The sequence below is a fragment of the Scleropages formosus genome, chromosome 3 (assembly GCF_900964775.1).
Source record: "Scleropages formosus chromosome 3, fSclFor1.1, whole genome shotgun sequence".
NCBI classification, from domain to species: Eukaryota; Metazoa; Chordata; class Actinopteri; order Osteoglossiformes; family Osteoglossidae; genus Scleropages; species Scleropages formosus.
In genome coordinates, this window is record NC_041808.1 from 28741351 (window position 1) to 29013094 (window position 271744).

Below are 271744 nucleotides of genomic sequence, written 5' to 3' on the forward strand. Positions count from 1 at the left end.
CTGGCTGTGGAGTCGCTTGGTTGACTTTCCTTTGTCTCTGGCACTCGTTCCTGCTTGTGGGTTTCTACACAACATAAAAGGCTCTGAAAATGAGAAGACTGAACAAGTCTCAATTTCTGGTTTTCATACAGATGCATGCTTGCAATATAAAAGGAGACTAAAATAATACCGGAATTTAGCCTTGAGGAGTAACTGCAGTGCCTAAAGGTACGAATGGAGGACAAAGCCATGGTGGCTGAGCTGAAACAAAATCCATAAATACACTTGGTTGTCTCACACCTCCGTGCTACAGCGCGTTAGTGCAATTTCATCGATTAATCTCTCGGACTGCCAGCGTTCGAATGTAACACTTCAGTCGCAGTATCGCCCTGAAAGCAAAAGTTTCCGACTCAAACAGGAGGTGAAAGAAAGGGATTTGTTGCATCACAGCTTTCCATCGTTCGTAAATACCTCTGGGGGAAGTGCAAAAGCCCACATGTGGAAGAATTAAACAATTGTGAAAACCTTGAGACTGTTAAAATACTCCAGTGTGACCTGTCTGAAATGTTTAGTACACAGTAATCTATTGTGGAAATTATGTCCGGTCGGAGTTCCTTCTCACCCTGAAATTCGAAACGTGGTGCCTCTCTGCTTGGATCTGGCCTGTTTTCTTTATTATTTCCCTCCTCATTAAATTTTTACTCCAAAAAAAAAAAAAAAAAAATTGCAAAATAACATGCCAGAGAAATTGCAGAAAACATGTCCCTCGAATGCAGGTAATAAATAATAGCATCTCAGTGAGTTATGTACATCCAGGAAAAATAAACAGGGAAGTGTTCTTTTCAAATGTTTAAACATAACAAAAAGTGTCAGATCTTGCAGAAGTATGAATAGCCTATATAAAGCAGTAGGTATACGGTAAATAGTACAGAATTTGGTAAATATTATAGAAATGAGTACATGACTAATGTGCACATGTGAAGAAATGAATAAGTTTGCACAACTTGTGCCGGACTGGAGAGGCTCATCAGGTCTGTTGGTAACATGTACAAGTGAGCCTGTCCTGTCCTGTACTATACTGTCCTGTAATGTCCTGTCTTGTATTGTACTATACTGTCCTATATTGTACTGTCTTGTACTATGCTGTCCCACACTATACCATCCTGCATCATACTGTCCTGTATTGTACTGTCCTCTATTGTATTGTACTATGCTGTCCATACTAGACCGTCCTGTCCTGCATTTTACTGTCCTCTCCTCTATTGCACTGTACTGTTCTATCCTATACTGTCCTGTCCTGCATCAGTTCAACAGTCTCAGCAGTAACTGAATGTGGACCCTACTGACCCTCAGAGACTCCTGTTTCTCATTTTCATTCATGCGGTGTGAAAACACACACACACACACTTTCTGAACCGCCTGTCCCATATGGGTTCGCGGGGAGCCGGAGCCAAACCCGGCAACACAGGGCGTAAGGCCGGAGGGGGAGGGGACACACTCAGGATGGGACGCCAGTCCATCGCAAGGCACCCCAAGCAGGACTCAAACCCCAGACCCACCGGAGAGCAGGACCCGGTCCAACCCACTGCACCACCGCACCCCCTGCAGTGAAAATAAAGTGAACAAAAATATTTAACGACTTTTTCCTGCAGCAAGGTACAATTCATTGCCCAAGTGATGGAAAGTAGGACATGTGTGTGAATGCCGATCGCAATCTGAACAATTTTAATCATCTATGTATTGGTTACGTCAGATGAGTTAGTGAAAAACAGGATCCCTTGCAATAAGGAACCTCAGAATTACTTGTAAAATGTGCACCGCGGTGTGTGGTAAATCTGATCGTTCCTCTTAATAATACACATCACCTGTGCCAAGTCTGCAATACACTGAAGCTTTGTTCCTCTCTGTTGTGTCCTTTATATACAGACAGCCTTTGACCTTTTTTTTACCTTAGAAAAACTTTAATCACACACCACATTGTGAGGTCCCAAAAAAGTAATGTTTGGTACATAATCAAGCGTCGATTATTTTAAGCCTTTAAACTCAAATTTTGACAAACAAAATAAAAATAACTCGACAAGTCCGTTAGCTGCATGATTTATATTTGATGAGAGCAGGAATGATTGAAGTAATTTATGTTTAGTGTTCAAATGTTTCTGAAAATGGCCAACTACAACTGTTTGAATTAGTTAAAATATTTTGTTAAAATGTACATGGTTTAAAACACACATTGACAGGGTGTTCAGTCACTGTCATATTTACTGTATTGTTGTGTCTGAATCTTTACATTTTCTTTCATTTCTCACCAGTACAATATTTGCTTTTTGCATATTTCCAGTTAACTAATTTATTGGTGGTTCTCAGCATCTGATCTGAGAAACTGAAATTCCAGCTCCCACTTTTTTTCTTTAACTTAAACTTTCCAGCCATTAAGTATTTGCCAGCTGTGATTTTTTTTTTTTTTTTTTTTTGAAGAAAATATATGTTTTCCTTTATTCAATTCAACAGTTATTAGTGTCGCTCTGAAGTTCCCTGTGACACGTGTACCTCCAGAATCGGGTAGAGTCACAGTAAACCATGAGTGACCCTGGTAAAAACAACTGGTACATTTTCCACTCAAACTTTGACCCTCTTTACAGGGAAAAGAAGATAACAGTGTAATTTCAGTCTGAGATTTAGATGGTAGAACAGCAATGATTAATTTCATCACTATGAAATTATGAAATGAACAGAAACATTAGGAAATATTTCCTTGCGTTTTACAACAGTGGTTCAGTTCGGATTCGTACATTCAGGCTTTGCGGTATTATTATGGTATTTGTGAAATAAGTGGAACTGACAAATAATTATGAGTGTTAATATAATATAGAATTTTAATATAATGAAAGGAAACCTATTATTTCGACAAAATAAAAAAAATCTATTTTTTAATGTGTTTTAATAAAGCGAAGGGTCATTAAAAATGTTACACAGCACCGCTTATAATTTAGAATATAATTGTTGTTCATTTTTAATAACTACACTGTTCTATACATCTTATATTGCATAAAATATGGTTATTATCATTATTATTTTACAAATACGCAAGTATCACTACAGGTGTTCAATTTATATCTTCAGCAAATAAATTCACTGAATGTTATTTTCATACGTTATTTTTCCAGATAATCGGAACACATTGATTTTTATGTGACACATAATTGATATTTGAGTGTAAATGAAACACCTGTTCAGGCTGTTGAACTGAGTACGTTACTAACATTATAAAGCATTATAACTCAGATTAATTATCTCCTTTATTTACTGTTTTAACCGATGAAATACTGCGTTTCATGCACCATTAAAACAATGATAAACATTAAGCACATATTTTTGAGAGCAACCATATTTATGAAAAAATACATATAGTCCTTTTAAGGAATTTCCTAAAATCTTTTTTCATATAGTTAGTAGCAAAATTTCCTCTCATTTTCGCGTGTGTGTGTGTGTGTGTGTGTGTGCTTTATTGCTTTAAATATTTACCGACTGTATTATATTTTACTGGAAAATATGTATTGTATTTACGATTAAACTATACAGTTGTTCTTGAATTTAAAAAAATAAAAAATGGTATTCACCTTTTAAAATGTCAATTTAGCAACATAGATAAATATCAGCAATATTATCATAATATGGCAGATATGTGTCTACGGAGCCTTGAAAATATTTAACATAGGCACACATTTACTTGGCCTAAATTAAGGATAAATGTTTCAGTTAGACTGTTAAAAAGTATGAAGATTAAAATAAATTACTGTACTTGTCAAACATCCCAAATTATTGTTACTTGTGTGACTTAGAGCTGCATTGCTGTGTCCGATGTGCCTTTCAGTGGTTATGGGGGGGGGAAAAAAATCATCCAGTTTGTGCCCTTTTGCTTTTCTGTCCCTTTTCAGCATCGGATTGAACCCCTTCAGTAGAATAATATACCGTCGTTCTGTGAAAGTGACTAAAGGCGCTGCACTGATTTTCCCTTGAGGAACTGACGAATAGCACAGATGCGTTTATTGCTTTCTTCTTGTTTCACAGTCGGGGCAGGGGGACGTGTCGCCTCTGTGTCCCTCTGTGTCCACTCAGTGTCCCCTCTGTGTCCCCTCAGTCTGTGTTCACTCAGTCAGTGTCCCCCTCAGTGTCCACTCAGGTCTCATTTCAAATGCGCGGCGGCTACACCCGTTTTCCGCGTCCCCAGCAGCGGGCGGACAAGGTGTCGCTCGGCTGTGTAGTACAAGTACTGCGCTCTACTATGGTACTGCTCCTTTCCTTTCCCTTCCTTTCCCTTCCTTTCCTTCCTCTCCTTTCCTTTCCTTTCCTTTCCTTGACACTGGCACATCTCCGGTTTGCCTTTCAATCCACCAAAAGATGCGCGTGACGTGTCACGTAGGTAGTTTACAAACTCAGTTGATACACGTTTTGTTTGAAAAACACTGGCGTGCAAACAGTGAGTAACTAGGAATCTTTGCGGGAGATGTTTATTGTGATAGTTTTTCGGCGGCACGTGTGCGACGCTTTCCAGTGACAAGTGTGAGTGGATTGGAAAGTGGGAGGTAAGTTTGTGCCGCGTCTCTGTGAAACAAAAAAAAACGTGTCTTGTTTGAATTCTCAAGATTTATAGTTTTGCACGTGGGCTACAAAACGATTACTGGGACCAAGAGGTATCACTTTTTATTTCTATTCTGTGTAGTAGCTACAGCTGTGTATTGCGCGTACTTTCTAAAAGAACAAAATAGTGATGGGAATCTTATCTAATTTTTTTGTTTTGATACTGCATACATATTAAATTCCTCTTACGGTACAGTATATGCACTTTATTTTGATATGCTCATTGGCCTGGTCGCATACAGCCCCCACCCTGTGCGTCGGACTCCACACTGTTGCATGTGAGCGGTAATCCCGGCCACGCGCGATCCGTCTCGAGCCCCACTTTAATTCCCCATAAGCCCCAGCGCCGCCCAGCGCCCTGCTCACTCCACGAACTAACAGCTAATTCACGGTCCGCGCGACCCGCGCCTCCGCACACATGATCATCATGATCATCATCATCATCATGTTGTGTCCGTGTTTTCACGCGCCACATGTCATATGCGCGCGCGTTTAGGGTGGGTCACGCGGTCGTCCCTCTTCGCCCTCGTGGACCAGGTGTCTCCGCGACGCCGGTGCTAGTAACACTTCACACGTAATCGGTTCCACGGGCTACGTCACGAGGGTGCCACTTTTTTGGACACCCGTGGGCAACCCACTGAAAGTCGTGCATCTCGAACACGCTACTCAACTCTCGTGTGCGAAACTTGTACTTACTCTGCTGTCGGTGTGTGAGGCTATGACGCTGTGATCGCCGCCGGTGCTGAGGACACACACAGACGCACACCTTGCCGCGTCCCCCCCCCCCCCCGGCGTCGGGACAGGGCAGCCTGAGCTGAGGCGGACCGGACTTTTTCCACGGGACTCGGTCCGTGGAGTTAGTTGGGAAGCCGCGGACGGACGCGTTACGCGTGTGGGACGGGCTGAGAACCAGAACGGGTCCCGATCCGAGCTGAGGGAGAACGAGAAGCCAGGCTGGGACAGAAGAGCCCCCAAGCCCACTTGGGAGTAGTGTCCCCCCGGGAGGGACAGACTCGGCCACAGCGCGAGACACTCACTTGAGGAGAAGATGTTCATCGTGATGATGTTCGCGGCTCCGCGGGGAGCTCGATCCTGAGCTGCGTTTGCTTCCGGCAGCGCAGAAGATCCAGTCAGTGTGACTCTTGTCTGTGAAAGCGCAACTTTTCTTTCAAGGAAAATGGGTCTTTGAGACCTGTTGGCCAAGCAAGGTCCCTGCGCCCCGTTGTAATGGTACGTGCTGCGAAACGAATAATTCGCTCCTTAAGTTTCGGCTCGGGAAGCGCGGTGAACAATCGTCGGGGGAGAGACGACGCGACGGGACAACGATCGGTGTGGCGGTGGAGCGGGACCTCGGTTCGCCGGCGCCCTCGCAGCCGTCCCGCTTCTGGCGGCTCACGTTTACGTTTATGTGATTTTTTTTAGCAGACGCTTTTGTCCAAAGCGACGTACAACAACATCACATCTCCGCAAAGGAGCAATTTATGCATCGCGTAAGTCAGAGAAAGAGACGCAGCTGCAGACGACGAGTCGTGTGTGTGACTCAAGTAAACCTAGACCGTTAACCTTCATTGATTGATGCACCGATCATGTTCATTGCGTGACTCAAGGCTTCAAGGTGCGCAAAACGCAGGGCGGACAAATCCTGTGATAGCCTCCTACCAAAATTTTTCCTTACTTGTTGTTCTCGAACAGGGGAGAAGGTTCAGCCGCATCTGCACGTGATGTTCGTTACCTGTACCGTAAGTGATTTTGATCGCGTTGCTGCGGGACAGTCAGTCACCGTGACACTCGGTGCGACACTTGTCGGGACTGTCTGTGCCGCACCTGTAAATACTAGTGTCCCGGGGGTCACGATCGTCGTGATAATGACGCCGAAAGACACCGGCGTCGCCCACCGCGTGACCTACGCTCAGTGTCACTTCCCATCGCAACGCTTCACGCAAGTCGGAGGAGAGCAGAGCGCCTTCCAGTCGCTCCCGTCTCGGCACTTTTCTTTCCGATCGCTTCGCTGTGCCCTAAGAGCGGGACTCCGCTCGCACGTGGGGAAGGGAGCAGGGCTGCGCGCGCGCGCACGCACACACTCACACACACACACACACACACACACACACGCACGCCACGTTAAAGAAAGCGGTCGCTGAAAGGAGAAGAATACATTGAATTGATTGAGAAAGAAAGACAAAAAAAAAAGTCAGCAGTGACTGAAAGACCAAAGGGAAGAAGTCACATCTACAGCCTCACGCGTTTAAATTCACATGTTTCGTTTCATGAACACTGAATCGTTGCACATCCGTGGAAGAATAACTCTTTATTACTGAAATAGGCGCACGTGATTGGTGCGTAAGGATCTCAATTAATTTTCGCATCGATCTGTGTGACACACGTGGGCTGCACGCGCAGCACATACAGTATTTGATATACTGTAGGAGGCAACACTGTAAAAACTGTCAAACTCTTCAATAATCGGTCTTGTCTTCAATACGATTTTACAAAGAACGGTGTACAGTGCGAAAGTCACACGGAAAATACTAGTTACAGGGTATTTATTGATCAGAGACAGACCTTCTAAAGCTGCTTTTAATTTTACGCTGCTTTTCATTTATTTAACTTTATGTCTTTGCTTTTAAGCAATTAGTTTCTTTACACTTTGCAACACGTGAGATCATGGTTTTCAGATGTTAATGCGACCTCATTTCACATTTTTGTGGGGAGAAGAATGGGAGGAGCAAATAACATTTTACTGAAACAGTACTACACATCAATCCTCCTCCTCCTACTACTTTTCATGGATTATAATAGTTATGGTTTATAATAGTTATTATCATTTTTATTCTGTTCTGATAAATAGACCTACTTCCTTCTTTGACAAAAGTGTCATTCCTATTATTACCTTATACAAGTATACCAACTTATAGAAACTTTCCTTATATATGACCCCTTCAATCTTAAAATATATATATATATATATATATATATATATATATAATCAGTACCAACTAACCATTAGAATGAGAATGGGAAGAGTGTTATACCTTAACTACCCTCAAAGCCTTCAGTGAACTGATACAGGGAACTAGTTTATGTCAAAGTTAATCCTGACACGAGGCATCAGAAATTGTGATATTTTGAATGCGTCGCTGGCAGGCCCATGACAGTAAATATCAGTGTGCACTTGTATTAGTGTGTGATCGCTCTGTTTTGATATACATCGTTGAGAGTATTCTCTCTGCATTGTTTGCACTCATAATTCTGAGTATCATGGTGAAAAGTTAACAAAAAATGTGCATTTGCTCATAGATTTTTAAATCAGTGGTACCAATCATTCAGAAATGTTTTCCCCTACAAAGCATGTAAGTTTCAATAAACATTTAAAAGGGGAAAGAGACATCCTCAATCAAGCTTGTTGCAATTTGTCAGTTCCTGGTCGAAAAATGACACAAGACATGTTCACTGGGCACTTGTGTTTTGCAAACTGTACACATTTCTGCTGACCCATTTTGATGACGCCATACAAACATGGGCAAAAGCAATTTCAGCAGAGAAACATGATGTTCTCAGACGAGAAGCTTAGACAAATAGAAAGGGTTATAGAGATGCTGGAAGGTGCCTATATGCTCCTTCTGAAACAGTACAAGGAAAATGAAAATATAATAATAATAATTCAATACGCCTTTGTTTTCATAACACCCTCAGCCCAACTGCATCTGCGTCATTAGTGCAGATTTATTGCCACAGGTTTATTGTGTCATCCACACAACCAGTAAAGCCTGTTGCTTTGGTTCTGCTTAGTTAGTAAAATGTAAAATGTTTCAATTAAGTCATTCAACACAGGATTTTTGTTATTATTATTATTATTGTTGTTGTTGTTGTTGTTGTTGTTATCATCACCCAAAAAGACTGATTTAAAATTCAAATAAAGCGTTACAGTATTCCTCATGCCCTAGGAAACCAGTATCAAAATACGCAACAATTCTGGAAAAATTAGAAGATTTATATCCAGTCCTGCTCCTTTGTATGCCAGTTCGAAATATCACATTTTCTCAGCATTTTCCCTAAGGTGATGTTGGAACTGACTCACAGAGCCTAAATTGCATCTTTCACTGATTGTTTTTTTTCCTTGTTTGTTTTGACTTTTTGAAAACAAGATTTTTCATTCTTTGATGTAATTTCCATCTTACGTAGGCTGGCTAGTCGTTCTGCCACAAATCGCAGCCCCAAATGAATGACAAATAAAAACAAAAGGCGGTAACAATAATGGCAGTGATGAAAAAAAGTAATCACAACGATGATGATAATAATAATGAAAATCACCAGGCACCTTGCCGACTGTTGTGTAGCCAGAATGACTTGTTTGGGAGAGAGGATGGGATGAATAGGTGCCTGTATGTTAGTATGTAATTGTGCGTGTGTGTTTGCGCACGCTTATTTAAGCTTTCGTTCATTTGTTGGCACGAAACACATGCCCGTTTGCCCTGCCGTCCTCCTCACTCACATGCATATACTGTAGAAATATTTGATGATTGTTCTGCTATATGTGAACTTACATCTGTGTTTGTGTGTGAGAGAAGGAGTGCGAGCAAAAGACAAAGAGAGCATGAAGGGGAGAAGCAGAGAAGCGTTTCCATGTATCGGCGAAAAATAACCGAGAGCTCTTGTAACCACTGAAAGATTTTCAATACACTTTTATTCTTGCTGATGTCTAAGTGGATAGTTTTTTCTTTTTATAGATACCACAATCAAGTTCTGCCAGAAAAAGCATGGCAATCACCTTGGCTAGGTCTGCTTTTCAAAATAACTGTTTGTGTTTCAGAAGAAAAACCTTCGTGATCCTGAATAAAATGTAGGTAGAATGTTGTGTTATAGTGTGGCCTATCAGATCAAAGGATGGCTTTTCCGAGAAAAAAGGAAGCCTTTAAAAATCTTGAAGACCAGTAGTAATAATTTGTATATCGTTTCTTTTTTCCCCCATTTAGGTCATTGAAAAATTCCCCGATTTCAGTCGCCCCCTTCCTTAAATGTTAATTAACTGTGGCCTTGAGACTGCTCTTGCTCAGGGCTGCCCATATGGATTGGGCATATGCTCCATATGTATAGAGAATGATGCCATATATAATTAATAGTATGTTCCTTAAAAAAATGTACATAAATGGAAAAGGGGACCCGTGTGAAGGGAGGCTCTGTTAATTTGCACCAGTGCATGCTGTCCTTTTCTAGGCCAGTTTGGTAAATAAACTGTCAGCCCAGTTGTAAATTTCCCAATATGTTTACTTCTCTGCCGTATGACCGCTATATAGATAATAGACATCGAATCACTGTTATTGATACATCATTAAAGGAGGCAAAGTCAGCAGAAATGAAAGAAGAGAAAGAACAGACCAAAATCTGATGGTACAAGCAGCGTCAATCTTGCTAGTTATTAGTGACTGAGAAATTTAACTGTAATTGCCTAAGTTACATTAATATAATGCTTCTGGATAATATTAACACGATAAATTATTTGAATATTATTTTTAGGCCCGGCTCCCCTCTGGAATAAAAGGACAAAGGCCACGGTGCAAAGCGCTCGCTTCGAAGGATATGAATAGCTCCTTTCGCACCCCTACTCTGGGCAATATGGTGTTCCATGATCTGGGATTCATTACGGTCCTGGGCATAAAGGGTGTGTACGTGCGTGCGAGAAGGAGTCAGCGAGACTATGTGCGTTTGATCTGGCGATGGAGCGCATTTCTGCGCGCGTCCGTTTGCGTCCTCTCGCGCGTACGCGTCTGCGAGCGACACGCCGCTCTCGGTTGATTTTATGTGTGCGGCATTGAAATTATATTACATATAAATGGTGTGCGCTTCTGCAGCGAAACTTGGGAAATGCGAGTAGGGTTTGACGGGATTTGGTAGCTTTTGGAATTCAGGTTCCGTTCCAGCCAAGCCATGCGGGTTTGGCTCCACTCAATTGACAGCGAAACTGGAATGGTTGCTTATTCACCGTGCAAGGCCTTGCAAGTGTGTGTCCTCAGCATACAAATGAACCGCCTTCAATGGAGATGACTCTTAATACCATTCCACATTAGTCAGAGAGCTGGGCTTGTGTAGTCGTGTGCAGCTGGAGGCCTGACTGGCTCACGCAAAGTTCACAGGTGGAAATCATGGACGGCGAGTATTTTTTGACAGCATACCTTATGGCGCGGTCCAAGTTCAACAGAAAACGCTCGCTCTGGAATCTACCTCGATCCGGGGGAAGGGACGGCGCCAACAAAACATGACAAGTACGCGGTACTCGGCGATCCGTAGCGCGTTGCTGTTCTACGCAGACCTCTCCGACGGTCCCGTTCTTGTTTATTTGTTCAGCTCTCCGTGGCGATGGTTCGTTCTAATGGCTTTCGCCAGGGGTTCCCTTTATGTTCTGTTATTTCACATGTGCTTTACGCTCCAGACGGGAAGCGCGAGCTTCCACCGTGGCAGCATCTGCGCGGGAGCGTCCGCGAACGGAACGGCTCAGTGTGCGGTATCGACAATAACATGGCGAAGTGGCACCAGAGTGTAGCTACTTTAAAGTGCCCTCTCTTTTAATCATGCCTCTAGTCCGGCGTGCGAGTACTGAAGGGATATCGCTCTGTTTTGCTGCGTTTTAGGCCGCCGAGACGTTTCTGACGAGCGAAGATCGGCCCGGAGGTCCCGGATTGCCGGAATGCTTTGTAGTGCCCAATTCGTACAGGGTATGCGCAACTGTTCTTTTCCTCCTCTTCCTTATTACCATTGTTATGAATGTTGTTTTAATCGTGATTGCGACTGATGGCCATTTTTCATGCTTTCGCCAATTGCACCACAATCATGTCATTCACAGCTCCCTCCTCAGCTGCAAGCCATTACGCTCATTATTTCCACAGGCACTTGAAAAAGCGTGCAGCCTGGCTGCGGCCCTCCGTTCTCATGGGAAAGAAAATAATAACGATAATGTGCGGCGGGGATACTTGCGTAAAAAGCAAAAACAAATGAAAGCAGCACGGCTTTAAAGATTCCATCAGCTAAGCACCTTTGATTTACAGCGATGGAAGAGGAAAAAAATGTGAAGAACAGAATAAAAAAAGGGAAAGTTAAGATGGCTGGGCGAGGGATTGCAAAATGAGGTGTGGGCCAGTTCTTCGGCTCCTGTTGCTGTTCCATGACTTAGGAGAGCCTTTTCTTTCACAGCAACGTGCAGCGTCACTCATTAGCTTGGATGGACTAACTCATTAACGGCCAGGGGCGGAATTAAAAGCTGTGACATCAGACATTAGGTACGGTGTTTTTGAGATCACGTAGAGCGACGTACGTCATAGAAAATCTTACCAAGAACCTTGATTTCGCCGCACTGGCACACGAGTCCGCGGCGAGACGCGCGCTAAGGCTCGGCGGAAGGAGCGCAAGGGCCTGCGATCCTCGGGGGCATGGATTTACCACAGTTGCTTGGGTTACACACACGAATGGAGGAAGATTACCACGACGATATCAGCTGTTAGCGTTTCGAGAACTTCCTCTGATGTAAAATCAATCGAGATATTATCGCGGGAAGTTTGAACACGTTAAGACGGAAACCTTCGCGTTTGAGAAAGCAACACAAGGTGATTATGTGCAATTTGCCTTCAGCTGCCCGATCGGGATGAGGATTTTATCACTTGCCTGAAAAGATATGATAACCTTATGCACATACTGAAATGGCTACGCAGTCAATGTGTTTGCTCGCAGCAGATAACCCAAACAATCTTATACATTTGTTCTGAAGCCCAGCGAGTTGGCCCTGTTGCACCAATTCCGTCACTCGCTTTAGCACCCACGCAGAATGGTGCACGGCAAATATGTATACTTTAGTGTGTGAAAAGAAAGCCGCAACGTCTAACTATAACCGTTACATAGGGTTCTCCCATCTGTTTTTTAATGAGGGATTTACTGAAATAAACCACCGAAATGTGGGACTCATTTTAGGGTGATGGCGGATGAGTGGTTGGGTGTGCAAAAATCCGGATTTTTTAGTATAAAACACCCAGCCCACCAAGCCACCCCTCAAACCGCTTTCTGTAACCATGCACGCTTGTGGGAGTGTGGATTGTACATTTGTTTTAGTAACTTGGGGGGGGATTGTGGGAACAATATGGAGTCCAGCGAAGCTCAAAACTTGGCTTTCCAGGGTGTTCTGCAGGAAAGTGTAGCTGCTTGATATAGTTGGGTCTGTGCTGTAGGGTCTAGTGGGAGTGTGAATATATGTAACCTTGCACATCCGCCTTTTTGTCTTCCTGCCGTGCGTCGAACCCCTGCGATCCTGTTTCCCGTGTGACCCCCCCCCCCCGGCTCAGGTGAGGCGACGGGCCGCGTGCCTGCTGGGTTTTCTCGGCGTTGTCTTCTACGGTGCACTCACTCTAAAGTAAAAAATGTAGGCCTGGGCTCAGCCCTCATAAATCCGAGGAATGGCTCCAAAGCTCGGCTCTGCTGTTCTTCATCATCTCCTCCTCAGCCGTCCCAGGATATTCTCCGTTCTCTCTTTTCATATGGCTTTATTTCTTCTTTTTTATATGTATATATGCACATAGGACAACATTTCAGCGTTCAAGTTTCTGCGCATGAAAATGTGAGGAGTCATGAAGGCTGAAAATACCATATTGTGATATATAGCGAATGTAGTATGTATAGTGAAGAGTACACATTAATACTCTACTGTATTATCTATTTAATTTGTTTAATGTTTTGTCTTTATGCTTAAGTATTTGTGTTTTAAAATGTTGTCTAAAGAACTCAGGGAATGCCACTATAATTTCGTTGTGTTGCACAGCAGTACAATGACAAAGTCTTCAGTTCAATTCAGTACAATACTCAGGACTTATGGCATAGTTGTGGCAAAAGCATCACATAATGATGGCATTTAGGTGCCTTCCTGACACTGTAATGGACACATTTCAAACCACCCCCTCCTTTAAAGTGTCACCCATTGAAATATGTTTTATAGATTCAGTTCCAAATTTTTTTACACTTTTACATGGGATGCAATGAGCTCTCTGTTCATGATATCAACACGGTGTCTTGAATTCTGAAATTCTAAGGGGACTTTACATGATTCCATGTGGCATTTTACCATAGACAGCACAGGATACAGGATCAGTAGTGACTGATTTTTTTATTTATTTTTTCTGCTGTACCTAGCAGTGGGTGCGGGGAAAACTGTCCCTTAGAGCTGCGTAACATCTGTGGCGCTCTACCCTTTTCTTTATAATAAAGGGCTCAGAAATTAAATCATACACAGAATATTAGGACACCTCTGCGTACACTAGAGTCCGTGCTGTGCTACAATTATTATGTGCTGTACTGACAGAGGAACAGTGTAACAGCTCTTTAAAGAAGGAAAAAGCGCACTTTTGTTACTGACATTTTTATTCTTAACAGAATGTAAGCTACACGTGCAGACATTAGAAATACGCGCGTCGTGTAAATTTCCCAACATATACTCGCTGCGCGAACTTGAACACTTGTATTGTAATTGCGGTGATATTTAAAAAATATTTTTCGACTTCATTTCTCGTCGGAGCGGGTGACACTGCGCGTGCAGGAGGTACAGCCAGAGTCCACGGTACACATGATGGTACACATGGTGGTAAAGCGATGCGTGGAGTGTGTCCGCCCAGGAGAGAACATGCCGTACTGTTTCTGTTTACGTCCACGCAGTGTGTGTGTGTGTGTGTGTCACTAATGTGTAAACCACGTCTCACGTTTGCGGCGGCGGTTTCGACTCCTTCGCAACGCGGGAAAAAAAAAAAGAGAGAGAAAAAAACAACAAATATTTCAAACGGTTATCGCTGCACGAGCCTCGCGTCTAAAATCACGTAGAAACGCAGCGAAAGTTTCGTCGGACTTTCCTTCGATGTTGTTATTCTCAAGCACTGTAAAAATGCCCCTTTTGGGAGGGGGGGGGTGAGAGGGGAGCGGAGCGAGCGAGAGAGCGAGCGAGGGGGGAGGGAAGAGAGAGGGCGACGGCGAGGGAAACTTTGCTCCAAAGTTTGTGTAGCTTTCACTTTGTGCCTTCGAGGCGGGGTTACACTCGTTCGCGCGCGAGGGACCGGACGGGACGGGACGGGACGCGCGCGGGACACGGGGAGCCACGGAGAGCCACGGAGAGCCACGGCGATGCGGCACAGCCAGCCACCTTGAGCCGAGTGCAGCGACCGCTCCCGACTTCCCTCCTAAAGCCGCCACCATGTACTCGCCGTACTGCCTGACGCAGGTAACACACCTTCCTTCCGCGCGCCCGTCGCCGCGCGCCCTCTCCTCTTCGCCGCCCCCCTCCCGACGTCGCGAGCCGCTCGCCAGTTTATTTGCGCTGCCCGGCTTTTCTGCGGCTTCTTCCCGCTCCTCCGCCCCGTATCTTCGGTGTCGCGACGCTTCGGCAGCCAGCGCGCTCGCTCGGCTTTGCTTTTTGCCTTTTTTTTTTTTCTGCCTGCACGTTGACACGCTCGAGAGAAAATGGCGCTCCCCCCCCCCCTCCCCCCAAATCTATTTAATATAAAAGGAAGAGTGAAGAAGGAAGGGGCAGGAGGAGGAGGAGAAAGAGAAAGGTGCTGCGGGGAGAGAACATTGTGGAACTTGTTTCTGCGAGCGCGTTCTCGTGTTTTGCGCAACTTCGGTCTTCGCGCGCCACCCGATCCGCGCCTCTCTCTCTCCGGCCTTTCGTAGCGTCGGGATTGTGACTTGTTCGAGTTTCTGTCCGTGAAAAATGGAATGTGCGGCAGACAGCGCCGTGTTGCGCGATCCGATCGCGGGCGCCGCTGCTCACTGTCATGTGCAGTAATTTTCGGGCGAGCTGAGAATTTTAAGAATGGCGGGGCAAGTGACAGGACTGGTCGTGAACATCTCCCGCACCGCGCGTGGACAGAAGTCCAGCCTTGTCTCCAAGTCGGGTCTTGCTTACAGCTGACAGTTGTTGCTCTTTCTGTCGCTTATTGCTTTAAGGTTTAAGCAGTTCAAGTCTGATCTCTGGCGTAACGGCGACTTGACTTGTGTTGCATAGTGCACTGCTTGGTCGTACAGTTTTCATTATGCACAGTATGATATTATGTATGAAGGCACAAAAAAGTTCATTTGCAGGTTGGAAAAAAACTAGGACCCTGAACCTGTCTGACCGTGAATGTGAATTAATCGTCATAATTAAATAGTTACAGCAGTGTCCGTTTTGAGAAGAAACTGCAGGCTTGGAGAGTCAGGATTTTGTGTTTAAACGATACTTTTCACTCATTATATATACATGCAGTGAATAATAAGGTAATGAACAGGGCATCACTTGTGTCGGTTTTGTATCCTTACGCTCATGATCCGTCTCGTGTGTATTTTTCTTTTTTCTGGGTACCGTTTTAGGTGTGCGGAGAATTTAAAACATCAACATATCACTCAGTCTTTACACGACCGCGTCTGTTTTATTCTGTACAAATCAATGTAAAATGCAGCACGAATTCCTTTTAGGAAAATGTATGACAGTCGCAATGACTGGGCAGTCCGTCCCCCTGATATTCAGAACTTCCAGTGTTGCATCTCACTTTTGTGTAAACATTATCGGTCGATTGTGTAAATATCTAACTGATCGTTTTTGCATCCCTTCATCTGAATAAGCGAGGGAAAATTGCCTTTTCAAGGTGGTCGGATAAAAAAGGATTGTCGGTATAGGGACCCCACGCTGCACACATGATGAAGTGATTATTGTATCTTTTTTCTCGCACCTTTTGCGAAACGGGGAGGAACGGCGGCGCGGCGAATAGCGCCTCGTCTCCACGTGTACGTGCGCACATTTGAGGGGAAGGTCTCGCCTCCTCCAACTGTTGCTGGAGCTGTTATTGTCTCCAGGGACGGCCGAAAAACCTGTAAGGTCATTAAAGGTCTGATGTCACCTTCTTCTGCCTCGGCTGCGATCGGAGGGCCAGTGCTCCGTCCTGCGGTATCTGAAACGACGAGCGAATATTCTGGAAACGTTCACATTTGGGCGCAAAGGCCCGCATATGTCTCACGCGGGTTTAAATCCACGGACCTCATCCTTGATGGTGAATTTTTCATTTGTTATAAAGTTAAGTTTTGCCAGTCTTAAGAGAGAATATGCCCTCTTATAAACTGTTATAATCACACGTGAATATTCACACTAACATCTGCATAGACGCTCTTGTTAAATAAACGTGAAAGCTTTACTATATTACTTCACTCTAAAGTATTTCGGATGTCTGTTCTTAAGATGTAGTTTATTTAAACTTAATGTAACCAATTTTAGCCCAGGTCCCCCAAGTTAAAGTATAATGTTAAAGCCATCAAAGTACTGCAGTTTTTCCACACCTCCTGTACTAATGATTTCATCCGCGAAATGTGAAGAATTATTTATATAGTTATTTTGAATGTAGCTCTTGTTGCTAATTTGTCGTGAAAAAAAAATCACGGTATTCATTTGTGGAGGGGGAAATAATGACCTGGACATTAATCGGATCTCAAAACTAATTTGAAGGCCTTTAAGTTATAGAAGCCTCTCGCTATGGTCTCGGGGAATATGAATGAAAATGTGCAAATTACAAGAAAAAGTGCAGAGTTTCCCTATCAGGCTTTTCAGTTTACAGTAATATTATGTGGACTTTTTTGCTCAGTTTCTCTCAGCACACGATTGCGGAACGGTCAGTAACTGAAGCCCCAGAACGGTCCCATCTCTGAACGCGAGATCGAAGGCTGCATTAATAAACTTCTCTTTTTTTCCACGTTAATTAAAATATATTGCGAGTGGAAACGTGCCCGTGGAGTGTCCGTTGTGCGCAGGAACAACCTGTGTGCATAAAGTAAGTATAAGAGCCAGGCAGGCGACGCGAGAATTTCATACACGGTCATCCTTCATAGGAGGAACCAACGAACAGGTACATAAATGATAAACCCGCGCGACACTTCCACACACTGATTGATCTAACGGCCCACGTGCTTTATTGGGTCGCGTAGTGGCGCGAATTATTTTGCCCCGGCGACTCTCCGCGGATTGATTTCACTTCGCTTCGGGTTCATCATATTTGTTCGGATCACCACTACTTGTGTGGAGAATCGACTGCCTGTCATTGTGACTTTAACAGCGCTTAATAATGAAAAAGCACTGCGGGGATATTGCTGAAATTTAAATAATGAGCAATACATTATTAACCGCTATAAAAGATTCATTGTAAGGGGGCCCTAAATTATGGGTACTTGGGCTTGTATGAAGAAGGTGGGCTGCTGAGAGCCAAAAATATCGATAAACATAGACAAACACACACAGAAACAACAATCATTAGGGAGTAAACCGAGTCACTGTGTGTGGGCCGCTGTGTAGGGAATGTCCTCTGTGATCGGGGTTAATTCCCTTTATAATCGCAGTTTCGTCCCAGGGACATAACATAAGGTGCAGTTTTTCCATTTAAATGCCATTCATTGCATTCCCAGCCCAAGTTCCCATCCTGATGCCTTTCTTAGTGTCTGTTAGCGCACCACCGTGGCATAACCCAGACGCTCATTGCAAGGATATATACCAATTATGTCAACTGCCGCCAAGTAAAGGAAATAAAAGACATTGTTTTAACCTCCTTTAATTTCTGTGCGCACAGTATTATATTTTACTGGAGGCGATTGCGGCGGCGCGTTGCTCCCAGGGTGCTCTGTATGGTGCGCGGCGAACTCTTCCGGCTCCGCATGTGCGGCAGTTCGCGTGGCGCCACATCCGCGCGACAGCTGCGCGCGCCGACGTGCGGGGATCGGAACGGAGCGGAGTGTCGGCCGCGTTCACCGCGGGGAACGTGCGCTCCAGCGGGCGTGCGGGGGCCGTTCTCTCTTCCTCACGGCATGATGAGCGCGGCTCCGGATCCGAGGGCCTTGCGCGTCCCTCCAAGCATCAGCATGGGTTGCGGGTTCGGGGCCCGAACGATCCATGACCACTTGGGTTAGTTTTTGTTTGTTTGGGTTCCTTTTTTGTACCTGAACACCCTGATCATTCTCCCGACCGCAGCAACATGCGAAACGGTTCATTCACACTCACTGTACTCGTTTACAGCATCCTAGATGCATATCACCTGGCCCTTTATCAGGATTGGAAATAGTCTAACTGGCCATGGACGAGGACAAATCAGAAGTGTAAAGACGTAGACATGACCAGAGTCGGAAGGGTTGAAGGCCACCGCCCCCCTGCCATCACTTAAGTCATTAAAATGACGTGGAGGGACACCCATAATAAAGGGGCAGAAATGTACTTTCTCACAGTGATCAACTGTGTGCACTTATTGCGATGGCCCAAATGTGTTCTAGCAGAGCGCGGTAAATCGTGTCCGAATGTTTTTTTTTTATTTGTCATTATTATTTCGACAGTGTATCCTATGCCGGTTTATTTATTAAATATTTTAATATGATACAATTAGACGAACGAGTGGTACCGAAGGCTCGCGCCTGGAAGAATAGAAATCCGTAATCCATAATACCTTTATGTTGAATAACATAGCTTCTCAACGAGCTTTGACCCCAAGATCTTAAGCGGATTGTGTCAAAGGCAGGTATTGTTCGCTTGTCATTAACATGTGTGGCAACAGGGAAAATGTTTTCAATCCAGGATATACTTTTCTTTTTGTTCACTGAAGTAGGCGACGTTTGCTTCCCACATTTGTTAACCCCTAATATATCACTTAACACATCTCGAAGTGAATAGCCTTGTTTGCACAGCTATTATGGGTTCTTAAATTCATGGAACAGACTGTCCCTTCGGAGGGACAAACTCGGGTTTAGCCGTAAACCATTCAGTGGCCGAAACCGCGAGAATATTTACTTTTCGTCGTATTTAAACCGTCCAAAGTGTAAGCCTGCCTAATTTCTGAATCGTGCGTGTTTGGAATGGGGGACTTTTTTAAGCACACCAGTAGGAATAGTTTTGTAGGATCTGTTCACCGCTTTCCCTCCGGTGGCTCCTCCTCGTTTTCCTTTGCTCGTGCTCACGTCTTTTGTGAGGCCTGCGGAACGACTTCACGCGGCTCCTTGGCCTGGTGCAAGAAAGTCAAACCACGGTAGGAACGGTAACGCGATTGGTGTGAATATTCTGCTTAGCACTTCCGGCTCTTTATTATGGGTGTGTGTGTAAGGAAATGCCCCGGTAACCAGAAGACTCCTGATTCGAGTCCGCCTGCCGTTGAACCCTTGAGCAAAGTTCTTTCTCTCAGTTGCTCCGCTAAAACACCATACCGTGTAAAGTGGTGTATAACTAAATAATTCTGAATGAAAGCTATACATAAGTAAGCGATAATTGCGCTCGCGAGGTAAGCTGATGCAAGTTGTCCAGCTTTTAGTGATAGAAACGTAGCTGGACAACTTGTACTATCCGGAATAAACAACCGTTAAATGTGGGTTACGATCTCACGAGTGTCGCGTTAAGCGACCGAGCGGGGAAACGTCGGCGATCGAGAGAAATGACGAATGTTGTATTTATGTTAGTCATTTCTCCTTGTGTCTTATTTTCCAGTTCCTCCGTTGCCTTAAGCGTACAGTGTATTGAAGTGTCAGTGAAACCTGAGCTGCCCTGTTACCCTTCGCCGTTCCACAATGGCCTCTCTTTTAATGGCTGATACTGTGACGCCAGACGGCAATCCTGCAGAATGACAGCGTGGCGCTGCCCGCGCGCCGGTGTTCTGTGGTAAGGTGGAACCGTTCCCTCCCCCTCCCCCTCCCCCAAATTTGGATGGCACAAGTGGGTTTTTGCCATCGGCACGAAAGGTTTCCCTCCGTAAATCACCTAACTGTAGAGATACCATACCATCGCTGTGGTGCACTAACCCGTGAACTTGGATTTTTTTTCTAGTCAACGCTCTTACCCTTCAGCTGACACCAACTGCTTTATTCTGTGTGTGTGTGTGTGTGTGTGAAGCACAGCTGCGCACATGTCTGTTGAGAACATTCTTGAGCGTGTTCGAATGGGAGTTTACGTTTGCGACCGAAGAGAATAGCAGGATGTCCTCCGTGAAACTCTCCCGTCGGCGGTAACCTCTTAACCCCCCCACCCCCCCTTTGCTTCTCTCTGTGGCGCTGATCCTGTTCCACTGCGTTTTACTCTTCCGGAGATCGCGGCGCACGGACGCCGCAGGCCGAACGTAACCGAGTTGCCGCGGGAGCCGTTAGGCCGGCCGTACGTCGCTTCGGAGAAAAGCGTCCGCGAGGAGAACGAACGTAAATGTGCCTCGTGCCAAAAAAAAAAGCACGCGCGATGGGATGTGATGGGAAAGCTTGTGGAGGATGGCATTAGTGAAACCACTAAGGAAGCAATTTGTCTACTCGCACCAGCAAGAGAAATTGTGCCATGCGGTGCCAAGAATGGCACTCGCTTTGAACCGGGCCTCACTGACTCATGTAATCCTGGAGATGTGGCTCCATTTCGGTCCTGTTTACACAGAGGGCAGGGCTGCCGGTGGCAACGAAGAACACGATAGAGCAAGTTCTCTTTGTGGTTCTCCAGCTGTCTAAATTGAGGACCGCCTATTGGGTCGTCTTCATAACGTGCTTATGAAACCGCTTTTTTTTTTTTCTTTTTTTTTTTTTTGCTGTGCTGGGTTTGGGTGCGAGGCGTACCTTCGCAAGCACCGGCGGTGGGTGCGCGGGTTCAGGCTGCTGGCTCATTCCTCACATTTCTTCCGGCGAAGCGAAATGATCCTCCCTCCGCGTTAATGCTTTTCTCGCGCCACGTTGTCGCGCGAAACTGCGTCCGCTGCGTCCGTCCGGTGCGACGCGTTTGGAAACCTCACAGTAAAGCACTTTTATAGGCCCTCTAAGGGAACCGGACCTGACATACAATGGAAGAGCGTCTACCTAATGCCTACTTCCCTCAAGCGCTGCGGCGAACGCGGCTGGGGAAGTATGGAGCCTATTGTTTTTTCGGTTACGCTCGCTTTCTCATCGGCGCACAGCTCCAAACGACGCTCCAGTTGGACGGAGGAGACGGCGCTCGTGATACCCGGCGTGTCATACCGAGGGTGTCTCCGTGGCTTGTCTTTTTGAAACTTGCGGTGCACCGACAAACACAAACCGCCGCTTGGTCTTCCAGTGGTAACGTGTCACGGTCGAGAAACGAAACACGGTCCTCAATCAGTGCGGAGTAGCTGCAGTAGCGTGAGTGCGCGCGACTTAAACTGTACGCTGGCCACCGGCGGTATCTTAACCGCGGTGTGTCCGACCTGCCGGCGCAGCACTGTCTCTCCGCAGCTGGCGGGAGCTGGAAGGACTTGCAGCGAGTGAGAGGTTTTCTCCTTATTTTCATTTTTTGTTCGGTTTGGACCCGACTGTGGTTTTTGGGCAGGTACCCACAAGCATTCGGGCACAGTTGTTTATGGTGTTAATGCTGTTCTTGGGAGTTCGGTCTTCCTCTAAGGTATGCGCACGACAGCCGATGGCGCCCGGGGCCACGCCGCAGCAGGGAGCGGGTTCGCGCCCCGGGCCGGAGGCCGTGCCGCTCCTTCGAGGAGCGGACGTTCGACGGCGGACGGCCGAAGCCCGCCGGGCCGCGATGCGGGGAACCCGGGGGTCTGCCGTCACCAGGTTTGCCGCACCGTATCAATTTGTCACTGAAGGTCACTTATTTTTACCCCGCCGTCAGAGTGCGGCCACATTGTTTGTGGTGGAGACGCAGACAGCAACCTCCAGAGAGCTATTTCAGACATACAGATACCAAGGTACCAATATAGACTCTCCATTACACAGGGGTTTGATCCGTCTTAGGTGTTAATGTTAGAGCGCTTCCATAAATCCATCAGCAAGCAGCAGCGCCGACTCCCCGTCCTGCGCTGTGCTCTCTCTCTCTCGCTCTGATACGCGCACGCTCGCACGCCTTCGTAGGCTCGCGCGTTACGCGTTACGCGGTTGCATATGTGCACGGGCGCAGAAGCATTCCGGCCTCGCACCTGGACACACTTAGGCACATGCGGCGCAGGTGTGAATTCTTAACAGATCGGCGTTGATCTGTAGAGTCACGTGGAGGCAGGGGTGGGGCGGGGCAGGTAAGGTGGGGCACGTGCGGGGGGGGTGGCGTTGGCATCACCCCTTCCACTCTTGCCACGTGCGTCAGATCCTCTGATGACTTTTAACCCCTGTGACACTTTGGTGGAGTTATTCCCAGCCAAGCCTCACTCTCAGAGTGTACCACGGTAATGAGTTACTTTGAACCTGAAGAGACGGCTGCCGGCGACAGCAGACTACGACCGTGAGACGACCGTGATCTGGCGAAACGGAACATAAGTACTAGCATAAACTTAAGTTTGGAGATTACAAACCTGCGAAAATATGAATAGCGCAGCTGCAAATATGCGCCTGTTTTGTTTCTCCCTTTAAACCGCTTGAGCGAGAAGATCTGCTTGGTATCGGTGGGTTCAGTATGAGGGGGTTGAGCAGCATGGTGTGTGTGTGTGTGTGGGGGGGGGGGGAATCATACAACTGGCTCTCTGCCAGCAGTGGAAAAGCTATACGCTGTTGCGCAACAAACCATATCATTACCTTAGGTGAACTTCGAGGAGGGCCTGCAGCTGTGACACACACACACACACACACACACACACACACACACACACACGTACGTAGCGACAGCAGGAGCGAGGGAATGCTTGCGTGTGTGTTGGGATTCCTCTCGCGCTCGTCTCTCTCCCCGGCAGCGCGGCGTGTGACGCTGTAACGGACCCCTGTGTGACAGCGACGAGTGCAAAGAGCAGAGCGGTGCGACACCGGCCTGCACCGTGGTACTTTGGTACTCAGTGTCACCCTCTTATTTGAAGGTTAGTTACTTTTTAACTCCGGCTTCGAGAGAAACTTTTCGCTTTTCAACGAGGAACTCGAGGGCCTGAAAATGTTTTTGGTACCGTTAAAGACCGTCTAAAGTTTATTCTGAAAATTCAAGTGTTAAGGTTTGTTATTTACTGCACTTCGCCTTTATTTTCTTATTAACACTTTTCTACCAGCTTAGTGTTCGTGCCACTTTCATAGTAGATGAAACAGTTCACAAATTTGGTTCCCGAGATTTGAACTGGCAGCCTTCTGGTTATTACCTTACTTCTAGACAAAGGCTTTAAAGTTCTAAATTGCCAGCAGTCCACACAGGCAACACTGATCGCTGGTCGCGGTACTCGATAAAGGTTCCTAGCGCCCCCTAGGCTCCTGGTTACACCGCTGTAGCTCCTCCGGTAATAAATCCTCAGCGGTACATTCGAGGTTGTCGAGGGCCTTTGCCCTTCTCGTTCCCATCCCACTCCTAGGCGCGCCGTTCCATGCCTTACATTAGATGTTTTCTGAATCTCTTTATACTTCCATGTGATGAAACCAGGGGGGCGCGGTGGTGGGTCGGACCACGTCCTGCTCTCCGGTGGGTCTGGGGTTCGAGTCCCGCTTGGGGTGCCTTGCGATGGACTGGCGTCCCATCCTGGGTGTGTCCCCTCCCCTTCCTGTGTTGCCGGGTTAGGCTCCGGCTCCCCGCAACCCCGAACGGGACAAACGGTTCAGAAAGCGTGCGTGTGATGAAACCGTGTGGCTATTTACAAGTATGGCAGAGGTGCATCTTGCCCCCCCCCCCTCTCCACTCTGCCCTTTGTTCCTCTGGCTACATTTAACAGTGATGCCTTCGTACTCCAGAACAAGGTAAAGGGACGCACAGTGTGAGCTGCACCTCACGACAAGCTGAAACCGGTGTGTGCCGGGAAAAAAACACACCTCGCGTGGTTACGGTAAAGTTTTTTTTTTTTTTTCCCCCCTTCGGATAATTACGAAACTGGAATTCGGTGCATAAAGTACGTGCGTCTGCCACCCAGCGCCTGCCGTTCAAAAGTGGCCGCCGGCTGCACTCGGACCGGACAGAAGCGCGGGGTGGAGGCGGGAGAGTAAGGAAAACCGAGGTGGTGTACGGTGGTGTTTTTTGGGAGGCGATGTGTTTATTGACTGCCAGACCCTAGTTCTGGCTTGCGGAAGAGAAGAATAGATGGCATAGATCCAGGCCTTGGGAAATGCATGTTTCTAGGCCAGAGGGTGGGGGTGAGGGGGACAAACATGCTCTGGAGGCTGAGCCTTGCTGATGGAACCATTCCCCAGCATCTTTCCTCGGTTTGCAGGAGAAATCAGAAATATATACTGCTGAGCAGTTTCCTTTCTCCATTTCCTCTCCTCTCGTCGTTTATGTATTTTCTTCCGTCAACGCTTGTGGCGGAACAAGACTTCTCCCGTTCCGGTCTCCCGTGTTCTTAAATGGTTTTTCAGTCTCTCGATTCGGGGAATTTAGCATTTTGAGTTAAACGTTATGCGCCACACGGAAAGACATGAAAAAAGTCTGGATGGCATACGTAGCGGCGTCGCTATTTCCTGGCTGATGGAGCGGAAGCCTTGAACGTGTTCGGATGAGCCGGGAATGTTTTGTCTTACCCAAGCAGGCCCTCTGACTGGGGTAGAGCGGAGCTCCCGCCTCGGAGGATGCCCTTAAAATGTGATCATCAGCAACTAGACGTGGCGTAAAAGGCACGCTTACCCTGCTCTGTGCGCCATAGCAACAACAAGCAGGCTTTCACGGAGATAATGGGTAATGGATAATTAATAAGGGTGTCTGTAGCTACTTCCCAAATCCTCATCCGTTGAACGTGTGAGAAAAATCTCATGGTTGCATAAAAAAAATCAAGGACACTCAAGAGGTAAAGAAAATAAAATAGAGTGAGAAATAGCAGTGAGACGACAAAACTCGCAGAGGTCGTGAATTGCTAACCACAACTGTGGAGCGGTCAAATACCAAACTCCATCCGTGGAATTGCATGGTCTGAGATAAAGATCCCCCCTGGACCTCTCTTTCCTCAAAATAGGGAGTTGTTTTGTACTGTGAGCAAAAGTTTAGACTCCGGCATTTTGCGAACGATTTTGCTAACTGATTTATGATAAAAAATGGAAATGTGGGGAAAAGTAATAAAGGAAAGACACACGGACTTAATATGATGGCTTGTGTTAGTCTGTTCCAGAACAGTTGGACTTGTATTGGCACAGGGGTGTTATGTTTGCTATCAGTAAGTAAAGTAGCAGAAATCCATTAGATCCGGGAGCCCTTGTTGATGGAGGTCCTGGACTATAAAGGTCCACTGCAACACCTTATGGAGATCTACACCTTTTTCATGGAAAGGGACATATTCACATTTATTCATTTAGCAGACGCTTTTCTCCAAAGTAACTTCCAATGAACTCTATGTAGTGTTATTAGCCCACACACGTTATTCACCGCGGTGACTTACACTGCTAGATACACTACTTACTATGGGTCACTCATCCATACATCAGTGGAACACACTCTCTCTGTCACACACACACTATGGGGAAGCAGAACAGCATGTCTTTGGACTGTGGGAGGAAACCAGAGCACCCGGAGGAAACCCAGGCAGACACAGGGAGAACATGCAAACTCCATACAGACTGAGCAGGGATCAAACCCACATCTTCACGCACCACCCAGGCGCCATGAGACAGCAGCACTCCTTGCTGTGCCAGCGTGTCCTACTGCTTTGTCAGGCCGACAGTCTCAACTAATCACTGTTGGTTAAAAATAAATCAAATCTAAAATTGTAGATTCAATTCTAGCATTTAGAAATAAACTATAAACATCTAAATATTTCCTTGGTTATTTAAATTTTGTAAACAACTGTTAGAACATGAATACCCTTACACTAGCATGAATTAAGTCTTAATCTTCCTATGAAATGAAAATCAGTTTGTGTCATTTAACTACGTATCACCTGTAATGGCACAGGGTCTGCATGCTTTGCAGAATAAAAGACACGGGCAGTGATCTTGTATTCTTTATTTCTTTGCATCTATCTCTGCATCTATCAAAGTCTCATGCCAGGGTGTTCCCTGCTTTCGGGGACGGGTTCCAGACCTTCGTGACCCTGCATTAGGATAAGCTGTCATTAAAAACAAATGAAAGAAAGAATGAATGCATAGCAGCAAAATACAAGCTGGAAATTATTTGTTTTCACTGTTATGAAATGTGTTGGTGTTGCTATTGTTAAGCATAAAAATACCTATTATTTTGGTATTTTAATGAATTTTGGCTGATATATTTTTAATCCAGCAACCGAAATAAAGGTAATTCACTCCCCTTGCATTGAAAGAGGGTTTTGCCTGATGGAGGCATTTCCTGGAACGAATTAATGCCGTTATGTGAGGAATGTTGGTGTGTGTGTGTGTGTGTGTGTGTTTTTGGCGGAACATTCATTCTGTTGACATCGCATTCCACCTTATTGCAATACTGTATTGGCATAACGGACTGTAGAAGGTACTGGAATTGTCTGTATTGTTTGCGGAACCGTCCTGAGATGACGTGTGTTTTGTGACATTATCCCGCCGGAGGTATCGGATTGAAAAAGCTCGACTGGCCACGAAGAGATCCACCTGATCTCCAACGATGTTTTGCTATTTTACGGCTCTCCGTTCGCGCTAAGATGAGCCCAGCACGATCTTCTGCTGCTGGAACGCGACGTTTCATGGGCCGCGCGTTCCGAGACACCCTTCCGCACACCGCCGTCGTGACGAACGCCTTTTTTTTTTTTTTTTGCGCCCGCGGTGTTCCTCTCAGTTATGCGTCCGCGTCTATAAAGAACCTTCTGATTATATTTTAACACTTGGTCGAGAAGTCCGAAAAGAATTTTCGTGCTTTGCCAGGTGGACGGCTCACGGTCAACACACAAAGAACTGGGTTCTCCCCACTTTAAATGAATGCCTTTTAAAAGCACTTTTGACATTTCTCTTGTGAAAGAAACATGTTTCTTGTGGGATTTCAGTGGGTGCCATTCCTTCACTGGTAAAACAATGACGTGGTTGTCCTTATCGTCACCCTGATTCCTTCACTCTGCTGGGAAGAAAACTACCACACAAAATACCCTAGATGAAAGTGCCCATGTATTTACCGAGGAAAATGGCGCGTCGACGCAACTGAACGCGTGCAGGAAACCAACTTATGCGTCTTTGGCTCGTCCTATCGCGGCATCCGACTGCAAGGCTTCAAGTTTTTCACAGATGCTCTCTTGTCTTTCCTTTGCGAAACTCACTTCCTCTCCAGATGTACCTTATCCAGAGTAATACCGAGAACCTAGATAGCGAAGCCGTCTTCGTTGCGAATGCCGTGGAAAAAACACCGAGGTGTTCTCGTTCCGTTCTTAAATCCGACTCGCTTTCTCTGGCGTTTTCTCGACTGCAAGCCGTCTGTTGGGTGGCAGGGTGTAAGGAAGGGGGTTCGATCATCTGCAGCTGGAAGATATGGAGTCCAGCCTGCTTTACCTCCTTTTCCCTCCTTTTCGCTCCCTTCAGCTCAGCGTGGAGCCTCAGGCATCGAGTCTGTTCCATGCGTCAGGTGTTTTTGAGAAACGGAGGGAGTTTCTCTGTGGGTATAGTGCTGTTTGTGTGCTCAGAGTGTGCTGGGAACCCACCGGGTTTTTTTTTTTTTTTTTATCGACTACTCCGGGTTTTAAAAAAAATGCATTAATTCAATTGACTTTAGGACCCCTGAACAAAACTTTAAGCCCCTGCCTTCCCTCCAGCTCATTATTTTATTTATTTTTCTGGCACCTCTTCTGTTGCTCAGCCCGGTCTGCTAAGTGTTTCTTTACTCATTTAAAGACACAGCGAGTTTTTTTTTTTTTTGCAGGACAGAAGACAGAGGTGTTGGGAGTCTTATTTAGCTGTTGAAAAGCGACGGTGACGCTTTTTACTGTTTCTTTAGGGGCATTTCTCTCTGTTTTATTTCCCTCACACGGCAAAACGTAGCCGAGAAACCGAGAAGATCGCGGAGACGAGCGTCCCTGGGGAAAAAAAAACTGAATTTAAAATGGTTTAAAATCATCTAAAGCCGTTTGTCATCAAGGGCGACAGTGACATCTCTCGTGAAGGATCTGCAAAACATCTTGTATTAACCGCTAAGGACATTTAGTATCACGCTATGACACGGAGCGCAATGGAACGATTTTAGAACGCCGCGGACAACTCGAAAATTTCCTCCCTCCTTCCCCGTTGCTTGGAGTACGTACCTGTAATTTAGGTACCGAGCCTTAAACCAAGGATGGCACTCTCACTTATGCGCGCGAACGAATTAACGGCGCTACCAGGCGCCGTAGTGTCGGTGCTCTTATATTCGTTGTTGAACTTGGCGTGAAATGGCACCAGTTCTGAGCGCTGGAGACGATTAAGAACGAGCCTATATGGTTGTTTGTACAAGACTGAGCTATCCAGTACAAGCTGTTGTCTGTGTGCGTCCCGGCATGCCTTAGGGCAGGCGTCCGGCGTGTGTGGACCTCTCACCCTCATTGTCGGCGCTCTTCCGGCCGGCCCGCGAGAGCCTCGCAGGAAGCCGCAGCAGGCTGCTATTAAAGAGGCTTTTCCTCTGTGGCTCGGGCTGCCCGGTTAACCCTCTGTGGTGCCCGGTATTGTGCGGGAGCAGCGGGAGCAACCGTTTAATATGTTGCCCGATCACGCGTACAGGTATCACCTCGGACGAAGAGCCCTACACGCGACTTTCATAAAGCCTTCATTATCTCCTCATCGCCCTACAATAAGCAACGAGTAGACATTCATAAATGCTTATGCCGGTAGCCGAAGATCGTTGAACCGATGTTCTGTCTGAGTAAGGCATGCATAACACCTTTGCGAGAAACAGTCGTGCCTTCACGAGTGTCACGTAAACACGGGTAACGTGCAAAAGCGCGTGTGCGCTGACGCCTCGGTAACAATCGGTGCGTCGGGGGCGAAAAGGCTGGAGCGTTAACAGGAAGCACTTCCCAGTTCTCTTTGTGGAACTCTCCGTAACTGGTCGACTTCGGCCGAAAACCGGTCCGCTGAGCGAAGGGGGCGGCGGGACGGAGGTTAGAGAGCGGCGGCTCCGTGCTTCCGGTATGGAGACCAGCAAGCGATTTGAACTCGCGGTCGCTCGGTTCCTTTCTTGAACCTCACCTCCTACTGCCTCGTGTAACCAACCCAAGCTTTTCTCAGGTGCCTTGGATGACTCACCCAAACGGTATGTGCGCAGTATATGTGGAGCTCGTGTACATTAGGAGCGTGTTTATTCTAACAGGTCCCCGGAGACCGTGGGTTGCACCGGTACAGCTGTAGCTCCTCTGTTTCACCCTGCCCTCCTAAGCCCAGCTCCATTAGCTATCCTACTGGAAGAGCTTTCAGCTGTCTTTCTCTGCCCACACATGTCCTGAACTTCTCTACCTCCTCTTTTTCTCTGTGTCCGTCCAGCAAGTATTAAAATCATGCATAGCAACCTATGCGCTTATGTTGTGAGTGCATCGATTAGGGATTGGCTGAAGATGTGTGTGTGTGTGTGTGTGTGTGTGTGTGTGAGGATCGCGACCTGACCCTTTACTGCAAACCTTTTAGCGTACCTTGTGTAATCCCAAAGGGGTTACAGAAGAAAGTGTCACATTGTAACAATACCGTGCTTTCAGTTCATTTTGGCAAAAACTGGAAGTTATTGCGTGCATTTTCCCTTTTTGCATTTATTTATATTTACCTAAAAAAGCATAAAAGAGAACCTCACATGGTGTCACACACACACGTGGTTGCCTTGCTCACGTATTATGAAAATGAGCGAGCAGTCGGTGCCAGGACCGAAGCCGCGTTTCCCTTTCTAATTCGCCGTGCGGCGAGTTGCAAGCAGTGTAACTTTGCGTCCGAGGGCTGGGGAGAGCAACAGAAAGTGTGTTTGTGTTCCTACGCCTCAGTAACATTCTGTGTGTGGGGAGCGAGAAAGTCCAGGGGTGGGGGATGGAGGGGCGGGTAGAGAAAAGAACAGACATCGGCAGGGAAAAGGGGTGGTGGGGTAGACGACGGGGGGAGGGGGGGGGCAATGGAGGATGGTGGCAACCAATTTGCATATAGGGCACACAGCGCATCCGGCTGTGGAGAGCGCTGGCATCTTGCCTTGCCGACTGGCAGTGGGCAGACTAGGAGCGAGAGAAAGGGAGAGGGTGAGAGGGAGGAAGGAGGGGGGCTCAGTCTATAGAGCATCCCTTGTTTAGGGGAGAGGAGGGACCGAGTTGCTGGCAGGAGTGCAAGGGGGCTCGCTGCTCTGATTGTGCGCTAGATTATTTCTGTGGTGTGCGTTTGCGTTTCGCTTGCGCATTTGCACATGCACAGAGGACCTGGAAGCTCGCGGCCCGGCGCGAGACCGTCGCACCCACCGCCGAAACCGTGCGCGCAGCCGCTACCGCCCCGCTGTCTAGCTTTGACGTCCAGCTTCGATATGCCTGGCCCGCACCTGACCGATGCAGCCTACTTGACCTTTCCTGTAATCCCCGCCCCCTCGTCCCCTCACATACACTCAGCGGAGAATTCTGGGCATTTGCATTCAGTCCGCCAGACAAAAATATCCCGGCAACAACTGGGACACAAATGGATGGGGGACCAAGTGATTCGTTGGCACTCTCTGCCAACCCTCCAGACTGATATACTCACCCAGCCAACATCACGGCCCACCCCTCCTCCTGTGCCCCCCACTGTTTCTGCATACTCCCGAAGGCTCGCGCCTGCAAGAACGAAAGGGCTGCAAAGTTGGCCCTTGTTGCCCTGTCCCCGAAGTGTAGTAATGTTAGGGCTTCGCGAGCTGACGGGAGAGTCGTTTTCCAGTACCCTGCCATTAATCCAGTGCTCGGACACGCGTGAGCTCATTCCGGGGTCCTCGAACCAGGGCTGCGGCCACCTCCTCTTGGGGAGCTGTAGGTAAGAGTGACACCACGAGCAGCCAACGGAAGCCCCGGTTCTACGTTGCTAGGGAAACGTGCCGAAATTTCCCACTCTCTACCTCCTAAGAATGAAATACTCACGAGCGCCTTTAATTAAAATGTGCGTAACGGCGCATTTCTTTTCGTGCAAAAATACATTCTTTATCCGGAATTTCATAGGGTGCTTCTGTAGGGAGGTGGTGTCTGTGATTTGCAATAAATAACCAAGTGAAATGGAAATGCATGATTATAACATTGCAAGAAGGGCGGTATAAACGGCGGATTAGAATATCTGCAAAATGACGATCCAGACAGGGATTGATGGCCATTTTTAGTGCTTGTACTCTGTGTTCTCAAGCACTAACCAATCAGCGTTTCATCAGTTCAGCGTGGAGCACCGTGGGCTACAAAATCTGATTTCTGCTAATTGTTCCGCAGCGCACTCTGGCACTGTTTACATGAGGCTCCGAGCGGCTACCGCCAATCGCTTATGGTTTTTCGCCCGCTGTAACGTACTCGTGCTTACAATAGAATAATTTAATTTCTTCTTTTTTGCTCCGCTCCATTTTTTCTAACCTCGGTGGTTCGAAGCGTAACTATATTGTTTAAAAAAGACATTTGCGACACTTATGCCGCACCTACTTGCAGTCAGGTGTAATAGTGGAGCCAGCGGGTGCCCGAGTGTATCTCCTCCTCTAGCGCTGCTTTCCCCTCCGTGTGGAAAATCACTCAAAAAATTTACTCTGGTGGAGCCATATGCCAGCCCAATCTGTCTTGTACCCACTCTGACTTGCCCCTGGTATCATTTTAAGGTGAGCTGGCATGTACCTGTATAACATAGGCATGTAGGGCAGCTGGTAGCGCCGTAGTGGTTGGAGCTGCTGCCTTTGGACCCCAAAGTCACAGGTTTGAATCTCACCTCCAGCTGTAGTACCCTTGAGCAATGTAGTCCCCTGGGGGGGAAAAAAAAAAAATGTCCTGGCTCTATAAATGGCTAAATAATTGTAAGTCGCTTTGCAGAAAAGTGCAAGCTAGATGAATAAATGTAAGGGTGTAGACTGTGCCAGGACTGACAATCCCGCAGATGAAAAGATCAATAGCTACATAGGTACGTGAGTGTGGAAATGTGCCGATGACTCGTGCGCGAGCGTCGGGGTTATCAGGCTATCAGGCTATGCCACACTTAAGCCTCCACTCGAGGTCCTTCAAAGCAAAACAAATACAAGTGACAGTCAGCAGCTGGGAGGATACTGTGGTACCTGAGATTCTCACTAAGAGAGTTGCCTTTAACACAAACAGTCTACATTTATTTCTTTTCTGTTTTGTTAACAAGCGTGTTATATGTTTAAATGTCTGGCCGTCCAGCGTGTTTGTTTGTGTGTATGCGTGCGCGTTTGAAGATCTCACATCTGGGTAGAATACAAACTCGGCACTCTCTGAATCACTGGCATCTCACTCTCAGGCCGGGCTCATAGTTTTACATTATAATTATTGTTTAATTACTGTATAATGCAGCAGTATGAATTACATTGACTGCTTTTGCAAGATCATTTTTAAAAATATTTATCTAATATACAGTATAAATAGATATGACACTGTTTTTGCAAAATATTTTTTAAAAGTAAACAAGTAATGCACTGATAATTAATACACTCTAGTAATAACAACAATATTCAAAATGTGAAGCTTCTGTATGTTAAACTATTCTCAGTACTAGTGGCTAATTCGTGAGCCGTAGTCTGTTGCCTGGAGTTTATTTTAGTTAATTTCTCAGAACATTTTATATGTGTAACTTGCTAATAGCACCCTTTAACAGATTTGCTGCCGGTAAAGGTTTCTGTTTCTCAGGAATAATTTCAACTACTGCACAGCTCTCTTTAACCAGTGATTTCAACTGGAAGGCCATGCGCTCAGCCTTTGCTGTTCCCACAATTTACTTTTTGTTTACTGTTTACATTTTTTCTTTTTGCACTTTTGAGTTTCGATACCTTGTCTTTTTGAGCATGGTCTTTAAATTTGTCAAACGTAAGATTCACGTTTTACTGGTTTCATTCCGTTAACAAAAGTGCTCGTTCTTCATTTCAGTTTAAATAACGCATTTCGTCGTGCACTTGGACGCATCATCAGCGGCGTAGCCTGGATTCGCCGGGTAATTCGGCTCTTTCAACATAAGACGCGCTCACCTAGTGAAGGGGCACAGGGTTAGTCTGGCTCCCTTTCTTACATTCCTACTAAATTTCCCACACCTTTGATACGGGAGCCGAATTCAGCGTTCTGATTCAAATAAATATACACACAGTCATACCCTGAGATGTGCGTAATTGAGTTACCAGAATTGGACTTTACAAGTTTTCTTACTATCCCCACTTCGACTTAAGCATTTTGTCTCAATTACAAGGACCACATTTTCGTTTCACAAGCTTTTATCCAAGGTGTCTTGCTATTCTAGACACACTACACCGGACTCCCTACAGATATTCACCCATCTGCACCGCAGAGTAATGTAGCGCGCGCACACACACACACACAGAGACACTACGGTCACTAAATGAAACACAAGTCTTTGGTAGGAAACCCACGCAAACACAGAGAGAAAACACAAACCCCACACACTGTGCAGGACTCAAACCCACGGTGCATCGCATAGCCCGGGTGCTGCAGCACGTCAGCTTGTTCAGTTAGTGTGAATTTGGTTTTTTCCATTAAAGGTTGAATTAATGCCTAAACACCGAACAGCTATCACACGTGTGTATGTTTTGTTTGTAAACGTTTACACGTATAGTATATAGTGGCTCGGGAACAGCTACACAATAGGGTTGGACAGACGAACAGTATTGCAGAGTAAATAATGAAGGGAACCTGCGTCGTTTTGACCTGTTATGAAGACTGATGATAATTATTGAAGTAATTGTGTGGTGCAGTGAGAAGTGCTGTTGTTTAAGTGCCCGAGCCGTGCGAGAGGACACGGGTTCGATCGCTGCTCAGTCCGTGAGGTGTTTGTGCGCTCTCCCCGCGTTCACTTGCATTTTGTCTGAGTGCTCTGGTTTCCTCCCACAGTCCAAAGACCTGTGTATCAAGTGAATTGATGACTCTAGTTTTTGACATAGCGTGCGTGAAGGTGTCTGCTAAATACCACCAAGTATTCATGGTAAGTCCCTTAGTTAAGAGAAAGGTATCAGCTAAAGGAGTAAGTGTAAATGACTGTGATGGGATCCGTTTGGGGCTTAGGAATGCATAAAGACTTTTACCATTTAAAAATGCTGGTAATTCTGACTTCCTTGCTGGGACCGATATGTGAGGAAAGCGTTAGGCCTACATTTGTAAGGTGGGAGAACACTGTTAGTGACGGAGAGTAAACTGTCTCACTGTGAAAGAGCTGATAGTGATTAAATGAGAGCAGGGAAAGGAAGACGAGTGATGCCAGTGAGCGAGCGAGGGTCGCGAAACTGCGGCTGGACACGGCGCTCAGACTCGAGCGGGGCCCTGACTGAGGGCAGCGGCTCCACCGACCGCTGTGTGCCCGTCTCCCGCTCGCCGACACCGGCCAACAGCAACACGGCTGCTGTGCCCGCCTGTGTGTGTATAACCGTGTTTTCCTGGCATTCGCTACAATCCGTTGCAGTTATGACAGCTGTAGCATATAATTATTAATAATTCATAATGTTCTCGAGGCCGCATTATGATCATGTAGACCACCGTGTATGTTTGTCAGGCGGTTAAGTAACTTTCTGGTTCCCTTTCAGCGAAGAAAGAATGTCTTCAGCACTTGCCGGGTTTGTGCACAGTTCGCGGTTTCTAGAAACGAAATGTGCTACGAATCTGAATTTTTGTAAAGCCGCGACGAAAGTGCCGCGCGCGGGCCGTTAAAAGCCTTTCGTTAGCGATGTACAGTTGCGGTCAGTGTCATCGTCATCGTGGAAGCGTGTATTAGCCACCGAATCTCCTCCTCGCGCCACCAGCGGAGGAACGAAGCGCGGGCAGCTGCTCACGCGCCCCAGGCGTTCTCAGCCACCGCGCGAGCGGCGAGGCGAGAGACGTGGCGCTCACGTTTGCGCGCGCGCGCGCGAGGCTGCAATACGTTCTCGGGTTCGCCGCTCCCATCAGACGCAGCGATTGGACAGCGTCGTCACAACTGCTCAGAGACTTTGAAATGAACCTTTTGATTATTTTCGCCCCGGTCCCACGCGCTCCTTTCACCGCCGTTTCGACGAGCAGTTGAGTTTTCTGTCGAAGCGGGAAGTCAGTGTCCCAGGCTCCTCCTCACTTGCGAACAGCTACCGGACTGTTCTTTACTTGACTTTTGAAATAGACCTTTAATTTATAGCCGAACTCTTCGTCAGCTTAGTTTGTCAGCCAATAATATTATTAATCATTAATGTGTCAAAAACTTGTCATAGACCACGTTATAGAATAATTGCTGTAGCTGAGTCAATGCATTGTCTGGAGTCAGTTGTGGAGGTTCGTTTGGACCTTGCTGGGGATATGCCTAAGAGGGTGTTTACTTTGTGCATAACCCTCCTTAGAAAACAACACACACCTTGGCAATAGTACAGCCACATGCAGTCTGACACATTTTTTCACCTCCCATAAAATGAAAGTCATAAGAGGGGCACATAATGTGACCCCAAATATTTTGGTATATCTCCACTGAGGACACTTACTAGTGCATTACTGTTAATATAACTGTTACTGTTACTATGCATTTTGGTCCTTTATTGGATTAATGACTACCTAAACATTACCGAAAATGAATTTGTGCTACGCATTAACTTGTAGATTTTTCTGCTGACAGTTAAATGACATTACCCTTTTTGAGCACCATGTTAAGAAACCTCTTTATAGGATTCATACATTGAGATTCGTGCTTTAAGGTGTGTGTCCAGGAGCTTTTTCCTCAGCGACAGTCCATGGGCTTGTTTTGGTCCGCCCGGGCCTTCTTGAGACCCTGACTGAACGTTTAATCACTTGTTTTAATGTAAACATCTTTTCTCTACCTCAGAAGACTGTTTTAAGCATCTCTGATATTTTGCCTCAGCAACAAAAAAGACACAAAGGTTAAATTCAGATTGCTGCTTTTCTGTTAAAGCAGAGGCAGCAGTAACACTTGGGTGTATATTTTCAGACTGATAATATAAATGACCTCAGTTAGTGTTTTGCTACAGCCCCTCCAACCATAATTTATTAAAAGGCTGGTCTGAACAGCACCAGCAGGAAAGGACCTCTTGCAGTTCCTTTAAAATCACAATTCAACCTGCCCGAAATTTGGGGCGTTCGAACAAATAACTAAGTATTGCACAGCTTCACAAAACTTCATACACAAATAAATTCCAGTCTCTAGTAACACATATGTGAAATCTGTCTTTAATAAGCAGTTATATGTAATACAAAATATTCTGATTAATTTCTTCTTTAGTTACTCTTTTTATCCAGGACTATTTGATTCATTGTATGGCTACTTATTTTAATAAGAGCAATTCAATGAACACCTCGATCAAGGGTTTCACACCACTAACCAAATCCTTGGCCTTAAACCTTCTGTCATTTATTATTTACTCATATTATTGTTGTAAAACGCGCAGTGAATTTTACATCTTGAATATATTCATTTAAATTCAAATTCGAATAAAGCTGAATGTAACGTCTTCTTCAGCTGAAGAGAAATAAGTCTGGACGTGATTCAAAGTCACTTCTTTTCGCTGCATCGCACGTTATCCGAACTGGTCAAATACACACAGTAGTCGCCTTTATAAAATAATATAACAAGGTGTAACATTTTTTGCCAACAATACAAAGATTAATTAATCGTACAGTTAGTATTTAATTAAAAGATAAAAACTATAAGTGCAATAACTAAGCAGAGAGAGAATTAAAAGCTACACTATATATTTTATTTATAATTATATATATCACCTTAAAAATATTAAACCGAAATAAGTGAGCCGTTCTTTATCCTATCCAAATCTAATCTTTAACCTAAATATATATTTAGAAAAGTATAGAACAAAACCACAACGTTCACCTTAATAGAAAGTTCTATAAAATGATATTACTAATTTACAATATTCTTTGTCACGTTCCCTTTACGGGAAAAATAATGTGTGACGGATTTCGAAGAGCTGTTCTACAAACAGCTGGGAAACACAGAAACCTGCAGGAAAGCAGCAGTGTCACCAAGCAGGTGGACCGAGCAGTAGTTGCGAATTTCTGTGCACTCCAATAATCTTTCATCTGCGCAAATTAGTCCAAAAATTCTTTAATTCGTAAAAACGCCAGCGGTGAATCTGTATTCTGTTCTCTGTTCATCAGAAGGAAGAACTGAAATCAACTGTATTTATTCTGCTAACAACAACAGGCATTCAATTAAAGCAAAAAAAAAAAAAAAAACAGGGAGGTGTGTTTAGTCCTTCGGATACGACATTTGTCTTAGGAATTTTCTGGAAATTTCTAGTAAACGAAAATGCTTCTTTTCTGTTTTTTTTTACAGGTAAAGTAACCTTCGAAAATATAAATATAATAAATTATTGTTACAACTTCGTTGGAAATAATCTAACTTTGGTATCTGTGGTATTTACAGAAATTGTACGCAGTTATCATTTACATTGAAATAATTGTTTTATTATGAATGTATTCGATGTAATATAGTGATGTTAATGTTTTGCAGCTGTGAGGGGAGAAAGATGAGTAGAACTAGAAGGAGTGCGAATGGAGGAGAGTGGAAACAGACCTTTTTTTTTCACTCCTCTGCTTTTCATAAGGCTTTTCAAAGCAGTCGTCCATTTTATTTTGCCCAATCACCTGTTAGGACTAACCGAAAAAACGATGAAAAATGGTAAAATTTGAAAAAAAAAAAAAATTATAAATACTCAGCACCAGGTTGTACGTATTGTGGTACATTTCTGTTGTCGTTTTCTTAAAGATTCACGCCCATTAGTGCATTTTTTTTTGGTACGTCCAGGCGAACTTTAGAAAACGGGGCTCGATTTTTCGAGAAACTCCTATAAAATGAGCGGTGTGGACAACTGAACCATGGCCGGTTTAAGCTCATTTGTGGAACCGTTTCGGCAGAAAGAAGCAGAAAATGGCAGGCCTTGTCCCTCTTGAACGTTTTAAGTTCGCCGAGTTGTTGACTGAATTGTCACCTTTGCGCTGTGTTTGTGTCCCGGGTACCGATTACCGGGTACCGATTACCGGGTACCGAAGTAACCCAGTAAAACGCGTCCCCTTCCAATTGTGTTGCTTCGAAAAAAAAACCTTCTTTCTCCACACCAGAAACACGTAATTTATTGAGCTAGGCGTAGATTTTTTTAAACGGTTCAAAGTGAATTTTTAATTTTTTTTTCAACCTTTTAAAAAATATTTGGACATTTTCAAGTTCAGTTATTCTTTTGAAACGTGGGTTTTGTTTTATTGCTGGACTCTTCACTGTCAAGTTGTGTTTTTTTTTTTTTTTTTTCCCTGCCGGCAGAGAACTGGTGGACAGACTTTGAATAATTGAACAAATGCTCTTCAAACCTTTTGTAACAGCAAGCCTTTAATTTGACAATATTATGTGTGTGTGTCTTTTCTCTCTTTTCCGCGTGGAGAGTGTATCATTTGGGGTAACAGTAATCTGACAGCCTTTATTTAAAATGAAAAGGGGTTTTTTTTTTCTAAGTTTTTCAGTTTTTAAAGGGTGATCATGATATTTGTGCATTCCGCGCAGTAATTGTAGTACTAATAAACTAACGTGATCAATGCATTGTCTCGGAAAGATTTTAAAGTGCTTGTTCTTTGAAAGTTTGAAATGGAAGCCAGGTAAAATTGGCTCGTGAAAGAGAGAAAGGCACATAAAATGCATGTCCCTCACAAGGCTCGCTCGCTAACAATGAGTGTGATGGGCCTTGTGTTGGAGAAGAACTATGGGCAGCCTTCAGTGCAGGGTAGGCTGAAGGCCAGACGCTGTGTTCTCTGACCCCACGCACTGGCTCCGTCGAAGACATGGGCAGCGAGAGGACCCGGTTGCCATGGGCTCCCGAATCGCGCCAGACATTCTTTCACATGCCAACTTACACCCGCTAAACTCTGTCCTGTGCCACGCTGAGGCTTCGTATTAGACAACTTATCGACAGTTGTCCATAAAATCTGAGATGGCAAGGTTTAAACATTCAATATGCTATTCTTCTTACGTTATGGTATATGTTATGTTGATATGTTGTTCAAAATGTATTTATGTTGAAACGCACTTGCAGGTTTATGGAGCTGCCCCTGGTTGTATTCGTGTAAATGTTGCTTTTACTGAATTTTGCTTGCACGTCGATACGGCGGAGAGGAAAAAAAAACTTTTACTGCATTATTTAAAGTCCAGACTACCAAGTCCATTCATTACCTTTGTCACTTTGGCAGTCGTATCCTTTTTTGACATTAATATGAGTGAATACCGCAGGAAAAAATGCGCGGTGGCCAGAGTCGTAACTGATATGGCCAAAGTCATGCTTTGTGTAGCCGCAATGGCAGGCTTTGTAACATCGTAGCCTGAATAAACTGCTGTTGCTGTTTATAGATTTAGGGCTGCATTGAAATCTTCACTGATAAAGAAATATTAGAATAAATACAATATTTAATTTAAAATACCAAGAATAAATTTTTGCCAAGAACCGAGATTAAATTAATCCAGTATTTCATTGTGTTTTTTTTTAACTTTTAAAAAAAAAAAAAATCTTAAATTGGGTTGTTTTTGCAAATTTTTCCATGGAAGTCAGGTTCCCCTGCTTAGTGAAAATATGTTCTGTGTACAGAGTTTCTTTGCCTTATCTAAACTCTTTTAAGAATATGACGAACGCTAAGGAACCCGTCCTGGAAAACTGTCCGTAAATTTTGAGAAAATATTGCACTCAGTTTATTGCACAGAAACTTCACTGAGAATCATAGGTAATCATACCATATTAATATTGGAATTTATTTTTGAATTAAGCCCATCCGAGGGATCCCGAGGGTGCTCATTTTTTCTTCATCCTAAACTTGATTAAATGAGTAGCTGGGTGCAATTTAATCTCAGCTGGTTCGGGTTCCTTCGTGCTTCCTTCCTAGCTGCTGCGTGTTATGGTTTCTCGGTGCAGTGAGGAGAAAGTGGCACAAATGTGGCCGCGACACATTCCATTTGATCGCACTGGTCTCGGGCCATATAGTGGAAGAGTCAGCCGTTGGCTTGTCCTCACAGCACCTTGTTGTTTTCCTCTCACAGTTCATCTGCATTCAATTTTGCAACCATGGGAAACCTTGGCGTTGCTCAGCGATGTTTTTGTTGCGCCGCACACACATTTTGCTTCCTTGGCGTGGGTTATCCCTGATTCTTCAGTGAGGCCGTGAATAAAATGTTAATGAACAGGTATCATTGCTCTGCGGGACGCCCTTTCATTAACGGCACACTTTGTCTGTGCACCTGTTGTGGTTGTGTTGCCGTTGTGAAGTCCAGTCTTTGATTCGGAGATATGCTTCTGTTTCGGCCAAATCTACGCTCCCAACTGCGCTAGAGCATAAACTTGCTTGTGAAAATGCGGTGTGATATTTTTCCATTATCGGCCAAATTTTGCAGAGGAAGATTTTAAACACAAATAAATAAGTTAATTAATTAATCAATAAACATTCCGATAGCCGTTTCTCCAGAAAACGACAGGTTTTTTTTTTTTTTAATAGCAAGTTCATGATATAATTTTAATGTGATATAAATCATCTGAAATTACGCGTGAGAATTATCACAATTATTTTTTGAGTTTAAAGGCTTTTTTGAACTCTCGCTTCTTAATTCCAAGGTAAATTGTCTGCTTGCGTTTTTTGGTCAGCCAAATACTTTAAAAAACGCGTGAGGCTTGCGGCTGCGCTACATTCGACTCAAAAGGGACAGTCGGACTTTTTTTCAATTCTGGTCTATCATTTTTCCTTTTTTTTGGCAGTTGTTTTATAAACAGTCACAGGAGGAGGCGGTGGCGGCCAGGCAGATCTGCCCTCAGACGAGGGCTTTCTCTTCCTTTGCTCTCTCCCTTGCCCAGTGTTTTCCTCCTGATCGAAATAAAAGCAGACAAGGGGAGTGCGGCTCGCTGCTGCCTGGACGAGGCTCACCAGCGCTCCCTAAAGAAGACTTGGCACTTTTAAATAAAAGCAAGGAGGTGGTTTTGGACCAAAAGCCCATTGTGAGTAAGGTCACGAGCGGGCTGTTCGAGCCCTCATGCACTTCAGACAATCCAGAGCTCACATATCGATCACCTCGCCATCCAGCAGATGTAAAGTGAATACACCATCATCTGTACCCGAAAATGAACAATTTCTATGCGTAGATGTACGCATATACGGAACTCCTACTACCAGTCCAAGCATTGCTCTGAGAAACAGCCTGAAATCAGCAGAACCATTGCCGCTGTGTGTTTCTTCTTTATTCCGAAGAAGTCTGCGGTATAGCGCATGAATTGCTCGAAACTCTGCAGCTGTTAAAAAGTGGTGTCTTGCAGAGGGTGAAAAGTGTTAGAAAAATTTAGAGCTTTGAAAAAAACTTTATAGGCCTAGTTTTCGCAGAAAGAATGGAAAAATAAATTAAACCTGCCTTGGACTTTGCATGCAATATTTGAGAAAGTGGGGGAAAGAGGAATGTGGAAATATTTAACTCAATTTAAAGTATTCTAAATAAAATGAAATGTGGGTTTACGGTTTATGAGATTACCATAATTATGAGAATATTGAGAACTGGAAAAATTAGGTTTTGGCAGCTGTTCGCTTCAGGTTGACCAATATTAAATGCAAATGTCCTTTCTTGACGTAGCACTTGCGTACAGCAGGACATGCTGGATCTCTGGTACGGATCTGGTTTCCCGTCTGCTGTTGAGAGCCCTCCCGTTGTGTCTAGTAGCTTGAACGGTGGCAGCGCCTTAACCGCAGAATCCACAAAATGTCAGCCAGTGGCGGCCGTGCCCTTTTTTCCCTGCATCCTCTTTGTTTTTCCTTTTACCGCCCGCATTGCACGCTCTCTTATTCTTCGGTGATGTGTTGGCGTACGCGTGTGTCGACCTAGACTACTTTTGTTCGTTGGCACCTCAAAGCTTGATCACGTATTTATTTGGTACGATGCAAAATGTGCACAATCAAACAGCAGCAACATTTGAAAAGGATTCTAGAACTGTTCAGATAGCTGTAGAATTTTGCTCTTGTGTTACGGATAGAGAAATGTGTCGGTGGAACACCGGTGGGCCGCACAAGAGTGGAAGTGAGCAGCGACGTCCATGAACGTGTCGAGCGCCGGACTTTGTAGTATTTTCAGGCACGGGGCAAGTCCGGGTTCCGTTAAATGAAAGTAGACGCTGTTGTAAGTTCCGAGCGGAGGGTACTCGGGTGGCCGCGACACCGGACTGCGTTGTTAGCGTAGGTGCGGAAGCGGTTTGCGAGCGTAAATCTGTATCTGCTTTGCACATCTCCGTTTACGCTTTACTGAACTGAGTGTGGTTGAGTTTCTCCAGCGGGTCATCCATCAATTCTTTGCCTCCTCAGTCTCCTTCACTTTACCACAAATTGGCTGCATTTGACACCGAGATACCCTGCCGGGTAGCCCGCTTAGTTGACCGCAGGCCGTGTTTGAAAGAAATAAATACACGTGAGTTGATTCGGGAAGCGCCATGTAGTAGGGTGTTTATTGCCGATTACAGAAAGTGCAGGAAAGGGATGCGCGGAGGCTGGACAGAGCTGGGCCGAGGAGCGTTCTCTTTATGGCGATTCCTTTTCGGACAGCAGGTGAGTCGCACAGCACGCACGCTGTAGAAGAACGCTGAATGTTTATATGTAAAGATATAATTGGAACGTTCTGCAACGCATTTGATTGGCCGCTGTTTTCAATGGGTTCGGCCGCACGCGTAAAATACGTCTCCCGTTTCTCGCGCTTACTCGAGTTCGAACTAGTGCAGATGTTTGTGCGTTTTTTTAAAACGGCAGGTGATATATTGACGTGTTTATTGGGGGGTATTTGTTTCCTCTTCTTTGTTCGTGTGGTAAATCCGGGAGCAGCTGCTGGTTGGAGGGTCTAGTGGGATTTTGGGGCTGTGTTTTCTCAAGCCACTCCGTGCCAAGGCAGTGTAGCGCCAGCACAGAGAGTAGAGAGGAGGAGGGGGTGGAATGAGAGATACAGAGTGTGTGTGCGTGCGTGCGCGCGTGTGTGTGTGTGTGTGTGTGCATGTGCGTGTGTGCGTGCGTGCGTGCGCGCGTGCGCGCGTGTGTGTGTTCTGCTTAAATGCAGCGATGGCGGCCATGTTTGATATGGCGGCAAAGAGGTGTTGTGTGTGATTAATCCATATCCTCTGGCCTTCACCTGCGTGAAGACAGGAACTCGTCAGGTTTTGACGGGACGTATGTGACGTCTGACCGAAGCACACGCGAACACACACGCTCGCTTGCTCGCTCGCTCTCTCCCCGCACACACTCTCACTCACTCACTCACTTACTCACTCACTCACTCACTCACTTACTCTCTCTGCTGCCAGCCCCTCCCCCTCTCTTTTCCCTCCCTTTCAGCTCCTGAAGCTAACGCATTGGCTGGGCTATAGGCATCTTGTTGCCAAATAGGTGGGCCCTCCTCGTGTTGGCAAAGGCTCGGGCAATGGTTAGGGAAAGATCGTGAAGAGGACGAGGGAGAGAGAGAGAAAGAGAGAGAGTTGGAGAGGAAAGGGGGAAAAAGAAGCAGCACTCTAGTTTGCCAGCGGTCGTACGCGCTTGTCCAACATTGAATCGGTTCTCTCGTTTTTTTTTCCCTTTTTTTTTTTTTTCTCAAATTCTCCTCACCCACCATGCGTCTTTCTGTCCCTCTCTCTCTTTGAGCCTTACGCAGGGCCCACAGTTCCCAGCGAGCACCAGTACCACTTACTGCTTTGCCAAGGGTTTTTTTTTTTTTTTTTCCCGTCTTTATTTAGCTTTTTATTTTTTTTTTAATTTTCTTTTTTTTTTTTTGTTATTTTGGAAAGAGCGAAAGAAGCGTGTTTATTTTTGGTGATTCGATTTATCTCTTTTTTTTTTCCCCTCTATTTTTCCGAGTCACTTTCTCACTGGCGCTTTGACATTTTTTTTTTTTTGCTTTTTCGTTTTTCTTTTCTCTTTTTTAAAATTCCTCCCCCCCTTTACCGCCACCAGCGATCTTTAGCTGGTGTCGTGCCGTAATCTTCCCCCTCCCCGTTAGTGAAGTTTTTTTTTTTTTTTGGTTGCACTTTTGTTTTTAACTTGTTTTTTCTTTCTGCAGTTCTTTTTCCATCCTTTTGCCTTTTCTATATCTGTTAATACACTTTTCTGTTCGGTGCTACTTTCCTTTTCGGGTTTCTCTTAAGCGGGAAAGACGCAGCAAATATCTGGAGCGGGATACTTTTTCACGATCGACGTGCCGAATTTATGATGAAAGAGCAAAATGGTAACTACCAAGCTATCTGTCTGCATCTCTTTTTTGTTTTTTTGTTTTTTTTTGGTTTTAAAAAATAGGAGTACAGGTGGATTAAGCTGCGGAGATGCACAGAGAAAAGCAGATAATGTCGGAGCATGTTTTATTTGTCGTGGTTTTCGCTGTGGCCGATCTGGCCAGCATGGGCCGGATTGTGGCGCTCGCTCTGGCAGCTTGGTGCTGTCAGAAGGTTCGCGCGTTATTGCCGGGCACTCAGTAGCCGTTGTACCGTGGTAAATCTCAGAGAATCTCGACATGGGGAAAACCGTACGCCTGCTTGATGTGATTGAAATCTGCTACATCCGTTAATTTTCCTTTGCTCATATTTTATAGTTATTGTGTTTTGAAGTATTGAGTTTTTTTTTTTTTTTTGTTTTCCCCCAGAAATCAGTGGAAGTGTTGGATTTGAAAATGACTTTAATTTTCAGCGATTAATTTCAGGCTGCCGTTGATTTTCTTCAGCGGAAATGTGCCTTGCTTGTTTTTGCACCATATAAATTAATACAGTTGATTTTTCATTGAAAGTAACCTTTTAAATTCGATATGTGAAAATATGACAATTTAGTCTTTGGTATTTTAGAATTTCTTAAAATTATTCCTCTGATTTTTGTTTAAATGAATGTGATATTCCCATTGTCCTCTCCTCCGCTTTTCCTTTGCTGCCTCGGTGCTAATCTAGCATGAAAGTAGAAATCCGAAGCAGCCTGAGATTGTCTCCTCTCTTTCCCTGTCGCGCAGGATGAATTCCACCCCTTCATTGAGGCCCTGCTTCCACATGTGCGCGCTTTTGCATACACCTGGTTCAACCTGCAGGCCCGCAAGCGCAAGTACTTCAAGAAGCATGAGAAACGCATGACCAAGGATGAAGAGCGCGCAGTCAAGGACGAGCTACTGGGTGAGAAGCCTGAGGTCAAGCAGAAGTGGGCATCCCGACTGCTGGCCAAACTGCGCAAGGACATCCGGCCCGAGTTCCGCGAGGACTTCGTGCTAACCGTCACAGGGAAGAAGCCCCCGTGCTGCGTGCTCTCCAATCCTGACCAGAAGGGCAAGATCCGGCGTATCGACTGCCTGCGGCAGGCCGACAAGGTGTGGCGCCTGGACCTGGTCATGGTCATCCTGTTCAAAGGTAGCCCGCTGGAGAGCACAGACGGCGAGCGGCTGGTCAAGTCACCTCAGTGCTCCAACCATGGCCTCTGCGTGCAGCCGCACCACATCGGCGTCTCCGTCAAGGAGCTGGACCTCTACCTAGCCTACTTTGTCCACACGCCAGGTGAGTGCAAGTTCTGTCCCCGCGTCATGCCTTAGGTTGGCTTCTCCACTTTGAGCCTGGAAAAGTGAGGTGGTCATTAAATTTTGTTTTTGGCCTTCGTGCTTCTGTCTGGTGCACGGAAAATCGGAAGAAAAGAAGCTAGAGCTCCCCCGAACGGTTTTTCGCTGCGTTTGAATATCAAAACAGGCCGTCACCCCTGGTTTTACGTTGCCAGATAGTCGCAGTTTTAAGTCAATATGTAGTTCTCAGTTCCGCGTATAGCTGTGTGGTAAGCACTTCTGGGGTCGTGCCTCTGCCTGCGGTGATGTGCGTCGCCACGGTGACTTGTTGTGCGCTGACAGTTGGCCGGACACCAGCTCCACATTTTCCCGCCTGCGACCCGACTTCAGCTCTACGCCCAGCCAAGCAGAGCCGGGCTGAGCAGAGTCGAGCTGAAAGAAGCCATGCGCTGAGCGCTGCCCGGCTTCGCGTCCTGAGAGTTCACTCAGTCTGCTCACATGGGCTTTATTTCCATTCTTCTAGGACCGGCCTTTGGATCATGTACGAGAGTGTGGCTCGTGTGTTCAAAGTAGACGTATTGCATTGTTGTTTGTCAGAACATATAAATAGTGTAGGATGAATTAGAGTAATTAATTGAGTAAAATAATTATTCGTGAATATCTTCCAGATTAAATCAAAGGTAGAAAAAATGGAACGCGTGACCGTTAAATTCATTCCGGATAAAAGAAAAAAAAACAGTAATATCATGCAATTTCAGTGCCTGTTAATTCTGTTGAGGATTTTCATTCGTGTCATTATTTCCATTCCGTTATTTCCGTTCATAGTGATTACATATTCTTTTAAAATTTGACATATGTCATAGTGCTGGATTATTTGATTTCGGTTTCAAGTTGAGCTATTTGTTCCATTTCCATTTTTAATACATGGTACACTTGTAGAAGTGAAACTACAGGTTTCTCTAGAGGCAGAAACATCAGCACTTCTGTCACTCTAAATATTATTGTTATTATTTTTATTATTGTTATTATTATTACTATTAAAATAATATTAATAATAATTTTTGCTAATGTGTTTAGTAATGCTTTTAATTCATTATTGCATGCTTTAATTTTATTATAAACAAAAACACATTATTGTTGTTATTGCTGTATTTATTTATGCTGCATAATGTAACAGTTAATATGCGCCACTGCTTTGACGAAGCGTGTTTTAGTAAATGTATAAGTTCTCAGAATTTGTGGAATTGCACAAAACAATTGCCAGGTGTTCCGATCAGTTTTCTGCAATTTTTTTTTTTTTTTTTCTCGTGGCTTTCAATTTTAAAAATCTCAGCAAGTCTGGTCCTGGATTGTCGTTACGATTGTGCCGTAAGGAAAACAGCAAGAGAGCGAGAAGCACAATTTGGGCGACGGTGAAGCGCAGTGGAGTGGCGTGTGCCACGGTAATAGTGTTACTATACCATAGTCAGGAGTGTGCGCTGTGCACTGCGGTACGGTGCTGCGTCTCCAAACCGAGGAAGCCTACTTCTTTTATCTGCTTACCGTATTTGTGTCTCCGGCCTCGTGCTGCCCTGTGCCAGCCCTCTTCCCTCGCCTACGTGTCGTGCTACTGCCGTGTGTGGTGTGTGTGTGCTTTCTGTGAGCTCAGTCAAGGCAGACAGATCTTCTTGAAAAAAGACACCGCAGCAACTTTTGTTTCATCTAGTCTCGTCTCTTTGTGTTTGTGTAAGGATTCCATTGTTATTCTAAACATCCTGGTCACGATGGCCAGTTGATTCCTTTTGTCTGAGTTGGAGAGGTTACGCAGGAAGTTGAGGGCTGTGTTGGAGATACTCAGGTTGGCACGGGTTAGAAGACGGTGCCCGGTCTGCTCCTCAGAGAGGCACGAAGCCCCGGCTACGGGCAAAGTCTTGCCGGTGTTTGTTCCTCCTCTTCAGGGCCCTCAGCGTGCGCTATAACCGATTCGCGCATCTCCTTCTCTAGCCGGATGTAGACAAGAGGCGCGAAACCCCTCGCTGTTCTCTTCCTCTTCATTCTTTTGTTTGTTTTTAAAATACACATAGTCGGTGGACTTCAGCGACCTTGATGGAGCCCGAAAAGACGGAAGAGTCGGCGATCATTCCGAGTTATCGCTCATTTGCGTGTGCGGGCGGGTGGTCAAACGTGGAGGAGTGCTGGGGATGGGATTTTGGGGCGGGGGGTCTCAGTGAACGACCCCGCGGTCGTACATGGCACTTTTATTCTTAGCGCTGAAGTGCGGCTGTCTGGCTGTTGGAAGCTATTGATTGCCCGTTCTGTAATTGTATTACAGTTGTCGGAGTGACGCTGTGAGCCAGTGGGGCTTGGTGGGTGGGGGGTGCGAGGACCTAGTGGGGCCCAGGGGGGGGGCTGTATCACTGTTACTGTTTGCTGGCTGCTTTGACACCAGAGAGTCACTGGAAGGTTCCTCTCCTTTTTTGCCATCTGAGTAACAAACACACATTTTGGAGTTCTTGTGCAAAGGCTGCACTGCGGTTGGTTTCATGTACTGCTCTTCAGCTAGACACACACACACACACACACACACACACACACACACACACACACGCACACACATTTACCTCGATAGAAACACACTGAGAAACGTCGATAGAAACAAACACTCGGAAACGCGACTGATGCAATCACACATAAACAGGTTCCCAGTCACAGATTTACGAGTATCAAGTACAAGTATGCGCAAGTACTCCCTTTCCATGGAGTTTACTGGAGCTCTCTCAATGTTTTGATCTTCGGACGCGCGGTGGGCGAATGTGCATTTTTTTTCTTTAGTGTGTTTCGCATTTGTCTGCCTGAAGAACCTCTGCTGCTCCAGCACTGAATCATGTTTGGAAACAGGCTTCTTTAGCAACTCATATTATTGCCGTTATTGTAAAAAGATGTGTCTGAATATGTTCTCAATCAGCTGGCTGTGTGGAGGATCAGCACTGTCAGATGTGGAGCGCGGATCGCGGGCTCCAAGTTTGCGGTGGAGTGACTCGAGGGCGACCCCGCGTTCCGTGCCATGTGGCGGGAGTTGGATAAACGAGGAGATGCTCATCCAGGCTGAGGGCAGGAGCAGCAGAATCGGCAGCGGCGGTGGCGAGAGAAAAGCCAAAAAGCAGCGAACGAGCATCCTCTCCATTTATGACACAAAGCGTTGCTGAAAAGCCGCGCGCACACCAACGCCACGTACGGCACGTCAACTTAATTTATGTCACAATAAAAACACGTTTGTTCCTGCGTGTTGCACGCACACATCTGGACCGAAATGTTGGCATGTGACACACGGAACAAGAATAAATGGTTGAATGGGGTCTAATGTTCTTTGTTCCAATTTATGGCAGCATTTTATTTGGAGTGAATGAGTGACACGACAGTGAGAACAGCGACAGGCACTCTGGGATGCTCATTGTTACTGTCTGCCGTTGAGATTTACTTTATAATTAATAATGTCTTTTTGGCTGTAATGAAGTTGCATGGTCAAAGGGGGAATACTTTTTCTTATGAGTACTAATTGAAGGAAACCGGTATTAAATTAATAATAAGAAATAATATCATTGAAAGAAAAAAAGAAAACCACTACCTTGGTTTGGTTTACCTCATTGGCTGTGTTGTGTGACCAGGCTTATGGCTGAAAGCAAAATGTTTAACCGTTCAGCATGGTGTTGTCACAGATCAGGACCTCCATCTGTTAAGTCTGCACTCCCTTCCGTCAAGGAGAACGACCTGCCGGGCCCCAGGCGTGTGGACAAGGTGAATACCGAGGTTGTGACAGGTGACGGGAATGCAGATGAAGAAAGTGTAGGAGCAGGAAGCAGAGAAAGAGAACAATGAACCGCTTTACTTACCGTAACACACAAAACGGTTTCGGGGGGATAGTGGGAGGACCATATGGAAAATACAGGGGAACGCTCCAAGTTCCTGAAGCGCAGTTCTGTGACGCAAAGTGACTCGGAAAGACCGGCGTGCTGGAAAGCGGCCTTCGCGGAGAAAAAAGGAACGGCACCAGGATGAAAAACAGCATTAATGCCAAAGAAAATTTCTAAGACAGTAATGAGAGGTTGTCGTCGTGTTGGAGTTTACCGGCTGGTTCATTGTCGGGTCTCTATCATTGACACATTTGCCTTGGCAGACGTGGATTGCGCCACAAAAGGCTCTCTTTGTGGGGGCTCAGAAAAAACACTTTTCCTGCTTTTTCCCTTTGCAGTTGAATGCAGAGAATAAGGAAGAGCTGCATCGCAGACCCCTCCGCTGGAGGCTGCGTAGTCGGACAGAAACGCGGGCTGCAAGCGGTCGCGCTGAGCTGCGGTCCCTCCCTCCCTTCCTCCCTCCCGCTCGGCTTTGGCCTCTGCCTCCTCCGCCTGCGCTCCGCACTTGGGTACTGAACACCGGAGTAACACGCGCTGCTCTGCGCGCGGAGATTGCGGCCGATCTTCTGCAATTAATTATAAGTCCCTTGACTCTAAAAAAAAAAGATGCGGGGCGCTGTGTATTTCTTCAGTTATTTTTTCCACTCGGAGATACAGAAAGTGCATTTTTCTAATGAAACGTTTTGATTTTTTTTTTTTTAAAAAAATAATTTTTAAAAAAAAATAATTCTTGCTTTGTCAGGAGAATTACAGAATTAATTACTTGAAGGCAAAACTCAGTTTCGTTAAATTAATTCAAAGCTTGCACTAACCAATACGTTGGTGTTTAAAGTTTTTAACGATCAATCGCAAACACACACACACACACACACACACACACACAATGCAAACACGTCAGTCAACAAATTCTATTATAGCCCAATTCTTTAGCTTTCATTTAATCCTCACTGGCAGCATACAAAACGAAAGGAAAGATGCACATTTGGAAGTTCACAAAGGGAGGAACAGCGTAGCTTGTCGTGGCTGAAGTGAACCCGAGGGGGATCCCGAGAGAGACTGAGGAAAACCAGAGAGGGTCGTGCTGTCTTTTCTATTACACTCTCCTCTCAGCGCCCGCATTCTTTCTGCCTTTTGTGCTGGAACCAGGCGTGAAATCCGCCTGTCCCCAAAAGCATATACCCACACAGGAGGGGTGGAGTGCCTTCCGAGAGGAGGGCAGGCGGCCTTGTGTGTGCGGCGCGAGACGGGGCCTGCTGCTCTTTCATTTGGGGCAGCCCCGTCCTCTCCGGCCACGGGCGAACCGACCCGCCGTAGAACGCGAGGCCGACTCGCGCCCTCGCGCCACCGTCCGCGTCCCTGCGCGCCGTCTGCTCGGGGAAGACCGGCTTTCATTTCGTGAGAAAAAGGCAACAGTATCGCCATTGTTGGGGACCTCAGGTTTTTAACGTGACGGGATATGCGGCAAGCCTCTTAAACAAAACGTTCGATTGTGAAATGTTGAGTTGAACAAAGGGGAGAAGGCAAGAGGAATCTTTCGGTGTTGCTGGTTAGCTGCTTTTGGCACCCGGTGCCATAGCCCTGTTAGCTAGGAAGGTGCCAGCATTTGAAATCACCATGCTGTTTCTGCCAGCGCCAGCCTCCCTCCTTCTGATCCTCTTTTTCTCCTTTTTATCCTTTTTTTATTATTCTCGCTTTCGATGACCCCCCCACACCCCCTGAGTGACACACGCACGCGCGCGCACACACACACACACACACACACACACACGCAGTTTTCTTTAAGACCCCTGCTGTGTCTGTCTTCATAAAACAAGGAGGAAAAAACACAGGCATCATCCACATTTCATTATCAATTTTTCTGTATTAGGAAATAAAACTGAAGTTTTACATTTTCTATGTCACCATTTGATCATTGAAGTTATATAATAATACTTATACTATTCTTAGTGTTGTTGTATGTTATTATATTTAATAATATCATTATTTTATTTTTATCATTATTATTATTATCGTCATTTCAAAATAGGGATCAATGTGCAGACAAGTAGAGAATTATAGACTACAATGAATGCAGATACAAGTACATTATGGGGGTGCCCTTTTTTTTTTTTTGTCCCTGGGCAGAAAATCAATTCAGTTCAGTTAATTTTATTTTTATGCAGCGCTCTTCTCACCAGAGTGACACAGCGCACTGAGCAAGGTTAGAGAAACCAATGAAATAAGGCTGAGAAAAACCTGTTTGACTGCTGCGAATTAAGGAATCGCTAATAGAGCGCTTCCCCATGATGATCAGACAAATTGTCATATAGTTTTAATGACTTATACTAATCATATGTACACAGTGAAATCATTATCCGGAAGAAGGTTTTCCTTCGCTTTTGCAATTAAATGTTCACGTTTGCGTTTTAGTGCGCACTTGTTTTCATGTACGTGTGCGTGCACGCGTTTGTTTTGCGTGTCCGTTCCTATATCTCGGCGCATTCGTGCTGAGCTGTCCGTGTCTGCTCCTCTCTTTTGTTGTGTCCGCAGGCTCTTCCAGTCCCTCACCGGCATGCACTCTATGCCCCAGCCACCCGAGCCACCAGCCAGGGGTCACTGGGCGCCAACTAGGTGCTAATGTGTCCCTTTGCGTGCTGCGTCTGTGCAAACGCTGTTAATTAACTGGAGTCAAATTAATAAATAAATAAATGAGCCCGTCACGAGTCCGAGCTGCCCGAGACCGCACGCTCGGGCAAAGCGGTCCTTCACTCCGCCCGAGCAAAGCATAAAAGTTCGGGACACGCGTCTTTTCTAATACGTTTGAACCCGCACGGACAGTGTTGTTGAACAGCCTGACAACGTGTGCCCGCAGTAAAATAACGGTGTTATTTTTTTTGCTCTTGAGCTTTGAAAGAATTTCTAGCCGTGTTTGTCTTGGGTGTCTCGAGCGTGTCGGTTTTCCGGCCTGGGTGCTGCCGGGCCACCGGGCCACGCGTCTCGGTGCTGTCCGACACCTTCCGGCCCGGTTCTGGAGCGTCGCTCAGCCTTCTGTCAGGATGTGGCCGCTTTCTGTTCCCAAAAGCACGCGGTTGTGTCGGGGTTTGCGCCGGGATCGAACGTCTCGGTTCACGGATGAGCAATGGTTATTGTTATTGCTCTCAGAAGTGTAAAACTTTCAAAACTTTTGGCAATTAACAAGAACAGCGACCGCAATAATCGGACCGAGATGAAGCCGGTGAAACGCTGTAACCTTTTGCCCTTGTTTTGTGGACGTGGACATATTTGCTACGTCTCAGTGTACTGTGTCTGTCTATGCCTTGCTGTGACCTAAATTAACAACAAATATCGGTTAGGGTTATTGTTACTGTTTTCGGATGCTTTGTCGTTGTTACTGCAAAGTGTCCTCTATGTGTGATAATACATTGTTGCGTTCTGAACGGAGTCACCATACTGGGCTGAAACTAGGAAGGTAGCTTTTTTCCGTGCTGTTATCGTTACTCTTGAGCCTCCTTGCTTGCGCATCAGCCGCCATCCACGTACAGCATAGCCTCTGCTGCCGCCGTCGATTAGAGGTGACATGTCCAGCGTCCCGGTGCGTAAGCAAGCTGCGGAATCCCCTGTATTAACCACACGCGCCCACTCAGCCCTCTGCTCGGGTTTTAGCGTGTTCCTCGGAGCCGCTCTGAGACGGAGCTGAGGACGCCGTACTCACACCCCGCACCCCTTCCCTCGCTGTCTCATGGTCCCCCAGCCCACGGCCTTCACTTTTGGGCATAAGCCACTCTGCTTTGTCTCTGTATTTCTCCGCAATCTTTTGTGCAGGCGTTAATTCTGGGATTGCAGGGTTACATCACTACTGGCAGTTACAGAGCGTCAACACAAATAGGCTCAAGGACTATTCTTTTATAGTATTATGCTATTTTGATTTGGCCATCTGTCTGTATTCAGCTGAATTTTTTGAAGTTTTTCTTAATTTCTTTAAGGAAAAAAACACTTATAACTACAGTAACCGTCCAAGAGAGCTGGCTTGAGCGTTAGTGTGTGAGTAAATGTATGAATTCTTAATCCGTGCCAGTATACGTTCCCAGTGTGTATGCGTGCATACGTCGCTCGTGTGTGTGCATTCCTAAAGGATGTGCTGGTGAAGTAGGATACTATGTAAGTAGTGTGAGAAGTGTAGGGTGTGTCTTGTGGGGGCGATCCACCCCCATTGCTGTGAGAGAAAACGAGGAATGTTTAATCGGGCTCATTAAATGTGGTTTTTTTCGAGAGATTTCTAGCCCGGGGACCTACCACCGGTGGCGTTGACATTTTTGAGTAAGGCTTGCTTCTTAAGCTTCAACATTGTTCCAGCTGTAATGGATCACCATCATCTGCTGTAGGTGGTGAATTTGCCTTTCCGGAAAGAGGCTCTCTTAGCTACAGGAGGCCTACGGTCAGGTGATTGTGAAGAAGAGTTAGAATATTTCAGAGGATTCTGGGATTGTTACTGCGGGAGGTGCCGGGATGCTCCACACTTGTCTACGCAGCTGGTTTGACAAACGCGACTTAACGTAACTTTGTAATGGTTAGCCTAAGAGCCATAATCACACAATGATTAAGGGGTCTGTAGCAGCTTTGTTTACTGGTGTGTTACCTTTCACCTGTACTCTGTGCCGCTGACCACCACACCAGCCATAAGGTTGCCATGGCATTGTCACCACTCCCCCAGTCTCTCTCCATTCATTGGCCGTAGACAGGACTGGTTCCATGGCAACAGAGCCTCCCAGCGTATCTCTCCTGGGCAGTATCCAAGGTGCTTCCAGGGCAGCCCTAGTTGGCAGGCCATCGGCGTTCTGTTGTTGCCGTGGCTTTCTGGCTCGGACCGCAGAGGCGCTGCGGAGCGTGGCACCACGGCGCATGTCCCCGCAGCCTCACCGGCCGCGTCGTATCGCTCTTGCCCCTGGTCTTCGTCACGCTCGTGTTTCAGAAGCACGTACTTCTAAAGATAGTGACACGTTGACGGTAAGAAAGTTCACGAACCAACTGAGCTTAGGGTAACTGACCTGTGGATCTGGTAGTCCAGTTGGTTTATTCTAATGAAGGATATACTCCTCCGGTTACGTTTACCTACCAGGAGCACTGGGCAGATGTGGCAGCCTGACTGCGTGTGGAGCCGGAGGCGGACGAGTCGTTTCTGGACATAGCCCATGCTTTGTCACGCAAAGGAAGTGCGACGTTTCTGCGGTGAGCCGGTACCCGACAGGCTTGCGTGGCTGGAGCTTTGGTTCCGGCATGCAGATCGAGCTCTCTGAAGGAGAGAAGATTGAAGCCACGGCCATCAGAGAGCCGAGCTCAGCTCAGCGTTCCCAGTCCGAAATATCCTCTTTTCAAATTACCACCACTGTTTACCCAATCAGGCTCCATTTATTTTAATTTGCCGTGTTTTATTGCAATCTGTTTTCCTCTCCAAAACGGGGGCTCCCTAGTGGCCGGGCCCTCGCGAGGGACCCAGCGTGAGCGCTCTGCCAGGGAGCGGCACCGTCACTCCCACACGCTCGCCACCTGGGCCCCAGCGCACACCTGGTGCCCGTCTGCACGTGTGCACCGCACATGAATGCAGAGCCTTGTACACGCACACATGACGGGATTAGGATGGGAGCGTGGCTGGGCCACTGTGGCCAGGCGGGCTCACACTTCTGCCCTCTGCTTTAGCACAAAGGTGCAAAGGTCTGAGGGAGTAGGCATTCCCAACCAGCCTGCACTTACATACATTTACATTTATTTATTTAGCAGACGCTTCTCTCCAAAGCGACTTCCAATGAACTCTACGTAGTGTTACCAGCCCACACACCTTATTCACCACGGTGACTTACACTGCTAGATACACTACTTACACCGGGCCACTCATCCGTACATCATTATTTCCACGGATGCCTGCAAGGTTCATATACTGGAGTTGCAATCTCCTTCTCTCCAATTTGCTGTAAAGTAACCTGGCCTTTTGTAACATTAAATGTGGCGATGAAAGTATGTAGGAGGAAATTTTTAAAAGCGGTCGTTTTTGGTCCGACTGCTGCACGTGGCTGCCGTTTGTTTTAATTTGTCTAATGCACTATTGTCTAGTTCTGAGAAGCGCACATAGCAAAACGTACCGAGGGGTGTTTCTCCGCTCCTAGACAAACATTAGAAAATGCCGGGCTTCAGCAGAGGATAAACAGGGAGAATGAAGTACTCCGGATGAGAGCCGGAGTCCATTTCCTCGCACACAGGGTGACAAGGGTGTAAACTCTCAGAGTGAAGTTAACTTACATCGTGTTACGGCGTCTGTGAAAATGCACCGTGGCTCAGAACGCAGCGGCAGTAGTCCGAGTGGCAGTGTTTATTGAAAGGGCTGATGAGCTGGAGATGAATATTAAAGGGAGGGGGGCGAACAACAGTGTCCAGAGTATGAATGACTAGGGTCTGGGGCACCTACAGCACTTTTACTCATGGCTCTCCGGCTTGCAAACCAAAACCGAACGAAGGAAATCTGGGTCTAATTTGTGGTAGATCTTTATCTGCGACTCTGAACCACACAGGACACCTCATTAAAGGCAAAAAAACAACACGGAGTGTTTGATTTCTGTTTTTGCTTAGACTTTTTTTTTTTTTTGCGCCTAAGCGCTGATCGGTTTCGTTCGCCTCCGGCTCATTGGCTCCGAATACAGTTTCGATCAAGCGCCGTAACCTTGTGGCCCTCACCCTTCTGACACGGGTCCCGTTCGCGGTAGGGCTGCCGTCACTTCTGCAGAAAAGCGGCATCCGCAAAACTGACGTTTCGCATGCCTGCGTTTATTGGGGAATTTCTGCAAATTGCAAAGGCCGCCTTAGGACCTTTGATTTGCGAAATTCATCTGTTTTCATTTTCCTCCGATGTTTTTCATTGTGCGCGAGCTCGAAATTTGTTTTTACAGTGTGTCACTGCTGTATTTTGTCTGCATGAAGCTGCTATTAACAGTGAATATAACACTGCTGCATCCAGTAATAACAAAGGGTGTCACAACAATGCAGGGCTGTACAGCATTCTAATGGTTCTTTCATTTATAACGAAACGGAACCAAGCAGAAATGTCAGCGTGCCACACTGTCCCTGCCAGTCTTGCCTGTGATGATTCATTTGGCATCAAACGCAAGACTCGTAAAGCCGACTTTTCCCCCTCCCCGTTCTACACATATTTCTACATTATTTTCTTCTAGACTAATGTAAAAAAAAAAACAAAGCTCCAGTTTACATAGTTTTTTCCTGAATTTCAATCTCTCTCACTCCCTCTTTCTTTGGGTCAGCAACCAGATATTTTTGTTATAATTTGTCATAGTTTTTTTTTTTTATGGTTTTTGGGGGGGGAAGTGTTTTTTTTTTCTTTTTTGCAGTCTTTCTGTCTCTTTTTCTTGTGGGGCAAAAATAGGTTCTGCTGTACGACACACTGGACGTACTCTGCGAAACCTCACAAATTTCATCGTTTACTTTAACTGTATTATAATTCTCAGTTTTTTTCAAAGCTTCTTGTCGCTTCATTCCTCGCCCCCCCCCGACTTACACTCCCGGTCCAGCTGTTCTGCCCTTCGCTGGATCTGCTGTGGCGAGTCGTGAACGGACATCTGCCCCGACCTCACTTCCTCTATACCAGGGCGCTTCCGTCGTTCCGAAAATGGGTAATGCAGAGCGTCACGATGCTTCTCCGTGCATCTGTCCAACGGAGAGAGCAGGAGACCTATGCCTCGATTTTCAGGGCAGTGCAGAGTTACACAGAGTTGACCGCAATGGGATTCAGCGCTGGTTAGTGGATGGCCAAGGAGTGGGTCTGGGTGCGGCTTCAGTCTTCATTGATGTCCCTTCGATCTCACGGTGGGGGGGCGTGTTTGTTTTCCCTTCTAACGTCCGGTTTTATCCACGATGGAAGGGCAACCAAACATGACAGCAGCGCTGCTCAACCTCAGCTTTCATTGCACTTTGTGCCGTTGAAGAGAAGCCTTGGGTGATTGGCCAACACGTGAATCAAGTGCGCACGCAGATGAGGTGTCTGAGATAAACATAGGGTGGGAGGGAAAGGCCACTGAAATTTGTGACAGAGAAGGGCTGATTGGGGCATTCAGGCCGCGATTAGGGTGCGTTTGTTATTCCAGTTGAATGACGGAGATCCACTTCCGCTTGGTGATGGCAGGGGGTGTTGGGTGGGGAGCTGATGGAAGTCTTTAGGAGGAAAGAAAACTTTGCATTTTTATCCTCGTGTTATTAAAAGAGCTCAAAGGCCTAGTCTCAGTTGCCCGATGGAGGGAGACAAAAAGCATTTGTAAGCACACAGCACACATGCGGGCGGGCGGGCAGAAAGCTCTGTCATTACTGCGGCCTTGATGTGGTCAGGGGGTGGCATGGAGGCCTCTCATTACTGCCATTAAACTGCAACTTTCACTCACTTTCTCCTCCCTCTCGCTTTTCTTTTTTTCCCCCCTCTTCACCAAAACCACATCTCCTTCGCTGGCTCTGCTGTAATGAGCGCGTGTTTGGCCAAGTGTGAAAACCACACCTCGTGCTGAGTTACGTCATCCCCCAAGGTGGTTAATGTCTGGAGCCCTTCTTCCATCAGCCACTTTTCCCGCCCTTGATTGTAAAAGCAATCCGGAGTATTTTCACCGCTCGCATCAGACAGTGACTGACAGTTATTCTAAATCATATCTTTGCAGATGAAAGGAATTTGAATCGCCCACATGTACCGCTAAGGGTCTATTTATCCAGCCTAAAAGGAAAACTGCTGATTTATTTACCCTGGATGGCTTGTGTCACACAGTAAATCTAAATTATAACAGTAATTATATGCACAGTGACCTGAAGGGACTTGAACCACAGTAGAGCTCTAAAATAGACACGTTCACGTTGGCCATTTGTTGCTCCAAGCGTTCGAACAGACATTTAACGTTAAAATGTATTCTTGCCCACGTTGAATGGGACTGCAGGGACTGGCAGTCCTTAGGAGTTACCTTGACAGAAGCAGGCATCTTTATGCGGTATACAGGAATTTGGGAGTTGAGGGATCTCTGGACGAGGTTTTAGGAGTTACAGGGAACTTTAGCCACTGCTCAAGGGAGCCAAGATACGTAAAATGTAAAGTCTGATTTATTCTTGAGCTCCAGTGATTTTTGACGACAGCCCAGACGAGTGATGCGGCGACATGGAGTTGTTTGACGTTATTCCGCACGTCCCAGAACATACAGCTCCACGAAGGTCGGCGAGCGTCTGTCGCTTGTGACGAGACCGATGGCGCGTAGATGCGAGGTCTCATCTTCAAGATTCTGTGTATTCACAGCAGCGCTAAAAAAATCTCTGGAAGGATTTCTAGCCTCAGCCAACAGTATTTGTGTGCTACTAAATGGACAGGACTGCTGAATGGGGCAGCTCAGCAGGCTTTTTTTTTTTTTCCTTAAAGTAATTCAAGAATAAATCTGGCCATGCAGTATCATGTGATATGTGCTATTTTATGTTAAAGTTAGGGGATTCTAAATAGAAATAGAATAGCCTCATTGCTGACCGGTGTCCTGAGGCCAGAATTGTAGCACAATTCTTTCAGTGTTTCTGTTTATTTCCAGGGGGGTGTGTGGTGGCGCAGCAGGTTTGGCCTGTGCCTGCTCTCTGGCGGGTCTGGGGTTCGAGTCCCACTTGGATTGCTGTCCCGTCCTGGGTGTGTCCCCTCCCCTTCCAGCCTTGCGCCCTGTGTTGCCGGGTTAGGCTCCAGCTCACCGTAAACCTTCTTGGGACAAGCAGTTTCGGTCAATGTGTGTGTGTTTATTTCCGTTCTGAGGAAAGACCCAGGTTCCCAAAATAGTTAAGGAAAAGCAATAAAAAGAGAGTCCTCACCAAAATGATCAAATTACGTATTTTCGATGTATTTTCCGGTACTTTTAAACAGCATGCAACAGATAATTCTTATGTGTATGTAACCGAGGTCTTCGCGTTACAGTTCACCTGAGCACGACACGCTGTCGTTCGGTGCAGGTGTCCAAAAACAGATGCACTAGATAGCATCCACAAAAATGCTTGCACTGCTAAAAATAATAGGTAGATTGTTTATGAAGTCTCTTTGAACCCCTTTTCCAAGCTGTCAAAAGGTATGGTTGTTTTCGTAGAGGCACGGAGGTCGTTGCTTGTTTCCTGTCGTTTTCTTCCGCACATACCAGGGGTGAGCATCTCTCATCTGTCTGCATGAGGCTATAATGAGCATGCTTTACTTTGTTAGCCCCTAATTTAATTTCATCGAGGACCCCGTGACTGGCCCGGGAACCTGCATTTGGCAAGAGGTACCGTAATTGAAGTGACACTGGAGCAAGCCTGCACTAGAAGACCTTGTAGATCCCTGCGATGCAAGCTTGTGCTACAGGCCAAGCTCTGCATGACAGGACTTGGTCTTTGTGAGGGGTCTGCATGGTCATGATAGGAGGCGAGACCCATCCTTGTTTGTCTGTGTGGCGCGTTCGCCTGAGGCTGTGCAACCGATCATCACAACAGCATGTGGAACGCAGAACCAGCGCCAAGGCAAATGAGCTGACCTTACCATCGCTGCCCCAGGAGACTGTCAAGGGCCACTTCACGCACTGCGGGGGCTGAGCCGTCCCCAGCTCTCAGATCTTGCTCACCCAGCTGGAGCCCAAGAGCTGAGCACCACATTCGCCATTACTACCCAGGCCGGGGGGTACTGTAGGGGTTTGAGCTGCCGCTTTGCATTCCAAGAGCCAAGGTTCGAATCCTACCCTGCTGCGGAGCCTGTGAGCAAGGTATTTAATGAAGTGCTTCAGTAAAAATTACCCAGCTGTGCAACTAAATTATTTCAAATTGCTTAGTATGTACTGGGGGGGCATGGTGGCGCAGCGGGTTTGGCCTGTCCCTGGGTGGGTCTGGGGTTCGAGTCCTGCTTGGGATGCCTTGTGATGGACTGGCGTCCCATCCTGGGTGTGTGTATCCCCCAGCCTTGTGCCCTGTGTTGCTGGATTAGGCTCCGGTTCGCCACAACCCCTCTTGGGATAAGCGGTTTCAGACTGTGTGTGTGTGTGTGTGTGTGTGTGTGTGTGTGTGGTATATACTGTAGAGCCACCATTGTGAGTTCCTTTGAGAAAATCATCAGCTTAAATAATGATAGCATCATTAGCTTCAGATCCCAGGCTTACATGTGAGGCAGCAGTGGAGTGGAGCTGAACTTTGACTTCACTCTCCTCACAGAGGCTGTGTCGATGATCTGGTTTTATTCTGTAGAAAGCAGCTGTGTTGATTTCTTAAACAATCTGAGGAGGAAAGCTTCCTATTAAGATGGGGTACCCGGAATAGGCTGGAAGGAGCTGCGCCGTGCCTTTTTCTCCTTCCATTGCTGAGAAGGCTTCCATTTTCACGTAAAACGAAATAGGGAGGCGTTGCAGTCAACGGTATGAGCAAATAATGGAGGTAGATGGTGGGGATGGAGTTAGGGCAAGATGGGCTGAGAGCGTTCAGAGAGAGAGCTGAGGCAAACCGCGTTTCATGGTGCTGGGTTGGACCGTGTGGAAAATCGAAACCAGTCTCGTTCAGAGCGGTATGACTCAGACATGTGCTGCAGAACGGATCTGGTGCGGTTACCGATTTTTCTTTTTTTTTTTTTTTTTTTTTTTCTATTTCACAAAACCACATACATCAAAATATAAAAGGGAACACCTTTAAAAAATAAATAAAAATATAGTTAGAAAAGAAAAAAAAAAAAAAAAAACGTCACTACTGCCAAGAAAATGTTCCCTGCGTTCTTAGTGTTAATGCCAAAAAGAAAAAAAATAAATCCATCCACACATTTGCTATCAATTTAGGATCCTGAAAATAAGCTGTGAAACACCAGGCGTTTGGACAGGTATCTCATATGAGGAATTTTCTTTACGAAGAACAGCCAAGAAGGCGTAAGAAAGGGGGTGGGTGGCGGGCGCCGTGGGTGGGTGTTTGGAAGGTCAGGGAGTCTGTGCGAAGGTTTGGAAGATGTTTTGCGAACGTAGAGACCTTTGTTTGGGATTCATTCAAAAATGTCCCACCTGCTACTCACAAATTACCAACCCGACACCCTCCATCTCCCACCCCGTGTGTGTACGTGTCCGGCTCTACGCGTTCTTGTTTCTTTGCGCTTTGCAGCTTGTCTGTAACTGCAGCGTGCGAGTGAGTGCGTTTCTGTATATTTGAAAGTCCTCGGTTGTTTTGTAGCACAGTTCCGCAGGTTAAATTACATTTACATTCACGTTAATTAATTTCGCAGATGCGTTTCTGCAATGCAGCTCACAGGTCCAAGGACGCAAAACTGCATTCAGTGAAAGACAAAGAGTTTCAAATACAGACGCTTGATCAGCGCAGTTTGTTATGCACCGCTGTCTTAATTGTACACATTTCTAGAGTAATACCTCATAAATTCATTTAATCAAATACTTATACCTTTAGCAGGGGGGTGCGGTGGTGCAGTGGCATGGTGGGTTGGACCGGGTCCTGCTCTCCGGTGGGTCTGGGGTTCGAGTCCTGCTTGGGGTGCCTTGCGATGGACTGGCGTCCCGTCCTGGGGGTGTCCCTCCCCCTCTGGCCTTACGCCCTGTGTTGCTGGGTAGGCTCCGGTTCCCCGCGACCCCGTATAGGACAAGCGGTTCAGAAAGTGTGTGTGCGTATACCTTTAGAGTGGCTTCATAGTGTTGTCAGGAGATCCGCGCTGAAGTGTGCGCGAAAAGGTGGGTTTTGAGAACCGTTGTGTGTTCTTGTGGTAGAGGGGAAAGTTGTTTCGCCGCACACAGCGCTGAAAATTGTCTTTTTTTTTTTTTCCCCCCCTCAATTTTTGATGCTCTGTGGGAGGAATGGTCAGATAATTTGAGGCAGAAGAGCATAGTGATGTTGACCAAGTGTAGGGTTGGAAAAGGTCTTGGAGATAACGTGGTTCTGTTTGCTTGATCACTTTGTTGGCTCTAACCAGGGTTTCAAACTTTATATAAGCTACAGAAAGCACGTGAAAGGAGGTGAAGAGAGGAGATCCAGCAGTGTTCTGAATCAGCTACACGGGTTTAATGATGGAGGCTCAAAAGACAAGGCAGCAGTGAATGCGGCAGGCGGCATGAAACGTCAACACAGCCTAGACAAGGATTACACACACACACACACACACACACACATAGTCTGAAACCCTTGTCCCGGCGAACCGGAGCCTAACCCGGCAACACAGGGCGCAAGGCCGGAGGGGGAGGAGACACACCCGGGACAGGACAAGGCACCCCAAGGGGGACTCGAACCCCCGACCTGCCCTACGGCAGGACCCAGCCAAACCCGTTGTGCCACCACACCCCCTCAAGGATTATAATAGACTGTATACTTGTGAACTGCTTTTAAATACACGGACACATAGGACTCTTCCCTCCTTTAGACGTGAGTTCATCTGCAATGCCACTGACACACATGACACTTTGGGAAAGTAAACGTGAAGGTGAAGAAGACGACATAGAGGAACCCAGATCTCAAATCTCAAGTTTTCACCAACTGGTGATTCATATCAAGTGACAACTCCTTCACGGGACATAACGGTGACACAGCCCGGCCTGAGCTGCTGTGTTTTCGGGCGGTGACCGGGGCTCAGTCCTAGTACAACTGTGTGGCTGGTTTGAACACTTGATCAGTTCCTGAAATCTACTGAGTGAGAGCTGGCACAGTGTTTCTTTGGGAGTGTGACAGGATTGGTTCAGGCCAGGATGGAACCCGAGACCAAGCAGCCGCAGCCTGCGCAACCTGAGGCCAACTGGGTAGTATTAGCTAAAGTTCTGAGTCCCTGTCAAGTCCTACGTCAGCATCGCAGCAGATAGTCAGGGGCTCGATGCGTGACGTCACGGAGGCCGTGAATCGGGACACCGGAAGCACGACAAGAGAAGCGGGAGTTTTGGGAGGCTGGGAACCACTGGGACTGACACTCCGGTCAACGCGGATCAGTTGACAGAGCCCAGATGTGCCTTGTGTTTAGGTTTGAGCTGGGCTAGCGGAAGGGTGTAGGAGGGAGAGAGGAATTCCTCAGTTCGGATGTGTGTGATGGTCCGCTAACCGGTGGCAGCAGTATAGCTCCGTACCTACATCGTGGCCGCCCTCCTGGCTGCCCAGGTGGAAACAATTAACGGCAAACGGCGCTGTTCATTTCCCTCTCGTTCAGCATGGGGCTTGGCAATTTTCCGTGATTTAGGTTCTCTTTTTTTATTATTTGAGCTGTGCACTCCTGTGAGAGCCCTTAGGTAGAAACGTGGCAATAATTCCCCGTACTTGTCAGAGCCCAGGCAGGACTGGAGATTGAATAGCGCCACAGCTGTCGCGTTAATTAACTGATTTGGCCAAGGACCTCGTTTTGTGCGTTTTTGCCATTTATTTTTTGCGCGTTTGAATGTCCTGGTCAAGATCATAATTGGGAAAATTATTTCGTATTCTTAGCGCGTATAATTATAGATGTGGCTTGAAGATGTTGATTCGTTTTGTTGGCGTTGATGGCGTTCGTTGGCCTTTGTCAAAGTCAGCTTGCGTTTGATTAATGACGAAAACTTACGTCTGCTACGATGTTGTTTTGAAGAGACTCGGTTGTGTTACGCGACTAAGACGGACAGGTGTAGATTGTGTGAAAGAGCTTGAGTTGTTCAGGAGATACTACTACGGCCAACATCCGTGGGTCAGCGTGCGCTTCGCAGGTAGTGCGCTTCTTCGGCAAATGGCTAAATCAACAGTTTACGTCTTACTCTTGCTGTTCTCTTTTGCTGTGGAACTATGAGAAACTACTCTTCGTGTGCGTGTGGGGACGTGCTAATACGAACGCGCATCGTGATTGAGAGAGTCTGTCTAATAGTTGTTTGTCAAAGTCAGCTTTATTGTCGTTCTGCCTATAGGTGAGTTACGGATACAGGAGAACGAAATTCCGTTTCTCTTTGGACCTCCGTGTGTGTATCGGTGTGAGGGTGAGACCATCTTCAGGAGACCTAGAGAGCAGTAGCCACTCTGCCGTGGCCTCTCCCTTGATCTCACTTTACCCACGGTTTTTCCTAACCGTTCTCACCTACAGGTATTCTCTGTTCGCTACCCACGGAAAATGGATATCAATAATACTCAATGTTATTGGTTGAGGGGGGTGCGGTGGCGCAGCGGGTTTGGCCGGACCTGCTCTGTGGTGGGTCTGGGGTTCGAGTCCCGCTTGGGGTGCCTTGCGACAGACTGGCATCCCGTCCTGGGTGTGTCCCCTCCCCCCTCCAGCCTTTCGCCCTGTTTTGCCGGGTTAGGCTCCGGTTCACCATGCCCTCACTTGGGACGAGTGGTTTCGGCCTGTGTGTGATATCGGTTCAAAATGGTTTTGAGATCGTTCTTGTGGTCCTACAGAAGAACTGCAGCTGTCATCACTGTACAGCAGTCCACATGTAACATTACATAGTATCCATTGTAAGTCGCTTTGGAGAAAAGCGTCTGCTGACTGAATAAATGTAAATGTAAATAAATATGTCTTAGATGCTAACACATGGAGATTTTCCCAGATGAAGGACGTGTTTCTGTATGTGTTTGTATGTGGCTTTGTGCAGTGTGTTGAGTATCGCAAGCTGGAGCCACACAGAAAGCTCCCCCAGACTGACACACTTGCTGTACACTGGAGCATGCTGCAGGTCGAGGGTTACAACAACTGCTCCTCCTGGTTTTTGGTGTGAAGCTGCAGATCACTTCCAAAATCGGCTGATGCAAGGTGTTTCCACCCATACGCGGATATCGTGGCTTCTCCAGAGTCACAGCTGTGTCACGGCTGGAGAATCTGAGATTTTTGAGAGTTCTGTTTTGTTTGCCCCGGGCAACATGCTGAAAGACAAATCATACGTTGTCTCCTCCGAGGACTTAATTGCTTTCTCCAGTGCAGTTACAGGCCAGCAAATCATCGCTCTTTCCACCTTTGGAGATGTGCGTTGTGTTACAATGTGAGCCCAACCTCCGGTGGATCTGGGGTTCGAGTCCTGCTTGGGGTGCCTTGCAATGGACTGGTGTCCCGTCCGGGGTGTGTCCCCTCCCCCTCCGGCCTTGCGCCCTGTGTTGCCGGGTTAGGCTCCGGCTTGCCGCGACCCCGCTCGGGACAAGCAGCTTCAGCCAGTGTGTGTGGTACCTCGGGTTCTGATTGGCTGTTATCAGATTGACTGTGTTATGATGGATCACTAAACACACTCTTTGGATCAGTACAGATTACTAAACACTCTTTCTTCGCAAAAAATAATGTAACAGTAGAGAAGTTCTCGACCATACACCTGAGCCGGGTACCTAACAGGATTTACTTCTGTAAACATCTACACAGCTATATAACCCTATTTATAAAAAAAGTATTTTTGAAAAGATTTATTTGATAATGATAAGCAGGATGCTACTGAAAGCACACACACACACACACACACACATTTTCAGAACCGCTTGTCCCATACAGGGTCGCGGGGAACCGGAGCCTAACCCGGCAACTCAGGGCGTAAGGCTGGAGGGGAGGGGACACACCCAGGACGGGACGCCAGTCCGTCGCAAGGCACCCCAAGCGGGACTCAAACCCCAGACCCACCGGAAAGCAGGACTGCGGTCCAGCTACTGAAAGCTTTTTTTATTATTTCTGCTGAAGAAAAGATGAACAGCGTCAGACCCGACTTTCCAGAGGACCAAAGAATTCCTCTAAATCATGTGCGCTTGTGAGAATGACTTTCAGTTTATAAACATGTGGTTTGTGACCGAACGCAGCTAAGGTTTAGAAAACACTTTCATTTAGCTTCAGTAGGCTGCATCAGGAGTAGGAAATCCTGCATTTGACCTGTTCAATGCACACCAATCCTGATACATATATACTAAAAATGCAGAGGTCTAGCAACACCTTCTCCATATTTCCTTGCAAGAACGTCTCCTTATATTTTGGCATCTAACAAGTGAGCTCATAGTCTTCGCGCGCTTAGTTGCGTGCGTTTGTGTTCCGTCTGTCGACTCAACCCTGAAACTAACAGTTTTTTCCTCTCTTTTTCTTTCCTACCCCTGCTGCTCTGGACGAACCCCGACAACCCAGGTAAGAAAACCTCACAATACCCACCACTATACAAATGAAACACTTGAAACAATACCCACCACTATACAAATGAAACACTACTAGCAAAGAATTTTGCCGAAGAATGAAATGTACAGCAGCTGGTTTAGCATTCCGAAAAAATTTTACACCCTAGTTTTCCTAGCATGGTACGCAAAGTTCTGAAAAAGCAAGAGGTGAGTGTGATGGGAGGATAGACGGCCCCAGTCGCCAAAATGCTTCCGTCACCTCACTTATACTCCATTTTATAGCCTCTTAGTATGATGGATCCTTACCCAAACTGCTGTACATTTCCAGTTGTTTTTTTTTTTTTTTTTTTTTTTTTTAGGATTTAGTGTTTGGTAATATTTTTGAGTTACGAAGGTCTCCCAAACTTCATGGAAAGAAGGTGGTGAAGTACCGTGTCGGGGGGGGGGCAAACTATTTAAAATAATATGCAAAGATGGAAAAAAAAAAATTCATTGGAAGTAATTACTATGCTACCATAGAACTTCTGGAACTTTGTTCTGCTCCTTCTTTTTAATGTAAGTACAGAGATCTAGTATTGACTTAAATCACATCTGCTGGAGTCATTTCTTCCACCTCCACCCCAGCTTCTTCGGACTGGGATCTCCATTGGCCAAGTATAATTGCTTGTTTGCAGTTGATTGCTTAAACTCTGTGAAATAGAGACTGACATAAAGACTATGCCTGCTGGGGCGCACCGGAATCCCGTCATTATGGTGTGGTAATGTTCCTGCCAGCTGATGGATGTGTATTCTGCACCCTTGTGTGTATGGCTCTGTGTGTGTGTGTGTGTGTGTGTGTGTGCGGGTGCACGCCTAGCGCCCAGAATTCCCTGCAGTGCTGAACTGATTGATTGCTTGATCTTCTAGCGGAGGTCACATGGTGTAGCTCTCTACCCCGGGATGTTGACACTTCTTGGTGTTCTGTGTTTTTCTGTCCCTAGCGAGTTTAGCAAAAATGACATTTCTGAGACATTCCCTCCAAACAATGCTCCTTTCTAACAGTGTCACATCCCACAGGGCATTATTCTCCCTTATTTCTCCCTTTGTCCTTTTCCCTGAGTTGCTCTTTCTTTCGTCCACTTTCCCAGTCTCCCTCTGTCTGTGGCCTGCCTACCGTGTCTTACCCTCGGTTTCCCACTTTTCTCGTACTTTCTCGGGCCCATTCAGTCCAAATTCTCTCTTTGGGCCCGAAAAGTCCAACGTTATGGCCAGAGCGGCAGCTGGAACGGAGATGGGCTCGGCCCGGCGTCTACGGGAATGCCCGTCATTATTAAGCTCTCGCTCAAAATGAAATACCCCATAACTCAAACGCGTTTGGTGCAAATGTTTCATTTGGAACTCTCGAGCACAGGCGCCTCATAAACCTGGGCAGAAATGACAAAAAATGGCAAACAGATGTTGGCGTAATCTTTCCTAATAAGATTTTTCATTCCGCCGTCCCATAATGGAGTTCCGGAGCCACGGAGCTGCCGAACAACGCTCGAGTCGGAGAAGGGAGTTCCCCTTGAGAGCCGTAGCCAATCATGATGTGGGGCGGCGGAGTGGCAGGTGGCTGGAGAAAGTGGCAGCCTGCCCGATGACGTCACCGCCGAACGCCACGCCGAAGATGACGGCCACACAATCGGTCATTTGTATTGAACCCTGCAGCCGCCACGGTATCGGTGGCTCCGCGGCACACTGTCGCTCTGTGTTCATTCTAATTCCAGGCTGGAGTCCCATCCAAACCGGTTGTAATTCAAGACTCCTCCCGCTTCTGTAAGTCTCATTAGCGGAGTGCTGCAGCACTGCTGTTGAAATGAGCAAAGTCGATCTTTATGTCAGGCACAAATCGCGTTTTACCGCCGCGTCCACCGCGTTTACCTCGTCCGCTTTCTCTGCCATGCGTTTAAAGGCTGTTTTGGTCATGATTATACAATGCCACATGTCAGTGTCAGCTTGTGATGTCACACAGGGGACAATTTCCAGCATGTGTGGGGGAGGGCCTGAAGCTGCTCGTCTTCCGCGGCGGTCGTTCCAGAACGTCCGAGTCCGGCGGCCTGCGTGAATTTGACACCGTAGGACGTCACGTGCGGAATGTGAGTGCTGTGACAGGCTGCTTTCTGCAACCTACCCCCCCGCTTATCCCGCAAAACCCATCCGTAAGTTCCTGAGGCTGCCTCGGCCTCCCTCGGTATCCCATACGCTCGGGCTCCCCTTTCTCTCATTCACGGTTACGTACGGACGTGTTTTACATCAGCGTTATTTTATTAACGGGAAACATTTGTGTTCTATTAATTCTATTAAAAATGAGTTTGGTTCGCTTGGCCTTTCCTTGGGGCACGAGGCGCCAGCTTTCCCAGCCAAAGGCGCTCTCTCTGCAGGCCTTGGTGGCCCCGTCCGGCGATCCAGCTGGCCCCCGCGGCCCTTCCTTCCAGAAAAACATCTCCCCGTCCCATGGCAGTAACCTCCAGCGCTGCCGCTGTTCTCCCGCGGTGTATCGGGAGAGGTGAGAGTTAGGGAATGCGAGGGAGCGCGTCTCGTTTTGCTCCTAATGGCCTCCGAAATATACAGAGCTGTCATGCGGGAGGGTGTTTAGGGAAACAATTATGCTTGCTTTCAAAAGACTCCAAGGAACACAGATCAGCGTGAATTGAAGTACAAGAGGAATATCCCCTCAAAGTGTGTGCGTGTAACGTAGTCCATGACAGGGTCCTAATGACAGAAAAACGTTGCTTTTCTCCTTTGCGTATCTGAAACGCACTTTCATACTTTTGCTCTCGAGATTAGATAGCGGGATGCAAGGAGAAACGCTTGCTTCAACACATCAGCACAAACCTTTCTCCTTGCCTTCCCCTGCTCACGTGTGTTTGTTTCTTTATACTTCCTCCTCACACTAACTTTTGGATCCGGCACTCCATTGTTATTTCAATCCATGGAAATTGAGATGCAGCTTTCCCATAAGATACCCGAGGCGTGGGCGGAGACAAAGGTAAGTCGTGAGGATGTCAGTCGGAATAATGGGGGAGGACATAGAATGCCAGAATGCCTCTTTAGAAAAATGCATTTGAAATGCCTCAGTTTATGTCAAACAAAGGCACACAGTGAATATAAACAGTGCGTAATTTACCGTTTAAATGGCTGAATGCATTCCGAACAAGCATGGACAGTAGATATAAGCACAGCATCCTTTGCTTTTCAAAGCCCCACCGCGATCAGTCGTTCACTTCATTCTGGAGAAACGCGTGAGGAGCATTCTTTCCGTTTCACGTTGGGTTTGGATGATTTCGGATGATTCGCTTGCCTGTATGTTGCAAGAGCTGCTTCAGGGCTGTTGCGGGGAAGGCGTCTTGCGCACTTGTTGGGAGTGTGCCTGAACGCGCGTGCGCGTGAGAGTATTTTCCCGTGCGTCTGCGCTTATTTGTTGATGCATCCAGGTCATAAGCAGTGACTCGAGAAGCTCAAAGTGGATGGAGTTCCGTCATTGTACCTGAGAATAAGAGCCAGTGCGGTACGAGGCAGGTTTCGGAAGAAGTAAGGGTCACGCTAACATCACCGCTGACCTGGGGAGGTGAGCTGGCAACCGCGGAAAACAAAGTCAGTGACAACAGGCTGGTTACACCCTCCACATGCCATGGAAGCAGTGCTGGTTATTTTTACACACAAGGGCAAGTGACCAAGGCTCGTCGGCCTTTTCCTCCATATCCATTTAAATAAATACTGCTTGGAAAGCGCGGAGACCGAGCTGTCCGTCCTGCTCGTGGTGACATCACCGATACATCGCTTACTGTGTGCACACAGGTACACATGGTCGACTGACATTTGACAGGAGCACCTCTCCACCCAGCCACATTTTTGCGGAGGAGGAAATACTTTTTTGGAGGAGGGATGGGGGTGGCATTGGCACCAACATGTGGTTCCACTCCTGCTTTGGTCCAGACTTGAGGGAGGCTGTCAGTTCATCTTTGATGATTTCCTGTCTGGGACCCCACCCTCTGTTTTGGCCCAGTCAGTGATCTGACATCTCTAGGTGTGTGTTCACTGTCAAGCGCGCCGGGATCTGAAGCCGTCTGTGTTGCAGGAGCAATCAATTTACCTTTCAGTGGGGCTACTGGGGGAGCAGGTGGTATGATGCCTAAAAAACTGGGCTCGCTGCCAAAACTTCAGGTATGAGTCGTAGAGTCTCGCGCGAAAGTATGCAATTTTACGTAGAGTATTAGCTCTGCTAAATAACAGAATATACATGTAGATACTCAAAAAGTCATACTGTGTGAAAGCCAGCATTATAGTCAAGCTTTGCTGCCCTCCACGCACATACACACTCGTGCAAACACACCGCACCCTTCATGGCGGCATCTTGTCCCAGCATGGACCAGCCCGAGTGGAGGGGGGAGTTGTGATTCGAGCGGGAACAGGAAATGTGCAAGCTATGAAGGCATGTGTTTATGCTGGCTACAGCCGGCCGTCTCTCTCCTCCCTCCCCACCGCCCGCTCACCCAGCGGAGAGAAAGCAGACGGAGCACGCCGTTGCTCCACATGCGGATGGAGCCCTGCACTCGGCTTCTGTTTGCACACCACTAGTTCCCCTACTCTCTTCAATTCCTTTTTCCGTGCCCTGTTTGTGGCTGCTAAATGTTATTTAAAATGCTTGTTCCTGTAGTAAAATAAAAAATGTATTGAAATATAGAAAATATATATATTTTTCAGTATATAAAAAATATGCAGCGTTACAGAGCAAGAGGAGTTTGCTGGTTATACACTTGAACCTTCGCCCACTGTCAGACCCTACAGATCTGACGCTTATTGTCTTCTGCTGATCGGAAATTTTGCATATTTTCATGGCAACAGCCACAATTATTGCTGATGGAAATAATTTTTAAATGGTTACTGAGATGAGTAAGTTCTTCCTTGTGACGTGACCCGAGCAGCTACTAAACTGCGCTGCAGGAAATGAAAAGTTGATTTGTTGGCCTCCAGACTCTGTGTCTTCACAGCTGACACCCCTTGTATCCCGTGATCCGGAAGAAAGTTTGTGTGAACTTTGACTCCTCCTGGGATAAGCGATGGCAAGGAAAGTCCTGGCAATGTCCTTCTCTCTCATTGGTCCTACTGCACCGGAGGGAAGCACCAGCCAGTGCTGCAGGGGGTGGGTGGATCGTTGTCAGGCAGTGTGGCGTTCCAGCTCCCCCCTCCAGTGACTCTCTAGAGCCCGAGGCTCTGTTTGCTGTTGTAGTCAGGCATCCAACAGCCCTGTACGCTGGTCCTCCAAATACGCTGCGCACGTGGACCTTTCTCTCGGTCCCGTTTCCATCAAGGCGCATCTTTAAATATAGTCCCAGTGATGCTGCTCTGCATACTTGTTTAGGTGTTTCAAATTCATTCTTTTCTGCATTTGAGCTGACACTTTTCTCCAAAGTGACTTGCAACCATTTACCTGTTTCATTTATGCAACTGGGTTGTTTCACTTTAACAATTTAGAGTTAGTACCTTGCTCAAGGGGGGAGCAGTGGGTTGGACTGGGGCCTGCTCTCTGGTGGGTCTGGGGTTCAAGTCCTGCTGAGGGTGCCCTGTGATGGAGTGGCATCCCATCTTGGGCATGTCCCCTCCCCCTCCAGCCTTGCGCCCTGTGTTGCCAGGTTAGGCTCCAGCTCCCTGCGACCCTGTATGAGACAAGCAGTTCAGAGAATATGCGTGTGTGTACCTTGCTCAAGGGTACTACAGCCAGAAGTGAGATTCAAACCTGAGACCTCTTGGTCCAAAGGCAGCAGCTCCAACCACTACGCTGCCAGCTGTACCAGGGGTTTTTTTTTTTTTTAAATGTCATGCAGTACATTTAAAGCTTAGTGTAAAATCTTTTTGTGTTGTAAAAGTCATTGATGAGAAATTTGCAAGATTATTATGTGAAATAGCTATAAGAAAATACACTACTGGAGACATAAGTTTGCCTGTTGATAGACAGAGGCAATGGCTTGATCTGCACGAATGTGTCAGTGTGAAAGTGAATCTCTGAGATATATAACCCCATCAGCGAGAAACTTTACCCCAGCTCTTTCCATCTGCTTACTGTACGCAGTACACAGCAGGGTGTGATTTGTTTGCAGTTCTCTAATTCATTGTGCTTTCGCTACTGCAGCGACTTGACTGTTATAGTCATTATTCACATTAGATACCATGATCATTAGTACTGATGGTATTATTTCAGACATAAATCTTATAAAAAACAGGCAGGTTACTTTGGTATGTTATATAATGTGAAGGAAGTTATTGTGGTGGTACCACTTAGTCTCCATAGCTGTGTCTTATGTGGCCTAAGTCAGTCTCATACCTGAAAGGTTCTACAAGATGAAAGTTTTTCATTTATTTAGTTCAATAGAAACTTCAGTTAAAAATTGCGCAACTTGAAACACCCCCCCCCCAAACACACACTGTCACACTCAGAGTTATGTACTTTCAGTTAATTCTTGACTTACCCAGTAAGTGATGAGTAATCTTGGTTGAAGCCCCTGAACCTCGTCCTGCGGGTGCCAGCTGTCTGCCCATCCTGGTGCCTCTACGTATGAGACCAGAAACCTTCCTATTAACAGGGCTTCACCCAGAGCTCACACACACCTGGTCGCTGTAGGCCCACCCTCATATGGGTCTGGCCTCTGCCCTTGTTCTCCGTGCACCCTACCGCATATGGCCCAGCAGGTTCTGGGGAAGACGCAGCCTCTGAGCTACAAAGGTATGCATTACGGCTTCACTTTTCATCGTTTTCCTCCGATTCATTCGCTCGGCGCGTCTGCCGGAGAGAGGAGCAAACACACTAAAGAGCCAAAGGCTACGTCAAGGAAGCCCGCCGTGTCCTATCAGTTAGAAGCGAGGGGTTGTCTGGGTTGCCAAAAAACTTTCCAGGCTCTTTTTCAACGTTGTGTCTTATGGGCCCAGTGGGGTGGCTATCAGGGAGGTATTTCCTGTAATAAGTTATCCTATAGCACTTGCTCGACCTACCCGGGGAACCATAAACCGACGTGAGTGTTCGGACCTAGAGTAAAGCACACCGGCAACAGAAACATTAGCCCTGACTCAGGTCAGAGCTGCATAAATTTAGACCTTAGGGGAAGTTGGCTTGTTCATTTTGCCTCGAAAGATAATTTTATTTTTCAAGTCTGACACCACTTGTGACTGGTTGGTATACCTGGTAAGTCTTGCGAGGGGGCTTTTTGCGTTATGGGTTTCTGCCGCAACATAGAGTATATGAAAGCATGTGGCCTGTTGTAGAGATCATCACACGCCACAACGTCTGAGATTATTTGTTCATAGATAAACCGTGTAGAAGCGAAGCCTGAGTGGCTTGCGTCATTATGAAGAACACGCGCGAGTCTTTTCTCCGTTTAGCGCCTCGTTAAGGACAGCGCCTGTAGCCCGTGTTGGGACGATGAGAATGTTCCGGAACGTAGTGGCAGCAGAAGAGCCATTCAAACAAGCTGTAGGGCCGTGGACTACGATGAAATACTGCGTGGCTTTTAGCATTTCGGACTCTGCAACCCCCGGAGGCCCATGGCTCTCCTTTTCTTCAGACTTATTTAAGTGCAGTGGTTAGAGCTGCTGCCTCTGACCCTAATGGTCGCAGGTTCAAATCTCACGTCTAGCTGTAGTACCCTTGAGTAAAGTGCTACTGAGGTACTAAATTGCTCCAGTTAAAATGACCCAGCTGTACAAATGGTTTAACATTGTAAGTTGCATCAGCTAAATGAATAAATGCAAGGAGCAAACCTGGTTAGTTATCGCATAGGTGTGCACCTCCCTGTGGTCAACCAAGGGTTAGCAAACAGGTTATGGATATCTTCACAGAAGTGCAGACCACAGTTGCATTTTTACCAGCGCATTCTGTGTGTGTGTGTGTGTGTGTGTGTGTGTGTGTGTGTGTGTGTGTGTGTGTGTGTGCGCTATCCCAGGGAAAATAGGCCGGGAAAAAGAGAGGAGGAGATGATTTCAGGAAAGGAGTTCCATTATTGTGTCACTAAGTCTGATTCTGATGTAAGCCCCTGGATCATGGATAAGTGAGTTCATCTGGCGAGGAGGAGGAGGGGGTGGAGATCAGGGAGAAGAAAGAGCGAGTGAACAAAACGAATACGGAGCGCCGGGGCAGGTGTGGGGGACTACCTGTGAGGGAGTGTCAGGAAAGCCCGCGCAAAGCGTCGATTGCCGTTTCTAGGTCCAGGGTGGGCAATATTTAGTCAGTGTTTAGCAAAGCTCTGGAGTGCGAATTAGCAGCATTTCCAGCATTTCCGACGCCGTTTATGAAAGCACGTTTCCTTCTGAAGGATCGTTAACCGTGCCTTACGAGAAGGAGGTCCCTGACAGAGAAGCGCACAGCCTCGCGCTGCACGCCCTTATTCCTGCCATTGTCTCTGCAGCTTCCACAGTATTTTCCCGTAAGTTATACATCCTTGGGGACTCGCAAGTCATGTTGCAGCTGAAACGTGAGCTAAGACACTCCCCGCTGGCTCTCGACCACAACCTCCACACTGTTTTGTTTCTCGCCGTGTTCTTAATCAGTTTGCGTCGGTCGCTGCGAGCACGAGCTCGAGCGTGCACCGAGGCCGTGCTCGGACGTGCACGCACGTGTCTGCCAGTCTGGGAAGGCACTTCACACGGCTACGCGTGCGTGTCCCTGCACGGCAGACCGCAAGCCGCGCCGTGCGTCCGCCACGGGGTTCGCAGCCGTCCCTCGCCGAAGGCACGGTCGGCTATCGAGTCCCGTGTCACGTCGGACTGCCTTTCTCTCGGGTTCACTCGCCCACTCCGGGGCCCGTTCGGCTACCCCAGTACCCGGTGCCATTTAAGTGTCTCACGGTTATTGCTCCGGGCTTCTCCCTTACATTGGAACAGCAGCTCCTCGCAACAAACACGGCAGTTCGTCGGAAAGAGAGCTGGAGCGCAATCCGCGTTGTCGCCAGGGACCCTCTCTCACTGAAGCGTCTCACTTTGTCTCCGTGCGTAAAACTCTCCAACATTTCCTACTTGCACACGTTACCCCTTCCTTTCACCGTTGTTTTCGCTGCATCGCTCCCCCTCTTCTCTGCTTTTCTCGTCCTCTGCCTCTTCTTTTTTTTCTCCTTTCAGTTGCAGTAATATATCACATGAGGCCGTGAGATTTAGGGCTTCACCTTGTGTAACCTAGACACTCACTGCAAGGCTTCTTCTCATTCTGCTCTTTCTGAGCTCTGCGCAAACTGGCCTCCTAGAGACGTAAGGACATTTTTTAATATTTGTAATGCCAAGGTGTATGGCGAAAGGGCAGCTTTTTAACTACTTTACCCACGTCGCATCATGGGCAGTTACTGTATACTGCAATCGTAACCAAAAATGCGCTTTTTCCTTACTGACGTTGACCGGCCTTATGATTCTTCACCGGTGTTTTTTAGGCTTAGTTGGAAATCTGAAGATTGTTTGTCCTCTTTTGTGCTATGTCCACTTTTTTGTGATACTGCTATAGCCACTAAGTATTCTGTCAGTCTTAGCTCAGTAACAAAAACATAAGTAATCTAAAAGTCCCTTATAGCACCTCGTACTAATAATTCACATCTGATTCTACATAAATTCATATATTGATTGAAAAGGTCAGGGTCACAGGGAACTTTTATAAATTAAATTTACACAAATGAATGAAATCAGTCAGAAAATTACCAAAGATTTCCTTGAAGCTCAGTACGTGTTCTTCTTTTGTATTTTTCTAATGAAGAAACACTCATTATCCGTTCTATTTACACGGGAACGTGATTTAAAAACACCTATGAATGCGTTTCTGCATTTGGGTGTATAGAGATGTGTAAATCCTTGCTTCAAAGCTGGCTTCGCTGGGAAAGAGAGAAACAACTGATGCTAACGAATCATCATTGTCAGGCTGAATGGTGGCATCAAGGCCAGTACGCCTTGATTTTTAGGTGGAATTCTTTAGCCAAGGTGAGCATGTTTTGCTTGGCAGAGATGTAATATTAATGTAATATGAAAAGTAAAAAAAAAAAAGCATTTTGTTATATAAATATAATATTAAAATGAGTTAAACTGAGTATTTTAGACAATAGTTTCAGCATAAAGTTAATGACACTGTAGCTGAAGTATAAGAACATTTTGAAGATATTATGCTTGTATAATGTTTGTGATTCTGTGCGCCTCCTGGTGGCTGGAGGAAGTAATGCACAGCAGGCCCCCTTTCCTGCAGGTTGCCTCTCTAGACACAGGGTGCTTCGCAATGAGTCCACACTGCAGCAGTAGGAGGAAGAGCTAGGGCTCCAAAAATCTCTGCACGTGTCTGTTGTGTGTGTGTAGCGTACCTCTTGGCCGCTGCGCACATTGTTTATTCATTAAATGTGAAGTCTGTTGTGGTTTTTCTGGAGAAGAGGGAATTGTGCATCTCCGGTGGCTGGCAATGGGAGGCCCGCATCTTTAAATGTGTCCAGACTGGACAGACTGTAAATATGTAGTAATGTACTGCTCTAAAAGGAACAGAGCATTTTGAAAGTAGTGGGGAATGAAGAGTGACGAGACGATGGGCTGGAGAGAAAGTGTGTGCGTGTGTGTGTGTGTGTGTGTGTGTGTGTGTGTACGTGCATATGGTACACACACTGGATTTCAGGATGGGATGTGCTGGAATGAAGGAAATGTGAGATCACAGCGAATCTCTTCAATGAAGAGTCTATCCTTTGAGTTAAGACACTGTTGTTTGTTCTGGTCTCGTGAGTCAAAGCCAGTTTCAGTGTTGCACCTTGTGCTTTTGAGCAGTGAGAAGGATTAACAGGGGAAGTGGACGCAGGTTGCCCTCGATCCACCAGGCCACCATCAACGAATGGGCAGTGCGTGGTTTATAAAGGGGGAGTGCGGTGGTGCAGCAGGTTTTGCCTGTGCCTGCTTTCTGGTGAGTCTGGGGTTCGAGTCCCGCTGGGGGTGCCTTGTGATGGACTGGCGTCCCGTCCTGGGTGTGTCCCTTCCCCCTCCAGCCCCGTGCCCTGTGCTGCCGGGTTAGGCTCCGGCTCGCCGTAACCCCACTCAGGGCAAGCAGTTTCATCAATGTGTGTGTGTGTGTGTGTGTGTGTGTGTGTGTGTGTGTGTGTGTGTGTGTGTGATTTCTAATGGTAGGTATTCCAGTCCCAAGTGCTGAGAGCAGTCCAGCAACCTTCGGGCACTGATCTCACGAGGGTTCTGTATCTTAATTTAATATATGTAAGATCATTCCTGGCTGTGTACTCCATCTGCTCAGAGTACTGCACATAGCATGGGGAATGAAGGAGAAGGATCCACGGTCATCATGGAGGTGGCGGTACATTGTGGTGAAGTTACTGCAGTTTGCCTTCTGTGTCTCTTTCGGTCTTCCATACACAATTTTTAGTGCTTTCCCAAAGTATTAATAGAGTTTTGCAACTCGGCAGCAGCAAACAGAGCATGAGAGGGAGCGGGAGAGTGAGAGGGAGGGCAGGAGAGGGGAGGAGGAAGGAGGGAGGGAAGGAGGGAGGGAGTACTGAATCATGAAATGAGAACCACATTTCCTCACCAAGCTGAAATGTGGACTTTCCATTTTTTGCTACTGGCAGGCACAGCACACACAGCGAAAGCGTGGGACATCGTGCAGCAGTCGGCTGTTTGTTTGTCCCTCGCTCTGCTGGCCCCCCCATCCTGACCCCCGCCGCCTCACTCCTGTCTCCCATTAAGCTCCTGTGAGTCTTGCCTTTCGTCACGGTATTTCCAGAAAAGAGAATCGCTGCTCTTCATTATCGTCGGAGCGTGCTAATAAAATATGAACTGCAGTTTTCCTCCCCCCCCCCCAAAACCCCCCACCACACTGAACTGTGCACTTAGGGGCATTTTGTATAGTACAGAAAATCCGGAGGAAAATTTCCAGAGGACGTGTTATTTTCGGCGAAGCGTGCGGACTAGACCGCGTTGCAAGCACTCCGCATACTTACGCTTCGGTCACAGTTGCAGACAAGGCCTCAGCAAACTCAGGAGGTGTTTTACTAAAATAAAAGTGCGGAAGCGCACATTTCTGGGGAAGTCGCTCCGGTTACCCCAGCCGTAAAATCATTCCTTGCGACTTAGGTGAGAAGAGTGCTTCGCAAACATGAGTTGAATTGAACCGAATTGAATTCGGTAGTTGAGGGCGCGTGCAGACCTGAGCCAAGTTCATATGCGTTCGCTCTTTTCCGCGCACAGAGACTCTACCGAGAAGGACCTCGCGGCCCTTGGGCGGGGCCTCGCAGCTTGGCAGTTGGCTGAGTCAGCATTGTAGCGCCAACCCTGATGCCCGCCTTATGCCATGCCGCTAAACAGGCCAGCTAATCGTTGAAAGAGGTCAAAGGTCGGGCGCACGCAGCACAGGCGGTGAGCCAGTGCATGACTCAAATCCCCCGAGGAGTCTCGGTTCCTCCTCCAGCCCCTGCTGCTCCCGTTCCCTTTGCCTCCTTCCCTTTTTCCACACAAAGCTGTTCCTCACAAAGCCCCGCCTGGAGTCGCGGTCCCAGAGGCGCTCCGCGAAACGCCAGTCGTTTCCGAGGGGCTGCCAAAGAGATGGTACCACCTCCTCAAGTCCCTCCGCGAGACCCTCCATGCCCCTCCTTGGGTTTTTTTTTTTTCTTGGGGTACTCAATCACTCCGCGCTCTCATACATCCATCTTTTGAGCAACGCTGAGATTTTCCCCACCACCTCTCCTTAATGGAAGGGCAGCTTCCTGCCCTCCGTTCCTGTCCTTCCCGCTCCTCCCCGGTCGCTTTTGAAGCGAGCGCCTTGCTTTTATACCTTGAGGAAAGGCGCTCGAGCTGAATAGATTCCGAAAACACGCAACTGCGTATATTTGGAGAAGTGTCAGCGTTAATATTGTGGGGTTGTGCTGTCAGGGCCTCTGCAGGATCATGTTATAGTGCAGTGCTGCAGTAAAACTGAGTAAACCGCAGAGTAACAGCAGAGTGCAGTGGCTTCCCTCTTTTTTTATTGTAATAACCTCGAAGTGTGTTTTTGGTTTGACGAGGCCATTTGTGATATGTCACATTTACGTAAAATCGTGCATCGCGCCGGCCGCTGCTGTGTGACGGAATCCTGGGATTTTCTGGCTACCTACCCCCCCCCCCGAGCGTTTGTCTCGCTCCTGGGGATTTGTCCGGAAGCAGAGGGGAGCGCGGGCAAGGGCAAGAGGTACCCTAGGAAAGAGCGGCATGTAGGGAAGGACGGCAGTGTTCGTCAAACCGCCGTGGCTTACCCACATTACCACCCCGGTGAAAGGCTGGAGGTCTAGACAGTTATTCATTTCACCTTATCTGAGGCTAAAGCCAGGGCTGACACAGACAGCATGGTGTCCCCACATTGTGCCACGGGGATAAACAAAAATGCTGCTGCCACGACTGCGGCGATACGCACGGCCTATGAAATACGGACACACTTCTGTCACATGTGAGTAGCTGATGCTCAGGAATGCCACTTATCCATGCTCGCACTTGTCCGTTTGCGTTTTTTCTGTGTTTTTAGTTCCGCAAAGCCATTTGTATTAACGTGTGCCGAAGGATTTCGCTACAAGGGCTCAAGTTATTGCTCGTCCTACGTCTGTCGAAGACAGCAAATCAAAAACTCCTTTCTACCTTGTCAAATGCCTCTTCTGCATCGAGAGGGATGATCAGAGCAGGTCCTTCCTTTGCAGCAATGAAGTTGATCATACTTAAGACGCGGTGTGCATTATTGAGGGCCAGACCTGCCTTTACCAGGTTCACTTTTCAAGGACAGCCCTTAATACCAGGGTTCTGTCTTGCTCGATGAGCCCTTGGCTACTTGTTATCTGGAGAGAGTGAGAGCCCTGCTGTTGGGGAAGCGTGAACTGTGGACTGGGAAATGCGGCAGTGCTTAGCGCTCAGGTGACCGCCCCCACAGCGGCTCAGGCTCAGGGCAGGTTTTCGGTTTCAGCCCTTTACGTCAGCGGTGGGACCTCCACGGGGCCGGAGCCAACGGTCCTGTCTCCGGAGCAATGCAGGCCCGCGTCATGCAGCCCCAGTTCCAAAAACATTTTCATAAAAACGCGTCTGGTAATGAGTCGGGTCCTCATCCTCAAGTCGCGAGTAGCGTGACGGCATTAATAGCGCTTCCCTCGTTGTGAGCGCCCCGGCAGCCGCAGGCCGTAACGTTACTTGCTCCTCGATATTTCATCAGTTCGCTCGCTGACTGGCGAGTTCCAAGCTTTTCGACAGCGCTCTCATCACCCGAGGACAAAGACTCGCAGTCCTCGTTGTCCTCAACGCCGTTCCCTTGCAAGTGTAAGACTCTGAAAAATGCACGGGCGCTTTCGCCACTTGTTTTTTTTCCTGTCTCCCCCTCCTGATGTAAACGTTGTGAAATACGCCAGTTTTGCTGGTTAGCCTCGCGTGCTGATGCAACAGTTCTCAAGAAATGCGGATCTGTTGCATTAGCTGCCATGCTGTGGCCTGTAAACATTTCATTATTCAGAAAGATTAACGTCCTCGCTTGGCTGCCGCTAACCTCTTTCGTCACTTTCCCGCATTCTCGGCAGCTGCGCTCCTCCGCTTCACGCGACCCGTCTCGTCGACACGCGTCCGCTCTTTCGGCCTTATTGTACCGTTAGCGGCGCTAGGCCTTGCTAACGCGATGTTAGCCAGCCGTGTTTCCCAGCCTGCGGGAGTCCCTTAGACGCGGACACCTTTGGGCTATCGGTCTGCTGTGTTCCCACGTCTGTGTCTGTCTGCGTTTGCTTCTCCCCAGACTGCATCTGTTGGGAAATGGTCCCGCCGGCCGCTTCTGGCTCCGCCGAAGGACCAGAGCTAAAGCAGCTAGTGGGGGTTAAACGGGACCGAGACCCTGCGTAGAGACAGCAGCCCTGTTGCGCTGGAAAGCCACAGAAATAAGGCCACAGTGGGAGGTCGACAGCAGTGTGTACTCCTCTCTCTCTCTCCTTCCCTCGCACACGCACGCACCGCCAGTACCAAGAAGATTATTGCTCTACTCAAGCCTATATAGTCTGGGCCAAATTTCGGTCAATGCGCAAACACACACGTTCCCCCTCACCCTTCTCACGTGGTCGCCTGCGGTGGGTTTATAATTTGGTTTTTAATTTGATTTTACGGGTTATCTGTGTTTCCAGCAAGACTTGTGTTGCTTGTTAAGTACAGGCCAGCCAGCTGCCGGAAGGCACAACAGCAGCCATTTTGAGCGCCTTTTCCCGTCTGTCGTGGCTTGCTTGGGCGCTGATGTTTTTACCATCTCATCCTGCTCTTTATCGCTCTCTGCTCTTTTCCTCTGCTGACCTGACCTCCTGCCTGCTCTCTGCCCCCAGCTCGACTCCATGCCGCGTGGCCGCAGTAAAGGGCTGACGCTGGCAAAAGGGTCCAAGAAAGGGCCGTCTTGTTGTACCCGTAGCGAAGCTTCCGTATCGTCACTGCTGGAGTAAACATGCAACAAACGTGTGGTGCCCTCCTGTGGCCTCTAGACTGCTTACCTCTTAAAAGAGCACTTTTGATTTAACTAAACAGTAAAATACTCTGCGGGGGTGCGGTGGCGCAGCGGGTTGGACCGGGTCCTGCTCTCCGGTGGGTCTAGGGTTCGAATCCCGCTTGGGGTGCCTTGCGACAGACTGGCGTCCCATCCTGGGTGTGTCCCCTCCTCTCTGGCCTTACGCCCTGTGTTGCCGGGTAGGCTCCGGCTCCCCGCGACCCCGTATGGGACAAGCGGTTCGGAAAGTGTGTGTGTGTGAAATACTCTAGGGGGGCATAGTGGCACTGGGGTTTGAGTCCCGCTTGGGGTGCCTTGCGACGGACTGGCGTCCCATCCTGGGTGTGTCCCCTCCCCTTCCAGCCTTACACCCTGTGACTCTGTATGGGACAAGTGGTTCAGACAATGTGTGTGTGTGTAAAATACTCTGCTTTAGAAATGGATTGAAAGCGTAAACAATAAATCCCAAGTTTTTTCTTTGCTGAATGTGTTCATTAGGCTTTACCAGCTAAGCTACATGGGCATGTAAAATAATGGCCATATTCTTATGAAAAATGCTTTTTTTGGCCTGTACTTGCTCTCCGGTGGGTCAGGGGTTCAAGTCCCGCTTGGGGTGCCTTGTGGCAGACTGGTGTCCCATCCTGGGTGTGTCCCCCCCCCCCTCCAGCGTTGTGCCCTGTGTTGCCGGGTTAGACCCTGGCTCGCCGCGACCCCACTCAGTCAGTGTGTGTGTGTGTGTGTGTGTGTGTGTGTGTGTGCTTAACGGTATTGTTAAGTACAACCGATCGTTTCATATAGGTAAAAATTTTTTTGGATGAAATGACACGCCGTGACAGCGCTAGGCCGTGTCAGTGCTGGGTGCGCTGAAGAAACGAACCAGCCATCGCTGCTCTCGTAATCTTTCCCCGGTACATCTTCATGGCTCGCCATCACAGCTTTATCGTAAGCGCAGGGTCAGTGCAAAAAGACCCCGCTGCCTCGTCGGGTTTCGCAGCCTCTCAGCGCATCTTTGTTCTCGTCCCTCGTTCGACATCCTGCGACAGCGCGATCGTTTTGATCCCGACAGTGTTGGTTGACACATACAATACACCCTACGCTCTCCCGCCCCTGGCCCTTGCCAACAAGTCTGCCTTTCTTTCCTGCGTCTTTATTCTGGCTGCTCTCCTCTTTCTTGGCAGAGCCTGTCGTTCCCACAGCTTCCCCAACCCCCATCCAGCCACCCCCCCCACCACCCCCGTCCCCACCGCCTCTTCTCTCTGCTGCCTCTCCCTCTGGCACAGAACAGCAGGGGCGCATCACGTGACCTGCACGCCCACTGGCCCGCTGCGCCCACACACCAGCACGCAGTCAGTGACAGGTCATACACCGAGGTTACACTTACCCTGCGAGCAATGGACTGCACTCCTGTTCCTTTCAGCTTATACAGCATTTAATAAATGTGTTGTGGAGTGGGGCAGGCACAGAGTAGGGCTTGTGCTATTTCTCGTTAACGTGTCATTTTTGTTCCCAGTGACCTGTCGGAGGCCCAGTAACCAAAACCCTCGCTCAGATGTCTAGTTTAAGTCATAACTGGCACTGTTCCCCTCTGGGACTGAGGAAGAGGTGAAACAGAATGAGACACCGGGCTAACCTGGTTCTGTCAGCAGGTAGTGAGCAGTCCCTCTGAAGCGCGGCCAGGTGACCTGTTCCCGCTGGGCTAAGGTGAGGTGGCAGCACCTCACAGGGACCGCTTAGAGAGGATGCAAATACCCTGCGGTACAATCAGGCGGGAAGTCCGGGGGGTTCGGATTGCCGATCGTGCTCCCTTCTGTCGCTTTGGAGTTGTCTTCTTGCCTGTGCTTTTGTTACGCTGGGAGGGGCGATGAAGGGAAGTTGGCAGGTGTGGTGGAATGACCTCCCCCTCCCACTCAGAACTGCTGAAACTCTGTCTACATTCAAGAAGGGTCTGAAAAGTCACCTTTTACAGACTCACTTCGCCCAACATCTCTCTAGCTCATGTATGGTGTAAATGTTCACGCGCCGTAACTTCATGATCATCCCCACATAACCCTTTACACAGCCGCCGCTCCTGCATTGTACGTAAATGTTTGTGTACTTTTTTAAAAATAAAAAATAAAAAAAAATTGTAGGAAGGCGATCGGGGTTCGTCTCCTCTGAGTTTTATGCAGCTACTTGAGCGATGAACATCGGTGCAAAAAGTGCAAAGAAACTCAGTTTACTTAAGAATCACATGTCTGCAACTGTCTCTTTCTCCTAATGTAATTCACAAATTGTATTTTCTCTGAGATGTATGTCGCTTTGGAGAAATGAATGAATGTATAATGTAAATGTAGGTTCACCTCGTCCCCACAGGCCGTCCCCGCTCCTTGTTCCTCATCCCCATCCTTTCACGCCGTCCCCGGACTGCGTCCTTTGGACCTCAGGTCATGTCACCCTGCTGTCGAGTACGTTGCAGGATCCGTCATAAAGTCTGAACGTGCGATGAGAGGTTAAACAGTACACGCACACATCCTCTCGTGTTATGCTGCATCCGCATTCTTGGCATTGAAACACAGCTTCGGAGCACAATTTCATGCAGGGCATCAGTGTAAACAGGCATAATCTCTGTGGAACAACTTTGTGTTTATTGCTCTCTTTCTTCTTGTTTTAGAGTTGTGATTTCTGGTCTGGATTTAAACTTTGCGCCCAGTCAGAGGCAGATTTCATTTCTTCGCTCTGCGTCCAGTGTCCATCCAGCCTTGCTGCCCTCAGGTGACACCTGCTGGCCGAAGGTTGTGAACACAGTTCTCCGGGGCAACCGCTTGGTATCTTCAAGTGTTTTGCTCCAGCTTTTTCTGACGGAGAACGTTCGCTCAAGGAAAGCCTCTCCTTACAGAGACGCCAGTTATTTCTCCCGTCTACCGGCAAATACTGTACTGATGTCAGCGTCAGTTACATAAATGTTAAATATAGCGTGCGGAGTGTGTCATCCGGTAGAGATTATTTTATCAGTGGTTTCATCCCCACAGCTGTGACATACTTATTATTTTATTGTAGTTTCTGCTACTCTAGAGCACCCCTAGGAGCAGGAGTGGGCACTGAACCGTAAATAATTATTTGCATATTAGAGTCGGGTTCATTTGCATGTTAGAGTTGTGCCCGCTGTTGACAGGAATGTGTGTCGGTACTGGGGTGGGCACCAGTCCAGGTCTAGCAAGGCTGGCTTGGGGCGGTTAGCCCTACTGGAGGAATGCGGTTCCTCGGTCTGAAAGGGCAACACTTCCATTTGTCCTTCTTGGCTGTACCCACCTGCTGCCATGCGTTTTACTAAAGCGCGTTAGGGAAACGATGCTTGTCTTCATCCCATCCCTACAGCTTGCGCAGGTATGTAGATTGAGCCATTGTTCTCAGTCAAATAGTCTTTTCCGTGCCCTGATTTCTATCGTTCCAACCTTTTCGGCGCCACGTAGACTCTCAGTGGTCTCCACAAAATGATGTCATTTGCGGGCAGCCCATACAAATGCATCTGTGCGAACATGGTTTATTATGACGTGTAAGTACATGCCGCTTGTCCCCGCAGACTGAATATGCATCATTGGTTAAGGAACTGGACTAAAAGTCACTAATTGAATTGTGGCTTGTTTGAAACCAAGGGAGAAATCGGCTTTTGCTCGCTTAAGCGGGGTAATTAACCTGCTCTGCTTCAGTAAAAATGTCCACGGGAGGGTTGTTGTATAAATGAAATGATAAGTTATGAATACCACTGCAGTTAGAAAATGGATAATTACAATGTGGAGGCTCCATGTTGGGAATGAGGGAAAAGGAGGGGATGCTATGTAGTAGTGCGGGTTCTGATGGGGTCTCCTGTTCCCCTGGTTCTCTGTGCTGTGTGTGAGGCTGGCCCAGTGTATGTGCCAGGCACAGATGGGCACACAGATGGGCAGCTCCCCACACCTGCTCCCTCACCCAGCCAGCCTGCCTGCTAGTCTGCCCCTCCCCCATGCCGGCTGCCTGGTCTGCGCGGGCACACACACAGGTCTACACAGGTCTACTCAGAGCCGCACGGTGATATAGAGGGATGGACAGAGCTGCGGAGGGACACACCGGGCTACGCAGAGCTATACAAAGGTCCGCGGCCAATTTAGCGATACACGGTGACACGAGGGCTACGCAAGCTCGGAGGGATGCAGGAGCAGGCATGGTGACAGCGCACTGCACAGGCTACACAGGGCTACACAGTGAAACACAGTGATACACTATGTTGAGCCCAACACAAAATAACAATATGTTGTACTCTGCTCTGAACACATAGTGGGTACACAAAGAAGGATATGACCGTACGTGCTCTACGCATACATACACACAAAGGTGCCAGAGTTGATGTTTAAAGATCCAGCGTACTGGTCTAGAGCACAGTCATCATCTCACAGCAGCATGGACTAGTTCAAGTTTATGAAAAGTAGCATCGGGTGTCCTGAGAAGCTTCGACATAAATGTGAATTCCCCTTGAATCCAGGGAGTCTGATATCACTAAGCGAGGACTCGGTTCAGAGGTGTCCGAAGGGAGCGCCGGCTGATGGCCAAAAAAGTCAGATACTCACCGGCCTCAGAAGATGGGAAATTAATAAATAAGTGAGAACTGGAGGAATAAATATTAAAATAAATTCCAATAACACAGCTCCATGAACATCTGTGTGGGCTAGCCTGAAGGATTATGAGGGTTTGGAACATTTTAAGCGCATTAAGGATTTAAAAAAGGTCAGAATGTTTAGCAACACACTGATAAACCTCTTAAGTGAAACTCAATTGGGAAGCTGGGATGCGTTACCTGGGGGCGGGGAGGATTTGTAGATCGTCATTTGTTCCAGTCGGGTGACAAGATTGGACTCGCACACACGCACACACACACATATACAGTGACAGATGCAAGGATATGCTTATAAATTGTCTGCAGCATGTAGACAATAACACAAGTACAGTAACAAGCAGATAAACCATTTCTGTGTATTACACCTGAGGTCTCTGCGGTTTTTTTAATTGCAGATGTCAACTGGATTTATGAAACTCAATGCAGTTTTCTTTATTACATACCTGTCCTCAATGCATAAAGAAAGCAGAGGTCTGTATTGTGTAAGACACTGTAGCTACTCAGTGGCATCATCTAGTGGTGTCCTTTAAGGTGCCAGTCCCGAACTAGTTGAGATTTTAGATTTTCTTACCTGTAAAACTGACCTGGTCGCTGTACGCCATCCGTTGAGTACCAATGTGTCTTGTTATTCGTGCTTTATAATGTATATCTTTATGAATGGGAAGGTTATATGCAAGTTTTTCCTTTTTTGGGCTGAAAATTTTGAACTGTGAAGGTTTGTCACATTAAAGTATATTTTAATTCACACCACTGGGGTAAGATGTTAAGAATAAGAGTGCATAATTAGTTCTGATTCGGGTAACTCGACAGGAAGTATGAAATACTGCAGTACAGTTGGGGTATCTTCTGTTTGCTGGGGGTGCAGCCTGGGGGGGGAGGGGTGTAACATGAGGACAGTAGCATGAGAATTCAGTCACTAGGGACATGCAGCAACCTGACAGATGGGCAGGCCTTTCTCCAGTTAACACCGAAGCCCCTCCACTGACACCCAGTGCATTGGTACCTCTGGTGCACAACTGGATTTTTTTACTGTGTTACTTTTATATTTCCAGCTATCTGTTTTGCTGGAGGGGGGGCACAGGGGTGCGGTGGCACAGTAGCGCAACGGGTTTGGCCTGTGCCTGCTCTCTGGTGGGTCTGAGGTTCGAGTTCCACTTGGGGTGCCTTGCGTCCCGTCCTTGGTGTGTCCCCTTCCCCTCCAGCTTTGCGCCCTGTGTTGCCGGGTTAGGCTCTGGTTTGCCGTGACCCTGCTTGGGACAAGTGGCTTTAGTGTGTGTGTGTGTGTGTGTGTGTGTGTGTGTGTGTGCTTTGCTGGAGCTACTTGGGCTGTTCAGACGCTTCAATGTCGCAGAGTGCTTTCTCCAGTTGTAGCAATGAGAAATTTTGATATGATTGTAGTCTGGAGTATGTTTCAGGGTGCTGCTTAGGAGGCCTTTTAGATAGCAGTTGTTCAAGACCAAACGAAGCTCTGCTTTATACACATAAGAACACATACACACGCAAATAAACACCAGCTGTCTCCGTGCTGAGCTATAAATAGCACCGTGTCCATATGAGGCTTCATCTGGGAAGTTGTTTCTCTTGAATTTATGGACCTTTTCTCTGCCTCTTCATTCTTACAGCATGAGTGACAGCATGGTAGACTGACGCAAAGGCCAGTAAGGCGGCCTCCCCGAGCGCTGGGTCTGATCCAGGTCTTCTTCTCAGACGGAGAGCAGGGCCGCCAAGCTGAGTTCATTGCAGAGCGCCATTGTGGCCTTTGGCGAGCTGCTGTCATCACTGTTACCCTGAGGGCAAGCGCATTTTGAACCAGTGTCGGTTTCTGCGGGAGAAAACATCACAGATGGAGTTGCAGCCTGTGACCAGCACTGGCCCTAGGTAGCCTGTAACCAGCTAGCGAATTTTGCCCCAAGATACTCTGCAGACATGTTTTACATGCTAATGTGGTCACATAAAGTATACTGTAAAAAAACTTTAGCGTTTGCGCCTGTGTGTTTTTTTTCCCGCCGAGTGTCTATGTGAGCTTGTGCGATGCGCTCCCCCGAGGCCACGCCCGTGCGTGGGGCCACGGGGGTCCTGCTGTGGGGAGATAACGCCAGGCTGGGTGGGCGGTGCCGCTGGCTGGCACTGGGGCCTGCTTGATAAAGCACGGTGGCACTGATTCCACACTGCGCCCAGCGCCTTATCGCAGCGGTGAGGCCCCAGATAACGATGACAGCTGAATCCGCCATTGTTTGGGCCTGCTTCAGGGACCGTGTCGGAGAGCATGGTTGCAGTGTAAATGTGTGTGTGTGTGTGTGTGAACATGGTCGTTTCATCTCTGTTTGATCATCTTTGCCTCCTGGTAATGTCCTTTGTTGTTTTTTGACAGAAAAGCATTTCCATACTGCGAGGTTGAGCTCCAGGAGGGACTCCCTACTAATGTGCCGTGTAATATTTATTGTAGCCTAACAGGCAGAGAATGGCCACTCCCACGGTACTCAGACACCACTGTGTGCTCTGTGTGTCCTGCGGCAAGAAGGCTTTATCACTGATGGTTTAGCACAGTTGAGAGTTAAGAGATACAGTCTGCTTAAGAGGGTGTTCACATGGTACTGTATTCAGCTTTTTCGTGTTTCTTCTCAGTATAGTTTTAATTTCTTTTGTACACTTCCTGGAACATCTTGCGTGCTTGCATGGAAGCATTGAACCACTATGTCTTGAAGACAGTGGCTCTTTTTTCTGCCCTGCTAGTCGTGGTCCATCTTACAGATGAACATTGTCCAGTCAAAGTAGTGGCATGACCTCCGCTTCGGCTGCATCGGTAGGAGGTGAAAACAGGCAGGCCTTCAGGCCTTCTCACCCTGTCCAAGCAAAGCCGTGAAGTTAGCAAACTTAATGATGGGGCCCCTTTGGTTTGGCTCACCAAACCACTTGGAAAAGCAATAACTTGCTAAACATCATTGGGAATTGATTAATTATCTGTGAACAGACAAGGACAGGGGTCCACATTCCTCTTTGGACACATTCATACCTCCTCACTGGCACTATGTAAGAGGGTTTAAAATCCGCCATATGAAGCATTTATTTTGTCTTTTCTCAGTGTGACTCTTGATACATCTAATAACGATCATTCTGTTTTCATAACTTCGATATCTCAGAACACTTAATTTGATCGTGAATGTCTCCAAGGCAAATAGTCTTTTACTATAAACGGCAGCGCCTGGCTGATTTGCAATATTCTTGTATTGGTAAGATTTTAGCATTTTTCACGTAGCTCTCGTTTCACATGGCATTTGTTGCCCTCACTTCAGGATTTAAACATATAATCAGTTCATTATACGAAAATAATACATAAGTATGCCTACTGCGTACCTCTTATTAACAGATAATGATAATGTTGATCAAGCCAACTGACATGTTTGTTAATGTTAATTTTTGTTTTGTTACATGCAGCCTCCGCGTGTGTGTGTGTGTGTGTGTGTGTGTGTGTGTGTGTGTGTGTGTGTGTGTGCCAGTGCTGTCAGAAAACAGGAATGCGTTGGTACCGCCAATACTAAGATGGCTGCCAAGCTCTAAGATGGCTGCCAGGATTGTGTGGAGTGAATGTGCAACTGAAGCAGAGGGAGCGAGACTGGAGACACGGAAAGCAAGGCTACAAACGCTTCTATCGTTCTTTCCGCTTCCCTTAGAAATTCAACCAGTGGGGCTTCTCGGTGTTTTTTTGTGATATTTTTCTTGCATTCCGTAATCTTGTTGGAAGTGTGGAAAATCTCGTTGGGTCATAATGACATTTTAATATGATGTCCAGCGTAGAAAAGGAACAAGGCAGCAGACTTCATGCATCTGCATGCTGTCATGTGCACATTTCATATGCCATTTTGCCGGAGATGAAGTGTTTATTGTTGGGTGATGGCGCTTGCAAACGAGGGCAAAGTATCGAATGAGGAGTGGAGTGAGAAGAATGAAGTGTGAGACATAAACCCATGTGAGAGGAATTCGTTGTCCAAAAATGTTCCTCCCAAGGCCCTGCTTTCTGAATATCCTGTCCCTCTACTCTCTGTTCACCAGAATCCGGACAATCAGACAACTCAAACCAGCAAGGAGATGCAGACATCAAGCCGCCACCCAATGGTGAGTAAGGTACACGTACACATCGTTCATTGGCCCCTTCCTCTTTTCCACAACAGTTTTTTTCATAGAAACAAATTAAGATTTTTGTACACTGCGCTTTAGTTCCTGTCTTCTCGCTGTTCTCAGGGCACTTGAGTTTCCAGGACTGCTTCGTGACTTCAGGCGTGTGGAACGTGACCGAGCTTGTCCGCGTGTCACAGAGTGAGTAACCGCTGTTCTCACACCTTTACGCCGTCTGGTTCGTCCTCTTTTATCGCTAGCACTCTCATATCCAATCTCACCCTTTTATACATGTACTTGAAACATACAATTTGATCGTTTAAAAAATAAGGTTCCAGGATGATTATGAATTTCCCTCAGTTGCATTTGTTTTTCCATTAAATTTATACAATTAGTAGACGCTGTCCTCCAAAGCAACTAACAATTTGGAGGATATAAATATGGATTCAACAGCAAAGAGCTTCAGATATAGACTGGCAAACATCAAAGCTTCTTTGTTCTGTGCTGCTATTTTACTGGTGCTTAAACAAAACAGCATGACTTATTAATTAGTTGAATATTAATAAAAAGATCAAAACAGCAATGCAATGATAACACACAAGAGCACAGCAGCAGCAAAAAAAAAAATAAAACACAAAGTAAAATAATACTTAACCATTCTCTGTATCTCTGCATTCATTACGATCAATTTTTTTTTTCTCTTTGCTTCGCGCACACGCAACACCGCCCCATTTGATTAATTCTCTCTTTTGCCTTCAGCTCCAGTTGCCACGGCGTCCGGCCCCAATTTCTCACTGGCAGACCTGGAGAGTCCTGGTTACTACAACATCAACCAGGTGACCTTGGGGCGGCGCTCCATCACCTCCACCCCATCCACCAGGTAGGCTTCACAACGCAACCACCACGATTCCAGCCACGCACATCTTAGCAAACACTTCAGCGGCACTGGCCAGGTGCCACCATTCAAACAGCAGGTCAGACAGTTCAGTCACCTCTTCACAAATGTTGTGCTAAGTGACTTTGCCCTCCTTGCATGGCCAAGGCACAAAGCATGCGTGTTCATAGTGCCTGCGACTCGGCAGTAGGGAACGAGTGTCTTACTCTTCTGTCACCGCTGTGGTCTGAACCCTTTGCATGCTTCAGTACACTTACGCACTGTCCTGTGAATGTGTTATGGGACTTCTTTTTCTCTCCCTTCCCCTTGCTTCCTCTGTCTGTGGCTCTCTCTGTCTTCCTTTTTCTTTTCTTCTTGCGCTGCAGGACTGAGATGGAGCTCTATGCAAGTCTTCCACGGAGGTAGCTTCATTCACTCTGGCCTCTTCTGCTTAATGCTGCGGCAGGGCACAGCTAGCACACATATACACACGAATACAAACACACATGGCACACATTCATAGCGGACTGGAATGTTACTGTAGGATAATGAATAAATTCAGCTGAGCACTAGACAACACTAGACTTTATCTTCATTTCTATATGAAGGAGTTTAATGTAACTGCAGACAAGTGACGTTTCTGAGTCAACTGTCGGAAATTCACAAACTGTGGTTTGTTCTCTGCACCGATACGCAACTATCTGTAAATTAGATGATAAATCTGGTTTGCAAGCAGGACTTATAATATCCGGCGAAAGCTGTCAAGCATAGTGCCAATTTACTGAAGGAGCAAGAAGCTTATAGATGAAGAACAAGTGTAGCCGCTGTGTAGCCTTTCTTCTGGCTTCCTCTCGCATCCGATGTTAGAAGCTGCCATGGTCAGGGGTGTGAATCTTTACATGTGATGTGAAGAAACTTAAGGTCAGAATAGCACCACTAGTAAAAAGTGATTCAAACTGATTTTGTATATTTGCAGTATGCTTTTCAATGCGTAACCTGCACAGCTAGTTTGAGTACTTGGATTCTTGCTGGATTTCTGTCATTGCTCCAGATGTACGTATCTTCGTATATTGCCGAAGGTGCTTTGACTGAGTAGGATCTTTTTTGAATTAATTGCGATTCTTAAATATATGCTTGTAGAAACTTGCATTGTAAACCTGAATAAGTGTTGTGTCACATGTGAATGTAAGCAGATCACTCGACCAGTGATCAGCCCATGTAGAGAGAAATTTCAGGAACAGGCTTAGCTCTTTGTTCTTCTGTCTTCCAGTTCCAACAAGCGCAAGTCCATTGATGACAGTGAGATGGAGAGCCCGGTGGATGATGTTTTTTACTCCGGCCGCTCGCCTGCGGCCAGCAGTTCCCAGTCCAGTGGCTGGCCAAACGATGTGGACACAGGTCTGACGCTCTCCTTTCTGTTCTAATTCATGTACAGCACGCTCTGTCTGAGTCCTGTGGTCCCAGCTCTCAGCCAGCCCCTCTCAACTCTGTTGCACTTTTCTTTAAAAAATAAAAATTTCAGGGAAGCAGTTAAGAGTTGAGGCTTGAATATGAAGTGGCACACCCAGAAACCTTTGACACTGGCGATGCTCTTGTCTGTCTTATTTAGCATTCTGATGATGTAGGAGTCTCACAGACATGATATGAATATTTACTCAGGGGTTATTTATAGAACGTAACTGTGGATTTTTTTGCCTCTCCTTTCATATTTGTTTCTTGTTCACTTCCAATAAGGTAAAAATATCACACACACAATATTAGAGTTTTATCGTGATGTTTTCCATGAATGTTCTTCTATCAAATAGTTCTCAAACTTAGAAAATTGTAGCATTGACCAAAACTGCCTTTATAACAAGGTTTATAATGTCAGTCATTCTTCTGAGGTTAAAATCACTTCTGGGTGACCTAGGGAACCAAGACTGAAGAAGAGCTTTGTGTTGAGGAGCCATCCCAGTATTCTGTGGGGTTCTGTGTGCTTCACTTTGGTTCTGTGTGATACTTCCTGCTCCTGTGTGGTGCGGTAGTGGAACAGGCTGGGACTGAGGGCCAAGATCTTCGGTACACAATACACAGTTTCACTGATGGTGTATGGGATTTACTGCCGACTAAAGGTGTAGCTGTTTCTTTGGTTTCTGTTGCTTTCCTAATCTCACCTTGAGACACTGCTTCTGTCCTGTAAATGCGTGAGTGAGTGAGTGTGTGTGCATGGAGCATGGAGTGCTGGGTGGCAAGGTGTGAGTCTATAACCTTATATTGTTCATATCCCTTGTATTCCATTACGTCACTTTATTAGCAGTTTGTAACATTTGAGCTAATATTTATTAGTGTAATTTATAAAAAATTGAGCAGGGCTTTGTGTGTTTTATTATTTAGTCTTAGACAGTATGTATAAGACTAGGTAAGAAGTTGAATATGCCATAGTAGTAGGTTTCCGCTGATCCTCGAGGGACAGCTGTCAGGCATTAACATGGTACTGAAGTACTTAAATTAGTGAATTCACAACACTAATTTTCTTCTGTGGTTTAACCTAGAAATTAATAATCCAACTAATAATTTCCAGCATAAAAACCTGCCTTTATACATTTAAAATACCCCTTTTTAGAAGTATCCTTTTAGCTATTGATCTTGGAAGCAAAATACGCCGAGGGGCGACATGCTTTTTGGTCTTTTTTCTGTGCTAAGAGAACTAAAGTGGACAAGTGGAGACGATTGGAATGGGAAGATAAATGTTATGTATTGTGTGAATTCTAATACAAGCATTTCAGTTTTTTAGTGATGTATTGTAATATATTACCATCAAGCTTATACTGGCAAAACAATTATTTTATACAAAATACTGGTAACGAGTCTGTTAAAAAGCAAGAGCAATACTCAATATAAATAGGTGATTTGAGTTTAAAGATCAGCTCTCAGCCTTTGCGAAATGAAAATGTCATCATATGGTTTCAAATAATAATGCCCAACAGCCATTATTAGTTGCTTGTATTAGTGTTGCATTTTTAATAAAGATTTACTTTGATCCATTCTCAGCGAATTGGTCCAGTAATCCCCAATTAAAAGGTCACCTTTCAGTGATTCTAATGTCACAGGAAGGCTTTAAATAATAATGACCAAGAATTGCTTGTAACCATAGTTACCGTTTTTAATGTTGTATGAAAATGTTTGGAGGAACTTAACATTATTCTCAGTGCCTCCTAAATTATCCAGGGCTCCCCAAGATTGTCACACTCCACCAGTGTCATTTCATTTATAGTTTGATAACATACCTGGTTGAGATGAAGCTCTTCAAGGAGCTAAACAACACAATTTTATTAGCTCAGTGATGTTCAGATTGTTGTCATTGTCATTACCCTCATTCTCACTGGTCTCTTTTTCAGCCCCTCCCTCATTCTTGAGCCCCTCTCTTGACATCTCTCTTTTCCTGTCTGTCTGTGTAGGTCTGTCTCTTCCCAGTTATTAACAATGCCCTTCTCCCCTTTTGAACTTTCAGTGCAGCACCATTTGGCCAGTGTGCAGGAGAGGAAGATTAAACATGAGAACGATGGCGTGCAGTTTCCATACCATGGTTAGCACACATTACACTAATGTACTGTATATATACATCTATTTTTCTTCATTCATTATTTTCTGTCTGTATCAATATATCCCTTCATACTTTGTTGGCTTCATGAGTTCCACCAATTGTTTGCTGTTGCAGTTGGACTGTATTGATTTCTCTCTGTGATTAGTTGGTTCATTGATCCGTTTCAGTGTTTCTGTCAGCCCAGGTTTTGCTGTTCAATTTGCAACACCAGCACTTAATTTGCTTCTGTGATATGAATGAGCAACCTTCTGGTCACAGGCCCAAGTCTTTAACCTGGGAAGCCCTTGACCCTCGACCCACTCGGCAGGCTTTTGTCAGCAATTCAAACCCGTTTTCATTTCCTTACTCATTGATAAGGAGAGGAGATCATTCGTGGCCCAGTATGTTGACACCCTGGTGTCTTTGCGTTCTTGATATGTATAAATACATACATTCACACGCACCGAATATGTTTAAAATGCACACCCATACACGCATGCCAAGACTGCATACATACACTGACATGCAAACTCGTAACTGGCACAGAAAAACATATACCATCACACTGCTGTTGGAAAACAACATTGGTGAGGCATGTAAGTCGCACACATACATACAGTCTCAGCTAAAGAGATGCACAGAAAACAATGCACCAGTGCACGCAAAGGCAGAGACATACATTGCGGAGCAGAGCTCCAGACCCAGATGGTGTGTCCACATGCCCACAGCACTGAGAGCTGCTGGGTTACAGAAGACATCTGCTCCACCGGGGGATCCCTGCAATCAAAGAGCCACATTTCCCTCCAGACGGAGGAGGTGGGGGGGGGTTGGGGGGAGCAGGTGTGTGACTGAGGTGATTCGGTACCTGTCTCACACACTCCTCTCGATTCACGCATTTAATAGTGCCACGCAGCCTGATGTTCATTTTATTTCTATCTGTAAACACATAATACAATACATTGTATGGTTTCCTGTGAACCATCACTATTATGAGAGGTGCTGTTTTGGAGCACACCTTTGTGTCATGTGGCTTCATTGTCACCCAAACTAACATGTTCACCCCAGTATCCATTAATAGCAATCGCTACTAAAAGCACATAAAAATACACCAGTGAAAAGTAGAGTGGGAATAAACTGAAGTGTTATTCAGCTGCTAGAAGTAGACATTTGGAGCTGTGACTGCCAGGAGTGTGTAGCTGCAGGCGTGTGTGTGTATCTCTGCGTATGTGTGCGAGCGTGCGTTTGTGATGGTGATAGTGGGGGGCAGGCCTTTAACAGTTGGCAACTCGTGGGCGAGTCGGATTGTCAGTTGTTACTGTGGGTTGTTAGAGACTGGGAGTGTGTTTGCGAGGGGGTGCGCTAATGGGAGCAACTGCTGCAAATTGACCCCCCTAGTTGGGTTACAGAAAATGCATACAAGTGCACATTTACATGTGCGCGCGCACGCACACACACACACACACACACACAAACACATATACACTGCACCAGAATAATCACATATCCCATATCCCACACTCCCACTTATAGAGGATTTCACACTTTTTTAAGTGTACAGAGTGTTTGGTGCGGCCCACGCATTTCCGTAAAGCAGCCATGCAGTATGTGGTCCTGCAGATTGGATTTTATGCTATATTTTGGCAAGAGGGATCATTAGGATGACAGTTTCCACAGTAAAAAAAAAAAAAAAAAAAGAAAGAAATGGAAAAATTAGTAATTGAAGGCGGTTCCTTGTGTATCTGCACTTATCGGTTTTTAGCTGATGTGAATTTCAAGCGTCCATGCGAGTGCGTGCTGGTTTTTCTTCTGTTGTGTGTTTATCGCTGCGTGTTTTGTTTTGTGTTTAATGTTTTTGGGTGATTTCTAAAAAAACATCGCAAACATTTTACCTTGTTTTAGCCTTGTGCCATTATTTGAGACATACTGTAGAAGAGACTTTGTTTATGGAGGTATATAAAGCAGGACACTGATTGTACAGCGGTACATTGACTGTAAAGCTCAAACACTCTGAACAGCATTTGTGCCCACTCGTGCTTGGCAAGAAGTAAAAATTCAGAGTATAACTCTAACAGCTGTTACTTTAGGGCAAGTATATAGCACAGCATTGACGCTGCGGTGCTTCAACCCGAAGATTCCTCTGGTATTGTACCCTTGAGCAAGGTACTTAATTAACTGCGATTGGGAAATTTTCTGACTTATTAATACATAAATATGGCTTTTGATGAAAGCACAGCCACTGCAGCTAAATAAGAACAATAAATAACTGTGTCATCAATATATGTCTTATAAAGCATAGTATGTATGTTATATGTTTTTTGTTTGTCTTTATACCAAGGAAGGCTTTTCAGTCCTGTGTAATAAATAGGCCTGCCATACCAACACTCTCCTGCCCCCTGGCCCCCCGTTTCCTCTCACTTCCTGCACAATATCCGCGCTCCTTCCCTCCCGTTCACCCCCCAGCTGGCGTTGGACCATCTGTTCTGCGCCCTGATGGAACAGCTTGTCGAGCCATATTGTGTCTGCTATTTCTGAATGGAGTCTCATTACAACCATGAACGTAGGCAGCGCTCTCAACATAATGGCAGCAGCCACAACGTAAAGCCAATCATCTCCAGTACGGAAGGATGGAGAGACGGATGGATGAAAAAGGGAGAGGAAGCTGGAAGGAGGTGTCGTCGCGCAGATAGAATAGCTGATAAGAAGTGAGCGTTGTTTGATAAGGAAGCCATCTGATGAAGAATTAATACTAAAGGACTTGTTAATTTGCTTTAATTTCGGAATAATTGGTTGTGCAGTGGATGGGATTTGTGGCTTACAGTTTGGAAGAAAAAGCGTGTGTGTTCTGTTTGTTTTGTGCTTCTTTCATGTCTTTAAAAGCTTTCACACCATTCTCCAGACCACCCATTCTGCTCTCTCTAAACGTTTTGTGAGTGGGAGAATTTAACAAGTCAGGGAGAATTCCTGGCCCCTTCCTGGTGATGTGTAGTGGGTGGAGGCAGAGGGAGGCTTTCTAGGGTTGCTATCTGCTGCTGAGGTCATACTCCAGGCTCTAGGGTGATATGGGACTGGCTACCCCTGTAGCAGGATATCAGCCTTTGAAAACAAGGCTTTGCCTTTGGTTTTGAGGGATGTGGTTGGGGCAGTCAGCGAGGAGTTGGAGGAATGCATAAAAAGACAGAGATTATCCTAAGACTGAGAACCCAGATCATCAAACATAAACCAAGCTGTTTCATAACAGTGTAACAGATTGCGAGGAAACAGGAAAGGGGGAGGGAGAGACAAATATACACAGTAAGAGCAACTTTTCTTCCCGCAGTACGTCATGTTGTCCATCTTGTTGTCTGTGATGCAAGTCATTGCATCCAGTGTTTCTGAACTCATCAACAGGTTCAGTCCTGCAGATATTCACCACACGAGACTCTTTCTGGCTGTTAGAACTGCTAGGGATAGGCACATATAACCAGTGACAAGAGAGGATCACAGAGAAAGAGAGAGGGAGAGAAAGAACTTGAGAGGAAATATGTACACACTTACAAACGCATATCTATGTATGTATAGTTCATAAAAAAAAAATCAACAGTCAAAGCAAAGCCTGTGAATTAAACCCACGTCTTTGTTCTGCCATTTGTTGATCCCATTTCTGCCAGGACTCTCCTCGCCTGGTTCTCTTAAGAAGCCGGGAAAGTTCGATTTCAGCGCCCTGTCGCCCCCGACGAGGTCGCCCCGCATGGCGTTCGCCCAGCACCCGCTGCCAATGCTGGCGGGCGTGAGACCAGGTGAGACTCAAGGGACCCTTAACCACCCACCACCTAGGAGGTCCTGGGTGGTGGTGCAAAGGGGGCTTTCCCATTCCTAGGGACAAAAACCTAGATTTTGATTTATGTGTCTGCAGTATCTACACGCTACTCCGTCCCCAAAACACAGGACACCCAAACAAAAAAATTCAATGTATTACCTCTCCCGTGATTTGCTCCTTCCTCTTTCCTCTAAATGAATCAGTTCAACTGAGTATTTCAGTGGTTACCTCAATGGATCACAACCTTCTCCACCTCCTCCCTGCTGTCATTCTCCCTCTGGCCTTTGGATGCTCGTGCTGGTATTGAGCAAGGTGGACCTGAGCTGATACAGCAGGACCAGGCAGCAGTATATTGCAGAGTACACAGCAACAGTAAAGGCCATAAAAAGTACAGAAATGTCTGCTCGGTAACTGCTCCTTCTCGTCTTGTTTACATCCTTAGGATTCAGCAAGATGGGCAGGGCTGGTTCCTTTACCACGTGGATCTGTTGCTGACAATTCAGCAACACCTGGGCGAGGTCTAAATAGTGGGACTGTTGCGCCGTGTGTCGGGCACAGGAGATTTAATGTGTTTGTGAATAGATCTGGAAAAGCTCTTCCACTCAGTTGTCTTTTTATTAGCTACATAGTCTTGACACTGCTGTGTTGAGCGCTGGCAGTCCAGCTGGTGTCAGCACAGACACCTCGATTTTCATCACATCCTCCTTTTGTCCGCGTCATCCAGCTTCCTCACGAACTGCCCTTCAGCCTCTAATGGTCCCTCTCTGTCTATTACTGAAATGGCTTTGGTGTTGGGTCTGTTCACTGTGACGTGTCTACAGCTTGGTGTTACTCCTCTGTATATGTCTCCGAAGTCATTGTGAGAGCTTCAGAAATCTTGGCTGTTGAAAAAACACCCAAAACAAGATGCCCGTTTTGTCTTGCCGGTGAAACGAAAGTACTGAGTTTTTCTTCATTCATCATCTGTCTTAAAGGGTTTCTTGGTATGTGGAGTAATGTTCCGTCTGCAGCGTACACTACTTGGCCTTGTGCCCTCTGCTTCCAGGATAGGCTTCACACCACCGTGATCCTGACTTGGACGAGTGGTTAAGGGGACAGCAGGTTAGTTAGTGAGTCAGCAAGTTCCTCAGTATTTTTTAAAAAGGATAATTGTTACTAGTAAGATGAGTGTTGCCACCACCGCAAGGTAGGCTGCTAATGTCCTTCTGAGTATTCATCTAGCTGAATTTATGGTGTGAAATAGGCCTGTTGACCTTGAGAAAATCAACCTGCTCTAAGGCAGCAAAAATTGTCCTTTGTGAATCTTAGGGGAAAGTCTTTGGCAATTAATCAAATCCTGAGTCTTTGGCAATGTGCCAATCATGGAACTGTTTTCACATTTTTTTCATAGTTTAAATATGACCCTAAGGTAGAGATGTAACTAAAAACCTTACCTGGAAACTGGTAAAGACTGTACTCTGTACAAGTCCTAGTGTTTCAAAGAACAGTGGAGTACTATAGTATCTCAAAGAAGAAGGCCGACAGGTATTAACATACCTAGATATCGATAGTGGCACGTGCTTCGGTTTCAACGTCTCTTTGTGGATCTGTTTATTGACTTTACTCTGTTAATATGTGTAGAAAATTCAGTTGTGTGGTCTCTCTTTCTGTTTGTGTGTGTATGGGTGTGTGTCTGCGTGTTTATTGGGAGAAAGTGTTTATTGGATTTTTTTTAGGATGAGAGTGGGGGTATGAGTCTGGGATCCTGGAAAGCTTGGCTGAGACCCAATCTATAATGAGATTAAGGATGAATAAAGAAAGAACGGGGCGAGAAGCGAGAGAGAGAGGGAGGGAGGGAGGGAGAGGGCACATTGTGGTACGCCCATAGGCAAGGAGACATCTGTGCCATGTCACCTGGTTTGAGCTGTAAAGCTTGTATGGGCAGCGGATTGAACAGGGGTTCTCGGGGTGGGGCCTGTAGGAGTCTGTTAGGTCCAGAAAACTTTTTCATGGTGAACAGATTGATTTTGCAAGACTGACTTTTAAATGAATTCAGTAGGTGGGTCAATGTGAATGTAAGCACCTTGCCCTTTCAGAACATCTATGTTTAAGTATAACTAGAGGAGGCTTTCCGAAAGCAGGGTTGTACTCTTCTGTAGGATTTCATGCTTTGCTTTTGGAAATGTTTCCAGTACGAGCGCTTTTGTCACTTTTCATACTCTGTCATTTGGCGAAGTGCTGATGGATTCATCACGTGCGTCATGTCCACGTGCGACTGTGTATGGCGATGCGTGCTGTGAACTCCAGTGACCCATGCTGCCTCTCTCTGCCCTGCGGCCATTACAGGGAGCCCTCGGGCCTCAGCCTCTGCCCTGCATTTCCCCTCCTCCTCCATCATCCAGCAGTCGAGCCCCTACTTCACCCACCCTACCATCCGCTACCACCACCACCCGGGACAGGACCCCCTCAAGGAGTTTGTGCAGTTCGTCTGTGCTGATGGCTCCGGACAAGCCGGCGCACAGGTAAGGAGGAGAGGACCGGGGGGAGGTATAGTTAGAGGCGTCAGCACACATACTGCAGGTGAAGGGACGTGCACGCACAGCCATAGCACGCACTTCATCAATGCTTCCGAAGAAGGTTTAAAACAGCAGTCCCAAAGAAGCTTAAATAGTTGCGAGAGCGGTGATGTTTTACACTGCACCATAGGAATATTTGGGACATATTTTTACAGTGTGGTGATGATAATTAAAAATATCTTCAGTTGCCTCACTGATCTTACAAAGGCTTCCAGAAACATAATGGCATGTGAATGAGCATGAAAATTAATTTGTTCGTGAAACTTTGGCCGTATTTTGAATGTCAAGTTACGGACATTGCCCATCGCTTTCATTTGGTATTTTCTAACAACCCTAAAATACTGGATTTTACTCTCCTTTCAAATACATGCTTCCGGCGAGTTCTGCTGAGCATATTAACTGTGACGATGCCGTCCGGTTTTGTAGCTCCACAGCTGAGCCCTTAAGCGTTATTTGTGTACAACAGTGAGACTCATCCTTAAACGTCTGGCTTGCGACCCAGATCCAGCTCCTTTACCATTAATTTACCTGGTGTCCCACCTACCCTCTTTATACCCCAAACTCTGATATCACACATAGATCCCTATTATGCAGCAGCACCACATTGGGATAATCTCTGGACGATGGATGTGAGACACAGAGAGGTCACACACACCGGTCCTCCTAACACCTTGTATACCTGTCTTTATGTCTCGTTTACATGATGACTTTAGGAGAAAAAAAAAAAACAAGCTATAAGTCTCAAAAGAGGTTTTGATCTCGTTATCCGTGTCTCCTTGGTGTTCACTGCGTTTCAGTCCATCAAAGGAACAGATTTTTTTTGCTCCGCCCATCCCCTCAACGTATATTGCTGAGAATGACGGCATGTGTCAGACGTGCAGTCTTCTTTTTCTTTTTCTTTTTTGCATTTTTTGGGTTTGCTTTTATATCTCACGTTTGGTTCCTTGTCATTTTACAAACAAGAAGCAAAGCCTGTCCCAATGCAATACCGCTTTTCTGCGAAACCCAAACATTGGCTTTGTCTCCCCACTCTGCACCGAGGCCCTTATTAATATTTGTGGTGACATTTTTGTTTTTTTTTTCTAATGCATATCAGCACATGAAATATGCCTCATCCCTCTGTTATGGTTCTGAGTTTGCGTTTGACCTCCCTAAACGGCATCCTCTCCCGCATTTGAGCGTAAGTGTGCCTCCAGAGCCACCTGCCTGCTTGCTCTTGCCATGAGAGAGCTGTCCCTGTCGCCCTGACCCTGTCTGTGTCGTCCGCAGCCCAACGGGAGCGGCCAGAGCAAAATGCCGGGCTCCTTCCTGCTGCCGCCACCCCCCCCCGTGGCCCGCCCAGTGCCCCTCCCCATGCCCGATCCTAAACCCAGCAGCACGCCCCCTGACGGCGGACTCACCTCGCCCGCATCTCCGTGTAAGTGACGCCACAGACGCGACCCCCTCGTCCCCCCCAGAGAAAATTAATAAACAAAGACAGAGCCAATCCTGGTCCAGCCATGCAACATCCACCCCACCCTCTCTGAGCTCGACCACCCATCATACTCAACATTCTCGATCCCCCCACCCTCCAGCCCGACTTCTGCTCTTCATACCGCCAGTTTTTTCACACCAAGGCAAAATTTTAATTAGAACCCCCAGCATTTCTGCACCCATCCCGAGTCAGCCTGAGCAGGGTCCATTCCTGTGCACAAGTACAGGACCCAGACCGGTGGTGCAAAAGGAGAGGAGGAGTTGTTTCTGCCTCGGGGCTGACTGCTCTCTGGTCTGTCACTCCTTTAAGAGAAATAGTCACAGTGACACAGTGACTGTCGCCACTGTCGCAGGAAAGTGATGAGAGCAGTTTTTTTTTTTTTTTTTTTTTACACGGGACCCGTTGTGTCTCTGAGACAGGTTTGTTGAACTTCACCACTTTTTTTATCCATTTTTTTTTTTTCCTCTTCTTTTTGAAGGGACGGCATTATCAGTAACGGCATCTTCAAGTTTGTCCAAACTTTCCGTGTGAACTACTGAGGTTGTTTCAATTTTGGTTACGGCTGACGGGTGCACTGCGTTGTGCTCGTGTACATATGTCGCGTAGGAGATGCTTGCAGACTCGGGGGGGCTTTTCACCAGTAGGGGAGTCGGATCATTTTTCTCACCCATCATGAGGGGCACTGGACGGAGCATTTTTAGCATTTTTTTTTTTTTCCATTTTCTTTTTGTCGCTTTCTTGCTTCTTTTTGGTATTTTGTTCTATATTGTTTGTTTGCTGTTGTTTGTTTTTGTGTTACCCCGGTCGTCCAAGATAATTCCTTTTCGGTATCCTTTATTTATGAATGTTTTTTTATTCTTTATCTGAAGGTCTGTGTGTATCTGCCTTTGTTGTCAGCCACCCCCCACCCCCACCCACCCACCCAAACACATAAAGAAATCCATACCACAAACAGCCCATCCTTCATTCATCCTTGTTTAAGGAGGATCTATCCACTTGGCCTGTGTATACTTTTGGAATACACAGCGCTTGGGCCATGATCACAGAAACGCCTGATCTGTCCGCATGCTAATGAACATCCATGTAGATAAGCAAATTCAGATGTACCTTATCAAGTCTGTCCTGTCTTTTCAAACTTTCCCTTAAACTTTCCCTCTTCCACTTCCTTAGCCACTGTGCTCCCTGCTGCCCACTATTGTTAGAGGAGCACTGGGGGTTCTTGTCTGATCCTGCTAATCCAGCAGGGTTGAGGCTGAGCTAGTAATATCTGTACAGTAAGCAATAAAAATGTGACTCATTCATTTAAACAGCAGTTTGTCATTTTCAAACAGTCTTTTGAAACCGTTGCAGTGATTGATATTGGTGCCATTAGGTATTAAAGTAACGCTATAAACAAATTGTTTCTGAACAGAGCGTAGTTGCGTCGTGGTAGCATGCTGTGGTCCGATTGAAATCTTTTCAGTTGTATAAAACGAAGTTTGATTCAGCAGGACTCAGTTTGGTTCATGGTTCAATTCAGTCCAGTCTACTTCAGTTCAGTAGGATCTCTCTCTCTCTCTCTCTCTCTCTCTCTCTCTCTCGCTCTCTGTCTCTCTCTCTCTCTTTCTTTCTCTCTCCATCTGTCAATCTTTCTTTCTGTCTGTCTGTCTCTCTGCAGCATACTCCACGCCAGGCCCCACAGCTGCCAACAGGTTTGTCGGCATCGGATCACGGGACAACTTTCTGAACATCTCCCAGCAGACCCAGGTGAGGCCATAGTACCGAGATGAGTTGTTCTGCGTTTGCGCTGAGGCAAGAGATTCCTTTCCTCGGTTACCTGCTGCGTTTCCCTCATTTGGGTGCAGCGACTCCCAATTCAAGCGGGATCAACAAAAAGGCTCAGCATGTGGAAGCAACGTGAACTCATGCCCTACTGTACATCTCTATCCCCAAAAATCGAGCTGCCCTTCATGGTCTGTGGTCACCTGTATGCCAACCCCCCCGCCCAATCCCCTACATCGCTGTACTAACTTGCCATTCCCTCCATTTTTACTCCACCTAATTTAGTGGAACTCTTTGATCTTTCTGAGCACATGCCATTAGTGAATACTGAGCCGCTGACCTTTGTGCCACATTGTCCTGTGCACCAGACTATATTATGTATCTGTCCCTTCGGAGTGCAATATCCATTTTCTCAGAACAGCTACAGCTTTCTCATATTACCACTAAGAGACAGAAGGAAAGGCTAAAACTGGGGCTCTTAGTGAAGGCCAAGCAGTGCTGTGTGGTTCGTGGCGGCTGGTAAAAGGAGGGAAACGTTGTATCCGAGAGCCCTCTTGCGGTTTCCTCAGGAACTGCTGGTTATGGTTGAGAGAGAAATAAGGTAAGAGGGGGAGGTTGAGAGGGAAGTTCTGGCTGAAGCTGGAGCAACTCTAAGCTGCGTGTTCCTCTGAGAAGTCACGTACTGGCCGTCTGGTTGCCTGCAGCAACCAGACATGATGTCATAGCTAGCCGAACTCGATGCGAGGGAGCAGATCTCTGCTCTAGGGGCGGGGGAGCTGTTTAAAAAATGGTGTTCTCTCCTGCCAAGGATCACACAGTAAGTGAGAGAGAGTATGAGAGAAGAAGAGAGAAACACAGGAAGTCTGGAAAGGGACAGACTAGTTACAAGCACTACGGGAAGAGCGGGGCGGGACAACTTCTTTCGTGACCTGCAAGAGTCGAACAAAGCAAATAGCGTTTCCCGGAGCACCGGCTTCCCAAACGTCTTGGCCGGAATGTCCGTTTCTGCCACTTCAGAGGTGCCAGCTCAATTTGGGGATGGAGAAGGCTGGAGGCCTTCGTAGTATTTTTCTACAAGATGTGCGTCGCTTTGGGGAAAAGCGTCTGCTAAATGAATAAATGTAAATGCAAGAATCCTAAATTGCATCCTAAATCGGTTATGGGAAGCATTTCGACTTGCTGCCGTCAAACGGCCTCACTGCTGCTCACAGGAAAATACATGAAAAAAGTCAGTTTAAGGAACTTTACACAGAGAATTTGGTGGCCATTTTAAAACATGTGCTGGTAATTTTATAGTCAAGTACTTTGCGCCGCTGTAAAACAAGTGCGCAATAGCAGGTCATCCCTGGCATTCAACTTGCAGGTTGGTTACAGGTTCTTAATTACTTTGCTGCTTGGTGGTAGTGGTTGGCTTTGCTGTTAATTCTCCAAAAAGTGTCAACCTTGGGTTAGTGCGGAGGTTCTCGACCTTGGGTCAGTGGACCATCTGGGGATCTCTGGATGAACTTCAGGGGCCAGTGAAGCCCAGGCTCGCTATGGAATTAACACTGTCAAGTGCAGAATAGTTTAAAATGAAAAAAAGCTATATTACCGTGCTACCTCTGTCTGTGACATACATAGGTTTCTTAACTTCCTAACAACTGGGTGCAGAAGTCGTCTGCTTGTAACTTGATTTGTTCATAACTCTAAAGCCACTTTTCGCGCTAAATCACAATCAGTAAAAGCTACTGAACACAGATGTCCATCCGCTTATTTGCAGGTTAGGTTCCGCAAAACCCTCAGATAAAGCTATAATAAATAAAAAAATACTGTGTAGCACTTCTATCTAGTCATAAATTATCAATATCTTTTTGTCCGGCGCAGGGTTGAGGTTGTCCAGAGCCTATCGCAAAAACATAGGGCAGGAGGCAGAGGACATCCCGTATGTGATGCCAGTCCATCACAATGTAACACATTCATTTTATTATTTTTATTAACATCAGCCTACATTTAAATTAAAACTAATTTAATTACCAAATATAAAACACATATCACAAACTCATATTCCATTGCTGACTGATTCATTACCTAATTGTGACCAATGTTTATCAGCTTTGGGCAACTTTCAGTTTTCTTTATTATCTGCACATTCAATAAAAGCTTAACAGTACAGATGTTCCTCAGTTTTTTTCACAGATTTTTCCTTCACAAATCCTGATAAATCTCTAATAAATGAAATACTTTATAAGACTTTGCATTTTTACATTTTTTTTACCTTTTTTGTAAATTTAATATTAACATAGAGCTACATTAGAATGAGAACTAAATTAAAATAAAAATTACATTTAAAAAAAACCTTCTCTCCACTGGCAGTATTCAGTTGTTTGACAGATTCATTTGGTGATCACTTGCAATATTTGTCATCTTGTTATTGATGACCAACACTGAGGAACAGTGCACATGAGCTGTGAATACTGTGGCAGAAAGTTGAATTAGACAGTCTTTCACTTGTATTCTGTTTGGGTGCGTTTTACTTCCACCTCCCAGCAACACAGATACATTTTGGAAAATTGAATGGTATATAAATACATTGAAAAACAAATAAGCGTGAACACGTGTCTTTGAAATTGTATAATTTAAATGTCCATAACAGTAGGAGACAGTGTAATTTTATTTGAAGGTAGTCAATTTTCAGTGCAATGAACTGAGAGCAATATTTTCTTAAAATTTCTATGGGCATTTTTCTAAGAGGAGTCCTTAGCTTTCATCAACCACATTCTTATATGTGTGCGTGTCCTCTGGGTTACCGGTATGATTGGAAAGCACTTCCTGACAGTTTTAACCTTAACTTGATAACACATTTATGCTTTCCCAAAGCTAAAAGAGAATTTGCTGAATTTGTTTAAAATGGTAAAATAAATCACAGAGACAAAATATTTACCTTAAAAAGACATTTTAAAGGAGGGAGTGCGGTGGCACAGTGGGTTGGGCCGCAGTCCTGCTCTCCGGTGGGTCTGGGGTTTGAGTCCCGCTTGGGGTGCCTTGCGACGGACTGGCGTCCCGTCCTGGGTATGTCCCCTCCCCCTCCGGCCTTACGCCCTGAGTTGCCGGGTTAGGCTCCGGTTCCCCGTGACCCCGTATGGGACAAGCGGTTCTGACAGTGAAAGACATTTTAAAATCTTTATAGTCGTACGTGCTTGTGTGTTGCAACCCTTGTACCATTTTTAAACTGCTTTTACCAGTTTAGCTGTGGCTAAAAAGACTTAGTGCTAAAACTAAAATTGTCGCTTAATATCTGTTTTTCTTTGTTTTACAGTCTTGGTTCCTCTGACAAGAGCTGGTTTGAAATAATTGACTAGAATTCTGTCACTGAAATCAAGAATTTAAAAACCAACAGGAAAATTTCCCACAATCTCTAACTTATCTCAAAATAAGAAAAAATGAATTTTTCATATATTATAAAGGAATAATCACATCACCGCAAGTCAGATATTTACAAATAAGTGCTTTGAGAAATCGTGATTGGGATGAGGAAGAGGAAGATGAAGAGTCATCGCTGAACCACTGAAAGCAGCTCCAGAAAAATAAAAATCAACCCCAACACAATAGGTTCGCCTTGATTGATAAAGAGACATCATTCAAATGATTAATATCTTTTTCCCAGTGGATGAAAAGCGATGAATTTATGGAAGGACAAATGAGAAATGAAATAATTATTCCAGGCCATTTTGTGACCCAGAACCTTTTGAACTTTCACGCCCTGACCTGTCCGCATGGCTGTAGAGAATGAATAGGACATCCATCTCACTCTACTGCTGCTCTCACGGTGTCTTCATTCTCTCGTATTCCACGTGCAAGCGTTTTTGACTGCTGTCTGCGTGCCCTTCAGAAAAGGACCGGCCGACTTTGGATTGCTCCGTCGTAAAGAGACGACGACGGCTAAAACAACCAGGACTGCGCCACGCCTTGCGTTCAGCATATCGTTGTGCAACAGACTGCAGAAATGTTAACACTGTGCAATCTCATGGACATGCACCGTTGGAATAAAGGAGGGGCCTCACGCATCCACGAGGAGTGAAAACTGTGATCAAATGAATACGTGATCAAAAAAGAGTGAGCACAGAGAGACATCTTGGCTTCTCCCAGAAGCTCCCTGAACCGCCCCTGACGCAACAAGCAGTGTGGCCATGGCTGCATCCCGCCAATGCTCTCCTCTGATCTTCCATATGACAACAGTCAACCGGCAGACTTCGTCGTGGCCCTGCCGAGAAGAACACGCTCGCGACCCCTCACATTCCCCGCCTCATCTGCCTTGTGAGGACAAGATCTCTGCGCCAGACAGCAAACGGCAAACATGGAATACGCAGCGCCTCTCGAAGCTGTGCGTCTCCTTCCACGCGCGCTCCTTTTAGCCAGATGTCCGAAACTGTGGCCCCACCGCCGCATGTGGAGGGGAACCAAGAGCCTGTGTGTACATATCCAGCCGAAGTTACGTTTAGCGTACCTGTACATATAACGCTGATGAGTTCTAGATCATGCTATCCATGAGAACCCAAACTGGAACGCCACGCACAGATTATATTGGAATGAAAAACAACCCATGAATGAAACATCTGTTTATCGACATTTAGCGGAATCTTTTTTCGTTAGTACTTTTTTTTTTCTTTTTTACTTTTTGTATTTATTTTCACGCTACGTTAAGATTTTTTTCTTTTTTTTGGTTTCCTTTGATTTCTGTTTTTTCTTATTCTTTTGCACTAGACCTTTTTTTTTTTCTTTTAAAGAAAGCATTACTAAGAGCTGATTTCGGAAACCAATCTTAACTCTTCTAGGTGACACTATACAGACACTCATCTCAGACTTCTCCAGTGCAAGCAGCTGTATTTCACAGCGTAGCCTGCGGCTGGAGGGCGAACGGCCAGGGCCGAGTTACAAAGGGCGAAGGTCAAGGAAGTCATCTAGTTGTACTGACTGGCGTGAGTGGTAGGGTGTAGACAGAGCTGCTGGAGGAACATTTGATGAGTTTAACTGTACATTTGATGTGTAGCTTACAGAGCAGCGAGGGAACTGGAGACCCCCGCACTAACTCTCGCACTACTCCATAAGGTATGCAGCCATGTTTACATTCCCAGAGAGCCCTGCGAACCAAAAGAACATCTGCGCTGATTTAAACTGGTGTCTCGGGGCTGCTGTCCTCAGATGGATTCCAGGCTTTCAGTAAGACTCTCCATATAAGGAGCCACTAGTGACAGTTTGACTCTTTGGCCATTAGAAAGAGGAAAGAGGCAGCAGACCACCCTAAGCGCTATCTCGGTATCGTGCCCGAGATAGCGAGCTTTTCCCAGAGACGCGCGTCTCCCACACTGGTTCCTTGCTCTCTCACCCTCGGACGTAGCGTAGCGTAGACCGAGCCCAGGCTGCTCTACGCACCACGCGTAGAGTCACCGCAGGTGCCAACACTCAGAAACGCCCGAGTCGCTGCCTTGGCTTTCGATCCCCTCAACAGCCTTGTCCTCTTTTTCTCTCGTATCTTCCCAACTTGGTTCCTAATCTGAGATAAATATTTGTACATACTTCAGAGAAAACATCAAACCACTGACCTCACAAAATAACTGGACTGCCTAGCTGTGGTTTTCGTCGCAGGGACAGACACTTAGCTGGGCGACAGCCTCCACCTCGGCTCCACAGAAAGCTAGCAGCACCAAGGCCGCATCAGGATGGTGCTCGTGTTTCTTTAGTCATCCGTGGAAGTGCCTCCATGTTCCCGTTATGCAATTTGTTCCAGTGAATTCAGGTTCTTTCTTTCACATATAAGCTACAGAGAATGGTGATCGTTACGAGGATCGTCGGTGACAAGTAGCAGATCACTCAAAGAGATTGCAAGCATGTTCTGTAATATATATATTATACGCATATATAATATAATATATATATTATACACACATATTATGCACATGTATTTATGAATATATAATTTTTCTTATTTGCAAATAAGCTTTTAGGCAGTCTAGTTATTTTTGAAGCCTGGCCCTGTCATTGGTACACTTTAAACAGTAGCCTATACTAAGTTCATGAATATTCTCAGTCCGCAAAATGCACCGCTGCAATATCGAGACAAATTACAGAAGTCCTTCACAGAAATTCCTTTTTAAGAAAAAAAGTGGCAATAGTTTTGAGTTCAAAGGAACAGCCTGCTTTTCTTGTTGCTTTTGGGTGGAGTGTGTTACAGAGAATTAATGATGACTGAGCCTTGTGCAATGCAGTGCTTAGGTAATTGTGTCTGTCTGTTAGAGACTGCTAAGAGCATTAAGAAAAAGGAGGGAAATGAAAGTTTTTTTTCTTTTTTTTTTTTTTCAGTCCACCAGTTCTGGGACTCTAAATATAAGGGCAAAAATCCTGGTCTTTGTAAGTTTGGGGAAGTTGTTTTTATTGAGTTTTTCTTTGACCTTTTCTTATGTTTTATTTGTAATGATTTGTTTTTAAACAGTGGAGGGCTGAAGGAACAATTATGCAGAATGTCAAGATAAGTGATTTACTAATGAAACTGGTGCTTACCATTTAAAGTACATTTAAACTGTATTACACATAAAAAATTATTAAGAAAATTAAGTGTCATAAAGCACCTGTTAGGAAAAACAGCATTTTCTCCTATTTCTCTTTGTGTATTTACCAAGATGGGGGGGTATTTTATTGAAGGTTGTGACAAAAGGCATTTTTCCTCAACCTTTACCCCATTTAGGAGGGATGACAGGCAAAAAAAAAAACGAGGAAACCACCGAAAACCGATGAACACAAAACTCCGCGCAGCGTTCTGTTATTGGGGCTGCATGTTGGGCCCAACTATCACAAGAAGACGGAGCCCCCTTTCCTGACCGCGATGACCGCAAATGAACTTTTCCTCGGAGGGGGCATAATTTAGTCCGAGGCAGTCCAAAAGCCATGCATGTGACATCCTGAGCAGAGTACAGACACAACCGTCCTTGTAGACTGTCACACGCCTGTGGACCGAGAGGCACAGCCTTCCGTGTACCAGAGGAGCAGTTAGAAAGGAGCGGCGTAGACCGGTGAGGGAGACCAGGACCGTGGGGCTCGAATGGCAGCTCTTCAGTGGTTTCTTCTCTCTTCTCTCAAAGAGCCCAGCACAGGTGGAACACACACCAATACCGATGACTTTCAAAAGCACCGAGAGATTCGTCAGCGAAAACCATTACGCTCATTAATTAGCTCACGCATTTGTAGACTTGGAGCATTTAAAGGTTGTCCCTAAAAAGTGCCTTTTGTCTACAGACTCCCACTTGTAATCCAGAGTGCCCTTCACAGTTAAGTCTCCTCCATCTTCCTCCTCCTGTGTGCTCCTCTTCTGGCTTCTCACAGCCACAGTATATATAGTACAGAAGACAACTGGTGTGATTTAGCGCTTCTTTTTATTGTTAAATGATTAAAGAAATAGAAAAGGCAAAAAAAAAAATATTTCCTTCTCTGTTGCTTTCTCTCTCTGTCTGTCCTTTGTCCTTGGACACTGGAGTAGTCTAGCCGCCCGTCTGTTCCCGAACCCCAGCCCCCATCCCCTTGCCTTCTCTGAGGGAAAGGTTTATTAAAAAAAAATTGCAAAAACTTTTGTCTGAGCAGAATGCAGTTAGCTCACATGTTATTCTTGTCTGTACTCTTCACAATGTATACCATACCGATCTCTTCAGCTTCTCCATTGAACAGCTAATGTAAGTGAACAAGTTACGCCAGCGGGCTCTTCGGGGGTGTGGTTTAGGGAAGCTCTGTGATGGTCTTTTTTTGGGGGTGTGGGGGGGCATAGAGGTTACGAGGATATGATTTGTATTTGACATGACAAGACATAGGAACTTCTTTTCAGCCGAGAAGAAAGGGTTACTGGGTATTAGAATGAGAATTTTTGTTTTAAACTATTTATTTTACTTTTTTACTAAATTTGGTTTTGCCTTGATATTTTTATTGTTGAATATTTTAAAAAAATAAGAAGCAAGATGTTATATTGAAAACTGAGATATACTGAGAATTTTAAGTGGCTAATAAAATGCACCTTTTCAGTGGTTGTACGTGACCAGCTGTTTTAATAATCAAAATGATATATATAAAAAAAAAAAAAACTTTTTGAGAAAACTCAAAGCACCTTATTACAGACTGAGTCCATGCAATCCTGGGCGGCACAGCTTCCATTCACAGAAATGATCAAACATCCAGTGAAATTAGCACGTGTACAATGCATGTCAAAAACTGAATTCTCGTTAAAAACAGTACTTATCGCATGACTTCTTAGCTAAACGATGTCATGAGTGATCAGTTCGTCAGTTCATTTTACCTTCTTTGAAGCATCTCATGTCCAAGGTGCGTCCGGCGCCCAGCAGGCCATTTGACCATGTTTGGCGAGTCGATCTGATGCTTAGCGATGACAAATGACCGCCTTTTTAAAAAAGGTTCCTGACTCCTGGACCGTAAGAATGGGGCAGTCCTCGCGTTGCATGGACCAGCCGTGATTTCTCTTGTTTTTCTTTTTGTTTTTTGTTTGGTTTTGTTTTGTTTTATTTTTAAAGTGTTGTTGCACCGCTAGGGCACAGCCCCAGGTAGGCCCACCCACCCACTGTGACCACAGCGTTCGCGTCCCAGACTTCCTGCCCCCAGAGCCCGTGGTGAAATGCATGTGTTAATTACTGTTTCTTTTCCATAATAATAAAAGCAGTTTCAAAAAAGAGCAGCGCCTTGAAATGGTTGAATAAAAGGATGTTCTTGACTGTAATCTTTGCCCGTGTTGTGTGCTCGTTTCAGGATGCGTACCCTGGAAGATGCGTACTTTAAGGAGGGGTCAACAATTATAGCTGTAGGCCTTAAGACACTATACACGTCAAACATCATCCAGTTTTGACAAATAACTTCAACTGTAGCCTACGTTCTTAGGGGACATTCAAGCTGAGCACCATTTCGCAAACTTGCTGGGAACAATATTCTCCAGCCACTCTATTCTCTAAGTGAGGACTTTGTTATGCCACCCTTGTCTTAAATATTGTTCTGAAGCATGGACTGGAAGAAAAGTTTAAAAATGAGATTCGCTTTTTAGGCTTTATGGGTTTGGGATTGTATTTCGGTGTATTTTGTTAATGCGGTATAATGAGTACCAAAAGAATATTTTCCAGGCTAACCTGAGTAGGTATGTGTTTGCGTGTCTTTTTAAATGCCATGTATAATGTACACATGTATAATAGATGTGTAAAGAGTGGTATTGTAGGAAACCTAGAGAGTTCAAGTCTCTCAGGTAAGGTGTGTGCAGTGCAAAGCCTTTAAGTTTAAGAAGGAAGGAGCTCCTGCCTGTGTGACGGAAGATATACATATATATGAAGAAAGTGGAATATGCAAATACTGTCAAGGTTACAAAGAGCCGTTTTTAAGTTAATGTTAAATTTTTTTTTTTTCTTTTTCACGCTCGCGTCAAAACATCCCGTCTGCGTCGAAAAACTAACACTTAATCATACAGTCTGAACCGGCAAACATCACAGCTCCGCGACGCGGCCCAGAACTGCGTACCGCAGTACCGGTCGAGGCAGGAAAGTTAAATGGGAGTTAATTTGCTTGGGATGTGACGCATAAAAGTGCAAAAACCGTGTACTTGATGTTACCGTACTTAAATGTGCTGTACGTGTCTTGCGTCTTTCTGGCAAAACGGACTAAATAGTACTATTTAGAAGTGGTTTGAGAAACACGCGCAGCGGTGCAGTGAAGGGAGTCTTGGGTCTCGCAGCTTCATCCCTTAGTTGAGCGACATCTTCCGCAGAAACAGCGGGCCCCACCAGGCGCCGGAGCCGCAGTCGTGACCGGGGTGACAAACGTGCGAGATGCAGGACTTTAAGTCTCCGAGTGCCACCAGTTCGGGCCCAAACATGAGCCGCACATCTCATCTGTACAGACGTGCAAATGCAGCATTTGTTACAAGAAGCTGCGAGACCTCCTGTGCCATCGCCTCAGAGCGCAGTCTGCGGTAAATGTACCGTTCGTCAAATTTGCAGTCGCACGTCAGTTTGCCCGGAATTTGGCGTTTTTAAAAGGGTTCTATAAAAATGCCGCCATCTTGTGGACAAAAGTTACTTACGTTACTAGTCTTAAAATACGTCACTCGCCCAGCAAGCTGTAATACTCCCTTTGGCTACAAGAGGGCACCCTGTCGAAAGAAAAGCTGTCGTTCCTCCATTTAGTGACGCTTTACTGCACGTAACTCATTTCACGTTCTGCCCACTGAACTGTCCCACTGTACGTGCAGGAGATCGGTGCTCGTTTATTGAGCAAGTATTTTATACGTATGAATTAAAGCCGGAGGTGGAACCAGGTGAGGCTACGAGGGACTCTTTCACAGATCCGCTGGAGCGACACGCTGATGCGTTGCGCCTCTGCTGGTCGCTGCAGGTACTGCACCCAGGAGTGGCGACACTGACCTTGTCACGTGGTCACTGCGTGTGTCTCTAAACGCCAAATACCCGTTGCAGAACTAAGAACTTGCATACTTTTGCTGTACGATAATTATTACACAAGAACAACCAGTACATCAAAGAAGTCAGAGGCAGCCATCCCCACATGTTCTGTCCTAAGACACGTAAACACTCTCTGGCTGGCGCTACAGCGCACTGTCCCAGAACGACCAGCTACAACAAGAGCAGTGTTTTTTCCCTCCGGCATCACCATCATCAACAGTTAACACTCCCCTATAGGCTTCCTGTCAGTGCAACAATATCCAATCACTTTTGGTAATTTAATTTTTATTTATTTACTTTTCTTTAGGGGGGATGCAGTGGCGCAGCAGGCTTGGCCAAGTCCTGCTCTTCGGTGGGTCTGGGGTTCGAGTCCTGCTTGGGGTGTCTTGCGATGGACTGACGTTCCATCCAGAGTGTGTCCCCTCCTCCTCCAGCCTTGCGCCCTGTGCTGCCGGGTTAGGCTCTAGCTCGCCATGATCCTGCTCAGGACAAGTGGTTTTGGACTGTCTGTGTGTGTGTACGTACTTTTCTTTAGTATCTATAGTTCTCATCTTTGTACACTGTAAATATGTTATATTTTTTTATTCTGTGTCAATTTTTTGTTTGTCTGTAAATACTGGCGGCACCTAGAGCCGCAGCAAATTTCTTGTGTGCGTTGGCACATTTGGCCAATAAAACTCATTCCGATAAATTCTCTGCTGACATACATTTGACTGACACACACACACACACACACACACTTTCTGAACCGCTTGTCCTGTACGGGGTCACAGGGAACCGGAGCCTACCCGGCAACACAGGGCGTAGGGGGAGGGGACACACCCAGGATGGGACACCAGTCCGTCGCAAGGCACCCCAAGTGGGACTCGAACCCCAGACCCACCGGAGAGCAGGACCCGGTCCAACCCACTGCACCACTGCACCCCCCCACCCCCATTTGACTGACGCTTTTCTTCAAAGCGACTTACAATGTTAAGGTATTTACAAGTGTTTTATTTACCCTATCTCCAGGTGGGGCTGGCACAACTTTTTAGCATAGTGGTTAGTGGTGCTGCCTTTGGACCCAAAGGTCACAGGTTCGATTCCCACATGCAGCTGGAGTACCTTTGAGTAAGGTACTTTAAATTGCTCCAGTAAAACTACCCAGCTGTATAAATGGGTAAAGAATTGTAAGTACCTTAACACTGTAAGTTGCTTTGGAGAAAAGCATCAGCTAAATGAGTAAATGTAATATACTGTATTTTCAGTAAAACAAACTCTGGACCAAGTCAGGACGTGTTAGTCAACTGAACTGTGGACACATTATGTCCTTAAACAATAGCAAGGATGTCCTCTGTCACTCAGGGCCCCTTTCCATCTGTCCAGCTGCATCTTTCTTACCTTCTCAGCCTTTGAATTGAACACACACACACACACAAGTTTCAGTACAATAGGAAAAGCAAACACATTTCACAGTAGAAATGAATCACTTTATCATGGTATGAATATGAGCTCACCCTCAGTGCCAACTTATCCACTGTGGACCACTGTGTTGCTCTTCTCAAGTGAAGTTTTGGGCTCCACCTGCACAAGACCACAAACACTAAATAAAACGGGCGGATGTCTGTTTTTTCAACATTCTGCCCTGTTGGGGCGAGTTAATGTCTCGTTAATATAATTGTATTAAGATAAATGTGGGAGATCAAGTTACAAAACCCAACACTGTCTTGTGTAAAGGAGCAGCAGGAGCTGCTGGAGACACTTTCCAGTTTCTGCTCACGGGGTGCATGATGGAGTAAGAAAGGTACAAGAATCTGGACACTTGCAGTGTACAGTGCCGTGAAAAAGTATTTGCCCCCACCCCGATTTTTTATTTTTTGCATATTTGTCACCGTTAAATAATTGAGATCAAACTAATTTTAATATTACACAAAGATAACCCAAGTAAATACAAAATGCAGTTTTTAAATGACGATTTCATTTATTAAGGGAAAAAAGCTGTCCAAACCTACCTGGGTCTATGTGAAAAAGTAATTTCCCCCTAAACCTAATAACTGGTTGTGCCACCCTTGGCGGCAACAACTGCAATCAAGCGTTCGCGATAACTGGCAATGAGTCTTTCACATCGCTGTGGAGGAATTTTGGCCCCCTCTTCTTTGCAGAATTGTTTTAATTCAGCCACATTGGAGGGTTTTGGAGCATGAACGGCCCGTTTAAGGTCATGCCACAGCATCTTAATCGGATTTAAGTCCGGACTTTGATTAGGCCACTCCAAAACCTTAATTTTGTTTTTTTTTTTTTTTTTTTGAGCCAATTCAGAGGTGGACTTGCTGGTGTGTTTCGGATCATTGTCCTGCTGCATAACCCAAGTGCACTTGAGCTTGAGATCACGCACTGATGGCCAGACAGTCTCCTTCAGGATTTTCTGGTAGAGCGCAGAATTCATGGTTCCCTCAATTATGGCAAGTTGTCCAGGTCCTGAAGCTGCAAAGCAGCCCCAGACCATCACACTACCACCACCATGTTTGACTGTTGGTATAGTGTTCTTTTTATGAAATGGTGTATTAGTTTTACGCCAGATGTAATGGGACGCACACCTTCCAAAAAAACCGTTTTGTCTCATCAGTCTACAGAATATTTACCCAAAAGTCTTGGGGATAATCAAGATGTTTTTTGGCAAATGTGAGATGAGCCTTTGTGTTTTTTTTGGTCAGCAGTGGCTTTCGCCTTGGAACTCTCCCATGGATGCCATTTTTGCCCAGTCTCTTTCTTATTGTTGAATCATGAACACTGACCTTAACTGAGGCAAGTGAGGCCTGCAGTTCTTTAGATATTGTTCTGGGTTCTTTTATGAGCTCCTGGATGAGTCGGCATTGCGCTCTTGGAGTAATTTTGGTAGGCTGGCCACTCCCGGGAAGGTTCGCCACTGTTCCAAGTTTTCTCCATTTGTGGATAATGGCTCTCACCGTGGTTCGCTGGAGTCCCAAAGCCTTAGAAATGGCTTTGTAACCCTTTCCAGACTGATACATGTCAATTACTTTGTTTCTCTTCTGTTCTTGAATTTCTTTAGATCACAGAATGATGTGTTGCTTTTTGAGATCTTTTAGCATGCTTCACTTTGTCAGACAGGTTCTGTTTAAGTGATTTCTTGATTCAACAGGTCTGACATTAATCAGGCCTGGGTGTGGCAAGTGAAATTTAACTCAGCTTTCCAAAAAATGTTAATCACAGTTCATTCATGATTTAACGGGGGGGGAAATTACTTTTTCACATAGGGCCAGGTAGGTTTCGACAGCTTTTTTCCCTTAGATGAAATCATCATTTAAAAACTGCATTTTGTATTTACTTGGGTTATCTTTGTGAAATATTAAAATTTGTTTGATCTCAATCATTTAACTGTGACAAATATGCAAAAAAAATAAAAAAATCAGGGAGGGGGCAAATACTTTTTCACTGCACTCTATATTGGTTGCCTGTCCTTTTCATACAGCCTGATGTAAGGCCATCATATCTGCGGCTGTACTGTTGTGCTGCATTTCCCATTTAGGATTTTACCCACATAATAATGCAAGATAAGGACCTGGTAAAATCTACAATAAGTTACTTGACCCATTATATTTCTCTCGAGAAGCACCTCAGCATTTTGTTCTGGCTGTGTGGCTCTGCAATGTGTTCATGTGTTGCCATGGCAGCCTTGGTAATAGGTATTACAAGGATTATTAGGTTTCAAATCTATGAACAACACAAGCACATGTCCTAGTCTGAACATTTTGAAGTACACAGTTCCCAGAAAACTGGTGCCCATTGCTGGAAAGCCAAGAGATGATGTGTTTGAGGCTCCAAGTCAGGTCAGTGTCCTCATCTCAGAGGGAAGAGGCTGGTCCCAGTTTGCCTGTCAGAAGACAAATTTCCTTTGCTAATAATGTTTACAAGACATCTTACTACTTGCAGCCATGTACTGAAAGGTTTAACTCATCCTCAATGCAAAAAAAAATGCACAAAATGCATTTTAAAGTAGTGCTTATGGATAACTCCTGTCTCAGAAAGGTATACATAGAAATATTCTTAAATACTGTTTAATATTCCTGGTAAGCTTCTTGGGGGTAGAATGGATGGTATCCCACCCCCCACATTCCATGGAGGAGGAAGGGAGTCTAAATGTGTCTGTTAAATGGTATACAAAATTAAATGTATTTTATTAAAAAAACCATATAGGCTCCCCTTGTATAACAAAGACTCCTTTATGAGAAAACATTAACTCATCAATACACAAAGAAATTACTGTACACGTAAAAAACTGCAGTTTGCGCTCTCCAAACTGGTAACACGCAAAGGCCAACAGAGTTTAACCCATGCTTGAACCCATAACCCAGGAGCTGTGACACACGCACTGTGCTACCGAAGAAGAAAACAAAGACAGTAAGACGGATGAGGGAAAGGGTATATGGAGGGGAAGGAGCACACAAATGTGAATTTAAATGATTTTGAATATGTGTGGGTCATAAACTTAAAGGCGTTCACATGTTCTAATCTGGTTTTGAATTACAGATTAACTACCAATAGATTAAATAGTAGTAAAGCGAAGTCTCATACATAGAAAGCTTTATCAGCAGATCTTCAAAAACCCACCAGGCTCACTATTCAGTGGAAATGTAGGAACCCAAGGAAATTCCCTAAATTTGAGAGAGGCCCCCCCGGTCCATTTTACAAGGACACATGAAACAGTGGCTATGCTCATCCTGGGGAATGGGTGGGAAACATCAGCGCTCTTAACTCGTAATCAGTATGTTCAAGATATGGAAAGAAAATTACATTCATAAAAATCTGTCATTGCCCTTATAACTGTAAACCAGACACACACGGACATATGGGGAAAAATGTTTACTTTACAAGGACTTAGGTTACACTTAGTTTTCATTTCCAAATAGAATAAAAAAAAAAAAAAAAAACCCAGCAAGACACAGAAGAACTACAATTATTACAGTACATGTTTAAATCCTGTGAAGCTTACAAAAGTTGTTCACCCACATGTACCTATAACTGGCATAACATAACCTAAAAAATACAATGGGGGAAAAAAAACAGCAATTATCTTCAAACTCCGCAAAATACATGTAGTTTGCCTGTCAGCTGTTTAACACTCATAATAAGAGCACTGAAAGATGGGCAGGTCGGAAAGGACAAAGTCAGCTCCCCTCTCCCTCGAATGTTCCCAAAGCAACGGGGGTACCGGTGTAGCTGGCCGCGGCAGTGTCCAGTACAGGGCCAGAGATCGGGGGGCTATTTGACCAGAGGTCTGGTTTTGTCATCGTCACCACACTGGTGGGCTTTGTATTTTTTGACCTCAGCCATGTATTTAGTCCAAGCATCTCCCTTACCAGCCTCAACCTGGGAACAACACAGAGGAGACATGATTAGTTCACAGGAACATGCTGGTACAAAGAAGGGTCCCGTAATACTCCCAAACCACGCAAAACTTGTCGGGAGAGTGAAACAGGAAAACCTTTGACAGGATTAAAGCAGTTAAAACATGTTCCAGCGTTACAGCTCTGCTCGACTCGCAAGTCCCTGGCAGCGATGTCACCTATGACGGCTTGACATGACAAGTATTACAGATCATTAGATGAAGCTTCTCATCTTATTACTCCTCGAAACTGCCATCTTTTGAATGCAACTAGTAATTCGCACTGCTTTCTTTACTGTTTATATCCATCACAGCACATTTTGAGTGCAAGTAGCCACCATCACATATACTATGAATTCAACATTTAGAAAAGTGTCTGCTAAATAAATAAATGTAACCAAAAAAGTACTCTGAATAGTTATTCTTAATCGAGCTGACACCTTTACCCACGGCAGCTTATTAACGTACAATATACAAGAGCTTTTACTCATAGCACCGACACCCTTTAGGAAAATGACACATTTAAGGCACTTGTATGCAAATACAATTGTCAACGAGACGAAACGGGTTGCTAAGATACCGCACCTCTGGCTCCAGTTTCTGCTTCTTGGCCACCATTCCGGTCTTTAGGGCCAACTTGGCGCCACCTCTCCGCTTGCCCACCTGGGTTGGGGATAGAACACTGCAAGCGTTACACGCCTGCGCAGGTGCGCGGGTCATGACGGGGACTGCAGGAGAGCGTCCACACGCCACGCTGAGCCCAGCCACCCCCCCCAATACGCCCGGCGAGGGCACGTGCCGAGCCATTGAGCTTTCCAAGCCACGCGTTGGCTTTGGGCTCAAGTACACGAATAGTAAGAGTGAGCACGGCACCGACACGCCTGCAAATACAGGTGTCGGAAATAAGAGCGCTACGACGGGCTGTGTCCTCTTGAAAGGGAGCCATTTACACTACGGGTATTACTGGACAGCAAGAAAACGCAGCTGATTGTTCGTCTAAAAGCGCCTCTCTTTATTAGTACACACACCAGCCCTCATCCGACAGCTTCCGCACTTACAGCGCTTGTCGGAAATGTACCAGGATTTTACCCGTTAGTTACCCCATTACTGCATCGGTGAGGGTGAGCAGCCTCCTCTAGGCACTACAGCGGGACTGGGCTTTGAACCCGCAACCTGCAGGGCACTGAGCGTCTCTAACCACTACGAGCACCCCCCAACAAAGAGCCTACACTGTCTCAAGGCAGATGAAGCTGCCTGGGGCATGAGGACTAAGTGACTTATTATCACAGCGCTGCCCGGGCCGGTACGAGGCCACTAGGGGATCTGTCTCCTTACAAAGTTGGTCACGCTAAAGGTCTTCTTCTCCTGCGCGGGGCCTCCGTCCGCCGCAGCGCCCTGCTGCTGCTGCTGCTCGCTCTTTCTCCGCTCCTCTTCCTTCCTCCGTCTCTCCTCCTCCTCCATCTTCTTCTTGAACATCTCCATGAAGCTGCCGTCGTTGGCGAACGCGTTGCCCACGGGGGGCGCGCTGCACGCCGCCGATCTCGAGGGCGACCCCGCGGGGCTGTCGCCGCTCGACTCGCTTCCGCTGCGGCTGCTCTGAGCGCCGCTGCGCTTCGCCTCCATGGCGCTCGAGCTGAAGCGCGCGCGCCTCGTTGTGGGGGAGCGAACGGAACGTTCCGAACGGACGGTTGTGTGTATGTCTGTGGCGGATCCGCGCGTCGGTCGGGCTGCCTTCAGCCTTCTCTCTCGCTCGCTCTCTGGATCTACCGGCACTGCAACTGCCGACTGCCGCGCTCCACGGAACCGCTGCTCAGTTAGCGACCTTCTTCAGGCGCAGGCACACAAAGTCATTCCTCCTGTAGGCACGACTGGCTGAGCTCTATCTATCGGCGTGTCGGCGCCCCAGTGAGCGACCGCGCGCTCCCGCAGGCACACACACAGCAGCAGCGTCCGCGAGCGAACGCAAAACCGCCGCGCCCTCACGAGCTCGAAACAGCAAAATGCTTTTAGAGCTGGGTTATGGCACTCTGAAACACATACGAGGCGGCGTCGCGTTCCCTAGTTCAATGCTGGCTACCTATTAATGGTTTATTCCGAGGTTTGTTACATTTCCCCCGCACACGTCCACCATGTTGCTTTTCTCGAAGGTGCTGCTGGCCGCCGCGAACCTTTGTTGGTTTGCTGACGGCTTGGACGTTCGCGTCTACAGCGCTCTATCGCCGCCAAGTGCAGCGGAGTGGGTATGGCTGCGGGAGCGCTTTTTAAAGACTGTAAGCTGGTGCGGTGAACGGCAACATGTTTCATATAAACACTTGCAGTGTTTTCTAGAATGCGTGCCGCTAATATCAAACATATACGTATACGAAGGAAAGCACGTTATCTTTCGTGACCTCGCTTCTGAGCACAAGGGGAGATGTAATTCTGAGAAACTGTATTTTTCCGTAGAACCAAAATGGCGCGACTTCCGTTTCCGTTTCCCAGACGCCGACTCCCCCCCCCCCAAATGGCTTTGGAATATGCCAGTTGTCTTACCGGGCGGCGTAGAAGATGGCAGCGGCGTTAGAGGAAGAGTTTGAAGACGCGCCTGATGTAGAGCCGCTTGAGCCGACGCTGAAAAACATAATTGAGCAGAAATCGCTCAAATGGATTTTCGTGGGAGGAAAAGGCGGCGTGGGCAAAACGACGTGCAGGTAGTGAGATGGGCGAGCAGGGCGCGTTCGGCGGTGACATTGTTCCCCCTCGGCCGACGAGCGCGTGGAGCTGTCAATCGAGCGCGGTGCTGAAATCAGCGCAGAACATCGGAACCACTCGGCTCCGTTTATCTTTATTAACCTGGATCTCTGTGTTTAGCACACCGCTTGAGACACAGTAAACGAGGGGTTTGGTATTAATTCACATAGCTTAACTAAACATGAAAAATATCAGAACGCAACTTACGCAGTTCGAACAAATCGAACACAGGAACTTCAGGATGAAGGTTTTCGCTGAATGTTGACACTACCAGTCGTGACAGCCTTTTCAGACGCAGCGTCCACAGAGCAGCCTTTGGTGTTATGGAACAGCACTGCTGTTGCACGGAGGGTTTACATTGTCGCGAGCCGTCAAGGGGACACGTGTTCCCCGCGCCACCTCTCACAGGACCCGTGTTGGCAGCTGGGGTCGGAGGGGTTACAAGAGGCCACAAGCTTTTCTTAGTCCTGACGTGGCCGATGTGGCATGACAGCTCATTATTTTTGACGGAAATGATTCTGGACAGACGAAACCCTTGTCTTTACACGCACCAAGGGAGCAATGTCCTTGACATAATGGTCTCATAGCTGTTAGGACCAAGGGTGAGGGGTAATTTAGTGCCTTATACAGTCTGTGTGTGTGTATGTATATATATTTTACATATATATATATATATAATATATATACGTACACACACACGGACACCAGCATGCTTGGGTGTGTTGTGTTTCACACAATACTCTGAGACTTTTTTCTGTGCTGCTGAGATTTTTTTGCTAAGCATTCCCTAAGGAGATGTTTCTCTCTGCTCCTTGCTGTACTCTAGAATGACTCGTCACTGTTTTTATTTGTATTCCAAGATAAATTAAAAACCTTCCTGTTTCATCTCAGACTAAATCTTAATTGTGCGATTACCTACACATTGGTACATAGTGTTATCCACAAGCTCTTCCCTAGCATGCCGAGCTAAGGACAATTGGTATCATAGTGGTTAGAGCTGTAGCCTTTGGAACCCAAAGGCTGCAGGGTCAAGTCTCACTTCCAACTGTAGTACTCTTGAGCAAGATACTTACTCTGAATTGCTCCGGTAAAATTACCCAGCTGGACAGATGAGTAAATAATTGTAAGCAGCTTAATATTATTAGTCACTTTAGACAAAAGCATCAGATAAATGTAAGGGAACTTACATCTGAACTCTCTCCTCGTTTCAGCTGCAGTTTAGCTGTGCAGTTGGCCTCGGTGCGAGAGAGCGTGCTCATCATTTCAACGGATCCGGCCCACAATATCTCTGATGCCTTCGACCAGAAGTTTTCCAAGGTTCCCACAAAAGTGAAGGGCTACGACAACCTCTTCGCCATGGTTAGCTAATACATTATGTGGATTCTCTGCAGTTTCTAAAATTTTCCCTTGTTATTTTACTTAATTTTAGAGTATAAAATTGACTTATTGACTTAAAATAATGGTAAAGGAATTAAATAATTTGTGAAAGGGTGATGAATATATGGATATTGTATAAAAAATGTCACTCATATCTCTCAAATGAAAAGTGGATGGTAAGGGGCAACATGTGGTGTAGTGGTTAGAGCTGCTGCTTTGCACTCAAAGGATCCAGGTTTGAATCCCACCTCTTGCTGTAGTACCCTTGGTCAAGGTACTTACACAATAAAAACTGCACAAGTGTATAGATAGGTAAGTAATTCTAAGTGGTTTAAAACAATATGTCACTGGGGAGAAAAGCATCAGCTGGATAATTACAAGTAATATGAGATTCATTTGATTGCTGGGAGATTTTTATCAGTGAATCACACAGCTGTGCAAGTCACTTTGCATTAAAATCATCTGTTAGGCTGAAAAATTGTGCGGCACAAACAGTGCCTGTCAACAACAGTTCTTGTATGTGCACGCAGGAAATCGACCCTAGCCTTGGGGTGGCTGAGCTGCCAGATGAGTTCTTTGAGGAGGACAACATGCTGAGCGTGGGCAAGAAGATGATGCAGGAGGCAATGAGCGCCTTCCCAGGCATAGACGAAGCGATGAGCTACGCCGAGGTCATGAGGTGAGCAGCCTGGCCATCAGTCACCATAGGACCGTTATCTTAATGGTGAAAAGCTTAAATATGTCTGTTTTCTTTCTTAAATGTCTACAAATGACTTTGGTCCATAACCAAAAATATTGGTAACAAAGATCAGAATTTGACCTACCCCTGGAGCCAGGACAAACTGGTTCTTGGCACATAGAATGTAACATCACTGGGGGGCTGGGACTGGTGCACGAGGTTGAGAGATACCAACTAGATATAGTTGGGCTCACCTCCACTCACAGTGTTGGCTCTGGAACCAAACTTCTCAACAGGGGGTGGTCTCTCTCCTGTTAAGGAGTTGCACAGGGTGAGAGGCACTGGCTGGCTGCCATACAGTTAGAGTTTGTCCCGGTGGACGAGAGGGTTGCCTCAGTGCGACTTAAGGTCGCAGAGAGGAAAACTTTGACTGTTGTGTGTGCTTATGCACCAAACAGCAGTTCAACCTATTCAACCTTCTTGGAGAGAGTGGGCAGGGTTCTGGACAGGCCCCCACCTACAGACTCCATAGTCCTGCTGGGGGACTTCAATGCTCATGTTGGCAACAACTGGGAAATCTGGCGGGAGGTGATTGGGAAGAACGGCTTGCCCGATCTAAACCTGAATGGTGAAATGTTATTGAACTTCTGTTCTAGTCGTGGTTTGTCCATAACAAACACCATGTTCGAACACAAGGATGCTCATAAGTGTACTTGATACCAGAGCTCCTTGGGCCAAAGGTCAACAACTGACTTTGTAGTCATTTCATCTGACTTGAGGCCACATGTTCTGGACACTTGGGTGAAGAGAGGTGTTGAGCTGTCAACTGATCACCATCTGGTGGTAAGCTGGATCAGATGGTAGACTGACGGACAGACCCAGTAGACCCAAGTGCATAGTGAGGGTGTGCTGGGAATGACTGTCAGAGGACCCTGTCCGGAATGATTTTAACTCCTAGCTACGTGAGAACTTCTCCCATGTCCTGGAGGAGGTAGGGGACATGGAGTCTGAATGAACCCTGTTCAAAATCTCCATTGTGGAAGCAGCCAGGCGCAGCTGTAGCCAAAAGCTTGTTGGCACCAGTCATGGCGGCAACCCAAGAACCCCCTGGTGGACACCAATGGTGAGTGAAGCCATCGAGCTGAAGGAGGCGGCCTTTAGGGCCTGATTGGCTTTGGGGACTCCTGACTCAGCAGGTAGGTACTGGAAGGCAAAAAAGGCGGCAGCAGGTGTGGTTGCAGAAGCAAAATCCAGACCATGGGAGGAGTTTGGAGAGGCTATAGAAAATGAGTTTGGTCAGAACTGCTTAAGGCCCTGAATGTTGTGGGGCTGTCATTTCTGACACGCCTCTGCAATGTTGCATGGACCTCAGGTACAGTGCCTTTGGACTGACAAACTGGGATATGGTCCCTATTTTTAAGAAAGGGGACCGGAGAGTGTGTGCCAACTAACGGGGTCTCACTTCTCAGCCTCCCTGAGAAAGTCTATGCCAGTGTTCTGGAAATGAGGCTCCAACCAAAAGAACAATGCAAATGCAATGTAAAAACAACAAATTCCTGGCTGTGGAACAATGGACCAGTTTTCACCCTCTCACAGATAATTGAAGGAGCATGGGAGTTTGCTAATCCAGTCTACATGTGTTTTGTGGACTTGGAGAAGGCCTACAAGCGTGTTCCCCGACAAATTCTGTGGGAGATGCTTCGGGAGTATGGGGTGCCAGGGCCACTACTGCGGGCCATTCGGTCTCTGTACATACGGAGCGAAAGTTGTGTTCGCATACTTGGCATTAAGTCAAGCCTGTTCAATGTGGGTGTTGGACTCCACCAAGGTTGTGCCTTGTCCCCACTCCTGTTTGTGGTCTTCATGGACAGGATATCAAGGTGTAGCTGAGGTCAGGAGGGCATTCTATGTGGGGGCCAGAAGGTGATGTCTCCACTTTTTGTGGATGATGTTGTCATTTTGGCACTGTCACATGGATGTCTCCAGCATGCACTGGAATGGTTTGCAGCCAAGTGTGAAGCGGTTGATATGAGGATCAGTACCTTCAAGTCTGAGTCCATGGTTCTCTCACAGAAACGGATGGCATGACCCCTCCAGGTAAGGGGAGAGAATTTATCCTCAGGCAGAGGAGTTTAAGTATCTTGGGGTTCACGAGTGAGGAAGAAGGGAGCGTGAGATCGGCCGCAGACTGGGAGCGGTGGCAGCAGTAATGCGGTCGCTGTACTGGACTGTAGTGGTGAAGGGGGAGCTGAGCCATAAGGCGAAGCTCGCTATTTACCGGTCAGTCTACGCCCCTACCGTCACCTATGGTCATGAACTCTGGGTAATGACCGAAAGAATAAGATTGCGCATACAAGTAGCTGAAATGAGTTTTCTCCACAGGGTGGTGGGACTCACTCTCCATGACGGTGAGGAGTTCAGCCATCCGGCAGGAACGCAGAGTAGAGCCGCTACTCCTCCGCATTGAGAGGAACTAGTTGAGATGGTTCAGGCATCTGGTAAGGATGTCCCCTGGGTGCCTCCCTTTGGAGGTATACCAGGCACGACCAACTGGGACAAACCCAGAGGTCGGGCCAGGACCCGCTGGAGAGATTACATCTCCCAGTTGCCCTGGGAGCAGCTGGGGATCCCCCAGGTTGAGCTGGAGGAAGTTTCGAGGGACAGGGACGTTTGGGCTTCTCTGCTGTTCCTATTGGCATCGTGACTCTAGAAGAACAAGCGGGCAAGAAAATGGATGGATGGAATATCACAATTTCAGTAAAAAATCTGAAATTACATTAAGAAACTGCTGATTAAAAAAAAACAAAGAAAAACAAACTCCTTAGCTGGCTTCTGAATGCATCTGTAGTGCTCATGCACTGTTGACAGTTGCAGTACAGTGGCGAGTGAGTGGTAGACGAGGGTTCTGATGTGTCCTATGTCCTTGCCTCCCTGCCAGGCTGGTGAAAGGGATGAACTTCTCCGTGGTGGTGTTTGACACAGCCCCGACAGGACACACCCTACGCCTGCTCAACTTTCCCACCATCGTTGAGCGGGGCCTGGGCCGGCTGATGCAGATCAAGAACCAGATCAGCCCTTTTATCTCGCAGGTGAGCGATTTTATAGTATCATAGAGTACAGACACCCCTCTACTTACGTACATTTGACTTACATAAATCTGAATTTACGTGAAAAATTCACATTACATACACATTATTTACGGATAGCGCTTTTATTTTACGCAAAACATCTAAAATTTGTTAAGTACAAGTCGGAACAGCCAGACAAGGCAGGAAGCTGTATCTTCCCAGTTCCTGCGTGTTTTGAACTGTGAACCCATCTCATCTCGTTAGGTAGTTCTCCCATATTTTTTACCCATTTCGTTATTCACAATACCTGGTGCTAAATGTGCACTTGAAGGGAAACAAGAACAGTCTCGCAAGCGTACAGCAAGTGATTTTAAGATAAAATTGAAAATAAAAAGGAAGTATGAAGGTGGACAAAGATGATCATCTATAGCACAGGAACTAGGTTTAGCTGTATCGACTATAAATACGATGGTGACGGATGCTGCACGTATAAAGGAGCACGTGAAATGAACAGCTAGCATGAAAACAACAATAACGAAGAAACGTCAAGGTGCAATAACTGAGATGGAAAATTATGAATATTATGTTGAATGGTGGGGGAGGAAGGGGAATCCAACATACATAACTTTTGACTTACGTAAGGGGTTGAAAAACGGTCTATTTGTGTAAGTCCAGGGGTTTCTGTAAGGAATTCACTTATGTACAGTCTACAGTTTTGGCAACGAACAGCACCGTGCTGTTCAGAATCCTCACCTCTTTCATTGATACACTGTATGGCCCTCACACTTCTCACCTTCCCTCCTCTTTGTACAGATGTGCAACATGTTGGGTCTGGGGGAAATGAATGCTGACCAACTAGCCTCCAAGCTGGAGGAGACTCTTCCCATCATCCGCTCTGTTAGCGAGCAGTTCAAGGACCCGGTGAGTGAGATGGAAGGTGGCTGATCTACCTACCCAAGACATTGCCAAGGGATCACTCAGGATCACACCAGGGCGGTCATGTGTCTTTGACTGTACGGAGAAAATTTAAGGTGCCCTCTAGAAAGCATCACTTGACTTCCTCATCAGTTGGAAAGCAAGAAAAACTATGTGTTTCCTTCAAGTCTATATTCTTAAATCCTGGTCCTGGTTCATATTTTTAATTTGTCCAGTCTAATAAGAATTTCAGGAATCATTCATTCATTATCAGTGACCTCTTTTCCAATGCAGGGTCACAGTGGTCTGGAGTCTAACCTGGAAGCATGGTTTTAGTCCAAGTTATCCCACAACTACAGATTTAAAACACTGGAACGAGGACTTTGGTTCATGTACTTGGACCAGTCCTGGTGGATGCTGAATTGCTCCTATACAGTATTTGGATGAAATAAAAAAAAAAAAAAAAAAAAAAATGCACCAACTGAAAGTGTAGAAATCATATTTAGAAGCATTGCCTTGCAGTCTGAAGGTTCTTGATTCAAATGCCACTCCTCCTTTAGTACCCCTGATGAAGGTACTTACCTTCAGTTGATACAGTAAAAATATGCTGCAAAAACTGGTAAATCATAGCAACTTACATCAGACGTCAGCTGAATAATAATAATAATAATAATAATAATAATAATACTTTGCTCTACCCATCCTGGGTGTGTCCCCTCCCCCTCCAGCCTTGCGCCCTGTATTGCCAGGTTAGGCTCCGGCTTGCCACGGCTTCAGTCGCTGTGTGTGTATGTTTCTCTAATGATAGCTTGGTGATACATGGGCTCTCTTACCTATCTGTGCGTTTGCTCTGTCCACATCTCAGGAGCAGACTACATTCATCTGCGTATGCATCGCCGAGTTCCTATCCCTGTACGAGACAGAAAGGCTCATCCAGGAGCTGGCCAAGTGTCACATTGACACGCATAACATAATCGTTAACCAGCTGGTCTTCCCCGAGCCAGATCGGCCATGCAGGATGTGCGAAGCTCGCCACAAGATCCAGTCCAAGTACCTGGACCAGGTAAATGGTGCAAGCCCTGATCTCTTACCTTTTCTTGTCTATTTACAACAGCAAGGAGCACAAATGACAGAGTAAACTCTTTGTCGATTGTAATTCTTCCATTTGTCTCTTTTTGCTTCTTTCTGGTTGGTTTTGATACTGAAGATGGAAGATTTGTATGAAGATTTCCACATTGTCAAGTTGCCTCTGTTGCCCCATGAGGTGAGGGGGGCAGATAAGGTCAACACTTTCTCCCAGCAGCTTCTGGAGCCCTACAACCCTCCCAAAAAATGACTCCTTGCAGATTCCAAAAGCCCCACCTACTTTCCTTATCACCTCCAATCATCTTGTCTTCAAGTGACCCATTTTGGAGAGGAACATTACAACTTCATCCACCATGACACAGATGACAGAACTTTCAGACCTTCTCTCTAGATTCAATCTGTTAATTTTCCTTCAGAGAAAAATGGAAAAGACTGTGTTTCTCCTACAACGTAGGTTATATATCACATCACAGTTTTGGTTCTTCCCGTTGACATTAAGCTTGCATTTCAAACCTTTACAACCAATGAAAGAACCCTAGGCTGGAGCATCACTCATTTTATCCTCACATTAAAGAACTATAAGTGGAATAGTGCCTGGGTGCACTCTTCTGACAACTGGAACACGTAACTATCCAGAGAGAAGACTGATAAGAGGGAGATAAAATGTTCATATAGTTTCCTGTTCCTGTTTTCACACTTTCAGTCATTCATATGTATGGTCTCCAGTCCTGGCAGTAACTGCCTTTTAATGACCTATAGCTTGCAGTAACCGCCCAAGGTTTGCTACATGAGCGTCAGTCCTGTCACAGTTGTGGTGAACAAAGCATAATATTTGCCACAGATGATTTAAAAGCTCCATAATTCCTTGATTAAATGGAAAGTTAAATCAGGAGTTTGCTCAAATTTCTTTATTCATCCACTGATCTATGAAACACAAAGGAACCAAGCATTTTCAGTTACCTGAAAAAACAGTATAAAATCTGCAAATCTTTCTGTTTAACAAACAAAAAAACTGGCAGAGTATCTGAATTCAGCCCACATTTCAGCTTTACATCTAAGGTCGTGAAGAATTCAACAATCAAAATTACAGAATGTTTTCAGAGCCATACTGAACCAAACACTGAAAATGATTGGGACACAGCCCATTACTCTCCATCAGTTGACTCATATGGGAGTATGTATACCTTTCTGCATTTTTATTACAGCCTGGAAATGCCAGTACTGTGTATATTTTTCCAGTGAGTTTGTGTTAACCCTCATGGATTTATAGTTATTTTCTGTTCTTACAACACTGAATACAGTGCTGCAGCACAAAACTGTTGCAAGAATTAAAAATCCAACTGACCACACTTTTGCTGCAAATTCCCCATGTTGACAGTCCTTTATTTTCACAGCATAAACCCTTCCTGCCTGATGATTAAGTAGGTACATGCTTATTGTATGGCTAGTGTTACTGCCAATAAGGTGTCAAAAGGCAAACTTCATGGTGATGCTCAGATGAACAAAAATGCAAAGAGGTGAACAGAGTTTGTAACAACTGGAACAATCATTTAATCAGTAACCACAACAAAAAATTCTCAGATGCATTGTTAGGCTTCATTCCAGTGGCGTTCATCGGTTGATCTGCTCCAGCTGTCAATGTTAGATACACAGATGTATGTTTGCACATACGGTCTGTGTTTTCATTCACTGTCCTCTATATGACCACCACAGGGGCTTTACAGGGGTGTGATTCCAGTTACATACATAAAGTGAGGTCAGCTGGAACAACAGGATTCTTTTTAAATTTGTATTGCTTAAATTGTTGCTTTCAGTGTTTTTTTTAGCAGTGAATGTACAAAAGAAGATGTTGCAAAATAAAAACACTAACTTGTATAATTGCAAAAGCAGCATTAATGTTTACTCTTTGCTACCAGTCTGTTTGGTTTTTCCATTTTGCATTCATAACAAAACCTGATGAGTCTAAAAAACAGATCCATCCCAGCCTATGGTGAGAGTGAAGAAACAAATAAGGATTCTGGCAAGCTCAACAGAGAAAGTGTAACACAGAACCATGTAACAAATGAATTCTGGTTCTTGAAACCCTGATTTAGTTATAGTGCAAAAATGATAAAAGATAACCCTTCGACTTATATTCTATAATAGACTCTCATATTACAAATCACATTAGTCCACCAACACTTTGTACCACCGAACAAGTAACTCAGACTCAGTTCCTCTGTACATAACACTAAACAGACAGCACAGGTTTCTCATGTTTATACAAAGCCTAATAACACTAAAATATTTTCAAATAAACCCAAAAGCTACACCGGTGTATAAATAACTTCCAAAATAACGAGTCACCCTCAGGCAAAAATACTGTACAGAAGTACATCCAGTTCTCCACTATTTAGATGAGGTACGCTTCAACATACCTGGACATGCAGCATCACACAGATGTTAAAATACAGCACCATCAGTCTCACATGAACACTTTTTCATTTAACAAAGCTCTGTGCCAGTTTCGACAAGGTCTTTACATATTTGGCAAACAAACTTCCATGACATGTGGAACGCAGAACAAAACAAGTTTTACCTGCTGCGCCATCTACCAACATTTTCTCTTTCATGTTGCTACATTCGTTTCTGTCCCCTCAATGCACGTTTTTGCAATCGCATTAAAGACTGTTATCCTGGTCCTCTTACCTTCTCCGAGCAAGACGACCATGTCTCCATTAAACTCTAGAGAAGTAATTCAAGCAACATGTCAGTTTGGTATTGAGGTCGCACTCTTACCCACCTCCATCAATCACAGATCCATTTTCCTGTATCTACTGGGAAGTACTTTAGAGAACCTGCTTCTGTCTCACTGGGCAAATGTACAGAATTTAGTATCATGGATGGGTAAGTATAAAAAAAACACAAAAACGGTAGGTTTTCTTTAGGTCGTAACTTATGCCTCCTGAGGCTCAGATTTATTTTCTGTACTGCCAGCAAAGCCAGCGAACTTCTGAATGGGCATTTAAAAAGTTCTTGTGTTTCCAAGAAAGAAGTGTTAAATAAAGGCTAAATATACATATATAATTTAAAACAAAAAGGTACAACATAAAGCACCCTTCTTAAGGGCTATGGCAACATAAATTCTTTAAAAAAAAAAAAAATGTACCTTTACTTAGGCAACACCTTTGTCCAAGGTGACTTACAATTTTAGGTAATCAAATTAAATTACTTACCCATTTACACAGCAGGGTATTAAAACTCATATCATCTCAGGGTAACAAACTGCTAAAAAATACAAATGCAAAACAGAAACATTTCTCCTTAGGCAACACAAAGACCTACAAAACAAACTGGAAAATACGTGTATTTCAATATCTGTAACAGCTAATATTGATGTAACCTTTCTCCCCAACTTTCCAAATTGTTAAGGCTTCTCAAGCCTTTCTCTTCAGAGTTCTCCACTTCCCAATGTTCTCAGGAAAAATGTCCTACATGGCTTATAAAAATAGAAAATCTTAAAAAGACAAAGGACCTCCATCACAAGACTCACAGCATCTCATAGATGAAAGATGTCTTCGTTCTTCATACTTCTGCTCGGCAGCGGTTAAAACCTTATTCAAGGTTAACAATGTTTGGCAGCATCGAAAGTGTGTTTCTGAGTTGGTCATTTGCACCGAAGTGCCAGCTGGTGCAAATCGCAACGCGTCTCCACAAGGGGGTGTAATCACTACATGTGTCCACAAGGCGGTAAAAAATTCTTCACAAAGAGGAACCATTAGGCAGGGCACCTCTTACCTGGGTAAGTGATGCGAAACAGTGTATGCTTTTGAATAATGAGCTTATGAAAGAAATGTACTCACTCAAACACCAACAGTGCAGTTGCATCTCTGTCTGTTGCAGGGGTCTACAACCCTGGTCCTCACATGCCACAGGGATGCTGGTTTTCAGTCCAGCTGAGCTAAATGACTATGAGTCTGCAGAAAAAGTGAAACAAAGAGAAAATAATACAGTGCTGTTTTATTTAGTTTTGCTTCATCAACACTTCAGCACTCAGTTGCTTGAAGGCTAAGTATGAAACACAGCAGACCTGTTGGCATGTGAGGAGCAGAGTTGCTGACCCCTGTCCTATGGACTCTCCCTCATCCTCCTCTCTCGTCCCTCATATCTTCCCCAGCTTCTCCCCCTCCTGCCTGGCCTGCAGTCTGGATGAGAGGCCTCTCCTGGCATAGGTGGACTGCCTCTGCTGGGCTAGGAAGGACTGGGCTTGACCTGGTGATCCTGAGCGATCAACGGCCACCTTCTGGTGCAGTGCCATGCCCTGCAGGAGAGGAGTGCGAGGGATGAGGAAAACAGCAACAGTAGCCATGAAGCACACTACAAGCTCAGCTCAAACTCGAGAGCTGCAGGCACACTCAATCACAGCCTCTCTCAACACATGTGCGTGCTCACACGCTCACTCACCATGTTGTACCAGGCATTGATGATGATCTTCTCCTCCTGGTCGCGTCTGGACCTGGCCTTCTCGAGATCATGCTGCATGCCACGTGAAGCACAGTCAGGATGTTTGTGCACCAGCTCAGAGTGACTAAAACTCTCATCCAGCTCACGGTCAAGATGGGACCTTGGAGGTTGTGGGTATCGAGTAGGGCCTTACCTCAAGGCTGTGGATTTTCCGGTTCTTATTAGTGAGTTGGTTCTTCAGTGACTGTGTCTCAGAAGGAGCAGGCTGGGATGACTGCCCAGGGTCCAGGGTGTCAATCGCCTGCCAGACAAACCAAGGCACTCAACCAGCACATCAACAAGCTCACCTGTAAGTATAAAGTAACCTGGAACAGGCCATTACACGCTAGATGGACAGAAGGTCTGCGTTCTGTGTCATGACCCCAAATTTATGAATGAAGGACACCCCAAAACATTCTGAAATGGTATTCACAATAAAAAAAATACTACCTGACTTTCAAAGGGAACAAAGAAATACCACTTCATGTGGGGAAAGTGACTATTAGCAAATTATCCACACCTGCCAAGATCAGATTTCACATGTATCAAAACTGAGTTTTTGATTAATAAATTCTCTGCTGGGTGGCAACAGAGCCCCCCCCCCCCACAGACCGTGAGGTCCTCCTAGGGCAGGGGTCCATGTTACAAATGAAGGCCGGTCCACTGACCCTCCGTGCTTTCTCCACGTAGTGCTTGTAACGCCGCTCCATCTGCTTCATGTCCTCGTCCTTCATCCTGAGGCTCTCCTGCAGCTCATCAATCCTTTTTGACACTGACCCCCACAAACACAAAAGCACAATTATCAACAAAGAGATTGCCCACAGAGGGCGCTGTATACAGTCTCTGAGAACGGAAGAAGGGACTGACTGTGGCTGTCCACTCTGGGCTCCAGGTCATCTATGAACTCCTTCTTCTTCTGGAGATCGGAGTGTGCCTCATGGAGTTTCTCCCTGGAAAAAGAACCGTACAGAAATAAAAAGAAAATATTACAGGATATATGTGGAACCTTTTTTACCAAAAAGCTGCTAAAGTCCTTTTCAAAGCAAAAAGGTATAGTACTTCAACCTAATATTTGTAGCAGCATATGACCCCATGGATATGCAAGACAAACAATGTATGCATATGTAGAAGGTCAAGGTAACAATAGTAACACAGATTAATGAAAATCACTCACAGGTGTTGTTCCAGCTTCTTCTTCAACAAGGATGCCTGCAAACAAAACATAACATGAACATCTGACCAATACATCAACATCAAACAAGGTTCCATGCTTGAAAAAGATTATCTGGATCAAGCGAAGCATGCAGAGTCTGAGTGGTACTTACGATGGCCTGACCAGAGGACAGCGATCGATCAGAGGAGACAGGAGAAAGGGAGTGGGTGTTATTCACCACGCCACACACATTTGGTCCCCCATACGACGACTATCACCAAGAGCACAGCACTGCTGGGAGATAGGCTCCCTCCACAGGCCTTAGCCGACACACAGTGCCACACGCTGCAGATACGTTGCGCATTCCTTGAGTGAACTCTGACTATTTATCTGGACCTGTAACTGCCTTTCGAGCACAAGCACTACTCTGTAAAATTATGATTGTTTCAAATCACCGTCATTTTCGGAAGCACTGGCATTCACCTGCCAGTGTTGTATCAGAGAGGTGCTGGTAATGTGACAGTTACACTGTAGAAGAATGGGGGAAGTAAGTTATAGGCACTGGAGGAGAAGGGGGGCAGTGTGTAGGACTTGACGGCCACACACTCACATCTTCAGCTTTACTGTTCTTTTCTTCCAAGGCCCTCTGCAAGTCCTCCAGCTGTGTGCGAAGCTCCGAGATCTGCTGCTGGTTCAGCCTGTACGAGCAGAGGCACAGTGTCCACGCAAGCAAGCAAATGCACACACACACGCGCGCGCGCGCGCGCGCATGAACGTACGCACGCACGGCTCGTTTTCCTTCTGTTGCCCGGAATACATCCTACACAGAAGGCCAGACGGCAATGCTTGTCACTCGCGCACACTGCGCACACACACACTGCGCACACACCTCGCCCACACACATACGCAAACATACACTGAGCATGCACTCTCAGAACCAATCTGCCACTGGACGGCCTGAACCATCCCACACACAGAGATAGACACTGGGGGATTTCAGGTCTTGGGTGGTTTAGAAATTCCTCTCAGTAATAAATAAAACAGACAGAGAGGGACACACGTGGCGCAAGAACCACGAGTCCAAATCGATACACAAGCTCACCTGTTCTGGGTCTCTGCTGCAGTGCGGCTTCGCTGTGATGCCTCCAGCTGGGCCTGGAGCTCCAGCAGCTGCCGACGGTAACTCTCTTCCTGGGCGCACAGCATGCTGTTCTCATTCTGCAGCCGCACCAGCGTCTCTCTGGGGATGGAAGACAAATGTACATACTTGTACTCACAAGTTCACTGTTTAAGTGTTTTACAATGAAGCAGAACTCAGTTCTGTCCACAGGCTACAAGGGCTAAAGTCATCCTCTCAATTAACATCTACGCAAATCGTTACGGCTTCTGCCTGCAGCACGTTTCCTTTCACGTGAGCCCCAACTGGGACTTGCCGAGGTTGCACTGGATAGCGATGGAACTGCAGCTGCAGAGCTTCCTCAGTGACTCACTTGAACTCAGTGGGCATGATTTCCGATGCCAGATTCCCCACTGTGCCTGGGTCGCTACACAGGCCACCTGTGTGTGTGTGTGGTGGGGATCAAGTTGGCAGAGAAGACAAAAATATGCAGATTAGAGTTTAAATTTGAACAAGCACAAGTGATTTAAAGGAAACAACAAAATTTGTCCAAAAGTGAGATCAGACTTGAGAATTTTAAACTATATGGTCAAGGCTTTTACCTGCTTGGCTGAGACACGTCTGCTGCACCTGCGCACACCTGAGCTCCTCGTTCGTTTCCCGCAGCGTGTCCCTCTCTGCAAGGAGACGCTGCAGACACACAAATAATGCTTCACTCACACCCGCTCAGTCGGCAGGATATTCTCGTATACACACCACCTTAGTGGGGCACACCGAACAAACAACGCCCACATGCCAGTCCAAGCCGTTCCTGGGCTTCTGCGAGCTGGCCGCAAACCCACCTCCTTCTCTTTCAGCATTGCCTCGTACTTGTCATGGAGGTTCTTGTACTCAAACTTCCACTTCTCCGCCTTCAGGGATTCAGCTGAGTGCTTGGTGTGGAGCTCTTGCACCTGCAGCACACATCCACATCAACACACACACACAGATGCAATGAGTCCTAGATGAGACTGATACCAGACAGCCATCCCAAATGTGGAGTACATGCTCCACGCTGGAACTTGAGCCTGTGACACATTTCAGGTTCCATCACCAAGATGTGTCCTGCTGCTGTACTTCAGAATTCAAGTACTTAGCATGAATTGCTTCAGTAAATAATCAGCAGCAAAAAGTGAGCGGGTCATAAAAGAGTAATGCAATGTAACTGTGTGCCTCCCTACCAATCCCAGACTTCCCATACCCATCCCTTCCCTCTCACCTGGACCTGGCAGACATCCAGCTGGCTGCGCACAGTGTTGGCACGACGCAGTTCCTCCTCCAGTTCACAGGTGCGCTGCATGTACACGGTGTTGCGTTCCTCCAGCTGCCGCACCTGCCGCCGCAGATGGCCCAGGTCCTCTAGCTTCCTCTTGTATGTCTCCACCAGGGCCTCTAGCCGGCCCACGCGGTCCGAGGAGTGCCTGGTGGTTACCAACATGCTCAAGCTCCATTAAGGACCAGATCCCACATGGAGACGGAGACAGAGCTCATCATGGGCATATTTGGAGGTAAAATGTGCTCAATTACTTGTTCTCTCTGTAAACATTTTACTGAGGTTGTAAAGACAATGACACGGTGGGAGAGATGCAGGCTTTGATGGACACACGTCTGGAACTCTAAGCTTCTGAATAACATTACTGAGACAATGCAAGGCCAAGGATTCTAAGCGTTTCCCTTCATTCTTCAGCTACGCCTTGCATCCGTCTCTCCATCAACTTATGACCCACGCACAGCCCATGTCCACCACACCTGAGCACATCCATTTCATCCTTGAGGCTTTGGGCCTCCTGGGCCAGGCTGGAAAGCTCCTCATTGCGCCGCTGAAGCTCTGAGAGCTCTCGTTCGAGCAGGTCCCCACGGAGGCGCAGGTCATCCCGACTGCTCTCCAGCCTGTCGGGTGGAAGGCAGATTCACACTGTTCACACACTGCACTTTAATGAGCTGCTAGACAAAGTAATGCTGACAGTGAGCAACATTTAAAGACAAGAGCCATGGAACTATCAATGGCAGGCACACAAACACAAACACTGGTACTGAATCACTCAAAGACAGATCACTTGTGAAGACTTGAGAGGGCAATGGTGAAGAACAGCAGGTCCTATCCACACCTGAAGTTCTCCTCTTGTAGCTGCTCTAACTGGCTCTGCAGCAGCAGCAGCTTCTTGCCCGCGACGGCATCGGGGGTGTCGCTCCGACTCAGCCTCTCCCTCAGAGACCGTGCTTCAGTCTCCAGAGCTGCCTTCTCCTCTTGCGCTGCCGATAGCTGCCGGGGAGAAGACAAAAAAAAACACAACTGTGTCCCATTAAGGAGACTGGAGGAAGAGAAAAACACGGAAGGAGAGGGTGCTAATGATAGAAAACAAGAAGAGGATTTGGATACAGACAGCAAAATGTGGGATATACCTGAAACACTGACATTATTCCCTTAAGGAACTTCATCCCAACATGCTGCAGTGTATAAGCATAACATACGAGCTGTTTACACAACTCTGCTAAGAATTACTGCTCTGCATGTTGATGATGACAGAGAAATACAAAATAGGATATACCAGCAAAGTATTGCTATGGCTAGGGGAATTGACAACTTGGGTATAAAACTTAAAATGGGCAAAGAGACATAGATATAGACATATTAAGGACAAAAAAATAAACCCCGAATATGTCTGATACAACGTATATCTGCTAGTTTAGTTGAAACTCAGAAACCTACGACAGATTTTATGTCTTATTTATATTTCACATGCAAAGGTTATGTTAGCTATGGCTGGCACTCCAAAATGTTCTGCAGTACGGTTAACAAATGGTGCTCTGAGCTGAACTCATCAGTAAAAAGTGTGGTAAAAATGTAATTTTCTGTTATGAAATACAAAAAAAAACAGCAAAAAAGACTGCACTCTTCAAAAGTTATAGGTTTACAAGTTAATCAGACAGTGCTTGGGGTGAGACAGTCACAACTGACAATCATCACTAACTCCCCAGTGTGCGTGAAGACGTGTCAGAAAGACAATGGCGTTCAGAGCTTTCAGCAGCTACAATATGGTAAGTACCACGCTGATGGGGAGTGACAGCAGATGACAAGCACACACAAAGAAGTACCACATCATGTGCAAGTTTGCGCTCAACAAGGTTCGGTACACGGGAAGCAGTTCTCTAATGGACCCTGCTAATGGCTCGGCAAGCAGGCATTTGTGTCTCCAGAGGGGACATACTCACCAGTGAGACATCAGCGCAAGACCTCAAAGCTGAGCAACTTTACAGGACAAACGGCTCACTTTAGCAACAGACAATTAAAGCAGTTAGCGAGCTTAAATCTCATCTCGACACGTCAATTAAGTAATTGATTACTTTTGAAGGATAATCTTTTTAGTTAATAAAAGATAAAAACAGGGCTCAAGTTGAGTAGCACACAATCTATTTTCACTGACCACCAGTGAAACTGGACAAGGTAGCATTTATGTAAGGATGTTCAACAACGTACGTTTATTCATTTAGCGCTTTAGCATTTAACACTTTACTCCAAAGCGACTCACAATGTTAAGCTACATACAATTATTTTCCCATTTATGCAGCTCAGTAATTTGGGGTGCAGAGATTTAGGGTAAGTACTCTGGTCATAGTTACTGATGTGCTTATGCAAAAATGTACAAATATTTCATATTTGTATTATATTTTAATTTGTATAAAATACAGCTGGATTCATATTTTTGCGTAATAATAAAAAAAAAAAAACATGGATGGTCATTTTGTACTATTGCAGGTACTTGCTCAATGTTCATATATTGTGTATAAACAGCAGTTACACTCAGGTGGTAGGGAACTGAGACATCAACAAAACTTTTACTTAAAAGTGCAGTTTCATGTAAACACTGAAATGTTAAGTGCCAATCCGCTAAAACTCCAGCTAAACGGTCCTCTCCAGCGAACAGTGAGAAAAGCTTGGTAAAGTCAGTTCTCTCGGTTCCACCTGACAGGCTGACCTACAGGGTTAAGGGACAGACCTGCCGAATTACACAGAGCAAATGATCACATGCTCTTCTAGCGCATCTGCCTCGTTTCTCACCTGACGCTCGAGATCGCGGCAGCGCTGGCTCAAGTCCTCATTCTCCACTGCCTCCTCACTGAGGAAATAGTACTTCCTGGACTGGAGGTGTGAGATAAAGAGGTACAGTGCTTGAAGTGCGAAATACGGATAGATGAACAGGAAGGCGGATATGTTAAAATTATGCGAAATTTCTGTGAAACACAAAACTAAAAGAAACGAAAGAGATTAAAAACACAAAACGAACATTCAACCTCATAGTCAAAGTCAGGATACATCTCTGGGCTTCCTGGCTCCACTGTATCTTTGGTTAGCAGCTTAAGAGGACGATAAAAAATTCATAAGTCACTGGAAGGTCACAGTACAGACTCAGTATGACACGCGTTTGTTCATGAATTGTTAAAAAAAAAAAAGCTGTATATTTTGGAATGTTATGTAAGCTTTTGTTGATTCAGAATAAATATAGGTATTTAGAAGTCAAAACCAAAAAAACGCATCGTGGTAAGAGTGTACGGAGAATGACAAACGATGCAGAGGAGGCTGCAGGTTCAAATGCAATCAGAAAAGTGTTCTTACTTCCTGGATAGCACTCATAACGAGGTGCTGTACAGACTCCTCTAGAGTCATGATCTGCTGGATGTGTTCTGAAGGGAAAAAGCACAATATTTCAATCTAAAAACACACTAATCAAGACCGTCACTCAAAACGAGCTGCCGTTGACAAGCTATGAGTGTGTGTTCTTTCCTACAGCCATTAACAGCAAAGCTGATTGATAGGGCGAAGTAAAGTAACCTGACAACGAATGGAAGACTATAGAGGTGGCTCTGTAAATAAAAACCGGGGAACATGAGAACGCTTTAATAGGATAAGGCAGATGTTATGCCCAGCAACTCGTTCCTGGCTCAGTCATAATTCAAAACCTATAAAGTCGATCTCCTGCTGAATAATAATGTGACATTACAAACAAGTATACTGTGCGTGTTAAACTTACATTTACCTGCACAGATGTAAAACCAGTACTTTATCAGGTGTACAATCGTGGATGTATCTTCTAAATTAATAAAAGCATGGGAATTATGATGTGCCGATTGCCATCTATAGGTCACCTTGCTTTCTCTCACAGCTGACAGCGCAGCCGAGCACCAGCTGCACCAGCTTGCCCAGTTCGCTCACATCTCCCATTTCACCGATCAGGCTGACGTCTGGCAAGTGCTCATCTGAAATCGGATGCCCCAACACCTGGGGAGGAGAAGAGGAGGAGAGCTGACAGAGGGAAAGGCAGGCAAAACGGACACAAGAGATGTCCACCTAATTGAAAGCACACAAAAATCAAGTTGGCACTTTGTTCAAGAGGCACAAGGACCACTACCTGGTAATTAAGAGAGCACAAGAGTCCCATAATGTGACATAAAATTTAAAACTGGGACAAAAAAAAAAAAAAAAAAATCCACTCACATCATGGTAATACTCCAGCACACTTTGAAGAATTTTCTTCAGGTTGCTGACCTGTGAGAACATCATCCACCAAACAATTAAGCTGCGGTGCCCTTTATTCAGCTCATGTTTTAAAAACTTATGACTATTAAATAAATAGATGCCGCTTAAATGTAGTCACTTAATTTTCACTGCTTTGTGTGCCGTTTGCATCTGACCAGTTAAACCGCACCTTCAGGCGCCAGTTGGTGCTGCTTTCCTCCTTGATTCGACCCAGCCAAGTCTCATTGAACCAGGATGGGTCTCTGTGGATGAGAGTGCAGGAAAGCTACTATATGCAACACACACCGACTGGAGGGACAAGATTGTACACAGGAAATGGTACAGTTCACAGCGAGGGGTTTCCAAACCAGCGGGTTCACACTGATCTCATAGATGATGCTCTTCCCCACAACTGAAGCGCAACATCCCAGCAATGGCAGGCAAAGGTAAAGCTTCACGATTACACATTCTCTAAACACTCAGTTACTCTTCGATAGTGGGGATGGAGGGAAGATAAGCATGCTTTAGATTCAAACGTTGCCGTTTTTGTGTTTTTGTCAACGCGAGATTTGCAAGAGAGCTGTATCTGAAGTGCTGCTCCGGCTGTTCTGCTACACCCCATCCCCACGGGCCCTGACTGTGCTTACATCCTGTGCAGCACGTGGGCAATGGCCACCCCGCTGGTCAGGTCCTGCTTGCTGGTACAGGATGGCACCTGGAACGTCTGCAGCTGAGAGCGGAGAAGGGCAAAACGGGAAGCAGGGGCGATGTTTCATGAAGGACAGCGGCACGGGGTGGGGGACAAGAATTAGGAAAGGAGATTTAAGAAAAGAAAGAGGATTAACTGCCCGAAGCATACAACAATGTACAGTGCATAACAATGCATTCAGGCGAAGGGAGGACAAGAACAGCACAACACACACACACACAATCTGAAACTGCTTGTCCCAAGCGGGGTCGTGGGGAGCCGGAGCCTAACCCGGCAACACAGGGCGTAAGGCCGGAGGGGGAGGGGACGCACCCAGGATGGGACGCCAGTCCGTCGCACGGCACCCCAAGAGGGACTCGAACCCCAGACCCGCCGGAAAGCGGGACCCGGCCAAACCCGTCGTGCCCCCCCACAGCACGACACGTGCACTTCAAATACAGCCAAGATTATAAAGAATAACACGGGGAACTACATGAATAAGATATTACAATTCCCTGAGTGCTACGATCCATTAGTGCCACACCTGGCTTTACTGTCGTCATATCCTTTAAAGCGCACAGAAAACAGCAACGATTTGAGTCTTGGTAGGTAGGCAGACAAGGGCCTGCCTGCGAACTCTCTTATGTTTCAAACAACGTCTTTCTAAATTTTGTGTGTGCGTGAGGTATTGTCGAATATGGTACGCCTCACCATAACACTGTTCTCCTTAACATTCATTAATTTTATCTATATTATGATTATTAATACATTCAACTAGTAGAGAGAAGTACAATCAATTAGATGATGTCACTGGAAAAGGGAGTCTGTCCATCTGACGTGTTTTTCACAAACGCGTTTTTACTTTTTTTATCCACCAACACCAGCTTCCGCCAGTTTGCTGTTGCAATAGTACTACAGTACTACTGTACAGTAAGTACAGTTGAGTTGCCTTGTTAACCAGTGTAGGTAGTGGTGAAAGCCATGCGCGTGCCATGGAGCGCGAGAAAGAGAGAGAGAGAGAGAGAGAGAGAGAGATTGAAAGCAACGATGAATAACATGATCGCGAGAGGAGCCGCGCACAGGCAGCCTGACGACTAGTCTCTCTCCGCTGAAGGACACACACGACGTACCCAGTGTAGTAACGAGTCACACAGCTCTGCCTTGTCCACACTCATCCTCCCCTCTCTGCTCTTTGCACAAGCAGCTCTTCCGCTGGCACAAAAATAACCCCTAAACTACCCGCCCTTTCGAGTTGTACGAGTTACTGTAGTTACAGCCGTCGTTATTATCGCTTGTTTCTCGCGCTCCACCACGCCAGCTTCGGCCTCTCCTATTTTCTCTCTCGCGGTTCCTCCGATCGGTAAACAAAGCCACTCCAGCGGGTCCTTGACGGCCACCGTACAAGAGAAAAATCCTGGGAAACCGAGCGCCTAGCTGTCCATCTACACGCCTGTGTGGACAGGAAGCAGTTGCCGAGTACATTATTATTATTATTATTATTATTATTATTATAAAAAAATAAGAAAAATAAACATAATAATAATAATAATAATAATAATAATTGTTGTGTGGTTCATGGTTAAACACTGACTGATACGAATACATTATTTGTTCTTTTAAGAATTACATGAACGCATATCATTTTACATGTGATAATTTTCTACAGAAAACAAGCTAAATACAAAACATATAGGCCTAATGGACTAGTATTTTGTGTGTGTGTGTGTGTGTGTGTGTGTGTGTGTGTGTGTAAGTGAGAGAGAGCGAGAGAGAGAGAGAGAGAGAGAGAGAGAAAGAAAAAGACAGCTAGAGATACAGAGACAGAGGTAGGAAGAAGAGAAACTAGAAAGAGGATGTTTGCAAAAGATGCCATCTCATTCCATGCCATGTGAGCGCAGAATGTCTTGTAGAAGTGGAAAACAGCAGCGCAGCTGTACCAGTTTGGGGGAGGGGGTGCGAGCATTAATTCCTGTCAGTGGCGCATTTGCCCTGGCCTAGTTACCCAAACTCAACACAGCAATTAGTTTCTCGAGTTTGCATTTCTATTGGTTCCAAGAATAGGCATCTAGTATGTAATTTTGCTGTAAATGACGCCTTCAGACGTTCTGCATTTTGACATGTTTGTAAGACTTATAGATCGCCTTCTGCCTATTAGCGGTAAACCTTCTGCACGTAGCCACATGCCACGGTCACCAATCTAGTTTACAGAACATTTTCTCTATTTTTGGGTAAGTGAACAATGAAATAATAACTATGCCAAAAATCAAAGCTCTTGCAAATATATATATATATTTTAAGTGATCTAATCAAGTTCATGTTTAGAAGTGAGACTTGATGGAAAATAATTTGGTTATTTTCTGTGAATGAAAAGTTCTCATTTGATTAAGTACCATAATTTTCAGCAGTCTAAAATCCACAAAAAACTCAGTTATAAAATATAATCATCTGGCTTTACTTTGAACTACATATTACATTACATTATATTAAATTACATATTACATTACATGACATTAAACAAATGAAAAAATCATTAATTTATAATAAGTGACAGCTAATAGGGGGGTGCGGTGGTGCAGTGGGTTGGACCACAGTCCTGCTCTCCGGTGGGTCTGGGGTTCGAGTCCCGCTTGGGGTGCCTTGCGACGGACTGGTGTCCTGTCCTGGGTGTGTCCCCTCCTCTTCTAGCCTTATGCCCTTTGTTGCCGGGTTAGGCTCTGGCTCCCCACGACCCCGTATGAGACAAGCGGTTCTGAAAATGTGTGTGTGTGTATGACAGCTAATAACCCCGTGGTTAAGGACATGGACTTATAACATTTTACTGCCCTTAATCAAACCACTTACCCTGACTCAGTCCAGTTAAACATCCAGCTGTGAAAAGGGGTGAAATACAGTAAATAGCTTTGGGGAACACTGTTAACTAAGCAACAAATTAATGTATACTAGCTTTACAAATTCATAATGTAAAAAAATGTTTTTCATTACAAATTTTGAGTATGACTGAATTTTTTCAAAACGTGAAATGGTTAAAATTCTACGAGGTTACAGTTAAAGATGCATATGCCAACAGCACAGTTTCCTTGACCTTGCTCTGAGAGCTGAAATCATGGACACTAGATGGATCCACTGAACCAAATAATACTGTAACACACTTACACATGCTTAATGTGGACCTTTTCAGGTCATTGCTACTGTTATTTTCTAAATGTCACTTTGAAATCAAATAGGGAAGAAAAAAAAAACATTTCCTACTGGTAATTAAAAACCCAGCAACACGCATTTATTACTGTGCTTACGTGGAAGATTCTGTTAAATATTTATCCCTTTAAACATCCGAAAACATTTTAAAGTTTAAACAGAAATAAGTAAAGAAGTGGAAGGACTGTTTTGATGAACACATTAAGAATGACCACAGAATGGTTTGTTTTGGGGACAACAATACATTAAATACCAGGGACAGATGGTAAGGTAGTGGTTAGTGCTCCTGCCTTTAGAGCCAAAGGTTACAGGTTTGATCCTTACCTCTGGCTTCAGTACCCTTGAGCAAGGGCCTTAACCTAAATTACTCCAGTAAAATTACCCAGTTGTATAAATAGTTAAATAGCTTAACATTGGAAGGTGCTTAAGAGAAAAGTGTCAGTTAAATGAATAAATATAAACCAAAAACTCAATATACAACATTATTTCAGATCAATGCTGGTATTCCTGTTTGCACCATGTCTATAGCAGCTCTGCTAGCAATAACCTTTTTCAGGCACAAGTGCTACTGGCATATGACATCTAAACGAATGGTCATAAAAAAATGACAAAGATGCACTCACATGCCGGTGCATGCACACACTTCCTTTTCCACTCAGACTTTGTGGCTTCATCTCTCTCTCCTCCCTCTCCACAGTGCAGCACTTGTATTTATGGCATCTGTGGCAGCTTCTCGTCGTCTCTGCAGTTCCAGGCCCATCCGTCTGTCCAGCCATCCATCCACCTGCTCGCTCCCCTGCCCACCTATGCTGTGTGCATCTGAGTCATTTCCCATCTCTACTAGTCAGTATGATCTGTGGCCACCATTTAAATCGTGTTTGCCTCCTCAAAGTCGATTTGTTAAGGATTATTAGCCTTTGTATTTATCAGTCCTTTTGATCAAGCGGTCTGATAGCCATCACAGGCCTCGGTAGAAATATTACCTATACCGGTCTACCAAAATACACAGGTCAGCAAAAATATTTTGCATCATGAGTTAAATACAAAGACAACTTCGGAAATTAGTCTCAGTACTCAGGCTGCAACGCAACCTACAGTATGTAACAGTACTGAACATACCACATACGACACATGCGGTTGACAACACCTTGCTAGTCCAAAAAAAAAAAAAATGTTGTGTTTCAAAATAAACATTAACAAAAATCCCAGTAACAGACAGGCATCACGTCCAGGGAACACCATGCCTCATGCCTTTTTCTTCCAGTAGAGGCTCCAGACCACTATAACCCTGCACTGGATACACGATTAGTGAAAACGGGGACAAAAAAATAAGAAAAACACAGATGGATACCGCACATTCTTGCGCGCTGTTAAATGTCATGATGATTTCCCCTTGTGTCTGTGAGGCGACTCATGACCGTTCTCTCAACGTGGAGGTCATGGTGACCGCCACCTGGTTTCACCGAGAGACATTATATAAAGCAGGATACAGGAACGTCGAAATAGAAGCTGTCTGCAGTACAATGAAAAGACCATAGTGAAGGTGAGTGAGACTTGAGACACCGCGTTCATCTGCTAGCGAATGCAGCACGGGACAGGGACTCTTTCTCTGATTCACCCCCCTGCCCCCAAGATCTCTTCTTTCTGTCTTCTCTCGCTATTCCTTCCTAAAAATAAAAGTTGCACTTCTGCCTTTTTCATCCCGTCTTACTAACATAAAAGCTCTTTATGGAGCCCCAGAGTGAGCAAGAAATTGTGTAAGGGCTTGATTTGAGGAACCTGGCTTTCTCGGTTGGAACACAGTTACAGAAAGGGCTCCCACATTACAGTATATGCTTGGCAGGGGGCAAGATGATTTCGACAGCACACCACACAAATGCGGGAATCGCTTGTATGGAGGCCATGAATGCACCATGTGTTTTTCTCATTTCTTGTGTTTTTTTACTAAGCAGATGTTCTTAAGGGTGATATGTTGAAAAACTTCAAGTGGGTAATGCTAAGATGATTCCATTTAAGGTTCTTCTTAAGGCTACAGTTACAGTGTCGGTCCTGGTATTTGTCCAAACTGTACCAGCTGCCCATCTATTGTTTGCTATTATAAAATGTTGAATATTGTTAAATAAAAGTAGGATATTTCAGAAATACTAGGCAGCACATGACTAAAGAAAGATACTGCAATATTCATAATTGACTTTAACAAGGCTCCAGGGACATCTATATGATGTTTGTATCTTCCTGGAAAAATTAACTCAGTGTGCTGACTGAGCTGTATCAATGGGCACTGGAATGTGCAAGAATATTGGCTGTTTTCCATCCCCCAGGTGTTGCAACTCCACAAAAACAAACAAGACAGAAAGAAGGGGAGGAGGTTGGGGGTGTGAAACAAAGCACAGACACTAGACAATGTTGCATGAAGACCTTTACTGAAAAGACAAATGGTAAAACAAGAAAACGCAATAGCAGTACATGACCGTTAAATCACATCACAAATTCATACTGAGACCAGACAATTAATCCAATTTTATGCAATTAATTAATACACTGGAATTACCAAACTGGAAATTGTATTTTTTACACACAAAGGTTTTACTCAAAATATAACTATATAGTATTTTAATTTTTTTTCTGCTAGGTTAGCAAGTGTTCACTAACAGTGGATTAAGATGTAGACAAAATGTAGACATCAGCAGCAAAGCAGCTGTGAGTATGACCGACCATTTAAAAGAACGGTCCATGACGTCGCCCGGTACCCAAGAAGCACCAGCCCTTCACTTAGAAGAGACAGTATTTTGAACATATCACATTTGTGAGGTTACATTTTTCAGACATCTAGAAGACACTTGCATTCAAACTGTTTACTCCTCTTTTACCCTTTTATATACCTGCTACTGAAGCACTTTGAGTCTGCTGCCTTTCTCAAGGGCATAACTCACAGCCTCCACTGGGACCAGGTGCCAGTCCAGCTCACCAGTACCCAGTCCAGCTCACTAGTACCCGAACTCTGGGTACTTTCCGGTTGTGTTTGTTTGCATCAAGATTTCACTTATTCGACACTACACAGGAGATTCAACAGTCCAGTGCGCTCTGCCAGCCTCCCCTCCCTTCCCCTCCCCTTGCGGGTAACACATGGCCGGCACGGGGGTGACTCAGTGGATGCTGGCTTTAAGCCCCGCCTCGGGGGAAAGTCCCGCCATGTGTTTGTGGCTGACCCCCTGGTGAGGTCAGATGTGACTCGTCTGAAGACAACGTGAAACTGGGACCATTATTGCATCCAAGAAAGACATGGGACTGAAACTTTGCGGGGTTTCAGTGGGAAATGATACAGAAACAAGAACCCCTCATATTAGTTTAAACTGAAAAACGCAAGGTGTTTTTCCTCCTCATTCACATTCAAATGACACAAGAAAGGGAGGAAATGTGGCAGTTATTCAAAATACTCCTGTTCAAAAAATGTAATACATATCTATCTATGAATGAGTTTCACACATTTCAAAATTACAATTCAAGCGTAACAAAGTTAAGTCAAGATTACGGGGGTTTTGTCAACAAGACCACCAATACAAAAGGGAGATTACCCACAATGCTGGCGATCAACTGGTCATCAGAATGAGGGGGTGATAGACGGGAGACCTCCGACAGGTGAGAGGAAGGGCAGTCGGGACAGGAACTGGCCACCGAAGCTTCATTCGGAGGCATAGAGACAGAGTAACCAGAGACCTTTTCCTGCAAGGCCTTGTTAATAAACAGTACTGCAATAAATCATATCAAAACATTTCATTACATAATGTACTGTAACATCAGTCATTTATTGAGGTTGTTCAGTTGCAAAAAGTTAATTAAGTTAAGAAGGAACAGCAGGAACTCGGAGGTCCGAACCTGCAAAGTGTTAGGCTCCAGTTTCTTAACCACTATGGTAACTGAAACACACCTAACATGATGAAAATACAGTATAATATAACGATCAATGTATTGCCTCAGTTTGCATGGTCTTAAAGCATACACTTTTTAAACACATTATCACGACGGCACTAAATAAATAGCTAAGGAATCAAGCTAGAGTAAAAAACCAGCACGCATTCACGGCTGTGCCTGCCAAGCCAAGCCAAGCCAAGCCATGCCATGCCGGAACAGATGTACTCTATTTAACATAATACAAAGTTCAAGACATACCCCCTATTTAGGCTAATAGACCATTTTAACCAGTGTGGTAATGACCAGTGAAAAATACACTTGTTAGATTTTATGACCATTTTAAAATACATTATATAAGGAATACACCTGTCAGGTGTGCAATATACTTGATGAGGCTAGAAGCCAGGTTAGTTGCCAGATGCCAGATCACACCCATAAATGAGATCAATGAGTCTCACCCGCAGCCATGGCTCAAGTGTCACACCCCCAAACTCACCCCAGCCAAACACACCTGCCAGAAATCGGGGGGGGGGGGTGAGTGTAAAGGAAGCCACACCACACCTCCCAAGTTGTGAAATCTCCATTAAAACAGCCATCCTCTCTGCAGTTGCAGCCTGCAACAGCTCCCCAACCCTGATTCCTTGTCTATGAGCTTCCCTTCATACCTTGCCTTCAGATCATCCCTCCAAATGGCCTTCACTCCTCAATTCTTCAACCCACACCTGTCCTTTACTACAATTCTACATTTGTCTGACGTTTTTCTCCAAAGCAACTTACAATGTCAAATTATTACATGCTTACAATTATTCACCCCTTCATACAGCTGGGTAATTTTACTGGAACAATTTAGGGTAAGTACATTGCTCAAGGGTACTACAGCCAGATGGGGGATCAAACCTGCAACCTTAGGGTCCAAAGGCAGTAGCTCTAACTACTATGCTACCAGCTGCCCCCATCACCTTACCCTTTGGGCAACTAATGAAATATCCTGCACTTGGGTCCTGTCTCCTGCCTTGTGTGCTTGATTTCAGCCCAATAAACCTTACCAACCACCCATCAAATCAGGCCTAAACAACGCACTTGCTGCACCGCGGCACTTACACATATTTCCTTGAACAGAAGAAGACTCTTTCAGCTTTCACATCCCGTGCGCCTGAGCACAGTCATGGCCATGACAGTCACTGTCATTGCAAAAGAGTGGGTGGGGAATTAAGGGTGAAAAAGCATCTCCCCTCCAGAGACAAAAACATCACCGAACCACAGTCGGTGCTAATTGTTTCACCTTTCCATTGCAGAGAGAAGGGAACAAATCCCATAATAAGCAGCATTTTATTTTCTTTTTGTCCTGTTTTCATGCATGTATGGGTGACGGCTGCATAAAACCAGCCTGTAAGCCTTGGTACAAGCTTTCAGCTCGTGTTTACACTGCCCCGCAGCACACACCCCGAACTCGCACGGACACGTGCGGATCCGTTAATTGTTGCCCGTGGCTAACGTGGCCGTAATCAGAGAGCGGGCCCACAGGCTCGGGAGCCGTGCTGTCAACAAAGGGGACGCCGGGAGATGCAGAGGAGCCTCCGCCAAAGAGACAGTTCACCTGACTCAGCAGCGCTGTGCTGTTTACCAGGCCTGTCCACCGCAATCACTGCCACCACAGCCCCACTAAATGGGATTTTACTGAGCCACGGCAAACAATTTGCCCTTGTTCTCCATGCTGCACATCAGCACCTGTGGCCTCCCTCGTCTGCTTTCCGCACCTGACTCTACAGATCCCTGCGGCTGTAAAAGACTTATGGCGCAAGGGCGCAAACATACAATTAGAACCTCTGTCTGATGATCGAAAATAACAAACAGCCCCAATGTAAGTTTACATTTTGTGTCCGTCTGACTGGAATGCCGCCTTGATTTTTCTCTAACCTCTTCTCTCTCCATCTTTCCTTGTAAATTTGAGCAGTTCGGAGCTGTCCGGCTGTTCTGACCTCAGGCCGGATGCAGGGGCAAGGAACGGAGCTGCCGCGCACCTGTTGCCGGCACGGCGAGCTGACGGATCGGCCCGGACAGGACCTGAATTTGTGACTGACGGCCGAAGGCAGCGGGTGTCCCACCGGTTTAGGCACAGGTTGGCTGATGGGCCCCCTGACGGACTAACGCGCTTGCTGACTGACAGACGGGCACATGGGCTGATTAACTGGCAGACTAGCTGTCTCGCTGCTTCACCACGGGATGGTTAATCTCTGTTCCTCAGACAGGCAGAGGGTTAAATCACCCTTCCGCTCTGATGATCCACCATTGCTGACTTGTATATGAACCACAGTCAATCCGAACCCAGGAAAAAATCCCATTTAAATGGAACACGTCTCAATTATTTCCGCAGTCCTTCACAGGCTTTTTCTTCACGGTGGTTTAAAAATAATCGCGCGACGTGTTCTCAGACACACCTACAGTATTGAAACGGATAACATTATTTAGCCGACACTTTTTCTCTGGAGCAGCTTACAAACTTTAAGCTACTTAAAATCATTTACCCATTTACGCAGGAGGGAAATGTTTAGTTGACCAATTCAAGGTGAGCAATTCATTCAAGGGCACTGTGGCAGGAGTAGGGTATCAAACCTTGGGCTTTTCGGCAGAAGGCAGCGCTCTAACCAGTAGGCAACCTATGTTGTGAAAGCAAGGGAAACAGCCGGTTGGGTAAATCTGGTTTTCCATCACGTCAGGTGTGTTTTAGGGTAGGAATTCTGAGCCAGATTGTGCAAACTGCTTCTGTGAAAATTCAAAGCAAGCAAATGAAGGTATTTACATGACACTTCTCTCCAAAGCAACTTGCAGCATGAACCTAGTTACACTTATTTGCCCATTTATACAGCTGGGTAACCTTACTAGATTAATTTTGAGTAAGTACCTTGCTCAAGAGTACTACAGCTGAGATTCAAACCTACAACCTTTGGGTCCAAAGGCAGCAGCTCTAACCACTACGCTACCACCTACCTCTATATATGCCCATCTACAGACAAGCACATTCAGCACACACTCATGAACACTTCCTTACATGGAAAATCTAGTGTCAGTATAACTTAATAAAAGAACGCAAATGAATTGCTGTTACAGCAGCAGCCAGAGGAATTTGCTAAAATAATAACCTAGCACTCAATGTTAAATATTCCATTTGTTTTCGTTCTTTTTATAGCAGAAGAATCCTTGGGGGTAAACTGTTGTGGATTCAGATCTGCGGTGTCAGGGCCCCGTGAGTTAAGTCCTTGTTTTTTTTCCCAGGAGCTGCGTCTCAGCATGTCCGGTGCTCATCTCTGCACCGTGTTTACCTGACCAGAAGAACCTGTCTAACACGGAGATCCCGTACCTCGCAGAACGCTGAAGAGGAGCCATTACCCGCTGTCTGAGGACCTGTCTGAGCACCACCAGCGGATGAAAAAACTGAGGCTATAAATGACTTCTCTAAGGTGAGAGAAGTGGCATATGAACACAGAATGAGTAAACCCCCCCCCCCAATATAGGACAGCTTGGACAGAAACTTCCACACAGCACGTTCACAGCAACACAGCGAGCATCATACCATCACACGGTGTATGTAGGAAGCAGTCGTTCACGTTACACGCTGACTCCTTGTTGGTTTGGTCATGCTGCTATAAAAAAATTGTAGTTCCCCCCCCGCTGTGAGATATGGGAGGGGGTACGGTGGCACAGCGGACTTGGTTGGGTCCTGCTCTCCGGGGGGTCTGGGGTTCGAGTCCTGCTTGGGGTGCCCTGTGATGGACTGGTGTCTTGTCCTGGGTGCGTCCCCTTCCCCTGCGCCCCGCGTTAGGCTCCGGTTCGACAAGCGGTTTCAGACAGTGTGTGTGCCTGCTGTGATGCGTACAACCAACAGGCCAACTCAGAGCAATAACATGGACTCAGTCAGCAGAAAACTTCACTAATAATGGGCTTCAGCATTAGACTTATCACACAAATCTCCGGCGTGCTCCAAGCGATCCGTACAGCAGTCAAATGTCCCCCGTGCCCAGTTTCCTAACATTAAGTTAAATATCGGCAATAACTGGGCATACGGACACAGAGAAAAATGCCGTGGCCACAGAAACACTAATCGCACCCTGTGCCTGTCAACAACATGTTGAGGGGGTGCAGGAGGGGGGAGGAGAATGCATTCCTGTTCCCGTAAAACTTTAAGGAGCAGGATTTTGGGAAGCTCAGTGAGTCACTGCTCGCTTCTTTTGAACGGTACTCCCATTTCCTCCATGGGCTTCAGTCAGACCGGTATTCCTCAAGGGTATCGAGTTATGACTGGGGACTCGAATGAGGCTGCCAACCGCAGCACTCAGCTCACAGCTGCCAGCTACACGCTCACAGATGCCAGCCCCGCGCCCACGGATGCCAGCTGCGTGCTCAGCCATGCCAGCTCCCGCACAGCTGGCAGTTACACAGCCGCAGCCGCCAACGCCACACGCGGAATCTGTCTCATGTAATCGTAGTTATCACCTTCATACTCACAGCCTTCGCAGCCACACAGCATCTCTCTCCATATTCACACAGTCATCCCAATACCAACGATTTTCACTCCCATAACCACAGCATCGATTCCCATACTCATTCTCCCATTTTCTTCGTGGAGACTTAACCCAGTTACAAACAGCACTTTGTAAAATTTCAAATATTAATAATAATTCCCCGAAATCAATGGCTCATGTAAGCCACATCCACTTTTAACGTTTAAATTTTCAACCGCAGAACTCAGCTTCCGTTGACATAAGTCTGGCTTCCTGTAACGTCCACTGTTCATTAAGATGAGCGCTGATCAAGCTCTTATCGAATGCGTAACTTCCGATGAGGCATGTCTGAGCGTATAAAGTAACCCAGGTTTGCTGCGATGAACGATATCCAGACTTGTGAAGACGATACAAGGAAGCGAGATCATTATCATTTACACAGTGGCAGAGCTTAACACAGTTCACTGAACCACACCTCCCCACCGCAAACAACATCCATCACAGATGACTGACAGATGCATATCAATCTCAGTTTATAGTGACAGCATGGCACCCTAACCCTAACCCTAAGTCCATGGCAGCACGGAGAGGGCATGCCAAACTGAAACACCTTGCTACAATCTCAAGCAAAAAAGTACATTACTATGCTCAAATTGGTTTCTTACATCGATTTAAACCAAAACCTTTCTCATCACATTTCCAGGCTCTTAAAGGCAGTGCTGGCATGCTGCCGAATCTACATGCACTGTTTTGTAGAGGCCCGCGTTCTCTTGCATGCTCGTATGTTCCGTTTCCTGTATCGTGTGTGTATATGTACAGCAGGCGGTGTGGAGGTAATAGCTCCTGCACTTGGACCGCAAAGGATGTATGTTCAAATTCCACCCAAGTACTGCCCAAGGTGCTTACTTTAAAATGCTCCAGTGAAAATCACCCAGCTGTATAAATGCATAAATGGGGCAGCTGGTCGTGCAGTGGTTTGCACCGCTGCCTTTGGACCCAAAGGCTGCAAGTTCAGTTCCCACCTCCAGCTGTAGTACCTTTGTGCGAAGTACTTACCCTAAATTTCTCCAATGGAAAATATCCCCCTGCTCTATAATTGGTGGGGTGGTGCGGTGGCGCAGTGGGTTGGACCGGGTCCTGCTCTCCGGTGGGTCTGGGGTTTGAGTCCTGCTTGGGGTGCCTTGCAACAGACTGGCATCCTGTCCTGGGTGTGTCCCCTCCCCCTCCAGCCTTATGCCCTGTGTTGCCAGGCCAGGCAATGGCTCCCCCTGACCCCAAATGTATGTGTGTGTGTGTGTGTGTGTATATAATTGGTCACTTTGGAGCAAAAGCTAAGTCCATCCATCCATTTTCATTAGCCGCTTGTCCTGGTAAGGGTTGCCGGGATCTGGAGCCTGTCTTGGATTTACTAAGGGGGGGTACATCCTGGACAGGTTGCCAGTGCATTGCAGGGTCGCCACACACACTACAGGCAATTCAGGGTTACCAATCCGCCTGAACTGCATGTCTTTGGACTGTGGGAGGAAACCAGAGCACCTGGAAGAAACCCACGCAGATACCAGGAGAACATTCAAACTCCATGCAGACTGAGCCAAATCTGAAGCTGCGCCTGAACAGCTCAGGCTCTGCAAGATGGCAGTGCTACTCGCCGTGCCCCGACGCCACCCCTGAGAAAGCTAAATGAATAATGTAAATGTTTATGGTTCTCCGGTATGAAGCAGATCACGATAAGGAGGTTCTGATGTGTCAGCTGTGGTTCCATCTATGTGTCATACATCAACCCGGATCCTGGGGGGTTTGCCAGTTGCTGTCAGCACCTGTTGGGACCCCTGTCAGTCACAGACACCCTATTAAATATGAAAAAGGTACTGCACCCCCAACACACACACACACACACACACACACCAAAATCAGCTTCCACTGTCCCACTCACTGAACTGGACAAGCCTGTAACAGAAAGTGAAGATACACCATGAACGTATCAAAGGCGACCGAAGAGCACCTAAAAAACTGCCAGCACACAAAAGCACGTACACACAGCGCACATTCATACACGTGGAAAAGGAAAGGACGCATTTTAACGCAGATATATACAAGGGCTAATTCTACTATTCTGCAACTGTGAAAAACAATCCAAAATAAACCACACCGCAGTAATTAAATTAACCTTCACTGCTTGTCTTAGTTTCCAGGAAACACATTCAAAATAAGACCGCAAAAGCTCAGCTCCCAGCCCCCACCCTGGTCTTTGGCAAACACAAAACTTCTTTGCAGTAAAACAACCAAACTGGTGGTCTGTAAAACCCCCTCCTCATCTGTCATGGAAGGGAAGCTCACAGAACCCCACGGCGCGAGCCCATGCGGATCCTGACTCATCGCCCAGAGTGGGCCAGAGATCCTCTTCCACTGCGGACCGTTGAAGAAAAACGAAAAACAGAAAGAAGAAGAAGAAGAAAAAAAAAAAAAAAAAAAAAAAAGAGGGAGAACGGGAAAAAGGGGAGGTTGTTGCAGCAATCTGGAATCCGTTAGCATGTGGCAGCTGGTGCGTGGAGAGGCTGATTCAGAAAGGGATCGGCACATGACTGTAATTATGATTTTAATATCTGCGTGTGTGCGCCATCAGCGCTGAAGTGTGTGGTTTAGCGTGGAGGGGGATGGGAGGAAGAATGCGAGCGCTGCCTTCTCCAGGTCCTGCAATTGGTTGTCTGCTCTCACCTTTACCAAGTCTCGCTTCCGCGGTATCTCTGTCCAGTCATCTCTTCCTTTGAAATGTCCCCAGTACCGTTAGTGTGCGCGCCCCGTCCGCCCCGTCCGCCCCGTCCGCCCACACCATGCCCTTTAGGACAGGCCAAGTTCCCAAATGACATGGAAAATTAGCCAGATGCTACGGCAGATCAGCCTGGCACGGCGTGTGTTGTTAGCAGGATCTCGGCGCGTTGGTGGACCGGCAACATGATGGTCTGCTGCTGTTTTTTTGGGGGTGGTGGTGGTGGGGGGGGGGGGGGCTCCAGAGTTTGTCCCGTAGCGGTGAGCTGAGGCTCCGACAGGCCGGCAAACGGAGCCCCCCAAGCGGCAGGCCGAGAGGCGAGGCCTTCCCATGAGTCACAGCGAGGCACAGACAGCGAGTCGCCCCAATTCAGAGCCTTATTTGCAACTCTGCAACACCAGCAAACTCCGCACTACAAAGATTTACACAGCCGTGTTTAAGATACGGAAAACTGAGATTTTGCTTCGTATTCTTCAAATGACGGGGGGGGGGGCATGGAGAAGTGGACAAAAGCCTGGGCAGAACTGCAGGAAGGATCATATGAGAGCTTCTCAGGGCTGTGCGTGGCCTGTTTGTGCTTTAGTCACGTGACACCGATGAGGATAATTTTAGGCTGACAGTGATCCTTAGTCTGTTTCACGTTTTTGCACTGCCCTTACTGATCCTAAACACGGCAGCTGCCTTTAAGAATTTTAAATGAAAATGACCCTCTGCTGAAAAGAAATTTTAGTTACTTTCAAGTTTTTTTTTGTTACATATGACTGTGGTTGGTGCAGTGGGTTGAACCGGGTCCTGCTCTCTGGTGGGTCTGGGGTTCGAGCTCCACTTGGGGTGCCTTGCAATGGAGTGGCGTCCCGTCCTGGGTGTGGCCCCTCCCCCTCCAGTCTTGCGCCCTGTGTTGCCAGGTTAGACTCTGGCTCCCCATGACCCCCGTATGGGACAAGCGGTTTAGACTGTTTGTGTGTGGACATATGACCATGTTGCTGATGTCCTTTCGCAAATTCTGAGAAAATCCGTCACTGAGACACAACATGAACAAAATTACTGATTTCTTAAAGCCTAAAGGACTCCGTTTCCATTACGTCTATGCTGAACTTGTATGTTTCGGTGACTGCAGGTTGTGTAGTGGATAGAGATGCTGTCCTGCAGGTTTGAAAACCATCTCTTCCTGTAGTACCCTTGAGCAAGGATTTTACCCTGAATAGCTCCAGTAAACACGACACGAGCCTGTACATTTACATTTATTCATTTAGCAGACGCTTTTCTCCAAAGCAACGTACATCTCATGGAACATACAATTTGTGCCTTCCATTAGGAGAAAGAGAGACTTGGATGCAGACGTGTGATTCTGAAGTACAACTGGTTTGTTTACATCACTCGAGCAGCTGCGTAAAACTTTATCCGAATATCGATAATTCCTAATAATTTTATTATTATTATTATTATTATTATTTACATTACATTACACAAGTAGCTGCATGAAGGTTTATCAACTGTTCAACAGGTATGATCTCAAAGTTACAGAGCATGAACTGGGCAGAACTACTGAAGTATGTGGTTTAGTGGGGGGGAGGGGGGGGGGAGAGAGAATGCAAGTGCTGCCTTGCCTGTACAAATATAAATCATTGCAAGTAGCTTACCATTCTAAGTTGTTTGGGAGCAAAGTGTCAGCTGAGTAAATAAAAGCACATTTTTTTTATCATTCACTTTCTTTGCAATGTAATTAAAAACTTCTCCTGAACTGTTCACCGTCAGTCCCAGACTTGCAAATTTAATTGGGGTACAGAGTCGGTTCTTTATTCCAAAAGCCCATAAGCCGAAGGTGACAGGGAGCAGGAGGAGGGATCCTTGTCAATTCAATATGCAGCTACTCGCTCGCGTAATGCGGCGGCAGAAGCGGTGCCGCCGGACTAAGCGACTGCACTTCGAGAATTACGCATCTGAATGTGTATCTATCTCTCTGTCTGTTGTTGAAATGCATTTGTGTTTACTCTTGAGTTCCGTGCTGCTTTGGAGAAGATCGTCAGCAAAATGAATAAATGTAGTGTTAGTGTCAGTAACCTGGACAGCTCTGCAGGGTGGGAGGCAGCAGTGGAGATTTTCTGGACAGGCACACAGTGAGTGACATAGCAGACCAGTTTTCTCTCTCTCTCTCTCTCTCTCTCTCTCTCTCTCTCTCTCTCTCTCTCTCTCTCTCTCTCTCTCTCTCTCTCTCTCTCTCTCTCTCTCTCGCAGTCCCTCCCTCTCGTGAGCCGGGGCAGCTCGTGCACATGCCTGGGCGTTTTCAGTCCCTTGGTAGGAGCGTTCAAGGCACGCTGTAAATAACAAAGCGCGATGAAGGACTGTACCCCGCAATTTACGCAAAATTCAGTAATACCAATACAAGTGCAATAATCAGAAACCAAGCGTAATTGTGAGAATTTGAAATAACAACATGAGTTCCAGCTTATCCTGGAGGTGCAGGATGATGGACATGCAGCACCAACTGGGAAATGCAGAAGGTACGGGATCAGTTACGGTTCATTCGCCTTCTGTTCGCTTCCCCACTTTTTTGAAAAACTGAAGGCAGGGCTTACTGTTTGAGATCGGACGATACGTTGACGCACGATTCGAAACGATACGGTGCTCTCTTTAGGAAAAAGAAAAAAGTACTGGATATGTCTCAAAAAAAGTTTGTGACGCCAAAAAGCTTGTTACCTGAAAGTTCACGTCAGGGATCCACTGTATTATATTTTCAAAATTTATATATGACATACTCAAGTATAAAAGTAGCAGGCAGTGTAGCAGTTAAGATAATTTACCTGTTACATTTATTCATTTACCTGCACTTTACAGCTGGCAGTGGCTCTATTACGCTATGAGCTGCTCCCCTTTTCAGTTATAACTCGCTTCCCCTACTGTACGCTAGGCAATTACCCCGAATCGCTCCGGAAAAATATCCAGCTCTATAAACTTTGGATATAAGAGCATCAAAACTAAGCAACAAATTATGATCAATGATCAGTACATGGCATACAGCTAAACAAAATATATATATATATATAGACACATACTGTATATATACAGACGTATACTGCTGCAGATAAAAGATCTTATTAAGCAAATTTTAAAGAAAAAAAAAATATCTGTGAAAACCCCCCGTGAAGTATTAACAACACATTCCACTAATGTTTGTACACAGCGTAGCGTTACGAAGTTCCTTGCTGCGTGTTCCACGAACACACCCAGGTGTCACATGTCATATCTTTGGGTGTGAGGGGCTCCGTGGAGTTTTGTTTTTCCGTTCGTTTTTCCAGGCACGTGGTCAAGAGGATCTTTTGCAGCCGGATTCAGTTAGCGTGGCGGCCAGTGGGGCAGAGGTCCAAACTGATCAACTTTGAAGACGTGGTGAATAACGGGAACTCTAGCAGGGAGCGCTCACTGCCAGCACGTCATGCTGATCTGGACACCACCCTTATCATTCATACATCCCTGTACAGCCACATTTTCACACAATACTAGGCAGATAATGCTAAGAGGTATTTTTACTGTTCAAATACAGCTGAAAAGCACTACAGAGGCACTGTAGGCCACTCCTATGACTAGAGACCTTCACGTTTCAGCTCTGTGCCCTTTTCCGCTGTAATATCCACTGTTTCCGTGGCAGATGAACATCCAACAGAGTCGAACACAAGCATTCGGAGATGCAGGTAAAGACGCAAAGTTTTTTTTTTTTTTTTTTGTAAATTCACGAGGAAGAATTATGACAGGAGGCCAGCTGAGTAACCAAGTGGTGCTGTTCTTCAGAAAGCGAAAAACTGCGGACTGACGGCGCAAATGTGCTGGGTCTGGGGCCAACAGCGACATCTGAGCCTCTTGGGGAGAGGGAGAATGGGGCTGGAGGAAGGAAGCCGAGGGAGTGAAGGGACAGATTGCGATAAGGGAGGAAAGGAATGAGAAAGGGTGAGGGCGAGGGAGCACACGCGCTGCCAGGGATGAGCGGCTCGTCTGTTAGCCTGCGTCAGCCCGGCTATTCCTAGGCACACGCAGGCACCAATATCCCTGTTTTCCTGCCTAAATCAAATGGGTAAAAAGAGAGAAAAAAAAAAAAAATCCCACCCCAAGTGGCCTTTATTCCAGCCCTTTTTTTTTTCTTACCTCGCAATCTCTCCCACGCTTCTCCGCAGATCGCTCGGCCCGTTTCCCTGGCGACAGCTGCTTCCTGTTTTTCTGTCTGGCTTTTCAAGAAGTTTGGAAAGAGGAGGATGCAAATTATTCTCAATAAAATGCCAACATTACAGAAAAAGGTTTCAAAAATGGGATAAGCAACCTCACTGCTGTCGAACAACAGGTGTCGATATTATCAGCTTCCAACATCAGAATGACGTTAACGGTCGACCGTCTCTTCTAATTTCCTTCGTTATCAGTTATCTGTGCTTATGACAAAGTATTATTTCCATATTTCTCATGTATACATCCTTCAAAAAAGGCAAGATTAAACAGTAATCTATAATATTTCACATTGCAATGCCATGTAATGTACTGTGTTCTTTGGGTATGGGAAATTGGAGCAATTTTAAATCAGCCGCAATATTTCCGGTCATTCGGAAATGTTAAAAGATTTGCAAAATTCACTGGGTCTGCGGACAAACACGACGAGACAGCGAACGGTATCCACGGACGTAGAAGGTGCGGCATTACGAGCGTTGCGTAACTCTTGGCAGCTGCAAGCGCAGGAAGTGGCCGAAGGAACGTAAGTGATGGGGTGTCAAGATGTAAACCCTGGAGTGTGTCTGAGAGGCATGTGGGCGCTACATATACGTGACTGGCATGTGAACTGTTCAAATCCACCTATTCACACACACACACACGCACGCACGCACGCACGCACGCACGCACGCACGCACGCAGGCACACCAACACACAGCAGTCCCCACATTGTTTATAACTGAGTAGGCTGCACCTTGATTCTGGTATTAATAGGCAGCGGGGATGCAGGAGGAGATATAACTGCCGCTGTTCGCATTTCGTAGATGCTTCGGTGGCAAGGAGCGCGGCAACGGCCGCGTTTCAGCCTTCGGAAAAGAAGAGAGACAACGTTGCCTAAGAGAAACGGCAGAAGTCGAGCATCTGTCCACGCTGCCACGAATCCGGTTGGCAAGGCCGAACGAAAGAAAGGCCGATGGCAAACAACCTTTGCGAACAGTGCAGTGTGGGCCACGACCATCTTGTATCAATAAAAAAACTAGGCTAGATCTCATTAAAAGGCATTTATATAGAAAATGTCACTAACAGCTATGGGTGTGTGTTTGGATTCAGTGGTGCCAAGAGTAGCTGAAATGGAACACCGAGCACTACTGGGGTAATGCTGTCTTGAGTCGTCTTTTAGCAGTAGTCAAGGGTACAGCAGCAGCACTCACTACGTGGACTTGAACTTCTGATCGCAAGTCCAGCACCTTAACCATTATGCAACCTGCCACCCACATTTCAACAAAAAAGCACAAGAAACTTAGAAGAGGTCTTCAAGACGGCGTCGACCTCCATAAACACAAACAAGGTCAATCACACCTGCGAGGCTTGGTGGAACGTGGGAGAGCAACGTAAAACAGTTTCTTTTTTACTAAGTTTCCTTTTTCCAAAAAGCCAGGCTGAGCACAGTGTGGGTGGGAAAGGGGATTCACTTGAGTTTGTGCTTCTGGTTCTTTTTACATTTGATCCTAAATATCAAATGATAAAACAGATCAAGATGAAGAAAGGAAGAGTGAGCGAGAGAGAGGGAGGGAGATGAACTTCAAAGCCAGTCAAGCAATTCTCAAAGCAGGGTTCTCAACAGACCATATCAAACCGGAGAAGAAGGTTGGTAGGGGGAGAGGAGGGGGGTGCGAGATGGTTGCATCACCACGGTGCGCTGCCTTGTTCTACTGGATCCAGGCTGTTAGGGTGCCGCCGGTGCCCGGGAGGGAGAGCCCTTGTCAGCTCCAATAAGAGTTTCTGTTCTCTTTTCTTTGTCCACAACCGCCCTAGAACACCCAGGGCGTCCCTCGCAGCACTGCACGGCGCTGCCAAGAAGAAGGAAAGCGCTGTTGGCCCATACATAAACACACACACACACACACACACACACACGCAGCAACATTAACTAGACACGGTCATTCCTCATCCTCTTCCTCCGTCGACTGTGTCTGCTACGCCAGGGCCTCGTGTGTGTGATTGTTGACCTCCACTTCTCATGTGTGCCTAGCCCCTCCCCCTGCCATCCTGTTGCCCTTCCTGCCCATTCTTTGCATCCACCCAAGACAGAAGTCCCTGCTGTCACCTCTCTTCCTTTCCTGCCACCACTTTGTGCCCCCCCCGATCACTGCAGGCCACCACTGCATATCATCAACCAGGAATGCCTTTACATGTGTTTGAGGGGAACGGATTCAGTGGTGTGGCCCAGAGTATGAACCAGGATGTGTCTGCAGCCACCACTGCCTACAACTATAGGGGAAAATCACACACACGCGCACACACACACACACACACACTATCTGAAACCGCTTGTTCCGAGCAGGGTTGTAGCAAACCGGAGCCTAACCCAGCGACACAGGGCGCAAGGCTGGGGACACCCAGGACGGGACGCCGGTCCATCGCAAGGAACTCCAAGCAGGACTCGAACCTCAGACCCACCGGAGAGCAGGACCCAGCCAAACCCGCTGAGCCGCCGTGCCTCCTCGGAAAAATTACGTGAATAAAATATTTGCGTGGACCATTACTGTACCTATTGATATCACCGCTACTGCGAAGCGAGACACATGCACGCACAGATTCATTGACAATGACGTAGATTGACACACTTATTTACCACAGGAAGACCGTAACCCTCCCTCCCCCCTTTCGGTGCTATAAATGCTGCGGCATGTCTGACGCAGCAGACCTTCGGTGCAAAACGTAGTTCTTTACGTCTGTATGCCCGTACTCATAGAGGAGCTTATGCGAAGAGAGTGATTTTTTCGCACTTGCAAGGCATAAAGTAGCACAGGAGTAAAGGAAGACATGCTGCGACCGATCTCCAAGGCTCAGCGAGCGGCGCGCAGCCGTACTTTTCGACAAACATTCTTGCCTCGCTCGGCTCAGCGCGGCAACAGCACTGGACGGACGTGACTGCGAGTAACGAACGGAATGAAAATAACAAGAACGACACCAACGAAGCGAGCGCAATCATGAGAAAACCAAGATTTCGAATTTCGCCAGAAAAGTAATATAGCCACTCAGATTCTAGAGAGATCTGAGTGTACTTGTGGTCTGCTTGAGAGACGCCTAACCACTTCTTCCCCCCTGGGTGCAACTTTCTGGAACGTGAAAGGTGCCCGTTGTTCTCAGAGCGCTGTGGCAACAGTTGCGGCCGAGCTGGGCGGTGACTAACAATCGCGGTCGTGCTGCTACTCAGTCATCCTGTAGATGGTAGGGAGTCACACGTAGACACAAACGGGGCGAACAGGTAAAAGAGTCATTGATGAACGAGCGGGGGAAAAAATATTACGTAAAAATGTCACCGTAAAAATTAGCAAACATTTAAAACAATAATTATCAACATGCACCTCAAAAGCAGGGAGGGCGTTCGCCGTGTCGCTGCAACGCACTCGCTGCACTTTTCTCCGAGATGCACGTCGCTTTGGAGACGAGCGTCCGCCGAATGAGTATAATTTAAATGTAGACGTAATGACGGGCTTTGAAAATATTAGTCAGGACTTCAGCAAATGTCACAAAGCACGGTCCATTCCCTTACAAACCGGACCTTAAGGTTCCTCCGACCGTGACGAATCGAGCAGCGATTCAGCATCCCTTACGCGGAACAAAATGGCATGCGTGCGTCTGCGTGTGTGTATGTGCGAGTGAATCTGTCACAGCTCAGTTGGCTGGGGATTTTTTTCTAACATACATATCACAATCGCAAATGGCCTTGCAGTTTCTGTTTCCCTGGCGCCCGGCCGCAAGCCTGATGCCAGAACTTTACACGTGTACGCGTTGGGTTTGGGTGTGGTTTAGCGGCGATGCGAGCCGCTGCGGAGCCAGCCTGTGTCATCGGAGGGGTGGCTGGGGAAGATATACGACTGGGGAACTGCAGGCGTAGAAGAAAAGGTGGGAAACGGTGCGGAGGGGCCATAGCGCGTGCCGCCGCTGAAATGCCACGAGAACAGACCACCCACACAAGCGCATATTCCGCACGACCGGGGCCTGCTTTCTCAAAAGATGACTTACGGACCGTTCAGAGCGGTCATTTTCCCGGAAGCCATCGCGTGTCTCTTTCATTTTCCTGACTTGGTCAAAAATTGCGCGCGTCTTTGCGAAAAGAAACACAATTAACCAAATAACAGCAAGACGTTGTATTTATATGCATTTAAACTTCGACGTTGACCGGGATCACTGTCACCTGTATCAGTGGTGTCAGCGAATAAAGGGACAATAAATCTTGCATCAACAGCCCTGTCAGTACGATAAATCCTCTACACTGGCGAACACACGGTGGCCACTACATTCTGTTAGGAATATTTCAAGTTCTACGTGTTCCATTTTCAGCTAAAAGTGGTCTTCTCAACAGCAGCTGCTGGTGGTTAAAATTTAGGCAAATACAACACTGGCATTTATCCATTCATCAATTCATTTTCAGAAATTGCTCATCCAGCATAAGGTTGCTGTGGTCCACAGCTTATCCCAGAAGACAAGGGCCCAAGGTGAGGCTCACCCTGGATGGGACACTAGTGCGTTGCAGGGCAATTACAGACTTGCAAACACACACACTATGGGAAATTCAGAGTGATCAATTCACCTGAAACCACTGTCTTTGGAACTCCACCATGGGCGGTCTCAACCCTGGCTGAGAAAGGAGGCGGGTTGGGCGTGGGGCTAGCTATCCCACACCATGAAAACCTTGCCAGCTACAGAAACGCCAACAAGGAAACTTCATGACATCTCAGCTCTTAAGGACGTCTGGAGAACCCTTGTTGGTGGCCTATGCCCCAGGAGGGGAGGAAGGTATAAGAAGAAGAAGACATGTCATTAGACAGTGAAAAGACCAACAAAACAAGTAGGATCACGAGAAAACCCAGGTTTCGAAATTTCACCAGAAAAGTAAAACAGCCGTTCAGATTCTAAGGAGATGTGCGTGATCTCCATACAGTGAGCCGGATTCGAATCCACACGTAAATCCGCATCCCAGGAGGTGTGAGGCATCGGCACTACTCACAGTCACTGTGCCACCCAGCTGTCGTTTAAATATTTAAGCAAACATTACTTTCTTTGTGAAATTCATGGTTGGTAATGCATACACCACAGTGAGCTCTATCGTGCTCTTTATCTCAAAGAAGAGCTGTGGATGTAACCTGTCAACCAAGTGTTTCCTTCCACAGAATCAAACAGGGGACATGCTCACTGGGAACAGCCTCTGAGACCCCGTCACTGGGTGTTTCTGCTTTTAGACTATCGTCATTTCTGAAAAAAAGTGCAGTTCCAACAGATTGCAATACATGTCAAATGCAGATGTCAGCATTTTTGTCATTTTCGTCAAGTTCGGTCCAAAAGATCAACACCTCAACCTTCCCAGGAGAGCATCGGTGCCCCGCTGTAAGAGTGTGACCACCTGCGACCCGTGACCTTCTGCTGCTCCTGCTTTCCGCACCTACCTACGTTCAGGAGTAAATTAAGAGGAGGCAATAAAAATACGAATGTAGCCTGCTGACAAAAGACGAATTTTCAGAACTTGCTGACTGTTTTTACGGCACTGAGACATGACGAAATGTTAGGTTTTTAGGGACTTTGTTTAATTTATGCAATGTGGTTTATAGTGAAATCGGTAAATGACAAAGCTTGTGCTTTGAAAATGTGTGACTGTCAGCAAGTATTTAAAGGGGAAAATTATTTGCTGCCCGTATGATTCATTTTATTACATTACCCGTTTTATGAATGCCATAAGGATTAAAATGAAAACAGTCTTGTATGATCAAATGACTTTTTTTGACTTATAAGCAAAGAAACACACTGATAACAAACTGTCCACATGAACATTTGCAGGATACACTCAGTGTAGCAACACATCAGAACTGCCCAGTTCACCAAAAAACGTCTTAGATCAGACTCTCGGGCAGCAAAACATCAAAACCTTAAGATCAAAATCCCAAATGATACTGGACATTGATTAGCCATTTCAAGCCATTCCATCTCAGGGGACACACACACACACACACGCACACGCACACACACGCACACACGCATAAATGTAACACACACATACCAATGAGGGAGGGGGAATCTACAGACAGTGTTTTTTCAATGCCGAGTTCTTGCGCTCCAGCAGTTTCCTGTCCGCGTTAAAGGTTTCCTTGTGCCAGGGGGCTCCTAAGTGGATGCCAGTTGATTAGGAGCACATTCATTAAAGCAATTACACACACAAAGTGTCCCAGAGGGCGAAGGATAATGAATGGACGGAACAGGGAGAAGAAGCAGGGCAGAGGCAGGCAGACTGAAACAAAAGAAGATGGCACTCGTCGTGCCAGAGCCCTCAACAAAGTGGCCCCGTGCCCACGGTCGATTAGCAAAGTGCTCCGAAATCTCCGATCGCCCGATGATGAGATGTGCCCCCCAGGAGGCCACCACTGTGAATGTCCAGATACCTGACTCACAGCTCCTGAGGACCCCATATTCGAGGTCCGACAGACCTTCGGCGTGCAGGAAGAAAAGGCGAGCGGGACATTTGCCTTGCTCCATTAGCTGCGATGTCCAGTGCTAAGCATGTGGTCAGGCAAGGCCAGAAGGCTCCATGTCAAGAGAAACGAACAAGGGGCTGTGACGGCTGCTGAATGGGCCAAAGAGATGACTGAGCTCTGGGGTCCAACTTGTCTTGTCCTCTTCCGAGGGAGGCCTTCAGAATGGCAGAAGGCATCCCAGAGGAAGACGAGAAAAATATGGCATTTGATTCACGATGCACGACCTCACCGCTAACATTTGGATATAATAGTTACGATGACTGAGAGAAAATCTGCGCAAATCAATCTGATTCTTTTTCAGTTAATCTGGAATGCCCCAAACATAAAGCGTTAACAGATTTATTGTGATAAACTAAACAATGCCCTAATCTTCTTTCGAGAAATTTCACGTAAACAACACTATATTTGCTGAAGAAATGCCAAAGATCTGTTTTGTGCTGCAAGGTTCTGACCAAGGGTGAGAGAATATGTGGACACAAGCTGAAAAGTTTACCCAGCTCAGACCTTACCGCAGCACATTTCAAGCGAAGCAGTGCCAATTTAAAAAATTGTTCATCCACCTCCAAAAGCAACCCTGCTGAGCATTTTTTTCTGATTGTCAAGCAAGTTTTTCAGACGGACAATATGTTTCGCATTGTACTCCTCGGTAATGCACTTCCCAATCCAGATGTCTCACATACCCTTTACCCCTAACCCCGTTGCCCTCCCCAACCACTTACCCTTAGGCCAAAGGCTCCAAGTTCAGCTGTCATGTGGGCCAACGTGTGCTAATGGTCATCAAGCGGGTTTAAGAGGGCAGCCACAAGCACGGCCACTGGCGCTCTCCGTTGGAACCCGTGGCTGATTTCACCCCAGGTGCTCTGCTTCCTTCCCTTTTTATTCCTTCCCTTCTTCCACCACTTGTCTGTCCGCTTTCATGGCCGCTTCTCTGCAAACACAGACACATCAACATGTCATCCCACATCAGCTTCTTGCGCTGAAAAATGTCAAGTATCGCCTCTACGACCTGCGTGCCTTAAATGGAACAGGGCCTGCGTGCGGGGGTGGGGACACTGCCGAATTTATGTTTGAAAATTAAATAAAAATACCGTTTTGCATGATGAAATCAAAGGGAAGCAGTCTCGCATCCACTGAAAATGTATAATACTTAAGGTGCTTGCGGGATTTAAAGGAAAAATGACAAAAGAGAAAACTCCGACAGAGGAAGGTAATACTGTTGAGAAAAATAAAAAAAAATGCAACCAGAGATCCAAGGAACCCTTTAGAATAGAAAGCCTTTGTTGAAACAGGCATGTCTAATACAGAAACAAAGAGAAGTTTTCTTATCATGTTACAGGGAAAGGATATTTTGACTCGACCAGGCAGACGCTGATTTCACCAGCTCTCAGACCAGTTAGGAAGTTGTAGTGCATTTCTGTATACATACAAACATCTCCCTTGTCTGGCCATGCTGATCCAATGACCAGGGAAGTGTACGTGGGCAGACAGAATTTCCACAGCCTCATACATGGGAAAGATGGAGTTCTGATTCCTGGGAACACCGGCACTATCTGTCGCAGAGCTCACTCGGAATCGGCACGGCTGCAACGGTGTGACTTTTCATGGAGATGGACAAAGGAAAATCAACCCAGCGTCCACCATCGTCCATCCATGAAAACACATCGCAGCTCCTCAAAAACCTCTCATTACATCCACAATGAAGATGCAGTGAGCAATCCCTAGGCAGCAAAAATGGCCCCATTTAACAATAAACTCACATGAGGATGACTCCTTTAATTGCGGATCAGCTTATTTATAGCTGTGCAAACCCCCGCATTAAACAAAAAAACATAAAAGCCCTCATTGTGTCGAAGAAGTTCAACGGTTCGGTCGGGTGATGGTTCAGAAGGCTGTAAGTGGCCTCTTGAACTGAGCCCCACTGACAAAGACACTTGAGCCCAACTTCATTTGTCATCAGAGCACCCTCCCCACACACCCCACCCCCAGCATTCACTCTTTAAGTTCTGCTGACCAGAAAGAAACGAGGAGTTTGAAGGTCAGCTGAAAGTCTCTAGTACTTGTCTGGAGGCTTCGACCTCCCAGAAGCGTGGACTTGCCCGTTCCTGGGGTGAGTCACCACCCTTGCAAAACTGGCCTGATGTTCAACCCACTTAAGGAAGGACAGCACAAAGCCAAGACTATTAGGCATTTATATTAATGTAAATTCAAAAATAAGACTGATGACGGTAGGAAGGCATGAAGATATAGAACATAGAAAATGTTTGACTGTGGCAAAAGAATTCTGAATGTAAGATACTTAAAGCTTTTTACAGATCTGTCTTTAAAATAAACCTAAATTCAGACCTAAAATACCTGTCAGACAAAAAGGATGTGGTTTCAGCAAAAAAATAAGTAATAAAGTTTTAAAAAAAAATAAAAAAACATTATATTACACACATTACAAAAATCCAGTCTAGTTTCCAGCGTGGCTTCAGAAAACTATGCAATACAGAAACTGCATTAGAAAAACTTACTAATGATCTATTGACAGCTCAAGATTCTCATTCTATTTCAATTTAAATTTTTCTAGACCACAGCCCTGCCTTTCATATTCTTAGCTGAGACGTTTTCCTTTGCAATCTTTAAAAAGTCTTTGGAGTTTTGAATATTGTGCTTGGTTCAACTCGTATGTCACTCCCCTCTGCTTCAACGTTCCTCTGAATAATTTCACTTCTGAAGTTACAGATGTGAAGGCTGGCGTTCCCCGTCTGAACTTCGAGGAGACCGAGGACATGCTTCGTCGCAACACCCATCACTAATGCGGAGAAAGTTCTGAACTCGTATGCATAAATGGCACAGTACTTCCATCTTGATCTGAATTAAAACCCCTAGGAATACTATTTGACCCTGGCCTCGCTTTTGATCCACATGTTTCTGTTACTGAAAAGCTGGTTAACACATCCATCTTCTCTTTAATTCATTACTGCAACGCTCTCCTCACCTTAAATAAGCACCAATACGTTCCGAATTCAGCAGCTGGAATCCAGACCAAGTCCAGTGCAAGGGGGTCTTCATTAAAGCCCCTATACTGTCTTCCTGTAAGGTTTCGAGCTGACAAAATCCAAAATCCTCACGCTTATTCAGTATCATAAAGCTCAGCACCTCTGTACCTCTCCGACCTTCTTGCCGTCTACTCCGGCCCTCACAATTTTCGTTTATCTCATTCTCGGTTCTTCCATGTTCCGCAAACTTTCCTGCATTCTGTAAGCACCCATAAACTGAGGCTCAAGACTTACTTATTTAGAACTCCCTTCAAACAATACATTTGTCTCCTCCTCTCATAATTTGTTTTAACTATTTTGTTCTCTTCATATTTTGGTGCCTTTTGTTTGTCTTGTAATTTTTTATTATACCGATCTTCATTTTCTTGTCTTTCGTGCATTATTGTTTTATTACTGTACCCTGTATGAAGAATATTTCTTTTTTCTGTAATGCATTTTGAGAAGCTGCTTTAAGGTTATTAGGTTTAAGGCTGAAAGTTATTATTATTATTATTATTATTATTATTATTATTAATCATCATCATCATCATCGTAAATGTTCCTCTCCCTTTGTCAAACCTGTTTTACATTAGCAGACTGTGCATTAAACTATTTAAGTATGGAGGTATTAATCTGACTTCAAGGGATTTGTGTTAGAACACATAATTGTTTATGAGTTCATTGGCAGTTGAACTGAAGGCAAAGGCCACAGCTGCTGTGGAGACTATCACTGAAGAAACACTGTCTGAAGTAATGGAAAATTTTGATCAGAATAAGCTGATGGTGTTGAATGCACATGAATAACACACTGAAGCAATTTATGTTAATCAAATCCCCTGTGGTTTTGACATATAATACAAGTCGCCTGTTCCACATTTGATATCAGACCCGAGGATGCAGCCAAAAGATGAAAAAGCTGACTTTTCTGATGGCACCATTATACGGTATTATTGAGCATCACACAGAAATTAGTATTTTGATTTACAGCCTTTACTTACTGACTGTATAAAGGTGAGGACAGTAAATGTGACAAACCTGAAACTGACACAGCTGTTGCTACATCAGCAAAACAGACAGACACACACATGCACACGCACACACACCCACACGCAAATGATACACTTTCTCTTACTGTAAATGACTTCAACCCTCAGGCTTGACCTTCCTAAACCACGGAGAAAGGTTTGGTTACACTCGGTTTTTTGGCCGCTGCCCCTGGAACACAACTGCCAAGGAAACCAGATCATCGCCTAACTCTAAATAACACCTTCAATTTCTGTACAAAGGAGCTACATTGGAGGTGAATTCAGGTAATCTTCTGAATAGTGAGTGCCAGATGGTAATATATTCAGATTGCCGTGGGTTATGCAAAAACTCCAGGGAAGCCACTGTAGAAACAACCTATTCATTTGGCACTGTAAAAGCAGGAATGGTAACTAGCAAAAGAGACCCACTGGTACACCATCATGTATCGACAGTGGAATGGACCTCTTTCTGGTCCCCCCCCCACACAAAAACGCAGTGCGCCCTTATCTGAAGATAATTTATTGCTGTTGCGGAAGCCCATGGCAGCGCTGGCGGCCGGCCCACTCGCCACCATGAGTGTAACAGTAAACACCCACCACACCGGACCCCGCTGAGAAGTATTACAGGCGTCAAGCTCTTTCTGTGACGTCGAAGTCGAAAGCCAAAAAACCACACAGATAGGACGAGAGAGGACTTTGTGAAAAGCACGCCTTTTAAAGTTGACATAAAGCCATCAAATGCATTTTCAGCACAGAGAGTTGCTTCGGAAATGTTGGGTCCTTACACAAACACTTCTGAAAAAATAGCACCTATCTGATGGCCGCAAGAGTCACCAGATCATAAAACAGAGGCCATCCAGCTTTATAAGTATTAATGTGGGAATCTGATTAATTGTTGCATCTTTCACACAAACCAGTTATGCTTACATTTAGTTGACATGTTAATTTCGATGTAATGGAACAGATGCTTTCATCTACAGCAGCTTTTGAGTTAACTGCCGTACGGGTGAATATCTGCGTTGCTGTTGTTAAGTGCCTTTGAGTCAGTGTCGACTCTTCCCGATCACAATACGGATTACGATATTTAGGATAGAGATTAGGATAGTGGACCAACGGCTCAGTGAAAACGGTCATTCAACATCAAAGATCTCACTGGGACAAGAAACCTACTGGTGAAACAGTTAGTTCATTACCTTAACCACGATAGTCTATCTGACCCTGGGAAGACGTTAAAAACAGATGTCAACAGATGGTAATGAATTACATTCATATACAAGTATGTATCTTTAAACCTGAAATAAGCAGTGACTCTACAACTAACTTCCCCTTCCTGAGTTGAAGACATTCAACCACTATGAAAAATGCCTACATAGTTAACAATTCAATTCAGTTTCAACAATTGCTTGTCCTGAGCTGTGTCGTGGTGATCCAAAGCCTATCCTGGAGGCACTGATCATAAGGCTAAGGGGGTAAACCCTGAACAGAACACCAGTCCATCTAAGGATAGCAAAAACGCTCAATCATGCAAAATTTAATATAGTAAATAAATATACACACACACACACACACATTTTCAGAACCACTTGTCCCATACGGGGTCACGGGGAACCGGAGCCTAACCCGGTAACACAGGGCGTAAGGCCGGAGGGGGAGGGGACACACCCAGGACGGGACACCAGTCCGTCGCAAGGCACCCCAAGCGGGACTTGAACCCCAGACCCACCGGAGAGCAGGACCATGGTCCAACCCACTGCGCCACCGCACCCCCTCTAAATAAATATACATCAGATTAATATTCATGTGAAAAGTGCTAAGAAGTGACACACTGGACGAGCTCAGCTGGTTTTGCAGTTAGGCTAAGAATATATACTAGGAAACATGAGGAAAGCAGGCAAATATAACTGTAACTAATGTGTGGTGATGTTACACTACTGTGTAACGTATGAACATTATTACAAATGTCAGAGGGATGCTAATCTATGGGGAGGTCAAATGAAAAATGCTGCTCCGGACATATAAAATGAATGTGCCATTAGTTAATGAATATGTAAGAATGAGAAGACGGCTGAACCCTGCATGATGTTGTTATAAGCTATCGTTTTAGACGGCTTTGCAGTGGCTCTCACTACATTTTGCAAAACGGGCCCTGCAGCGTATCCTAGCAACAAGTGTGATCTGCGAAAAATCTGCAGCTTTTTTGGCAAAAAAAAAAAAAAAAAAAAAAAAAAAAGAACGTAACAATATTTTTTTCCCTACTACGCCCTCTAAAGTTTAAAGCCCGGGCTTTATTTCAGCACAGGTCAGTTTACTGGAAGTGTGGGTTCTCAGATTTTTCGATGATCATACAGTGTTTTCCCTCTCCCCAGGTCTCACTTTGGCAACTGTGTGTTACGTGCTCACACTGAAACCTCTGCAAGGACTCATGCAAAGGGTACTCTGTAATTCCCAGAGTGCGTAGAGGACTAACGATGAAAACATTGACACCTTTCTGCTCTGACTTCAGCGGGAAGAGGCTGTCATGAAACTGTACAAAACCAGGACCAATCAGTCAGGTCCAGTGCCCTCCGTCACCTTTCAGACTTCTCTGTTGTGCTAACCCTAATCTTCAACGTTTGTAGCTACAAACAGGATACTACACCCTTGCACTGAGTTTCACTCGAGTTTCCTCAACTTTCTTTCACACCTTTATTTAGCCGAATCCTGTTTATCTACGCCAATCAAGTCTTTCGAGGAACTGACTCACTGGGCTCCCCACACTAAGAACTGTAAGGTCCTGCCGGTCAACATCTGCAAAAAACAGAGATGATTAATGTGAACTTTGGGTTCACCTTCAAACTAAATTTACATACATGCATGACATTAAGAGTCCCAAGCTCTTCAGCAACACGGGCAAGGGAATCTGCTGGTTAATAAATGTGGGAAGCGGAGTGATACACACTCGAGAATACAGTCCAGCTCTGTGAAAGGTTACTTTGGCGCACCAAAAAACAAGGAGAAGCGTCAAAACCAGGAAGCTCTGTGGTATCGAGAATTGAACTGACCTTTATTTTTTTTTTTATTTTTTTTGGGTCAGGGTCAGAGGTTCTAAGGACAAAAAAAAGGATGTCTTTAAGAATCTGACGAAAGCCAAGGATGCCCTCCTACAAAGTGCTCATAATAAGGTCAGAGGACATACTTGCCTCAGTTATTCAACTCAGAGTTGACTACATCATACAGAGGTATGACTTACATTGCAACAGCAAATTAATATTTTTATTTTAACTTTCGAGTTAGTGCCTCAAAGCTAGCCTGCACTACACTTGTCTAGGGACCGCAGCGCAGGTCAAGAAGCACGCTTGCCTTGGTCGGGAATACATTTCTGTGGGGGACCACAACGAATGCGCGGTGGCAATTTTTTAAATCACGGCTGTGAGATATGAATAAGGAAATTGCCTTCTCATCGCAGTAGCTGCGCGAACTTCTGGACAGAGTGAAATTATCATGCTCTCTGGTAAAATAAATACTGTGTGTGTATCGCTACTCATCAGCACAAAATCGATGAACATCGCAAAGGCCGAGGGATAGTGTAACAAAGGTAGGGCTGCTGGGTCTTTACCCTGATAATTCCAGGTAATATTTTAATAATTATATCGTCATGATTATTTAGGTCTTTCAAGGGAGGAAACAGTCCACACCGCTCTTCTCTCTCTTGCCCCGCATTGCTGGTGCGCTCCAAAAATACATCACATGTACTGTGTGATTTTTATTTCTGGTCGGTGAAACTGCCCAATAAATGCAAAGCAATGCACGAATGTTAAGTAAAAACTGAGTGACATTGATTCGATTCGATTTAATAACGCGGGTGCCATTTGATTTGACGCCCCCGCGCTCGCGGCTGATGACAGATTTGCATCTTAAAATTTCTAGTTGAGCGGCACCTCGATTTGTAGACTCGTGAAAAATCATGCGGGCGAAAAGGCGTACGCGAACGTTGCCACTGCATACTTGAAAAATAAATTAAACCATTATTACCCGAGACAGTATCGCTCTCTGTCTCCGTGCCTTTAGACTTGTTTACAGCCACCGGAGTTCCTGGCAGTGACGCCACCGCCGACCTGACGTTTGGCGCTGCGGTGGGAGGAAGGTTAGAAGGCGGGGAGTTTGTGATGTCATTTTTTTTTGACCAATCAGAGACAGCTGTTTTGGCAACGCGTGTCTGTTAGCATATATATATAACGGCATGTGAGACAAACACCGGCTCGTGGACGCTAGATGCACTTGAGCGCAGCCGGGTGAAACTCGCTTGTTGCCGGGCGCATCCCAAGAGTACCTACGTTCCTTCAAGGCAATCTCCAGTACAGAAGAAATCAGGAGATTTTCTGTATTTTTTTTTTTACTTTACAGCTGGCAGGAAAAAAGGCATCGATTCATCTGAATTCAACGAGATAACTTCGATTATTTTTTTTCCCTTTTCATGGATGTTTTCCTCGGTTCGTATATTAAAATGAGATCCATGGACATCTTCATTTCCTAAAAACTGCAGCTGCACTTTGATCTAATGAGACTGTAAAGAGGCACTGCGGCTCCGGGACCTCAGGCAAACCGCTGCTGTTAATCTTCTGCATTTGCTTTGTTTCCAGTGTGTTTCAAACGATACTGAAGTATCGCTCTTTTGCGCCCAGAACAGTCCGACTGTGCCTGAAGGTTATATGTTTACTAAAATGGAGCAGCCGTTTTACCATGACGAGTCGTTTATCTCGGCTTACAGCCACTCTGACACTTCCTTGCACGACTTCAAGGTCCATAAGCAGCATATGGGTCTGAATTCGGCCGAACCGTATCGGAACCTCAAGTCCCAGCTGAGAGTCGAGACCGACTTCTACCAGGCGGCCAGTCAAGACGTGGGCTCGCTGAAGCTCGCTTCTCCCGAGCTGGAGCGGCTGATCATCCAGAACAGCAACGGCGTTATTACCACCACGCCCACCCCTGGCCAGTACTTCTACAACCGGGGCATCACGGAGGAGCAGGAGGGCTTCGCGGACGGTTTCGTCAAAGCTCTGGACGAGCTGCACAAGATGAACCACATGCCCCCGCCCAACGTGTCCATTGGAGCCGGCGGCGTGACGACGTGCACGGCCGCGGCCCCCGTCTTCGGCTCCTCCCTGCAGCCCGAGCCGCCGGTTTACACGACGCTCAACGCGTACTCGTCCAGCACTAACCTCACGTCCGCATCCGGCTACCCGACAGCCACCATCAGCTACCTGCCGCCGCAGCAGCAGCAACAGCACCAGCAGCAGCAGCAGCAGCAACCGAGCGCCACGACGCACGCGTCGCACCACTTCCAGCACGCGCTGGCCGGCGCCGGACTGCACGCGCAGCGGCTCGTCGCCCTCAAAGAAGAGCCGCAGACGGTGCCCGACATGCACAACAGCGACAGCTCTCCGCCCCTGTCGCCCATCGACATGGAGGATCAGGAGCGCATCAAGGCGGAGCGCAAGAGGCAGAGGAACCGCCTGGCGGCCACCAAGTGTCGGCGGCGCAAGCTGGAGCGCATCGCGCGCCTCGAGGACAAAGTGAAGGTGCTCAAGTCGGACAATGCGGGTCTTTCGAGCACCGCGTCGGTGCTGCGCGAGCAGGTGGCTCAGCTCAAACAGAAAGTCATGACACACGTGAGCAGCGGCTGTCAGCTCATGTTAACCAGCAAGATGGAGTCCTTTTAAACGGCGGGAACGTGCGAATGAACTTTAAAGTGTAAACACTGGAAGATTGCTTTAAATGTATATTGTTTTGTGTGTGTGTGTGTGTGTGTGTGTGTGTGTGTGTGTGTGTGTGTGTGTGTGTGTGTGTGTGTGTGTGTGTGTGTGTGTGTGTGTGTGTGTGTGTGCGCGCGCGTGTGTGCGCGCGCGCGTTTTTTTTTTTTTTCTTCGTAATATGACTTCGGCAGCGCTGGACTACTGGTTCTGACTATAGAAACTTTTTTATGTTTATAGTTAAACTAGTCGAGACGTGGAGAAACATCTGAGTGACTGAACATTTGTTGTGCTCAATGTATAGAACACGTTTTCCATTTCTCATTACTGTGTTTTGTTTTGGGAATGGGTGTGGGGAAGTAGATTTTAAGTACTCCTGGTGTTTTCCTCCACTCCAGTGCATCATTCCAAAAAAACCCATGTAAATTATGCTGTCAGTGTCAGGTTGATCCCGACAAAATCTTCATGGTGTCAATTGTTTACAGTTTTTGTGTACGTAATATTTAAGTAAAAGCTCCTTTTAAAACGACTGTTTGTGGGTTTTTAAATTTCAGTGACGAGACGTATGAATGGTGGGGATTTAGTCATATACTTCGATGGTAACTTAATTTTGTTTAACGTAAAAGGTCATTAACTCGTACAACAGCTCAAATAATGATTAGCGTAGGTGGAAAGTTGTTACAGACGTGCACCCCCCCCTTATCCATATGTACATTTGTACAGGTAGTTTTTGACGCCTTTAGGTCGGATCCTCGTGAGCGTCGGGGTCTTTTCCTATGACGTATAGGAACATGACCATATATGGTCAATTTTGGTACCGCAGACGTCAGAAGGAGGTTAACTTTCCGGAAACCCCCTCCCAAATTGCCGGTCAACAAGCTGTTGAATGTGTTTTCTTTCATTTCTTGCTAGTAAATAAGCAATACGAAGGCTGGAAACATACTGAAAAGGAATGGGGATTTTCCCAAGTTGTACACAGCTGTTTGTGTGTTCGATTTTCCCCAAAACAACCGAAAAGCAGCTAAGCAGAAAGTTATAAAAACCACAGATGCACCCAATACCCAATGAACTTAAATATTCTTAGAAAATGTAATGTGTTAGATACAAATATTACGCCGCCTGGCATTAAAACACCATTATTATTCACAACGGCTGAAAGAAGATGTATGTACTTGAATGCTAATACTAAGTGAGTGAGCGGTGCCAGTGTTTTTCACACCACATATAACTGTTTTGTTTGTTTGTAAAACAACCATTAGCGGTTTCCTGCCGAACCTGAAACAGGACCCGAGCAGTGCGTAGGTTAATAAATTATGGTACATTTAGAGCAGCTCCGTGCGGTGAACAGGCCGAAGAGGCGGGAGTTCCGGCTCTAACACATCTGTTCCCCACATTGGGACCGTGACACAAATGGCGGCAGAGCAGCCGTTTTAGTTTATGTGTAGCTATAACGAGGGCCTTGGTATTCATCACATACCGGGGAGCACAGAGGAAAGTGACATTCGCCTGAGGAATGCCGGGGGTGTTCGCGGCCGACAGGGCAGGGCAGGGCAGGGCAGGGCAAGAGCGGGGTTCTGGCACGCGCACGCGCGCGCGCGCATCCGCCGGCACGGCAATTCTGGACACACATCCTGGGCCGAGTCACGCTGCAAGAACGCGCATCACTTCGAACTGGACGCCGCAAGAAAGAGCGACCGTCTTCCTCGCGTAAACATAAATCACTCGGTTTATGTTACCTCCAAATTACTCCCTTCCTCTGTAATGTACTGTGCTCTCAGGAATGTTCAAGAAAGATGCGTTCATTGGACTGATTGGGGCCTGTGATGCTGTGCCAGATTAATTCGCTTTGCATATGCATTTTCCTCCTGGAACTGTCTGGAAGCATGTCCAGCCGCTTGCTGCACACATGTAGCCCGCACACATGTAGTCCACACACAGACACATTGTCTGAAATTCCTTGTCCCAAGAAGTGCAATGCAGGGCGTAAGGCTGGAGGGAGAGGGGACACACCCGGGACGGGATGCCACTCCATCACAAGGCACCCCCAGCAGGATTTGAACCCCACACCCACCACAGAGCAGGGCCCAGCCAAACCTGCTGCACCACCACACACCCCCCATGTGTAGTCCAGTCAGGGAGGAAGTGTGTGTCCCTGTGCAGCGGCTCAGGGCCTGACTCTCACCTGTGAGCTGTAGCACTTCTACACGTGGCATGGAAATGAAAGAAGAAACCACTTCAAAAGAGCATCTGAAAAGTGGTTTGTACACGTGTTCTCACTTCTGGTCTGTTTTGGAGAGAAATCAGGAGGAAGGTGTATTTTTTTGTTCCATCGACACTTTTTCTGATATTTTTTCTCTTGCCAGCACTTTTCCGTTTCCTTTTCATCGCACAAACAAATACTCAGTGTTGAAGTCTTTACAAAATATTGAAATGTGATCTTTATTCCAATATACCGTAGCTATTCGGATGTCTCCAGTACAAAAAAGTGTAAACTGATTATCTGGAAAAATTAGTTCAAGTGCTACAATTTACGGCAATGTTTTAAACTGGAGACAAGGGCCGTGGCACATCCCTGTTATTATTCATCTCCAACAATAAAGCCACCACTTCTTTCTTGTCAAATATGCTCTTCAATGTTTCTGTGCCCACTTTAACTGAACACACCCACATGATAGCTGGTCAACATAAAATGTTCCACAAGCTGATGGAACAAATGTAGCACCTCAAAATCCTGACGGAACCTCAGAAAAGTGACATACGCACGCAGTCAGCCCACATGGAAAAGACCATGTGACATTAATGATGACATTTGAACGTGAGGTGTTTGTATTTTCCTTATTCCTCTCCTGCTGGTCCTTGTTTCACCCCCACCCACACCCCCACACACCATCTATAGTCCAGCAAAATGGGTAGCCCACCCACAGTTACATAAAGCAATCATGCTGAAGCCCTTTCACAACATCTTAACCATTGCATAACAACTTCAACAGAGACATCATTTTGTTTTCAAAGAGCAATTTATATTTAATCATTTAGTCGAATCTTTTACCCAAAGGAAGTTCCTGCAATGTTATGTGCAACGTTAAAGCCTACACAGTACAGGAGTGATATGCAGAAAGAAAAGATTACCCTGATTCAAATAATATTATGCAAACTTCTTCTGAACTGCCTACGCATAGATCAATGTCAGGGTGATTCATCTTTTAAAATTGTAAATTAAATAGATAACTGGACAGACTCTAGATTAGATTATTATTTAATAATTGAGTAGTGAAGTCATTAATAGACCCAGAAATAGAAAAAATGCATAAAAAAAAGCTAAAAAATTAGATATCATCAATAGGACTGAGAAAATAATTTAACAATTATGCTAAAAGCAGATTCTTTTGGAGTCACTTTCTACTAATGTATAGAGCATTTTGTATTCCATTTTCGTTAAAAAAATGTACTGCTTACTAAAATATGAAGTAATCACCATATTTAGTATGATATGGCTTCTAACCATAAATGCAAACCAACCTAATTTTGTTAGTCTTGCAATACATTTTCTGACAACCTACAAAACTATAAAATGCATTAATTCAGCATGGTTTTAACTTCATAGTTACAGGTAGTTACCAGATCTTTTAGGATCGACCTTATTACGTAGCCATGGGGCATATCGCCATCTAGTGGCAAGTTTTAGAAACAGCCACAGTTAAGTTTAACTAAGACAATATTCTGTACTGTTATAATAATTCTGTGTGGAACGGATAAACACTGCAATCCTATGTGCAAAGGGTAGTCAACACTAGAAATTCAAACTGTAAACTCAGTCAGCAGAACACACACCCCGAAAAGCAACCTTAGAATTTATTTCTCGTCTCAAAAACCGAAATCATAGTCGCTGTCACTTTCAATGGAATCACACCGTAGGAAAGGTACATCACTCGCTGGTCAGTACAAAAACTAGATATTCACATTTTAAGCAGAGATGAGCATTCTGAGACGGTTAACTTATTTGAGGAACAGGGTTCCTCAAACACCAAGACAATCATTAGCAGTAGTGCTTAAAGAAGTAAACACTCAAAAACTCAGCAGGAAGTGGCTCACAGTTTTTACTGCCAGCATACAAAATAACATTGTAACAGCAAGTGTTAAAGTAGTTTTTCCAGACACAGTGCTCAGGCTCAGAGCTGTGGTTCTTCAGTCCTGTTTGGCAAAGAATTCCTTGCTCTTCTGCACATCAGGAATGATTGTGTCACTCCCTGGCTTCCAGCCTGCAGGACATACTATACAGAGAGAGGAGCCGTTTAGTTATTCACCCTGCAAGACCAGCAGGACCTCAACATGCAGAACAGCACATTCTACAATTTAAATTTCTTCATTCCAGACTACGCAACTGGATTATTTAGTGCTGTGGCAGTAGCTCCCTCAGCAAAACTTGAGATGCTTTAAAAGTTTTTTTTTTTTTTTACAAAAAAAGTTTTGGAGTCTGCTATGTCTGAGAAAGGTTCTCCTGCAGACCCGCGACAAAACAACCCCACTGTTCTGTTTCTGCCCTCTTACCTTCACCAAATTTGTCAGTGTGCTGGAAGGCCTGCACCAATCGCAGCGTCTCATCCACGGAACGCCCAACTGGGAGGTCGTTGATGGTGATCTGCCTCAGTATGCCCTTGTCATCAATTACAAACAGGCCCCTGAACCAAAATAAATAAGGATGCCATGGGGGGAAAAAAAAGCAGGACAGAAGACAGAAAGGTAGAGTGGTGCCAGGAGATGGTAAACATGGAAGTACAAAAAACACAGCAAAAACCTATAGAAGCTCCATTTATTGACAATATCCCAAAATCACAGCACTAGCTTGGGTCTAAATCTCTGTGGTTGCACATACCGGTAGGCAATTCCCTCATCCTCCTTCAGCACCCCATAGTCCTGGCTGATGGACTTGGTCAGGTCAGCGATCAGTGGAATGTTCATGGTGCCCAGACCTCCCTGTTTCCTCTCTGTGTTGATCCTGCCAGAGCATGGTAGCAATGTCAGCATCAGAAAAAGGTAACCACAACATTGCCCTAATACAAAGTGGGCTTTAAGGCAAACATTAGCATGATCAGGTAGTACACCATGTAAACAGTCACTAAAATCTGGAATGGCTTTTTCTTTTAAAGATTAGGAAATTTATACAATAAAGACATGTATCTCAAAATTAAAGGTAAAGATACAATGTTACTAATCAGAAAGTCTTCTTATACTAATTGAACACAGAGGAAAAGCTGTTTTTGGGCCTTATTCTCATATGCTATTTTGTCAATATGATTTATTAATTATGATGCTTATAAAACATCACACCTGGTTATCAATTAGCAGCTGCAGAACTAGACAGCATTCAGATGAATCCCCACATCCCAGAAAAGCTGTGCTCTGCTTGTGCCACCCACAGGGTCAAAAAAAAAAGGAAGAACAAAAAAAAAAAAAAAAACAAATTCCTTCCAGCATTCAGATCCATTTCTCTTCCAGTCTCCTGAGAGCTTTTAGATATTTCACCACTATCTTCATATTTGATACCTGAATGCCACTTATACAGACTGCAACTGTAATAATGTGGACCAACAAAACAGTGGAAAACAGTCTGTTTTGGTATCTGAGATCTGTTTTAATGGGAAGCTTTTTTGTTGAATGCACTTACATTTACTCATTTAACTGATGTGTTCCTCCAAAGCGACTTATACCTTAAGTTACTTTATTACAAGGGGGGTGCGGTGCCGCAGTGGGTTGGACTGGGTCCTGCTCTCCGGTGGGTCTGGGGTTCGAGTCCTGCTTGGGGTGCCTTGTGATGGACCGGCGTTCCGTCCTGGGTGTGTCCCCTCCCCCTCCAGCCTTACGCCCTATGTTGCCAGGTTAGGTTCTGGCTCTCCGCAACCCCAAATGGGACAAGCGGTTCAGAAAACATGTGTGTGTGTACTTCATTACATTATTCACCCATTTATACAGCTAGGCAGTTTTACTGCAGCAATTCAGGGTGACCACCTCGCTCAAGGGTACTACAGCTGGAGGAGGGATTCAAACCTGTGACTTTGGGTCCAAAGCTACTTGTTAACCTTGACTTTTACGTGGTGTTGGAGAAAAGCGCTACCCAGTTCAAACAAGCTTCGAGCGGCATTCGACACAAGACTTCGGGTTCCGTCACTTTTCTCAGAGTCCTGCCTCACCAGGCCAGGTGGCTGAAGTGCGAGTCGGTGGAGGCGGCGAGGACCTCGCAGCCGACGCTGCGGAACTCCTCCGCCCGGTCGCTGAAAGCCACGATCTCGGTGGGGCACACGAAGGTGAAGTCCAGGGGGTAGAAGAACAGCACGACGTACTTCCCTGCGGGGCACAGCGGCGAGGTCAGCGAAAGCCACCGGACCGGAGAAAGAAAGGGGCCCCCTGAAAGCGGACCACGGGGCGGAAGCGGGAAAGGGACGCAACCCGCGCGTTGCTCGGAAGTCGAACGGGAGGACCGAACGCCGCGTCCCCCCAAGCTCACCTTGAGCCGCAGGAGTTCGGAGACCCGACGACCTACCGTGTCCAGGTCACGAGGCCGAGGACACGGCGTGTCACACAGCCTGAGCGAGAGACAGTCACCTCTGTAGTCAGCCAGCTGGAGCTCTCGGAAGCGCCCTTCCACCACGGCCGTGGCCTTGAACTGCGGGGCCGGCTGTCCGATCTTGGCGTTGCCCGCAGACATCCTCCTACTGCTGCTGCAACTAACAACATGATTTCACAAAGAAGCTTTTTTTTTTTTTTTTCCCCCTCCCCTCCTCTCCTCCTTGTTCCATTTATTTTACAGGAGCCAGTCTCCATTTTCAGGGGCTTGGATGACACAGCACAAGTGGGGGAAACACAAAGAGCTCTTTGTTCAGCTTGCAAGCGACACACTAAAAAAAAGCCACAGCTCAAGCGCACTGGGAGATCCTTCAGGGATTTTTTTTTAAGGCACCAGCAGCTGTGCTTTTTAAAAAAAAAAAAAAATTTAGGAATCTGATAATATCATGGAATTCATTGCTTTCGATAAGACCAAACGGAGTACGGATAGCATCATACTGCTAAAGAACCGAGTAATTATCCTTTCTAATGCAACGATCAGGATTAAATAAATGCGACTGCCCCCTGCGCATGAAATTCTGCGTGGCCGCACCTTAGTATAAATTATAAGCGACACAATCCAACGTTACTGGCAAGTTACACAGACATTTTTGTCTGCCGCGTGCAGGTGCGAGCAGCCAGGGAATGGGATGCAGCAGCAGTCTACGTCTTTTTTTTTTTTTTTTTTTTAAAAAAACGACCAATGACGAATCCTGCCAAATAACACCTCATGAAATTTAGACAGAGTATTTTTTTAAATAAAAGAATTTAATAAAAAAAAAAAGGCCACCGAATAAAACTCACTTACAAACTCTCGAAGTCAGGTTGCGGACTTGGACAAACGGTACGCAGCTCCGCCAACACAGAGAACTTCTGCGATTTTCTGCCCGCGCCACGTGATCTCATGCTGTGACCCACAAGATTACCGACTGCAAATCTCGCGAGAATACGCGGCAGACGCTGCCGCGGGTACCGAGACAGGATGGACAGCCGTTGGAAGTGTGGCGGGAATATGAACAAGTATTAGCGATGGCATCATGTGGTTGTTTCTCACAGACCGCTGTTAAAATATTATCATTGTGGTGAGTGTTGCTGTGAAATTAAGAACAAAGTCTTAAAGCTTACTTTAAGTGCACACCTTTAATACCCTTTGCAGAGACTACAACCATCTTTATACAAGGTAATTTTCTGTTTTTATTTCCACCACAGGAAGAAGGAAAAGCCCGTAAAAGAAATGCAGTTTTCAACCGAGCACTTGGGAAAATGCAAGCACTTTGTTATAATAATTTTCTCTTTTTTCATTTGAAAAATGTTTGCCTTTCATCTGTTATATTTCCAGTCTCTTGACCTGTTCAAAGCAAAATGGACAACACTTTATTACTCTACTTATTTGAGCTGTGCCATAGACAGATACACACACACACTCACACACACACATACATTGTCTGATACGGCTTGTCCCAAGCAGGGTTGCGGCAAACCGGAGCCTAACCCGGCAACACGGGGCGCAAGGCTGGAGGGGGAGGGGACGCACCCAGGACCGGACGCCAGTCCATCACAAGGCACCCCAAGCGGGACTCGAACCCCAGACCCACCAGAGAGCAGGCGCAGGCCAAGCCCGCTGCACCACCACACCCCCCCCACCGTAGACAGACACCTAGGTATTTATTTTAATTACTGTATGTCCGACTAATTTTCAAACACTAATAAGTGTTCAGTACTCTGAGAGCATCCATATGAAATGGATATGAAAAGGAGTTGTTTAGAGAAGAGAGACTCTTTTCACAGTGTCACACAATACGGGACAAAGGACACCTGGTGTCTTAGAACCCGCTGCCGCTGCCGTCAGTGCCATCCGCACAGGCTGCGGGTTGTGTGTCCATGGCCATGTTGTCCGGGGCCATGCGGTTGTGTGCTACCAGCAGAGCTGCTTCGATTTGCCTTTGTGCATCATGTGGGTCTCGGTACTGTGGTAAGCCTGCCTTGGTGGTGTCCAGCTCCAGGTCCTGCTCCTGGGCCTGGTGGGCTGCCACCACCTCCCTGTCAGAAGGGCTTAAGGTCAGGCAGCCACAGGTTCGCCCCTTCCACTGGTCACCCTCCTCATCCACCATAGTCACAAAGTGATCTCCCCACAGGCTTTCACAGAGATCCCTCTCGTGCTGGTACATCTAGTGGAACAGAGGGGGACATAACATTTTTATCACCAATGAACCATGGTAATGTTAATGAAGCACGTTAAGCATTTCAATCCCAAATTTAACAAGGAGCCTTAGCACCTTACACAAGCATTTGTACATTTATACAGCAGAGCCATGTATTACATGCACTCACCCTCTGGTTGTCTCACACACACACACACACACACACACACACACACACAGGAACTCAAAGAAAATCCGTACAAACACAGAGAGAGCATGCAAACTCCATAAAGACTGAGCCAGATTCAAACCCATTTCCAATCACACAGCCAAGGAACTACCACTACCCACTTTATATAGTATACACACATTTTCAGAACCGCTTGTCCCATACGGGGCCACGGGGAACCGGAGCCCACCCGGTAACACAGGGCGTAAGGCCGGAGGGGGAGGGGACACACCCAGGACGGGACGCCAGTCCGTCGGAAGGTACCCCAAGCGGGACTCGAACCCCAGACCCACCGGACAGCAGGACCGTGGTCCAACCCACTGCGCCACCGCACCCCCTTTATATAGTATAATGTCCCTTAAATAGTATAGTTACTGTGTTTGTTACAAGAATTCGTAAGTATATTACTGCTTTTCTGTTACAGTGAATGCACAGCATCCTACTGAGAACAACATGAGCAGGTCGACAGTGAGTGTGAAAGATTTGAGCTGATAGAAGGTGGGGAGGTGGGTTGTGCTCAGCAAGGATGTTGGGGTGGAGAGAGATGTGGGGGGGGGGGGGGACTATGTGTGAGCATTGTTTTTCTTCCCAAAGTCATGTTGTTTATATTTGATGTCAAACAGGCTGAGCCTGAGGCGCGGTGAGGAAATGTCACTTTGATTATGAGCCAACTTGTTTGGAAAGGCATGAGGTCATCAGGTCAGGCTCTGCACAATGCAGACACATGTCATTCAGCACTTTGTGTTCTATTAATGGGAAGCAATTTTTCAAAATTCATAGTTTTGAATTGAATGTCATCCCATTTTGAACTGAATGTCATCATCAGTGACACAACATATTTTTTCTACACTTGTCCACAACTGTATGTAAAATCTGTGTTCTGCAGAGCTTCATTCTGACCTTTATAATTATTTCTTTTTGCGTCAATATCTTGTTGATTTACTCAATCCTCATTCAGCAGATTATTTAGTTGCTTACATGACCATCAGTACAAGACACCGAGTGTGCAGTGAAATTGTGAGTAACAGTAACACTGCATTGTTACAGTGATACAGTTCAAACATGTTTACCCATCATTTGCGAAAATGAATTGACCCTGCAGTTGGAACATTATATTTGGTAATCAAGTCACATACAGGCTTCTGTCACACCTACACACTCACACACACACACACCAAATGTACGCCTGATACACTGATGCAAGCTGACAGGTGCTGTGTGTGCCCTGTCTAGGCAGGCGGGTGAGTTATGGGCAGACAAGACCAGCTGAGCACTGTTCCCTGGGCCACTCTGCAGGCATTCAGCCCCTTTTATAAACATGGCATGGTGCCCTCTCGCCACATCAGCCAGATTCTTAAAGCCTCATTATCTCCAGCCTGTAACCACCTCATCTTGTATTTTGTTCCCATTCCATTTAACCAGTTACATATCGTCAGATTTTTTTTAAGCCAAGCAAGAAGATACCTTGCTACTGCAAGCACAGATAAACTAAATGTAATATAGTTGTCCCCTTTATTACTAATTCATTTAGCTGATACTTTTCTCCAGAATAATTTACAATTACTTACTCATATGTAAGTAGGTAACTTTTACTGGAGTAAGTACCTTGTTCAAGGGGACTGCAGTAGGAGGCAGAATTAAAACTTGCATTCTTTTCATGCATTTGGAGCGGTTCTAACCACTACACCACCTGCTGGCCCTTTAAGAAAATCTATACTACTACATCTTTCTTTACCTTTAGGTAAATGGCCTTTAACAAAAGCCAACAATTTTATTGTATGAAACAAGTGGCAAGTGTTTCCTGTGTTTCATTTCTATTTTTTTTAGCTTTTGTTGCTCTGATTCTTGACAGCATTCACTGTTTCCAATGCTTCATGTGCTATTTTGTAAAGTCCTGATGTTACCTGTCGGTATGGCACACAGTTCCCTGTACAGTTTCTCCCCTTCCAGTCAATCATCCAGTTGCGTGCACATGTCAGGTCTGTTTTGCAAGCCTCATACCTGGAGACAGAATGTGTGCTATTGTACCATCCCATTTTGAATTGAATGTCATCATCAGTGACACAACATATTTTTTCCACACTTGTCAGCAACTGTATGTAAAATCTAAGCATTCTGGTGACCTCACCATTCCCTGCAGAAGCTGTGGCACAGAGGCACAGCCTGGGCAGTGGTCGAATGCCGTGGGGATGTCCAGTGCACCGCGTCCGGGGAGCAACGCTGGAAGCAGGCCACGCGCTTTAGGAAGCCCTCACACCTGATTGGGGGGAGCAGGGAGAGATGGAGCCTGGTGAGCTGTTACAACCTGAATCGCGTGATCTTCACAGGGACATTTGTAACACAAGGCATAACATAGAGATAGTGTAGTGATGTACAATGAAAGAAGCACAGCTGGAAAAGAACAGCTGGAAGAGTTTAACTGTAGCATAAGAGGGGCAAATTAAGTAAAAAATTAGAGAGTATAGTATTTAAGTACAAGGACATGTTTCAAGGTAAAATGTCCAGCAACAAAAACCTGTAAAACTTTAAATGCTTTGAATAAAACTGGAGCTAATCAACAAAATATTAACAATGACAGATTCTGCCACTTGGACATTTTCCATCCACACACATCGCTTTTCCAGTTTACCACTTTTCTCTGCTATTTAGTACTAGAACTCAAAATGTACTCATTGTTTCAGTCATTTTCACAACATTGTGTATGTTGGTATATGTCAACAGAGGTTCAGTCAAACTCACGGGGGACTGAGAGCTCCGCATCTGTCCCAAAATCCACTCTCCACACCAGGGACAGAGGGTGCTACCAAATCCTGGAGATCATCAACAGTGCAGCAGGCATCTCGTGAGCAAAGTCAGGGGTGATTAAGTTTACAGGGAGAAAAGAAAAAAGGTAGCAGTGGAAAAACACAAGTTGATTTTTGTGAGTTCACAGTCCTTTCAGGAATATTTCACAAAGTCAGACAAGGAACCTGTATCACCAGCCAAGTATATATGTAGAAATATACAGCAAGGTTTGAACTTTATCTTGAGCTTTCATCAGTTTTGAAGCGGTTCAGTAAACAGTACCTTGGTATTAATAGTCAGGGTATATACAGTATATGTGAGCGTCCAGGAAGCAGGAGGTACTCTTACTGTCAGCATACAGTCTGCACTCGGTCAGTTGGGGCTCCGGACTGGGCGTGGCCTTATGCTTTCCGTCGCGTGGACACGCCCCCCTCTGACCCCACGCGCAGCCAATTATCAGCGCCGAGAAATATGCAAATATCAGGGGCGATGGCTTGTAGGTGGCGGGCATGTCGGCTTCAGCACCTTGGAGAGCGGGCGGCTCCGACGGCAAATCCTCCACAGCGCAGCATGCGAATACAGTGCGAAAACAGAGCGGTAGAAAGCAGAGCTGAACACACCCACAGCCAACAGTGGAGGCGAACAGCGGAACCTGCAGAATAAATGATCAGAGGTCGGAGAAGCTGACAGAATTGTCTGTTTTGCTGAGTAACCCTTTTGCTCACCTCAATGTTGTGTTTCCAGCCCCACTGGAGTCGCGACTACGCAGCAGTTCGGCCTTTTTTTTTCTCTGATGCGTTATGACCTGTTACTATTGTAACAACCCGCGTTGCCGAGGAGTGTCATGTTCCATCCGGGACACATGTTTATTATGAAAAGTTGGGAATTGTGGGGAAAATCCTGGTAACCTTCCTACATTTTTTAAAATAATAATAAAAAAGAATTTGTAGGAGGTCACCAGGATTTATCTGTCCTGAGTTTTATGCACCTACTCGAGCGATGAACATCGGTGCTTCAGGTGGAAAGTAACAAACTAGGTTTACTGAATCACACGTCTGCAGCTATTTCTCTTTCTCCTAATGTCATGCACAAATTGTATTTTGCTGAGATGTACGTCGCTTTGGAGAAAAGCATCTGCTAAATTAATAAATGTGAAATTATTGTTCAACGGCTGTGGGGACTGACAGGGATTATAAGGGGTGGGTGCCTGTTGTGAGAGCCAGGAAAGCCTGACTCGAGATGCAGGTGCTTGAGGAAAAGGGCTCCTCGAACCGAGAGCGTTATTTCCATGATACTCGCCGACAGATCTCGCTGAGTGCCGCTGTTCCACCGAACTAAGGTTCATAATGAACGGTGTCCGCGCGTCTTTCTTCAAAGCATCCGAACCCAGAGCGCTATGATGTTACATCAATTCATTCAGCTAACGATCTTCTCTAAAGCAACTTACAATGTTAAGGTACTTAGTTTACAGCCGGGTAATTTTTACTGGAGCCATTCAGGGTAAGTATCTTCCCTAAGGGGACTATAGCCGGAGATAAAGCTCGAACCTGCGATCTTTAGGTCCAAATGTAATAGTGCACTACACTACAGCTGTCTCACTTAGAAACAAGCATTGCGAGCCAACAACCGTGAGGTTCCTTTGCTTTTCGAATTTGAGAGGGCATCTCCCTACATTTACATTTATTCATTTAGCAGACACTTTTCTCCAAAGCGACGTACATCTCATAGAAAATACAATTTGTGCCTTAGAGTAGCAGAAAGAGAGACATAGTTGCAGACAGTGACTTACACTGCTAGATACACTACTTACAATGGGTCACTCATCCATACATCAGTGGAACACACTCTCTCTGTCACTCACACACTATGGGGGAACCTGAACAGCATGCTTGTGGACTGTGGGAGGAAACCAGGGCACGAGAAGGAAAGCCGTGCAGACACGGGGAGAACATGTAAATTCCACACAGACTGAGCGGGGATCGAACTCACGTCCTCTCGCACCACCCAGGCGCTATGCCGCTATACATGAATACATATATGAACCGTACATGAACTTAGATCATGGGCGAAGTGAGTCTGGAAGAGGTGAGTTTTCGGACCCTTTTTTAATGTGGGCACGAGATTCAGCAGTCCTGAGTGAGAGGGGGAGGTCGTTCCACCACAACGGATCGAGAACGGAGAACCTCCGTGCCTTACCTTTCGCGCGCGGAACCATCAAGCGGGATCCTCCACCCGTGTTCTCAGTGAGCGTGGTCTGCGTTTTTATTTTCACTAACAAATGCAGTAATTCCACTTAATAAATTTTAAGCGGTGCTCTGAAGCTGGTTAATAACACAGGCCACTATGCACACACATACTTTTCATAATTTGCGATTATTTAATTATTGCCCTGACGTGCCGACACCTGTTCACTAGTAATCAATAACCACAGATATCAAGTAAGAAATTAAGTAACTTTTTATTAAACGTTGCACTGTATGTTCCGTAAAGCTACGAGCAGAGTAAAACTGGGGTTTTATTTATTCGATCTCTGGTCACTTTACCTGGAAGCTGTGGAGAGCAGCGTGAGGACTTGTTCCTATAGATGTTTCAGGTTCATTGTACATTATGGCTTTTTGTATTTTAGTTAAAATACTCAGTTACTTCGGCCGAAACAGCAACGTGGCCAAACTGCGTGAAAATATGATCCATTTAAGGATGCGAAGAAAAGAGTTACCTGCGGAGAGACGTGCGGCGCAGTGGCGGCTCTGTTGTTGCTCTGTGGAGACTCTGCCACACACACACACACACACACTTCTGGTCGTTGAGGGGAGGGGAGATCATCTGCACTGCTTCGCACACACACACACAGATACAGAGGCTCTCTCTCTCACACACACACACACATACACAAACAAACAGGAGAGACAGAAGATGCGCAGCTCGACAGACACTGAAAAGACAGAGTCACACACACGCTACAGGCAAACAGGGCCAAGTGACAAACAGATTCACACACAAATACATACAAATAGCCAGGCACACAGATACACACTCAAAAACATACACATAGACACACAGACATACACAGTTAGATACAGAAATACACACATACACCCAGACAGACAGACACAGACACTAAGGTAAAAAGACAGATACACACACAGACATACACACACGCATATAGACAGAGACAGGTACACATACATGAATGTGCATGCACACACACACACACACACACACACACACACACACACAGGCTGTTTTTTTATACCACTGTGTAAGACACTTGTTGGAATCAGCTGGTTGTTTATTACATTTATAAGGCATATTTAAAAAATATTTTGTGCTGCATATAATTAGTGGGGGTGCGGTGGTGCAGTGGGTTGGACCGGGTCCTGCTCTCCAGTGGGTCTGGGGTTCGAGTCCTGCTTGGGGTGCCTTGCGACGGACTGGCGTCCCGTCCTGGGTGTGTCCCCTCCCCCTCCGGCCTTACGCCCTGAGTTGCCGGGTGAGGCTCCAGCTCCCCGCGACCCCGTATGGGACAAGTGGTTCAGAAGATGTACTGTACTGCATATAATTAGCCCTTTGTTGTTCACCTGATCTATACAATACACTATACTGAAGACATTTATTGAAGTGTGTATTCTTTTCCAAGTTAAATCCTTTCATCCTACCACCCCTATGAGGAGTCGCAGATCCTGGTGGATCTTCGTACACTGAAAACAAGGAAAGCAGCTCTACTAAAAATACTAAAACAATACATTCACAGTCAACTTATTACATTTATGTTTCAGAGGAGAACATAATTATATTGCATAAAGTCCAAGTGAAATTCAACACAGTCATCAAAAAGTGATATGATCACTTTGCAATGAATTGCTCCAATCTATTTAGACTTCTAACAGACAGTGTTCAGTCAACATGATTTTTACTGCTTGTTCAATTTACTTAATTAAAATGAAATAATCCAACACAGTTCTTTTACATTTTGTCTCCACTTAATTTCATTGTGTACAATAATAATATGTTTACTTAATCCGGTTGTGCTGGGACTATGTGAATAATATTTGTTTGCTGAAACTGAACCCAAAAAGGGGGCTCTATTAAAAAAATAGTATATTTATGTAGTACATTGTATTATATATAGTTAATGTAAAGTGCTATGAATAGGGGTATGTTAATGAAATATATATGAATGGCACATAATTAATAATAAATATAATTAATAATGTTATGCAGATGACATAGGATTCATTAAAGGAGATTTCATGTGACTAAAGTTAGTCGGAGACAGTCTACAAATCTGCTTCTGATGCCCTTTCCACAAAGGACCTTCCAAATGTAATCAAACACTTTTGCAGCAGCTCTGTTAAAGCTTGAACATTTGTCCCATGTACCAAGTACAGCTGTTGATGAGTTTCTACAAGAGCTTTACAATCTAAATAGCACTTTGTCTAGCCCTCTTAATACTGACGTTTTATTGGATGTTTTTCGGAAGCACGGTCTTCAGGTTGACAGACCTGTCTTGAAAGAAATAGCAACTACACAGTGAACCCTATACACGAAGCTATACAGAAAGGTGGCTCTCTTAGTTCTGCTTCTCAACATAGGCAGTATTATAAGGCTAACTTTAATGTAGTAGAGCCAGTTGAATACATTCTGGATGCTAAAGAGAACAAAACTTTTCAATACATTCCTATTCTTCAGTCCCTGCAAGTGCTTTTGAATAGGAAAGATATTTTAGACAAGATAGCTCAGAATCTGAAAACACAAAGGGAACCTGAGGCAGAATGTCTGTATCAGTCTTTTTAGAGACTGCCTTCATTTTAAGCAAAATAGCTTCTTGTCAAGGCAGGAGTTACGAGTATTCTTGGGCTTATATATCAATGATTCTGAGCTCTGCAACCCCCTGGGGACATCCCACAAAAAAACACAAGCTTTGTGCAGTCTATTGGGCGCTGAGTAACCTACCTCCTGGGTTGAATTCATCTTTGTCCTCCACATACTTAGCCTTGCTATGTAAAACAGATGATGTCAAAACGTATGGCTATAACAGTTTTAGAGCCACTCCTAAAAGACCTTAAATCCTTGGAAGAAAATGGAATTTTCATATCACAGTTAGGGAAATCATTGAAGGGTACAGTTGTCACTGTTGCTGCAGACAACTTGGGAGCTCATGGTTTAGCAGGCTTTACTGAAGGTTTTTCAGGGCATTATATTTGTCAGTTTTGTACTGCAGACAAATTAGACATTCAGTTGAAAGAGGTAAGAACAGGTGCTTTCAGTCTCAGAACAAAGGAGCTCCACAGCACTCACGTGAGGTTAGCTGAAGAGAGTGGCACAAATTGGTTTGGAGTGAAAAAAGCTTGTCCTCTAATTCAGGCTCTTTCTTATTTTAATGTCATCACTGGTTACCCTCCAGACATTACCCATGACATTTTTGAGGGTATTGTACCTGTTGAGCTTGCACAGTGTCTCGCATTGATAATATCAAAGAAGTATGTTACCTTGGAAGAAATCAACAAATTAATTTTGGATTTCCCATACAAATGGAGTGATAAGACAAATAAGCCTCATATTTTCCCCCAACATCTTTCAAGCAGGAAAACCATAGGAGGTAATACTCACAAGAACTGCTTGTTGCGTTTGCTTCCATTTCTAATTGGCCTTCAGATTCCTGAACATGACCCTGCATGGCAGATTCTCCTGGACTTAAAAGATATTATAGAACTCACTGTTGCCCCAGTTCATGACGATGAGTCCATTGCATACCTAGAAAGTAAAATATCAGAGCACAGACAAAGATATCAAGAGTTATTTCCTGAAGAGAGATTGCTACCTAAACACCACTACTTGGAGCATTCCCCACAAATAATCAGGTTGTTTGGTCCTTGTGAGGGTATGGACAACAGATGGAAGCAGCAGTGGAGAATTGAAGTAGTTGGACCAAAAAGGTTTATTTTCTTTTACTAAAAGGTATTCCTCAAAACACATTAACCCCCAACCAAGTACAAAACAAACATTAAGTTACAAAGAACATGAGGCCTATGAGCCATGGGCTTAACCCCTTGTATCAACATCAATGCATAGCTCTCCTGTTTACTGCATGAGAGTGTCTACATAAGTTTGCATCAATTCACCCTCCACTAGTGCCCTAATACAAACTTATATAGCAGTAACTCCGCCCTTCTGGTTATACCATAACACCCTCAACTATTCCAAAGTACATTTCCCCAAAAATTACATCCAACATAAATACTAAAACATACAAACAATACAAAACATTTTCTACTATAAATATCCCTACGTTACAACTTATGAAAACATTTCACACTACACAATAAAACACCCCTGCCTAGTTGGTTGTGCCCAAGGACTCCCACCTAGATATACCCCAAATAGTTCACTCCATCTGGTTTACAACACAAGGTACCAAACACAACAGAATACCAGACAGCTGCATGGTAAGGAAAAAGTCTACAGAAATGATCTTCTAAAAACAATAAATACATTCACTCTCCACAACCAGTTACATATACCTGCCATACCTTTATAAAAGAAATATTATTAGTTAATGACAAACAGACAGATACCGGTAGGCCTTTCCCGGCACCCAATCTAGTTCAAACAAAAAGTGTTAAATGGAATACTAAACCAGAACAAGCAATATAACAATACAAGGTAAAATGCATGTGACAGGCAACAGCAACAAAGTTCAGCATTTCATTGATGGTACTTTGCCGGCATCTTACTGATTCCTTGCAACCAACTTGCCTGTCACAGCTCAGTCTGTGACAGTCCTCTTGTGGGATTTTGGACAATCAGGTTTGAAGCAAAGCACCGCTTCTTTAAGAAAGTCATTAGGCACACCAGTTGCTTTAAAAATGTGCCACTTTCCCTGGCTACAAAACGTCGGCTAATGATTAGGTACCAGTTGACATCGCCAAGTCTTGATAAATTAGAGCTAGATGTGTCAAATGCGTCTGCAGTCCCAGTGGATATTTTGAAGGATGAGATAGCTCAAGCTGTGAGGCAGAGATATCCTCGTCTATTTGAAATCCATATCACAAAAAATATTTGGAGCAAGGGTATCAACTACAGGACAGGAATGATCGTAGTTCATGGATCTCAAGGTGGACTACCTGAATTTGGTCAAATTGAGCAAATTTGTGTTTTGCTCCAGAGGTTGTTCTTTGTTTTGAAAGAGCTCTGTGGATGGTAGAGAGAACACTACAAAGCTTATGAGCTGAGTCAGTCCCCTACACAAGCACTTAGTCTTGTAGAAGTCAGTGAATTAATTGATGAATACCCCTTGGCTGACTATTTGGTTATACGTGTGCAGATGGTAACGTTGAAGAGATTTGTCTGCTGTAAAGGTAAGAAATAGGAACATAAAAAAATAGTAGAAAAAAAAATTCTTTTAAAACTAACACATTAGTTATTAAATATCAGTTACTAAAATGGAGTCTAGAATGGTGAACACAGTAGATTTTTCTTAATAATATTATTCTTTTGTTTCCATAAATGGAAAAGCTATTGTTAGGAACATTAATACTACATATTCAGAAATGTATAATTATGTAGCCGTATCTATGCCGGTTTAAATTAACTTTTAGGTCTTAGAAAGTGTAGCATGCCTGGGCAGTCTGAAGAGGGGGCGGAGCCATGGATGGGCCAACAGCAGTTGGAGCTAATCACTACCACTATTTCTTTCCCCGGATCCACCAGTGAGAGAGAGAGAGAGAGAGAGACTGAGCGTGCTCCAAGATGTCCACAACCCCGAGCACGACCCTGACACCGACCCCAATCGCCACCCCATGGACGAAGTTCTCCCACGGTCTACCCATTCCCTGTTCCCCCGTTCCACCCTCTGTCACCTTCCCCACACGACCCTGAATAAAAACCCCCTCTCACGAAACTTCCCTACCTGTGCCAGCGCTTCCTTTTTACAGTGGTGCCAAAACCCGGGATTCGGACCAGACGCGATGGATGGCGATCAGCTGGAGCGGATCCTCCAGCGACTGCACCTCCACCAGAAGGAAGCCTTGGACGTAGCCCTGGCAGTCCAACACGCCGAGCGCCGGGCTCTGGTGGAGGCCATGGCCGCCCTCACGGATTGTTCACCCCCACCAGCGGCCAGCCCCGTCCATCTGCTGAAGATGGTTCTGGAGGACGATCCCGAAACGTTCCTCAAAATCTTTGAGAGGACCGCCCGAGCCTGTCGCTGGGCCCCGGAGGAGTGGGCGCTGCGGCTTATTCCCCTTCTCACCGGGAAAGCCCTCCTAGTGGCGCGGCAGGTCCCAGCTGCGGCTGCCGTCGGTTACAGTGCCCTCCATGAGGCCGTCCTGGAGCGGGTGGGGCTGACCGCGGAAGACCACTGCGGTCTCACAGCTACTACTCCTGGTCCGTCCCTGCGGCACCGAGTTCCGGTAAGGTTCCGAGGGGGTATCTGTTGGGCTTTGCTGGACTTGGGATGTCAGCAGACTATGGTCCACCAAAGCCTGGTACCACCGTGTGCACGGGGTAGGCGGGGCATGGTGAAGGTGCGGTGTGTTTGGGAATGTGCACCCTTATCCTGTCGCAAGGATTGCGTTCTGCCTGGGGGGACAGTGTCACAGGGTACATGCCGTGGGGCCGCTATTTTACTTAATATTGGGTATCGATTGGGACGGTTTTACCGGGGCTCTCACGCAGGCAGAGGAGCCTCACCGCCGCAGGGAGGAGAAAGCCCACTACCTCCCAGCCACTCCGGGCAATGACACGGTGGTTGCCGGAACACCAAGCTCCTTGGCGAGGATCATGCGGCTGGCTCTGGTAAGTGAGCTCCCCCTCGAACAGATGATACCCTCCATCACGCATGCGAACAGGTCGCAAAAATAGACAGTGTGTCGGTCCGTCCCAGACAGCTGCCCTCTTACCCATATTTCTGTGTCATTAGCAACCGCTACTATCGCGTGCACCAGGACCTGAGCACCCAGGAGGAGAGCCTCCAATCACTAGTACCATTCGGTTGCCGGGAACCGCTGTTCCACGCAGCGCATTCTAACCCCATGGCGGGGCACCTCGGGCAGGATAAGGCCCTGGAGCGGCTTTTGGCATGGTTTTATTGGCCGGGTATTCGCGGAGATGTCTGTCGGTGGTGTGCCGTGTGTGTTGAATGTCAGAGGGTAAACCCACCAGCCGTACCATGTGCCCCGCTATGTCCTCTCCCGCTCTGTCTGCTATGGACCTCATTGGGCCGCTGGAGCGGAGCGCACAGGGCTTTCGATACATGCTGGTAGTGATAGATTATGCTATGCAGTACCCGGAGGCTGTCCCATTGCAGAATATGTCAGCACACACGGTGGCGGAGGCGTTATTCAGAATTCACACGGGTGGGTGTTCCGAAGGTGATCCTCACTGATCAAGGCACAACGTTTATGTCCCGCACCCTTATGGATTTATAGAAATTATTAGGGGTCCAACCCATTCGTACCAGCGTGGACTGGTGGAACACTTTAATCGCACATTAAAGAACATGATTGCGAAGTTTGCGGCGGAGGACCCCCTCTTGTTCCCCAGACCTCCACTGGATTCTCCCCCTTCGAGTTACTGTACGGGCAGCGTCCCCGAGGGATCCTGGACATTGTGAGGGAGGCGTGGGAGGAGGGCCCCAGCCTCAGTAGGAATGAATTGCAACATGTCCTGGATCTACGAGAGCGTTTGAACGCACTCAGACATTTGTCGTGAGTGCACCTCCAACAAGCCCAAGCAAAGCAAGCGTGCGCATACAACAGGGGGATGCAGCTACAGCACTTCACCCCAGGTAAAAAGGTTCTTGTCCAGCTTCCCTCCTCGCAGTCTAAATTACTCGCCAAGTGGCAAGGGCCCTTTATCACACGGCATATCGGGGCAGTTGACTACGAGGTCCTCCGATCCGACTGAGGGGGGGGGCGTGCCAGATATACCACTTTAACCTCCTGAAGTGCTGGCAGGAGGTCCCGGTCACCTCCATTGCCACCACGCTCCCGTCGCGGGACGAGGTGGGCCTGGAGCTGCCCACCCTGGATGAGGAACCCCGTTCTGTCGCCATGGGCCCAGGCCTGACCGAAGCCCAACAGAGGGAGGTGGCGCGGGTGCAATGAGAGTATGCTGATGTGTTCTCCCCTCTGCTGGGTCGGACGTTGCTCATCCAACACCGTATTCAACCCCCAGGAGGGGGGCCAGTGCGGAGCAGCTCCTACCACATGCCCATCCACAAAGAAAAAGTGATACGGGATGAACTTGGCAAAATGCAGCAGTTGGGGATCATCGAGGAGTCCCACACCGATTGGAGTAGTCCGGTGGTCTGGTGGTTCTAACCCTAACCCTAACCAGACGGGTCCACTTGCTTTTGTGTCGATTACTGTTGGGTCAAATGCAATCACTAAGTTTGATGCCTCCCTCATGCTTCGAGTGGATGAGTTGCTGGACCGGCTGGGAACGGCTCGCTTTTATTCGACACTGGATCTCACCAAGGGCTACTGGCAGATTCCCTTGTCTCCAGAGTCCAAGGAGGTCTCGGCTTTTTCCACTCCTTTTGGTTTACACCAATTCATTTCACGCCCATTTGGTTTACATGGGGCCCCAGCCACTTTTCAGAGGCTCATGAACAAAGTCCTCGCGCCGCATGCCGGTTACACGGCGACGTATTTAGACGATGTCATCTATAGCTTGGACTGGCCCCGGCATATGGCCCACCTGCAGGCGGTCCTGAAAGCTCTGAAGGATGCGGGCCTCACGGCAAATTAATTTCCCCCTCTGTCACCTTCCCCTTTCTGTTACACGATGGCGCCGCGGATGGCCGCCTCGGTGTGGAGCTCCACAGTTGTTTTACTGTTTTTGTTAGTTTGCCCTGTCTTTAGTTATACTCCGACAATCAGTTTTACCAGGGAAGAACTGCTGAACATTCGGCAGTACACACCACCCGACATTTTACCGGTTTTCGGCTTTTCTGACGTTTTGCTGGACATTGTAGTCGGAGGTGCAGCGGCGCTGCTCAAGCGCTCCAAGCGCTCCAAGACGCGCAAGCGCGGAAAGCGAGCCGGCGCGCTTGTCAAGCTCCGAAAGCGCGGCTTTAGAACAGCGCTGCCTAGTATCCATCTGGCGAACCTCCGCTCCTTACCCAACAAAATGGACGAACTTTTCCTCCTGTCCCAAAGAAACAAGGACTTTTTAAACTCTGCTGCTCTGTGCTTCACGGAAACCTGGCTGAATGAAGCCATCCCGGACAGCGCGCTACATCTGCCGGGCTTTCAGCTGTTCAGAGCGGATCGCGACGCGGAATCAGCGGGGAAATCACGTGGCGGTGGGACATGCTTCTACATCAACGAAAGGTGGTGTACAGATGTGACAGCGTTGAAGAAGATGTGCTGTCCCGACCTGGAAGCGCTCTTCATCAACTGCAAGCCCTTCTACTCGCCGCGGGAGTTTTCCTCGTTCATCCTCGTAAGTGTTTACATTCCACCGCAAGCGTGCGTGAACGCAGCGCTGCAACAGCTGGGCGACCAGATCACTGACACAGAGCAACAACACCCGGACTCTGTTATAATCATTCTCGGGGACTTTAATAAAGCAAATCTCTCCCGTGAACTGCCAAAATACAGACAGCATATTACATGTCCCACCAGAGACAGTAATATTTTGGACCACTGCTACACCACAGTAAAGGATGCATACCACTCTGTTCCACGGGCAGCTTTGGGGCTCTCTGATCACTGTCTGGTTCATCTTATACCGACCTACAGGCAGAAACTGAAATCAGCTAAACCTGTAATAAGAACTGTTAAAAGATGGACTGGGGAAGCAGAGCAGGACTTACAAGCCTGCTTCGAGTGCACTGACTGGAGTGTTTTTGAGGCTGCTGCTAGCGATCTGGATGAGCTCACAGACTCTGTAACATCATATGTCAGTTTCTGCGAGGATATGTGCATCCCTACCAGGACTCGTTTAACATACAACAATGACAAACCGTGGTTCACTGCAAAACTCAGACAGCTTCGTCAGGCCAAAGAAGACGCCTACAAGAACGGGGACAGAGTCTTGTATAAACAGGCCAAAAACACACTGGCAAAGGAGATCAGAGTGGCTAAGAGAAACTACTCTGAAAAGCTGAAGAAACAGTTTTCAGCCAACGATCCTGCGTCAGTGTGGAAAGGCATGAAAGACATCACAAATTACAAGACACCACCCCCCGGCACCGTGTCAACTCAACAACTAGCCGACGATTTGAATGAGTTTTATTGCAGGTTTGATAAACCCTGCCTCACACCCTACACCCATTCAGACCCTCTCTCCACCAATCACTTAACAACTCAAGTAACCCCCACCTCCCCCCCCTCCTGTACCTTTGATCTGCGAAGAGGAGGTGCGTCGGGTCTTCATCAAACAGAAGACAAGGAAAGCACCAGGCCCAGACGGTGTCTCACCGGCCTGCCTAAAAACCTGTGCTGACCAGCTGGCCCCTATCTTCACAAAGATCTTCAACAGATCACTGGAGATGTGCGAAGTTCCTTCCTGCTTCAAACGCTCCACCATCATCCCCATCCCAAAGAAACCCAAGATCACAGGACTTAATGACTACAGACCTGTCGCCTTAACATCTGTGGTCATGAAGTCACTTGAAAAACTGGTGTTGGACTACCTGAAAGACATCACTGGACCCTTGCTGGACCCCCTGCAGTTTGCTTACCGAGCAAACAGGTCTGTGGATGATGCAGTCAACATGGGACTGCACTACATTCTGCAACATCTGGACAAACCAGGGACTTATGCGAGAATCCTGTTCGTGGACTTCAGCTCAGCCTTCAACACCATCATCCCACACCTCCTCCTGTCCAAATTAACCCAACTCTCCGTGCCCACCTCCATCTGTCAGTGGATCACCAACTTTCTGACAGACAGGCAGCAGATAGTGAGGCTGGGAAAATTCTCATCCGAAACTCGCACAATCAGTACTGGAGCCCCCCAGGGATGTGTGCTCTCCCCACTGCTCTTCTCCCTGTACACCAACGACTGCACCGCAAAAGACCTGTCTGTCAAACTCCTGAAGTTTGCAGACGACACCACACTCATCGGCCTCATCCGGAATGGCGACGAGTCTGCCTATAGACAGGAGGTCCAAGAGCTGGCTGTCTGGTGCAGTCATAACAACCTGGAGCTGAACACGCTCAAAACAGTGGAGATGATCGTAGACTTCAGGAGAAACACCTCAGCATTATCCCCACTCACCATCATGAACAGCACTGTGGCAACAGTGGAGTCATTCAGGTTCCTGGGCACCACCATCTCACAGGACCTGAAGTGGGAGCCCCACATAGACTCCATTGTGAAGAAGGCCCAGCAGAGGTTGTACTTCCTTCGTCAGCTGAGGAAGTTCAACCTGCCACAGGAGCTACTGCTGCAATTCTACTCCGCAGTCATTGAGTCCGTCCTCTGCACCTCTATAACTGTCTGGTTCGGCTCAGCTACGAAGTCAGACATCAGAAGACTGCAGCGGATAGTTCGGACTGCTGGAAGAATCATCGGCACACACCCCCCCCCCCCCCCAGCTCTCCAAGAACTGCACTCGTCCAGAGTCAGTAAAAGGGCGAGCAAAATCATTCTAGACCCCTCACATCCAGGCCACTTCCTCTTCGAACCCTTGCCATCTGGCCGGCGCTACAGAGCACTGTGCACCAGGACAGCCAGGCATAAGAAAAGTTTCTTTCCTCAGGCCATCTACCTCATGAACACCTAAATCTCTCCCCTAGAGAGTAAACTGTGCAATACATAATGCTATTTATATTTATAACTATTTATCACATTTCTCTTACACTCCCTTGCATTTGTATCTAGCGACTATTTTTGTACTATTTTTGTATATTGGGTACTTTATATTTTTTAAATATTTTTTATCCCTTGCTCACATACTCTATCTTCTCATCTGTGTCTTGTCACTGTCATTCTGTCTGTGCTGTGGTAGTTCCTGTCACCAAGACAAATTCCTTGTATGTGCGAACATACTTGGCAATAAAGCTCGTTCTGATTCTGATTCTGATTCTGATTCCCCGCACGACCCTGAATAAAAACCCCCTTTCACCAAACTTCCCTACCTGTACCAGCGCTTCCTTTTTGCAAAAGTTTTTCAGGTTGGAAAGTGCTGAAGCCAAACTAGTTTCACCATCAACATGTCTTTTTAGTGTTGCCCATTCGTATTTTGTGTATTCATTATTTCTTTTTTTGCTTTTCCTCCTTGTCCACCTCATACAGACAAAGACATTGGACCATGATGACGTCAGCTGTACTTCGAGTCATTTTACGTGAGAACAGCTGCCAGAGAGTGGTTTTCCCATCTGGATTGCCTGAAACCGTGACAGAACTGGAGGATGCGATAAGGAGTTAATAGAAACTACCAGACCTCTTTCTACTTCAGTTCATGGATGCCCTTTTTGATAACCAGTTTATGAACTTGACTTCCATGGATGAAATACAGGACAAAGCCACAGTCAAAGTGATAAACACGACTGAGTCCCTCAGACCTTTGAATACTGCTGCTCCTGCTTTATGTACAGTTCTACTTTTGCTTAAAGACATTCTGAACAGTCCTCGTCTTGTTCATCTAATGATACCATCATGCTCTCCTCTCCAAATTCCACCACCTCAAAATTCTCTTGGCCTGATAGCTTTTGCATTCCCCGTTTCTCATATGATGCAGAATTCAAACTTGAACAGGCCAATAGTGTCTTTTGAGAAAAAGGGACACTGCTTATCCCTGATATAAAACTGAAGTCTGACATACTTGAGGGATTGATCCAAGAAATCGTTCAATGCAAAGTCTATGTCACAGACAGGGAGTCCAAACAAGTGGCAGAGGCACTCATCAAGAGACATGCATGTTTCGCAGAGAGGGGTTCAGACACTGGGTATGGGGGTTGGAAAACCAGTCTTAAATACAAATTAGCAAACTATTGCACATATCTCCAAAAACTTGGATGTCCTGAAGTGACTGTAAATGCCCCACCTATCCCCTTGGAGAGAATGACTAGACCCTGGAGACTGCAAGAATTGAGCTCCTTTCAGACGTTAAGAAAAAGAACAACAGAGAGACTATTAAAACTAAAATGCAGAGATCACTTGCACACTTGCACTTAGAAGACATGAAGTTCTTCGTTGTGCTCCTATGATCAGCGACTTCATAATGAGATGGCCAGCTCTCTTTGATGTGACTGAGGTTAGTGACAGGTGTTTAATACTTTGGTGTGAATTTGTGTCTTGTAGTGAGGCATAGTTTATTGGTGAAAATTATTTCTTTGTGTTAACTATCTGCTTTCAGGTAAATGCAGAGTTCAGATGGATCACAACCATTCCTCTACAATCTAAATTTCTATCACAGCTTGACCTGCACTATGAAAATCTTCTTAAGATTTTTCAAAGGCGACCAGGGCAGCAAGGTAGAAAGCTGAAAGAGATGATGTCTGCTGTAGTCCAGGTAAGGACAACAGATAAGTAAACTTGTGTTTGTCTATGTTTATTGTATCAACAACACCTTCACATTAGGGGCCAACCTTTCACTGACAACAAAAGTGTTTTTTTTTTTAGTGTGCCCCATTCTTTTTCTTTGTCTGATAATGAAAATGCATTTGTCAGTAAGATGTGTGTGCGTGTGTGTGGATTGGTGGTGTAATTATTGAAGACGAATAGATTATGATGTGTGTGTGTGTGTGTTCAGACAATTGGCTAGTTGCATATGACGGAATTTTCGATATCCGCTTTATAGTAAAATAATTTTATTTCAGATGAACAGGATAACCAAGTGGCTGGAGTAGCTCTGCAACACGTCACTAATCAAACAGGTTATCCATCCACTGTCAGCACGCAGCAACACAGTGCGCCACAACAGACGCTTCCAGTGTAGACAGCATCAATTATAATGGGAAAGATAAGATTATAACATGTGTTGGTTGCATCCGGTGTAGACGTTGTCAGTCTCTAACATTGTGCTGTGTATATTTTTGTTTTGAGGAGTTGCTATAGCTGACCTTTTCCATTTCTGCTTTTACTTATTCTTTAAGGATGACATTGATGTGGCAAGAGAACTTGTCATCAGAGGACTCAGCATCTATCTCAGTGAGGACCCTAAAGATCTTATGCAGGAGTTCTTCCCCCTCCAGTCTTTATTCACACTCCAATAAAATCATTCATCAACTCTGTATTCATTGGCAAAATCAAATATGGTGACAATTGCACAGGTTTTACTTCATAATGTTTGGTCACAAGACACATAAACATCAATTGCATTTGATGTTATTGACATCCGGGGGGTGCGGTGGGTTGGACCGGGTCCTGCTCTCCAGTGGGTCTGGCGTTCGAGTCCCGCTTGGGGTGCCTTGCGACGGACTGGCATCCCGTCCTGGGTGTGTCCCCTCCCCCTCCGGCCTTACGCCCTGTGTTGCCGGGTAGGCTCCGGTTCCCTGCGACCCTGTATGGTACAAGCGGTTCAGAAAGTGCGTGTGTGTGTGTGTGTGTGTGTGTGTGTGTGTGTGTGTGTTTTTGACGTCCAGCCTGTGCCAAATTTTTGAAAGGTACATACTCCGTTTTATTGGTGGTTTGTTTTGAGAGTGAATAACTACTGTAATATCAATCTTTAATTACAGAATAATTAGATGACTTCAGAATAGCTTGATAGTCCACTATTCAATTTCATTATATAGCAAAAACTCATGTGATGATTCTACAATTTATGTTTTTGTGTTCCACTGAAAAAAATGTTGGACTGGTTTGGAATGAATAAATAATGACAGAATTTTCACTGTAGTGCAAATTATTACTTTAGGGGTTAGGAAATGCCTTTTTCATTTTCTTTTAGGTTCTCTCATAATGTTTGTGAAGTTTTTTGTTTAAGAAACAGTATAAATTTAGTAATGTACAGTTAAATACCGATGTATGCAGTATAAATTAAGCCACATAATTAGCACGTTCATATACAGTTCAAATTGTTTTTAATTATAGTATATACTGTATGTTGTGTGTACAATGGATGGGGTAATCCATCTCAAGTGGTCCAGCATAGGCTGCGTCACTGTTTTTAATTTTTCTTTTTTTTTGAGTGATTACCTCTATGTACTGTCTTTAAGATAACTGTAGCACTTAATTAGTGTTTATGTACTACAAATTCCATTTATTCAGCTTACTTTGAAATGCCCATTCCCAGTAAAAACAATACAAAAAAAACTACCCCTCGTGTTTCTTGTTAATGGGTATTATATACCTGTCTAATCCTTCAATGTTATCATTAGGACATGGATGAGGATCTTGTACAAAGTGCCATTGAGAAGACCACCATGGGAGTCTTCATCATAAAGGACACTGCCAAGAATTAACCCCATGATGTGGGAATTGTCCTTGAGGGTGTGATTGTACTTCATGACCTTGAGAATGTGGCTGTTGCAACTGCAATGTTGTTTGGACTTATTTATGCTTTGAACTTGAAGTACCCCAAAAAGCTGCATTACACTTTTGAGGTTTTGCAAAAAATTATCATAGAATTAGATGGGGGTGGGCTTTCTAACAAGGTCCAAAACTTGAAATCTTAACTTAACTTCACAAGTGAGATAAGTAAGACTTTTGACATTTCACATTCTACACAAGTTCTACACATTGAAGTTGTATGGAATTGCATGAGAGGACAAAGTTATTATATTAAGTAAAAGTAGCAGTGTTGCTATGTTGTGTTTATAGAGACATGCAGTTTTTTGTTTGTTGTTTGTAGCCAATTGGCCTGTTAAAGAGATGTATTTTTAAAAAAGCACTGATAAGCTTTTGAATCAAAGCTGTTTGTTTCATTGAAAATAAAATGGAATATATTGAGTAATAACATAAACCATTGAAATTGAACAAAGATAATGATGTAAAGACAACATGATTACATTGCATAAAAATAACATGATTCAGACGTGTATCTGAAATAAAATAATATTCACTTAACATGAGTGAATTATGTCAGGATAACTTAATTAGCGCATGTACACTTCACTTATTTAAAAAACATCTGATTAACATAAAAATATTATGTTGAAGCCATATGAATGTGTAGGATACTGTGAACCCAACTAATTATGTGGAGCCAATGTCCATAATTTAATTGAGTAAATCCAACAACTTTTTTTTCAGAGTACTGTAGTGTAAAGCTGTGCACACAATGAACGAAACAGATATTCTGGATTCAGGATTCTCTGCTGATGGTGAAATATTATCTTTGTAACTGAAGGAGACACAAATACTGTATTTACACCATGTCGCTAGGACAGAAGACATTTGGCTTGCAGCGCCCTCCTGTGGTGGGAGCAACATCCCTTTCTTACCCCTTCTTTCAACATATTGTACATGCATTGCACGGAATTACTCTACAATTAGACACACACGTGTGTGTGTTGTTATATCCCCACCCCAAGTGATGAGACATTATACACAGAGTCAGATTCCCTGGTTACAACTTAACACTATAAGAGAAAATTAGATGTATTGAACTCAGTTTAGAACATAATCACATCTGTGTACATTACAGTATCTATGCATTTAACATATTAATCAGCTGAGAAAGGATTAAAGGAAAGTTTCCCACTGTCCTCTGAAGAGAGAGCACTAGTGTTCCTTAAAGACAATGACACACGCAATCAGACCAGCAGACTCCTTTCAGATGCTGTGGTGCCCCAGTCTCAGTTTCTTCTTTGTCCTACTCATAAACCTTGTAGAGCTCATCAAAGTGTATTAAGAGTCCGCTCTCCGTGTGTCAAAAAGGTCATTGAGAAGCAGGTTCCAGTGATCTGACCGTCCAGTCATCTGGGAACCGATGTTTGGGTTCAGCTTCTGCTCCTGGATCTTCTTGCCACAGTTCATAGCCAGCGTTGCCACTGCATAGGATGACAAGATGATGATGGTGCTCCCAACAAAATGAGAAGAGGCCCCCCTGGGGGGAGCTTTAAAAGTCTTTCTAGAAAAAGAAGGTTCTGCATTGGCAGTGGTCTCAGTAGCAGGATCCATAGCTGTTCTCCCCTAGGTCTTGAAGTTGTGGAGAGCAGAGAAACAAAGAAAGGTCTGGTCCAGTTGCTGAATGACCGTACCAAAACCCACGCAAGCTGAAAAGATATTGCTTTCAGTTCATCACCAGCTTGGTATCATCCAGACAGAACATACTGAAATCTAGTCTATCTTCTGCAGTCCTTATAACCCTCCTTCAATTAATCTCTGGGCCTCTCTGGAAACGTTCTTCTATTTTAATAACCGTGGTGCCACTAAGCACATCAAATCCTCAAATTAGTTTAATCTGCTACTGCGTCAGTGGGATTGTAAAAGCAATACCCAAACCAGTACAACGAGCTACTGAAATTCAGCTCAGGTGGAGACCTCGCTGAACTATATTTGTTGGAATTTACTGCCAGCCAATGTTGCTGTTTGTTTAAAGTGCTTCTGCAGACACGTGTGTTTCGTTTCATTTTGTTTCGTAAAATACCCTGCCAAAGCAGTTCGGCATCAAGAACAGACGTGCAGCAGCCAGAAAAGAACAGGTGACTTAAGGATGTGGCAAGACAGCAGATTATAATCCTTCCCACATTTATATCCAGTGGGGTCAGGGCCCTGTTCATTCACTACTGGCTGTATTACTGTAATGAGATTGAATGCTAAACTGGACATCTGAAAAAATAAAACAAATCAGCCTGTAGATTCAGTGTCAATAGGACACTATAGAGTAATTCAACTATGCTCTTTGCTGAGAGACAGTGACTTTTAGATTTACAGTAGTACAGAACCGAAACAGGGACAGGAGTCCAGAGCAACTTGGACTGATTTATGTAATTAAAGCATTTGTATCTGATTTTGCTTATAGCTCCTTTATGAAAATCAATCTTTGGATCATACTGTCGCCATTGTGTTGTGCACTGCTATATGACAATAAGATCATCCATACTGTGATGGTAAGACCTCTTCCATCTTTATTACCCTTAGAATCTTAAGCCCTGTTAAGTCCTGTTTGGACATGCTGCATTTAAATATTGTAGGTTTAGTATGTCAACATACATTCTGGAACTGTTGTGACTATGTCCTGTTGAGCAGTGAAATGAAGAACCACACACACACACATTTTCCGAACTGCTTGTCCCATACGGGGTCGTGGGGAACCGGAGCCTACCCGGCAACACAGGGCGTAAGGCCGGAGGGGGAGGGGACACACCCAGGACGGGACGCCAGTCCGTCGTAAGGCACCCCAAGCGGGACTTGAACCCCAGACCCACTGGAGAGCATGACCTGGTCCAACCCACTGCGCCACCGCACCCCCTATGAAGAACCATATTTGTTAAAAAAAAAAAAAAGAATTCTATTGAAGTGTTTTTTTTTTGTTTTTTTTTTTTTACCAAACAGCAGCTGTTTGCAAAAACCAACTGTACTGTTACAAAAAGTCTCAGACCCCAAATACTGATGGCAACTAAGATGCGATGCAACCTGATGTTGTTAGCAAACAGTGAAAAATCAGTAAAATCTGTAACACATTTGTGTTAAAACGACTTGTAATATATTCTGACAACAGTGTAACCAAAGACCAATCTATTTAAGAAAGCTTTCAAAGTTTCTGAGTGCATCATCTTTTAACAGTGTGAGGAACCATGTTTATTTAAAAGCATATCATACCCCATTTAGGGCAGTGTGAGGGGCCGTAGGTTCAAATCCAATGGTAGGGTGTGTTGTTGTAGCTTTCCTAACCAACTTTCTTAGTCTGGATTGTCTCAGTGAGGATCCAGCTGCAGTGTGCCTGGACAAGGACCTCTCCATTAAATGACAAATCCAGTGTGCGACTAGAAGGAGCTCAATCCCATTATGGCTCTTATGCAACACTCACTCCAGCCCTCTGTCCCTAAGAGCAGCTTCTCTGTCTGCATTATACACACACTCTGCTTTGAAAACTGACCTGCCCAGGAGCTTGTATATTTGGGTTGGTTCCACTTAATGCTTTTTTTCGGACCAAGCTTTGCACAATAGCAAGGATTTGCTAAGTGATCAGAAGTCGAATGACACATCAGTTATCCACTGTTGCTTTGCTCACAACTGACAAGTGTGAAAGCTGAACTGTTGCATCAAAAAGAGGTGTTGTAAATCTGAGCTAATGGAAGCACTTCACTTACTTTAAACATTGTGCCTTTAAATCCAGAGCCACAGATGATAAATTATCACAGAGGATAGCAGAGTGATCAGGGAACCGCAACTGTAACCAAAAATGTTCCATGTACAGGTGTCATTGATTCAGACAGGGGACTGAGGAGGAGGTTATGGACCCAATTGCGGGGATGTTTATTACGGGGATTCACAAGGCAACAGTCAGGCAAGAATCGCTGTCAGGGACAGGCGTGGGTCTTGCAAGGCACGGATGTTATTCTAGGGGTAAGACAAGAATCTGAATCGGTCAGGAGAAGTGAGAGCTCTGAAGCCAGGGAGTCTGAGAATGAGGGGGGAAGCCGGGTTTGCTTTGTATCGCAGATCAGGTGGGTACACTCTACAAGATTCCACAACCTGGCAAGTTGGCGCGGCTCTTTTTATATCTTGCTACTCTGATTCACAACAGCTGTGGTCGTTTGGCTTGATGGCATGGGCATGACACTAGAGCAGAGGTCTGTCATTAAACTCCAGTCACGCGGAACTGAGGACACGGGGGCAGCTGGACCCAAGTGCAGGATCGGTTGTCAAGAACCAAGGGATCAGGCAAGTTCTCGCTGCGAGGGACGGGCGAAGAGTTGGTCAATTGGCAATCAGAGTGAGAGCAAGGATCCAAGGACGTGGTCAGGGAATGAAGGGAAACGGAGACAGGAAGCAAGGAACAAGGAAGAACTAGACATAACACAGGAGGGACGGTTGTCTCAGTGAGATTCCGCAATTGTACGGGAGCTGAGGAGGGTCTTTTAAGGGTGCGTGTATTGATTGGTGTCAGGTGCTGTTGAGTGTGATGCGGGGGTGGACATGACAGTAAACCCCTCCCTATGGGAGCCAGCCCCCCTGCGACATCTGGAAGTGGGGTGGCCTCGGGGATGCAGAGCTAGGTTTATTCGGATGGTCCCGATGGAAATCAGCAATGAGTGACGGATCGAGGATATCATGAGCCGGCACCCAGCTGCGCTCCTCAGGGCCATACCCTTCCCAGTCCATGAGGTATTATAAGCTTCCACACTTGCGTTTGGAATCAAGGAGGGTGCGGATGGTGTAGGTCGCTTCCCCAACCACTTCCACTGGAGGGGGTGTTGGGACACCTGGAGTGGCTTGGAGGAGGGAGATACTGTAGGACTTGAGATGGGAGGCATGGAATGTGGGAGAGATGAGTTAAATGAGGAAGCAACTGCAACCGATACATGACTGGGGTGATCCGGCGAAGGATCTTGTATGGGCCTATAAAACAGGAGCTGAGCTTCTTGGAGGGCAGTTTCAGGCGAATGTCCCTTGTGCATGACCAAACCCGTTGCCCAGGCTGGAAAAGCAAGGGGCGGCGGTGTCGGTCAGCCCGTTGCTTGTACCAGTGTATGCTTTGTTGTAGATGGTCCCGTACCACTTGCAACAACGCCTCACTGTTCAGGAACCAGTTATCCACAGCAGGGACCTCAGATGAACCATGGTGCCAGGGTAACAAGGGAGGCTGGTAACCAAGAACATACCGGAAAGGGGACAGGCCTGTGGAGGAATGGGACAAGGAGTTATGGGCCTATTCGGCCCAGGGCAGAAAATGCGACCACTGGTCCTGGTCTTGTCCGCAGTAGCTCCTCAGAAAGCCACCCAGGTCTCGATTCGGTTGCTCCACTTGAGGATGGTATCCGGACGTGAGGCTAACAGACAAGCTTCTGCCACAATGCTCTCCACATCCTGGACACGAACTGAGAATTCCGACCGAAGACAATGTCTTCGGGCAACCGAAAGATCCGGAAGATGTTCTGAAAGAGATGCTCAGCCATGGCCAGGGCAGTGGGGAGTCGAGACAAAGGAAGCAGACGACAAGACTTAGAAAACCTGTCCAACACCACTAGCATCACTGTATTGCCCTCAGAGGGTGGTAAGTCTGGTAGAAAGTCCACCGCTACATGGGACCAAGGCCTGGCTGGAACTGGAAGGGGCTCCAATAGCCCTGCAGGTTTCTGGTTTGGGGTCCTAGCCTGGGCACATACCTCGCACGCCTCCACAAACTCCCATACGTCCTCCCAAAGAGAGGGCCACCAGTACTTTTCGAGCAGGGCTAGGGTCCATCGACACCATGGGTGGCCAGCGGCTGGGGCGTCATGCACCCAATGGAGGAGCTGTGGGTGCATCCTAGCGGGGACATACTCCTTGCCTTCAGGTGCGTTGACTGGACTGGGTTCCTCCACTCGGGCCCTCTGGAGGTCCTGTGTGAATTGGCAACGTACAGGAGCCACGAAGCAGGTGCTGGGCAGGATGGTCTTGGGCACTTCTGGGGTTGGGTCTTTGTCGTACAGCCAGGACAGGGAGTTAGCCTTGGTGTTCTTGGCACCAGGATGGAAGGAGACTAAACTGGAACCTGTTAAAGAAGAAGGCCCAGTGGGCTTGTCGAGGGTTGAGCCGAAGGGCTGTCTTCAGGTACTCCAGGTTTCGGTGGTCTGTAAGGACCAAGAACGGATGAGTAGCCCCCTCAAACCAGTGTCTCCACTCCTCCAGAGCCAGCTTGATCGATAACAATTCCCTATTACCAATGTCATAATTGCACTCTGCGGGCGATAGCTTACGTGAGAAATAACTGATAGCGTGTGACTGGAGTTCCCTGTCTCAGTGATAAAACCTCCACGACACCCACAGTTGAGACGTCTGCCTCAACAACAAAAGGTAGCGAAGGATCAGGGTGCTTAAGGATCAGTGCAGTGGTAAAACGCTGCTTGAGGTCCTGGAATGCCTCAAAGGCCTCTGGCTGCCAGGAGAGCTGGGACATTTTATCCTTGAGGAGAGCGGTAAGGGGAGCAGTGAGGATCCTGAATCCGCAAATAAACCGGCAGTAAAAATTTGCAAACCCCAAAAACCGTTGTAAAGCCTTCATGGAGGTCGGACGGGGCCAGTCCAACACTGCCTGGACCTTAGCCGGGTCCATTGTCACCCCGTCTGGACCAAGGATAAAACCCAAAAAAGACACACGTTCCTGGTGAAACAAACATTTTTCACCCTTAACAAAGAGGCCATTCTCTAATACGAGACCAAGTACCTGTCTGACATGGGTCACATGCTCGGCCATAGAAGGCGAGAACACCAGTATGTCAATAAGGTATACTTAGGGACACACTTATTGACCAAATTGCCCAGCACATGCTTAGCAAAAGCCTGGAATAAGGAGGGGGCGTGAGCTAACCCGAACAGCATAACCAGATATTCATAGTGGCCTAGGGCGGTGCTAAATGCAGTTTTCCACTCGTCCCCTTTTTTATCCGGATGAGATTATATGCACTGCGAAGGTCCAATTTGGTAAAGATCCGTGCACCGTGGACCTGTTCAAGTGCAGTCGTGCTTAACGGCAGGGGATGAGGTTATTTTACAGTGATCGCATTAAGACCTCTGTAGTCAATATGGGGACGCAGACCACCGTCTTTTTTCCCCACAAAGAAAAATTCTGCAGAGGCCGGTGAGGTGGAAGGCCTAATAATACCCAGGGATAGGGCATCCATCATGTATTCCTCCATGGCCTTCTGTTCAGGTAGAGACAATGGGTAAACTCAGCCCCTCGGAGGGGAGGTTCCTGGCAGGGAGTCAATGGCACGGTCCCATGGACGGTGCAGAGGTAGGGCAGACATGTGCGATTTACTAAAGACCTCAGCAAGGTCCATATACTCCTCTGGCACAGTGAAAGGTTGTGTGGAGTCAGGACTTTTGACCGACATTGCTCTACAAGGCAAGGAAAGGCAAGAGGAGGCACATCACTCTCCCCATGATACCAGTTTCCCGGAACTCCACGAGAACACCAGATCATGCAAAGCCAGCCAGGTGTACCCTAGAATTACTGGGGTGTCTGGGGATTTGATTAAAAAAAGGAGATGGTCTCCATATGACATGCCCCTTTCTGATGGCAGATCTCCACTGTTTGGGATGCCACCGCCCCTGTACCAGTGGTTGCCTATCGAGTGCCTTCACCCGTAACGTGACGTCACAGCAGCGCATGGGAATACCATGTGACCAGGCGAAAGTAGCATCCATGAAGCTGCTAGCAGCTCCAGAGTCTACGAACGCATGTGTAACCACCCTACGGGCACCCTTCTCCCAATATAAGGACTATGGGAACGGTGAGCTGAGGGACTGGATGGGGGGGGTCACTCACCTTGGATTGTCAGGCTTGTGGTCCTCCTGGGCCAGGCCTTTCTGGGCAGGTTGTGATGTAGTGACCAGCACCTCCACAGTAGAGGCAAAGGCCCTCTTGGAGGCATGTCTGTCTTTCTGTTGAAGCCAGGTGGCCTCGGCCAACGCGCAAGGGTATTGGGGCCTCTCTCGTGGCCGGCTGTGGCTGTAGCGAATGCGCACAGAGCTGATTGACTAGGGCGATTGCCTGCCGTATGAATTGATCCAACAGCCAGTCTTCGTCTTATGAGGCGGCCAGAGGATTCGTCGGTGGAGCATGGGAGCAATCCGGAATATAGCAGAGAAACTTGTGTCTTGTCAGGGGTCAGATTTACATCCAGAAACAAAGTGAGTTGGAGAGTTGTCAGTGCGCTTCTCAGGCGTTTCATCGCTGTTAGGTCCATGTGTAAAGCAGAATCTTCTGTCACGCGGAACCGAGGCTGGGGGATGGCTAGACCCAAGTGGAGGATCAGTTGTCAGGAACCAAGGTATCAGGCAAGTTCTCATTATCAGAGACGGGCGAAGAGTCAGTCGATTGGCAGTCAGAGTGAGAGCGAGGATCCAAGGACGTGGTCAGGGGATGAAGCGAAGGGTCAAAAGCTGGGAAACGGAAACAGGAAGCAAGGGATGAGGGAAAATTAGACATAGCGCAGGAGGGACGATTGTCTCAGTGAGGTTCCGCGATTGTACGGGAGCTGAGGAGGGTCTTTTAAAGGTGCGTGTACTAATTGGTGTCAGGTGCTGTTGAGTGTGATGCGGGCATGGACGTGACAACTCCTTATGATAAGCTGATTCACTTGAATAAATGAGTAAAACTTCTGCACACATTCTAACCTGTAATTGCCTACATTACATGGTTCCATTTATTCATTTAGCTAATGCTTTTCTCCAAAGCGATATACAGTGTTAAGCTGCTCAACAGTTATTTACCCTTTTATATAGCTGTGTGATGGTTTGAGTATCTTAAAGATTCACTTGATACTTTTACTGTACATTTTATTGAAGCAATTCAGATGAGGCCACAAGAAAGGCACTTAGGAACTGGCAGTTTTTATGTCACAAGTGCACTTATTCTGTATGAATTTTCTGCTTTTAAGGCCCAGGCCATAGCAGTTGAACTGCATATGAATCCCTTCATTCAAAAGCATCTGTTAAGTGCAAAGAACTAATGGAGGTCATCCAGCATTAGTGAAGTGGTTAGATCAATGACTTACAGTGTAAGGTAATATGTGCACCAGGTCAGCATTCTTCTCTGATTCATGAGAAATGGTTCACTAACAGGCTGTGTTCTGCTATGGTGAAGCAGTCCTGTCAGAGCCACAGAATTGTGCAACTGAGTAAAAGAATGATGCTGATCGGCCCCCATTCCTGTTTTCACCTAATGGACACCCTAGCAGCCCAGTCAGGATGGGCCACTTCGCCAGGCAGGGGAGCAGGTGCATCACTAACCCACTTTTGCAAAGTCAAGAGACAATGTGTTTGTGACCTATGTCTGCAACACAGAAAATCTATGTTTATCAGTGTTTGGGAAATGGGTCTTATTTGGAGTTCTGGGTTTAATGTTGGCTGCTCATAGAGCAGCATTGCTTTGCTTTCTCTCCTTTGTTCCCCATGAGCAAACATTACTGGTGCTGCCAGTACACTGTGAGAGGCATCCCAGTGAGAGAATGGCACAGGTTCCTCTATCTCTGTGTTACTTGTGTTTTTTTTACAGCCCATTCTTACATTTACATTTATTTGTTTAACAGATGCTTTTCTCCAAAAGAACTTCCAATGAACTCTAGGTAGTGTTATCAGACCACACACTTTATTCACCAAAGTGACTTACACTGCCTCACTCATCCATACATCAGTGGAACACACTCTCTCTCTCTCACACCCACTATAGGGAACCTGAACAGTATGTCTTTGGGGCATGGGAGGAAACCAGAGCACACAGAAGAAACTCACAGACATGGGGAGAACATGCAAGCTCCACACAAACTGAGCAAGGATTGAACTCATGTCCTCTTGCACCACCCAGGTGCTGTGAGACAGCAACACTACTCAGTGAGTCACCGTGCTCCACATTCTTGCTGATTTTACCTCATGCATCTGACAGTCACTCTTCATCACGTGGTCTGCCCAGCAGGCAATTACTTTAATCTGCACCCTCATCTAAGTTTGACTCTTACATTAAAAAAGTGACAGTTCTGCCTCCAGTCTGAATAAAGTAAAACTTTTCCAAAATGGAAAGAGGAGCTAGTTTTTTTTCTCCACCCTGTTTTGGAGGTCCTTGAGCAGAGTTATTGTGCAGGTTCTAAGGAGAGAGTTTCTCATAACGTCACAGATGGAAGAACCAGTGTATGTTGCAAGGAGACAACATGCAAACACCAGTGGCTCCGCGGAAATGCAGGTACCAGAGCGGCTGAAGCTCCCAGAGACAATACACTCTCCCCAACTGTCATAATGACCACAGTACTAAATGCAGGATCACTAGACATAAGCACAGTAAAGATATATGATGAACAGTAAAGCAGATCTCATAACTGTGCACTTTTACTTTTTTAAATAAAGTCGCTGTTGTTCAGGTTCAATACCTTGCAATGGAATACGAGTTCTGCTTTCATGGTTCAAACCTGCAGCAAGACTGTGGCCATTTTACCACACATTGGGATTCAGTATTTGCTCATTGTCTCTCACTCATTTTGACTGACTGCTTGTCCAAGTCAGTGTTGCGGTGATCCAGAGCCTATCCTGGAAGCACGGGGCACAAGCCTGGTCAGGATATACCCGAAAGGAACACCAGTTCATTGCACGTTCAATATTTAGTTGATATTTACTAAGAGAGGAATGGGAATTTGTAGGTAATTCACCGAAAATGGTTTTGAGAACGTTCAAGTTTCCGGAGAGTCGCTGTGAAGGTGCCTGTGATGACAGTTTCAATTTACTGGGCCAAAAGCTGACTTCTGAGCATCTTCAAGCAGTAAAGGTAAAGAAGTGGAAACAGAAGGTGTAAAAGCCTGGGTGAAACAGGCTGCGAGGGAACAATTAGTGAGTGGAGCGAGGGAAAAAAATAGTGGAGTGTCTTGAGTGGGGGGGGTCACTCAGGGTCACACTGGTTCCTGCTATGTGCTGAGATCTTGACTTCGTTCTTCTCAGGGGAGGTGTTGTCGCGCTGCGTTGCTCCTTGTTATGTATTTATTCAGCCTGCATCGAGTTTCTAGATCTCTATACAAGAGTGAAACGGAGAGGTTTGGGTGAACAAAACGGTCGCACGATCCCCACGCTCACGCAGCGCTGTGAATGTGCCACTAGAGGGCAATGGAATGTTCGTGCTTTTTTTTGTTGTTGTTTTCTTTAATAAAATGTTTCTTATTTTCCCTGATGTTGTTATTATTGTCGTGCCCTGATCGCAGTGTTTTTTTTTTTTTTTTTTTTTTTTTTTTTAAATTTCACGTTCCTTCACTGTCCGCCTTACTAAGAGTGCGCATCGTGTTGTCACGCATGTGAACCGGACACGACAGAACATATTGATATTTTTGTTCGTTTTTTCGTGTTGTTGTGAAGGTCTTCTTTGTGGAACAGTCACTGCGCTCAAGTCTATATAATATATCTGATATCCCACTACTGCGCTGTAGATCGCAGTTGTTTGACGCCACTTCGCTCTGTCTTCGTGGATTTACACGATAGTTTCGCGACATTCATTTTAGCTCACCGCACTGAACTGTTCCTCCCTGTCTCTCTACCCGCTTCTCTGTAGCAGTTAACGGTTTTTTGGACCTTGATCATGTGAATGTCAATGTAACGGGCGGAACACCGAGAAACCCGTTCGAGCAGCCCCAGAGAGAGGGCTTTAAAATGTACAATAATTGCCCAAGAAGAGCGCCTTAGGCTTAGATTTTATACAGATGACTGTGTTATCGATGCGTTTTTCAGCAGCAAAATCGGGCGGTATTAATTTTTCACACACGGTGTGTAAGTGACAGATCGACGTTCATTCACACGCCTACTGTGCGCCGCCGGAGCGGTGCGGAGCTCCGGGAGCGAAAGGGTTAAACTCGCATCTCTCAGGTCCGAAGCGGTTGGGGGACAAAGGGGATGAATGGAAAACGGTCTCCGGGGGGAAAAAAAGAAGCATTCGGTGGCTCGGAGGATGAGCGGAGAAGGAGACGCGTCCATGATTCCGGCACGCGCACACCCGCCGCCGCGCTGATCATCTGGAGGAGGAAGAATTACAGCTAATTATTGATTATGTGTTTCGCGTAATTCGATTCAATATTCTCCCGCAAGCAGCGGCGTGGGGGGTCGCAAGGGTGCTCGTGACAGCAGATGCGGACTTGTGCTCCTCTCGGACAGATCCAGGCAGCTTTAACGCGTTCTCCCAGTTCGTGCTGTGCTGCACATGTGTCCTGCAGGAGCAGCTGGGGACGGGCGGAGGGATGCAGCTCGGCGCCTCCTTTCGCCCCCGTGAACGGGAAAGGACGTCAACGGAGAGACGCGAAAGGGGACTTTGGGAAATGAGCGGACGTGTCAAGTGTGAAAGGGGCCAATCGATGGGAGAGGCTCGCAAGAAGACATGAACGCGCGAGGTCGAGGACGGGCGGAGGTGGCGAGAGAGGAGAGCGCGCGAGAGGCGCGCGCTTCAGCGCAGACCTGTGTGTGTGTGCCGTGTGTGTGCCGTGTGAGGGCTCTGAAAAGGACATCGCAGTGGAGGAGCAACGCGGTCACTCAAGATCGCAGATGAAGACAAGAAGCAACGGTGACAGCAGTGATTTTACCGTGCGGGGAATATGAACATAAAGCATCATTTTTGAAAAGATTCTTGAATGAAAACACAGTGGAGCGCAGCTTTTCATTCTGTCATCATACGAGCAGGCATTCACTCGGTGTTACCATCATAGGTCATTGCTTATAGATGGACGGTGTGCTTTGGCATGCAGCAGCAGTAGTGTTCAGGACTTTTTCCTCCTTCATGTGTCTCCCTCTGGGCGGATGTCAGCCCCTGTTCGTTCTCCACACTTTCCTTCCGCTCACTTTTAGCTTGAACTAAGACATGCTCTCCGAATAGAACAAGGCCACCAGTGCAAACCGCGGAGTCACAAGAGGACATCTTTACTTCGAGACCCAGTGGAGAAGCAGAACAAATATAACACAGCAAGTTTTGACCGCCCATTTAGATAATCACCTTGCGCCATGGAGGACTCCGGCATCATTCGGCGACGGAGGCTGCAGGTGAGATCCTTGGGCTTCGTACGGCGTGAAACTCCGCTTAACTTCTGAATTAATCTCATTGTCTGATGATGCTTTAACAGCTGGCGGAATACATACTTGTTAAGTCTTCATTTTACAAGATAGAGAGTTTTTAATAAAGGATGACACTACTGCAAATCTTAATGGTCCACAAAATACCTTTTCAAATGTCATTTTTTGTAGGACACCCCAAATACTTGAAAGATAGCTATGAGTTTAATGTAGCATCAAGGAGCCTAATATAATCATTGGGTCGTCTGAATCCAATTCACGGTAATGTGAGCGGAGACGTCCTGCTGAGTTTATGTGGGGGGCAGGTGGAGGGTATTGGAGTGGAAGTGAAATCAGGACTACAGGGACTGAACAGTCCTTTAGCTGCCAGCATTCATGTGTCTCTCGTTGGGACAGCTCCGTCGCACTGTCTGGATTCTCGGAATTAACCATTTCTTTCTTGGAACTACCCTCGGCAACTTTCCAAGCCACACACACACACACATAGTGTATGTGTAGAATGGAATTTATGTGCTCGTGAGCCATGCATATTCTTCAAGTCCTGATGGGACGACTGATTTCACTTATCTAGTGTTTCATTAACAGTTTGGCTAGATCCTTCCAAAATGAGAGAAAGGTTTTTAACACACAGCAAAGGTGGGGGAGGGAACACCGCACGACAACTGGCAGGATAATGGCTCAGCAATAGCATCCTTCCTTAGAGGGCTGACTGGCAGACTCGGAGGTGTCGGCACACGATTCCAGGGCGAATGGCCATTAAAACCCTTCCTGCTGTCCCTTTTAGTGCCAGATGGTGAGACACTTAGCACCCGGGGAGTGGAGGTCAAAGGACAATCCCATGAGGCAATGCATTCAGTGGTGAAGAAAGAGCGTGTGTGTGCCCATTCTGCTCCTCTGCGTATACGCTGAAGGGACTTTTTAAGGGCAGGAATAATAGATTTTTCAGCTGTTCGCGCCAGGCAAAGGAAGCTTTGTTCTGACTTTTACAATTGGACTGCGCCAATAAAGGACGTCTAAACACCAGATGTTTTAGGAGTGTCGTCTTATTTGTGTTAGATTAAATTTACATCATGGTCCCACCTCAGCCTGTGGTGCACGTTCACACGTTTGTTTTATCGTTCTACAGCCAAGCTGACACCTTCACCTGGAGAGATCTACATTTTCCTTATTTATAAACCTAAACGCTATTGTTGGAGCAATTCACGTTTGGGACCCTGTCGGCAGCCTTGACAATGCCACGTACATACCGAGGCGCCGCGATACAGGCCACCAGCTTTAACACTTACACAGAGCGACAGGGCCAATATTGTGACCTACATGGCCGGTGCCGTGATTATTTTTACTGAGTCATTTGTAAAACGCTAAAAGAAAGAGGTCACAAATTTGCTAATAGCTGTGGCCTTATTCGTTTTCTCGGAAAAGCATCTGCTAAATGAATACATGTAAACGTAATGTAAATGTTTCAGGGATGGCACGTATTTGTCATCAGCATGGCCTTTTTCCATCCCGTCTAATGGCTGTGACCTCTCCAGAGATCTAATCGCCAGGAAGTAGCGTGGAGGAATTAAATTAGAGTTACACGGTGCTTTCCCATGAGTCTCCGCACAGACGACCAGTCTGGCTGGAGAATGTGTCTCCCTCATCTTCTCCCACGTTCAGCTCTCGGAGACCTTTTCGGCGGTAGTCGAGCACAAGTGTCGCTAATTTGAACAGAAAACGCTGGAGGACATCCACCAAGAATAAATTTAACATGCTTTCGCGGCGATCGTGAGTAGTAACGGGGGAGTCAAGCGCACGAGATGAAACTGTTTGAAAGCCTTATTATCGGGAAGGAGAAAAGGACAGTCAGAGAACTAGTAAGAGCAGAAAATTAAACCCTTCTGCACAAGATATATTCGCTACTCAAAATACCCTATTGCTTTGTTGGATGTCTGAATGTCTTAAGCCCGAAGAAGCCTGAAAGTGTTTTCTTCATACTCTTTTGCTGAAAGTGCACGATTCAAAGTGGCAAGAAGAAACACCTAATGAATAAGGGGTATGGAAGGAGGATAGAAGACATCTATTTTAAGTGGAGTGCTGAGGAAAATGTCTGTCACGTAACACATTTTATTAAACTACATGAGCAGAAGGGACAACATCAGACACTGACTCACAGCGTGAGATGTGTTCATTGATGAGCAGACTGATGAGTAGCTCTTCGTATACTCTTGAGTCACCCAGAGCATCAGGGACTCCTCTAGTGTCTCCAACTCTAGCTCTCTTTTATAAATCAGATCCTGCCGCTTTATCAAAGACGAAAGCAAAGTTGCTGTGTTTAACACTCTGTGTTTGGTCCACAATGTTCAGAACATTTGTTAGAGGGCTCTGAACAATGAGCTGACAACTTTACTGTGCTCTTTAGCCCAAATGGGTAGAAAGCATTTCCTGGATGATTTAAAAAGAAACTGATTAGATAACAAAATCCACTGAACTCTCAAATAGCAGACAGTCTTACATTTATGCATCAGGTAGTTCACACTAAACATTTAGCTGATAAATTTCTCTAAACTGACTTATAATTATTTACACAGCTGGGTAATTTTACTGAAACAAAAAAGGTTAAGTACCTTATGTCAGGGTACTACAGCCAAAAGCAGGGATCAAACCCACAACCTTCAGGTCTAAAGGCAACAGCACTAACCACTACACTACCAGCCATCTCGTAAGGCAGCTTTGAACAACGTCATAGATACACTAAACTACCTGCAGTCGTTCATCCATCCGTACAGTAGTCCCGTGTAACACACTCAGACATACACACAGTGAGTGCAATAACACTCACCACTTCCTCTCAAACGCATCTCTTTGGAGTGTGCATGGAAACGAGCACCAACAGGAATATGAGGAGGACATGCAAACTTCACGGACTGAGGTAGAGTCAGACACATCCAAAGCGAGACGCCGCATGCTGTGAGGCACTAGTGCTACCCGCTATGCCACTGTCACTCCCATGTAAAGATGCCCCTGGCAGAAACATAATTGTTATGTGTTCTGTACCCTGATGTAGATACTATATGTTCAGGACAGGAGCAGACAGGGCGCTCTGATGTTTCTCACCGATCTCACCTGAACACGTTACTTACTTCTGCATCCTGTGTCTTGCTAAAGAGGTTGCCTGATCTCTTTTGTATCCTCTTCTCTTTTCCTCTGTTTCTAGAAGGATCTTCCCCTTCCCCGCAAAAGTAGCAGGTGAGTGCACTATTTTCATTTAATTTTCCAAGGGCACCTAGTGCTACACGGAAAGCTTTAAATCCCACTGGAGGTGGACGGTTCATTTAACAATCCCTTCGCTTCCGGAATCTTACGGAGCTCTGAGCTTAGTTAATTAAGTCCGGCGGTACTCTTGCCAGAGGGGGTCCGGTGGCGTAGCGGGGTCGGCTTGGCTGGGTCCCGCTCTCTGGCGGGTCTGGGGGTCGAGTCTTGCTTGGGGTGCCTTGCAATGGACTGGTATCCCGTCCCGTGTGCGTCCCCAGCCTTGTGACCTGTGTTGCGTAGGTTCCGGCTCCCCGTGACCCCGCTCGGGACAAGCGGTTTCAGCCAGTGTGAGTACTCTTCCCGAGGTCCAATTTTAAGTAAATATATTCATATTTTATTTGTATCATATGGCAATAAGAACTACTCTGTAACGCATTGCTGTTTATTGCATCATTTGAATCAATCAATTTTGCGCAGATATTGTGACAGAAGGAATGAAGGGATAACTGGCCGGTCAGTTATATGCTGAGAGTGGAAATTGGTCCTGGGGTTTTGTGACAGTCCCGTTACCTGTGGAAATCCACGTCTGCTGTGCTCCTGTAGCACGAGTGGCTTTTTCTTCATCCTCGTAGCGGAACGGTTGTGAGCTGCTGTCCATGGTTCTGTACGCGACTTTCACACTCACACTTGCACACACACAGGCCACTTGTAGTCATAGAATTTTTGCCATACGGTCCTGGATCACGGGACACGGTGGTGCGGTGGGTTTGGCTGGGTCCTGCTCTCTGATGGGTCTGGGGTTCAATTCCTCCGTTGAGTACCTTGTGATGGAGTGGCATCCTGTCCTGGGTGTGCCCCTTCCCCCCCTCCAACCTTGCACCCTGTGTTGCCAGGTTAGGCTCCAGCTCATCGCGACCCCCCCGCTTGGGACAAGTGGCTTCAGTCAGTGTGTGTGAGTGTGAGTGTGAGTTGCACCACTTAGGGTGTGTACTAGGTATGAACAGGAGGATGTGCAAGACATGTGAATTTCAAGTGTTTTAGTATCGCATTCTTATGTCACCCCACCTACATTTTGATATTTTACTCAAACAAGTTAATTTTTAAGATGCTTGACCATTCACAAAAGCACGGATACACACAAAAGCATCGAGAAACCACAGCCTGGCTCTAAGTGACAGATGTCAAGTGTCTGTGTGGAGTGCAAAGCCATTGTAGAGACATCTGTGTGTTTCCCTGGTTTCGTGAGGGTTTCGGTGAGATGTAGAAGCAACCTGATTCCCCTGCTTCCGGGCCATGACCTCCCCCCTCCTTTAGTCATCCATCTCCAGTGTGTGTCTGTCTGTGTGTCTGTATGTGTCGGTGTGTCACTTTTTCCCTCTCTCCGCACACTTTCGGCCCCGCTTTCTTTTCATCTAGTCTATCCGCCTTCTCAAGCTTTCTTTCGCCCGATCTGGCTGTGTGTTTTTTCTCCCATTCTGTCTTCAGTTTCTCATTCTTTTTTATATCACACACTCCAGAGCTCTGTGCCTTGATTATGACTTGCCTCTAGCAGGGTTTGGTATGTCTGCACAAACAAACACACACACACACACAAACGTACATGCATACGGAGAGATCAGCGTGCACACACCGAGGCACCTGCGCAAACAGGGAGAACTCCTTCCAAACACTCCTCTCCCCCCCCCACCTCGGGCACATTTCCCACAAGATCGGACCCGCACTTCCCCGTCACTGCTTTATGCAATCGGAGGCAACGGCAACCAGTCCGTCCCTCCCTCTCTCCCCCCCTCTCTCTCCGCTGACGTTGGCGCCTCCAGCGCACTCATACACACACACACACACACGCAGTGACAGACACGCAGACACCAGTGAGTGCACACCAGCCTGAACTGCAGACAGGCAGCGTGGCGCTGACATTGCAGAGGCCCCCCCCCCCGCTCGGTGGTGACCGGCCGCACACGGCCCTCCTTGGCCCCCCTTCGCCGACAGCATGTTTCGTCGCAGCAAAAGGTAAACAAAAACAGACAAATCGAATTAGCCAAAGCGACATCGCTGCGATCGTCTTTGTCTGTCCGTCTGACGTCCGAGGCTGTGATGCGCTCTGCTGTCCGTGGTCCGAGCGGCGTGAGACGAGCCGCGTACCCACGAGTACGTGCCCGATGACCGGTCGGGTCGCTTGGATTTCTGTCTCTTTTATTTCGAGAGCCGCAGCATCTTATCAGGTGCAACAAGGTAAAAGGCGGGAAGGAGCGACAGGAGTGTGGAAACTGTGCTCTTTTCTTTTTTGGGTCAGGCCGCTCTGCGCGGAAGTGAAAACAGGTGGGCCGTGAAGTCGCCGAGCTCCCGAGGACAGCGTGTGCGATCCTCCCTCGTCTCTCTTGCTCGCTCGCTCTCATTCAAGCAAATGAAGTGGAGAGAGGGCATTCCGGGATAAGTGCCATTCTTAGCCTCGGACGAGCACATGTGCGGGCATGTGTTTTTGTCTGTCTTTGTGCGCGGTGTGTTTGCTGAGGTGGAGAGCCGGCAGCGACGGGGGCGGCGGGAGCGGCAGGAAGACGGTGCACGCGGGAGGGCACACGGTGAGCCGAGCCCCCCGGTTCCGAGGGATGGAGCCTAGGGACACTTGCCGGACTTGGGTTTGGAATTAAAGGCAACGGGAACACGTGAACACGCTGCATTCTTGCCCTGCTAGCGCTGACATTTCCAGTTTGGGGGAGAGAGGAAAGCGACGCCGGTCTCCTATTACCCGCTAGCGGACAAACACAAGGAGGCAGTTGCCGTAAGAGTCTCCCGGGGGCTTCCGGGCACCATGGCAGCGGTGTTCCGTGCCCTCCGGGTGTCAATGTTTGCTGCCTGTTTTTGCTGCAGCTTTAGCGGTGCGTTGCGTGCGCGAAGACTCGAACTAATCTCTTTTCGAAATCCCACGGTTTTCGAAAAGAGAGGAGACGGTTTTAGGCGAATCCTTCACGGAGAAAAAAACTCGAGAGGTCTGAGCTCACGAAGGAAGGTGTTCTCACAACATGCACGTTAGCGCTGTGTCAGCCTTCTGAAGAAAGTCAATAATAGGGTATGAAGTCGGGCTCGACTCCCGTTTTTGTGCATCCCGCACACAGCGCCTGGCTTTCTTTAGTATGCAGGTGGGCGCCTGGCAATCCATTGTTCGAAATGCTGGACTCCTGACTATTTGGTTACCAGTTCAAATCCCACCGCTCTTTCTATAGCCCGTCGAGGCACCAAGAGTGAATCCCTTCGGTCGACCAACTGCGTGAGTCGGGTAGAAAACTCTACGTGAAGACGTTCGCATCTGCTAAGTAAGAATTCTGGCAGATTTGAGTTTTGTTGGCGCACTTGATTGTTTCAAAGCAGCTGTGTGATGATGGAGACGAGGGCTGGAGGAGGAGGAGGCTGTAACTGGGTGGGGTTGGGGGGGGGTGGCGCCGAGCGAGGAGCTCAACGGAGCCACCACAGCCAGGCTCACCGGGCCGTCTGTCGCCATTAGCGACGTGCCACCCTCGTTGATGTCACCCCCCCCCCCCCCACAAAGATATCTTTGTTCTTTGACTTATTTTCAATTTGGCTGTTTTTTTGACCCACGTTACTTGAAAACGGCGCTCGGCACCGGCGGTTCCACTGTAGCTGAATTTAACAATTTAACCGCGGTCCCTCTCTAACACCTTCACCCCTTCCCAATCCCTTTCAGCAAAGCAGGTCGCGATCGTACAGCACTTTGCAATTTATATTTTATTCACTTAGCTCACGCTCTTAGCCGTAATGACATACATGCATAATGTGGCAAGAACGTACAGGGCACAGTGCGAGGGGACTTGACACGGTTGCAAAAAACATTGAAATTAGTCAGATATAATAATATAATTAGAGCCCTTTAACGGTGTTCCACGGTGTACTCATCAAGGGAGCCGTAACACTGATTAAGTGACGCCTGGTTAATGGCTGGATGCTCAATAATAAACTCTGGGCTCTTTTTGAAATGAATGAGGTATTGTGATGTTTATTGCGTCCCTTTTCATCCAGCGTTCGATGCCGTGCTGTTTTACTCTCCTTCGCACGCTAACCCCTCTCCCCCCAGCAGTCTCCGCATCTCTCATCTCTGTCTTTTCCACTCCACGCTGCATAGCAACAAGGGGCCATGTGACGGAAGCCTGCTGTGTGCCCCACTACCCCACCCCTCCTGTGCTTTCTGTCCCCAGCTCAAAGAGCAGCCTTTCCTCTGTGGGATACACCACCCTCTCCATGACGTATTTGCCGGATGCGGGAATGAATTTCACCATGTCTCCCTTGTGTTTGTGTGGTGTGAGCCGTAGGAAGTACGCTGAGGTCCACGTAAGGCGTTGCGCTGGTGCACTTTATGGACACCGTGAAGGAGACGATCCCAGACAGACGTACTCTTGCACGCGCACAGCTGCGATATCATCCCGTGTCTCCCCGGTGTAGAAGGTCCAGAATGATCTAGAAAGGTCCAGAAAGGTCAGATGGCTGCATTTCTCAGCCCTGGCAGCTGACAAGGGCCCCGGCGATCTGAAGGTCTTGTCCCAGTGTTTCCGTGGTGACTCAGCACGCAGAGTGTGCTGCGACTCAGCAGGTGCAGCGGTTTCCAGTTGCACGCTCCGCTCCCTGCCTGACCGCTCACAGAGCAGGTCCCCCTTTATCGGAAGACCCCTCAGCTGCACACATGGATAAACAGACCTGAGAAACATGTTAACCTCATAATATCAGCCACACTGCTGACAGAAGAATTGTAAAAGCCTACAGGAAGATTCTTGATCCACAGCGAGTAGTGCGTGTACCCTCAGAGTTCTTAGTCTGTTCATTTCCAAGTGGAGCAAAATTCAGCTGTGCACGTTCTATGTATCTGGAACATTTCTGATACTGACACTGTTTTGGGATCTTCATTACAGACTAGTTAAGGAAGCATTAATATGAAATCTCCGCTGTTGCTGGCAATATTTACTTTGGTTGCAGCTGATAGTGTGCCCTTGGGAAAGGTATGATGTACAGGACATAAAGACATTATAAGCGCTCATTAAATGCGATGTAATGCCTGAGAGTTGCCCTCGTGGGCTCAAACGAAGCTGGACAAAAGACTCATCATGTAATCCATTACTTTATAATGAAAGGAAGGAGGAATGAAACCACGAATTTAAGCAGCGCTTGTTCGGATGCAGAACTCGCACACCTTATTCAGCCTGAGATCATTTCCCTTCCTTCCTCTCTGTCCCCTCACTTCTGCTCCTCTCTTTCTCTCATCTGTGAGCCACACAAAGGTATCTGTAAGGGGATAATCTGAGAATGCTTTTCGGCGGAGCAAAAGTGCACGGTTCTCCAAAGAGGTGACTACAGCCAGTGGGGATCAGCTCTTTTACTTCTGCAGTCAGATTTGTTGGCAAATAATACAGCGTCAGGCTTTTAATATAACATGAGCAAAGCCACGCGCAAAGGGGGTTTCATACTCGCTGTGCAGGTTCTGAGCATTTGCCGCACACCACTTTTTCATATCATTTCACATCATTTCATTTCGTTAGAGTTTGCACGTTCTCCCCGTGTCTGCGTGGGTTTCCTCCCACAGTCCAAAGACATGCTGTTCAGGTTCCCTATAGTGTGTGAGTGACACAGAGAGAGTGTGTTTCACTGAAGTATGGATGAGTGACCCATTGTAGTAGTGTATCTAGCAGTGTAAGTCACCACGGTGAATAAGGTGTGTGGGCTAGTAACACTACATAATATCCATCGTAAGTCGCTTTGGAGAAAAGCGTCTGCTAAGTGAATAAATGTAAATGTAAATGTAAATATGGTTGCTTTGAAGTCTAGTTCTGTGGCCCATCCGCTGTAGAAATGTTCTGTAACTGTACATTTATATTTACCTATTTAGCGGACGCCCTTCTCCAAAGCGACGCGCTTCTCCGAGAACAATGCAAAAAGTGCATTACATCCACAGAAGGAGAGTGCCAGCGTGCCGGTGCCAGCGCGTGTTCATGTGTGTGCGTAGCTGTGTGTCTCAGCAGGAGCGGGGGTGTCCGTGAGAGTTGGTTTGTTCACCCATTCAGGTCCGAGCACAGTTCAGTTACATTTTTGCGACTGTTGTCTCCGCCAAGCGTGAATGGGCCGAGATGTTTGGGATGGCAAGGGTCATGACTTCCTTTGACTTTCTCCTTGCCCTATTTACTCCTCGTGGGTCAGAGATGGCAGAGTGTATGGAAACATCCCTAGATGTCAGCCTTCAGTCTTTGGAGAGCATTCATCAGACTCTCTGTCCCCTTTTCACTCTGAAGCTTTTATGAAGGTCTTGGCTTGAGTGTGCTCATATGCGGTAGTACCAAAGCGGTCTCACTCTCTCACATCCTCCCTGAGAGCCGATGAGACGGGAAACACCTGCTCCCACTACCGAACAACATGACTGGAGCCTGTTTGTCTGCACAAGACCTTGGTGGAGTCAGGGCAAGCAAGCTGTTACTTGACAAAGTTCCTTCTTCTTCCCAATCCAAGCTCAGAGCAAGCTGTCCAACACCCCAGCGCATGCTGAGCACCTCGAAGCGACAGTGCCCTTAATGTGCTGAAATTGTGTTACTTTATTAAAACACAGCTCACAGGGACAAATGCATGAGTGACGTGGGCATGCTGTAACGGAGGTCTCCTCGGAGGAAGGGAAGTGCGAAGGAGAACCGTCCTTAAGCGATCTCGAGTCCGCTCGACGTCAACGCTCATGCGTGTTCTTCTCATCATGCGTCCTCAACGGAACCCTGATCTCCCTCAGTCCGTCCGGAAAACATTCATCAACTCAAAGTCCGTTTCGTTAGGGTTGTGTTTCAGCGTCCTTGTATCCTCTTCTCTTTTTTGTCAAATGTTCATGTGTTTTTTATGACTTTTTTTTTTTGCTGTGTAAGTAAGCGATGGGTAGGGCTTGCGTTGGGGAGGTATCAATCACTTAAACAGGTCTGTTCCAGGTCATTACAGGTCATTACAGAGCCCTTATATTTATCCTTTTTTGTTTTCCAGCATTGAACTAGAAACCTTTTGTCCAAATTGGTTACATGACTTTAAAAACTATAAGCATCCAGTTATTTGGTGGCTGTGGGTTTGTGTGTGAGACCCTGTGTGTGTATGTCTGTATCAGGATTACTTCTGGATTCGCCAAGATACGGAGCACAAGTGACAAGAGCTGTTAGCGTGAAGCGTTCACCTTGTCAGCGTCCACATGGTGCACGTACTTGTATGTGACCACCTGGGTGAAACACAGCGATAGGGGTCAAGTTCGGGGTGAAAGTCGAATCCAAGCAAATTGCTTTCCCAGAATTTCTTTTTTCTTCCTCCTCGTGATGAGATTATACTGCATGAATGGAATCTGACTGGAAGTGATGGCTGAGTAAATCTGGTATAACCAGAGCTGTTCTGATGGTTGATTTCAGTTAAGTCAGCAGACACATGTGTACACAGACCAATCACGGTGCGCGCGCGCACACACACACACACACACACACACACACACACACACACACGTTTTATGTGCCCAAATTAAATCCTGTTTGCCATTTTTGTGCAAATTGATCCCCCGCTTGTTTATTTACCCTTCGGGTTGGAAAGCTGCCTTCAGACTAAGAGGACCGCAGTCCCTGTTCAGCCCAGACAGGAAACCCTCCATCTGAAAGACCATTAAGTGAGTTCTACGTACAAACCTTGATGGTAAAACGCCTGTTTTTGGATGTGTTTGCAGCTGTCGCACCAGTAACAGGAAAAGTCTCATTCTGACAAGCACCTCGCCTACTCTGCCCCGTCCGCATTCGCCCCTCCCCGGACACATTGGTAGGTGTGACAGCAGCTCGGTTAAGGCGAACACAAGAGCTCTAAGTCTTGTTGAAATGAAAAGCTTTTCTGATGCGTCGTCACTTTCGCTGATCTCTTTGCTGGCTCTTTCCTCCATTCTCTTCTCACTCTCTGCCTCATTCACGCATCTGATGCACCTGCAGGAAGCAGCCCTTTGGACAGCCCCCGGACCTTTGCCCCGAGCACCCCTGCGCATTTCTCCTTCACCTCCTCCAGGAGGTACGTGTCCACACTGAGCCATGGCAGACTTTGCGTTTTCCTACGGACACGGTTAGCAGAGAGGGCTGCTCCTCAGAATGACACCCCATTCCTGTCTGCAGGGCGGATGGAAGACGCTGGTCTCTGGCCTCACTGCCTTCTTCTGGATATGGCACCAACACCCCCAGCTCCACGGTATGGTCTGCCCTCTGTGCCCCACCAAAGTCATGCCACAATCTAACAGTGACCCAGTCACAACCCGTTGAGCTCTGTTTTCCTGCTATTAATATTATCAGCTCAGCAGTGGTTTCCATCATGTACACAACTTATATAGAGCTGGACAAAATTCTCATATAAAACCTGCGTTTGGAACTTTTCACTTACAAGCCCAGAAGCACTGAGTCACCTACTGACCTATGTTGCACTTCTTAGTAGTTTCTTTGCTGCTCCCCTCCACCTGCCATATACCTGTTCTACCCACCTGTTCTCTCATCTCTTCTCTCTCAATTCCTGACCTCCCCAGTCCTCCAGCTCCTCCCAGGAGCGGCTGCACCAGCTGCCCTTTCAGCCCACGATGGACGAGCTGCACTTCCTGTCCAAACACTTCGGCAGCACAGAGAGCATCGCGGACGAACCCGGGGGGCGCCGCTCCCCCCACGTGCGCCCCCGCTCCCGCAGCCTCAGGTCTCATAGTGCTCCAGTGATGATGATGCATTAACCGTCAGTAATGCATCATCCAAAAAGAATCATTAGCTACAGACAGCCAAAATAAGGTCACAGTTCAACTCGTCTCTCCCTCCTTCTCCAACCCACAGCCCTGGTCGATCGCCGTCCTGCTATGACAACGAGATTGTCATGATGAACCACGTCTACAAGGAGCGCTTCCCCAAGGTGCAGTAACACATGCACAGATACAGTCACAGTCACGCAGGCACACGCAAACACACACTCATGCTCGCATATGGGTTCCTCTGGCCATTAGTCACATCATAATAACCAGTCAAATAAATGCATTTTGGCTCTACTAATCAGGGCAGCTCCTCGTGATAATTTTGCATCATTAAATTCATCCAGTTAATTTCATTAGATAGCAATCCGATTTACAGAACTGTAGATTAGCTTTTATTAGCTGTTGATTACATAGACTGGATGATACAAGATTGCAGTTTTGGTACCAGGATTTAAACCTTACACCTTAATGAGAATCCAAGACTCAATATGTGTATTACGCAACAAAGTACTACATCTACATTTTCTCATTTACCTGATGCTTTTCTCTAAAGGGATGTTCAGTGATTACTATGTAGTATTTAGCTGACAGCTTTATGAGAGGTACACTGCAATACACTACCCACAGTCTTTCACCCATTTATACACCAGTATAACACACACGCTCACTATGGGCAATTTAGTCACCTGTCCAGCCAAATCGCTCAGACTGAACCCATGTCCAGTCGCACAATCCAGGTGCTGTGAGGCACCAGCATTACCCACTGTTCAGGGGCGATTCCAGGATTTTTTAAATGAGATGGCACAGGGGTCCAAGAACCAGTTCGGGGGGCACGGGAAATCTGCCGAAGTTACGTTAGCTAAGCTAACTAACTAGTCACGTAATATTATAATGGGACTCTTGGGAGCTTTTGAAGCCATTATTCCTGATTCCTTGAGTGTGTTCATACCATGAACAGAGACGTGGTCTATGGTCGAGTCGAGCCAGCGATTGACAGCGCTCTAATCTAATGGCATTGAGCGTTGTCACATTGCCAGTACTCTAGCCCAATGGCGTTGGGGGGGCACCAGGGGGGCCAATAATATTTCGGGGGGGCTGGTGCCACCCGGTGTCACCCAGTGCCACCCCTTTAGACATACCCCTCCCACTGTTCCACCGTGCTGCCATCCTATTTCTATGGATTCTGCTGGAATAATACTTAAGGAAAAATGCATTCCCTTTCATGCTGCATATCAGGCCACGACGCAGATGGAAGGGCGTCTGACCGAGTTTATCCAGGCTTACTCACCGGAGAATGTGCTGCCCCTGGCTGACGGGGTCCTCAGCTTCATCCACCACCAGATCGTGGAACTGTCGCGTGACTGCCTGACCAAGGCACGCGAGGGCCTCATCACCAGCATCTACTTCTTTGAGCTGCAAGAGAGCCTGGAGAAGCTGCTGCATGACGTGAGTCTCTTCGGCGCTCTCGGTGGAGTGTTTGAGTCTGCACAAATAATAAAAAGTAATCAATCTCTCCCTGCCCCTGGAATCTTTCATACCTCTGCTCAGGCGTATGAGCGCTCAGAGAGCACTGAGGTGGCCTTTGTCACAGAGCTGGTGAAGAAACTCCTCATCATCATCTCTCGACCCGCCAGACTCCTTGAGTGTCTAGTGAGTGAATGCCATGCCTTTAAGATCCTTCCCCTCATTAAAAGTATCAGATAAATGTAGAGCAGAGTTCAGGGTTTAAAAAGTCGGTATTTGTGGAACAGCAATGTTTCTGTCATTAAATCGTGTCAAGTTAAGTATGAGACCATTAGGCCACATATTATTATTGCCTGCAGAAGGTCAATATTGAGTCCAGTATTGATCTGCTGCCGGTGTGACTGACAGGAACACTGGTGTTTGAGACAAAGAGGCAAGCAGCATGACTCACTACTTTTGTGCCGTCTCCTGTCACTAACTCTTCATCTCCCATTGACCTTCCACTTTAATGGCACTACATTCATTAGTCAGTAAAATTTGATTTCGCGTAATATGGTTTATATGCGGGATCCCACTGTAGGACAACTCACTGTTCATAGGTTCTCCAGCGAGTACACGGGTTCTCTCCCTCATGCAAAGGTTTGGGCCTCCTCACAGGAGTTCAACCCAGAGGAGTTCTACCATCGCCTCGAGGCAGCTGAGGACCACACCAAAGAGGGACACCTGATGAAGACGGACATTCCCCGTTACATCATCAGCCAGCTGGGGCTCACCAGGGATCCCCTGGAGGGTAAGAGAAAGGCTGGCAGAAAAGCAGAGGCAGTGGGAGAACTGGGAGGACCCCTTTATTGCACCTTAAATCCTTACAAAGTCCAGGCAATATCCAGAGCCAAGTAACTGGGGTATCCATTCTCTGTCCTGCTGGAGGGAGATTCACAGTAAATAATCAGTATTAGAGATTGAAACCTCACTGTTTCCGCTATGGATGTTTTCTTCTTTCAGAGATGGTGCACCTGGACAGCTATGACAGTGAAGGCCCCCACACTCCAGAGACAGAGGACTCAACGGAGGTGAGGCACCACTTTCCATCGTAGGGTGAAACAAACAACGAGTCTCTGTAAAAATGACTACTATTGATAATGTATTTTGGCTGGCTCATCTGTACCTGTAGAAATGAATCTGTAATCAGGCAAAAGTCATAAATCTTATAAATTTAAAGGAGTGGAACAGACCTCTCTTTGAAATTGAGGGACCTCCGATTTTAAAAGTAGAACCATTTTATCCTGCACTGCTCGGGATTTCTGCATTAGTGATGTACGTGTCTTCTGTCTTTCTCCAGGGCAAGCTGAAGGCTGTAAAGCCGCCCTGTGAAAGCGATTTCCAGACCATCAAGCTGATCAGCCACGGTGCATACGGGTGAGTGGAGTCCCAGGGCTGCAGGTCTGCCGCCTGACTGACAGGAGCGCAAGGTTAACCTGCCTCACTTGTCTCGGTGGTTATCGCTGAATGCTGTATGTTGCACTATTTGTTTGCTTAGCAGACACTTTGAACAAAGCGATTCAGCCTTTTGCACAAAGCAGTGCAGCCTGCACCAAGCCTGCAGTTCTCACTCTTTCACTGTTCATTTATACTCTTGGGATGCTGATCAGATTTGCAGCAGCAGTTCCCATCCTGGAACGACAATTTCAGGTTTTTCCCTCATAATCAAGTACTGCCCCCTCGGCAGGGCGGTCTACCTGGTGCGGCACCTGGAAACTCGGCAGCGCTTCGCTATGAAGAAGATTAATAAGCAGAACCTGATCCTGAGGAACCAGGTCCAGCAGGCCTTTGTGGAACGGGACATCCTCACCTTCGCGGAGAACCCCTTTGTGGTCAGCATGTTCTGTTCGTTCGAGACTCGCCGGCACCTCTGCATGGTCATGGAGTATGTGGAGGGTGAGTGGCAGCGGTGGGATGGAGGCGGGGATGGTGCCATGAGGGGCAAAACTTCAGAACCCGGTACTCCTGAGGGGATCTTCTCAGCGTCAACGTCAAAAGTAAAGCTGAACGGGCTGGCTGTGTCTGTCACCAGGGGGTGACTGTGCCACTCTGCTGAAGAACATCGGCGCACTGCCCGTGGAGATGGCCCGCATGTACTTCGCCGAGACCGTTCTAGCGCTCGAGTACATCCACAACTATGGCATCGTGCACCGTGACCTCAAGCCTGACAAGTAAGGGTCACCTTCGCTCGGATCCCTGCTGGCTGGACAGTGCACTGCATGACGCCTACGTAAACTACTGTGCCTTTCTGCCAAAAGTAATCAGTAAATTGCGGGAAGAAAACTGAATGGGGCACAGATTTGCTGTAAGCATAATAAGAGCTGGAAGGGTGACAAACATGGGTACCTTGTTAGACAGGTGCTGAATAAAAATGTATAAACATACAAAGGGTGCCTCTCTCCTCTCAGCTTGTTGATCACATCCATGGGTCACATCAAGCTCACAGATTTCGGCTTGTCCAAGATAGGCCTGATGAGCCTGACCACGAACCTGTACGAGGAGCACATAGAGAAGGACACCCGCGAATTCCTGGACAAACAGGTACAGATGGCTTTTGTGACAGTCAAGCTCCATTAAATCTGATTGTTCCCTGAATGATGCCTCCTCGGGATTCCTCTATAGCTGTTTCCGGGACTCAGATTTTCAGCAATTTTCCACTTGCTGCACAGCTCTGTGGTTCCAAACCAAGCCGCAACAGGCTGTAGTTAGATAAACTCTAAATGAGCAGAACATCTGTCATGTGACATTATTGCCATATTTTGGGCAGTTCTGTTTGTTCCCCAAGGTGTTTGTGAAATGTACCATTGATTTTTGGCTGAGATCTCTTTCTGCTTGTGTTTCATGAAAACACAGCTGCATTTGGAAGGTCTTTGAAGGCCTTTGTGTCTTTTTGTGAGAAGGTTCCATAATGTGCTTTCCAAGGAACAATGGCCACTGTGGAGTTTTTCTGACAGTCTAGGACTGCTACGGGCTCCAGCGAGATTGTCCTTGAGGAACAGGCCTGGAAATTAAAACGCTGAAATTTCAATCCCATCCAAACCTTTCCATACCTTCAACCAGTGTAGTTTAACCCTCCGTTTCCCCTATCTAAGATGGTCATTACAAACTTTTTCCAATGCTCTCTTGCACCAGGCAGATCTTTAACCTCCAATCTTTGGCACTCAGGTGTGTGGCACCCCAGAATATATAGCTCCAGAGGTGATCTTGCGCCAGGGCTATGGCAAACCGGTCGACTGGTGGGCCATGGGTATCATCCTGTATGAGTTCCTGGTGGGCTGTGTGCCCTTTTTCGGAGACACACCAGAGGAACTCTTTGGCCAGGTGATCTCAGGTGAGACACGAGGGGATGTGTGAACAGTGTTATAGTGCGAGAATTTGGAATCATGTCTGCAAGGGAGACTGTGAGGCTATCTTTGGCTGTGTAATTCATTATCTCAGAAGTTCTCCAAGCAGCTCTCCGCATTCTGCAAATTCTGTCATTTTTTTTATCGTTGCGCGACTCCTCCTAACTGACTCCTCATATTTCTCCCTTTCCCATCATCCTTCATACCGATCCACCTTCTGATCTTCCAATTCTGTCCATGGAACACTACACCTGTTCAGACGCTATCGTGTGGCCAGAAGGTGAGGAGGCGCTTCCTGCTGATGCCCAGAACCTGATCTCTGCCCTGCTGCAAACAAACCCGCTGATACGGCTAGGCACAGGTGAGACCCAACCTGGAGTGCCAGGAAGTTGAAGGGATGTGTCCAAGATGATGGGAGGCTACTCCAAAGCAAGGAATGATTTCTGCACTGAAAACTGTATGCTTTTTGTCCTCCGTGTCACTAGCTGGCGCAGCTGAGGTAAAGGAACACTCATTCTTCTCCAATCTGGACTGGAACAGCCTGCTGAGACAGAAAGCAGAGTTTATACCTCACTTAGAGTCAGAAGAGGACACCAGTTACTTTGACAGTGAGTCCTTATTCGTAGCACCTCCAGCACGAGAGAGTTAGTGTTTCATATCGACTGCTTTTATAACTGTGGGACAAGATTTGGTCTGCTTCTGTTTCGTTCTTAATTCACTGTCAGTTTTTGTTGTTTTTCCTCACATTCCCTTTGCCCTGCAATCTTCCTTGTCTTGACCTCCTTCGTTTGGTACTTGCTGTCCAACTCAGCACGCGCCGAGCGGTACCACCACGCCAACTCCTACGACGAGGACGACACCAATGATGATGATGAGCCGGTGGAGATTCGTCGATTCTCTTCCTGTTCACCGCGCTTCAGCAAGGTGGGCTTCCATTGCTGACCCTGTTCAGTCTGAATATAGATCCATGTCTGGTTGTATGTACTAGAGTCACAAGTGACACTAACATTGTTTATTCATCTATCACTCATTTACACACGCATCCCCTTACATTTGTGTCAGACATTTCATTTTTAGAGCTCATTTGCCCTAAAACACTGCCTTACTAAAATTGGAATTACACTCTTGAATTCAGACAGTCTGAATGGCTCAGGGGTTTGACCGGGTCCTGCTCTCCGGTGGGTCTGGGGTTCGAGTCCTGCTTGGGGTGCTTTGCAATGGACTGGTGTCCTGTTCTGGGTGTGCCCCTTCTCCTCCAGCCCTATGCCCTGTGTTGCTGGGTTAGGCTCTGGCTCCCCATGACCCTGAATAGGTCAAGTGGTTTCAGACAATGTGTGTGTGTGAATGGCTCAATTTGTCTGTATGATCACTAGTGGCGGTGGCTCTTCATTCATACTTTAAAAGTAAAATTTCTGTGCACTGAAGCCCATAATAAAAACTTTTCAGAGACCACACATGGATAAACTTGAGCTCTCTAATTATTGTGTTTTTCCCATGCTGCACAATCTGTTCATTCTCTCAGTTATTAACAGCAAGCTGATGTTAAGCTGTTTCCAGTTGGCGTCCAGTCAGCTGGAACTTGCCATGTTCCTCTTACTTAAATGGAGACATTAAGAAATACACTGGAAATTAGTACAGTGCTGCAGTGTCATGTGTTCTACTCTTGTCTTCACCTCCTACATCTTTTCATTACGCTTAGCCATTCCTGCAAAGCCTGTCTGACCTTAAATCATTCACAGGCCAGCGGAGCCCCCCACCACACACACCTGCATCTTGCTCTCAGGACATCCACGTGCACCCAGCTCATAAGGATGGCAAATGATTAAACTGGTCAAAACCCTGATACATGCACACGACGTCTACAACCACTTGTCCCCGGGGGTGTCACAGCAAACCGACACCTAACCCCAAAACACAGGGCTCGAGGCGACACACCCCGGACAAGACACCAGTCCAGCACAAGGCACCCCAAGCAGGACTCGAACCCCACACCCACCACACAGCAGGCCCCGGCCAAACCCGCTGCGCCACTGCGCCTCCGCGCCTCCCTATTTTTCTCCAAAGAACTGATAGGACAGAAAAAAGTAACACGGAAAGAAAGACAAAAGAGAAACAAGACAGGACGTAGTAGGGGGTACATACTAGTCAGACATTTAATGAAAAATAGAGATGTGCAGTGGTGGTCCATTGTAGTGTCCTCAGAGAGCCACAGTGACAGCGATAGTGCTTGCGTTAAGTGTAAAGGGAAGGATGAGTTCTGAAAAAAAGAGTGTTCATATACGCTCCCTTTGTGATGGGGGCATGCAGGTCTACAGCAGCATGGAGCACCTGTCACAGCTGGAGCAGAAGCTCCCTACGGTCACCCTGAGGGAGCACAGGGGCCTAAAGGAGGACAAGGGAGCTAAGAGGGACAGCATGAGTGGTCTGGGCCCCCGGGACCGTACTTGGAGGACGGGATCACCGGAGATGTGAGTAGACCCACTGGACACAGGGATGGAGAAGAACCAGTCCTTTCACGTAGCCTTCACACAAAGGACTGTACTATGGCAAAGGACTTACTTACATATATGTTTAGTGTTAGTCAGCCTGGCACAAGGTCAGGCTAAATTAATCTGCACTATAAGCCGCACAAGATTTTTCGCCTAAAAAGTTGAATAAAGACAGTTATCGGCTGTGGTACCAGTGCTTCCGCCGCTACTAATACCACTCTGTATGTTGGTGAACTTGCTGTCATGTTTATCGTTCTTCACGTTTTCCAGGAAGCGCCTGTCCTGCTCTGAGTCCTCCTACACGGAGAGTGACTCCAGCCCCCCGATGGGTGCCCGGCGCCGGTTCTCTGCCCTCATGGACACACATCGCTTTGCATCTCCACTGGAAGGTGAACCTGAGCCACCACCCCACCAGCGCCCAGGAAAGACCAGGGGAACATCTCTGGAGAGCATAACTGTCACCCCTGTGGTTGAGGCAGAGCAGAAAACCCTCATGAAAGAGGGCAACGGAGCTGCTGCGGCAGGTGAGATATGATCCTCCTAAAGCTGAGCTGATGAGGAATGGGTTTGTTATTCTCTGAAAACATACAAAACGTTGCAAGTACTTGTATTTATTTATGAAGCACAAAACCGTGGTGTTTCTTAATCACTGTTTGGTAAAGCTGTCATGTAGTAGTTCAGCAAGAAATAATGAACGTCTTCGATGTGGCTGTTTCTGTGGGAAGGTGGTAGAACGTGTCATTTTCAACACCAATTTGTACGAAACTGCACTGGGCTTCCAGATGCCGTGCGGCGGGTAGGTGAGGCCCCTAGGGACCCTCGCATCAGTGACCCGCTGGGACTGCGGGTTGGTACCGATCTGGTCCTGCGTCGTCCGCGGCAGCCATTGCAGCAGGTCACCGCAGACGGGGAAAGGCATGGGCCGCGACCCGGGACCAAAGTCATCAAGTCCGCCTCCGCTACCGCCCTGTCTGTCATCATCCCCTCAGGTACAGCAGATCAGAACATTCAGCAGGCCTTTGACAGAGCTGCTCCATTATAATGCTAATAAATCAGCACTTGTTTTAAAATCATTATATCCTGCAATCTATAGGTTGCATGTGCTAATCTCAGTGTCACGCACAAGCTGTCTTCGTACCCACAGCTCCTTGCTTACCGTGTCTCCCCCCCCGTTTTTGTCAATAGATTCACATGGCACATCCCCGTTGGCCAGCCCTATGTCCCCTCGCTCCCTCTCCTCCAACCCCTCATCCCGGGACTCCTCCCCCAGCCGGGACTGCTGCCCCACAGTCAGCGTACCCAGATCGCCCATCACCATCCACCGATCCGGCAAGAAATACGGCTTCACGCTGCGCGCCATCCGTGTCTACATGGGCGACAGTGACGTCTACAGTGTGCACCACATCATCTGGGTAAGGGGGCCTCTGGTTTGTGCTTAGGCAGTGCTCACGTTTTTGTGTGTGGGGCTGTCTGTTGGGTCTTAAGCCGCTATCTGCTCACTTTGGCCAGATAAAAGTAGTGGTGTTTGTGTATTTTTTTCTGCTTAAGCTATTGTCACATGTATTATGTAGGAACAAATACAGTTCAAGAGCTTGAAAAGTACTCTGGGTGTTAACCAGAAGTAAATCTCCCTGATATTGAAAGGCAATGCTGAGACCTGCAAGACTTACCACCCAGTAAGGAGTTGAAAGGACTCCTGGGATACATCTGTATGGTCCTTTCTTCTGGTTGGAAAACATGATGGTGTTGAAACAATGTCTTGCCTCATTGGTAGCACGTGGAAGACGGCGGTCCTGCACAAGAAGCAGGGCTCTGTGCTGGTGACCTCATCACACACGTGAATGGCGAGCCTGTGCACGGACTGGTCCACACGGAAGTCGTCGAGCTTATCCTGAAGGTGGGTGAGAAACAGGAAAAAAATTGTAAACCACACATTTTTGTCTGGGATTACTTTTAAATGGATGGAAAGGCAATTCAGATGATGCACCTCACTTTGGTGGTATGAATAGTAAACCGCATGTCCTCCTCAGAGCGGAAGCAAGGTGATGGTCACCACCACGCCCTTCGAGAACACCTCCATCAAGATTGGCCCTGCACGCCGATCCAGCTATAAGTCTAAAATGGCTCGGCGCAACAAGAGGACAGCAACGAAGGAAGGGCAAGAAAGGTATGCCGTATATCGATATAGTTTAGGCTGCATTACCAAGTCAACCCCCAAGACATGCCATTTGGGATACCACAGCTTGTCTTCACAAGGAGTGTCATCGCATACCCCCCCTTCAGCTTACAGGGCATGACTTTGCTTTTATGAGGACTGAATTGGGATTTTGTGTGCTTCCCAACAGCTAAGCAGACCAGAGCCAACATGCAGTCTTCTTCACAGTTATCGTTTAGCTCCTGCTTTGTTAAGGTCAAACTCTGTTACCACGTTTGCTAGTCTCACTGATTTACGATAGCTGCATTATGATAACTCATGCAAACTGCTGAAGTAACTATGTCCAGTTTAACGGGATTTGGTAATATTTTAACATAAATGGGTATCGGTTTAACACCAGCTTGATTTATGAAAATTCACGTTACGAAGGGTTTTCTTAGGAGCAAATTATCTGAACACTGGGGAACACTGTACATTTGTCTGCCTTCTTTCCAGTACTAAGAAGCGCCATTCCCTTTTCCGGAAGATCACCAAACAGTCAAACCTATTGCACACTAGCCGCAGCCTCTCGTCCCTAAACCGCTCACTGTCCTCCAGCGACAGCCTGCCTGGTTCCCCCACCCATGGCCTTTCTGCTCGCTCGCCCACCCAAAGCTATCGCTCCACACCTGATCCCGCCTATCTGGGTGAGTAGTCATCATGACTTCATCCTAATAGACACTTTCAGTGGGAGCTTCTTCTCTTCAATGCCCTAACTAAATGTTCATGGTGTTCTCTCAGGTGCCTCCTCTCAGAGCAGCTCCCCAGCCTCCAGCACACCCAACTCACCGGCAGCATCTCAACACACGCGACCCAGCTCTCTGCATGGCCTGTCCCCCAAGCTGCACCGACAATACCGTTCTGCCCGCTGCAAGTCAGCTGGCAACATCCCGCTTTCACCGCTGGCACACACGCCTTCACCCACTGCCTCCTCACCACCGCCACTGCCCGGGCACTCAGTGGGCAGCTCCAACACCACACAGACTTTCCCTGCCAAGCTGCACGCATCGCCACCTGTGACTCGACCCCGGCCCAAGAGTGCAGAGCCACCCCGCTCACCGCTGCTCCAGCGTGTACAGTCTTCCGAGAAAGTGGGCTCGCCTCTGCCGTCGGTCCAGGACAAGAAAATATGTGGAGGAGGATCCTTGAGCATGGCTGGGCGTAAGCATGGCCTGGAGGCCTCGCACCCAGACTACCGCAAGGAGCCCTTCCACAGTGAGCTGGGGTTGCAGAGCCTACTGGAGACGGATGCTGAAGGCCCATCCCCTCCCACTTCTGCTGGGCTCACCTCCTGTGAGCCACCCATCCCAAAACCAATGCGGAAGCTTGGACGGCAAGAGCTACCTTTCAGCAGAGAGGCTTTACTAGCGGGAATGGAGAGACTTACTGAAGCTCCAGAAAGAGCAACAACCAACAGCACCGAAGCATCCCAGAAAGCCGTGGCCAGCAAGCTGTCACAGGCAGATGTGGAGCCAGCAATTGCAGAGCCCCTTGCATGCCAAAACCTTCTTGTTGCTGGGGAGTTTGGCTCAAAATCCTCAGAAAATGCCAAGATCCACAGTCCTACAATCGTGCACAAGGATGACTACGAGGAGAAGCGCTCGGTGTGTAAGGACACTATAAAGTTGGAGCAGAAAGAGGTAAAGATGGAGGCTGGCAGCAGAATGGATCCCCCAAGGGCATGCTTGAGGGAGGAGGTGCTGGTGAAAGAGGGCCTTGGTTATAACAGAGAGGCGGTCACAAAAAGGCAAAGTTTAGCTGCAGCCAAAACAGAGGACAATAAAATGAGAGGTGTGGCTTCAGAAAGCAGGGGGAAGAGATTAGCTGCCAGCCAACCTTCAGCGCCCAGTCCAGCCACAGCTCCAGGTCTACCCACAGGCCTAATCCCCAGTTTAGCTTCAGTGCAAGTAGCAGCCAGACCAGGGTTGGACCAGTGTTCAACTCATGTGAACCACTACAAAGACTCTCAGGATAACAAGAATCTGCTTGAGGCGGGAAAGGACAATGGCAGTATCCTCTCGCCTGCAGCAATCTCCCTCCTTGGAGCTCAGTCAAGTTCTGCCGCCCCTAGTGCCAAAGACGGTACGGCGGTCGAAATGGCCAGTGCGACAACACCCGAGACTCTCTCTCGAGAGGGCATCAGGGAAAAAGATGGTCTTAAAGAAGCAGAGAAGAAGAGGGTCGACTCAACAGAAAAGGCTGAGGCTTCCTCGGGGGGTCCGCAGGCCGCTCCTGCAGTATCCGTTGAGCTAGCTGGCTCCACTCAGCAGGACAGGCAGAACATGAGCACTTCCTTCACACGTCACTCATGAGTCAGAGCAGCACGCTCGCTGGTTAGAAACAGAGGGGGAGTCAAATGCCTTTAGAGGTCTCGAACACTGCACGAGTTCAGGCATTGAAACATTCCACGCCAAGGAAACAAAAAAAGACGCGTATTTCAAAATGGAAAGTAGAACGAAAAATTCACGCCGATCAGAATAACTTAGATGAACGCAAACAAAACACTGGAAATACTTTTGGCAGGCACACGTCTTCATGTCCATGTTGTCAGTGTGATGGGTAACGGGGATGCAGTAAGGGAGAAAGGAAAAGACGGTAAACGCTGTGAACGTACAGTTGCACGTCACTCCGGTTCCGAATGTCAAGAGGTTATCAGCAGCTGGGGTTCACCAAAACCTTTATGATCTTCAGGTAGCCCGATGTCCATGGCAACGGGACACCACCACACTGGCGCTAATTGGCCATTATTGTGTCTTTTATGTGGACCAGCTGGAGATAAGCAACAGGTCTTCCAAGGCAGAGCTGTATACTTTGGCTTTAAATGTTGCCTGGCACTGCTGCAGCATTATAACAGTATAAAATATACCATGTCCCAGCGCAAAGGTCAAAGGCTCAGTTATCATCTTGGACTGCCGCAGTGGTTCCATGCTGGCTGCAGGTGGCGGTAAGGGAGGCAGAGTGGTGTTGCTGGGTTGTGTATCTCTCGTTAGGGCACCAAAAGGTCACGCACAAGGTCACGTGGCCGCAGCCTTGGACATCCTGGGTAAGTACACCTAGAAGGCCAGTGCACGTACATCTCATCCATGGCATTCATTTTCAGATCACTTGGTTTAGCTTAGTGTAAAGTACTGTATTTTAGTCTGAAAAATAACATATCTATAACTTGTTCCAAAGCTTTTCATTCAAAACCTGCCAGGGATGATAGACTGAAATATATAGAGAATTTTAAAAAGTAAAACCATTGTAGGATTCTTTCGTTTTTGCAAAACCCTCGTTTTTCATGCTCGTACACGTAAGCAGGATACGCTGATATTCCGGCGGCGGACACGATTATTGCTTCTAAGGGCTATGTTTTTATTTTTTGAGGGAAAATTAAGATTCGGAACATATAAATGGGAATTTCACCCATTTTTGATGTCTCACCTACAAGGATTAAAGGGATCATTTTGGTCAGAAGCTTTGGCAAAAGCTAAAGGTTCGCCGTGAATTAAATGCATGTGAATGTAGTTATGAAAATGAAGACGCCTCATGGACTGTGCAGGTACCTACACGTTGGCTGTGAAATGAATGCAGTTTCTTGGTTTCTGCAGAAGGCATCAGCATGTGCTTATCGGTAACAGGGCTGATACCAAAATACGTGAGCGAAACGAAACGCGTGCCCGGTCTGCTCTAAGCACTGTGCGAAAACATTTTCTTGAAAGATTGGCTAAAACTGTTTTTTCTCTTCTCTCAGATGTATGCAATCATCTTTGTTATATGTTACACCTGAAGTTTAGAAGCATCAGTGTTTTAGTCATCAAGTGTTGTTTACACTCTACTTAATATATGCAAAGTCTATTGATTAGTTTGCTCCTGGCTTGAGTTTTGTACAACTTTGTTGGGCCTCTGTTTGTCTGTGAGTTTGTGATATGGCGCCCCCTACTGGTAGATATTGATATATAAAAATATAAAATATATTAAAAGTTATTTCAATTCCATCAGACCTCAGTGTTGCATATTAGATTAGTATCACATACATTATGTGCAGACAGTGGTTTCTTTTTCAGGTTTTTGTATTGCCCAGAGACTCTGTGAGAAGCCATTTTTCACCACAGTTTATAGTTAGGGTTTTGTTTTTTTTCGGATGCAAACATCTCATGGAAAAGAATAGTCACTCACCCACTTGATACCATAGGCAGGACTGTTTTAAATACTTCTGTGATTTTAGTGAATTGAAGGTGTGGTTGTTAGTACAGTTAGTAAACTGTGTAGTGTGGAGGAAAAAAATGTGAGAACTGTGAAAAGATATCTATGTAGCCCACTTGTGTATCTGCCTTTTTAAAGCAGCTATTTTCTGTTTTGTTTTATGCTTAAATTGCCACATTATCATATGTTGTATATTTTTCATTCATTTAAATCAACGAAGCTTACAGTTCATTTAAAAACTTTATTTAATCAGATTGTGGATGCACTTTATATTATTTATGTATTTATATTCATGACATCTGTGAATTTTTTTTATCGATGCATTACCCATAGCTGCAGTGTTTACTACCAAACCTGATATTTCTGTGTTTCGAGTAATATAAGCATTACAAGGTGGAACTTTTCGTAAACTGCATACACTACAATTCCTTGATCTGTCATTTGCATTCAAACCATTTTTGTTAGTGCTGTTGTTTTTATAATGGCACCATTATTTTGCTTAAAACAGTAAAGAAGGTGCCTGACATGAAGTATATGAAATAAAAATTCTGAGAAAGAATCAAACTGATGCATTTATTTGATTAAAAAGTACATGTGTAATTTGCTTAGAGATCAACTTGGTCAAAATCCTGATTAATTATTAATTTCAATGGTAAAAATCCTGAATAATTATCAATAATTTCGGTTATGAATTTGTTTCTACATCCCAAAACGCACAAAATGTGTTCTTGACAGTGGCATCCTAACTGAACTTTATAAAAACCCAGGGTGGTCTATACTATCAACTTTTTTTCTCCAAAACGAAGCTACTGCTGGCTCAGTTTTACATCTGGACATCTCTAGACCCTACTATTTGTTTTGTGCAATTAGAGAATTTTCACATTACTTGTAGGTTAGATGAATAAAGTAATGATACAAAAAGTATGTTCTTTGCTGCGATGTACCCAGCTCAATTAGTGGAGACACTTAAAAATTAATGAATAATACTTGTTATAATTACATGTTCATAAAGCACTTTTGGGATTGAGTCTAAATCGATTATACCCTGTGATGGACTGGCATCACGTCTGATGCGTCCCCAGGTCTCTGGAATAGGCTCTGCACCACTGCAATTCTGCACTAGACAAACGCTTGAAAATTGAAAAAAGATGGAAAACATGAGACTGAGATTAATGTCAATTATTGAAATTAGATTAATGTTTTCATCAATGTATTTTAATAAAACGGGTGACTTATGGACAAGCTGAAGAATTCAGTTTTGTTTTTGTACACAAGTGACATTGAAATTTTGAGTAATATCTAAGGTCAGAGCAGTGGCTGCCACTCCCTCAAACCCCTGGTTTATTTCTACAGAAGCTGAAGCTGTAGGAACCCGATGGATGAGCCCAATACAGAGATTGCTCATGTGACAGGAAGTGCTTTAATAGATTCCTGATATATGGGACATCTAAGATCATGTAACATGCCCAGGGCTGCATGTGAAATCAACAGCTATCCAGTTACTGTCCAGAAATGAGTTGTTCCTCTGTAGAATCTGACCTAAATACAAAGCAGCTGTTTCACACCCTCAGTAGGGCTTTTTGTGCCTCTTATTGATGTAGTAAAATACATATTTTATATTAAAAATCTTATCCATATATTAAGATTATGCATATTAACATTACATACACACATTTACATTCTGCTTCCTTATATATTTCATATTTTACATTTATATTTATCTTTGATATATTTTGGTTCTATCAAAATAATCTTTAGTCTTACAAAAAGAAAAATGTTATCTTATCAGATGAAAATTTCACTGGGCAAAAATTCTCTAACAGCATATTTTGCTCTGGAAAAACATCTTGCCTGGGCTACTCTTCAGGAACAGACCTCATGTCACGACCATACTGCTGGAAGTACAGGTATGAGTGGTACTGTAACTCAGGCAGCACAAGCCTCAAGCAGGTTTCCTGCTCTGGGTCTGTCAGGTTCCCCCGTAATTCATACCCCAGGATGGTAGCGGAGTCAGACTGCCAAGGCCTGATCAAGTCCCCTAGCTCCACTGGCAGAACCCCTTCCCTGGACAGACACCTGCGCCTGAAGCCTTCCACCACTGCCCTCAGTCCTGCCACCTCTCTCCGCAACCTGTTCATGCCGTATCGCTCAGCCTTTTCCCAGAATGCCCGAAGGAAGAAGTCATAAAGCAGCACATCCAGGCTGTTCCAGGAGCGAATTCGGGCCCTCATCTCTTCACTCAGGTTGACAACGTCCTTTGCGCTGCGGGTGTTTAGGCGCACATAGGCCAGCTCCTCCAGATCCAGCTGCAAGAGGTCCTTTAGGAGGACCAGTGACTCATCAAAATGCTCAGCCACCATGATCAGCTGAAATTTCTGATCTAGGCGTGCCAGATCCTCTGCCCATGAAGAATTCCAGCCCCAGTTGTTGAGGCCCAGGTCAAAGCTCATAGGGTTTCGTGCCAAGCCATTCCAGGGCTCTGCAGGATCCCAGAAGGATTCTGGGGCCTCCAAGAAGACATGAAGTGCTGACTTGCTGTGGGATGCAGCAGCTCTTTGGGCTAGCGTGAAGGCTGGCACAGTGGACATGTAGTAGCTAAACACGGACTCAAAGGTGTGAACAGGGTCCCGCAACAAAGACAGGTAGACTGTGTTCAGGGGCATCACCTGCCTCAGCTGTCCCATATCCAGACGCATGTGGCTGCACAGAATGTCATACTGTGTGGAACCCGCTGGCAAGTCATCTACAAACTCAGCACGGAACCTAGAGCATTTGGAGGGGAAATAACAACATGGCTGCTCATTTCATTCTAGTACCACGACATATAACAGAACATGACAGGACACACTTCATTCTCAAAAATGTTCGGTCCTCTCTGAAATCACCAGTGATGTTCAGTATCTTGTTCTCTTATGAGATGGAGATGCTGGCTCATTTATACTTTAGCCTTATCACCTTAAATCACCTTACAGTGGATGATGAATTCTCGTACTAATTGACGCTCATATTTCTTTTGTGTTATTATTTAGAATTTATCCTGTTCATCTTATCCAAAATTATTAAAATATTTTGCAGTTGTTCCCATATGTACATTTATACAGTAGATGTATTAACTGTGGGGGGTGCGGTGGCGCTGTGGGTTGGACCGGGTCCTGCTCTCCAGCGGGTCTGGGGTTCGAGTCCCGCTTGGGGTGCCTTGCAACGGACTGGCGTCCCGTCCTGGGTGTGTCCCCTCCCCCTCCGGCCTTACGCCCTGTGTTGCCGGGTAGGCTCCGGTTCCCCGCGACCCCGTATAGGACAAGTGGTTCAGAAAATGTGTGTGTGTGTGTGTGTGTGTGTGTGTGTGTGTATGTGTGTGTGTATTAACTGTAACCAGCTTGAACCAAGATTCAAGTTAAGTATCTCAGCCAAGAATACTTGCAAGTGACATCCTTTCAGATTTAAGTGCAGCAGCTGTTAACACTGTTTTAGCTGTTGCTGGACAGTATTCACACAAAGTAATACCTCCGTGGGTAGCTGAACTGGTAGGTGTAGTATGGGAAGGCGAAGGTGACACTCTCCCTCTCCCCCAGCCGGAACAGGATGTTCTGCACGGTGCTACCACCAGTTTTTGACATCTTGAGGAAAGCCACTGGGGGAAGATGCCTCCTCTTTCTCCTTGCAGGATGCTCACTGGGGTTGCGGGGAGGCCGTAATTTTGGCATTTGACCCCCTCCTCCCCTGTGGGCTGTGGGGGGGGCTATGATGGTAGGAACATGTTTGCTGTAAGGTATCCTCTCTACAGCCGGTGCAATGTGTCTGCCCCTGAACATAAAAAAAGTGACTTTTAGAACAAAACACAAATAGTTTTAGTTTAAACCCAAGCTCCTAAATTCACAGCTACGTTCAGGAAGGCCCAGGGTAGGGAAAACATACAAAGCTCATGTACCAAAAACAGAAATCAAAGGTAGAACTTCAGCTATGGTCCAAAACTTGTTGCCATGTCATTGTAATTGTTAAAGTATTCCTAACTGCTTTTACTACCAAAAGTTGCAGTCTGGAAATAACTATTTATACATAAAATGCTTTAAGCTATAATAAAGTAACATTACTTTCATTAGGTAGAAAAATTGTTTTTCATTCATTTTACCAGCACTTTTCTCCAAAGGGATTGACAAAGTTACGCTACTTGAAGTTATTTACGTATGTATACAGACGTGGAATTTATACTGGAGTTTATTTATTTACATTTGCACTGGCAATTTAGCACCTTGCTCATGGGTATTGCTGCAGGAAGTGGGAGTTAAACCTGGATCTTCTGAGTGCCAGATTTTGGCTATAACCACTACACTACCTGCTGTCCTACCACTATTGTGCTAAAAAATAACCAAACGAATGAGTGGGACTGAAAGGCCACGAAGGCAGACTTGTCGGCTTAAAGGGAGGGCGACAGCTCACCTGGGATGCTGCAGGAGTTGAGAGGCCCAGAGTATGAGAAGCAGGGTAGTCACCAAGGTAACAAGAAGAAACGTCCCACGGTGTCTCCACAGGTGGCCAGACCACCGACGTACAGTCATCTCCCGTGGTCACAGGTCCAGAGAGATTCCTCCGCCGTTATGTGTGCAAGTGCTTGAGCACTAACATGACAACAGTGATTGGATATTTTTCTTTGAAGGTGAGAGCAGGTCCTCAAGCTGATCCTCAAGCAGACCTTGGTTCACCCGCCTAATCTGGCTCAGAAAGGATCTTGGGTTCCCGAATTGATCATTTGAAAGGTTTCTTTTAATATGAACAATTTGTTCGATGCCCCCTTTCATTGGACAAGTAGGTTTCACAGGTGATGATTCACAATGATGAGAAAGTGCCACGATAATGATTGTCAATGGCAGTACCTAAACAAGGTCACTTATTTCAGAACTACCGTAAGAGGTCGGTAATCTTTACCGACAGAAAATAATACTAATAATGTGGAGAAATAACTCTCCACTCATTTATGTTATTGCTTAGTTACACAGTAGACCTGCTAAACTGTAATGGTATTCACACTTATTTCCAGTTTACTTTTACTTAATTACTTCATAATACTGATATAGAGCTGTATGAGATTTTACAATTACACAGAAGTTGCTCCATCCTACACTAATGCGTATATACTATATATAAATACATATGTTTGCGTGGGAAGGGGAGTCACAGTTGCGTAGAAACTGCGCTACAAAACTGTGCACTAAGGATTCATCCGTTCCAGATGTCCTAAAGATCAATGAATTCACGGGGCCTCCATTGGTTTGCAGTGCTCACACCGTGACGTAAACGGATGGAGAAGCGTCCATTCTGATTGGTCAAAATGCCACACCATCAACTTCAGTGCGAACGTGCTGATTGCTCAACGGTAAACAACGTACCCGCCACAGAAAGAGGAAGTAAAGAAGCGAAGTATGACAGCCTGGACGTGCTAGATAGTAGCTTCAAGCATAAAGTCTTTCTGTATACATACTATCATACTTAACGTTCTTATTTTGTAACTGCGCATCATATTATTTTATCTGGAGTTTGTTCATGACCCAGTTAGCATGATTAAAAAAAAACATTTGTAGATGAAATGAGAGAAACGGCTAGTGCGAGCGGCTGAGATGCAGTCGTACAAGAATACACAGCTCCCGTTGGTACATGGCTAAATCCTAATGTTGCTGTAGCCGCAAAATAAACAACAGAACACATTAGATGTGCACACACACAATATCGCGTTTCGTTTTTCACAATAGCTCCACGCAAATAGAGCGGTCGCCCTTCCCCCACGGCCGCGCTTCGCCCGCATTCCTTCCCTGCGGCGAGGCTTCGACTGCGCATGCGCCTTGACTCGCCGTTTGGAAACACGAGGAAAACACAGGCCTTCCAGGGGGCGCTAGAGCCGTTTCGCCGTCGCTGCTGCTGGTGCGTCTGTGATACGATCAGCCGAAAGGAGGGGGGTGAACGAGGGGGGGAGGAAAAAGCGAGCTGCTTCAGTCGCTCTTTGTTTCTGGCTAGCTGTATAAAGCGAGGGGGAGAAACCGGCTAAGGCGCGAACTATCGTCGGTAAGTTAGCCTAAATGTCTTTTAACTCCATTATTCCGCGTTCCGGCGAACTCTTGGTGTAAACAGTAGAGAATGGCGGGGTTTTCCGACGCCTCATCGTGTGTTCGTCGCCCGGCGCTGTCCGGACCGGCGACATGACGAGCCGCTCCGCTCTGCGCGGCCACAATGAATGAATGAGGGGCTCGGGAGCGGAGTCCGTGGTACGGGAAGCGCGCTGGATCAATCGGCACTCGGAGAAAACAAACTTTCTGTTTATTTACATCCCTGGCCTGTGCTCGCAGTGAGTGAAGAACCCACCGAGGGGCTGCGTGGAATCGCGAGGCGACGATCAGTAATGGAGGAAACCAGCATGGCCGGCTCGCTTGCCCTTTGTGCCTTTTTCTACTTTGTCTTACTTTTTGCTTAATTTCCATTAATTTTCCGCTCTCCGGCGTACTAGCGGAGAAACAAGAGCTCGTGTTTTGTGTAGTTCTGTATGATCTTCTGTGAAGGACGAGGAACGTGACGGGTGAGCAGTGAGTGAGTGTGAGTGAGTGTGTGGAGCTCGCGCCGGCGCTCGCGGTGTGTTTGGCTCTCGTGTTAAATCAGGAGTCGAAATCTAGAACGCAAAACCGGTAAACCTGACTAAAAACAACTCCCAAGCATCTCATTTAGAACACAAAGTGACAGAAGTTTGGTTTGTATGCAGCAGAGCAGAGTTTTATGGCTGTTTTACCGGCGTCTCCATGGTAGCATAATTAAGATAATGGAGCGGCTTCCTCGTAACTCGTCGCTGTGCACGGTTCGACTTTTTCACCACTTTTTTTTTTTTATAATCAAATAAGGGGAAAAAAAATTCAGTGGATTTTACTGGTCATCCCGAAACATAACATTTCCCCCCTTTTTTCGCCTACAATAGAATAGTTGAGCTAGAGTCATCATCAAAAAAATCAGAGTATCAGCTAATCTGTTGTCCACCTGTCAATATTATGGTTTTTATATATTTTTTGGCGGATAGCAGTGAGCGTAACAAGTATAAATTTAAAGTCTTGCAGTTTCAAGTCTGGCCATTACGTGGGGTGGGGGGGGGGGGGGGATAATGACCGGTACTGTGGTCCTCGCCGTTTCCGCGTGCTTCCGTAACTAGGGGCAACGAGCGTGTCGGTAAACAGTCGGCAGTGTTCGGTCACGTGGTGGCAGGTGGAAGGAGCATCGGTTGTGGTGTTCTCAGGGTACCACACAGAGGCCCCCTGCCAAACAGCCTTTATACAACCTCTGCGTTGGGGGCCGTTAAATAAAAGTTGAACGCAGGTCAGAGTTTTGAAATCGATAGTAGTTTGTATGAAGCACTGTGTTGTTGTTAGTATTAACCTGTATTTGGCTGCAACATATGCAACTGTACAGTGGTTCGCCCATTAGCAGGGTAATCTTTCCGTTTCAGTTGAGGCCAAGTACCTTGATCGGTGGGTCTACAGCAGGAGCGGGGTTCAAACCTGGAAACTTCAGAGTGCAAAGCGGCAGCCCTGAACACTACCGTTTCTGCCGTCCGCGGGTCTAGACTTATTCTGTTACTCAGGAACTGTGGATCAGTTAATTACATTGTGCATTTGATCATATCTTACAGTGCAACTGGTTTAGTACCCCGGTTTGCGATATGCGTAAGGAAAGAAGCTGAGCCTTGCTCTGAACCGTACCTTTGTTTTTTATACTTGTGAAAGGTGTCAAACCTGACACCATTGTATAGATTTCCATCCAACCCCTTCATTTACAGTTTTGCATCAGATCTGGATTCGGTGTAACTGATCAGTCGTGGTCCACCTGTTCTTTTTGTTTGGCTGCTTTGTCTGTTGAAAACAGCCCATGTCTTATTGTCGTCACAATAAGGACACGAACATGAGGTTTCAAATATGCAAGCCTGCATTGTCACGAAAATGGTCTTCACCAGTCTGCACGCTCCCTTCCAGTAGTAGCGTACTTACTTAGGCAGCAGACAGTCAATAAAGCCGGTGCAGCTGTTCTTTGGATCTGGTTTTCTGCTTGTCTGTGAATTAGGAATGAGATGATTATGCTTCACTTATGCTCATTGCTCATTTCAGTGTGGCATAATCGTGACAAAATTGGCTTGTATAAGAGCTGCTGTGAACAGTAAGAATGTTGTAGATTAGGTCTTTGAATGTTTTTGTCTTACTGCGGTCTTTCTGTATTGTCGCAGGTCAGCGGTTTGCCGATTTGTCGCCAAGCAGGATCGGCAGAGATGTCCACCCCAGATCCCCCCATGGGAGGGACACCCCGTCCTGGCCCCTCTCCAGGTCCGGGACCGTCTCCGGGGGCCATGCTTGGTCCCAGTCCAGGGCCTTCTCCTGGTTCTGCACATAGCATGATGGGACCCAGCCCAGGACCCCCATCCTCAGGCCATCCTCTCCCACCCCAGGGCCCTTCAGGATACCCCCAGGATGGCATGCACCCAATGCATAAAGTAAGAGTTGCTGTCTTGCATGGTGATGGGAGCAAGAAATCTGAACTGATTTGCCTTGGAAATTTTGACAGCTGTCACAGTTATGTGTTCTGTCTCTTCTCTAACTCTAGTTTATTGGGTGACGTCAGGGTCCTGTCACTGTGTTGGTATATTTTGGTGATCTGCGTAAAGTTAAAAACACGATTGGGTCTCTCTCCTCAGCCAATGGAAGGCATGCTTGAAAAAGGCATAACCGATGACCCTCGCTACGGGCAGATGAAGGGCATGGGCATGCGACCAGGGGGCCATAGTGGTATGGGACCCCCACCTAGCCCCATGGACCAACACTCCCAGGGTACGCAAACTGAAGCTTTGAGGATACCGCAGTGCAAAATGGGGTTACACTTAATGTGACCTAGTATTAGTCATTGATGTATGTACATAATCTCACATCTTGGAGCACAGTGGAAATCTAGAATGATTGTCAGTTCCTAAACACAGGACTGAGTTTCATTTATAAACAGGCTGAATTTTGAAATAGTTTCTGGTGTTTTGCAAGATAACATGAGCTACAACCTGCAGCTCAGCTTTTTTTTAAATGAGTAAAAAAACGGGTGCTAGTAAATTTATCCTTCAGAGGAAATATAGAGGGCCGAAAATCTTTGAATTGTTTTTAATCTAAGTGGCTATGCAGGCTTGCAGTGGGAGGGATGCTCCATAGTTTATATTGTGGCTACAAAAAGAGCAGCTCCTGTCGTGCTATTTAATATGTGACTCACTGTTGTCTGCTTCTCTGGGTTTGCATTTACACAATATTGCTATTGCAAGGTTTTTTTTTTTTTTTTTTCTCTCTGCTGGCAAACTCCAACACATTGTAGCAATGTGAAAAGCATCTTTTTCTTTATTTTTTTATCGCAAATTACATTTGTTATGTAGGCAAAAGGGTATTGCACTGATGTCATGCACCTGTACAGAATATCCATTGATTCTTGACCCTGTGGTTTTGCCTTACTAGGTTACTCATCTCCTTTAGGGGGTTCTGAGCACGCACCAAGCCCTGTCCCAGCCAACGGCCCTCCTTCTGGCCCAATGATGTCGTCTGGCCCAGGTGGAGTCCCTCATGATGGCGGGGACCCCCAGGCAATAGCCCAGCAGAACCGTGGTGGGGTTCAGGCAGGTGCCGGTGGTGGTGCTGGAGCCCCAGGTGCAGCCGGAGGTGCCGGTGGAGCTGGTGGGCCCACACCTTTCAATCAGAACCAACTGCACCAGCTTCGGGCCCAGATTATGGCCTACAAGATGCTGGCACGTGGCCAGCCACTGTCAGACCACTTACAGATGGCAGTGCAGGGCAAGCGGCCTATGCCTGGAATGCAGCAGCCACCCATGGCCAATATGCCCCCAGCTACGGGCCCTGGAACTGGTCCTGGGTCAGGCCCTGGACCGGCACCTTCCAACTACAACAGGCCGCATGGTGAGTGAATCTGAAGCCTAACCAGGCCAGCGCAGCCATATATGAACTGATGGGCCACTTCTGTTATGATATCCATTTTTAAATGTTGTTTTGATTACACTTCTAACATTTTAAAATTTGACAAAAACAAAAATGAACAGTATCTAGTGACATCTAGTGGCAAAGATTGGTTCCTATCCCATTTCATACCCTTGCTCTGACACCCTTACGTGCAATTTAAGTATTTTCGTAAATTTAATTTAAATTGGAAAATTATAATGCTCTCTGGAGCCTCAAGAATGACCCACGTTGAACAAAACCTGAATAGCTGTCTAAACTTTCTCAGTTATTACCAAATAAATCTAATAATCAAATAATTGTAACCTTAACATTGTATGTCGCTTTGGAGAAAAGCGTCAGCTAAATGAGTAAATGTAAGTACGTGATTTAGTATTTCACGGACAAACACAAACGTCTTATCTTAAATCTGATTGGAGGGTAGGTGTCACATGAAAGTTGCTGGCACTTTGTATTTTCCTTTGCATTGTGACAGCGTATGGTTTTGTTCTTTTTTTCCTTATGTGTTTTCCTCCTTGAATTTCCTTTAACTGTTGGGAAGTAGACTTTATATTTACAATACAACCTTTACTTGCCATAAATTTTAGTAAGAACGCTTTATCATGCATTATTTTAATCACTGTGGTACCTAAGGATCAGAATAAACCAGCACACTTAAGTCATGTATGCAGGTGAATATGCTATATAGAAAAAATTGTGACCTGTGAATAGAAATATCAGCGAAGTTGCTTCATTGCATGTCGATGTTCTTCCAGCAGGAATGGTGGGGCCTAACATGCCACCTCCAGGACCGTCCGGCGTTCCTCCAGGAATGCAGGGACAGCCCCCCAATGGACCTCCCAAAACATGGCCAGAAGGCAAGAACGTGCTTTGGATTGTCACAGCTCATCTAGGAAAAGCAGTCTTGTCAATATTGACATGTAAATTCGGGTTCAGCCTCCCTCATATCACGCTGCTAATCTACCATGCATCCTATGATCAGGACCAGGGTTTTAATGCTCGTATAGCACAGTTGTAGTACTGTGGAGAGGAACCCTATTTGACCTGTTTCTCCCCTTGGTGAGAAAGTCAGCTGCGTTCCTCCCAGTTACCGTGACACCTAATGTGGTTGCAGTCGAAGTCAAGTAAATAGCATTCAAGCATGACTTCTCAAGCATCTTGCATCACCCGATGAAGCCTGCTGATTGTTCACATTTTCCCAAAGGAGGTGTCTGCCTGTGTTTAATCCCTGCTGGGTTGATGTAGCTCTGATGGAGGAGACAAAAGAACTGGGTTATCAACTATGGTGAATTTGGGAGAACATGCAAAAAAGAACATGGAATTCAGGGATCATTCTATTCAGCCACTGTTCACTGCTTTGGTGCTTAATTTAGTCATAACATTTGTGCCTGAACTTCTTGGCTTTTTCAATACAACTGAAACTAATTTCTTTCCTTGGAGGTAAAACATGCTACTTTTTATCATCTTCTCTTAAAGGACCGATTGTGAACGCAGCCACCCCCTCCAGCACCCCCCAGAAGCTTATTCCTCCACAGCCTACAGGTCGTCCTTCCCCTGCTCCTCCTTCCATGCCTCCAGCTGCTTCTCCAGTGATGCCGCCCCAGACTCAGTCGCCTGGGCAGCCCTCTCAGCCCACCCCCATGGTGCTGCACCAGAAACAGAACCGCATAACACCCATCCAAAAGCCCCGTGGGCTGGACCCAGTGGAGATCCTACAGGAACGGGAGTACAGGTGGGGCTTCCACAGAGTGGAGGGTGGTAAAGAGTTGATGAGTGCTGAGTGGCTCGCAGCATCCGGTGTACATGAAAGGGAGTAGTCATATATTAAGTATTTTAATTTGTATGGTGTTACTTTACATTTTGTTTGGAAATCGTCTGGTTTAACGGTTGTATTTTTCTGTCCTCCTGATGTGAAATACGTTATGCACTTTCTTAGAATGTAACTGGTTTTAAAATGGTCTAGTAAATAATGATCTATGGTCTATCCTCCCCTCCCTTGGTGGAATCAGGCTGCAGGCACGCATTGCACACCGTATCCAGGAGCTGGAGAATCTGCCTGGTTCTCTGGCCGGTGACCTCCGGACCAAGGCTAACATTGAGCTTAAGGCACTCAGGTTACTCAACTTCCAAAGACAGGTACGTATTCTTTTTTTAATCAAAGACCGTGGACCAGTCATCTCTCTCGTCCCCATTTTGGAGCTCACTGTCTGATAACCGGCCCCACAGCTGCGTCAGGAAGTTGTGGTGTGTATGCGGCGAGACACAGCTCTGGAAACGGCCCTCAATGCCAAGGCCTACAAACGTAGCAAGCGGCAGTCCCTACGAGAGGCTCGCATCACCGAGAAGCTTGAGAAGCAGCAGAAGATCGAGCAGGAGCGCAAGAGGCGTCAGAAACATCAGGTGAACACATAGTGGCTGATTCTCATCTGTCTGGCTATGAAGTGTTTCTCTTCCATCCGGTACAGACTCATGGGTTGGAAAATCTTTTACAGGAATACCTTAACAGCATCCTCCAGCATGCCAAGGACTTCAAGGAGTACCACCGCTCCATCACAGGAAAGATCCAGAAGCTGACCAAGGCTGTGGCCACCTACCATGCCAACACTGAGCGCGAGCAGAAGAAGGAGAATGAGCGCATCGAGAAGGAGCGAATGCGGAGGCTGATGGTAAGAGAAGAGCGGTATAGCTGTGGACGTGAAAGAGATGGGATCTATAGGATTGTAGGTGATGGGGTTGATACTGAGAAGAGGAGCCAATGAATAATGGTGGAGATGTGGGATTAGGCAAAGCATAGTGTGAAGACTGTAGAAGAAGCAGGACTGTAATGTGAGGAGACATTTGTACCTCTTTCAGGCTGAGGATGAAGAGGGCTACAGGAAGCTGATTGACCAGAAGAAGGACAAGCGTTTGGCCTACCTGCTGCAGCAGACAGACGAGTATGTGGCCAACCTGACGGAGCTGGTGCGTGCCCACAAGGCTGCCCAGGCACTCAAGGAAAAGAAGAAAAAGAAGAAAAAGAAGAAGGTAAGGGGCTGTGGACATATTTCATTATTTTTATTTTCCCCTGTAGGTTGATTAGATTTTCATGGGTTGTGAGGCTGATGAGCTTTTTTCCACAGAATCAGGAGAATGTAGAGGGACAGACTGCTGCTGCTCTTGGGCCAGATGGAGAGGTGAGTGCGATGAAGGGTTGGACTAGTTACACTAATAGAGTAGCTCACCTATCCTCCCTCAGGTGACTGTCCCAGTTTTGTATCTCTCTTTTAATAAATTAAGTTCCTATTCGGACGGTTACTTATTATTCAGGCTAGCTTTTAAGAAGCTTGCTGGTGTTCACCATCTGGAATGAGACACGGTAGGAATGAACAGGAAAAGTCTGATTGAATTTAGGAGCCTTGAGCTGGATTGTCTCATTGCCTCTGCAGCCCCTGGATGAGACTAGCCAGATGAGTGACCTTCCTGTCAAGGTCATCCATGTGGACAGCGGCAAAATCCTGACTGGGGTGGATGCCCCCAAGGCTGGCCAGCTAGAAGCCTGGCTGGAGATGAATCCGGGGTAAGTGTACATTCCTGGGATTTTCACGTTATCCCAGCACCACCCCTAAACCTCATAGAATGCTCTTCATAAGTCGTTAGATCTCAGCATTGTAGCATGTACAGTTTGGGTGGTGCTCTTTAAAATATGTTCTCTATTATGCAAGAAAATGAGTAGCTGGCAGCAACGAGACTGTGCTGTACGGGTCTTCCTGCTTCCTCCGGTTTACCGTTTTTAATAACATTATTATAAAGGACACCTCACAAATGGCCTTCCAGGCCATCACATGGGTTGTTTAATTCTGTGGCTTCAGCATCCTGTGGAACAAGAGATAAAGTGAAAAGTAGTAACATTTTACTGGCTTTTTAAGCTCTGTGTTTGGAAATTCAAAATGAATGTCGTTCTACCAGATATGAAGTGGCCCCCAGGTCTGACAGTGAAGATAGCGGCTCAGAGGAGGAAGAGGTATGACCCTTTGTCCCTCGTCTCTGTAAGAACAACAGGACGGTTATGTTCTGTGCATGCGTGTGTTTGTGTTGCACGTGGAAACTGCTGGGGGTGCCTTGAGATAGCCTTGAGCTATCAGCATCTAGGATACTGCCAAGGCTCTCTTGTTGTTAACTGCAGGACAGCACCGGTGTCAACAAGCAGAAACATCCCACCGTTTGTTGATCTCAGCTCTGTTTCTGAACTTTGACGTAGACAGTTTGTGGATTTTAGGTGGTTTAGATCACAGTCCAGTTGTATTGTATACAGATTCGCTGTCAAATGGGTTTGGATTTAAGGATTTTATAAATGAGTATTTGCAGCAGTGAACATGTAGTAGACCTTAGTGCCAGTGCAACACATTGGTATAGCTTGGTGCCAAACTCACCCTCCACCCCGTCTCCCCACAGGAAGAGGAAGACGAGCAGCCTCAGCATTCCCAGACTGTGGACGAGAAGAAGAAGATCCCTGATCCGGACAGCGAGGATGTTTCAGAGGTGGACGCCCGGCACATCATCGAGTAAGGACAAGCCCACCTTATTAACTGCTATGCCACCTGATGACCTAAGAAATCATTTAATCGATGAGGGTTTTCTGGCAGCTGTAATCAATTGCTTTGTTCTAAACGTCTTAATGCACCTTTTCTTTGCAGGCACGCCAAGCAGGACGTGGACGATGAGTACAGTGGTGCTGCCTTCGCACGTGGTCTCCAGTCTTACTACGCTGTGGCCCATGCAGTCACGGAGAAGGTTGAGCGCCAGTCCTCCCTTCTGGTGAACGGGCAGCTCAAACAGTACCAGGTAGACTTAAGCTGATTTGTTCATACATTATTTATTAATTGAATTAATTTTACCAACAGGCCCCTGTCATTTGTTCCTCAGTTGGGTGATGCAGATCCGTTCAGAGTGGAAATAACTACCACAACTAATTTATCTGGATTTGTATTAAGATTGTGCTCTAGCACATCCCTCAAGGCTATAGCAGGGGGACTCTGTAGGGACTCAAATCTCAAGCATTCTGGACTCCATTTTAATCACAGTGCCACCTGCATTATTGCTTCTTTACCATTTATAGCACATTTGTGTTTCGGAAAGCTTCCATTCCCACTTGTTCGTTCCCCTCACCTTTCATCCCTTCCGACCCCTGCTTTTGTCACCCTTTCACAGATCAAGGGTCTGGAGTGGCTGGTATCGCTGTACAACAACAACCTGAATGGGATCCTGGCGGATGAGATGGGGCTAGGCAAGACCATCCAGACCATTGCACTCATCACCTACCTCATGGAGTACAAGCGCATCAACGGGCCTTTTCTCATCATTGTGCCCCTCTCGTGCGTGAGCCGCCTGACCTAAAGAAGGCAGATCCCTCTTTGTCTGATGCCTTCCAGTGTAGCAGCCCAAGCAGAATTCATCAACAGACAGTCATGTCGGGCAGTCGTTAGCTGGAGCTTTTACATTGAGCTTTTGATTTACTGAACCGCTGTGTAGGTGTACATACTTCTACTGGTGTTGATGTCTTTTCTGTTTTTTAAATGTTTAATTATTTCTGCAGGACCCTCTCTAACTGGGTGTACGAGTTCGACAAGTGGGCTCCGTCGGTGGTTAAAGTGTCTTATAAGGTAAGCGCATTTGTCTGTGCTGCCTTTGGGACACGGCACACAGCGCCACCTGTGAAACTGTATGGATGTGATTCTGATGTGCGCTCGGCTTCTTTCTGTGTCTCCAGGGCTCTCCGGCTGCCAGACGGTCTTTCGTGCCTCAGCTACGTAGTGGCAAGTTTAATGTGCTGCTCACCACCTATGAGTACATAATCAAGGACAAGCATGTGTTGGCCAAGGTAAGGCTCTTTCGCTGTCAGGGATGCCCACTGAATAACTTGCTGTATAAGTTCTCATATAAACTGACTTTTTGGGCAAAACGACATTCTTGTAAGACTGAGTGCTACCAGTAGGAGCAGGGGGGCACATTTCCATCTCTGAAATACCACCTCTACCTCCTTCCAGATCCGCTGGAAGTACATGATTGTGGATGAGGGCCACCGCATGAAGAACCATCACTGCAAGCTGACGCAGGTGTTAAACACGCACTACCTTGCGCCCCGGCGCCTCCTGCTCACTGGCACACCGCTACAGAACAAGCTGCCTGAGCTGTGGGCCCTGCTCAACTTCCTGCTGCCCACCATTTTCAAAAGCTGCAGTACCTTTGAGCAGTGGTTCAACGCCCCCTTCGCCATGACTGGAGAAAAGGTACTGTTTGTGTCTGGTCAGACTTCATAGTGCTGTTGACGTGTGACCTGAAAGACCACTTCAACCCCTTGTCTTCCCAGGTGGATTTGAACGAGGAGGAAACCATTCTGATCATTCGCCGTCTGCACAAAGTGCTCAGGCCCTTCCTGCTCCGCCGACTAAAGAAGGAAGTGGAGGCACAGCTGCCGGAGAAGGTACCATCCAGTACTCTTTATCGTGTCTTCCCTCAAACACGTTTAAACTTGTGGTGGGCTTTTGTGTGATATAATAAACATACATTGGTTCCACAGCTTATAAATACAGAATTAGGAATGATAGTCTGGTTGTAATTCAGTTTGTTGAAAAGTCCATAGTCACTTTTACCCTTAAGACGCTCTAAACATATGATGAATACTGCTTCACCTCAATTTACACTTATTGACTTTGAACTACATTAAAATTGAAGTAAAAAAGTCACCACAAGCTCTTATTCGGTGCTGATTGTTGCCTAAACACGCAACATTTGCCATCTTGTTATTGATTACAACGCTCATGAATGCAGCGCTCATATTAACGCTGAAAGTGAGTTGAATTAATCTTGTCCCCACACGCCTTTTCTGTTTACAAGCAGATTTATTCTCGAAATGCTGTTAAAATATTTCAAACATGCCTTTGACAACATGTCGGACGAATCTGAAAATTCATGTGATCTTAACACGAGAAACTGAGTGTGTAGGTCTGTTAAGAATTGGAAAGTTCCTCTGGATTTTCATTTGACCGTGTTGAGGAGATGTCGTCATGTGCGAATGCCCGTTCTTCTACCTGTGTGCTCCAGGTGGAGTACGTGATCAAGTGCGACATGTCCGCCCTACAAAGAGTGCTCTACAGGCACATGCAGGCTAAGGGCGTGCTGCTTACTGACGGCTCTGAGAAGGACAAGAAGGTAGGTTGGCGTGAGCCTCTCGGGTGATTTTCGGTGCTAATGATGTGGCAGTTTGTTTCAGTGTTTGCATTCCTGTCTTGTAGGGCAAAGGTGGAACCAAGACACTTATGAACACTATCATGCAGCTAAGGAAGATCTGTAACCACCCATACATGTTCCAGCACATTGAGGTACTGCCGTGCATGATGCCATTAATGCTGTGTCGGTTTTCATAGTTAGCTAGCTCAGCCAGGCTCAGATCCTTCAAGTGGACCTTCTACCTTATGGGACTGCTAGAAGTGCAGTGGTAAGAGCTGCTGCCTTTGCACCCAGAGGTTGCTGGTTCAAATTCCACCTCCAGCTGTAATTCCCTTGAGTAAGGTGCTTAACCTAAATGACTCCAGTAAAATTACCAAGCGGTATAAATGGGTACAGTAATTGTAAGTAGCTTAGCGTTGTAAGTTGCTTTGAAGAAAGGCGTCAGCTAAATGAATGAATTTAGATGTGATGAACTTCTAGAGTCCGTGAAGCTGCTAAAGAGAATGATGACAAAATTGTGTTACACATGAATGTAAGAGCCTTGATTTAATGCCCTTTAGTTAAATCGGTGGCACAGCGAGTAGCGCTGCTGTCTCACAGGACCTGGGCAGTGTGAGAGAACGTGGGTTCGATCCCCACTCAGTCTGTGTGGGGTTTGCATGTTCTCCAGGTGCTCTGGTTTCCTCCCACAGTCCAAAGACATGCTGTTCAGGTTCTTCCATAGTGTGTGAGTGACAGAGAGAGAGTGTGTGTGTTCCACTGATGTATGGATGAGTGACCCAGTGTAACTAGTGTATCTAGCAGTGTAAGTCATCTTGGTGAATAAGGTTTGTGGGCTGATAACACTACATAGAGTTCATTGGAAGTCGCTTTGGAGAGAAGCGTCTGCTAAATAAATAAATGTAAATCCAGTCTGAGCTTTTTATCTAACAATTTAGACTTCTGCTTTGATTAATCAGTGTGGTTCCTCTTTTAGGAGTCCTTTTCTGAGCACTTAGGATTTAGCGGAGGGATTGTCCAAGGGTGAGTATTGCAGTTCGAAATGTCTTTATAGATTTCTTCTGTCCGTGGTCTGACTGTCCTGGTGTCTAAATCTCCAGGCCGGACCTGTACCGTGCCTCAGGCAAGTTTGAGCTCCTCGACCGTATCCTGCCCAAGCTGCGTGCCACTGGCCACAAAGTGCTGCTCTTCTGCCAGATGACCTCCCTCATGACTATCATGGAAGACTACTTTGCCTACCGCAACTTCAAGTACCTGCGACTGGACGGTAAGCTGAAGGGAGATGTCAAGCAGTTATTAGAAAAAGGTCCGTGTTTGGGTTCAAGGGAGTGAATGCACAGGTTTCCTTAGCAACCTCTCATTGTGGATTCTGTCTGATCCTGGACCTGCAGGCACCACTAAGGCTGAGGACCGTGGCATGCTGTTGAAGACCTTCAACGACCCCGCCTCACAATACTTTATCTTTCTCCTGAGCACCAGGGCTGGGGGTTTGGGCTTGAACTTGCAGTCGGCAGACACTGTGATCATATTTGACAGTGACTGGAACCCCCATCAGGTAACGCATTAGTAACCTCCTTACTCCCCAGTGCAATAATCAGTGCTCAGCATTTTCGGAACTTCTGATGGCGAACATAAGACTGGAAATGGGAACCAGAGAAGGTAGAAGCCCACAATGGTGTCCTCCTCGTCATAAGACTTCCAGGTGGAAGTCCATCTTCTCCCAAGGCCGAGATGTCTGAGATGTCTTGAGTACTTGCTGGCGTTTCTGTAGCAGTGTGGGTATTTTACGGGATGGGGTCGCTATCCCCATGCCCAACCCTCCTCCTTTATCCGGGCTTGGGACCGGCAAGGGACCCTGAAGGAATCCCTAGGCGGAATTGTGTCCTAGTAAATCTTAATTGTGTTTCTGCTTGTGCAGCTGACATAAGGCATGTTGAATTTTTTCTATCATCTCTTGGATGTACTTGTTTCATTTTTCAAAAGTACTCAATTTTAATATTTATATGCTCTACAGTGTTTCTGTCTTTCCCTCTGACCCTCCTCCTCCTCCTCCTCCCTCTCAGGACCTGCAGGCTCAGGACCGCGCCCACCGTATTGGGCAGCAGAACGAGGTGCGAGTGCTGCGCCTCTGTACTGTCAACAGTGTCGAGGAGAAGATCCTGGCTGCTGCCAAATACAAGCTCAACGTGGACCAGAAGGTCATCCAGGCTGGCATGTTCGACCAGAAGTCCTCCAGTCACGAGCGCCGAGCCTTCCTGCAGGCCATCCTGGAGCACGAGGAGCAGGATGAGGTGAGGGCTTGAGGGTGTGCAGCTGCTGTGTGTGTTGTGACACTCAGTCCGAAGCCCTAAGCTGACCTCCATTCCCTGTATCCATCTGCAGGAGGAAGATGAGGTGCCCGATGACGAAACGGTTAACCAAATGATTGCCAGGAGTGAGGAGGAGTTTGACCACTTCATGGTCAGTGTCCCTACCTTGTCTCTGTCTCCTTGTCTGTTCATGACTTTTAAAAAGCAGCTTGTAGCATAGTGGTTAGAGCCGCTGCCTTAGAACTCACAGGTTCAAATCCCTCCTCCAGCTGTAGCACTGTTGATCAAGGTATTTACCCTAAATTACCTGGATGTGTAAAGGGGCAAAGTAATTGTAAGTCACTTTAGAGAAAACCATTTAAATGAATAAATGTAAAGCCACAGTCCTTCTCAATACTCCCTTTGCCCGCAGCGCATGGACCTGGACCGGCGCAGGGAGGAGGCACGGAACCCCAAACGGAAGCCACGTCTCATGGAGGAGGATGAGCTACCCACCTGGATCATGAAGGATGATGCAGAGGTGGAGCGCCTCACCTGTGAGGAGGAGGAGGAGAAGATGTTTGGCCGTGGCTCCCGTCAGCGCAAGGAGGTTGACTATAGTGACTCGCTAACTGAGAAGCAGTGGCTCAAGGTCAGCAGTCGTTTTCGGATTTTTATCTCCTATTTAAGATGTAAGTGTTTTTACTTCATTTCCAGTGTACTCTAGTGATGAACTCCACATCCCCCTATTCTAGGCGATAGAGGAGGGAACGCTGGAGGAGATTGAGGAGGAGGTCCGGCACAAGAAAACCACCCGGAAGCGAAAGCGAGACCGTGACATGGACCTGCCGGGCCCGGCCACACCCGGCGCTAGTGGCTCACGCAGCCGGGACAAGGACGAGGATAGTAAGAAGGCCAAGAAGCGTGGGCGGCCACCTGCCGAGAAGCTGTCACCCAACCCCCCTACACTGACAAAAAAGATGAAGAAGATAGTGGACGCAGTCATCAAGTATAAGGACAGGTGAGTAACTGAAGAGCCAACAGACAAGCTTTGGACAGTTTTAGTTTATGTTTAGCCAAGTTACATAATTCTTACGATAGACAGTGTTAAATTCCAAACATTGGATCATCTGTATGGTCACTTTAAGATAAACATCTTAATGACAAGGCCTCCGTGGTTCACGCCATCATCTGGCACCCTGGGCTCAGACCATCTTGTTTTGTTCCCTTCTGCACAGCAGCAATGGGAGGCAGCTGAGCGAGGTCTTCATCCAGCTACCCTCCAGAAAGGAGCTGCCTGAGTACTACGAACTCATCCGCAAGCCTGTCGATTTCCGCAAGATCAAGGTGGACTGAGACTATTTCCCTTGCTGTGTACTGTCCCATGCTGGTTCCCGAACTTTTGCTGATGTTGCTGAAACTCCCTATTACCGCAGGAGAGGATTCGCATTCACAAGTACCGCAGCCTGAACGATCTGGAGAAAGATGTGATGCTGCTCTGTCAGAATGCACAGACCTTTAACCTGGAGGGCTCCCTGGTGAGTATACCTGTGAAGTAGGAGCGGTTCACCCTCTAGTGGCTGTGAGCACATGTAAACTGTCATCATCAAAAGTTCTCTCCGTTCCACCGCCGATCATCTCCCTCACCTCTTTGTCCGTGTGTTGTCGGATGAGCAGATCTATGAAGACTCGATTGTTCTGCAGTCCGTCTTCACCAGTGTGCGGCAGAAGATCGAAAAGGAGGATGACACAGAGGGCGATGACAGTGAGGAAGAGGAGGAGGAAGTTGATGAAGGGTCTGAGTCTGAGTGTGAGTTTTCCCCTCTTATCTTTGCTATCCCAAAAATTGTGTGTGCGTGCATGCGAGTGTTGGCCCTGGCCCTAGCTGTGGACCACATTCCTAGTTAGGCTTGTTTGTATGACTGTTGCTGGCCCCACAGCACGCTCAGTGAAGGTGAAGATCAAGCTGAGTCGAAAGGAGAAGGGTCTGGAGAGGGGCAAGGGCCGGCGGAGGATGGGCCGTGGTTCGAGGGCCAAGCCTGTGGTGAGCGATGATGACAGTGAGGAAGAGCAGGAGGAGGTGAGAATCCAAAAACAGTTTGTCACCATTTCACTGCAAGTCCTCCATTATTGGATCCTGCTTTTTATTTGCAGGTTTAGTGTGGCATTGGCGGTTTATCACTATGGTCCGACTGGCACCGTTCTTTACGTGTGACGTGATCGTTTCCTGACGGTGTTTCAGGAGCGTTCAGGAGGCAGCGGCAGTGAGGAAGACTGAGCCGTACCCAAAAGGACCAGTTCCCCAACGGCATCCCTCTTCCACAACATATATTTTATGTAGAAGAATCAACGACGGGGTCCTTATGAGGGCATGGGGAGAGTAGTCATACATAGACGTGATTTTAGGATGAAATGTTATCAAATGAACTTAATGAAAAAATTTAAAACCTCAAATCCAACTTCCATATTTAAACAACTCCATTATACTGTGTAGGACTGTTTGTCTATCCTGGTTTTTTTTTTTTTTTTTTTCCCCTCCCTTGTGATGTGACGAAGATTGAAAGACTTTTTGCCAGATGACTCGTGGACCACATGGAGTTTTTACTTGACTTTTTTCCTTGAATTTGTTTTGCTGGAGGTTTTTTTTTTTTTTTTTTTTTTTTTTTTCTTTCTCTTTCTTTTTCAATGACGGCGATGTGAGTCCCGAAGACGTGAATGCATGTGTGTGTCTGTAGAAGTGCACTCAGATGTACTATTCTGTCCTCTGTCTGTTTAATTTAAGGAAACAAACTGGGTCACAGTACAGTCTCTTTCTCACCCAACAACCCCAGTCAAGAGGTGGGGGATGTGTGTGGCTGTGAGATTGGACTCTGTTTCGTGTCGGTGTCACTGGATTTCAAAACTACAATAAAGACATCTTACAAATTACCTGTCACTTTTTTCACCTCCACCTTACTCTTAGCAGGAGTATTTTAACAAATTAGAAGAACAATTTTTATTTTCATTTCTCCTTTTTAACCATTTGAAAAACATTCCACTAATTTAGCTTCTTTCTTTTGTGATTCAGTAGCTTTTCACATTACTTCGTCCAAATTGCAAAGGAACAAAGAGCTATTAAGTACGTAAATCTGATCGATCAATGCAACATGAAGTGATCTGGGATGTTATTTACATTAATTCATTTAGCTGATGCTTTTTTCCAAAGCAACTTACAATGTTAAGATATAATTATTTGCCCATTTATACAGCTGGGTAATTCTACTGGACCTTGCTCAAGGGTACTACAGCCAGAGGTGGGAATTGAACCTGTGACATTTGGGTCAAAAGGCAGTAGCTCTAACCACTATTAAGTGGTCCATCTTAAGGACTGCAGAGCTGTGCCATACCTGCAGGAAAGCTGGGTGCTGGCGTGTTATAAAATGTCTCAGTATGGACACATGTCGTCAACAAAGGAACGTAAAGGTCACGTGTGCCCCAGAACTTTACATGTCAAAGGCAACTGAGTTTAAAAAAAAAACTTTTTTACCAGATATGTAAAGTGCTTTTAAATCAACTTTTTAAAAGTGCTGTTTTTGTTTGCTTATATTGTCTCATGTTTCAGTTGTCTTTGAAGCTCTAGGGATTTTGACATAGGATCAAGACTTGAGCTACATGATGACTATTCATTTTAATGATTCAGAGATTGTGGGTGGAATACCAGTTGACATCACTGCCCTGCACTTAGAAGACCCAGTGTCAAATCCCACTTTCTGAAATAGTATCCTTGATCAAAACTACTTACCCTTGTGTTTATGTACTAAAATTTACACAGCTCTATAAATGGATAAATACTGTAACTTATAAGCTGCTTTAGAGAAAAAGCAAGTTAAACAAAAGTGCCAGGAACCTGCTGCGCTGTCAATTGTCCGCATGAGTTCTCACTAGATTTTCCTCTTTCTAGAAGAGGCAGCACTACAGTGTGGTGATGATTGCTTTGGTTCCTCTACTCACAGAATTTCCATGAACCACAGAACCAGCACTGCTTTCAGTGCATGACTGCTCTCATCTTTTAATGGGAAAGCAGAATAAACTGACAAAGAACAGCGTTTATCAGTGATGACCATTTTATTGGTACCGAGATGCCTCTCTGCCTTACACTTTCAGTTTTGCAGTTCCTAGCAAATTGCATCCTGTGTGTAGGATAATAATGCGTGTTCCACTCAAAAAGAAGCTGAATGTAAGTCCAGGCTGCTATTTTGCTGCCATCCACAGAAACCCTACTGGACAAGCTGGATTTCCACATTAACATCAGTTTTTCCACTTCTCCTTTAAGGGGGTCTAGTTCTAGTGGGTTTTTATAACCATGACTGCATAACCGCGGTCATATTTAACTGACTGCTTCCTAATGACATTTCCTGTTGCTCCTCTCCACTAATGGTTCTAGCAGCATGGAAGTGCAACCATTACATTTGTCGATATTGGTCCTCTCTATGCTGCAGGCCAGATCTGCTCATTGTCCCACTCTGCCCAGCACGTACTTGGGGTACATTGCCTTTCCTGTGACAGAAAAGCACATGAACTTTGAGCATCATTTGTGTGCCACGAGGACCCTGACTGTGAAGATGGCAGCAAAGAGGCATCCAGCCGGGCACCCACCGGCAGCCCAGAATCTTCCCAGCGTCCGTGGGCCTGCGATGGGGATGCCGACTGTGCGGATGGCTCGGATGAGCGGCACAAGCGCGTTGAACAACAGGGCAAATACAGCGTATTTTTTCAGTCCTTCTAAAGCCTGTACATGTAAATATTGCACGTTTCATTAAATCATTGTTCCAAATCTAGGAACAATGAGAGAACAGTACTAGTACTTCATCCCACCCGTTAAAGTAACATTTAGGTGAAATTAAAGAGTTATACAATATTTTTAATATTATTATTATTCCTTTCCTTGTATGTGTAATGGCCGAAGAGCACAAGAGTCGAGTGGAACCATAACATTTAAGGAAAACGATTTTAGTTTAACCTTTGATTTCTGGGAAACCGGTGGAACGGGAGGTTCAGGTGTTTGTGTGGTCAGGTGCGGAGGGCCTATCCTTGTGGAGATGGTGCTGACGAGATGTGGGTGGAGCTGAACCAACCCCTCCAGACCTCAGCAATGACAAGGCATGAAGAAGAGCGCTCCTGTCCCTTTGCATGCTCCTTTCATGGTGCACTTCGCACTGTATTTACATGTCTCCCATCACTCCAGAGGGTTTTGAAACAGATTGTGCATTTTGTGTTTATGAAATTAATCTTGCTGGTTTACAAACATCATCACTCTTTCATCTACTGATCCTTTGCACAAAGTGCAGTGTCACAGTCTTCGTGTCATTTTTACCAAATGTCCTCCTTTCAGAGGACTCACACACAGT

General features: G+C 46.3%; 10 protein-coding genes and 1 long non-coding RNA gene across 28 annotated transcripts; 5 read left to right on the forward strand and 6 right to left on the reverse strand.

The window, feature by feature from the left end:
- The first annotated feature begins 14585 nt into the window (after window positions 1-14585).
- On the forward strand, window positions 14586-113855 carry nfixb (nuclear factor I/Xb). 13 transcript variants are annotated; one of them, XM_029250053.1, is made up of 13 exons: window positions 14586-14857; window positions 45535-46066; window positions 91151-91213; window positions 91340-91414; window positions 91973-92093; window positions 92474-92509; window positions 93358-93485; window positions 95578-95652; window positions 99297-99425; window positions 101771-101946; window positions 103270-103417; window positions 105132-105220; window positions 108531-113855. In XM_029250053.1, the coding sequence occupies exons 1-13, from the start codon at window positions 14831-14833 to the stop codon at window positions 108543-108545; spliced, it is 1614 nt and encodes a 537-aa protein (XP_029105886.1). In that variant the 5' UTR covers window positions 14586-14830; the 3' UTR covers window positions 108546-113855. The 13 variants fall into 13 exon arrangements, with proteins under 13 accessions (XP_029105886.1, XP_029105892.1, XP_029105891.1 ...); XM_029250054.1 differs by lacking the exon at window positions 14586-14857 and adding an exon at window positions 44005-44769; XM_029250059.1 differs by lacking the exon at window positions 103270-103417.
- A 6691-nt stretch (window positions 113856-120546) lies between these two features.
- Window positions 120547-123461, reverse strand: LOC108925983 (telomerase RNA component interacting RNase-like). Its single transcript, XM_018738390.2, has 3 exons — window positions 122420-123461; window positions 121670-121747; window positions 120547-121068 (listed from the first exon to the last, which is right to left on the reverse strand). The coding sequence occupies exons 1-3, from the start codon at window positions 122705-122707 to the stop codon at window positions 120961-120963; spliced, it is 474 nt and encodes a 157-aa protein (XP_018593906.2). The 5' UTR covers window positions 122708-123461; the 3' UTR covers window positions 120547-120960.
- Window positions 123462-123608: 147 nt separating this feature from the next.
- LOC108926130 (ATPase asna1-like) lies at window positions 123609-132011 on the forward strand. Its single transcript, XM_018738648.2, has 7 exons — window positions 123609-123774; window positions 125026-125173; window positions 125722-125870; window positions 128809-128959; window positions 129752-129859; window positions 130719-130916; window positions 131061-132011. Exons 1-7 carry the CDS (start codon window positions 123632-123634, stop codon window positions 131187-131189), a joined length of 1026 nt encoding a protein of 341 aa, XP_018594164.1. The 5' UTR covers window positions 123609-123631; the 3' UTR covers window positions 131190-132011.
- Window positions 132012-133712: 1701 nt separating this feature from the next.
- LOC108926129 (protein Hook homolog 2-like) lies at window positions 133713-145393 on the reverse strand. Of its 2 annotated transcripts, XM_018738646.2 has the most exons (24): window positions 145064-145393; window positions 143893-143975; window positions 143436-143508; window positions 143225-143275; window positions 142876-143008; window positions 142346-142413; window positions 142024-142086; window positions 141791-141871; window positions 139839-139993; window positions 139480-139620; window positions 138950-139151; window positions 138534-138644; window positions 138294-138381; window positions 138065-138131; window positions 137677-137814; window positions 137185-137272; window positions 136747-136752; window positions 136596-136630; window positions 136289-136371; window positions 136090-136193; window positions 135576-135683; window positions 135383-135454; window positions 135009-135239; window positions 133713-134895 (listed from the first exon to the last, which is right to left on the reverse strand). In XM_018738646.2, the coding sequence occupies exons 1-23, from the start codon at window positions 145106-145108 to the stop codon at window positions 135081-135083; spliced, it is 2154 nt and encodes a 717-aa protein (XP_018594162.1). In that variant the 5' UTR covers window positions 145109-145393; the 3' UTR covers window positions 133713-134895; window positions 135009-135080. The 2 variants fall into 2 exon arrangements, with proteins under 2 accessions (XP_018594162.1, XP_018594163.1); XM_018738647.2 differs by lacking the exon at window positions 136747-136752.
- A 15103-nt stretch (window positions 145394-160496) lies between these two features.
- LOC108926166 (uncharacterized) lies at window positions 160497-177158 on the reverse strand. The gene is made up of 3 exons (XR_001965458.2): window positions 177084-177158; window positions 169747-169955; window positions 160497-164344 (listed from the first exon to the last, which is right to left on the reverse strand). It is a non-coding gene; the product is annotated as an uncharacterized LOC108926166 (long non-coding RNA).
- A 161-nt stretch (window positions 177159-177319) lies between these two features.
- Window positions 177320-178867, forward strand: LOC108925998 (transcription factor jun-B-like). The gene has a single exon (XM_029250443.1). The coding sequence runs from the start codon at window positions 177761-177763 to the stop codon at window positions 178769-178771; it is 1011 nt and encodes a 336-aa protein (XP_029106276.1). The 5' UTR covers window positions 177320-177760; the 3' UTR covers window positions 178772-178867.
- Window positions 178868-182884: 4017 nt separating this feature from the next.
- On the reverse strand, window positions 182885-186303 carry LOC108925961 (peroxiredoxin-like). 2 transcript variants are annotated; one of them, XM_018738352.2, is made up of 6 exons: window positions 186210-186303; window positions 185402-185523; window positions 184990-185143; window positions 183675-183797; window positions 183350-183480; window positions 182885-183072 (listed from the first exon to the last, which is right to left on the reverse strand). In XM_018738352.2, the coding sequence occupies exons 2-6, from the start codon at window positions 185502-185504 to the stop codon at window positions 182987-182989; spliced, it is 597 nt and encodes a 198-aa protein (XP_018593868.1). In that variant the 5' UTR covers window positions 185505-185523; window positions 186210-186303; the 3' UTR covers window positions 182885-182986. The 2 variants fall into 2 exon arrangements, with proteins under 2 accessions (XP_018593868.1, XP_029106527.1); XM_029250694.1 differs by having other exon boundaries at window positions 186206-186298.
- Window positions 186304-187224: 921 nt separating this feature from the next.
- On the reverse strand, window positions 187225-191066 carry LOC108925997 (riboflavin-binding protein-like). The gene is made up of 5 exons (XM_018738405.2): window positions 190904-191066; window positions 190511-190610; window positions 189900-190028; window positions 189676-189772; window positions 187225-187569 (listed from the first exon to the last, which is right to left on the reverse strand). Exons 1-5 carry the CDS (start codon window positions 191064-191066, stop codon window positions 187225-187227), a joined length of 834 nt encoding a protein of 277 aa, XP_018593921.2.
- A 35179-nt stretch (window positions 191067-226245) lies between these two features.
- Window positions 226246-244974, forward strand: LOC108925995 (microtubule-associated serine/threonine-protein kinase 1-like). The gene is made up of 26 exons (XM_018738404.2): window positions 226246-226378; window positions 232095-232183; window positions 232348-232423; window positions 232525-232597; window positions 232926-233086; window positions 233218-233293; window positions 234369-234578; window positions 234681-234782; window positions 235254-235386; window positions 235599-235666; window positions 235936-236012; window positions 236323-236531; window positions 236668-236806; window positions 237044-237176; window positions 237801-237966; window positions 238239-238340; window positions 238465-238587; window positions 238791-238903; window positions 240287-240447; window positions 240739-240992; window positions 241251-241457; window positions 241654-241880; window positions 242243-242365; window positions 242499-242635; window positions 243119-243309; window positions 243404-244974. The coding sequence occupies exons 1-26, from the start codon at window positions 226359-226361 to the stop codon at window positions 244972-244974; spliced, it is 4941 nt and encodes a 1646-aa protein (XP_018593920.2). The 5' UTR covers window positions 226246-226358.
- A 3729-nt stretch (window positions 244975-248703) lies between these two features.
- LOC108925994 (galactose-3-O-sulfotransferase 4) lies at window positions 248704-251578 on the reverse strand. The gene is made up of 3 exons (XM_018738403.1): window positions 251285-251578; window positions 250352-250651; window positions 248704-249610 (listed from the first exon to the last, which is right to left on the reverse strand). The coding sequence occupies exons 1-3, from the start codon at window positions 251401-251403 to the stop codon at window positions 248704-248706; spliced, it is 1326 nt and encodes a 441-aa protein (XP_018593919.1). The 5' UTR covers window positions 251404-251578.
- A 1186-nt stretch (window positions 251579-252764) lies between these two features.
- smarca4a (SWI/SNF related BAF chromatin remodeling complex subunit ATPase 4a) lies at window positions 252765-269280 on the forward strand. 4 transcript variants are annotated; one of them, XM_018738649.2, is made up of 34 exons: window positions 252765-252901; window positions 255093-255356; window positions 255558-255690; window positions 256351-256806; window positions 257619-257720; window positions 258340-258595; window positions 258873-258999; window positions 259090-259263; window positions 259356-259529; window positions 259717-259887; window positions 259983-260036; window positions 260289-260419; window positions 260809-260863; window positions 261295-261404; window positions 261537-261684; window positions 262051-262214; window positions 262436-262502; window positions 262610-262720; window positions 262887-263129; window positions 263210-263323; window positions 263944-264051; window positions 264135-264221; window positions 265046-265092; window positions 265170-265336; window positions 265461-265624; window positions 266133-266360; window positions 266452-266529; window positions 266791-267009; window positions 267113-267378; window positions 267596-267704; window positions 267794-267895; window positions 268035-268167; window positions 268298-268437; window positions 268600-269280. In XM_018738649.2, exons 2-34 carry the CDS (start codon window positions 255135-255137, stop codon window positions 268633-268635), a joined length of 4896 nt encoding a protein of 1631 aa, XP_018594165.1. In that variant the 5' UTR covers window positions 252765-252901; window positions 255093-255134; the 3' UTR covers window positions 268636-269280. The 4 variants fall into 4 exon arrangements, with proteins under 4 accessions (XP_018594165.1, XP_018594166.1, XP_018594168.1 ...); XM_018738650.2 differs by having other exon boundaries at window positions 267599-267704; XM_018738652.2 differs by having other exon boundaries at window positions 257622-257720.
- The last annotated feature ends 2464 nt before the right edge of the window (window positions 269281-271744 follow it).

Coding starts and splice junctions, on each gene's coding strand:
- LOC108925998 (XM_029250443.1), top strand. CDS start 177,761: ATGTTTACTAAAATGGAGCAGCCGTTTTACCATGACGAGTCGTTTATC.
- LOC108925995 (XM_018738404.2), top strand. CDS start 226,359: ATGTTTCGTCGCAGCAAAAG. Junction 238,588..238,790: donor GGACACCAGTTACTTTGACA/GTGAGTCCTTAT, acceptor TGTCCAACTCAG/CACGCGCCGAGCGGTACCAC. Junction 241,881..242,242: donor GTGTGCACCACATCATCTGG/GTAAGGGGGCCT, acceptor CCTCATTGGTAG/CACGTGGAAGACGGCGGTCC.
- smarca4a (XM_018738649.2), top strand. CDS start 255,135: ATGTCCACCCCAGATCCCCCCATGGGAGGGACACCCCGTCCTGGCCCC. Junction 259,000..259,089: donor TACTCAACTTCCAAAGACAG/GTACGTATTCTT, acceptor CCGGCCCCACAG/CTGCGTCAGGAAGTTGTGGT. Junction 263,130..263,209: donor TCGCCATGACTGGAGAAAAG/GTACTGTTTGTG, acceptor TTGTCTTCCCAG/GTGGATTTGAACGAGGAGGA.
- LOC108925994 (XM_018738403.1), bottom strand. CDS start 251,403: ATGACTGTACGTCGGTGGTCTGGCCACCTGTGGAGACACCGTGGGACG. Junction 250,652..251,284: donor CAACTCCTGCAGCATCCCAG/GTGAGCTGTCGC, acceptor TTTTATGTTCAG/GGGCAGACACATTGCACCGG. Junction 249,611..250,351: donor CAGTTCAGCTACCCACGGAG/GTATTACTTTGT, acceptor CAAATGCTCTAG/GTTCCGTGCTGAGTTTGTAG.
- nfixb (XM_029250053.1), top strand. CDS start 14,831: ATGTACTCGCCGTACTGCCTGACGCAG. Junction 93,486..95,577: donor GCCAAACGATGTGGACACAG/GTCTGACGCTCT, acceptor TTGAACTTTCAG/TGCAGCACCATTTGGCCAGT. Junction 95,653..99,296: donor CGTGCAGTTTCCATACCATG/GTTAGCACACAT, acceptor CATTTCTGCCAG/GACTCTCCTCGCCTGGTTCT.
- LOC108926129 (XM_018738646.2), bottom strand. CDS start 145,108: ATGAGTGTGGACAAGGCAGAGCTGTGTGACTCGTTACTACACTGG. Junction 139,152..139,479: donor GATGAAATGGATGTGCTCAG/GTGTGGTGGACA, acceptor GGTAACCACCAG/GCACTCCTCGGACCGCGTGG. Junction 138,132..138,293: donor GACGTGTCTCAGCCAAGCAG/GTAAAAGCCTTG, acceptor ACACACACACAG/GTGGCCTGTGTAGCGACCCA.
- LOC108925983 (XM_018738390.2), bottom strand. CDS start 122,707: ATGGAGGCGAAGCGCAGCGGCGCTCAGAGCAGCCGCAGCGGAAGCGAG. Junction 121,748..122,419: donor CCTTTAGCGTGACCAACTTT/GTAAGGAGACAG, acceptor TCCCCAACCCAG/GTGGGCAAGCGGAGAGGTGG. Junction 121,069..121,669: donor AGCAGAAACTGGAGCCAGAG/GTGCGGTATCTT, acceptor TGTTGTTCCCAG/GTTGAGGCTGGTAAGGGAGA.
- LOC108925997 (XM_018738405.2), bottom strand. CDS start 191,066: ATGCCCGCCACCTACAAGCCATCGCCCCTGATATTTGCATATTTCTCG. Junction 190,611..190,903: donor GTGCAGACTGTATGCTGACA/GTAAGAGTACCT, acceptor TTTGCTCACGAG/ATGCCTGCTGCACTGTTGAT. Junction 189,773..189,899: donor CACAGCTTCTGCAGGGAATG/GTGAGGTCACCA, acceptor TTCTGTCTCCAG/GTATGAGGCTTGCAAAACAG.
- LOC108925961 (XM_018738352.2), bottom strand. CDS start 185,504: ATGTCTGCGGGCAACGCCAAGATCGGACAGCCGGCCCCGCAGTTCAAG. Junction 183,798..184,989: donor CACTTCAGCCACCTGGCCTG/GTGAGGCAGGAC, acceptor ATGCTCTGGCAG/GATCAACACAGAGAGGAAAC. Junction 183,481..183,674: donor GATGAGGGAATTGCCTACCG/GTATGTGCAACC, acceptor ATTTTGGTTCAG/GGGCCTGTTTGTAATTGATG.
- LOC108926130 (XM_018738648.2), top strand. CDS start 123,632: ATGGCAGCGGCGTTAGAGGAAGAGTTTGAAGACGCGCCTGATGTAGAG. Junction 125,871..128,808: donor AGCTACGCCGAGGTCATGAG/GTGAGCAGCCTG, acceptor CCTCCCTGCCAG/GCTGGTGAAAGGGATGAACT. Junction 128,960..129,751: donor TCAGCCCTTTTATCTCGCAG/GTGAGCGATTTT, acceptor CTCTTTGTACAG/ATGTGCAACATGTTGGGTCT.